The 218044-nt window shown below is 46.0% G+C and overlaps 3 protein-coding genes across 8 annotated transcripts; 2 read left to right on the forward strand and 1 right to left on the reverse strand.

Moving 5' to 3' along the window:
* Positions 1 to 44195: 44195 nt before the first annotated feature.
* On the reverse strand, positions 44196 to 121203 carry RALGAPB (Ral GTPase activating protein non-catalytic subunit beta). Of its 5 annotated transcripts, none has more exons than XM_067308047.1 (30): positions 121064 to 121203; positions 112996 to 113208; positions 112119 to 112321; positions 106569 to 106732; positions 105672 to 105858; positions 102230 to 102361; positions 100771 to 100949; positions 96488 to 96636; positions 96161 to 96377; positions 87655 to 87856; positions 86008 to 86175; positions 84765 to 84879; positions 84287 to 84434; positions 81470 to 81534; positions 81155 to 81287; positions 78944 to 79065; positions 75995 to 76177; positions 74670 to 74821; positions 72932 to 73119; positions 70849 to 70955; positions 69029 to 69181; positions 68237 to 68446; positions 67090 to 67248; positions 63686 to 63851; positions 56522 to 56644; positions 55225 to 55361; positions 53860 to 53968; positions 51496 to 51574; positions 50785 to 50933; positions 44196 to 48705 (listed from the first exon to the last, which is right to left on the reverse strand). In XM_067308047.1, the coding sequence occupies exons 2-30, from the start codon at positions 113176 to 113178 to the stop codon at positions 48512 to 48514; spliced, it is 4476 nt and encodes a 1491-aa protein (XP_067164148.1). In that variant the 5' UTR covers positions 113179 to 113208; positions 121064 to 121203; the 3' UTR covers positions 44196 to 48511. The 5 variants fall into 5 exon arrangements, with proteins under 5 accessions (XP_067164148.1, XP_067164145.1, XP_067164147.1 ...); XM_067308044.1 differs by having other exon boundaries at positions 78944 to 79077; XM_067308046.1 differs by lacking the exon at positions 121064 to 121203 and adding an exon at positions 120563 to 120693 and having other exon boundaries at positions 78944 to 79077.
* Positions 121204 to 132684: 11481 nt separating this feature from the next.
* On the forward strand, positions 132685 to 201215 carry NDRG3 (NDRG family member 3). Of its 2 annotated transcripts, XM_067307578.1 has the most exons (17): positions 132719 to 132757; positions 133853 to 133913; positions 166282 to 166387; positions 169798 to 169833; positions 186110 to 186215; positions 186994 to 187114; positions 187625 to 187687; positions 188016 to 188076; positions 190388 to 190474; positions 191059 to 191115; positions 192331 to 192434; positions 192899 to 192964; positions 194766 to 194817; positions 196277 to 196324; positions 196999 to 197034; positions 197124 to 197175; positions 199621 to 201215. In XM_067307578.1, the coding sequence occupies exons 3-17, from the start codon at positions 166331 to 166333 to the stop codon at positions 199797 to 199799; spliced, it is 1125 nt and encodes a 374-aa protein (XP_067163679.1). In that variant the 5' UTR covers positions 132719 to 132757; positions 133853 to 133913; positions 166282 to 166330; the 3' UTR covers positions 199800 to 201215. The 2 variants fall into 2 exon arrangements, with proteins under 2 accessions (XP_067163678.1, XP_067163679.1); XM_067307577.1 differs by lacking the exon at positions 133853 to 133913 and having other exon boundaries at positions 132685 to 132757.
* Positions 201216 to 207295: 6080 nt separating this feature from the next.
* SLA2 (Src like adaptor 2) lies at positions 207296 to 211711 on the forward strand. The gene is made up of 7 exons (XM_067307958.1): positions 207296 to 207383; positions 207538 to 207631; positions 207775 to 207861; positions 208901 to 209004; positions 210390 to 210539; positions 211145 to 211277; positions 211397 to 211711. Exons 1-7 carry the CDS (start codon positions 207296 to 207298, stop codon positions 211551 to 211553), a joined length of 813 nt encoding a protein of 270 aa, XP_067164059.1. The 3' UTR covers positions 211554 to 211711.
* The last annotated feature ends 6333 nt before the right edge of the window (positions 211712 to 218044 follow it).

The following is a 218044-nucleotide window of genomic DNA, read 5'->3' on the forward strand; positions in this document are numbered from 1 at the left end:
CCCCGCCGCCTCCCAAGGACGGAGCCATGACAGGGCCCCGCGGGCGCCTCCAGCCCCCCGCGGCCCCGGCCGGCCCCGCTCCCCGGCCCCCGGCCCGCGCCCGGCCGCCGCGGAGTTCATTCATAGCGCCGCCCCGGAGCGGCCCCGCCGCCGCCCGCCGCCGCCCCGCCGCCGCCCCCCGGCCGCGCCGGGCAGGCGAACCCAAAAGTTCAGAGCAGAACTTACCTAAAATGGCTCCTCGGCAGCCAAAATACAAACAGCTATTATTTGGTGAAGTTTAGCCCAGACACCCTGCAAGGACACCCTAACCTCGCCCCGGCACGCCCCCGCCCCGCGCCCACTGGCTGCCCGCGGCCCCCGGCCGCCTGTCATTGGCGGGCCGGCCCGTCAGCCAAGCGGAGCCCGCGCCAAGCTTGGCTGCAGCGCGCTTATTGCTCGCTCCATTGTGCTTCCATTTGCATCGCCGTGAGCGCGGCGGCGATTGGCTGCGCCGCCGCCCCCGCCGCCGCCCGGCCCGGCCCGGCCCGGCCCGCCGCCCCGGGCCCGCCGCGCCCGCCGCCCTCACCGCGGCCCCCCGGGGAGCCGGGCCGCCGCCGGAGAGCCGCCCCTGCCCGCGCCCTCCACGTCTCCGCTCGCCGCTCATTTCCCGGATGTGAAACGTCCTGCAGGGAAGCGCCGTGTCCGCGGCGGGGACGTGCGGGCCCCGCCGCGCCGCGCCGCGCCGCTCCCTCGGCAGTGCCCGGCGCCGCGGCCCCGGGAGCGGGGGCAGGCGCCACCCGCCCCCGCGGCCTTCTGGCGGCCCACGGCGGCGCGCCGAGGAGCGGGGGCCGCCCCGCGCCGGGCTGCCCCCCCGGCCTCCCCCGCGGTGCCGGGCGCTGCCGGCGCCGGCCGGAGCCCCCGCTCCGCGGGAGGCAGGAGGCTCTGCTCCCCCGGAGAGCAGGGCCGGGGCGGCCCTCGGCGCCCCCCGGGCTCGCCTGCCTCCCCTGCTTGCAGACTCTGCCACCCCGCCGCTCTCCGGAGAGGCCCCCCACTCCATCACAAGGCTGCCACCCCCAAAATCTCAGCAGCTTCCTCCCTGTGCTTGGAAATCTGATGCTCCCGCTTCATAACTGGCCTCCCAGGTCACTCCTTCATTTCCGCGCTGGGGAGCCCCACTGCTCCGCTCCCCGTGGTCGCCTCCGCTTTTCCCCTCCCGTCCCCGTGGCGCTGGGTTGCCACGCTGTGGGGAAGAGCTGACGGCTCCTTTCACTCGCTACGCCATTGACCCTCGTTGTCTGGGTCCAGCAGGCACAGCGTGCACATACAGCGTTGAAGATAGAAGCACAAGGTTTATGCAGTGTGGTCTGCACGGTCAAAGTTCAGCTAGGCAGGAAGACAGAAAAGTGGATCTAGGGAGCAGTTGCCCCTGGATGGTGATGTGGAAGCTGGTCTCTAGATGGCAGCTCTCCGGGGCTGAACCGAGGTGACATTACAACAGGCGTAAGGTGGAACTGAAAGAGGTCTGCAGAAGTCGCCAGGGATGGTGCGTGTGGGGATCGTTACTCCTCCTGGTTTTATGCCTCAGTCGCTTGTTTTATTCATGCTGCGACAATGCTAGTCTTTAAGAGGTCCAACTGGATACTTAGGAGTTTCAAACGGAGAGGGGAGGTAGCCCCTCAGATGGCATGGGCAAGCCACAGAGGCAGTCCTGTATGTTCCACGAGTCCCTGCTTAGGCAGGAGCTGGGAAAATGTGAAGGCAGTGTAAAGACGTTACCAGAATGGCCCGAGAGATGGGAAAGCTGCTTCCCAGGGAGCTGCTTGAGGAGATCGGTCTGTCTAGTTTGGCAGAGAATCTCAGTGGGCTGTGTAAGTTCCCTGCACCAGGAAAAGCCCTTTGACACAGAGAGCTCCTTAACCTAACTGGTGCGCACATAACACAATGCAGGACTGGTTAGCAATGAGGGCATTAACCCCCAGAAGAGACTGCCAAGGGATGTGGCAGGTTTTCTGTTACTGTCAAGACCCTCTGAAGTCTTGGCTTGTTCAGCTTAGCTAAGGCTGATGTCCTGTGCTGTCTGGCTGGCACGCTCTCTTTTCACCTCTTGAATTTCTCCAGCTTCTGTCCTCTTTGCTATACACCTCTTCAGTTGCTCATGGAGGGCTCCCATTTCCTGGGTGGGAGTGCTGGGCAGTGCCACTGCCCAGTGGCTGGGTAAGGCTGGTGTGCTCTGGAGATGCCCATCTTACTGCACACATGTAGATCAAAAAGAGGACACAGGTAAGGGAAGCAGGTCTATCACAGTGCTACACCCACCCTGCTCCACACCTCCTCTGGGTTCCCCTGCAGAAATTGTAATATCCCTATGCTCTTCCTAGCAAGCCAGGACTTCCTTTTCCACAGCATTCTCCTGTATACTTTCTGACTTGCTCTAATCCACATCATCACCCTAAACCCCAGAGGCTTTTTCCTCATGCAGCCTGCCTCCTTGTCCATGGATGTCATCAGTGGATGCTGCTGAGATCTCACATTTACATTTCATCTTTCCCATCCCTTGGGTTCAGATTCTTTCTCTCTCTATAGAAGATCTGCTGGATCAACATTTGTGAAGTATTCCTCTCCAATGCCTTCCCTTTTCCCCAGTCCTCCCTACACCTCCTTCTCCAGCCAGCAGACATTCCTATACTTGATCTTTTCATTTTTTTCCTGCGCTGGTCAACCTTTGGCCAACACCATCCTTTGCTATAACCTCCTGCTGTCTCCATCTGTGTTCAAGGGCCCCGTGCCCATCTTGCTCATCCTTCACCAATGCCTTTCCAGTTTCTTCACATCCATCTTGATCTGGGGGGCCCACAACTAGACACAGTGAAAACAGATTATGTGATTTTGCAATGGAAACTCATTTACCAGTCCAGTCTCAATCAGGGCCATGTCTTTTTTATTATTCACAGAGTGGAAGTGATTGCTTCATTCCAGACAATGTGGATTTAGAGACCTGTCCCATGTAGTACAGCACACACCCATGTACCCAAATCAAGATCATTCCTGCCTGATCCCTACACAACATCAGCAAGAGCTCTGCCTTTGGGTGGCCTTAGCACTCTTTGATGCCGGCATAGGAAATCCTGCTTTCTGGAGAGGCTGATGGGAATAAGTCCCAAGCTTGGCTATTCCCAAACCCTTGAGAATCCAGAATACAACCTCCTGTGAGGGCCACAAGGGCTCCTTTGCAAATGCAGGATACTCAGCTGAACAAAGCTGGGCCAAGCATCGCCCAGAGTGCAGCCTGGTGGCCAGTTGTCTTCATTCTGCAAGATCCTTGGGGTCACCATCCCTCTAATCTGAATTAACTGAATTAAAAAAAAAAAAAGTTTTGGCCTCTGTAAAGAGGGATTGTGACAGATTCCCTGGCCAAATTCTTCTGGGCTCAGAAAGGCACCCCGATACCTCACTGCCCACTAGAGACCTTCCTACTCCCTGCAATCACAGCCAGCTCTCCACCTGGGCCATATGGAGATGCCGCTCATTACCTGTGATGTGCTGGGAAGAAGGTTGCTGTGGTGACCACAGCACTCATTAACAAGTGTCAATGCCCTGATATATAGATTTGCCCCACCCCTGGAGGAAAACATGTTGCTGCTACATATTTACCTTGAAATCAGTGTTAACTGGAACGAGGAAAAGGTAAAATGCAAGTGAAAGTGGTTACTCACAGCATCTGAGCTAGGCAACAGTGACAAATACTCTCAAAAGAAAGCAATGAGGAAATTAAAGAGATAACACACTTATTTGGCTTCTACAGAACTTCAGTTGGAAAGGTAGAGACTGACCTGCTGTAGACTGTCCTGCTAGGGACATCAGTTTTTTGGGGGATCTGTGCCTTTCTCCGCAGCTGGTATCCCTGAAGCAGGAGAAAAAGCATCATTTGGGGTCTGGTGGTATCCAAGACATGCTCCTGTTGACAGAGAGGTTCTGAGGACTCCCAAGGTCTTCAGGGAGTTTGTCACAGGGTCTTGAGCTGCATCACAACATCTGGCAGTTGTGACCTGAATCGTGGCACCCTGTGCAGCTGGGGCAGTGCCTTTGCTCTAACAGTTGCCCCCTCCTCAGTGGCAGGAAGCCCCGCATAAGCACCTGGGGGGATATGGGTGGCCTGCACCTCTGGCTGTGTGCAGTGTGCCCATCAGAGCTGTGCTTATGTGCAGGAAGAACAGAGAGGTCTGAGCTTGTCACCAGGGACAGAGGCCCCCAGTGTCACATCACTCTTGAAAATGTTGCTCTGATTTTTTTAAGATGCATATTTTACATCAGAAGGTGGCAGCCTACCAAACCATGAGTGCCAGCTCCCACTAGCACAGGAGAAGGCCCGGGGACAGAGGCAGTGCAGCCGCAGCTGGGGCCAGCAGCCATGGAGAGGGCAGCTCTTGCTTCAGGCTGAAGCTGCAGGAGCAGCGGCTGAGGGGCAACACAGTGTGGAGCAGTGCTTGCAGGTTAGCACCAACTGTGCTGCTTCCCCTGGACAGGAGCCCTGGAGATTTCAAAACCCTGTTTAATATACAGTGTCAATACAGATTGCTAAAGGTGCCTGTCCAGACACACCTCAGTGCTGCAGTGCGTTCAGGCAGCTGGGCATGTGTGCCCGGCACGGTGCACTGCAGGCTTGTGCTGCGCGGACCTTGGCCAGCCGTGCTGATGGGCAGGTGGTGGCTGCCACTGGGACAAGTTCAACAGTGGAAGAATTTCTTGAGGCCAAAGAGATGGGAATCCCAACTGTTTCCAGGTTAAGCTTGTCTTCTCGCAGAAAGTGCTGTCTGTGAGAAACACGTCTCATCTGGGGCTGGACTGGCAGTCTGTGAAGGAAGCTATGTCTCAGAGTCAGGCACAGCTGGGTGCTGTGGAGCCCAGCGTGCTGGGGTTTCTATCCAGTTGGAGGCAGAGATGAATAAGGTGGATGTCTTCCTCTCTGCAGGGCCTCAATTCATCCCAAGTGTGGCTGTCCCACATGGAATGAAGCTGGCTCCCTTGTTCAGAGTACCGCATGCTCCCGTTATCACCACAGACAAGTACAGGGCATGAATTACCCAGGAAGCTTTGTTCTACCATTACCACGGTGAAGAACTTGACTTCTGCAGTGTTACTGTGCTTTTAATGTTGCTCTTCTGTGTCTGTTTTCTCAGGCTGGCAACAAAATGAACTGAACAGTCAGACTCCACATGCTGAGTCCTTCTGCCCCGTTCCTGCATCAGCAGCAGGGCTGGACTCATGAGACTCGTTTGTGGACCCTTACATTGAAGTACCATGATGCAATGGTAGCGGTCAGTTCTTGAAAGAGGGCCACCCTTTGGCCAGCAGTTTTAACTAGCAGGAGGAAGATTAACTGACAGCAGCGTTTCCCAGTGCTTTCAGTGAAATCCCAGTGACTGACTTTCTGCCTAATTTTTGTGGCTCCTCTTGCTTCAGATTTGCCAGCTCAAAGGTGCTTCTAATCACTCCTCCAATTAACAAAAGTGAAAGGTGTTTAACATGCTGCTCATCATTAGCCAAGTCCCTCACTATCCATTACCAGCCTCTTGAGTGAGCTCTACTCATCATGTGCGTGGAACTAAAACAGAGCCATCGACCAGGACCGCCCCTGGACAGAGACAACAGAAATAATTTAACAAATTGCAAATTATACAACCCCCAGCTCTTTATACAGTGTTTTTCTCCCAGTGCATTTTCCTCTAACTGATTATAATGATTTTACTTCCAGTCAAATTTCCTTGCTACTCTCCTCTTTCCCTGGGCTCCTGCTGAGCACCCATTGTGACTTGAGGTCTGCTGCTCATGCAAGCTTCACCACTTTGCTTTACCCAAAGACTTAATTTCTGCAACTTTTGCAGCCCTAGCTTCACTCACAGTTTCTGCAGGAAGCTGGCCTGAAATTCAGTCCCCAACACCTTCCTAAATGGCTCTTAAGGATGATGCTGGTTTAACCCTGGGGCTCTGTGTTCCCTCCATGCCCTTTCATCCATTTGGATCTCTGTGGGTTATTCTCAGTGCTTGCCCAGTTCAGGACTCTACCTGTCCTTCTCCTCAGGTCATGAAGCCAGCCAGGCACCTCCTGTAAGAGTTTCCAATATGCTTTTATCCAGAAGTGGTAAAATCCTAGAAAAGAGGGAACATTTGTGACCAGGTAATACCCTTCTCCAGTCACAGGCTTGCTGTCTGAGACATGGCTCTCAAACTTGTTCTAGAAATCTCAACAGTGGCAACTCCAGTCCTTCACTCTCCTCATCACTGGGAAGATTTTCCCAGCATCTATCTTGAATTTTCCTTGCAGTGATTTAAGCCTGTTTCTCCTTGTTTTATCCAGCACAGACAGATAAATCCTTTCCTCTTTTCAGCAATCATTTACATTCCTGCACACTGCTGCCAGAGACCTTCTGCTCTCTCCGACCAATTAAGCAGTCCCACTTTTCGCAGTCTTTTCTTGCAGGTCATGTTTTCCAGGTCTCTGACATCCTTCTCTGGATCCTCTCCAACCAGTCCAAAGGGCAATGTCCAGAAGTAGCTGCATTCTTCAGCTGAGGCATCCCAGCGCCAAACAGAAAGGAATAGCTATTTCCAGTGTCTTTGAAGCAATCCTCCTGGTTATACATCCCAGTGTGATGTTTGCCTTTTTCACAACAGCCTGATGCTGTTATCCCCATGTTCTGCTGTGACGCATTATAATTTTCCCCCAAGTTACTATCTTGCTTCTTGCTCTCCATTTCTTATTTATACAATTGCCTGTTTGTGCTGAAGTGCTGACTGCATTTATCTCTATTGCATTACATCTTTTTCCCCAAGACCATTTCTCCAATTTGTCATGAAGGTGGCCTGGAAGAATAATTTGGAATTCGGAACCTGTCTTCCATCATACTTGCCATTCTTATCTTCATATTTTGTCTGCAAGTTTAAAGCCTGTCCTGTACCCTGATATCTTACCTGCTGGTAACTGCATCCTGGAAATGGTTATCTGAGCTGGGAACAGTACTCATTTTGTAGTGTTCAGCGAGGATATGATCTCTAACTTGCTTATGAGTATGTTTTATGAAAGTGTGTCAAAAGCCTTACAAACATCAAGTTATATCTACTGCATTTCCAGTCCTTCTGCCAAAGGAGAAAATTAGATTGGTTTGTCATAGTTTATCCATTAGAAGTCTACACTGGCAGCTGCTCTTCTGCTTGTTATCCTACAGGGTCCTGGAGGTAGTTTGCCTGATATTTGTGCTGGTGTTTCTCTGGGGACTGAAGCTGAGCTAAGTAGTCTATAATTTACTCTCCTTTTTAAAGATTGGCACAGCATTGCCCTTCTCCAGTCCTCCTGTACTGCCCCTGTTCCCCAGGAGTTTTCGGCTATAACTCCTACTGTTTCTGACACTCCTACTGCCATATCTGCCAGCATCCATGGAAAGGACTGTCAGGCTTTGCCTGTCTGTACTATCCAGTTTACCCAAGCACTCTCTAGCCCTGTTCTTGGCTGGGATGTTATGCTTTTACTGATGCTAATTGCACACTTCAGCCGACTGTAGCAAAGGCTGATGCAACAAGGCAGTAAATGCTTCAGGCTTTCCCGTATCACTTGTCAGTGGCTTTCCTTCTCCATCCCATAGGTCATCAGCCCTATCTTTGCCCTTCCCCTTCCTCCCCACACATTCCTGAAGTGATTTCTCATAGCATTGCTTGCTGAATCACATTTCTTTTCCTTTGGCCTTCTTGATTTTGCTTTACAAGTCAATGCATTTAGATTCAAACCCATCAATTTTCTGCTTCCTGTTTGCTCCCAGCCTTGTGATCAAAGGCTCGTGATTTGGAGAGAGTGCTGGATGCACTGTGCTGTGCTGGATGTGCTGGATGGATCTTGGCTTTAACAAGGTCTCTTACATGGTCTCCTGTAGCCTCCTTATAGTCAAACTGGTGAGATATTGACTGGAGAAATGGACAATAGGGGAGGCATGGAAAGTTGGCTGGAGCATGGGCTCAAAGAGTGGTGATCAGGGTACAAAGTCCAGCTAGCAACCCATTATTAGTGGGGTCCATCGGGGTCAATACTGTGGCCAATACAATTCAATATCTTTATTAATGACCTGGCTGATGGGATAGACAGCACCCTCAGCAGGCCTGTGGATGACACCAAACTGTGGGGAGTATACAAAATGTCTACCATTCAGAGGAACCTCAACAGGCTGGAGAAATGGGCTTGCAGAGACCTCAGGGACTTCAGCAAAGGCAAATGCACAGTCACATCCCTGGGAGGGAGTGACCCCTTGAAGCCGAACACACTGGGGGCACCTGCCTAGAAAGCAGCTTTGCAGAAGAGGCCTTGGGGCCCTGATGGACAAATTAGGCAGGTATCCAATGTGCCATTGTGGCAAAGAAGACCGACCACACCTTGGGCTGCGTTAGCAAGAGTGCAGCCAGCAGAGTGAGGGAAGGGATCCTTCCCCTCTGTTCAGCTCTGGTGAGACCTCATCTGCAGTGCTGAGTCCACTGACATACTGGGCAGAGTCCAGTGGATGCCACCAGGATGGTTGGGACTGGAGCACAGGACATAACGAGGAGAGGCTGAGAGAGCTGGGTGTGTTCAGCCTGGAGAAGAGAAGGTGAAGATGAGAGAGACTTCATTGCTGTCTACAGCTACCTGATGGGAGGGTGCAGAGAAGACAGAGCCAGACTCTTGGAGGTGCCCAGGGGCAGGACAAGAAACAACAGGCATAAGTTGGCAATTCTGACTTGATACAAGGAAAAGTTTTTTCACATGAGGGTGGTCAATCAGATACTGGACCAGGGCTCAGTGAGGTTGTGGGCTCTCCATCCTTGAAGATATTTGAAACTCAACTGGTCCAACCTGATCTAACTGATCTCCAGAGGTCCCTTCCTGCATACATGACTGTGTTTTTGTAATTTAATGTATCTCCTACTGTGCTTCCTTTTCTGCCTCTGTACTGGGGATATGCTTATGTTTGAGTGTTGAGCATTGTTTCTTTGAAGACTGTCAGCTCTCCTCAACTCCATTATTCCTTGGATTTGCTGTCCTTGCAATCTCAACATCCAACCCTCATAGTTATTAAAGTCTGCCTCCTTGAAGTCCCTTTTCTTAGTTCAGAGATCTGCTGCTTTCCATCCTTGAAGACAAAGATGTCTTTCATGTCAGGGCCACATTCACCTAACTTACCTTCCCCTTCACCTTCCGCATCCATCCCTTTGTTGGTTAGAAGCAAACCTAGAAGACATTCTCCTCTAGTGACCTCTTACCTTCTCTAGCAAAAATTGCTTCCAGTGCATTGGGAGATTTTGCTGGACAGTCTGTCTTCTGCTGCTACGATTTCCCACTAGGTGCTAAGTAGGGTAATTTCTGTCACCACAAAGCCTTGGGCTTTGGGCAAGTCTGACACTGCTCACTTAAAGCCCCCCTCCATGTCATCTATAGACATTGCACTAGGATGGCATCCAGGTTCTCCCTGAATTGCAAAGCAAACGTATCTGTCCTTAATATACAAAGCAACACATTCCTCCTTAATACTCTGCCTGTCTTTCTAGAACAAGCTGCATCCTTCGATATTAATATTCCAGTCATGTGGATTATCCCATCAAGCCTTTGTTATGCCAATTAAATCATAATCTTGATCATGTATTAAGACTTCCAGCTCCTTTTGTTTATCCTTGGCACTCCTCACATGAGCACACCAACGTGGAAGGTGTTCGGCAGACTGACCCTCTGTTCTCCTTTATGCCCAAGGGCTGCATTTGAAATGCCATCTCCCACATCATGTCCAGCTTCTTCAAGCTGCAAATGTGGTTCTGTGAACCTGGCTGCATTCAGGAACTGGCACCTCGCACTGTGCTGAGCCGTGATGGGCAGGATCTCACCCCTGCCCAGTGGTGCTCTGAGTGGGGAGACGTGGGGTAGCAAGGTGTGAGGCAGAAATGCTGGGGGGTGGGAAGAAGACTGTGGCTCAGTGTTGTGACTCTTTGTCTCTGCTTATGCTGCTTTCTTGCTCTGTGATTGTGTGGCTAGGCCTAAACTTTGGGCTCCTGACGTGAGAATCTGGCTCCTGACCATGCAGCCGACTCTCAGCATCCCACTGCTCTGAGATTTCCTGGCTGCTGTTGGAGTGGATGCAATGGGAAGATGAAATGAGTGCTACACCCTATCTCCTTGCATTATTAAAGCCAAATGAGGAGCTTGAGTGAGGTGCCCCTGTGCACTGGGGTGGCAGGGGAGAAGAGCAGAATGAAGGTGGGTGACACAGGCGCCAAAGCTCAGCTCTGGACACCAGCTTGCTCCTTGAAGTGGCCCCAACTGCTGCTGAAGAGGGGAGGCAGCTGGCGGACAGAGGCGAAGCTGCCTGGAGACTGCCTGTCCCCGTGCAGCATCACGGCAAGGGCTGCAAAGCAGACGGGGCCTCTGGGAGTGCGGAGTTACCTCTTTTGGGTCTGTTCCTCATCCTTTTTCCTTGGACAGGCTGCAGTGGTTGGTCAGGAAGGTGAGGGCTTCCTGGGCGCTGAGCCACAGTGGGAGGGTTCAGTGTGACTCCTCTCTCTGGGCCCCTTTGCACTGACTGCAAAGCGAGTAACACACTGTGCAAGAAAGGGGTTTGTGTGTGTGCGTGTGTGTGTGCGTGTGTGTGTGCATGTGTGTGTGTATGTATGCGTGTGTGTACATGCACATGTGTGTGAAGAGCACTAAAATGTCAGTGTCCAGCAAATTCCCAGCACTGCTTCAGAGCCAGGAAAGGACAGGTTTGGGTTGTTCTAGCTGCAAGGCAATACTTCGGCATTTTAAATGTCTGGTGCAAATCCAAGCTCTGGACATGCTTCCTCAGGGTTTGAACTCTCTCCTGGAGTGGTAAACCTTTCTTAACTCAACTGAGAAATCTTGTGCCTTGTAGTCCATAACAGCCCCTTCCCAGAGCAGCCACAGAAGAGCATGCAAGCAGCAGCGCGCTCCCTGCCCGCTCTGTGTTAGCACATCCTACGGATTTAAGGCATGGCACTTCAGAGTGGCTGAGTCACTTTTCATTACCCAGAGGCAAGCTATCTCTCAGCAGAACCCAGGGAAATCAATAGTGTGAAGGAAAATTAGCTCATTAAACAGCCATAAACACAAACGCAAGGATCACTCATATCCTACTACTGCATCCATACAACTGTTTGTTTGCTTGGCTTTCCGGATCAGGCTGGAAAGAAACTCAGCTGACGGAGAGCCAGCAGGATGGGGCTGGTTAGCTGGACCCGCCGAGTGACTCAGGCCCGCCTGCCTGGGGATGTGCAGGCGTCAGACATCCCCGGGCTGGGAGCCCGGTTTGTGAGGCGAGTGGAGCACACAGGGCAGCGGACCTGCCACCCAGGAGGTCTGTGATCCACGGTAGCAAAATGGACCCCTTCCCTGTCCTGCCAAGCACCCAGGGCTCAAGTACCATCCTGCACAGGGCTCTGCCTGTGACCGCTCACGTTCAGCTTGTGGTACAGCAGCCTTTCGGAGCACTGCACAGCCCCGGCAGCCTTGGCAGCTCCTAGCGAGCCCCGGGATGCTATCCAAAATGAGCAACCCTGAGTTTGGCTGTGCGTGCGGCAGGACTGCACAGCAGGACCCCATGAGTGGTGGGAGCACCCCAATGAGCATCACCTTCCTGCCCAACCATAGGTAGCACATTCCTGCCAGTGGGAAATCCTTAACCAGTTCCCAGCCCAACGAACACCTCAGCTTTCTTGCAGTGGCTTTGCTGCATGGGGAGAGAAGCAAAACACTGTCTGGGACATACACTGGCCCTCTGGTAGAGGAGCCAGGTACCCTCAAACAGCACACTGGGTCAGTGTGTTTCCTTGTTTGGGGAGTTTTCTTTTTCACTGGCCCCAAGGCTGGGAGACCTGCAGGCATTGCCAGCGCGAGGGATAGAGCAACTTTGCCATGAGCAGTAGTCCCAGCTGCAGCAGCCTGGGGCTATTCCTCCCTCATCAAGAAGGAAGAAATTAGAGGGGAAGAACTCTCCTATTGTTTAGCCCAGTAGCAAAGACAGCTGCATGTCAGCACGTTTCAGATACTTGCTTTTGCCAGGAGCTACCACCAGCCATATAATGCAGGAGAAGAACCCTGTGCTGCAACTTTGACCTGCCAGTCAGAAGAAACTGGAAGTAAAAACTATTTCTTGGGCCCTTTCAGTATATCTGCAGTATGCTGGAGGGCAGCCATCCCAAGGGAACTAGCTGGGCTGGAGGACCAGGCCAACAGAAACCTTAAGAAATCCTACAATGACAAATGCCGAGTCCTACCCCTGGGAAGGAAGGACCCCTTGCAATAACACAGGCTGGGGGTGAGCTGCCTGGGGAGCAGCTCTGCAGAAAGGAACCTGGAGTCCTGGTGGGCACAGGCTGGACATGAACCAGCAATGTGTCCTGGCAGCAAAGGAGGCCAAGAGCATCCAGGGTTGTGTGAACAGGAGCACAACCAGGAGACTGAGGGAAGTGATTATCCCCTTTTAGTCAGCGCTCATTCGACCACATCCGGATACAAGAAAGGCATTGACAAACTGCAGCAAGTTCAGCACGGGGCCACCAAGATGCTCAGGAGCACTGGCCGTGTGAGGAGAGGCCGAGGGACCTGGGCTTGTTCAGACAGGCAAAGAAGAGGCTTTGGGGTCTAACAGCCTCCAGTATCTACAGGGAGGTCATCCAGGAGACAGAGCTAGGCTCTTCACAGTGCTGAGCCACGGGACGACAGGAGACAACAAGCATAAATTAAAACAAGAGAAGCTCAGGCTTGAGGTAAGGACAACCTTTTTCCTAATGAGTATCTTCAAGCGGTGACACAGGCTGCCCAAAGAGGTTGTGCAGTCTCTGTCCTAGGAGGTTTTCAAGACCCGATTGGATAAAGCCCTCAGCACCCTGGTCTGATCCCAGCTATGGTCTGACCCCATAGCTGACCTTGCTTTGAACAGAAGGTTGGACTAGAGACCTCCTGATGTCCCTTCCAACCTGAGTTATCCTATGACACTTTGAACCAGGGTCTACTCTGAAGAAGTAGAGGGTAGAAATTAATGAGGGAATTTGTTAAGTCTCGTATTTTACTGCAGCAATTCTGTTCTTGAGCCGAATGTCAAGTGAAGAGAAAGTTCCCTCTCCCCAGAAATTAAAGAAAAGATTAAAAAATTATTTTTATTTTCCTTGACATGGTAAAACAATTTACTCCTTTTGCAAAAGGTATAACAATTCCTAAGGAATAAATGTAATTTGATTTTTATTGTTTCATTACAAATCCTCACTAACCAACACAATTATTTAGCATTAATGGCACTAAATATTCCCCATTTCTTGTGTGGACAGAGGGTTCAGTGTTACCATTAGTCACATACGTGTGTACCTTGCCCTCGCTAAGGATCAGAATTTAAATGCTTAATTTCAAGCAGTGTGTGCGAGTGCTCATGGCAGAAGTCTCTTTGTGCAATTTGCTCTCTGCTTAAAGTCCCTGGGGGATCCATCCTGCTTGGGCACCGGGCACCTCCTGGCTCCCATTCCCTCTCCCACCTCCCTGTGAGCCAGCGGGAGGTTTAAGCACTCCCCCTCCCGTAGCTGGATGCTGTCAGTCAGATCCCAGCTACGCGGCTGGACACAGCAACGCATTGCGGGACTCCGTCTGCGGAGAGCTCTAGATCCTTCAGGACAAGGACAAGGGGGCTGTGCCAAGCCCGGGGATAAGCTGGCCTTGGGGATGGGCTTCTCCTTGGGCTGCAGTGAGCACAGGCCATGCCACTCACTGCGGCCTGGGCAGGCCGGTGCCTCGGCACCCTGAGGTCCCTCGTGGTGCCCTTTGCTCCAACACCTCTGCACCTCGCACCTAATGCCTGCATGAGCGTGGCACTGGGGCATCGTCTTTGCTTCACAGGTGGGGAAACCGAGTCAGAGAGAGGCCAGGCTGCCACCTCCAGTCCAACGCTTCTGCCGAACGGCAGAGCACAGCCGCCTGGCACGGCTGGAGCCCTCTTGGGCAGCATCTCCTCCTGCCGAGAGGAGGAACTTGGTGAGGGAGGGTTCGAAAAATGAAACTCCCTCCCTATTCATCCCTGTGTCCAGATGCTCCTTTGTTAGAAGCAGCCAGGCACTTCTATGCTGAGGGCTCATTAAGCTCCAGCTGCTAAAGAGGACAAAACCCAGAGTCACGAGGGTGTCAATTAGCACCTGTTCGTTACTGAGCCCGGCACTGGCACAAAGGAAGCAAACAGCCTTGTTCGCCCGGTACCTGCTTTTTGTTCCTGACGGGGAAGGGGGACTTCTCGCACGTGGAGGAGAATAATTAGGCCTCTTCCCTGGGAAGCAAAGTCCCGGAGGAGGACAGGGTGGGAAGATGGCATGGTTCAGGGCCTAAGCAAATAAGCTGGGGCGGGAGGAGTAGGAAAACAGGGATGGGGCAAAGTAAAAGCAAACAAGAAAAAACTTCAAACGCGTGTTTTTGGAGCAAGAATGCGTGTTTGTGACAGGACCGGTTAGGCAGGTAGTGGGGAATAGGGGCATGAAAAACACCCTCCCAGAGCAGGTTTTCTTCCAAGGTGAGCTCCAGGTGAAAGCAAGAGGGAAGGAAAAAGCCTGTGGGTGCAAGCACACTTTGGTGGGAGCACCCGTTGTCCCAGAGGAGGGCACCGAGCTCCAGGCCAAGAGAAGGGGTCTGAACAGACCCTCGCACTGCAGCGTGTCCAGAGGGCGAGCACTGGAGCAGGGCCAGCACATGAGATGGGGCTGCTGGGAGCACCCAGCAGACGCTGCTTGGTCCAGCTGCGGGCAGGACCAAACCTCAGGCTCTGGGTCTGAAACTTGAAGAAAGACTAGCCTTTGCCCCAAGCTCTGTCCCAGCTCTGGCTCTGCAGCTGCCAATGAGCCAAAATTAGCTTGTCAGCTGATGCTTCCACTCCAAACACCGATCGCTTTTGTAGCCAGCATCTGGCTGAGGTCTTGTGCTAACGCTACGCTGGGAGCACTGGGGCAGGAGCGTCCCGGGAGCTCATGTCCCGCTGCTCCTGCTGGGCTCTTTCCTGCAGGGTGGCAGGAGGTTCGGGGAGATCGTCTGAGCGCCTCGACCATGGAGCACCCTTGGCCCACAAGCACCTCCCTGTGCAAGCCCACCCCCGGGGTAGGGGGAGGCAGCCTCTGAGGGTGCACGGGGGACCCAGAAGCGCTGCCGCCTGTGCGCTGCCTCCTGCACAAGGAAAGGCAGGCCTGAGGCGGGGGCGAGATGCAGGGCGTCGGAGGGGATCCCAAACTGGGCAATCCAGGAGCTGGGCGCCCCCCGGGCACAGCTGAGCGCAGCGGGGCCGCAGTGAGCTGGGCAGCGCGGCGGGCCGGCAGCCGGGGATTGCCGGTGTGCAGAAACTGGAGGGCGACGGGGGACTGCTCTTCCCCTGCCGACCCTGGGAACCCAGCGGTGGTCAGAGCCGGCGGGCTGGAGGCAGTCGCTTTCCTCGCTCTGAGGCACAGCCCCACGGCCGAGCTGTTACTGCCCGTCGCTGTCCCCTGGACGCGGGGAAGGAGCAGCGGGGAGAGGTGGAAGGGCTGCCCTGGAGCAGGTTGACACAGCACCATCGCCACAGTGACTTTGCTCTAGCAGAGACTAGAAAACGGGAGGTATTTTCCCTCCTGTGACCTGGCTTAAGGAAGCAGCAGCCTCCAAATCCCGGCGAAGGCAGGCGGTCTGCTCAAGCTGGGGGCCGGGCTTGGCGCGCCCCGAACTGCCTGGGCAGGGGACGCAAGCGGGGCAGGCAGGATTGGGGCCGGAGCCTTTCAGCCACGGCCAGGCTTACGGCAGCTCCGCGACTACACAGACAACGGCAGTTCAGAAGCAGCCGCATAAGCTCGCAGTTTTGTTGGTGTCTGAATTAACACAATGAGCACTTTCTAGGAAAAATGCGTTTAGCAGCAGAGCTCCCTTGGTCTGTGGTCGTGTGAAACCTTTACTAGGGATAAGGTTTATAAACTAAAGGGAAAGGCTGGATCATTGAGAGAATTGACCCCTAATGCCCAGCAACCTGTATTTGTCTTCCTGGAGATATTAACAGAGAAAAGATCTGAGTCTAGGGCAGAGACGCCTGTCTCAGGGATGGTGAATCGCTATCCTGTTCTTTTCTGAGTCTAGGGATGCTTTCTATGCCTTTAATTGTACCTTTGCTTCTAGAGAATATCCCTTCAGGGGAAGCTTCAAGCAAAATCTGCCCAAAAGTCAGCCTGGAGAAACCTCTTCTCTAAGATCAGAAAAGGTGCTATCATTTCGAATGCCAGGAAGAACAGCTCTGTATTAAATGCTCTGTTGCTACCTTCATAAAACTGCAGCGCTGGATTAATATTCGGAAGTCTTGAGGTGAAACGTCCTAAAAATGTTTCCACCAGAGGAAACCTGTATTTGCTGTTCAAGCTCAAGAAAGGTGAAGAAGTGGGGTGAGCAAGGCGGTAAAGGTGCAGCGGTGCAGAACAGCGCGACTCTGGCAGGCCGCGCGGAGGGCAGCGCCGGCGAGGCCGCCGGGCCCAGGGCACTGGCATCGCTCCTGGGCGCGAAAGCACTTTCGGCCCCCGCCATTCTGTGATGCCGGGGCAGGACTGCGAGCCCCTGCACGGGCTGCGCAGGCACACGCAGCGGCGCAGGAGGGGTGGCAGTGTGCTGCGGGATGCTGCGGGACTTGTCCTGCCCAGGAGGAGCGGCATGCCCTGGGGGAAGGCATGCTCCGGGGTTGCGGGTGGCCGGGGTGTAGACGGGGAGGTCTGTACGAGATCAGGACCGCCACTGGCCTGGCAGCCCCCAGGCAGCATGCGGCCGGGGGCATCGGGCACGCTGGGCAGGGCACCGCATGGGGACGGGGTCGCCTTGGCCGGGGGCTGCAGCTGCACGGCTGATCCCGGAGCAGCGTTTGCAGCGGGACGTCACGTGCACGTGGCCAGCGCGTGGCCGTTGGCATGGCTCGGGCACGGGCAGGTGCCTTTGCAGGCGGGGAGCTTCCTAACAAGGTCTGTGATCTAATGACACCTGCCAAGGCCCTCAAAGCACTCCCGTGCCGGCCGGTCCGGCTGCGCGGGGTGCTGTGTGCGAGGGCAGGCGCAGCACTGCCCGCCGCAGGCACCGCTCAGCTCCTGCCACCGTACCCCTCTCGCCCTGGCCAGCCTCCCCTCAGGCTGGCGTTTCAAGGACGCTACCCGCCGCGTGGACCATGCAGGTCCCCTGCGACAACGGAGGGCTTGCAGCTGCCGCGGGGCTCCCCCGGTGCTGGCCTGGTCTCCCTGGGGTTTTTGGCCTTGGGCCAATGAACAGTGCATGCTCCCTCTCTTCTTCTTTTTCCCGATGCCTCCATCCCTCCCTGGTCGCTAGGCCACATCGCCTTGCCGGTGAACCCAGGTGCTCCTCCCCAGGCCACAGTTTCCCCTGGGGAGCCTGGGGTGGCCCTGTGTTGGGTGTGAGCCTCACCGGCGAACGGGGCAGGGCCACGTGTTCCCAGAGCCGAGCTGAAACAGCAGCTTCTCCCCAGATTTACTGCTGTGGCTCAAGCCCTTGGGGGCTCATCCTGCAGCACCGACCGTGCCGAGGAGTCTATGGTCTCCCTGGCCTGGTAGGAGCCCCGTGGAGAGAGGCAACGCAAGGAGTAGATGCGGCAGCCCAGCCCTCCTCCATTTGCTCTCTTTCGTAATTAGATGCAGTAATTAGGATGCTCCTCTCTCTCCTTCACTCCAGGAAACTCAGCACAGAAGAGGCAGCTGAGCCAGAAGATGCTGTTTGCAGGCATCACCTGGAGCAACTGCAGCTCACAGCCTCTCTTGGCACTTTTCCCTTTTTCTCCCTTTTCCCGGGGAGCTTTGCCTAAGCAGGATGTGAACAGAAGTCATGGTGCTATCTGCTGGCAGTGCCCAATATTGCATTGCACGCTGCCGCTGAGCCTGCCGGCACTGAGGGCTGCCTCCCCGTCACCAAACCCCAGGCAGCTCAGTTTGCACCTCCACCCCTCCAAAATACCCCCCAAAATGGGGCTGAATATTTGCCTGGCAACGGACAGGTTTTGCAACAGACATTTTGCCAGGGATGCTCCCAGGCAGGAACTCCCCTGCATTGCAAAGGAAAATGCGTTTCCAGGGGGAGATTTTGCTCCAGCTGGAATGGGATGGGCAAAATAAAAAGAAAAAAAAATCAGAGAGTTCTTCCCTTGGCTGCCTGGCCAGGAAGAAAAGGGGTCCACTATCTCCCTGCGCGTGGGGTAGGCTGATATAACCAGTGGCCTTTACACCATGGAGATGTGCATTACTGTAACGGCGATAGACTGAAAACACACAGCTTGATAAAAATCCATCTGCAGAGGAAGCCGGGGTCTCTGTAGCCAAAAGCTCCCCGGTGCCCACCCTGCCCTTGAGGGAGGCAAGCAGCTGCCAGCGCGGGCGAGCGAGATGTCAGCAGGGAGCAGCCGGTTGCTGCAGCGCGCAGCGGCACGAGGCGCGTCGGTCGATGCGGAGCAGCGTGCAGCAGCCAATCGCCCTTTGGGCAGAGATCCAGAGTGATAATAAGCAGCCGCTTTTCCTGGTTCCCCCCAAGCAGGCAGAGGTAAATGCCCTGTTACACCACTCTGCTTTTACAGACTGTTTAGAGAAACAGCCGTCATCGCTATTGTAGACAAGTTGGCTCACTCCGGGTCCAGCTATTCCAGCACGTCTGCCTCCCGGGGACACATCTGTCTCTGCTGTGCTGTTTCTGCACAAAACCCATTTCTCACCTCTACCAGGAGGGCTGTGTTTTGCACACGCAGGTCCAGCTGGTCCGCATGGGAAAAACTCTTCACACCTCTCTGTCCGCGTTGCCCATCTACAGCAGGGATTAAAATCCCCAGTGCCCAAGACCCTGCTCTGCTACTGGTGGATGTGCCAGCACCTTGCCCTCACTCATGTTTTAGACCCAATTCTTGTTAATAATTATTCACTGTTTCTTCTGGACCTGGCCAGAACTGGGTCTCCTTTGGCACAGCTCTGGCTGCACAGGCATCACCTTCAGTCTCACCCTCCTCCTCCTCACCAGCCCATCCATCCCCAGTGCCTCCAGCCAGCCAGCGAGGACAGGCCAGCCTCGTGCCAGTGACCCAACCGTCATTCCAGCCTTCCCCTCCGTCTTCCTCGTGGGAACTGATCCGCCTGCCAATTTGGATCAAATGCAGACAGCTCTCTGCTTCAGTCTTCCCTGTTGCAGTAATCAATGGACATAAATATTGCTAAGTAACTAAACGGCTAAGTAACTGCTTAGTAAGTGAATTACTGCTTAATTGCACAAAATTACTAAGAAATTCATTTTCTGAGTGATAGCAGTTCCGATCTGGCTTTCAAATGTGACTTATTAACAATAGTAAAATTATTCTCCTGGAGAAACTGAATTGTTAACATCGAGCAATTTGTTTGCGTTAGGACTGGGACACGGTTTAGTACAATCACATTGCAATACGTCTCCCAGAATAAAGGCTGGGATCTGGAACGGTGCTTTGCAAGCCATGCGGTGGGCACTGGCCTCTGCCGAGGTCGTCATGCTGGCTCCCAGGCCACCAAACCTGGGCCCTGACCAGCTTCGCTGGTCTCACCATGGCTACCGCAACAGCAGATGTGCCACTACAGCTCCAGACCAAATAACTAATCCCTTCCTCAAGGCAAAATGGCCTATAAATACCTTCAGCTTTTCAAAACAAAAAGCATCACCTATTGTTGAGGTCAGGGGTGAAATTTAGCTGCAGCAAATATCTAATATTCTCGGCAGAAAAGGGTATTTTAAGTATCATAAGCAGCATTACAAACAATTTCCCATTCCGGCCTTCCCCTTCATCTGCTGGGGCGCTACCCACTGCGGAGACACATGGACATTTTTGTTTTGTGCCTTCAGCAGGGTTCAGTGTTGAGACCACACCACGAAGACACAACCATGGAGCTCTTTATGGTCATATGCAATTGCTTTACAAACTTTTCCCAGCCCATCTTTATAAGACATTCATCCTGAAAAATCGCCATCCAAATTGTAACAGTCTGGAACAAGTTCGGCAGCTGAAACAAGGGCTTTATAACAGCAAGGGCTGGAAAATCACAGCACAACTGCTTCCAGCCCTGGCCCTGAGGGATGGCTCTGCCCGGAGGGGAGGCAACAGATTGGTAACGGAGTATTTCCATCCGCATCTGCCCGAGAGGCACATGGGAAGTCAGCAGCCTCCCCAGGGAGCATCAGACTGACTGGACCCACTTATGCTCCCTCCCAGTGGGCGCAGCACATTCAACGGCATAAATCACTTTGGTGCTTTTTCTGCTCAGCTCTGGGAGAAATGCCACTGCTCTGTCACTGCCTGTGACCCTGGGCTTGCCGCAGCTTGTTGCTCCCACGGACAAAGTGCCCCACACCCTGTGTGTGCCCAGTCGAGCCCCTACCCGACCTTCACAGAGCATGTCAGCTGCTTGCAAGGAGCCACCATGGGCATCCAGCTGCGGCTGGGTGCCTCTGGGGGCTGAGCTGTTCACCTGGGCCTTGGCCACCCAAGGCTGCCGTCTAGCACCCAGCCCGGGGGCTCACTGTGACATGAAGGAGGTGAAAGCGAAGCCGAGCGGACGGCTGTGGGATGCCACTGGCACGTCTGCCGGGGCTCTGCGATGGCGAGCTGCGTACTCGCTGTCCCTGTCGCCCTGCAGCCAGCAGGGCACAGCGGATTGCTCTGCAAGGCACCTCACTGAAAAGCAAAGCAAAGCAATTAAAATCATCTGAGTCACTGAAACTCTGACAGGGCCTGGCTACTGAGCAGCCAGCATTTCCTTGCCTGTATTGCAAGGAAATAATTTATTCATTTTGCTCTCCATCCCAGGAACATGAGAAGCAGTGGATTTCGCTGAGTAGAAGAGCTCCTCATGGCTCTCCAAGAGCTGTCTCTGGCATGCATAGCCCAAGGCAAGGTGCATGATTTCCACCTGCACCTCCAAGATCCAGCAGGCACCAGCAGCCCTCTCACCATGGCGGCTTCACCACTGCCATGCAAAACAGAGGCCAGCAGAGACTCAGCAGTGCCTTCCCCCTGCTGGTCTCCTGGAGCTGAGGATGCTCTTCCCATTGAATTACTTCAGGAATTTGGACTGTGTTAGAGAGGAGGCTGACACCATTGATACTGGAACACATCCAGAGCAACACAATGAGATAAGACATTGCAAAGCTATTAGGAGTTTGAGAAAGGCAATGCAGCTTCTTTCCTCAGCTGCTGATGCCCAGGCAACATGCCCTAAAGCAGAGTGTGACCAGGCATCAGCACATCTCCACATGGATGATCTCTGGAGTCCTAGCATTTGTTTGGGACCCTGTAAACCCCCAAAATTGTATGTATTCAAGATGAAGCTCATAGCAGTACAGCAGGCAGTGTGGCTGGTACAGCATCCCCACAGAGAGAGCCCAGAGGAGAAAACTGGGCAGGCTTTGAGCTCTTGATTGAGAAAAGTTATCAAAGTATCCAACACTGTATGGATTAATAAACTCATGGCATCCATGTCTAGGTACAACCAGAGCCTACAGTTTCTTTGCATGTGTTTGCTGGATGTGGGAAGACTGCAGCAGCTGATAGCCTGGTGGAGCTAATCTTGAGCTCCACCACTTTCTTCCCCTGGAGACAGGGCAGTACAGAGGGGCGGCTTGCAGGTGCTGATCTGGGTTAGACCCCTGCTCAGGGCCCACTTGGACCCTCTTTTAGCTCACCTGAGTTAAACACACATCTGGATCTGGAAGCTGGTGTTTCTCAGGAGGGGGGCATCAAAGCTTGGCCTGGAGCAGAGTGGTCTCATCTCTACCAAGGCACTCAGTTGCCCTAGGACAGAGCACACGGGAAGGCTGAGAAAGCTCTGGGTCTGGAGTGCATGGGGGAGACAAAGGAAGACCCAGAACTCTTCTGGGTCACCTTTCTTCTCTCTGTCCAACTAGTACCACAAGAAAATGAAGAAGGATTTTCCCTGGTGTGGCACTATTTAGATGTCTGGGATTTATTAACCATGACCATGTTGCTACTGCCAGGTAAAGAAAGGCCCATAGAAATCTTGGTGTGACAGTGTGTTCTAGAAATGCAATTTATATCTGTCTGCCGTAAAATGCAGCTTATTGGGAAGTACTTTGGGGACCTAACCAAGAATGTGTCATTTCAGCTGTCCCAGGAGATGCCACAGGACACAGTCAGCAGTAGCAGGTGGATTAAGACTCTGCCAACTACTAGAAGCATATATGTACAGCTTATAAGTGGCTTTGGTCCCGAAGATGCTCCTGAAGCACATGGGAGCTTAAAACAAGACTGTTTTCAAGCTATGCATAAACAGGAATGTAGAAGTTGGTGGAAGCAGAGGACATGGAGTTGCAGATATCGCTGCTGTGGGGTGGGAAGCAGAGGGTTGCAGTGCCCTTGTGCCCATCAGGCTCAGAGCTCTGTGGCTGTTGGACAGGCTACAACAATTTGCCCAGGACAGTGACTAGTGTTCAACATCAGCTAACATCAGTTCTCGCTTGCTTGAGCAGGTTTGCCCTATAGGGAGCAAAGGCACTCAGCTGCGCTGCAGGAATACCCAAGCAGGGGGAGTTCAGCGGCTGCTCAAGGACACTGCCATGCCTGCCAGCTCCCTCCTGCTGTTAGCACCAGCCTACAGCATCAGCATCGGCACTGAGTAGCTGCTGGGGCTCCCTGTCCACAGCTCAGGACAGGACGGCTCCTGTCCAGACAGGAGTCACGCCAAGACGGAACAGGGCTCCAAGTGTTTTGGAGGCTCAAATTCATAGGGTCACAGGATAATTCAGGCTTGAAGAGTCCTTAGGAGATCCCTAGTACAACCTCCTGCTCAAAGCAAGGTTTGCTATGGGGTCAGACCAGATTGCTCAAGTCTTTATCCATTTTAGTCTTGAAAAGCTCCAAGGATGGAGCCTGCCACAACTTCCTGGGCAACAAGTGCCACTGCTTGACTGTCCTCATGGGGAAAAATATTCAGACTAGATGTTTCAGCATATCTGTCTGCCCTGGAGCACTGGGACCCCTGGACCTGGGATAGGCCACCTGAGCTCTGCCAGGAAGCAGCAAGCCCTGCCTGCATGCCAGGAGCATTTCCAGGAGGAAAACCATGGTCCCTGGTCCAGAGCAGAGCAAGCAGGCAGCTGTGCCAGAGCCCAGGCTGGTCCCAGCTCTCTGGCAGTCTCCCAAGAAGATGCAGCCATAATGTCCTGCCAGGCAAACATGGGGCTCTGGACAAACCCACCAGGCAGATTCTTCCAGAGCCAGAGCTCATGATACCCTGGTAGGCCTAAGCAGCACCATGGGACATGGAAACAAGGATTTTCAGACTTTGGGGTTGTGGGCTGGGTTGCAAGGGAACACAGCCTTGGATTTGGTTAATGTTTGTCAAACCAAAACTGTTTTAGCATTTTCCACTTAAGCTTTCCACTAGCATTTGCAGAAGATTTCCGACTGGTTTCCCCCACTGCTTCTTGTGGAGCTCATTGAGTTGTTCAGTTTGGGAAATGAGGTCTGGGACAACTTGAGGTGGTCTCCAGGAGCAGCAGTTGCCCCTTAGTCACAGGAGCAGCTTGCTGGTCATTGCCAGATGATGCTGTCTCAGAGCTGGGACTGGACCATCTTTGCTTGTGTCCCAGCTCACAGTGTTCATAAGGCCAGCCTGAGAACTATGGCAGTGCTGATCCTCTCCCTACCTCTGGGACGCCCATCACGACCATTCCCCGGGGTAAGCTCTTCTGCTCAAACAGTCCTGGACCTCTGTTGAATTACACCCAGGGCACTGAATGCACCATTTGTGCTCGTCTTGTCCCATTTGCACAGCTGGCCAGAAGCTCCCCCTTCTTTAAAATCATACTGCCATTTAAAGCTTGTGGTCCTAGGTAGATTTACTGCATGGGTTTTATTTTCTCATTCTGTAGCTCTGCTCCTGGCAGTGAATTATTCCTGGTTTATGATCCATCAGCAAGGCTCCAAGTCAGACCTGGTAAATTTGTAAGTTGTGCCTGACAAGAGCCCCATGATGTGGCTGTTCCTGGTGACAGGGACAAACATCCTGAATTAGTGGCATTGCAGGCAGAGCATCAGGGCGCTGCTTCACAGAACCGGCCACTTCTCCCTTACAGCCTTGTGCGTTCTCCAGCTGCCGCAGCCATTGCAGGACCAAATCCCCAGGCAGCCATCCCTCACAAGGACCACTCACCGATTTGTGCCCCTGTGCAGGCTCCTAACTCCTTTGGATTTCTATCCTAGCACCGCATGGCCATGGAGAGGCTGCTCTAATGCCTGAGGAGGCTTGAGCTCTTGTTCTTCCATAGCCTCCCACTCATCTTCTGGTGACACTATTAAGCTGTACGTCTAGTCTTTCCTATAGCTCAGAGCACAGCCTATGACTCAGGACCCAGCTGATTTTCAGCCTTTGAATGAAGCATTTCCGTATGTCTGGGGAAGGGCAGAAGATAAAGTCTAGAATGAACTGATGGCAGGGCTAGGTCTCATCCAAGAGGACCTGACAAGAGGACAAGCTTTTGAAACAGATCTAGTGAATCCAGAGAGCAAATCTTTGGGAAAGGCTGCAAGGTCTTGCTGTTCAAGGCAGCCTTTCTGCCCTGAAAACTATATTCATGAGTTTGATATCAGACACCCAGATGTTACTGAGCTGGGCATTCATGTGAAACCCCACAGTAAGGACTGGAGGGTCTCCTGTAAAGGTTAGACCTGAAAAGGCCCAGTTGCTGCTCTCTCAGCCTTGCATTTAGAAGGAGGATACTGGGGCTGCCAGTTTGGTGTTGGGAGAAGGAACCACATCTTGGCCGTGGATCATGTCCCTATATTGGTGAGTGTGGGACAGCACTGGTGTCCTCAGTGCAGGCTGTCTCCGCTTCACCATGCCTGAGCTGTGGCAGACCGGGAACATCTTTTTGATACTCTTTTGTACAGCACCTTGCCCAGGGGCTCCTCACCCGAAGTGCACCATTCTGACCAGCTAATACACCCGCAGAAAGGCTGGAGTTCACTGACTCCTTGCCCACGGTGTCTGCAGTGGCTTTGGGCTAGTCTCTTTGTGCCAGGCTCATCTGTTGTGACTGGGTGGCTGAAGGGAGTTTGGGTCTTGGGGAGACAGCCAATGGAGGGAAGTATCTCCACCTTGTCTCCAGCGTGGACTCAATTTAGACCAGTAAACCAAAAGCAAATATCTCTCTGACCAGTCCTCAAAGCCCCTTCACCCCTCTGAGTTCTTATACAGTTGTAAAAAAAAGCCATGTATCTTGAGACCCAACACTTTCCCCACGTTTTTCCAAGGTAGCTATGACTGGTGAGGAGAAGGCTGAAGGGAGGCAGGCTGTGCTGTCTTCTCCATGCCCTGCCCCATCCTGCTGCCTCCCACCCTGCCCACGCTGGGGAATGAACCATGATACCAAAAGAGATAGTGAGAGCTGTAAAAACAGCAACAGCTGCAGCCCGCAAGCATGTGATAATATCGAAATAAGCTCTAGGAGCAATGCTGACTGAATCTGCCATCAATAACCATAGAAGCAACTCCCATACTTGCAAAACAAAGAGGCTTTTCACCCTCCCCTCCCTGCTTGCTGCCCTCTGCAGAGCGCAGCGCTTCGGTAAGAATTGTTAATAAACACATCTCATTGGAAATTTACAGCTCAGTACGTTCTGCAAAGCAGCAATCCAGCCTAGCAACGTCTCTCGACGGAAAAGCAAGACCACACAGGCAGTGGGAGTACAGCACCGGAACAAGCGTTGCTCTGAGCACTGCGAAAATCCTGATGTACGGGAGATTAACTCTCGCAAGGTATGATGTCATTGGAGACAAAGACTCAAAACTATTCTTCTCTATATTAAAAAAATATCATTTTCTAATAATGCCACTACCAGCAGCTACCAGCATATGGGATTGGTATAGCTCCAGTCTCCTCCAGGACCAAAATGCATTTTTGTGTTCACAGCTAGCCTGTTGCAGGGCTGCAGGGTGCCAGGGGCATCACAGCACCCGGCAGCTGCTCAGCGCAACAAGCAGAGCACAGGGAGTCCTGCAGAGAGACCCAGGAAGCTGTAGGACCAAGCCATCCGCTCGTGATGAATAATGAGGCTTGTGGCTCCCAGCCCATCCATTGCATCTGCTTAAAAATAGCCACATTTGAAGGACATCCCCCCTAATTGTAGCTGGTGTGGCCCTGCAGACTCCATGTCACCGAGTGACCTGGGCTGGGTCCACACATCCAAATCATCTGGCCAAGGTCAGGCCGGGAGCCCTGGGCTGCAGCTCGATCATGGCCAGCCATGCACTGGCCGGCCGAGCAGGCTTCGCTCCCCTTCCTTCCTGCTGAGAGCTCCTCTGGAGCCCTGCACCCAAGTAGCCACGCACGGGCAGAGTTGCTCTCGGGATGATAAACTGGCCACCCCAGCAGAGGAGCAGGAAGGCACCATCTCTGGTCAGTATGCAACACTGGGGTGATTGCAGAGGAAATCATAGATGATCTCACTGCTTTGCAGTGTGCAGGCTTGGCTCAGAGACCCTCCTCCAGGGCAAGGCCAAGACCCCAAGTAGCAGGAAACCAACTGACTTAAAAAAGCAGACAGGCAGCAACACTGCTCAAACATGGGTCAAATTCTTAGGTGAGGGCCCCAGGGTGGGCAGCCAGACACAGCTGCACGCCTCCAAAGTGAGCCATGCTTCTGCAAAAACTGCTTCTCAAAGACAAACAGCACATTTCCAGCTCCACGCCCCAGCTGTTCCCTAGCTGGTTCAGCAGGAGGAGGCCCGCTCAGGGGCTCCGTGTCACACATCCGTACATACAGCTACTCCAGCCATGTGCCACGTGACAGAGAGGATGGAGCAAAATAAAACCTAGGGATGAAAACCTGGCAGATCCATCATACAGGTGCTGTTGGAGCAACGACGGTGCCTCTGGGACCTAGTCAGCTCTGGTGGTACAATTAGCTTTTGGAGTGGGACGCTTCTGAGGAAAGCTAAGGACAGAGGAGGGGGAATTAAGACTTCCCAGAGTACTGATAATTCTTTTCCCAAGTCACTGAGTGCCTTATGGGGCACCCTTTGCTACCTCTCCCAGTGTCTTGTGGACAGTGTCAGAGAGGATGGGTTTCCACACAGCACCATGCACAACGTCAGCCCTGGGCCTGCTTGGCTGCTCCCAGGGTCCGGGCTCAGGGGCAAGGGGGCTGGAGATCTCTGTAAGGGCACTAGCTGGTCTGGGCACCCCTAGGTGTCCAAGAGTGGGTTGGTCAAATGCAGCCACGAGATCTGAGCTCAGGATGGGAGCTTGGCCTCCTGGATGGCCAGACCAGAGCTTCAAATGTGGGGACGTGTCCTGAGCAAGAAGGACCCCTGTGGGGTGGCAAGAGCTGGTGTCTGGCAGGAGGGTAGCTGCCTCTGAGCCTTGTGGCAAGGGGTCCTCAGCAGAACACAGCTTCAGCACAAATTCAAGAAATTGGCCTGTTTCTGATGGAAGAGTTGTTGAAAAGCAAGCGCTAGGTGCGAGCAGGGGCAGTGAGCAGTTTTGCAGAAAAGCTGAGGGAATGAAGCAGTAAATCTAGCAATTGTATGGTAGGGAATTAATGCAAGAATAGTTTCCTGGGCAAAGCAAGGAGCAGCTGCCCATCCTAGGACATGCTGCAGTCACCAACTCGTAAAAGCAGTGACCATGATGGTGGAAAGCTGCCACAGGAGAACTGTACGGGGTGTCTGCCTGGTCCCAGCAGGATGTGGCACAACCCGTTCATGGCAAATAGGTCTGGCGTAGTGGGAGTGCCAGAAACCTGCCTGCGGTGCAAACGGCCTCAGCGGGCGATGGGTTGGGAAACAAAGGGGCTGTGCTCAGGAACAGAGAGTGGATATGAGCTGTGGCAGGTCTGCTAGCCATCAGCCTGCCTACTGTAAGGCACATTGCATGGCCCCTCTGTGTGCTGCTCAGCTCCTCTGCCAGTCCCTTGCCCCCTCTGCACATTGCTCGGCCCCTCTGCATGTTGCTTGGCCCCTCCATGCATTGCCCAGCCCCTCTGTGCGCTGCCCAGCCCCTCTGCGCAGCTTTGTGGACCTCCCTCTCACAAGGATGCCCTGGTCTGGGGCTGCCTCTCAGCTCTAACCTGGCCATCCTCCCCTGAGTCTGGGGTTGCCTGGCTCCTTCCCAGATTTGCTCTCTCCCAGGTGCCCTCAGCTCACCCCTTTCCAGGAGCAAGCCTGTGCTGGCAGGCAGCTCTGCTTCTGTCCTGCAGAGCCACGCTGGGCGATGAGCCAGTCCCCAAACACTCCTGCCCCAAAATCCACAGTCCTGGTTCTTGCACTCCCTGTCCCAGCTGGGCCTGCACCTCGTCCCAGCTCCTCTCCTGCGGCCCTGCTCAGTGCATGCACCACTGGCCCAGCTCAGCCCTGCCTCTGCTCACGCCCCGCCTCGCTGCCGATGCTGCGGCCGGATGCATCACGTCCCCAAACCTGCCGTCTCTGCAGGTCCCACAGAATAACCAGCTGCCAGCCTCCCTGGAGGGGCTCAGCAACACAAAAGCAGAGCCAGCCGGAAGGAGTCAAAGTGCTTATTAGAGAAGCCATTAGGAATAAAATGGAAGTGCTGTAGATCACTCCGTTCCTCATTCATTAGTTACTGCAAGACTGTTAGTGTTAGGAAAATCCATAGCCACTATTGCATATTTAGTGCTCAACAAAATAAACCTAATTTGGAATTTAACTATATTTTCTTAATCTGAAAATAAGAGTCCTGTAGTCAATAACCAGCAAAGTCCCCAAAGGCTCTTACTGCAGAGGAAGAATCAAGCCATTGCTATGCTAACAAGTATATTAGCTAATGAAAACAGTATTTAAAATAATCACAATATTTCTTTATTTGCATGTAAAGATGACATAATAAAAGATAATTAGCAGCATGTGAAGCAGTTCTACTACTCAATTTTCTCAGTTTAGATAATTAATTATCTTAGTAAAATGCATCATTATGGCTAATTTTAGAAAAATCTAGCAGCTGCAAGGTCATAGTGGGAACAATTTCAATTTGTAATTGGAAGAAACATGAAAGTGAGTCAGATAATCTTTTATTAGATAATAATAATGAATCATACAGGCACATAATATTAAGTACTTTAAGAGGCAGAAAATGCACTGAATCATTTAATAATGTCATCAAATAAGCTTCAATCATGGGCTGTCAGGGGAGTTTGCGGAGACTCTCCTCCTTCCCTACCCCTCATGCTGAAAAGAGGCAAGGTATTTTTTGGAAATTTTCCCTCCCCTTTGGGCAGAGGTGGGAGATGCTGGTGGGCCTGCCCTCTCCACCCAGCACCGCCATCTGGCGCAAGAGGCCCCCATGCCCAACGCATCAGAGCCTGAAGCCATGTGACACCTGGGAAGACCAAATCCAGTGACGCTCAGGGAGGTCCCGCTCCCGAACACAGGTGGCTTCCCAGGCCAGACTCCGCTGGCCTCCCTGCTCCAGGAGAGCCAGGAGCAGGCTGAGACTCTAGCCAGCCACTTCCCCGTCACAGACCACCTCCTCACAGCTCCATGTTTACAACCCTGGAGGCTCCACCAGCTGCTCACCACTGTCAGGTGCAGGTGACTGCCCAGCATTTCCACCTCAAGGCACACAGAGTCTTCCATTGCTTCGCACCATGACCCATGTATTGACAGCAGTGCCTCCCAAACATGATAAAAACCCTTCTGTGGATAAAACACCTCTCGGGCTTGTCCATGGCCTCCTCCACCTTTCCTTTGGCCCTGCTGCCTGAGGACCTCCTCCTGCTGGTGCTCGAGATGTGCACCTTCCCTCCCACCCTCCAGCGGGCATGGCAAGGTGGCCTGAACCCCTGCTGTGCACCAGCCCTTCTCCCACCACCAGCAAGGTCTCGTTACTGAATGATCGCAGCAGGTGATCCACGAGGGACACCTTGGGGTAGGTGATCAAGTGCTGGCCCAAACTGGAAGAGAAACCTCCCTGCAGATGGGCTGGGACCCATGACAAGGTCGGGTGTCTGTCATAGGCCTGAAACTAAACAGCCATGGGCGCACACAGTGATTTTCTCACCCACCTTCTCATGAATGCTTGGAAAAGCCTCAGGAATGGGCCTGAAGGAGGTCCTGGAGGGAGGCTGGCCCTGGGCAGGGAGGACCTGGATCTCGTTGGGGCGGGGGGGGGGGGGGGGGGAGATAAAGAGGCTGGTCTTTGCACCACTAGTCTTGAATGGCGCTCTGAGGTTGTCAACTCAGCCTCCACCTAACAGCCCTTGTCTGCAACGATTCATCACCTGAGCAGGTTGATGGCTGAAAAACTGGTCTTACCTTGGATGCACTGTTCCTTCAGGTTGACCATTCATGGTCAAGGAGGGCTGATCTGGAACCATCTATCTGGTTTGTATAGGACATCCTCTGCTTGGGGGCAATCCATGAGGAGATGCCCCCCAGCAGCCCATCACAGCTCTGGGGACCTCTCTGAGTTTGGACAGACAGGACACCTGGGTTCTCCAACCAGGGCTCCATGTAAAATCTGCTCAGAGGTGTGTGTCATTCCTGAGGCTTTGTGCAGTTGAAAAAAGCTTCCAGACCCGTAAGCAGGAAGTTTCCAACACTGTAGCTTTAAAAAGAAATGTAGCCCAAGGCACTAGAAAACCAAAATCTGTGGTGTGTGGAGAACATGACTCCCGAATCCAGCCAGGGGATATGGAAAGAGCACTGCCCATTTCCTATCAAGACCCAGTGGGATTCGGTGCTCTAACTCACCGCAGCGGAAGCTGAAAAGCCCCAGGCCTTCCCTATACTCTCCCCTCTGCAGGGCTGGGCAATGCTGCAGCCCCTGCCATGAGCCTTGCAAACTCCAGGCGGCAGCTCAAGTCTCTGGGGCCCAGCCGTGCAGCCTGCTGAATATCCTCAGCCACCGAGGACCCCCAGGGTCTCCTGGGGGTGCCCCAGCATCACTGCCACCTGCGGGGCCAGCGGCGCTCACTCCCACAGCCCTGCTATGGGCTCAGGCTCTGCCCTGTGGAGGTCTTCCCCATGTGTTTGCTGTCTCACACATCTAATTCAGAGCTGTAGTTCACAAAAGCAAAAGTTGTCTCTTGGGCAAGGCTGGCCACCCCCTCGGCACAAGGGCGGGTGCCAGAGCACCACGCAGCGCATGCTTACCAGTGTCCGAGCTCTTGCCTCCTCCCAGTAGAGGCACCAGCCACTTGGGGTCCCCAGTCCCCCAGACCAGGCCAGCCCAGGTGGCCCTCAGCCCCACACCACCTCTTAGACCCTTGAGTCCCCACAGTAGCCTTCAGGATCCAGCCACAGCCATTAAACCCCTGGTACTGTGGGGCCAGGCACTTCCTGCCGGTAATCGCACTGAATGTGGCCTCTGCGGCTCAGAAATGGGAGGGTTTATTTTGAGGGCAAACGGTTCAGGCCCTGGCACTCAGAGAAGGTGGCTGGGGGGGGCGGGGGTGAAGGCAGCCAGCAGCACATTTGTCTCTGCTTAGCAGCAGCACGGCCCCCCAGGACCCAGCTGCACACACAGGAGATGTGAAATAGTTTGGGGGCCAGAACATGGCAGATAGCTGTAGGAACAAGCTGTGGGTGTATCTCTGGGGGCTGCCAATGCTGCAGGCACTGCCAGAGCTCCCAAGCATGGTGTCCCTGAAACATCGGCTCCCTGCATCCAGACAAACTTGACAGCTGCAACGCAGTCCCTTTGGGTCCTGCTTGTGCTTCCACTGATGCCTTCCCTGGGTATGTGAAGTTCGAGGTAATTTTTTTGTGTCGCTTCTTTGCAAAGTGCTCTCAAAAAGAAGAAAGTTGCTGGCTGATCTGGCAGAAAAAACTGTGCTGGACCTTGTCTGGCTCCTGCTGGAGACCTGAGTCAGGAATGTCCATTAGCTTTCTGTGATAAGGGATATCCCCATCTCCCATACCCCAAAGGCCTGATAAGACCTGTGCAAAGGCCAGAGCAAACATCTGCCCCAGGGCTGCCTGAATAGGGTGGGGAGCTGGGAAAGGGCAAAATTTTGGCAAGAAGGCCCCACACACTCCTCCGCCAGGAGGGCTGATTGCCTTGGCAGCACCATCACTTTGTTGGCTCCCAGCAGGCTCAAAAAGCAGAGCCTCATCTTCCCTTGCCAGCAGTGCGGGAGGCATCATGGATGGGGTAGATCATCCCCCAAGTCCCACCTGCCCTTAAAAGCATGTTGGTGCAGGACTGCTCAGGGAAGGGAAACGCCAGCACCTCACCAGTGGAGCTGGTGCCAGGAGAAGAGGGCAGGTAGGCCAGCATCTCCCGCTCCCTGGGCGCAGGAAACAGCCCCGCGCCCACAGGTTAGGGGTGGACAAACACTTGGCGGAGTCCTTTCTCCACTGAGGAGAGGTTTAACAGAAGAGGTGAATTTGCTGAAGCAAAGAGCAGAGTCGAGGAGGCAGCCGGTGTCCAGGCAGTGCGGAGGTGCAGCCCGGTGGCCTTGAGGGCAGCACCCCAGCGTCGAAGGTTACCTTCAGCCTGGAGCTACAGTATGGAGAGAGGGAGAGAAACGGAAAGGAGGCAGCAGGTGCCTGGTGAGAAGAAGAGAAGGAAAAACCAATAGGGAAAATACAGTGGAGAGAGCTGGGGCCCAGGGAGGTGTGAGGGTGCCCTGGGGGGTTTCTCAGTGAAAGGCAGAAGGAAGAGGTGCTGGGGGGAAGCAACAGGCACCTCCCTTCGGGGCACAGCAGGGCCGTGGGGCTGGGAGCTCCTTTTGAAGCTGGATTAGCTGGTGTATAGCAGAGAGGAGCCCAGAGGGCCTGCAGTTGTCATTGGGCAGGAGAGCCGGGGAGCTGGGAGGGTGGGAGACGGCCACAATGCTCACAGAAAATCCTGGGGGTAAAGCAGAGACCCGACGTCACGGCAGAGGGCACAGCAGTAATGGTTGGGCAACCTGTGGGAGCACCACTACTAACCCTGCTGCAGGAATGTAGGTGCTGGTCGGGACAGGAGGGTGGAGTGGGAATGGGTTGTCAGTAGCGCAAAGAGCTCACAACCTCCTGCCAAGTCCAGCAAGGCCTTCACATAGCCCTGCCAAATTTGGGGGTGGATTTTGCAGATTCAGAGCTGTCACTCATAGGCAGCACCATTCAATAAACAGCTTTGAGCTAAAACAGCTGGATAGGAAGCTGTTGTAAAGCAGGACACATCGTGAGCAAAAGGGCAGCTAAAGATCAGGGATTTAAGTAGGAAATGGGAGAAAATACAATGTAGTCTCTGCTAAGATAACAGAGTTGCCAAACAAGGAAAATTGGCTCTCTGACTCCCAGAAAAGTGGCACAGTGGAAATGATGAGCTGATCAGTTAAACTAGGGAAGGACGACTGCAAGGAGGTGTCACATGGGCATCCAGCTAGTGGGGAGACAGCAACTAACTGTGCTGCAATGGGAGCAAGCAAGCTGGTGGAGGCTGCAGGCAACAGGCTGCAGGGCTCAGCCTTTGGCCGGAGCTGAGATGTCTTCAGCACCCGCCCTGGCACCAAACGCTGGGGCTGGCTGGAGAGACACAAATCCAGGGCATTGCTGGAACAGGCAGGATCAGCATACGGCTCAGCAAGGTCGGGCTGTCCCAGGTGTTACGGCAGGACAGGGGAAGGAGACGCACTGGAAACAGGCAGCCAGAGTCTTTGCAGCAACCTTGGGCTCCTTGCTGGGAAATGAGGGGGAATGCAGGGGTGAGAGCTTCTCATCACCATCACATACGGGGCTGCCGGCTGGATGGCGCCTGGGCTGTGCCAGGATGCCACTGGCGGCTCAGGAGAGCCCGCTCTGGATAAAGCTGGGATAAGTCCTCTCTGGAAGCCTGGTTCAGATTACAGAATCACACAGAATCGCTGAGGTTGGAAAGGACCTCTGGAGATCTAGTCCAACCCCCCTGCTCAAGCAGGGTCACCTAGAGCACATTGCACAGATTCTTGTTACAGTGGTTCAAGAGACAGACCAGAGGGTGGCACGGGCTGGAGAGCAGGGCCAATGGGCAGCTCTCCCCATGGCACACAGCCGAGAGGAGCCTGCTGGTGAGTACCACTGACCTGCAAGGTGGCTGCGTGGCCGGCATCCCTCCCTCCCCACAGTGCATCGCCCCGTGACTGCCCGTCTCTGCCCACGTGGCCGGTGCTACAGGGACTGAGCTCCAGGCCTTCCTCCTCCCAGGGGGCATTCAGGATATGCACTTGCCCCAGGTGCCCCACGCTGGGGAACATCCTGCGCTGAGCCTGGCAGCTCACTGTGCCCACTCGCTCCTGCATCTAGCTGGGTGCAGAGTGACCGGGTTCAGCAGAAATGTGATCCACTGGCCACGTCATGGCACAGCGGGTCACCACGCTCCTTGGAGGTCTGGCAGAGGGCCCTCCCATGTGCAGTTACTGCTCTGAGTACACATGTCTTCCCCCCAGGGACATTCAGCACCCGTGTGTAACAGGGGAGCCAGACACTGTGGGACTGGCATCCCCATGTAGGCAGGGTTTGCCCACCTCGCCGAGTGGGGGCACCCAGGCACAGGAGCTCAGCCACTCAGTGGGTGCAGATACCTGCCCAGCCAAGCTGGGAGACTCTGTAACCGCTTAGAGGAGACCAGCTGGCAGCACATTTTGGTTGTGAGCAGTAAGGTGTAGCTGGCACTGGTGGGGTCGCAGGTGCACGTGGGGGACAAACCAGGAGATGCAGCAAGGCCTGTGGCAGTCGGTGCAAAGCCCAGCTTGGGGAGGCCGTGTGGTCCATGCGGAGGAGGCACTGGGCAGGGGCACAAAGCGCCTGGAGCCAGCTCAGCAGTGCAGCATACGCCGCTGGCCTGGGGGCACAGGCTCTGTGACCTCCCCGGCACTGGACCACAAGCAGCCCAGAACTGCAGGGTGCTGCCCAAAAGGAGGGGGGTGGCAGCACTGCCGCCGCTGGGAACGTGCTGTCCTGCAGACAGAGGCAGTCGGAGCAGCAACGTGCTCAATTCCCCCTGCACTCAGAGCGCATGCCTGAGCACATCAAATTCAGCACACGCCAGAACAGGGCTGTGTGTCTTTGACTTCACCGCCACAGGCTGTTCGCTGGGGGCCCCAGGGCTGGCCAGCGCTTGGGAGCTGAGCTGATCTTTTCGTCCTCATTGCAAGCGCCAGCCAAGGCCTTATCCAAACCTCTGCCAGAAGCAGTAACTTCCTCTGTGTTTTCCTAAGACAGCCATCACCGCTGTATCTCACCACTTCCCTGTTACCAGGAAGGCCAAGCAAACGTTTTCCCCTCAGAGTTAAAGACAAATTTGCCAAAAGATCAGCTCACATGAGGTCTGCGATGTGGCCCCCTGCCCAGCGCCAGGCGCAGCAGTTATCACTCTGGCTGAAAAGGGAAGGAAAACTGAGCAGATATTCGTGCTGTAAACCCCAGGGCTGTGGGAGAAAAGCTATTCACTCCCAGCCCATGCGCTCTCCTGCTCACGCTCAGCCCCTGGCAAGCTTGGAGCACATCAGCATTGGCGCCAGTGGCCGTGTCAAAGGGGCAAGCTCCCAGCTCGTGGGCAGGATGTGTGCGGCCCCCTGTATCAGCCCTGGATCCATGCCAGGCCCTGGCAGCGGTGCCTGGCACCCCGAAAGGGCAGGCTGCACGCAGGGACGGGGTGATGGCCGTCTGCTCAGTGTATCCAAGGGCTCCTCCCATTCACACGTGCCTGCTGGGTAGGCGGTGAGAGCATCCCACAGCGTCCCGGCAGCCAGCGAAACGCCAGCGCAGAGGGCTGGGCCTGAATTCATAGTGTCCAAGCAGCAGGCGGCTGACCCCATTCACTGCGGGTTCCTTACCAGCCACTCGGCATTACACTTGCTGCGCTGACCTAGTAAAAGGAGCCGTGCGATGAGGCTGGCGGCTCTGTGCTGTGCGACCGGCCAGGGCGGCAGAGAGAGGCCAAAGGGGGGCCCACACTGGCCCTGTACAGGCCGCACAGCCTGACACCCACGCTCCTGCGTGGCACATCACTGCCGGCAGCCAGACACGACTCCAATCCAGAGGCTGCCGTGCCCGTGCCTCCTCTGTCCCCCCACGGCACAGGCGATGCCAGAGCTTCAAACGGCTGCAGCCGGCTGCATTGCCAGAAGGACACGTCTGCGCTGCCCGTCCCGCTCCAGCAGCACCCCGACGGGCCGACCCGTCCCGCTGGTGCCAGCGTGTGCACCCCGGCCACGTCCAAGGCCCGCCTCAGTGCCCACGGGCTGCTGGCATCCCCGCTCGGCCTGGCCGCCAGCTGGGCGGCAGCGGCTCTGCCGGGGGGCAGTGCACATCCTCACCCAGGTGCTTTCGGCCATGAAACGGGGGTCTCTGGCTCACCCCCACCTTCCCCCCCTAAAAGCTTTCTAAGAAAATCTGCCATAAACACCATGGTGACCCTGTTTCACCTCGTCCTCGTGAGACCTGCATCTGGGTTAAAAGCTGAACAGGGCCCTAGGTTCCAGTTGGGGTGTTTTTGAGTCGCTATATGTAATTCGGCAGAAGACATTATTGCTCTCACAGGAAGCAGAAAACAAATTTAAACCTTGGATGCACCCAGGTTATTCTCCATCTAACTCCAGCAGGCTGCAGCAGCGCTTTGCACGGCGCCCTTGGAGCACCCTCGCTGCCCAGCGCCCCGAGCTGCTTCTGGAGCAATGCCGGGAACGGGGGGTTTCAGCCCAAACCGAGCCCGAGCAACCCAGGGCCGCCCCAGGCGGCGGCCGGCGAGCCGAGGCGGAGACGGCGCGGCAGGACTTTTCTGGTTGCTAGGCAACGCGGCCTTGGGCTCCCCGCCCGCCTGCCACGGCTCCTCGTTGCCACGGCGACGTCCCGGCAGCACCCGCGCGGCCCGGCGGCGCCTGCCCGGGCGCTGAGGGCTCGTTGCGTCGGTTCACGGCGGCGACGCGGAGCCCGAGGCGGCGGCGCTGAGGGGGCGGCGAGGCCGCGCCGCGGCCACCCGGCCCCGGAGCCAGCCGCAGCCCGGGGCGCTCCCGGCACCGCAACCGCGCCGCGCAGGCCGGGGGCCACGCGGCGCCGGGGTCCGGCCTCCCCTGCGCCGGCCGGTTAAATGGTTATGAGATATTCACTGTCGCTGTTGTTTGGGCAATTGCAGCTCGGGAAGCAGGCACCAGCCCCCCCCCCCCCCCCCCCGGCCATTGCTCACAGCTGACCTCTCTTGGGAAGATAGAAGTGCAGAAATGACTGAATTTTCCTCTGTCATCCATTATTTTCCCAGCCTCTTCCTAAGTAATAGCAGATCCATCTTTGCTCTATTTTACTTTTATTTCTAATGACTGTGTTTGTAATGATGATAGCTGTATAATATTTTCTCAGTTTAAAGTGGTAACTACATTACATCTTAAACCGGTAAATTATTTTTAATGTACTCTTTGGATATATTTGCTGTGAGAGGCACACTACAGAGAGAAAAAGGGGTATATTGGGAGTCATGGGGTGGCATTTCTTCTGATTCTGTTTACTGACTTAATAGATACTAACTGTAAGAAATGGATTGCTTAGGACATTGGGAACAAAAAGTATCTCTCAGGTCTCCAATGGCAAAGCTCCTGGAGCTGCTACTTGCTTTATAGCTCACTCTGTGGCCCAGTGGTACGTGTATTTATCGACACATTTTCAGTTCCCTCTCTCTTACTCCAAAATAGTATCTGAGGCTCTTAAAAAATGGAAACCTGCCCTCATTCCAGCCCCCTGGCCCTGGAAGCCTTTCTGTGCAGGTTATTTCCATGCCTGGCAGCGATGCGATCCCATGCTGCAAAGGGGTCTGCCTGCGGCTGCCGCCTGAGAGCAGCCAAGGGGCAGTGGCAGCCCCTGCCTGCAGCTAGGCACGACGGCCGCATGGGTGCCCCAAGGCAGCACGGCAGCCTCCGGGGTGAGCCCGCTGGCTGGAGGCCATGGCGAGGTTGTGTGAAGGCTCTGGCTTCTCTTCATGCAAAGTCCCGCAGCGGATGCAGAGGCCCAGCTCTTCATATTCCTCTTGGAAGGCAACCATGATAAAAAGCCGCATAAGGAGCAGAGTGTAATGCAGACAAGATGATGATTCTTTTCCCTTTCCCCTCTGAAACCTGGACATCTGTACACTGCTTGGATCCCTCCAGCTCACCCAGGGCTTCGCTGCCTGGCCACTGGGGGTGCTGCCTGGCTGCTGGGTGTCCCAGAGGGATGCAGGGGGATGGGGGCTGGCATAGCTGCCACGAGAGGGGGTTTTGGTTAGATTTGCTTTGGACAGCCAGTGCGAGGAATGGCTCCAGCTGACACAGTGCTGCTCCCTGATGCCAGCCAGCTGCCAGCTAGAGGGTCAGTCAAGGACAGCAAGCCAGCAGAGGAGATGGGCTGACAGACCCCCAGCGCTCAGATGCCCGCCTTGCTCCTTTGTGCACCTCCAAAGATGCTGGTTTGGTGTTGCCAGAGACCAAGAAGAAGGAAGTGGAGGCACATCCAGGCCCAGGGCACGGCAATATCATCAATAGCTCGGTTTGCTGCCAGCCTCCTGCTGTGCAGATGCTCCCAGGAAACATGGCACTGTCAGTGCAATGCCCATGGGTATCACATCTCCTCATACCAGTGGATGTATTCTGGCAGTATAATTCCCATGCACGCTTAAAACCTGGTATAAATAGTAAGTCATAGATCAATACTATATTTAAAAACTGGGGAGAAGAGGCTGGAGCTGCCAGCTGCCTACCCGGAGAGCAGAGCTGGCCCTACATGGCTTCATGCTCTCCTTGACCAGACCGGTGGTGAGCTAGATACCCAGGTGATGCTTAGAGAGCTCCTGCATGGGCCTAAGAGACCACTCAGATCACTGAGTGCTGCAAAGATTAACCTGCAGGGAATTAGAAATTACTGGGCTGTTATTTTGAAGTATTATTGAATTAACTCAGTGGCAAAGCACCTTGTGTGTTTGTATGCAGCCTGCTGATGATGCTCTGTGCCTCAGAGATGCTGCAGTGCCGGGACATGTCTGGGTGATGCACACAGCTTAGGAAAGGCACTGGAGGAGCACAGGGTATGGTACTCGGACAAACACCGTGGAGCCATCATATCCCAGTCATCCTCCACTCTTGCTCCATGGCATCGGGTTGGCTTGGGGGACGTGGGCCCACGGGTCCACTACTCATTACAGCTTCCCTCCATCACTTGCTGCTGCTTGCACCTGAAGCCACTCAGTCCCATCCCTCAGTTTGTCCCTGCTGGACCTGCTGGTAGGACTGAGCCATTGTAGGGCCCCTGCTGGGCATGTTATACCCGACCGCCTGGCGGAGGCATAGGAAACCCCAGCCACTGCAGAATCACTCCTCTTTGGCCTGGCTGGAGGGTTGGGGGCGCCTTGGCTCTCTGATGCCGCTGGACCAGTCCTGTGGGGACCGAGCAGCTCTGCTGGGTGTTGGGAAAGCCCAGCTCTCCCCAGCCCTGCTGCGACAGCTCTCAGGAGAGCGCCCAGCCCCTGGCAGGGATGGGCAGGAACACCAGGTCTCTGATTTCATCTCAGCAGGTCCTGTGTGTAACAGTGTCTGCAGGAGCACAGGGCAAGCTGGGCACTGAGAGGGAGAACACGTGACAGGAGCTGCTGGGATACATCCTGGCCGGGGTCCAAGCCCTCGCCACAGCTGGGCATGGCACTTTCCCCCTAGCCTGGACCCCTCCTGAGGATCCTAGCCTGAATCCAGTGCCTCTGAGGGGGAGCCCAGAAACTCCCTCACCACCCCCTGCCACGAGATCCTCCCCACAGCCACCAAGAAAAGCCTGCACAGCTGCCACCAGCACTGCCCACTCCCTTGAGCTACACTGGCCACACTCTCCTGGTGCTCAGCGAAGAACACTGAGGACAGGATGGGCTGCCCACTTCTACCACCTTCACTGGCAAAACTGGGCCCTAAACAATCCAACCAAGCTGTCCCAGGCATCCCCACCCTGCTGGAGCTGGGAGCCCGAGGGGCTCCAAAGGAAAGGCAGGAGGAAAACCCACCAGCCCATGGGGGCTGCAGAACGTGGATCTTGAGTGGGTGCCTGGGCTCAGGCCCACGCCTGCTCCGTGGGAGATGCTGCAGGGTCTCTCACCAGACCGGTGCTGGCTCTTGGGCACAGTGCTGCTTCCCAGGCAGGGGCCACGAGCCGCTCACTCCCTGCTCAGCTCGAGATGGTATCAGCAAAGTCTGCAGCGTCCCAGCCCCTTGCTCAAGAGCTGAAGCAGCTGGAGGGACCACAGCAGCACGTCCCTCGGGGGCACAGCCAGCCCCATTTCAGCACATCCCTGGCCTCAGTCCTGTGGGGTGCCAAGTACCATGGACCTTCTGACCATCTCACTAACACAGCCCAACTGCTGCAGTCAGGACAGGGATTATTGCCCTGTTCTGCCTGAGCAGGTGCGGCGAAGGGCTGCAGCAGGAGGATGACAAGGCCGAAGCTTCTGCGGCACTGTGCACTGCGGTCACTCCCCTTTCCTCCTCAAAATTTGTTACTCCCATTTTTACAGCAATTGCCTGTGTGGTGCATCCAAAATGATGACTTGACATACTAAAGCAGTTTTATGACTGTGTTTACTGCCTCAATGTTAAATATCTTCAATGCACAGTAGAAGCTCTAATAAAAAATTACCACTCAAAGAGGTGTCTGCTGCTATTCTGAGCCAGGCTTTAGTGCCCCGAGGAAGTCAAACGACCAGCATGGAGCCACACTTCACAGCCGCAGGTCAGCCCTGGCTTAGGACCTGGGTGCCATGTGGTTAATGATGGGGCTGACCCCAATGCTGTGGGCTCAGAAATGCAACCGCTACACCTAGCAGGGCTTGGCAGGTTCACTTGAATTTCCTCTGAGCTTCTGGATTTGTTCAAAGCTGGGGTTTGATTGCCAACTCAAACCTGAACAGATCAACCCCTGCACATAAAATGCCTCCCATTTCCATGAGGTCCAGTGATGAAAAGGCAGTTGCACCTGCAGGCCCATAAACAAGATTTCCAGCCTCCCAAAGCAGTTCACCAGCTCCAGATTTCTTCCCAACACCCTTTTCCCAAAGGGCTCCTGAGCCCCAGGCCTGGAGGGAGCCCTCAGCACAGCTTATAGTGTGAAGATACATCTAAGCCACCTCCATTCTCCCAGCAAAACTGGCAGTGAGCTTTGAATTCAATACCCAGCCCAAGGTTATCAACAGATTTATCAATATAATGGGGGGAAAAAAAAGAAGAGTGCTGTCAGTAGTTCAGGCTGACAAACACTGGTGCTGGATTAGTACATACCACTGCAGATAAAGCACTTGTTAGGAGTGATTTGAATCATTTGGTAAGGTGCCGTCTAAACTACCTGAATTTCAATGCAGCCAAATGCAAGTTCATATATTCAGGAACAAAGAATGTAGGAAACTTTGGGCCAAAAACCTCTGTTATGAGAACAGTAGCAAAGGAAAGGATTTTCAAAGCAGAGCAGACATCTGGCTGAACAGCAGCTCCTGGCATGGCAGCACAGAGCCAGCACAGCTTATGTATGCTAGCACTGAGCAGTTCCACATTTGCCCTTAGAAACATAAGATAACGAGTAGAATAATAGCTAGTTTTGTGGTCATGCATTAAATAACTGTTAAAATATTAGGGAATAGTCAGAGAATAGCATGAAGAATCAAAAAGCCTGTCAATCAGAGAACAGCTTAAGGAGATTAGTAGATCTAGTTTATCAAAATTGTGATGATCGAAGCATGCTGTATACGCACCTATGCGAGGTGAACATGTCCAGTGCAGAAAGCACAAGGTGCTGACAGGCTCCCAGACTGTGTGTGCGCATTTGTGACTGTGGGACACAAACCCTCCTGCATCTGCCTTTCACCCAGAAACTGCAGCCTCAAGCGTGTAAATGCTACCGAAACCTGCTCTAACAGCCAGCATCACACACTGGCCAGAAACTGCACGCTGAAAAAAAAAGGGGGAAAGGCCAACAGGAAAGCAATCTGAAGAGGTCCCCAGGAGAACTGGTCAATGGCAAGCCAGGAGCAGCAGGCAGGACAGTGCAGCAAGGACAGCAAAGGTTCCTTGGCCACATGGGAGAGGGACAGACTGTTCTGCCTAGTACCTTTTCCTTTACTTGCTGGAAGTGAGAAAGCATCAGATCTTCAAAAATGGCCACAGAAAACCGTCTCTCAGCTACGACCCTACACTTTCGGACAACAAATAAAGATGCATTTAATGCTCATTTCCATGATTGTTCAGAAATCAGCATGGGACCTTCCCCAATCTTTCCTGGAAGTGATTTGATAAGAAACTCGGGCGGAGCGCTCAAGGGCAGGGACGGACCTTTTAAGGTTACCACAGAATCACAGAATAGTTGGGGTTGGAAGGGACCACTGGAGATCACCTAGTCTACTCCCCCACCCCCAACTTAAACAGGGTCACCTAGAGCAGGTGGCCCAGGACCATATCCAGATGGCTTTTGAATAATCTCCATGGATGGAGACTCCATGCCACTCCACTCCATGCTGGGCAGCCTGTTCAGCTGCTGCCACCTGTTCCCGTGTTCGACCACCCTCACAGTAAAGGAGTGTTTTCTTGTGTCCAGACAGAGTTTCCTCTCTTCCTGTCATTGGGCACCACTGAGAAGAGTCTGGGTCCATCTTCTCATCAGATATTTATACACATTGATAAGATCATCCCTGAGCCTTCTCCTTTCCAGGCTAAACTATCCCAGCTCTCTCAGCCTTTCTTTGTATGAGAGAAGCTCCAGTCCTTTAACCATCTTTGCAGCATGTCGCTGGACTTGCTCCAGTAAATCCATGTCTCTCTCGTCCTGGGGAGCCCAGAACTGTGTACAGTACTTCAGATGTGGACTCAGCAGTGCTGAGCAGAGGGGAAGGATCACCTCCCTTGACCTGCTGGCAATGCTCTGCCTAATGCAGCCCAGGATACCATTGGCCTTCTTGGCCACAGGGCACATTGCTGGCTCATGGTCAACTTGTTGTCCACCAGGACCCTCAGGTCCTTCCCCACAGAGCTGCTTTCCAGCAGGTCAGTCCCCAGCCTGTGCTGGTGCATGGGGTTATTCCTCCCTAGGACTCTGCACTTGCCTTTGTTGAACTTCATGAGGTTCCTCTCTGCCCATTTCTCCAGCCTGTTGAGGCCCCTCTGTATGGCAGCGTGATCCTCTGGAGTATCAGCCACAGCTCCCAGCTTTGTACCATTTGCTTATCACAAACAGCTCTGGCAGAAGAAAAGTTTTTGTGTTGCCACTTTGGAGGTTTCTGGAAGGGCCATTTTGATATTTTGTTCTGGGCCTTAAATAAATCCACTTGTGGACATTTCATGAAAGGGTAAAGTCTCAAAGGCAGCAATTTGTATTGAGAGCTGCTCTTGGTGTGATATTTCACTTACAACAGAGGGTAGTACCAGGTATGACCACCCGGTACAGTGGTAGAGAAGCACTGAAACATGCAGATAGGTTTCCGCTAGACCAAACGCCACAGCCCTGACTTTCAGGGTACCTGAGGTAAACTAGAGCTCACGTTGTATTTTATTAATTCCCCAGGGAAGATTCTAACCACGGTTGATTGGCACCGCTTTGGCTCCCAGTTCTGACCCTGAAGGAGCAATGACAACCTAATTTCTATCAATGGTTTGCTGAAGCTTTTTCTAACTAACTCCTGAGAGCTTACTGCACGCACTGCCTTTGCAGGCTGTCACATCACTGTAAGGACCCAGGACTCTTCCCCCCAGCAGAGCTGCTGTAACCTGTTCTCTCAACCAACCTGCCAGGTAACTTCTGTCCAAATCTAAACAACTGAGATGTCAAGTTTTTTATCCTCAATTTGCACAAAAATAAAAGCTGTCTCTGTAATATTTGCAAACCAAATGCAGTACAGAATTCTGCTCTACATTTTAACAGGAATCCTTTGTTGTATCAACTTTCCAAGACCTGCTAGCAATGTAAATCGGAAAAGCCTGCTGTAGAGCAGGTAAACCTACACCGGTGATAGCAAGCATGGCATGCAGCAGATGGAGAACATTTGTGTTGCAGGAGCCCCTCAACTGAGGTGAAACTTGATTTCCTTAAGTATATGTTCATGCACTGTAGCCATAGCTAATTTCTGCAGTAGAGGGTGCAAACTTATTTTACATCGGACTGCTGTTTCCCTAGGAAACTTCTATATTGTTTGAGAATTTCAATCAAAAAGAACTGAAAAATATTAAGAATTGATAACTACAAAGTTACTAGATAAGAATCTTTAAAATTTATTGGACTAACTGTGTTACATTCAATATTTGATGTGTTTCTCCTGGACAAAGAATTGGCATAAATACAAACAAGCCTTTGTGTGCCTTCCCTAAACAAATAAGAGATAAAGTACTAGAGACAAGGGAACATAGTTCACATCTTCATATTTACATTTTGCCTTTACTTTACAACTTAGCGCCAGGAATATTTACAGAAAAATACAATAAGAACAAAAAGATCATGTCTTGGCAACATACAGAAATTCATACAAATTGTACATGATTTGAAGCACATGATATCTGGCATTCTCATTTCAAATTGCTCCTGCTAAAATCCATGTAAAAAATGTCTATATGTTTTCCTTCAAAGACATCACTCAATTATGCAATCATTAAATCACATCTAACCATTTCTATTAGATTGAAATTTAGTTCTATTGTCCTTCTGGGCTAGGCATGCAGAACCTTGCATGAAAGATATGCAGTCACCTATTGAGAAACCAGTACGCATAGTCAGTCAAGCAGCGAGCGGCTAGCTCTTCCCTATAGCCTTCACGCACATGTCGCTATCCATGGAGACCTTATTTTCCACGGACCCATTTAGTGTTTGCTGTAAATTTGCAAAGCCAGTTTTAGAGTACCTTTAAGAAAGATGCTTTTAAAAAAAGAGAGTCTTTATTAAGATACTAAAATTTCTGTAATTTCAATACTGTGTTTAACAAGGTGACAATGTTACCCCCCGCCATGATCTAATGCACCATTAAAAGGATGCTGTCATTTAAAACAGAATTATGAACACAAAGAGAATGTCCTTATTATGTAAAAAGAGAAAGTCTCAGTTTAGTTATGTAATATTTGTAACTCAGATTTTGTAGCACTACATTACGTGTCAAAGTCTAGACTAATATCACACTACACACAAAGAAAGTGGTCAATATTCATCATCTTGGATGAATGAGAACGCAAAAACAAGCCACACAAGTTGTAAAGTTGAAAACTCAATACATCAGTCTGTGGTACAAAAAAAAAAAAAAAAAAAAAACTGGATTCTTGACTGTAAAGTGTTCTTGTGATCATGACCGAGAAATCTCTTATTTGCTCTAATCCTTTTGGGAAACAGCTCAAGGTTGTGTCTTGGACTGACTGAAGCCAGAGGAGTTTGGCCACTAACTCTGACAGGGCAAGGATTCCAATCTCAAGCTGCGTTTTCCATTTTATGAAGAAGTCAGCAAACATCTCTCTGCGTGCTGGGGAATAAGGGACACTCCTTGCAGATACATTCTGATGGCACGTTTCTGCCAAGACAGGCGCTTACTACTGCAACTTTCATCCAAACCAAATGGGATGACAACACATTTCGGAATCACGACTATTTTATACTAAACTGTGACTTTCTTGAATGTGCACCTTCCTAGACAGCAAAAAAATGCAACTAATAGCCAGGTCATACCACTAATGTGCAACATGTTAAACAGCTGATTTTAAAAATCAAATTAAGGCTATATTAAGCAAGTTATAAGCCCTATTCCTCACCTCAGGCTATGGGATAGACATAGCAACAACGTGCACAGAAGTTAACTTCTTTCAAAATTTCTGAAAAGTTGCATTATTTTCATTATTATTACTACTCAAGTGGGTGCCTTATTTATGTTTTAGATGAAATATGCAAATATACCTAAGAACTATTCTTCATCCAAGTGTAGGTCTTTTTAAAAAAGTAAAATTTCCAGGCAATCCATTTGGCTACCATGGACTTTGTGGAAAATATCCAGGGTTCCTCTCAGTATATAAGCCTTTATGTTACAGACTTTGTATCTGAATACCTGAAAGAAGCATCTTTTGCTGCTCATTAGTATATAAACCAATGACTTTGCATATAACATATACACTCATAGCTATGGTATGTGTTGTTCAAGTTATTGAACATGTGCAGACACTTGATTGCTCAGTATGTTTATTTTTATTACACATGCATTGAACATGCCTTTTAAATCAGTGGACTAAAGTGTTTGGCCATTAATTAGATCCAATAGGTACACAGAAAATGTGGGTAAATTTAGTGTCCGTGCATTAAATTGATATTGGCAAGAGTTTAGCAGGGAAATGAAGCTGCATAAGTTACCCTTCACAGCTTTGCCAATACACCCCAGGACTGACTTGCAGCCCCTCCTGCCATTTGAAACCTGGGCATCACATCAACATGGGCCAGCCATCATGCTTACTTCTACAATGGTTTTCATTATGTGGTTTCATTTTTCCACATGTGATTCATCTGGATGAAAATCCAGAGCTCCTGAGTAGAGAGGTTAGTATGCTTGCCCCCTGCAACAAGCACATCTACCACCTAAAACCCCTTTGGTTCACATCCTGGAAGTCCTTTCATATGGATTTTTAGGGGCTTGTGTTTCCATTAATTCTTTGTGAAAAAATACATGAAAAGTTAGGAGCAGGGTACCTGTCCTTCGTAGGTTAGTTGTAATGAGACAGTTAAGACCCTTTCAAGTCAGAGCTGTTGCAAAAAGTAACTTTGAAGTATCAAAATTAAATGAATGTCAGGCATTACCGTGATTCGTATTAAAAAGCCTCTGTAAACACTCCCTCCTCTCTGAGGAGCTCCTCAAACTCCTACTTAAATCCATACTCTTATATTACCTATTTATTGGAAGGAAAAAAACACATTACCACCAATGATCACAAACCGCATCTACATGGGAGTATCCAGTGATGATTCATTACTGCAACACAAGCAAAGATTGTGTTAGGAGTCTGAACGCGCTCCCAAGACTGTCAATGCCCACTACAGCTTTTATATTTCCATTATTAAATTTGTAGTTGTAAACTTCTCCCCGCACATCCTTCATCCTTATGTGAAAAGTGATCTAAAAAAGAAAGTACCCCTTACCCTTCTTTCAAAAAAAAAAAAAATGCAGTTTCTGCATCCTCATTTTAAAGAGAGATTCCTGAGGGACAGCTTGTAGACCGTGAACCCAGCAGACAGGAGCATGGCCACAGAGGAAGTAGAGAGCTCGAACAGAAACCTGTCAATGATTAAAGAGTACAAAATCCACACTGGCCCATATTACCTGGTGTGAAAGCCAATAATCCATATATCTACCTGAACACACTGAGGGAGAGACCACCAGCTTGGAGGAAACTGTCTGACCTATGATAAAAGGGAAACACCGCTGCTGAAAGTGAGAAGCATGCACAGCAGCTTCAAACTAATTTTCTGTTGGATTATAACTCCCAATGGGCTTTCCTAGAATGGCAAGTTAATGGAAAAAGAAGAGTTCTTGAATTGTTTTCAATTTGTTTTAGTCCATTTAATAGGAGCTTCTGAAAAGTGTTGCAGAAGCTACAAAAACTGCTTATGCTATAAATATCAGGCAGGAGGCAGCCTTAGAATCTCAAATTTCAATCCAGTAGAGGGAAAGCAAGTGATGTTTACACTTTTTATGGAAATGGTGAGTAGGTGATACAGACGCTTTAAAATAAATTAACTAGTTGCATAAAAATCAGGCTACTAAAATTAAGTGTGACATTTTGCAACAGACCTGGAAGTCATGACCTTGCTTATACATAACCAAGAACACTTATCTAGTAAAAACTTATTCTTGAAAGTCAGGTAATTTCAGCTGTTCTGTTTATTCTCAATATGACAGAAAGCTTGTATGCAGATGGAATCACTCCCAGCCATGGAGGGAACTGTAAAATAGAGCATCTTGGCTATGAATTTCATGACCTAATGTTTTTGAGCAATTTTCCTCCACCAGGCAGTGAAGTAGATTCTTCTGTTGAACACTGAAGGGGGGGTCAAAAAGTTCTCCTTAAGTCCTTGTAGGTGATAGTTAATGCTCTGAAACAGACTCTCTCCTCAATAGCAGCCTTAAAGAAGAGATCCTGTTCCTTTCTCCTTTAACAAAGAGGTGTAGTGAGATGTCTGAAGGCAGGTTCGCTTGCATTTTATTTTCCATCATTATATGCAGAGATGTTTTTGTTTTGATTGTGTTCTTCTCACAGAATGAGACACTTATTATTCCTAATTAGTGCGGAATAGACAATTCGGTGAAGAGATTAGGTTGCTAGCATCCAGGAAGACTGGAATTAAGTAATCTTTTGAGGGCAGGTGAATTAAGTCAATATCCCAACTATGTTTTGGATTCATTTCTCATTGCTCTCACACGGTATCTGCTGACTAGAATATGATTTCCTGAATGCTGGAGGGCTGAAGAAATTTGTCGTTGTTATTTAACTGTTTTCATTACTGTAGCCACCAAGCTCTGATCTAATTGTCCTGGAAGGATAATGGCCTAGGGGTTGCAGTTCTTGAGCCCAACCTCCTGGAAAAGTGAGGTATAAAATTCTGGCTCCAGCTGCCTGTTCCGGTATTTATTGACAATGTCTGCTATTTTCTGTTTTCGGCGGACATGTGGGGGGTTGTATGAATCACTTTCCAGCCTCTTTCTCCGACAAATATTTATTACTGTCTGCCGCACTAAAAAACCTAAAAAAAACAAAAACAAAATTGGAATCAAGTTTAAGCAAATCCAGTTCTATGCCCCTTTGCTGGTTTTACAGCAGAAGGAAGTTGTGAGTTCTGCCCCCCATCAGAAATCTAGAGAAAAATGATCAGCACCATCAAATCAAGAACTTTTGTTCATGAGTAGTTAATAGCAGATAATCACAGTCTCCAGAACTGTAAGGCCTTTTTTGCTGTGAAACACGAGCAAGAAAGGGACAGGCAGTGGGCTGGAGGAGAAGGAAGATCTCTCTGCCTTCCCAGAGCCAGGGAAGCTCCCTGAGCACTAAGAGGGGAAACGACCCATGCCAGCTCCCACTCGCCAATACAAGAATTGCAGCAGTACAGCAGGAGGCCACGCTACATGAGAACTTGCAGAGCTCAGGCTAAGTCCGAGGTGGCAATGAGTAAAGCCGGGGAGCCTTCAGAGCACTGATAACAGGAAGAAAAAGGTACATATTGCAGGGATGACAGAGCCGTTCAACCTTTGAACAGGGGAACAGGAAAAACTTTATGGGTTGTGGCTAGGAACAGAGGCTTCTCTCCCCCTTGCTGCTTTGCTGCTGCTTATTGCCTTTCCATAACTTGCACTGATGTGTTTGGGGGGGGAGAAAGCTCAGAATCAAAGCAGCCAACACATTTAATCAAAGCCGGCAGTGGACTTTCTTCTCTTTCACTCTGAAATTAAATTTATATGCATCTTTGTAATGAAATAAATGTCCACTAACCCCTTTGCTGTTTCCCAAGCACTTTTACAGGCAGAAACAAATTATCTTCCTTGTTTAGGCAACTTGATTCCTGATCACATGCAAACCTCATGTGCTGAACTCAGAGAGAGGATGAATTTCAGTATGTTTTACTCCTGATGTAATGGAAAAAACAGAACAAGCCTAGCAAAATGCACCTGATTCTTTTTTAGTACAGCCCATTGTCATCAGCTGAATTCACAGGTGTTATTTAAAAGCCCAATCTGGTTTCAATTTCCTCATCACTGAATTAAGCATGCAAAATCAGAAACTGAAAGTCACCCCCAGTAGGTCCCTATAACACTAGTTTTATAGTTATGGGGAAGTACTCTTATGGTTTTTTTTATTCATTTCACTTTATTTTCTGAATTGCTTTCCCTGGAGTGAGATTTCCAGTAATTGAAGTTATAATAGCACAGATACCCAAGATAAAGACATTAACCCGTCCAGGAGCATAGGAAAAGCTGGGTACCACACATACACCTGTTAACACACAGCAACACTTGCCTGCATATTAGGTTAAATAGTTAATGAATACATTTAAAAAAATCCTCAATGCCTGTAGCTTTCAACCACTACCCTGCTTCTAAAACACAAGGAACAAACAGAGTATGCCAGCACAGTCCAGAAATTCAGCAGTACCCTCTGGTAGTGAAGTAACACTAGCACCTTGGGCTCTCACAAGCATCAACATTAGGGTCACATTTTTTATCTCTCTTTCTACCTAAATAGCAGTCTTTTCCTTCCATCATTAGTGCTTTCAGCCCTCTCCTTGACTCCTACTACAATTACAGTGGAGCTCTGATATCCCACCACTCAGTCATCTGAGCAATGCTGCCAGCTAAATGCCAACAAGCTGCTCCCTCTGCTGTTCCTGCTTTCATCGTAGCTGCAAAAAGCATGTCTTTATTTTGTTCCATCATGCCCAATGATTCTCTTCAATGAAGAGTTCCAGACCATATATTTTTCAGATATATTATTACCTGCACACTGCAATCATAGGACCTTTTCTTCACTCTAATCTCCATTATACTGCTGGGATTAGCCAGATTGCACTGTAATAATGTAACAGAAAATGGAAGCACATAGCGCCAACAAAGTACAAAAGGAGTGTTGATCTCAGTTTACTTTTTGGTGCAGGAGTACAGGCAGGAATGTTAATGGCAGACTATCTGCAGCGCTCCATGAGCCAGAGCTAGCAGAACCAAATGGGAAGGATCAGACTAACCACTGAACCACCTTTGAGGAGAAGGGGGGAGAGAGGAGAAAAAAAACAAAAAACAAAAAACCAACATGTTCCTAAAAATCTTTAGCTTACCAAGAGCTCGCCTACTGACTATCATTCCATCCACCAGTGGGATAACCATATTGAATTTCCCAGCAGCTCCTTGCAGTTTTATTCTGAATAAGCCAGTGTTTAAAGGATGGATGAAGATCACAGGAACTTCTTTCTCAGGAGTGGTAGATCTTAAGGAAAAAAAAGCATGGCTGTTAAATCAGTTTTATAGTAGCATTTCAATTAACCTATGGATGAAAAATGGCCACTTTAAGTGTTTAAGGATCTAAAAAAGAAGTCTTGTGGCTAAACCAGCAGTACTCCTGTGTGCATCCACTGGACTGAAGAATAGTTATGTCAATTATAATGTTTTTATGATCTTCTATCACCACAGAATTTCAAAGTTCAGATGACAGGACTTTAAGCCTCACAACATGTATGCAGTATTAACCACCTCACAAGGCAGTAAATCAGGAGAGAGGCTGGTCACAAACTCAAGATAAAAACTACACATTTGCTATTCCTCAATCTATGTTTAAATCACAGTGATATGGAAAGTCCTTTCATTTTTCAACTGAAAAAAAATCTGCTGAAGAAAATCATACGTCTTTCTTAACAAGAATAACTAGAGTTTTGGGGACAACTGCCTGTGAAAGCTGAAGAATGCAAATAAGCTCAATCATGATTTCTTCTAAAGTTGTAGCATAAACTGTTGTTTGCAAAAAGCAAGAGAAAGGAGAACAGTAGTCTTACCTTAGGGAAGTGCTACTATTTGCTGTAGTTTCTACACCAGTGCTAGTTTCAGACACCAGATCAGGGAGGGGAAAGTTTTCTGAAAGAAGAGGATACATAGAATAAAGTTTAACTACCCCAGTTTATTTTCTTTGTTGTACCAAGAAAGATTCTTTATCACCAGTTAAAACAGCAGTCCTCAAGCATTCATACCATGAATGTTCTCACATCCCTGAAGTCTCTTTTAGCTTAAGCAGTATATGGAGTGCATAGACCTCATGCATCCTGTGCTTGACAGATTAGGTAACATGTTCCAGACCGTCAATTCTCTAAATCCCAAAGGTCACAATCTCCAGAGGGATTCCAAAGGACAGTGAAAGCAGGAAGAAGATGAGGTATTTCACACACACAAAAAAGCTTTCAAATTATTATTAAGTAACTTCCTTTCCTATCTTCAAGTAATCAGCCCCCAAAACAATGTTTCAAACGATACTGCTGCTCGCATCTACAGTTACTTGGAGCCTCTCGAGGGAACAACAACTTGCCCTGGCAAATATCGCATCATTCCTTGAATCCAGTCTCTGCAGATCCTTAGCATAACCTACAACTCTGCTGCTCTGCACTTTGTGACAAGTGACTAGATAATGAAGGTGCAGGACGAATAAATAAGAACTCAGATCCCTGGAAGATCCCATCCACTTGTTTAGGAGCAGGAGCTGAGAGAGATGTTACAAATCATTCACAATTACAATTCAGACGGTAGGATAGTTCCAACACCTCTTCCAGCAGGGGAGCGAGTATAAGGCCTGAAAACACCTTCTGCCATCAGAAGGGGGGGTGCTGAGCGTGCATGAAACTTGGATCTAGCAGAAGGAGAGCATGGAGGACCCTGCAAATGTTCCGATGAAGGAGTACCAGGGCAGGCACTCGGCACAGGGGTGTAAGCCTAGGCTCTAGAGCGACAGTTTTTCCACTGTTCAGATTCAAACGCACCAAGAGCACAAAGGCAGAAACAAGAACTAGCAGCCCCATTCCCTCTGGGCTGGAAGCCACTTTCAAGAATCCCCCTCAAAAAATCCAACCATCAAGTTTACTGAGGCTCATGGACTCATTTCTTCAGCTTCAGGCCCATGGTTCTGGGAGATTCCCACAACTGCTGCAAGCAGCAGCCAAGCAGAAATATGCATGCGAAGCACAGTCACTGCCTCTACAGTGAGCTGGCTTTAGCTGTCACCCAAGAGATGTGGGGTAGAGATACCAGCTCAGGAACTGAGCTCTGGGAGGTTCCCTCAGCCGCTTAAGAGCAACACCCTCTGGCCCAGAGTTTGAAGAAGAAAGAGATGCTGCCAAACTGATGTCTCCTGCTCCCAGGCAAACCTCTACAGTATGTGCTGTGGATAAGAAGGTCTTTGTGTCAGTCCTGGGTGAGGACGGAGAAAATTCAGACCTAGACTTTATGGTAAGCTTCCTCTAATCTCTCCCCCTCTCAGTTGCTTCCCTCAGGGAGGAGCTAAGGGCTTAATTAAGGTCCACTTTTACTACCAGGATTAAAAATCAAAGACAGAAAAAAGTATCTGTTATTGGCCAGTATTTTAGATACTGCTGGGCTAGGCCAATACAGACATACTCTCACATAAAGCTAAACCTAGGCACATGGCTTAGAACCAGCATGCAAGAAACTCCTGGGGACAAAGGACTCCTCAAGCCTGGAAAGACAATTGCCCACTGTCCACGCTATGGCTATAATACGATGGGCAAAGCTGGATCCCTCCCAGGTTAGCCAAAAGAGTGAAGGAGCAAACACCAAACTAAGACAAGCGTCAAGTTAGCATAAGGAGCATGACACTGCCTGAACAAAGCTGTGCAGAAAGGAACCTGGACTGCACAGCACCATCCAAACAAATGGGCACCCTGAGCACAGAAAAATGAGCTCTCCCATGAGAAAGAACAACATAGAAAGTTTCAAAGGCATCAAACCAAAAAAGATGATTCCTTCAGCATAAAAGCTGTTGACCAAAGATAAAACAAGTGACAGAAAGTAATTTTTCTAAAGGAAGAACAACTTCATTCTGAGGAGACAGCAGCTGTGAGGAACTCACCTGAGGTGCACAACAGCCTTGTGCATTAAGCTTAAGGAGAAGGTGCATGAGGACATTTCACATGTACTGCCAGAGCTAAAAGACTAAGTCTCTAGACTACATGCTAGTGGTTCACCCACACCCCATGGACCATCATTTGAATATCAAAGAACTGCTTTAGAATCTTCAAGTGTCAGTTACAGAAATAAGTAAGAATTTAGTATTCTTTTATAAAGAAACAGAACTGAGTTTTTACTCTGTTTCCTGCCTGCTGCTATATTAGTGAACAATAAAAAGTTCTACACACCTATATCATCGTAACGTTCAACCCAGACCACATACACTTTGGTTTCAGGTCCCATCGGTGGAATGGTCCGGCCCTGAGGTATCCTCTTGGATCTGGAAGTAGGACTGAGCTGTTTTGAAAACAAGGAAAGAGTAGCATTTGCAAAATCATGAGTCCAGTAATGTGTCTAGCAAGCACCTCCACCATCTCCACAGTGACTCTGTAGTCTTTCTGGTCTCAGTTTGGTATAACCTCTGCCAACTATTAAGATGGGACAGCTGCAGTGGAGCTACCCAATTAGAATCTGTAATTTGGGTCTCCATGATACTTACATTCAATGTAAATGAGAGAAAAGCCTCATATTTCTTTTGACATTAAAAAGAACGTCAACTATTTTTTCTTCCCTGGCTTTGTTGCATATATCCAAGCTACAATCAAGTCAATAGCCACATGTTCCAACCACTGTGTTTCCATGCTATTGTGGAAGCACCAGTGCATCCATCATGTTACCACTCTGAAAAATACTTTACAATGCTCTCATTTCAATATTTCAGAGCAAATTTACTCACTGCCCAAAATAACATATTTTTCCTTGCTTACTTCCCCACCTGATACAATGATCTAACCTGACTGGGGTGGTTTTCACCTTACACTAATTTATTTGCCCCAGTTTTACCGTGTTGATACAAGCATTTATTTTCTGCATCAACTCCAATAAAAATGCATCTAGACAACTACAAACATTTAAATTACATTTATTGATTAATGCAATATTTATCTCAAAAACTCATTCAAGCTTTTGTTAACATCCTCTAAGATCCTAAATCAGTAACTAAATGTACATTGGGAGAGAACTGTATTCAAGAAACATGCAGTTAAAATCCTTCACTGACCGTTATAGAGTTCATGATTTTCTGCTTCTGCAAATTTGCTACCAGAGGAAAGGAACTTCATGCTTGATATTCAGGCATAACTGATACACAGGCAACTACTAATATGGGATTTTAAACTGGATAGATACGAAAAGTCTCCCAGTTTATCCACCCTACATTTCCAAAGCATGCCTTACAAGACAATTTACAAATAATTTTGTAAATACATCATATAATTTTTCCTTCATGCATTCCAAGATTTTAGGATGCCAAATATTACTACTTTGCATGTTTAAATTTTATATTCGATTAATGTAATCTTGCAGTCTCCTACTGCAGATGCAAATGTTGGCAAGACCAGAAGCTGCTGTTAGGCAGTAATGGCCAGGAATGAGTGGCTTCAAATACTAAGAAACTGAATCAAACACTACCAGAAAATGCTGTAGCATTACCAATGTTTCCTGCAAAAAATTATACATATGAATATCATTTTTCAGTGCAAATTTTGCCTTACCCGCTGAGAGGGATTAAGATTGTCTGTATGATTGGGGAAGAGTTCAAGTGTCAAAGATGGCTGCTTCAGTATCCCTGGCAGTAGATCCATGTTGGAGTCACTTTCTTGGTCAGAGACATTGCTTTCCAGTGAATCAGCTGGAAGGCAAAAGAAGAAAGGTAGGTTTTGTCTTTTTTTCTGCCAAAAAATCTAAGTTAAGATATATAAGGTTTTGAAACAAAACATACTTGGATTTATCCAGACTGCACAAGACTATGCACAGTGGTAAAAAGGAGCTGGGAGGAAAAGTTTGTGCCAAGGGAAAGTGGGAAGAGAAAATACTAAAGTCTGTTTCAATGGTGCACTTGCCTTTCATACAACTTTCAAATTCATGTGTCATTCACTTATCCCAGCAACCAAAGTAAGCGCCATAAAACAGTCAGTACCACCAAATATTCACACCACCAGTACCACCAAGTATTCACATGGAAAAAGCAGCTCTAACCCTCATAAGGATACAATCCGCTTCTCATATTTATACAGTCTCAGCATTATCACAGTCCAATATCTGACCCAAGCACAGGATTCAGAAAGACTTCCTAGTAATCCTCCTGCTTCCTTGGAAGCTTTTAAGGACAAGTGGATATAGTGCTCAAAAGCAGGAAGAGGTTTCAGCAGTGGACATCTGCCAGTTATTCCATAAACTGACTGTATTTAAACTGCTCCGTATGGAGTTAGGAAGGGAGAGACTGTGCTGCATAGGAAACCTGAAACCAGATGGGATATTTCTAAGAATACCATCTCCTCACAACCATTTTATTCTGGAGAACTTTTCACACTGGTTCCAAAGATTTAATGAAAGCTATTGCTCACCTACACAGCAAGTAAGCACATGCTCCTCCAATGTATTGCAGAAGCATGTCATTGAGAAAGAAGAGAGAAAAACTGTATCACCAGCTGAACTGCTCTGAACTCATTAGCTGGGATGAGCATACTTTTAAATCATGACTGCAGACCACAGCCATCTATAGGCCCAACCTAAAGCACCCAGGCAAACAGAAGTACAGCCACACAAACCTAGATACTCGGGCTTAGACCAAGAAAACAAAGGGGCACAGAACAGATACCACCTTAGGAAGCTGTCTAAGGATTACGATGTATTAATTTACACATCAGTAGTTTTCCAACAAGGATCCTGGTGTCCACGCTACTAGCTAGCTTATTTGGGTTCTGCTTCTCGTAAAGCTCTCTAACAAAAAAAAAAAAATTTTTTGTTCTTTTGTTGTTTTTAAACAGTATGCACATGCAGTGATCTTACTTAGGGACTCCACTGGTGATGGGACGACAAAAGCTATTTCTGTCAGGGCATCAGCATAATACAGCACTTTCTTCTGCCCATTGAAGATACTCGCCCCAACGTCTTCTGAAATAACTATATCATCTGAAAAGGAGACAAAAGTAAGGTTAAGTCAAAAGCAAGTTTTAGCTCTTATTTTATGCATTTTCTCAGGAGAAGACTTTCAAATACAAGGTCCAAACAATTAGAATAAATTATGTAGTTCTCATTTTAAAATGTTAAGGTTTCAGTTAAGTCTCATTGCTAACAACCATTCTCAAAAATCTTGGTTGATACCTTGAAGAAAACAGTATTCTGAGTTGGAAAGAGGATTTATTCCAAACATACTTCCCTCAGACTGAGTAGTCCAGTAAGCTTGTCCAACACAAGAAATCTTCCAGTAGCTATTTCTACCCATTCCTTCTGACAGAGGCATCCTCATTCAGCTGTTTGACATTAAATTTTCAAAGGCCTCTTGCATATATAATTTCAACCTGATACTGTTCTAGAATTTAAGCCAGTTTCTACAGATTCTCCTTTAGATGTCTAGTTAAAGAAAGGCTACCTCTTGAATCCAAGCTAACGTAAGAAGCTCCTACTTCCCAGCACCCATTTATTCACACATCGCAGTTGACCAAAACAGTACATCAGACCATCACAGCTCAACAGAGAGCAAGCAATTCTTTGGTGGAGCCAAGCTGACAGTTACCAAAAACACCTCTTTTCCTTCCCCATATCACAGAATCAGAATCACAGAATCGCTGAGGTTGAAAGGGACCTCTGGAGATCATCTAGTCCAACCCCCCTGCTCAAGCAGGGTCACCTAGAGCACATTGCACAGGATTGCATCCAGGCGCGTTTTGAATATCTCCAGAGAAGGAGACTCCACAACCTCTCTGGGCAACTTGTTCCAGTGCTCTGTCACCCTCACAGTGAAAAAGTTTTTCCTCATGTTCAGATGGAAGCGTCTGTGTTTCAGTTTGTGCCCATTGCCTCGCGTCCTGTCTCTGGGCACCACTGAAAAGAGTCTGGACCCATCCTCTTGACACCCTCCCTTCAGATACTTGTACACGTTGATAAGATCTCCTCTCAGCCTTCTCTTCTCCAGGCTAAACAGGCCCAGCTCTCTCAGCCTTTCCTCATAGGAGAGATGCTCCAGTCCCCTAATCATCTTTGTAGCCCTTCGCTGGACTTGCTCCAGTACTGCCACATCCCTCTTGTACTGGGGAGCCCAGAACTGGACACAGTACTCTAGATTTGGCCTCACCAGGGCTCAGTAGAGGTGGAGGATCACCTCCCTCGACCTGCTGGCAACACTCTTCCTGATGCACCCCACGATACCATTGGCCTTCTTGGCCACAAGGGCACATTGCTGCCTCATGCTTAACTTGGTGTCCACCAGTACTCCCAGGTCCTTCTCTGCAGAGCTGCTTTCCAGCAGGTCAACCCCCAACCTGTACTGGTGCATGGGGTTATTCCTCCCCAGGTGTAGGACCCTGCACTTGCCTTTGTTGAACTTCATGAGGTTCCTCTCTGCCCACCTCTCCAGCCTGTCCAAGTCTCTCTGAATGGCAGCACAGCCCTCTGGCATATCAGCCACTCCTCCCAGTTTTGTATCGTCAGCAAACTTGCTGAGGGTGCACTCTGTCCCTTCATCCAGGTCACTGATGAAGAAGTTGAATAAGACTGGACCCAGTACTGACTGACCCCTGGGGGACACCGCTAGCTACAGGCCTCCAACTAGACTCTGTGCCACTGATCACAACTCTCTGAGCTCTGCCATTCAGCCAGTTCTCAATCCACCTCCCTGTCCACTCATCTAGCCCACACTTCCTGAGCTTACCTATGAGGATGTTATGGGAGACAGTGTCAAAAGCCTTGCTGAAGTCAAGGCAGACAACATCCACTGCTCTCCCCTCAACCAGCCAGCCAGTCATTCCATCAGAGAAGGCTATCAGATTGGTTAAGCATGATTTCCCCTTGGTGAAGCCATGCTGACTACTCCTGATCACCTTCTTGTCCTCCACATGTTTGGAGGTGGCCTCCAGGATGAGCTGCTCCATCACCTTTCCAGGGATGGAGGTGAGGCTGACTGGCCTGTAGTTTCCTGGGTCCTCCTTCTTGCCCTTTTTGAAGACTGGGGTGACATTGGCTTTCTTCCAGTCTTCAGGCACCTCTCCTGTCCTCCATGACCTTTCAAAGATGATGGAGAGTGGCTTAGCAATAACATCCGCCAGCTGCCTCAGCACTCGTGGGTGCATCCCATCAGGGCCCATGGATTTGTGGGTGTCAAGTTTGCTTAAATGATCTCTAACCCACTCCTCCTCCACCAAGGGAAAGTCTTCCTTTCTCCAGACTTTCTCTCTTGCCTCCAGGATCTGGGGTTCCTGAGGGCTGGCCTGAGCAGTAAAGACTGAAGCAAAGAAGGCATTCAGTAACTCTGCCTTCTCTGCATCCTTCGTCACCAGGGCACCCACCCCATTCAGCAAAGGGCCCGCATTTTCCCTAGTCTTCCTCTTGCTACTGATGTATTTGAAGAAGCCCTTCTTGCTGTCCTTGACATCTCTAGCCAGATTTAATTCCAAACGGGCCTTAGCCTTCCTCGTCGCATCCCTGCATACTCTGACAACGTTCCTATATTCCTCCCAAGTGGCCTGTCCCCCTTTCCACTTTCTGTAGACTTCCTTCTTCTGCTTGAGTTTTGCCAGGAGCTCCTTGCTCATCCATGCAGGTCTCCTGCCTCCTTTGCTTGACTTCCTACTCATAGGGATGCACCGCTCTTGAGCTTGGAGGAAGTGATGTTTGAATATTAACCAGCTCTCTTGAACGCCCCTTCCTTCTAGGGCCCTAACCCATGGGATTCCTCCAAGTAGGTCCCTGAAGAGGCCAAAGTTTGCTCTCCTGAAGTCCAGGGTTGCGATCCTACTTGGTGCCCTGCTGCCTCCTCGCAGGATCCTGAACTCCACGATCTCATGGTCACTGCAGCCAAGGCAGCCCCCGACCTTCACATCTTCCACCAGTCCTTCTTTGTTTGTTAGTACAAGGTCCAGCAGCACACCTCTCCTTGTTGGCTCCTCCACCACCTGTGTCAAGAAGTTGTCACTAATGCTCTGCAGGAACCTCCAGGACTGTTTGTGCCTAGCTGTGTTGTCTTTCCAGCAGATATCGGGGTGGTTGAAGTCCCCCATGAGAACCAGGGCCTGGGATCATGAGGCTACTTCCAGCTGTCTGTAGAAGGCCTCATCGACTTCCTCTTCCTGATCAGGTGGCCTGTAGTAAACACCCACAACAGTGTCACCCATGCTAGCCTGCCCTTTAATCCTTACCCATAAGCTCTCGACTCGCTCTTCATCCACCCCTAGGCACAGCTCCATACATTCCAGTTGCTCTCTCACATAAAGAGCAACTCCACCACCTCGCTTTCCTGGCCTGTCTTTCCTAAAAAGCACGTAGCCATCCATGACAGCACTCCAGTCATGCGAGCTATCCCACCATGTCTCTGTAATGGCAATGAGATCATGGCCCTGCGACCACACACAGATCTCTAGTTCTTCCTGTTTGTTCCCCAAGCTGCGTGCATTGGTGTACAGGCATTTCAGGGAGGTGATCGAGCATGCAGGTTTCCCAGAAGGGATACCAGAGGATCCTCCATAGCCACATCCCATGCGCACTTCCCTGGCTGCATTCACCTGCTGGAGGCATCCTGACCTGAGCAGTCTTTTGCCAGCTACCCTGTCACTATAACTCTCCCCTTCCCCCATCTTTCCTAGTTTAAAGCCCTCCTTACCAGGTTGGCCAAACTGTTGGCAAAGACCCGCGTGCCCCGCCTCGTGAGGTGGATCCCATCTCTTGCCATCAGTTGTCAATCTTCAAAGAGGGTCCCATGGTCGTAGAAACCAAAACCCTGTTGCCAGCACCAGCGGCACAGCCAGTCGTTAACCTGGAAAGTCCGTCTCCTCCTCCTCTCATCCATCCCCCTCACTGGCAGGATTGAGGAGAAGATGACCTGGGCTCCCAGACCCTTGACCACCATCCCCAGAGCTCTGAAATCCTGCTTGATGGTCTCCAGTTTGCCCTTGGTGTCTTTGGCGCCCACATGGAAGAGCAGCAGTGGGTAATAGTCCGAAGAATGGACGAGCCTAGGCAGTCTTTGCATGACATCTCTCACACGAGCCCCTGGCAGGCCACAAACCTCTCTAGACATGGGGTCAGGTCGGCAGATAGATGCCTCCGTCCCCTGCAGCAGGGAGTCCCCCACAACAATCACCCGCCGCTTCTTCCAGGCGTTCCAGCAGGGCACAGGGTCTGTTGTCCCAGGTACTTCCCTGGCAGCCATGCCCATGTCCTCCTCATCCTGGAGGGCACTAAACCTGTTCTTCAGCTTCAGGTCTTCAGGAGGAGTAGGAGCCTTTCTCCTCCCACGAGCAGTGACCAGTTTCCAGTCTTCTTCTATGATGTTATGATGTACCGTTTCACACGGCACAGAGCCCTCTGGCAACTCCACTGCTGTGGGGGGTTGGGACTCCCGAAGCTGCACAGTCTCCGAGAATACCCTGTCTATCACTTGCTCCACTTCCCGGATGCTGCGCAGCCTACTGACCTCCTCCTGTAACTCCCTTACCTGACGACACACCTTGTCAACAGCAGCACACCTCCTGCAGGAGAGCTGGCTGCCAGCCCAGGCCTCCCGGAGAGGCCCCAAGCACTCCCTGCAGCCTGAGACCTGCAGAGCCGCATCTACTGTCAGAGGGTCAGTCTGAGTCCCAGCCTCTGACACAGCAACTCCAACAGCCGCTGGGGAACGCGCTGTGCGGCGTGTCACAACCATACTTGAGGAAATGTACACCACAGGGAACAGAAACAAAGGTTCCTTCGCGCAAACTGCTGCCTCTGTTCGCTGCGCTCTGGGAGCTGCACTCTAGGCCTGGCTCTTATACAGGCCTCTCCCTAGCACTGGCTAAGAGGGTGCTTGACCGCCCTAATCAAGGGCCACTGGGATCAAAGGCCCCAACTCCCTCTGGCCGGGGCAACCAAGAGAGCTCGTTAGCAGCAGCCACTCCTAGATAGAGCTTTTCCCACGAGCTTTTCCCAGGAGAAGTCAAGGCCTCCTGCAGTTGTCCTTGCCTAGCTTCCCCTTTCCTGTTCACAGCAATCACCTGCTAGTTCCTTGGGGGTCCTCAGGAAGCCACCAGAAAGAAGAGTAAGGGCTTTAAGCTGAATTATCTCTCTGATCCAGCTTACAGTGGGGTCCCAGGATTAGCTGCCTCAGCAGAACCAATGGGGCAGTGAAATTCAGCATACTGACAGGAGAAAACGGCCAGAGGCACGCAGGAACTGCTGAAGGATGCTTTACCATTGGTGAAGCATTCCTAAATATCTCAAGCCCACATCTTTCAGGAAGTATCACCCCAACCAAGACCAAATTGCTTAAGAACTTCTTTGCTTTTCAGAGGGAAAAGGTATACATATCTGCTTTTGATTCCCCCACCCCCAGTCAGACCTCATTGGAAACTCTTCTACACTCCTGAAATGGGTTTTTACCATCAGAGCCATCCACAAAGAGCAATCGTATTTAGCAAAACAGACAGGTTATGCCACAGACAAGACTCAGGAGGAAAATAAATAAAGTGAGCAATCTTCACAAGTTTGTCCAAGTCTTCTTTAAATCTACCCTTTCAGCTTTTTAGCCATTGCTCCACTTCAGGATTTTCCAAAAACATAGCCAGGTTAAAAGAAGCCCTCTCCTAAACCCCATTCCTGACTGCTTTTTCTATTCCTTCTTCCCCAACAGGTTATACCAATTTGTTGTATTAACTCAACTGTTTGGTGGTCTGTGATCTAAACCAGATGGCTCAAACAATCAGAGTTAAAAAGCACATATTAAAACAGGTTACCTCACTAATTCAGACTATCACCTTCCACACAGCCACACTGACACAGCTGAGAGGACCACAAACTGCAAAAGGAAGGGAGAGGGCTCTGCCTCAAAGTAGATCATGAGCTGGTACTGTACTCCAAGAAAAACTAACCCATACTCTGGCCATTTTGTAACCTCTCCTGAGTTGTTCAGAGAAAGCCATGCCTCTGTTCTCTTAACTTCTCCCAATAATTTCGAAGCTTCTGTCTTTTGGAGAACTTCAGGAAAGCCTTTAGTTGGCCTTAGTTACGGGTGAAGATTAGTCAGAGCATTCCTAAGGGCTAGCCAAAGGAAAGCCGAGTGAGGGCACTGCTTAAGAAACTGCAGTGCCAATGGTGTTACACCTGATCTGAGTTCAAAATCAAAGATGTCCAACACCATCACACCAGCTGATCTAGCCTGTATGATGTATTTGTGTGGGCCTCATGAGAAGGCTGAGGCTCTGAAGATCACAATGAAAAGGTCTCTGGCCCTTAGGGTAGCGAAAAAGCTTCCAGACGTGAACCATACTGAAATCAACCCATGAACACTAGCAGAATCTGTGGATAATCTGATTACATTGTTTTTCAGTGTAGAAACTACTCGACTTCCAGCTCACCACACTGAAATAGCAGCTTGAAGAACACTACCCTGAAGATCATTTTGGTTGACAGAATGGAGAGAGGATAGTATAAGACAAGCCCAGAAAAAGAATTGCTTAGGTAGAAAAAAAATTAAGAGTAAATTAAGCAGGAAGGGAGGAGAGCCGTGTGTGGGCTCCAAACACAATGACCTACAAACAGCAATTTGTTTTCCATACTTATTACCAAGCATGATGACAAGACTAACATATTTGTCAAAGTCTCATTTTAACCTACTTACACAACACTAAAAATCACAAAATATTTCAAGCCTGTCTGCTGATACAGCAGACAGTACAATGTGTATCCCTGATATCACCTTAATACCAGTTTTGAATTATATATTAGATTCACCAAGACTGCTAAAAATACGGAATACAGGTGTTTGTTGCTGAGACTGCTTCCTCTCAACAAGATGCACAGACATTTTCTCACTTTGACTCGAAGCTTAATCTAATACTTATATTTAATATTCCTTTCTAGTAAATGTATCCAAAAAAAATGTACAAGCGCTCAAAGAGGTACCCAGAAGCAAGAAGAGTCAATCAATTGTCTCCTAAAGGAGCCTAAACATTGTAATTTAGAGTTACTACATTAACTATGTCTTACCTTGTTCAGATCCTTCTTCATCACTGCAACTATTGATCGACCAGCTTGTTGAGACGTGCCCAGTCCAACCTGGGTGCTTCCCCACGTCAACTGACCAGCCAAGAGACAGTAAGAACTCCAGGAAGTGTGGCTGAACAATTCTGGAAGACTCCATGTTCTTCAGGATCTGAAATGAAGAGCAGTACCACGGTATATACACGAGACTCCAAGAAGCAGCAATCCTTGACTTTTCTTTCTTTTTTCTTTTTTTAACTGGGTCACCAGTTTGTTTTTGCCCAAATATATCCAAGTCTGCAAGTCTGGAACTCCAAACTCTCCTGCCACAGCTAACTCCATGGACACCAGGCCCTGCTGCCCAGCATCCTCTATCCTGTTCAGCTATGTCCTGTTCAATCAGATTGTCTCTTTTAGCCATCATTGCTGAAGCCTGTAAAATCACACTGCTACAAATGGCAATTTTGAGATTTACCCACTTATCAGGGCTAAACCACAAAACTGTTCAGTGAAGAATCCACATTAGTACAAATCATATTAACACGAGAATTTTCTGGACAGGTATCACTGCTACACTGTGGTAAAATTTTAAGAGGATTTTAGCAGAAAGTAATTTAATCAGTACTAACCCGTACATGACACACAAACAGTGACTTAGAGGGCAGGCCTCAAAACACATTAGATTAAATTATGAAGTAGATTTTGCAAAGATTTTGGGGCAAGACTGAACATGCACTTTAATCAAACAACACACTGTGCTGTTCATTTTGAATCTTAATCCCATTTCTTATAAAGATCTGGGATGTTTCCACCTCCAAAAGCAATTCTTATCCCATCAGGTTGAGTGAAAGCTGACAGCTTCACCATACAGCTCACAGGGAGCCAAGGACCATTTGTGGTTTCATGTACCTGAACTGCTGGGATTTGTGGAGTAGTCAAGGTTGTATAACGTATCCTTCCTTCTGTTTTGGATCACATGGGAATTTCAGTTTGGTAGCAGGAGGGTCTTTGATTTCTATTTGTATGGGGGAAGTATAATTTAACTGTAATCTAGGATGCAGACTCCAGTGGAACAGAAACTGTTCAGTCATAGATAGTCCATGAAAAGAAAAGTTTTCAGACAAGATGCTCCTGATACCCACACAGTCCTGGCATCCCATCCTAGCATCAGGTACAATATTCAACAGTGACTAATCACACTACATAGAAACATTACTAATACGCTTAATAATGGGAATAATAATAAAGTAAGAGTTAGGCTTCAGAATGAATTGAGATAAAGGTAGTTTAGGAGACAACAAATTCCGAAAATATGCAAGCTCCAGCTTTACACAACAGCATGGTTTTGTATCTGAGCCACACCAGAAAGAATTTTCAGTAAAGTAAGAATGAGAGAGTATTTTTAAACAGCATTTAATGTTATGGAAGTATAACAATGTAAAAAATGTGTGGACAGTTTCATTATCCTGGATAAGTAAATCCCATAAGACCCTTCTAAACCTTAAAAGAACATCGCTATCAGAAAAACAGTATCACTTGTACGTTGGGGCTGACATAATAACATTCAGGTTAGAAAAACTGTTCTGGACTGCACAGCATCAGAAAAAATAGCTGCCACTCCTTGTGAAAGCAGTAAGATCCCCTTCTTAAAACAGAATTAGGTCCTGAGTTAAAGTTGCATGAACTCTCTCTCCCACATATACATAAAAACAATGACAGCAGATCAGGACCAGGCAGCTTTCCCTGCTCAGAGCAGAAACAATGTCATGATTTGTCTCCTCTCTTGACCGTGCTGGGTTGTTCATGGCTATCCTCAGCAAGCAACATTACAAAAGGTCTTCAACTGATGTGATATTGTTAATATTGAAAACAAAACATGACAGAAATAAGTCACAGCTCTTTTCAAACATGGAAACAGTATCCATTTCTCATTCAGCTCAGGTCTGTAGAGACAGATACGAATAAATTATTAACTTGACTATGCCACTGCAACTTTGCACAACTAGAAAGGGCTAGTAATCATAGCACAATGTCTAGGGACCTTGAAGTAGGAGCATAGAATTTATACGATATGACAAAACATGTCCAGAATCTCTCAGACATGAAAGATCTTTAAATCTACAAGGCAAAACCCACAAGTACAGACTGCTAACTGGGTTCGCAAAGGCCAGCTAATTCTGCAGAACTACATAATTTCTGCAAATAAATCTCGTCTGTCTAAACCCATAATAGCATATAAGCATCAGGAGAAAAATACATTTTGCTAGCTCAGCAGAAACACAGCATTTCAGCTGGAACATATCAGCACTGTATGTCCTGTTATGAGGCTGACTTTGGAGACAGGAAGACTGTCTACTGGCTTCCCCAAACTTCTCTACTTGAAAACTCATAAACAGCATGATCCCAGCTTCAAGAATTACTGTATTCCACTCAAAAGTGGAAGGTGTAGCTATGTTCTGTCAATTGTATGTTTGCAACAAAATGAGGAGACTATACAGCGAGTAATTTATTTTGGAAGCTATGCCTTTACACTTTACTATGAGAATTATGTATGGAATGAGAAGGTATCACAGAATCACAGAATGGTTGAGGTTGGAAGGGACCTCGGGAGATCATCTAGCCCAAAACCCCTGCTCAAGCACGGTCACCTACAGCACATTGTACAGAATCACGTCCAGGCAGGTTTTGAATATCTCCAGAGAAGGAGACTCCTCGACCTCTCTGGGCAACCTGTTCCAGTGCTCTCTCACCCTCACAGTGAAGAAGTTTTTCCTCATGTTCAGATGGAACTGTCTGTGTTTCAGTTTGTGCCCGTTGCCTCGTGTCCTGTTGCTTGGCACCACTGAAAAGAGTCTGGACCCATCCTCTTGACACCCTCCCTTCAGATATTTGTACACCATAAACATCTCTTTCTAACGAAACCATAAGTCATCTTAACTTAGCAACTTTCCAGGTCACAGTTTAAAGAAATTATGGTTTAGATTTAGACAAATTAACCTGATTAACCTAATCACATTTGAAAGCAAAAAGTAAAATGTAAAGATTTACAAAGCAATAATACTTTCTTGCAGAAAATTTTTCAATTCACTGACGTGTGGTTAATATAAGAATCAAAGCAAGCTACCAGGACACTGCACATAGCTAAAATAAACTGCATTTTTTCCATATATAGAGATATAATGCTTTATCAAAACCTCACAGCATTTCTAAATGTAATAATGTACTTCATGCTACAGATTAAAAAAAAAAAAGTACATAGTGACTTATTACAGCTCATGTAATAAATAAACAGAGCCCAAAATCCCAAGTTCCCGCACTCTGCTTTAGTCATTAGCAGTGACGCTTTATTCACAGGAGGATTATTAGAAATGGACAATATATACTCATTAGCACTCTACACTTTTACTTACTTCCTGGCTCGTTTTCTGGCCTGCCTTCATGTAGAAAATGAAAACTGTATCAAAAGGACGACATGGTAATAAATCCAAGTAGCCAAGGTCATCAAAAAACCCAGGAAGAGCAGAGTCAAGTGCAATCAGGTGAGGAGGTAGACGACTGTTAGCAGGTTCCTATCGAATAAACAGAGTTCAATAGTTAAAAGAAAAAAAAAAATCTATTCCATTGGAAAAGGTATTCATGACTTTAAAAATGATAAAATGATACAAAATAGTAACACATTTCCTTTTTTTTAAGCTTGAAGTAATACACAAATTTCTGATGTACTACAACCCTGTTGCTGTAAGTTTGCAACAGCAAATGTAACATGGTTTGAGAACTTGTATTTGTTGCATTCTACTATCTTCATTGAGAAAATAGGTATTTTGCAAGTAAAACAATACTGACAGTTTGCTCAAAGAGAACATTCCCTCCCCCAGCAAAACAAGCAGAGACTTTGAAAATACTATATGACTTTATACAGTCACATTACAACTAATTTTGTATTTATTAATATGATTTATATACCAACTATATATAAAATACTAAGCACTTTTAGACTTCTTTTGCAAAAGCTCCATTTTCTACTATTGTTGACATCTTATGGAAGAAAAATGCAATAGATAAAAGGGAAAATTCACAAGTAAGAGGTAGAATTTAAGAATGCAGATTGTCTCTACAAACCGTTATTTGACTTTAAAGAGAAAAAACTCTAGTCTTTATAGACCCCTAAGTGTTTACATAGTAAAACCATCACTTCAATACAATAATCTCTGAAGCAGAACACTTAACACAGCAATATTTCAGAAATGCTTATAGAAGGATCCCTAGGCCTAATTCAAGTTGGAGGAGTAATTCAAGTATAAACACATGAATGGTGACAGCTTATGTATCTACTGCAAAACTCAGATGTAGGCACCTATTCAGAACATGTTCAGCTTGAGGCATAGTCTTTTACCACCCAGATCTTAGAAATTCAGCACCTTTCCTAAGCAGACTACAGCATAACAGCAGCTGGCCTCAAACATAAGATCTTCCACTAGCTAAACTTCAGTTATCCTCTTTTGCCAGACTAAATGGGTAATGGGGCCATTAGTATAGCTCTAAGAAGTATGAGGTCACCTTCAATGCCTCTAGTGAGAGAAACCCAAAGTGAGAGAGGAAGAGGCGTGCTGTCTGGAACTCCTGTGCAGGTGGTGGGGGCTTACACTCCGTGATCGGATCAGGAAAGCTTTTCTTGCGCCACTCCTCTTCACTTTGCTGATCTATGGAAGTCTCAAAAACAATCTGCTGGGCCATGCCATTCCTCAGCTTCTCATGTCGCTCTTCCAGCTGAAAAACATTGTACAGACATGGGAATCTGACTCTGCTAAGATCTCTTAAAACACTGACAGCAGCTCCACCCCCAGGATGTTTACTGAGGCAATATCAGTGAGATCTTGCAGTGTTACAGAATGCACATCCGAACACACTATTTGCATGGGAGAGATGTTGCAAACTCATGTACCCAAAATCAGTTACAATCTCTCCCTTTTAAATGAACAGAAACTAAAGCACATTTGGCACTGTCAGAGTAAAAAAAAGAGTCTACAAGAGGGCTCACAAATGCCCTTTCCATTTCCCCAGAAGAAGCAACAAAATAACAAACACTGGTGGCTTATTCATAGCAGTACAGGGGTGTTAGGATCTGGACTAAAAGATGTTGAGCAGTGCTCCCCAAGAACATGTTCTAGGCACCGCCATCTTCCACAGCTAGCACACAGATTTCATTAGTGTGCAGAGTTTATTGTTCCATTAACATGAATTAGTCAAGCTGAAGAGTAATATTTTTTATAGTAAGGAATTAGTGTGTGATTCATGAACAGGCAAAAAAAGGCAAGAGCAAAATGAAGTCAAAGACTGAAAACTACTTACTTCCTCATTCACAATTTCATGTAAATCAGGAATGCTTAAGTCAGCTTTCACAAATGGAATCTTGTCCACTTCTTCAGGAAACGGGCGGTGTTTCACACTGTATTTCAAGCCAACATCATTTTTAGGAGCTGGTCGAGGTTCTGGTATAAAAGTCTGTGATGAAAAAGGGGGATAATTTTACATCCAAAGCTTTGCCATTGGACAACACATTATTATTATAAATGGAAAGTGTTCCCCTCCCCCCCCCAGATTTACTAATCCATTATTGAGAGTTATCATCGGAAATTATTCAGTAAATAATTTAAATTTTTATAGATTCGTTTAAAATTTACAGCCAGGTTTTTTAGCAGAAGATGCAGTTCTACACATTTTGGTGGTTGCAGTTGTGGAACCTATGAACCCTCTCTACCATCGAACCTCTGAGCAGTTGCAGATTCCAATAAAAATGGCAAGCTTACATGGCAACATCTTATTTTTAGGATAAAGTCCATTCTAACTGAGTTTAGAGAAAGCTAACAACTGCTTGAGAAGCCTTCATTTTAACCCTACTAACTTTAATGATCTATGCAGTTAAGCTGACAAATCCTGGAACAGGAAAGTAGCAATGTCATGCATCAGCAGTGAGATACACTGATGGAGTAAGAAAAGGGCTTGCCTCATCTCTCTTAATACAATTTTGACATTGTTACTATCTCATGTTCTAGACCACACTATCAGTTAGTAACCCAAGAGTTGAAGTTGCCACGGAGAGCAACAAAATAAAGATCTAGGTGCAGGTTTGCATAAGGTCCCACCAAGAAAGACAAGAATTTTAACTGCATATTGAGTGCTGCTTTATGAATTTCTTCTCCATCAAACACATTTCAAAAAGGGTAAAACTGCTAGCATTAAAGTTAAACAATGACTTTAAGTTGGAAAAGTTCCCTTAAAACTGTTAAGAAGGTCACCAGCCACACATGACTCTTCCCTTGGTGTGCGCGGCAATGCACTTGGTTTGACGCTATTTAGCAAAGCAGTTCAGGTTCAGTGACAACATAGCTCCAAAGGCATTAAAGTGCAGTGTCTTCCCAAAGCCTGCTTTACAGAGACCACGTCTGCCTAAATGTTAGAACGACAGCCAAGACTGACAGGCCCTCGTTCCAACTACATTCTGGTTTCCCTTATTTTACTGAGAGAGGCATGCAAAGAGTTTGAAGACTTAGAGAAGTTCACGAACAAAGACATTTTGATGACAGAGAAGGACGTACTCCACTAAACAACTGCAATAAGAGTTTTTACTTGAAATCAAGATTGTTTTTTTTTCCTGTCCAGAGCCATTCCAGAATCCATGTTCTGATAGGTGGGAATTCTCCATTTTTCAGGCAGTTTACAGCCATCTTTTTGACATAGGGCTTTTTAGCTTTAACAGCTGTTCTCTCTGCAGCACCTCATACTACATCCCAAGATACTGCTCCCTCTGCAGCAAGTACTTTGCCTGACATCCCGCAATCAGCCTGATGCTGCTACCAGTACAGTCATGCCTACATGCTAAATACACACTCCACTGCCCCATTACTTCAGAAGATACTTTGAAAAGAAAGGAGATTTTCCCCCCACACCTTAAACAAAAATCTAGAAGTTAACAGCACTTTCACAGCCTAGATTGAATATTATCACAAATCATAAAGAGTCACCAGAGATGTGTCACATTACCTACAGCTAAAGGCCCCGTGGCTCAGCCTTAATGTATAATCACCAGTTCTGTGGGGCTGTCTCACATTAGTGGAATTTCTGCTGAACATCTCTAAGTTAAAGATTTCTTTATGGGCTTTGATAGAGACCTTTTGATTTGCTTTAGCTCCTCTTGGTAAAAGACAGAGTTGCTGCGCCCATGCAAATCTTCCAGATGTCCCACGGATCAAAATCGTGACAGACGGGAAAGAGTCATCTGCAAAGCACATGGGTTAAAAAAAAAAAAAAAAAAAACAAAAAGTCAACTAAAATATCATCTTAAGTTGCAAACACTTAATTAAGCAATAATTTAACCAGAAAGAAATGCAGTCATGTCACAGAGTTTTCATTTTCAAGCTTAACTCCTCCTCTGACCCTGAAGGCAATTCCTGGCAAGGAGCAAACAGTATAATCTTCCTCTCTGCAGCAGGAAGTATCAGTCTACTTTGTTCTCTTTCATTCAAGAGAACTCACCACCAGGCATCAAGCACTGAAACCCGGCTCCAGAAAGGCTGCTGAACCTCCTTCTTCAGATCCTCCTTCTTCAGAGATTTAAGACCCACCAGGACAGTGCAGGAGGTTACAGTACAGATCTGAGGTCCCTTTCAACTTGCATGATTCTCTGTTTCTAACACTGCAGGGATTTAAGTCTTCCTTCAAGATTTAAAGGCCACTGATGCTTGCCACCTTAGGAAAGGGATCATTATATCTCTACAGCTTTTTTTTTAAACTCATGTCTATCTTTTGTGCATGTAAATCATAAACTGACATTATCAGGTAACTAGCAGATACATATTCCTTCCCCAGTACTTTATGTGCAGCATACCAGAATGTAAAAATGTAGCACAGGTACATAGGCATACATTTATGCAAACCAAAACAGCACCGCCCCCCAAATTACCCACTTAGTAATCTGCCCCAAAAGTGATCTGATATACTTACGCATTACTGTGGTTAATCTTGTAATTTAAAGAGGATTTATGAGCAAGTTCTGTACAGCAAAAAAGCTAATCTAATTTCAGATTATAATAGCTTTACAAGATTCCTCAGTAATGCATTTAGCAGAAGAATGAGAATTGCTCAGCTGTCCTAGCATGCGCTAAGCCATTCTAGTCAGGAACACATTTGCTCAAATACAGACTGTAGGAGGATGCACAGCAATGGCTCCCAGCATCAGCATTTTCTGCAAGACCTAGTTAGAGATTCTCAGTGAGGCTGGGAGCATTCTGGACCACAACTCAGAACCATGACTCTTCTCTTAGCCAGTATCAATGAACACAATCAGAGTTCATGATGAAACTGGAGATTGTGCAGAACAGCTAGCAAGACTAGTATCTAGACTCCTTCCTGGCCATAGATGAGGAAAACGTATCTGTGCAGATTAGCAGATCTAACATACATTAGTCTTCAACACAGTTAGCATATAAGAGAATTTTCATCCATTCTGTTAGGTGGTATCTTGATGCCTGAAGATTCATAGGGTGATTTAGGGTGATGGGTTATTCAGTTCAAGGTATTATGTAAATACTGTTAGGTTTTTTTAAATGTCATTTCCTCCTTGGTCAAAGCACATGAGACTTGAGCAAGAGTTAGAAAGGAAAATTCAGCTGTGAAAGCCAATACTCTGTAGTAGATCTCCTTTTCAGTAGGTGTCATTGATAGAACAGGAATGCACACAGGAAAGCTGTGACAGCTCCTAAGCAACTATAACCATTTGAGCTGAAAGCACCCACAGAAACATTTAGTAACAGAGACATAAATCAATCAAAAAAAACCAACAGTGCAGCCATAAAGAAATTAACTATTTGTTGAGCACTAGTTCCTACAGAATCTCCTATATTCTTTCAATTTTCACCCTTTTACGAACAAGGACTTTTCCAAAAATGTAATGCCACTGCTTTTCACCATCTGCTATGATATAGATGGCAGTCAGATGCAAGTAATCTGATCTCACTGGGTCAGAGACAACTGCATGAACTATTTGGATGGGCTTGTACATGTTTGACTATCAGTGACATGAAAGTCATTCTTGCAACTTCATGCAGAGCAGCACCTGCCCAATTGCACACCCAGAGAATAGGTAAGCCCCTGAAACATGAAAAGGAGAGACATGCTTGATGAAGCACCTTTGTTTTGCAGCTATATACAGAGTTTTAGCTAGAAGGACAAGGAAGTAGGAAACGTTGAACTTACTCTGTTCATTCCCTAGAGGCTGCTCCAACATTGCAAGGATGACACTATTATCCAAAACAAAGTAACGGAAGCTATGTTTGTTTATGGTAGGTAGACGAGAATATTTAATTAAGGTGGTTTCGTTCACCAAGCTGCAAGGAGAAGCAGGGCCACTGGGAGAAGGAAATGCTCCAAGTAACTGCATAATACTGCAAATAAGAAAAAAAAAAGTCATGACAGATTAGGAAGATTAACTATTCCACCTAAGGATGGACCTTCACTCATATTGTTCATTTGCATTTCGACAAAGGAATTGCCCCATCAGGGCAAACCAATTACCTGCCCACTCCCAACAGCTTGTCTTAAATCAGAACCAGTAATTTCAGAAAAAGTCATGAAATTCAACAAGGAAAGTAGTGTTCTGCCCACAGAACAAGTTTCTTTATAACATAGGTTATTATTATATATTCATAGGAATGAGATTATTAAGGCATGCTTTAAAGCACAAAATATCTATACCCTTCCACAGCTTTTTTAATGTTCTTTCTCATAACAGGGATAATCATCCATACTTTAATTCTCTTTTGAATACCAACAAGCAAGGCAGACATGACAGATGTGCCAGTTGCCACTGTCTTAGCTTTCTTTGAATACCGATTACAGAAATTTAAGCCTTTTAATCTACCTAATATTCAGTTAAAAATTTCCATGGTGGGAACGGGCAATTAGAGCTGAGATCTGGGTGCAGTGTCAGTGACTGAAGGTCATATGATCTAACTCAGGAACTTACTCTTAACACCACCACTCAGATCAAAAGTTTACTGAAGTCCTCTTCCCCCGCTTTTCACTTTATCTACTCACAAAACAGTGCCTCTAAATGAAGAGAGGCACTTTTAGGCAACAATAAAGGTTTGTCCAGAAGTTCCAGTGACTAGTTATTTTTATCTTGGGAACTACACAGTTCTTTTTATGAACAGTAAAGCTTATAACAATTTTACTGCAGAGTAGAACAAAAAAGAGAAAGCAGGTACTGCCTTTTGCAAAGCGTTTTTCCTACGTATTCTCAATTTGTCCTGTCCACCATCAAGCTATTCATCCAGTAAAGTAGTGCTTTTCAACCTCCTGGGAGTGAATCCCAATTTTCATCTCTCTGTTCTCTTTGCCTCCCTTCTCCAACCCACATATTATCTGCAATTTCAATTCCTATAGAATCTCTCAAATATATCAAACCAGCCCGATTCTGCGGGCAGAACGACATTCCATCCTGCGCTGACATGCACCTGCTACACGTGCAGCTCCTTGTTGCATTACACATGAGACAGCGTCTATCGGTTTCCCAATCAGTGCAGGGATAGCATGTCTTCTCAGGTTGTGGATAAGGTGGAACAGTAGGACAGTGTGAGTAGGTCAAGTGGGAGAGATACTGGGAACTGCTGTCTGCAGAGAATTGGCCCAAAGCAGAAGAGCAGGGGCTGCGGGAGGGCTTGGGCTGTGCCCGCCAAGGAAGGGAATAGGCAGGATGGGAAGAAGGCAATCCCAGGGGTTTCTTCTCTGTTGAACTCCTGAACAGGAGAGAGGAGACCGCCAAGGCCAAGCACATGACAACCAGGCCCAGAGGGCAAAACGGACAGAGCCTCTGGCTGACTTTTCGCATGCTCATGCTCCATCACTAAGATCTCGCCAGTTGGGAACCCCTAATTAAAACATTCTCAGACATGTTTTATGCTAAACAGCAAAGATGCTTTGACAAATTTCATACCATGTTAATGTAGCTTCAGCAGCATCCTTCACTCTCATGGATGCAGGGTTTGGTTCTTTATCTCCTTTGTATTTGACTTCTTGTTCACTGCTTTTGGATTTACTTCCCGAAATGCCCAACTCCACAATCTCCAGTACCTCTTTTAAACAATCCTAAAACACAAGAGGAACTATCGTAAAACAGAAACACTCTGACAAAAGTCTCTTAAAGACCTCAGTCAGACAATGATATACCATCAATTAAAATAAAGTGCTGCCAGTAATATGAGCTCAGAAACAAAGGCAGAAGATTATTCTAACAGACAGAGTTGGAATAAAGATCACATTTGGCATAGGAATTATATTTTCTCTATATATAGAAGATATCTAATTACCTTTGTATGCCTCTATATCTAATGCTTAGAAAACACTCTGAATGAAGCTATACACAATATATTCCATTACATACATACAAAATGGCCAAGAGGATTATTAAGAGTGAAACTGAAAAAATGTAAATGTATTTAAAAAGATGACAAATGCATTTCAGAGATTATATGCAGAGCTTTTAATTAAGTTCTAAGCATATTAAGAAAAAACTCATCTTGAAAACTGCAAGAAACAATTTCCAAATCTGTCATCTGCCAACAACTTTCATAAGGAAATAAAATATATCATTTTATCTAATTCAGCCAGAGATCACTATACACACACACACACACAATAAAAGGAGACCAACAATAAAAATAGGCACATGTAAGAAAAAAAAATATATATTTCTAGCAAAAGTATGACAGAAGGCTGTTAGAAATATCTATCATTTCCTGTTCTTTTCAAACTTCCCAAGGAAATTTTATCCTGGATGGAGCTGTGCCTTGTTCAGTTTTTTGGTGAAATAATGAATTTTGAGTATCAAAAAATTAGGGTCACAGGAATTCCACTGTTAAGTCTAGAAGACCTGCTTTAGTCAGGTAAGAACTGAGAAATGAGAAAACAAAATGGCTTCTACTCAGGTTTATCTGCAGCAGGTATACCATTCATTTCAATATTCTTTTCAATTTCATTTTTTTCCATTTCAGTTTTTCTTCTTATTTTCAATTTCACAAAGCAAGATGAAAGATCCTTTCTTTTTTCAGTAAGTATGAAAGATAACTGTAAAGCCAAAAATATTCTCATCGAAACAAGAGCCGAAACCAAAATTGAAAACTATTTTACAAAGAAACCAGGTTTGAAACCAGTACCCTTTTGAAAACTACAAAAATAAATATTTTCAAGTAACAAGAACGGTTGGGCACAAAAGGCATGACCATTTGGAGTGCTCTGAATACATATGCCAGAGATTCTCACCTTCTCATCGAGCATGTCAGGATGCTCAGTGAGCCAGACACAGAGGCACTGGAAAGCTGCCACTATCATGGAGTGGAGGTCACGGGAGTGGAGGGGGGCTGGCCGGCTGCACTGATACACTATATAACTGCATACGGAACTTATAGCTCTCTTTCGATCAGAAGAATCGACAGCCACTTTCACCTGGGTAAAGCAAGCAGGAGAGGACTGTCAGATGAGAATTCCTCCAGGAAATCTTTCAGAGAAGAAATAAATTTCAAAAGCATTTTTAAAGGCAGCTTTAAGAAATGGGAATAAACAGTTGAGCTCTTTTATGATTACAGCTTAAAGATGTGGATAAAATTTAACAGTGACAGCTACTGAAACTCAAAAGCTAAGAGGAAAGAAATGCTACACTAAGAGATGCCACCATATTGCATGGCTGGGTTTCGAAGAGCAAGGACAGTACCAACGTGGTTTGAAAAGTAACTAATTGCAAACTGAATAAATTACTATTCGAAACTTTTATTTTCATTTCAGAAATACCTCTCCTTCAGCTAGAGCAACCCACCCATCTCCACTTGGTACCTCTGAGAACCCCCTCACTACCAAGGCTCCTTTCCACAGTGCTACATTCTGCCCACATAATTTTCCACTAAGCATATTTTGTCAGCACAGTAACTTCTGTCAGCAAAAGAGTGGAAGAAAGGGTCTTCAGACAAGATCCTTTAAGCAGTTTGGCCAAAAAAAAAAAAAAGGGGGGGGGGGAACCTCAGCCTCTCTCCAGCTCAGCAGGGCCCGCAGACATTTAGCTGAAGAACTGCTTTTCTCTTTTCTTCCCAACTTCTGAACTGACACAGGAACTGTCAATTAAACCTTGATGTTTCTACTCTGCATCCTTTGACCATGTCCTACAAAGCCTCACCCACTACTGAAGGGCTGCCCTCAGTATCAAGGGCAGGAGCTGGATGCTCTTGCCCTTGACAACACCAGCGCTGGTCAGCGGTACCCAACAGCGGGGGAGGACATCAGTTTGGAGCCCCAGGATGAAGGCAGCATTTCCTTTCAAAGAAAATTATCTATAGCAAAAAAAAAAAAAGCAGCCCTCCAGCAGTAGCTTAGGAAAAGCAGGTTGGTGACCCAGTACCCTTGCAGGAAACAGGATTTTTGAATTTACTAAATCCCAGGAGTTACCTGGTGTTGTAAAGACACAGCACAGGGCAGCTCCTAACCTAAAGAGGGCTTTGAAAATTGTAGCTTCCAAAGGTCCCAAGCAGAATCAGATCCCCACTCTGCAGTTACACAGTAAGAGATGATCCCTTTCCCCAGTTCGTTTGCTACTTCAGAGGAAAGAGGACAGTCCAAGATATCCCAGAGGAAGAACTACTCCAGGTGCATGATAATTATACAAAGATTACAATGTTCACTGCTGACTTTGGTAGGCGTTTGAAAAGATACCTTTTCACATTCCCATCTCTCACCGCAAACCAAGAAAAAAAATAAAATAAAATCAAGCTATCCTGGCTCAAGTTGCAGCATAAAATTTTCTCCCAAAAGCTGTGGGAAACCCCGATTCTGTATTGTGCTCCGTAAGATCCAATAATCATATTTCAACTCATACTGCAGAATGCCCTGCTTCCAAACGCCGCCTTCAGCCCATGCCACTGCAGTAACAAAAGCAGCATTCCAGCCCGACGTGGCTCAGCGCTGACTCCATGCTTTTAAAAAAAGGCACATGACATGCAGATTCAAAGAGATCTGAAGAGTCCCCAGGGGCATATGACAGGAAATGCTGAATTATCATGCCAATTCATCGGGGCTGCTGTAAATACACTGGAATACTGCTCAATAAACATCACAAAGTCCAGACTGGGAACAAGAGCCCGCGAGCAGGAAAGTGCATTCCACTTTTCACCAAAAAAGGCCCCGGCAACCATGCAGCTGGACTAAGTGCTCAGCGAGGTGAACTTCTGTTACTTCGGTTACATGCTAGGTAAATCTCCACTAATTTGAGGAACATATGGACAGCAGCTCAGGGGGCCAAAATCCAACCAAGCAGAGTGGTTCAACTTAGGCAGTGGTGAAGAAAAACAGCACAGTAACTCTGGACTGAGAAACCATATGCATAGATAAGGGTCCTAAGCAGAAGGATAACACCTTCATACTAGAAATACACAGTATAATTTTCTAAGCTCAGAAAATTATTTCCAGGGTGACATGAAAGCAGAAAAGCAGGTATAACATCTACAAAAAGGGCAATAAAGTTGTTTGCTGCCCTGGCATGTTTCCAGCAACAGAAAGTCTGGTTTGTAAGAGTGATTACGCACTGAACAGACTGCCTGACTATCTAACCAAGAAAACCACGATAAATGGTTCACAGTGGGGCCAAAGACTGTAATGGTCCAAGCCCATACACTGCCCACTGGAAGCTTAATGGTATGTTTTCCCCTCCCCCAGTATGCAACCCAATATGCCAGATGCATCCCCTATAGTGTTAAAAAAGAAAAAAAAAGAAGAAAAAAAAAAGACTCAATGTGCATGGAAATCTGAGAAAGATTAGGAGCTATCAGTCTAGCTCAGCAAAACCAGCCTCGCCCACACTCCTTATTTCAAACCATGGTTGCTCTGTGCTGAGGTTTTCTTACTTTCTTTTTTTTAAAGACCCACCATATCTCTCTCATCTGACTCCAGAAACCCACGACAGAGCCACTCTTATCTGAGCAAGCCACCCTATACTTCATTTAGAGTCAATAGGCTTTTACAGGGCACACATCACTTGAGCTGGTTAGCATCTGCATTAGGGTAAAATGAAGTGCTCCTACAAAAGGCCTGGGTTTTTTTGCTGTGTCCAAATAGAACATTTGCTGACAACCTCAGAGGCAGATGTCTGTTTGGTGGCATGACTCACCTACCCAGGACTATAATTACCCTTTGAAAAAAGGCCAGAGCACATGAAACTTCTTCTCTCACCTTTGCCAATCCAGACAGAAGCTCTAATGCAGCTAGTGAGATACTCATGTCCTGCCTCCACTGTGAGTTGAGTCTTTGGGTTACCAGGTGAATACTGCGTATCAGTAGTCCAGCCGCTGTATCTGTATTAAGAGCTAGGATATAACCCCAATACCACATACCACAGGGAGGGAAAATAACTACGCATTAGTAACAATAAGCAAAGCACAGGCACAAGCCAAAGCAGCCACAATAAGCACATAAATTAAAATTACACATATCCTGGAAGCTAGAAATTTGGTCACTTTTGCACAGGCTAATTCCCTGATATGCAATACCATATTATACACCTACATTCAGACTGGCTTCTTATCTCAAAACTTTTTTTTTTTTAAACAATGAAAAACATTTTACCGGACTTGCTCTTTGTACATGGTCGAATTGTTACTCTAAAAGACATTTTACTCACAGCACTGCTGCATTTCAGCAACAGAACTAACTTCACGTTTTGCTATTGTACTTAAATTGCTGCAACATCTTGCAATCCTAGAAGAATTTAAGCATTAGTAATGTACCAATAGAGTATACGTAACTTCAAATACCTATGCCGGAAGTTACCCATAACTCTATAAATATCAGGTATAGAAAGAATATTAGGTATAGAAATGTAGGTATAGAAAGAGCCAATCCTGGAGAAAAAGATTATTTCTCAACATCTAATTTTATTGCACCTCTAGAGCTCAAAATTAAAAATAAAAAACATGTTTTTAGTATCCATGGTTCTTAGTTTCAAAATATTAGGAACTTTATGCTTAAAGACTGAAAGTAGGCAAATTAACCAGTTTTAGAGATAACCTGCTGAATGACTCCCTAATTATAAAAAGAACTATTAAGGCCAAGCATTATCCTTGTTAAATCATTGTATTTAACACTCAGGAGCAAAGTACAATGCTCTCCATTATGCTAGCAGCAGATTCAAATGTCAGCTAGAGTTAACCAGTAAAAATAGACCCTCTTATTTTTCAATTTTCCCTTCAAGCATCCAGCAGAAATGTAGAAATTGCTTTCAAAAATTTCTTATACCCTTACCTTGTATGAACAGGAAATTTAAAAAAAAAATCTATTAAAATGAATCAACAACTCACAAATATAGGGTCAATATATTACAAAACTAATCCTTCAAGTTATATCATGGTTTAAAAAGAGTCAATAACTCAAATATATAAAAGATAATTTTGAACATTACAAATGGATATTCTACATCCAGAGAGACGCCAAAAGCACTTGCCTATGAAAACCCAAATGAATTAAACATGCACGTCAAATGGTGTGCTGAAAAACAGCATTTTAACTTTTTTAAACAAATGAATCCTGCAAGGACAGCACTAACATATTTATGGGAATCCCTAGAATACACTAAATCTATCCTGCTGATCTCCCTCATTTCTTTACTTTGAAAGCTAAAGGGAAGAATTCATTTTCGGTTGGCAAGAACTGAATTTTCAACCTATACCTACAATATAACAAATAACAGTGGTATGTTCTCGCATTCACCTGGTTAATATCAGTTAAATTACTAGAGACCAAAGGAGCAAGTGAGATTCCAGGCTCTCCAAATTCAGCTAGCTTACCACACACAGATTTAGTAACACATAGATTTTATTACAAGGGTTCAAAAATGCACAGTACAGGACATGGCAAACTAAAGTTAATAAAAAAATTCTCACACTATAGCAAGTGACATATGCAAACATTCTGTTTTTCTATTAAAAAAAAAAAAAAAAAAACAGGAACTCCCCCAAATGCTTTCTAAATACAGTTTAAGAAAAGGTGCTGCAAAAGTCAGGTAAGCATTTGGAAGGCTACCAAAATGAATGAAGCAGTTAATTTACACTTGCTGTAGGCTTATCCCAGTATTGTTCACAAAAATTAAACATCTTGAAAACAGACAATAAAGTCAAACAGTTTGCTAATGTCTCCTTTTTCATAAGCTTTTAAGTTCTTACTTTAAAAACATTAACAGAAAAGTCCCTTAATAGGGTTAAAAACGAACCAATTAAAGGGCACATATGAGTACAATTCAGTAACAAACTCAGGAGCTATTCACCTGGGTTTCAAAACACCCATGCACACTGATATATTAGCCAAAACCTACACAGGTTGGGGGGGACCCAAACACACATCAACCTGGGATATAATGACACAATTTTTCAGAAATGGGTAGTTCCTTACCATAATCCCTTAAAAGGGCTTGTGCTGGTCTCTCACTGTCTGGAGTTGTCGGCTCCGTACTGCCTCCACTCGCAGTACTAATGCCACTGTTAGTACGACTGTGGCTTTTAAAGAGGTTATTTTCACCACCATTCTGCAAATTGAAAGTCACTTTTAAGTGATGATAAGATTTGCCAAGTAGTACTCACAGATACAGTGGAAAAATAAAAGGATCAAACCTAAAGCAAATAACTGAACATCTTACAGCAGCAGATAAAATGAGTAACGCGTTTTCTTTCTGAAGCAGTAATAACTTTATAAGCAAAAAAATCTTACCGTTTCCATCTGACAGCCAATGGCTTCTAAGAGTGCTGAATCTTGAACAATATTTAACATTGCACCTGAAGAATCAGATACAAGAAGATAACTGCTTAAAGACAACAGTAGAATATTCACTGCTAAAACTTACAAAGAAGCATTGAAGGTTTTGCATACAAGATCTCCACCTAGAGTTTTAATAAAACACAGGATCTGCTTCAGGCTTTGGCATTTGATGCAAACGATAGCTGAGATAAAAGAGATCCTGCCTTCAGCTATTTTAAAAGTACTTTGGACATAGGTTTCTTCAGTCCCTCGGTTCAGAAGGATTTTTGTTTTACTGACAGGGTTTGGAATCTTTTCCCGTCTCCAATCAGATTCTGCCCATTTAAAAACCCCAATTTACATTTAAGGACATCTACGGATTCTTCCAGGAAAGAAAGTTTTTGTTAGATAATTACGACAGTCCTGCATCCTCTGACACCAGCTCAGGATTTATACAGTGCGGCCCGGGCTAACCTCTGCAGACAGCACCTGGCGCAAGGAGGCTCCCTCCCTCCCTCCATGGGGCCAGGAGGAGCCGATAGGCAATTAGTGACTAGCAAACAAAACCATGTGCCCATGTCTTAACGAACCCCTGGTCCAGCCAGCAACCAGCTGGACCACAAAGTGAGTAACGCCTGGTCCAGCCAGCAACTTTAAGACAAAGCATGAGCAGAATAGCCTGGTGCAAGTGCTTGCTCTCACGCTGACCAACGACTAGTCAAACGAACCAATCCATTCTAGCACAAGGAGCTTTATCTTTACAGGGACTTACGCATTACTGCCCAGAGCAAGGCCGATGTGTGCATCATTGATCTCCAAACCCACAGATTACCAAAATAAAAAGTCATTACATCCAAATGTACCCGAAAGGCAAAGCTTTACTTTCCTAAATCATGAGGCCGGCACACAGTCTGAAGTGGGATATGCTGAAATTCTTTACCTAGAAGTGATGTCTGGCCTCGTGCTTTCTGTGCTTTTTTTTCCCCCCCATTATTACCCAAAATATTATATTGAAAAAGCTAAAACTCCAAGCGTAGGACTAACCAACCACACCGCACTGAAATTAGTCAGCAGGTAAATAGAAATACCCAGCTTGGGAAAGATGACTACACACAAGTGTAAGGCAGTAGGTTAAATTAAACTTGCCATTGCATTCTAGGTGCCTTGGGTTAACAAGCACAACCAGTCTGTACACGCTGGGCACCATCACCCCCAGGAGACATGGCAAGAAGCAGCAAGGACACAATACAGACCGGCACTATGAAGCACTCAGCACAGCCACTGGATGGCATTAAAAATTTGATTTTGCAGCAATGAACCTTTATGAAAACACCAGTTGCTGCATGAAGGGAAACACAGCAGCCTGTAAAACGTTCAGTGAGCAGTTGGCAACAAACATTTGTTCTGTTGAGAAGCTGGTGGCAGGTGCAAGGAGAGTCTGGCCACCCTGGAGATTCGTGAATCCCCTTCAAGCCAAACAGGCAGGATGTAACATCACATACAGAAATCGGAGCTTAGCAACATGAATACAGGAGCATATGGGTAAAGGGACTGGTATGTGACACAGCAGAAAAGCCATATCATGCTAAAACCCATCCGAGGCAGAGGCGGTCAGAGCATCTTCCTAGTTGGGTGCAAACACCAACTCGCACCATAGGGGCACAGGAACGCATGGATATAATTTAACAGAATGGCCCCCAACAGTTTAAGGTGGTGCAACCCACCGACACTCTGGGGGTCTTGCTTAGGGGATCGCTCTGGAACAGCAAACATCCTCATCTCTGCACCAGGACTGGCTGTAAATCTTTCTTCCAAATTATTCTCCATTGGTCTTCTAGCAGTAAAGGAACTGTTCCAGCCACTGAAAGGAAGCTTTCAAAAGACTTTGTAGACTGGATTTGTTTCCCTTTGCTTTATTGCTCATGCCCCTTTCTTTCCCTCTCCTATTAATCAGATAGGCTCTCTGCCTTCCAGAACAACCAGATGCCTCCCAACTGCAACTTTGTTTTCTTTTTTAACAGTCAAAAGGAAAAAGGTATTGTAATTATTTGGGGGGAAAAGACAGTATGTGGAAAAAGATACTTCTAAACAAAGAGGGGGAAAAAAACAGAAAAAAAAATGGTAGGTAAGGCAACTATGTTTTATTTGTCTGAAAATACACCTAACTTAACAGATAATCCACTATTCAAGTTTTCAGCTTCTATCTACCTTCTGGGTATTTAGATGTTAATACATCCATCACCTCAAGGAACATTTGTTGCCAAAGTACTACAACATCTCCAGACTTTATTTCAAAGCTTTTGTCTGACAGCTTACACAGTGCTAGACAAATATCATCTGTATTCTGCCAATGCAGGAGCAATGGTTACCAAACTTGTTGACTTTTTTCCTAAGTTCAATCATGCCAAAAACTAAAGTGTTCCCTGTAACCCATTAATCAACAATTTTTCCCAGTATTAAAAAGTATTTTTGTATTTCCATTCTTAGTTATCACTTACTTTTCCTGCTAGAATGTGCTTTGTATTTATCTCTACTTTTCAAGTTTTATTCCTCATTTGTAAAAAGAGGAGAGAAATATTATTTTAATAAAAATGTGAAGCTTTTTAAAGGTGTTTCCATAGTGTGAAGGAGATTATACAAAAGGTTTTGCACAGAAGATGACCTGCTGGGAATTTCATCTCATCCTTGCAAAGCAACACATAACTAATTGTCCATTATTCAACTCTTTCATTTAAGATTAGTTAAGACACACTTCTGTGACACAATTAATAAAAAGAAAGTTGAAATAACCTAGTATCATTTGAGTGTTGTTGGGATCTGTTTCAGTTTGCAAAGCTCCTATGAGTATATTCACAAGCCTCAGCTTCAAGGAAAGGAAGGTTACTGGCTTATCATACGTTGAGCTGTCGTCATTGCTGAATTTTCCTTCTAGGACAACCTGAAGGAAAAATACATTTATTTCAGTATCAGTTAGAGATCAATTTCATACTTACACTAAGCACACCAGCATGGTATTGGTTTCCTTTTGCAATTTAAGAAATTTGACTTCAAAAGCGCACAAATATGGTTTGCTTTCTTCTGATGCTTTAAGGTATCACACCCACTACTTTCAGATAGCAGACAAAGATCAGTCCTGTCCCTGCCTATTCAGTGATAGTGAGGACTAATCATGGGGTGAGGGACACCACTGCTTGTAACACAGCCCCTTGGAAAAAAGCTAATGCTTATAAATAAACTATCATAGAAAATAAACTCATAAGGTTATTACCTCAGACTTTATGGTTCCAAAATGATGAGGGAGAGGCAACAAAGACAGCAAGATATTAATAGAAGCTCTTCTTAACTCTGTGGGGTTTACATAGATTTTAAACTTTGAGAGTTCTCTGCAAATCAAAGCATCATAAAGTTAATCAACTTTTTACAGGGATTTGTGACCAAACTTAATTCAGTGCAAATTAAACACAGGAACCCAGTGGTCTTAAATAATTTACAGTCTACAATGTAGCTCTTTCTTTCTAGATTTCTGAACCTCATTTTGTAACAGCATCAATACAACAATTAACACAGGTTAAGTATGAGGAACCATCACCTACTAAGGATTTTGTACTGGATGTAAAAGCGATAAGCTGATGAAATTATTATTCATATACTGCATCTTCAAAGCAGGAAGTTTCAGTCACAAGCCACTATCTGCTTGTTACTGCTCATAAAACATCCCAGTATTATCAGACATCCACGGAATTTGCTCATGTGCATATTGCATAAAACACAAATTGCTTAGCAAATAGATTAATTGTTTTCAGTAGTCACTAGTAAATTCCTCCACTTATAAGACCTATCCAAAATAAACAGTGGCTCGACTTTAAACCCAGAAGATAGACAGTAGTTCATGAGTAACTTCAAAATAAAACAGTGTCAATACATAAGATATATGGTACAGAAGGCATGCACTGAGTATTATCAAGTGCCTTAAATTATTTAGCAAAACATCCAGAAACTTGTAAAATTCTAATGGTAAGGTTATATATTCTGGTGTGAAAAGCTACTGTAACTTAAACACCCTGTCTAAATTCTCTATTTTTCAATTAATGATGTGTAAAATTACTCTCTACATGAATTCACAAGCAGCAACAGATGCTAATGAATATCCAGCAAAATTTTATTTAAAAATAGTAGGCTTTAAATGTATTTAAGCTAAATCATTCCTTTTCCCTATTCTTGCAGATACTACTTTTCAGCAATGAATATGCAGGTAACAACTTACCTATATTTCTTTTTTTAAAAAAGCACTATTACGGCTTTAAAGATAATTGCATTAAATCAAATGAAAAATTAAAGCTTATGAAATGCTGCTATTAGCATTATCAAATCAAGAACATTACTGGTACTACACGGTATATGGCACACTGGACACAATTCCTCCAGGGAAAACTATTCAAGAATGACAGAGACCCCAGATAATAAACACCTCCCCACATTGTCATGATATCTATAGGGAAATGGCATTTTACCTGTCAGGTAAAATAGTTTCAAGAGCCGAAATGAAATAAGGAACCACGACATCAATCCCTTTCAGGTCACAGCAGAACAAAGGAGGGGAGTTTAGAATAACACTGGCAAGAACGGGGTGGCACACGAAATCTGCTATCTGCAAACCCTGAATTAAAAGCATGTAAAATCTGACAAAGAAAGATAAGATTAAATTACTTGCACATAAAAAGCATCACCATCCCACATGAATAAGAATGCGCAGCAACTATTCGATCTTTTCCCCATAAAGCAGAGCAGGTTTCAAAACCAGAGCTAAGAAAAGCTTATGAGAGCATCCCCCTAAGTTATTTTAGTACAGGCAAACACACACCTAACTAGCTTCAGAGAAAAACAAGTCATATTTATTTCATGCAAAAACCCAGTGGAGCACAGGTTTGTTGAAACACCTGACTTGCTGCAAGACATGGACTGGGAGCTGTTGCAAATACAGCCCAGACGTCTGCTAAGAGCGCTTTGAATGTGCTCCCTCTGCTCCCCCACGTAAGGATGTAAACGAAACCTTGACTTTAATTCCCCAGTGCAGAAGAAAAATAGTGCGAAATCTTCTTTTTTTTTTTTTTGGGGGGGGGGGGGAACCCCACACCTCTGATCAGAGACTCCATGAGAGCAAACATATCTATCATAACGACGTCAAATGACAAAGCAGGGCAATGGTGGTGGGGAGGGGAATAACGTCAAATGATATAATAAGGACAAAAAAGTGTTTTTTTGTTTTTTTTTAAAACCACCTTATAATTCACCTGGCTATTGTCCTAAAGCAGATGGGGGGGGGTTGTAGTTCTTTTTAAGAAATAATAATATCTCCTTTATAATTTTGAGAAAGCCTTACAAAAAATGAAGAAACTCACTGTCTAGGTCAGAGAAACACAAACTACCTATACATACCATACGGCAACATGCATGAACTAAATAAGTGGATGACTTTGACCTTTCAGCAGTTTAGAGGCCATCTATGACCAAAGTAGGTGAACAGTTAAGAGTCACGATTTTGAAATTTGATTCTCTGCCTCTGAGATTTGCTACTGCACTATAACATAGTGATTTTTGGTAAAAGAGAATAAAAATATGAAAAAAAGGAACACTGATAGGCAGAATTGCCTAATTTTATTAGAAACAAAACTGATTGTTTTAAATAATGGGGCATTAAACCCAGTGGGCTTCTACATCTAAATCATATTCCAATCCACTGTTGTGATGTTTGACAACATAAGACCCTTCATGGTCTAACAAAGCTTAAGTATTCTTATGTCCGCACGCTTCTATTCTTTTTCCATTTTAACAATATTCAATGGCAAAAAAAAAAAAAAACAAAAAACAGGCCAAGAAAGTAATTATAAAGACAGAATGTCCTCCGGCTGAGAGGCAATTTATGGGACTTCCCTTTGACTGGAACTTAAAAGAAAACCCACTGAAAAGAGAGATCAGAGGAATTAGAAAGGAAATCAATACTTAGTTCAGAGAGGGAGCTCTACCTACAGCATTTTAAGGCTAACCAGGCTTTCAGAGTTGGCAACACAGAATTCGGCCAGTAACTGAAAGCCAGTCACTGCAAATTCATCTGCCCCATAGAATTACACCAATAAAGCAACAGGAAGATAGGTTAGTACCGGGATAAATAAGCTGGCAATATTTCCTCCCCAGTCTTCTTGCTACAAAATATCCTACACAGTGTCCCGCACGCCTCTGCCCTTCCCGCTTCATAGTTGTCTGGGAATTCACTTGCATCAAACATAGGATTGGAAGCCATTGTGTCTGTGGACATTTGTGATCCTTTTCGGCGAAACTCCACACTAGCTTGAGTGGCTATAGCTGGGAAGAGAAAAAACAGCATTTCAGTGTATTTGTTAGCACGTAAAATAGGCTCATGGGATCCTGGACACAAAGATCAAGTCAAATTTAGTAGTTATGAAGCTGTTAGTTCACTGCATTTGAGTCAGTGTCTCTGTTTAGAAACTATTTGAGGGGTAACTAACTTTTTTTCCTGTAAGGGAACAACAACTAACTTTCAAATTCTAAAGCAAATCCCAACTTTCTGTCGCAAAGAGCACACTTATATCCAGTATTATCTTCCTAGTCTGTCTGGAAGCCAAAAGATCTTCCTCATCTAGTTCTCTTCTTAAAAACAAACAAACAAAAAAAAAACAAAAAAAAACCCACCTTTCCTTGGCCCCCCTAAAATATCCAAAACCTTTTCGATCATACCTCTGTCACCTCCAAGTGCTTAATTACAAAACTGGCCAACTAATCTCTTTTTGGTGATCTGAACACCAAGCTGTTTTCATCCAACTTTGCTGCGTAAACAGTAAACACTTGAAGAAAAAAAAAAATCCAAGAATTCTAAGGACTTATATCAGAAAGAGAAATTTGCTGAAAGTCACTCTTCTGATTTGGCCCTTCTCTCCTCACAGGTTTCCTGAAATTACCAAAGAAATTTTAGAAGTTAGATAGTCCGGGTGACAGCTACCAGGAAGGTAGGCACTCTCCTAGTCGCTAACAGATGCTCCACAGCACACTCCTCAAAGAGGCTCGAGAGAACCCACTATATCTAAATGGGACTTGGTTTTCCCTAGATTTGGGCTCTCTTCCTATAGAACATTTCTGTAAATAATCCAAGCTAATCAAAGTCATGTATTTTTAGGAAGATTTTCAGCTCCCTTCCCCACATCAGTATCACGTGCATAACATGCAAGAGGCTACTCATTTTGCTAGCTTCATCATTTCTCCCCGAATGACAACCAAGAAAGATATTGTTTTTCCCTTGGACAATGAGAGAGCAATTTCACTCTTGGACTACCAACAGCAGAAAGAGCATGTTCCTTATTTAGCTAAGGCTTCACATGCCAATATTGACTTTCAGAAATTTTACAAGCTAAAAAACAGAACAGAGAATATGTGCTCCTAACAGAATCAAGCCAACATAATTCTGCCAGAACCAGGGAATTTGTTCTATACCTCAAACCTGGGATATCAGATTCATAATCACAGTCATGCAAAACACTTGAATAGTTGCAATACTTGTTAATTTTATTGTTAGGTATTTTTTAGAAACTCCCTAAGGAAAAGTCTCTACTCTTAAGTTTTGTGTTTAAATTCTTGGTAACCTACTGGTACTTTATAAATTTTCAGGGCATAAGTAGTAAATAAGCACAAATCTTTATGCGTCTTCCCATGAGCCATTTTTTGTCCTAAATAAGCTATCCAGCAATATACTATAGTTGGAAAAAAACACTACATGCACAATGCATACAAATCAAACACTAGGTCTGTAAAATAAGCTTTAAGTAAAAAAAACATGGTTAGTGCAAAGTCCTGAAATTCATGACATGATCACAGACTAAAGTACAGAAAAGATGGGACTGATTCAGGCAGATTAATTTGCTTTTGCCAACAATCCTCCCCATTCAAAAACACACACAAAAAATTACTTGTCTTTTTTTTTCAAGTAAAAGTGCAAAAGCTACAAGAGACAATGAGAATGAATTTACAAATAAAATATGGGATTATGGAAAAAGAAAAGCATGATCGCAATTAAGGAAAAGCTACTGGTTCCTACTTACAAGATTTATAAGAAAGAAGAATTTGGATAAAAGATGCTGCAAGATAATAGAAATAAAATGGAAACAAATCAAAGGACAGCAGTAGTTATAAAATACTTTAAAGATGGTGAAATTGTAATATAAGTTAAGAAGCTTTTAGCTTTTTTAAAAAATAGATTAAAAGCTTTATGATACAGCAAGCTCGTTAAACACATAGGAAATTGGCATTCAGGTCCAAAATTATGGTTTTGAAAATACCATGCAAAACAATGAACAAAGAAAGTTACAAAATACTAATAATATTTAAATCTGTTCATATCAATGTACATCAGTTCTTTAAAGAGATGTTATTAACCCTTCCCAGCTCAAGTACATTTCCTACATTATATTGTATACGAAGTATATTCTAGGCTATAATATGGTGTGTATGACTTGGGGTATGCCTCATAAGGGGAAGATTACTTACCTACATAGTCTTCTCCCAACAATACTCCTGCTTCCACAGCCATGAGTTCCTGACAGCACTGCAGCCCCATCTTCCACTAGCAAAATGGCTAATAACCCAAAGCAGACCCCAGTACAGATGAGCATGCCTACCCTAACCTCCAGCTCAGTCAAGAATCTTCAAAAGCAGAAGTAAAAGGCAGAATACTACTAGAAAGCTGAACATCTCCAAAACAAGCTCAAGAGACAGAAAAGAGGAAAGACTCCAGCAGCCAGCTACCAAGAGGGAAAACTACCTACTTTGTAAGAGCTGTTTCTTTGAACGTGCTGGGTCAGATCAAGACTTGTGACCAAGCCTCTCAGCAATAGTCAAGACTTTCCTAATCAGGGTCTCTTATAGTTGTCTCCTATACCCCCAGAAACGTTCTTTGGGACAACATATTAGGGACAGAGAAGGGCTAGAAAAGATGAGGGTAAAACTATACTCTAGGATTCCCTTGCTGACCAGTAGTACCTGGGTGATCCCAACAACCATCCGAGGCAAAACTCCTACACAACCACTTTAAAATAAATAGCAGTCAAGCTCGTGACTTACTACTTTAGATATGAAGATTAAGAACAAGACCATCAGATTGCAGGATTCATTTCCTGAAATGCTGGCCCAAGGGATTAATGAGTTTCTCCTAATTCTTAGAATTTCTTGAAGAACAAGTAGTAGCAGCATATAGCACATGGCCAAGCTTCTCTACTAATCGATACACACCATACCAGTGAGGCTAGGCTCTCACACCCACACACCAGGGCTGTGATAATTAGGGATAACTTCTTAACACCTTCATAATGTATTTCTTATGAAGGACTTCTCTCAAAGCAGCAACCATGGGGAACTGCTTATGCCACACTTAGCTGAATGAATATCACGCACTGGACATCGGACTAATGGAACAACTGTTTCTCCAAAGGGGAATTTACCTGCAGCCATCTAATTCTAAAGACCACAGCAGAAAAATCTAATTCCTTTCAAAACCAACTACCCAGTTTAGAACAGATCATTTCTTCTCTCTCATCACGATACAGAACAATGTTCAATAGCTGCCTGCTATAAAGCTTCACCATCAAGGTCTCAGTGCAGAAACTAAAACCCTGATCTAAGACACTCAAAGCACAATAGCTTTAGTGCTAAAGATCACTGTTTCAGATCAAAATCCAAATAACTACACAAGACTATCTTGAAGAACAGGACTCAAAGAGAAAACAGTAAGAGAGCACATCTGGAAGATGGTGAAGATGATCAGCACTCAGCATATGCAAATTACTCCCAGGTAATCTTGTGCAAGAGAAAAATAATTCTGCAGTCTCTCTCTTCCCAAAGAATAACAGATAAACACAGCAACTGAAAGTGTGAAATGCTGCAGACTATCCTGAATTGTGCAAGGGCTACTACAAGTTTTCCCAAGGAGACAACAAAATTGAACAACAGAGGTGTAGTAACTATAGTTATAAAACTATAGTTATAAAATAGTTGAGGCTGGAAAGGACTTCTGGAGATCATCTAGTCCAACCTCCCTGCTCAAAGCAAGGAAAACTAGAACAGGTTGCTCAGGATGCTGTCCAGCCAGGTTTTGAGTATCTTCAAAGAGATCCAGTGCTTGACCACACTTCACTGTGAAAAGTTTTTTCCTTATGTTTAAATGAAATTTCTTGTATTTCAAATTGCACCCATATTGCTTTGGTCCTTCAACAACATGGAAATCAAAAAGCTTCTGATTAGAGAGAAGCATCATTATGTTGGTAAGAACCTTGCAAGTTACCACAATAAACAATCATCTGTCCCTCAATCTCAAAAGTCTCACCTAAGCGAGGAAATACATGTGTTAGCTGGCTACACAGGGAGGAAAGCCATGCCATGTTGAGGAGGCCAAGGGGGTTAGGAAAACAGCTCCTAGCCCTTTGAAGGAGCACCTTTTTAATTGAAAAAGTGTCAGGTGAGAACATTCCTCCTCTTAGCTTAATAAGGTTACCCTTCCCCACATCCAGGTTTTTTTCATCTCAGAACCTATAAAAAGTTGCAGGTTTTTTCCTCCCCAACAGACACATTTTTCCTACTCTTCTTGACTTCATTTTTGGAGGCAAAGGAGTTAGACATAAAAGAATTACGACTGAGACACAGGACTCCAGAACAAGAAGAGGAGTAAGGATAGGTAGCTATTCTTCATTCATATTGGCCTCGATGAACTGCTGTTTGCTCCCTAATGACCAAAGGGACCTACTGTAAGGGGGGAGGATGAGACATTACTCAGTTCGAATTAGTGGGGTTCTTTTTAAAAGAACTGAACTAAATTCTGAAGCAGAACATGAGACTACATCTCATCCTATGGGGTCATTTGTTAAGAGCTCTCATTTAGCTCATGAGTATCAGTCTAGAAATCATGTCCACGTGTTGAAATGTGTGTCATGTGACAGGAAGAGAAATAAGAAAAACAGTCTAGAAAATACACAGTGTTCCTGGGCAGGAGATCTCTCTCTGCAGGACCAGGCAGTATCCTGAATTAAGATACTTCACCTCTTTCTCTGACACTACAAAATGGTCCTCAGTCCTCCAATCAGCGGGCAATGACAGAGAAATCATATCAGAGAGCTATGAGAGGAGGAATTCTTAACTGCACGACATTGAAATGAACTGAACGCTAGAAGGGCTTAAAACTCTTAAAATCTATGATACAAATGCAGTCCCAGACCTAAAAATAAAACAGTGTGCATGGACCAGAAGACAATATTACATATTAAATCTGATCATAAATGCAGATACTTCCAAATTATAAAATATTATCTGAAGCAGTCATTAAAAAAATAGATAATAGCACTTCCTGAGGCTAATGCAAAAGGCTATCAATAGCAGTGCCAAACACAGTAAGAATATCCAGCTAGTATCAAAAGCATCTACTGTATCAGACTACTGAAGATAAGAGATGGACTGCTATATACAGGCATAACCAACCTACAGCCATAAAGAAGTCATACAACGAGCAGAAGATTCCTTTTTGCCCTCTCTCCTACAGGTAGGGATTGTGACAACTAGGGATCCCTTCTCTGCTGCCTCTTTCCTCAAGGCATGCCTATATTGGGTAACATGAGCAGAGGCAGGTGGATGGGCACAACCTGCAGATCCAATTACATCACCAATGTGCCCTGCTTATGTGATGGGGAGAGATGAGAGCACAGAGCCCTCACTTGGCCCACCTCAGTCCAGCATGATCCCTCTTGTCTTACACAGTTCAAGAGGAGAAAGACTTTACCTGGAAGCATCAAGCTCCACAGAATGACAGAACAGAAACTCTTCAATTTGGACATAAGCCTCGTTTTAAAAGATGCTGACGCTTCAAGTCAACAGAAACTACAGCAGTCTAACACTCTAGAAGTCTTATCACATTCTCCCACTTAAGGCAGAGGCTTAGTAACTGACCTTGAGACCTGCAGGACAGTCAGGCAATCAGATTTTAGTACCTCTCTACAAAGATAGTTTCGGCAGTATGGGTCCATCTTCCATATGTCCAGTTCGCTCTCATTCTGACAGCCTGTCACAACATTTTTGTGAACAGTACTTTAAGCAGTGGTAACAGGTACTCATGGCATCCTGGAAGGGCAGGAGCAGGCTGGAAATCAGGCTGATATCCTGACTTTTGGAGTGGGATGTCTCTTTCAGAGGACAGTACATTGAGCAGAGAATTTTTACTGACTTCAGACTCCAGGCAGGTCAAATGCAAATGCTTGAAGGTAACAAAAGCAAAGATAAATTCAGCCTGTTTTGTAAGGCTAAAGATTTAAAGTGTAACAAATAAAGAAAGGAACCAAGGCAAGTGAGTTAAGGAAGATCTATTGGAGAACTAGATGAAGAAAGCATTCTTTGCAAGAATACCATCTCTCCTTTGAGCTGACCTCAGAGGCACTGTGACTAGCACCAAGTCTGCAAAAGGGCCCAAGACCAGAATCTTTTCATAAGCATTTGTCATGGATCTAGTTCCTTTTCTGATGGAGGAGCTACTATGTGCAAACCAGCAATTCTTGCCCCAAGAAGCCCTAAATTGGGCAAGCACTAACTGAGGAGACAGAGACATGTCTCCTCTGAACTACAAAAAGCAGGATTCCCAACTGCCGGGGGCCTATGTCAAGAGAAGAATTCAGGAGGATACTTGTTACTATCCCAGAGCACAGCCATAGCAATCTCCTTGAGACAGCAATATACTAGGCATTACTCTTTAATGATGTGCAATAACTGGAACCAAGAAACTGAATGGAGTAAGTGCCACTTGCAGGTTCAGAGGGATTTTACTTGCACGAGGCTTAAATTCTGTCTTCCAAATTGCTAGTAAAGCTGGACAGTACACAACTGGTTTTCTGGGTCTCCATCACTGTAACTCTTCCAGGACCATTTGCTGCTACTAAATGGTAGAATGTGCGACATGTTAGTACTGGTCTCATTATGGATGGCTCTGGAGAGCACAGAGGGGCAAGAGAATTGAGTGGTTTTTATTCATTCTGTCATGAGTGAAAAAGGACAGGGGATAAAAATTTGCTGAAAAACTCCAGGTACCTTCCTATTTCAGTTAATCAAACAACTGCTTACAGTTTCTAGGAACAGGAGAACTGAAGTAACAGTTGGTAAATCCCTCTGTAAGAATAGCAATAAGAATTTTATGGCTGCTGTTGGAGGACTTAGGACATTGCTTAGGCTAACAAAAGGCCCTAGAACTCCTTAAAGCAAGTCAAACATTTGGTTTCAAATGACTGAATACTTCCACTGTAATTACAATATCTGTGTTTACAGCAGACATTTTGTTGCATAAGCAAGTAATAAAGCTATATGAACTAAGAAGTCATAACATATTTCTAAAAAAGGTCAGCATCTCAGCTGATATCGTTTTCAGTTTGAGCACTACCTTAAAATTGCTCAAGATACAGGTTAAGTCAAAATTAAAGCCAACAAATCAATCTGAAAAGCAGTTATACTTGAATACAGAAATGTATTACCTGAATATACAACTGAATATACCCTCGAATTATTCTTTACTCCTTCCTGAACTCAACTGTTTATTTCTCTATTCACATGTCACAGGCCTCTTCCAGAGGGACTTGAACTTCCTGTCATGGAAATCCATGACTGACCACTTCCAAAAACCACATGCTGCATATCTAAGGTTACCTTTAATGGACCCCAACTTCCAAACACATTATCTCCATGCAGGGGGAGAATGGGCTTCGTGACACAATGAACAAGGAAGCTAGTCAGTTTATCTGCTGCTATCAAGTCCTACCTATAAACCCAACTTCCTGCAACAAACCTCTTCTTCCTTTATTTTTCTTAGGCCAGCGAGCTTTTGACGTAGATTTCTTGGCAAAGGTTCATGGACATTTGACATATTGAATAAAGAACAGGGAAAAAAGGAGAGGACTAGTAATGTTTACTCTTTTTTGAATATTTATCACCAAAGGAAGGAGAGTGGTAAAAAGCCTCTGAGCAGAGAGCACTAGCTCTGCTATCATGTCTCAAAACATCTAACCCCTAAAGCTGAGCAAACCATAGGAGACAAAATAAACCCAGCAGTTCCAGACTGAAGACAATCCGGGTATCAACCCATACATGGAAACATGTAGCAGCCATCACTGGAAGGCAGAAACTTTACTTGAGATTTTAAGGATTTCTGCTTTTACAGCATTCTACAAGAACATGGGGAAGCGCCACTTCGGCGCTTTAACATCCGGACTAATGTTAAAATTTTTGAACATTAAAGACTCTCTATAAAAAGCTGCTATTACTCAAAGAGATACTTTAAGCTAGGAAATTGACTCCTTTACCACATTATTTTCTTCACTTGAGGTTTTCTCTGCTAGCATAATTGGGCCTGCTATGTTTGTGAAAATAAGGGAGTGTTTAATAGTAAAAAGTGACTTTTTAATTTTAAAGTCCCAAACACCTGCTGGGCTAGGAATGAGTGCTGGCTCAGCTGGGAGGGGTTAACCACAATACAGGACTTTATTAGATTTTTTTTTGAGTATGCATATGTTAATCTTGCAGGTAGGAAATGTCAGTAAAACAAGGAAAAATATTTACAGATATTTGTTCAGCAATATTTACCAGTCATGCTGCTGTCTCTATTTATTCCATTATGAAGTTTACAGTGAACAAATGCTGCATCAAATAACCATGATCCAAATAGGTTCAAGATGCTGTTAACCTTTGGCCTGCGTGGAGCTGGTAGCGGCCGTGGCTCAGAACTTGTCTGGTTTGGGCTAGAGAGCGGAGAAGTAGAGGAGGGCTGGTGCTGCACTTTCGAAGTATGTGCAGTAGTTACCTATTTGAACAGAAGAACAAGTTAGCTACTAGAAGCAAGGAAAGCTACATCCTCTAACCAAGGAACCATCAAAAGCGTCAAGCGCTTCAATACAGAGCATGAAATCTTACAGTGCTGGTTTTCATTGTTGCTTTATTCACAGTCACGGCCCGATGCCTTCGGTTATGGGGTGGAGTTGTGTTGATAGCAGTGCTCTGGGGCATGCTCAGCCTGTTTACCGGTGTGGGGGGTGCACTATCTGACCGGGGTCGTGAAATGCCTGTAGATAAACGAATAAAGCAAACTTTAAGCAAGACTTCCATAAGCTCATACACAGCAACAGAGTTATATTTGGGCCTTCTGTAAATAGATTAGCTCTTTTACCTCTCCCCACTCCAAAGAGCAGTGTTAAGAAAAACATCTTTCCACTTTTATTATTAGCATAAATAAAAGCATGGGCAAGAGAAAACCCTAGTTTTGCACTAGATAAGCAAACACCGCGGGGGAAAATAAACCCAAACCTTAAGAATTTGGGAAAAACACACATGGGAAGACTGAGTCGGAGGGAAAGGGGCAAGGTTCATTTGCCAAAGCCAATTTAACAGCTCACTACTGCCAAAAATCAGATGGGTATCACTTTTGCCTTTCCTTCCCAACCATAAATTCCATGCCCTCTTCTGAGACAGCTCTAGAATTTGTCTGGCCCTTCAGAGCCAACACAGCTCACTAGTCTAAAATGAAACCTAGCAGTTTTCTGACGTTTTAGCAGGCTGAATCAGCTCACTGAACAGTTCAATACCAAAGCCACTACAAGGGATGGGGGTAAGAAAGCAGAGCAAGCCATAATTTTCTGGCAGCAGCAAGACAGTAGATCAGCTGTCATCTTGTAAAACTGAACTTCAGGGAAACACTTGTGGTGTATGAAGAGCTACTCTTCCTAGTCACAGAATCAGAAGCAGTTAGTTTAGAGTCTCCCTCTGCAAAATCTGAAGCGACAAATCACTTCTATCCTACTTTAATGAACACCAGCACTCTCACCCCATTAGAAAACTAAACGGGCAATTGCAGCGTGCTTGAAGATAACCTGCTACAGATTTTTAGACTATGCTAATCAAAGCATCCAAGTACTTTTCACAGCACATGACAAAAGAGCTAACTTCTGGTAAACTGTTAGTCTTGTACCCCACACAGAGAGAGAGTATGCACCATGAAATGCATTGCTTTGGTACAATTTTTTTGAGAGGAGGTTGTAGTAATTTGCCAAATGCACACATTATGTAAGTACATAACAGAGAAAGCAAAATAAAAAAAACCCACGTGCTATGGCATTTGGTGTAGGGGGCAATGAGATTCACATTAGCCTCCCATTGCTGAAGGAGCCCATATTGCAATTCTAAAGTCTGTCTGAGAACATCCTCTTGTCCACACATACAGCTTGAACTTAATTTCACCAAGAGCTCTGCTGTGCTGAGTGCATCATCATAGCCTGCAGTCTTCGTCTGTGAACTCCAGATGGGCTCCCAAACACTCTGGGTCCAAGCTACACTAGATCTTGAGAAGTCCAAGGTCACCGATTCAATATCCTATCGAAAGCTCATGTAGAGAGCAACGGTCCCAATGTGCTTACAGTTGAGTCTGTGCTGCTAAGGGGCACATGGCAGCACTCCGCAGAAGACCTCAGTCCCATGTATAGCTACATGCACCCCTCACTGCGATCATCTAGACAAGAAGCTGTGTACATGAATAACTGAGGACAGGTCACCACCATCCAAGCAGAAACGGAGTCTCAGACAACCAGATGGAGACTACAGAAAGGACTATTTACAAACATCAGTATTAAAAAGTATCAAAGAAGAATCCCAGACTATTTCTAAAGTACAAGAGGAATTGACCATAAACAGATATCCCAGGAGAGGTACAAGCACCGGGCAAAGCTAACAGCCGGATTTTTCCTCTGCCTCCACTGCAAGACGCTCTCCTCACAAGCCTTTCATTATAAACCAGTTTCTTCATTGCCAATAAGTGCTAATTACCAATGACACTCTCACAAAACTCTTGGATATAGTATGCTTTTCCTCAATACATACTATATTTAACGGCTTTTTAAAACTCAGCTTACAAGGCCAGTAAAGGATTCTCCAGAGGAACACCCTATAGCAATCTTCCGTTAGACATTTTTTCTTGATCCCATGCAGCAGATTTTCTACCTGTGGTAATAGGATTTGGCAGTTTGACAGAGCAAGTCAAGGAGGTCATTCTAGCGAAGTCAGGCCATATATTGCTCAGGTTTATCTTGAGATTATCTTTAACATCTGACTAATCTAATTCTTAAGACACTTTGGAGGTAAGAATGAGATACTATGCAGTAGATAAAGTTCTCTCTCCTCTGTACATTGGAGAACACAGAGTCAAGTTTCAGTCAGTCCACCCTAATGACTACAGGGAGTTTTTGAAAGAGGAAAAAAATGAACACTGAAGATCTTTCCAGGTGACTGACCTAAGGAAGGAGGTACAGATTGCTATTACTCCTTCTGCCATTTTGCTGAAGGGAAAGCCATTGCAGCATTTAAAACTGCAGTGGTCTACGCTTTCACACATCAGATCAAAGGATCCTGAGTACAGTTAAGAATATAAGAAATCCTCAAGGAAGAGCACAGATGCTTGCCCTTTCTTCAAAAAACAAACACTATTCATTCGCACCACTATGGAAGTTTCTATTCTACATTTTGGCCTGCATTCAGTTAAAATAGATAATATTGGTTTTAATTAAACTAAGAAGAGCCTTGTATTGTGACTGTGGTTTTGTACCCTCAGTCCCAAAGGGACATAGCTTTTCCCTGGAAGGTATTCCAGACAGATCTGAGCAGGAATCTGACAAGGAAGCATCTCCGTAATCTTCATTCATTTCCCCCTCTCATACATGTGTATGAGCCATCCCTTTTTAGGCAGCTTACATTTTAGTCTTAATATTACCTTTGTTAGTACTACAATTTCCACATTTTCAGCAGTTTAATGAAAAATAGGGAGTCAGTCAGATCCTGAACCTAAACAGGGGGCTATGCAGTTGCTACTGTATAACATGATGCAAACACAATACAGTGCACTGCACATCTATCCATGACAGAGGGGATGCTTCAATGATCTGTTCACATAAAAAAAGGTTTACATTTTAGTCCCTAAGAGCAAAATAACTTTCAAGTCACTAAGACTACTATACTACTCTCCTTTCACAAACTACACAATTATTTAAGAGACAGACTACTGAATATTTTAAAATCTTACATCCGGTATTAGTAAAGAGCAATCATTCGAGTCTTTAAAACTGGTGGCAAGACATCTGGAAGAAGTACAGTGGATGCAACAGGTTTCAAGATTCAATATCACAGTCTAAGTAATAGTTTCAACATGTCTAGAACAACCACCGTTTTTTGCAATGAGGAATAAAATATCAATAATCCTTTTTCCTTGCAATATTTTTATAGCACCATACTTTTTATTTCCAATAAAAAGTATTTTACACTTCAGTGAGACAGGAGGGTCTTGAGGTGTTTTGTTTAAAGGGACTGAACCACTCAGGTTTTCCAAAAAAACAAAACAAAACAAAAAACCCAGCATGTAAAATCTGACAGTCTAATTCTGCAGCCAACCTTTTTCTGCTCAAGTCTTCTGCAATCTCATATCAATACACACTTCTGGCAGATGATACCATTTGTTTGCATATAATTAATCAAAAAAGCAGTTGGAGACAGACAGTTCTTCAGAGTTTGCAAGAGCATATTATCTCTAAAGAATTTTCAATAAGCATGAAGCATACTATGAAAACAACCTCAGATTTCCAGTGCTATATAATATTATTTAAATTTACCAGCCAGTGCTCACATCTACTTTACCTTTTATTGAAATTTAAACTACCCAATTACCAGTAGACACACAGTAACACGTCTTTTCTTCTCAGTAGCACTTGTCGCCTATTAATCCTAAACTAAGTGAAACTGGTACTTGTAGCATGAATATCTAAAGATGCCACTCAAGAATCAATACCTTATAAAAACAAGTGCTGCACACAGCTTTTGTCACCAAGTTTACAAACAAAGTTGTCAGTGCTCACAACATGGTAAAAGACTAAAAGTTTCATTGGGGTGTAGAGAAAAAGAGAAATAAATGTCATTTGGGGAAAAAGGATGTCCAGTTTTATTTTAGACCTACTTTTTTTTTTTTTTAACAGGCATTTATTTAAAATTATGGCCATTCAAAAGCAATTTTAGATTCTTTCCCTGTCCATCCCAGGATATATGCACAAGTAACAAATAAGATTGTTACACCTGTGTTGCTGAAGAATCCAGATTTTAAAAGAATAAAATAAGGATTAGATTACTATTCCTAGCTATTCACAGACAAGACAAAAAAATGTTACCTAGGAATGCATCCACTAAACAGCTGATCCCACGCATGGCACGAAAGAATATTTGAGGCAGATGTTTAAGGCAGGGGTACTGATTCAGTTCTTGAGTCATTCCACTCACATTCAAAAACTGCTCCTGAAATTTGGGGGTAGAGCTAATAATGGCTGGGTTACTCAAATCCACAGGATTACTGCACACACAGAAAAGAGCAAAATATATTTTAGTCAGTTTAAGAACAGCTGTTAGAATTTTAAGAATGCTTAAAGATACATTAATTTCAGACATATTTAAACAAACAGCAACAAAAGAGAGCATCTAATATAAAGTAACTGCAAAAGCAGGGGTCTTGTACTAGCATGTTTTGTGTTTGTTTTTTTTTTTAAGCTATTACTTCATCACAAATGACATAAAAAAGTCGATTTTCTGGGTTGGCAGGACTTCATTGCCTTCATTTCAAACATTACCCAAACAGGGTTAATAATTTTATTAATCAACCCAATGAACCAGAGCATACACTGGACAGAATAATCCTGCAGTTGCAGTAATATTAACTACATAAGAGGTCTTCTGAACTCAGTTTTCAAGAGGTCCTAACATTGTTAAAATTATTTCTTCTAAAAGGGTTAGCAATGAATTAAATATTGTCAGTAAATAATGACCACAAAGTACAAGGGCAGGGGTTGTAAAATCTTGAGCTTTTGTTTCTGACTGATACAAACCCTGTAACAGCAAGCCCAGATTTGGAATACAATACTTGTAACATTATTATCATAAATGGAGAAAAAGAACAGATTTTTAGCTAGTTAAAAGTAGTAGACTTTAAAGAGTCTAACACTTATTTAACTTTCATTACCAAACTATGTTTTATGTTAAAAAAATAAAAATAAAAAGTGTAATGTTCTGCATGGCCAGAACATTAAAGTGATGCAGGTCCAAAGAACCTTAAAACAGCAGAGCATGTCACTTGGTTCTGTTACATATTTAAAAAGAAAAAAAAAAACGTAACATGGATTTTAAAATTAATTGTATAACCTTCTTCATAAAAACAAAGACACACACCCACTTTAAAAACAATCTTTTGTAGGTTAAATTTAACACCTTGGCAAGTAAATGGAAGCAGCATACATATCTCAGTGCCATTGTTCGGCTTTTCCTGTTTGCTATCTCAAAGAAACAGAAATGTATTGAAGTCTTATTTTTAAGATCCTCCAAAAGGCCTAATAGCTACAAACTATTTTTTAATTAAACAAACCAGTTTATTTTCTGAAGGAGTCAATGAGTTCAAAGTTGAACAATTCCCACTCACAACCTTGCACTGTACTGCTTCAGGGCACTATTACAGTAAGTCTCTCGTACTCTTTCCTATTTAAGTACTTAACGTTACCAATCTCCAGAAAAAATTTTCATTTGTAATGCAAGTTTATAAAATGATCCAAGAACATGAACAATGTATGGCTGTAATCACAATACCTCAGCATATGTAAAAAGCGAAACCAAGTTTGTGCAACGCACTCATTATCCATTTCAGGAGGAATCAGACCTGCATCTTCATCAGGAATTTTAAATGGAGGAAATGAAGGCCCATATGTAAAACGCAGCAACCTAGGAAACAAGTCAGACAGACCTGTCATTCAATGAATACACCTCAAAATTTAACCATGCATTTGACCTGGAAGAAATCAGCAGTCCACCAGGGAGCACAAAAGCAACAATGCAGCATTTTAAGTTTTCCTAGAGATCTCCATTTTACACAATCTTTTAGCCCTCATAAAACTTGGAAAAATACATGCCTTGGAACATGACCAGAGGTGAAACCAAACCAAAGAGCTGCTAAGGCATAGCACTCCATAGCAGCTCTCCCATCTGTGTAGCCAGGGGGATTACCAGTTAATATAGTTACATACATAACTGACAAGATATTACATACGGAGGGAAAAACTTCAAATAACTTAGCTCATATCCTCAAAGGTCTTTAGCTAGTATCCAATGACATCAGCAAGTCACACACACAAATATCTTTGAGGTTATAGGCCCAAATTGCAAATTACTGCTGACTTATGATTTACACCAGCACTCTGAGCAGCACTCAGCGCAATCCTTGAACAAGCACAGCACAAGCAATGCAAGAGCAAGCTCTTCAGAAGGGAGGCACTGCCTTTTGCAGGAGCTGGGAGTTGCACCACAGGGAAGAGCAGACCCACAGAGGACTTCATAGCAATGCAATATCGTGATGATACTGGTTTAGATAAATGAACCAAGATCCTTCACTAGAAGTGCTATAACTACCTGATCAGTCACTGAGCCACTGTTGTCTTTATGACCCCTATTTCATCCCCAGTTTTGCAAACCTACAAACTAATTTCCCTGATCAGCATGATCTTGGTATTCTCTGAGGAAGAGATGCAAGCTGTGCCTTCTCAGGCTCCTGGCACTCCTAGAAACTAGCTTTTTTCTTTCCCTAGCCTAAACTCACTTTCAGCATTATTTCTTGCTTCAGTAATCACATTTTTTTTCTAAACTGAGAGTTGCCTGTAATGGACAAGAAATGGCCCATTTGTCAATGCCCATTTACAGAGCTTTGTACAAGTTTTGTATGTTTTCCAGAGCTAAAGTCATTACAACTAGGAGAAAGGGGAGGAGAACAGAAGCCTATAGCTGATTCCTAAACCAAGACTTGAATAGGTTGAGTTACTGTTTTCCCTCTCTTGGAAATTTGCTCCCCCCAACATTGGGCACTACAGCAACTGCTAGCCGACTAATGCTAAAGACACCCAAAGTGCATAGGGAACCAATCTATCATAGCAACTAGTTTGGACAGAAAAAAGAGAAGAGCTCTAGGACACGAGGCCTCCTTTAGGACCAAAGCAGAAATCCACAGACCCACGCTGGGCAGAAGCTGCTTTCTGGTATGCTATGCACACATTTATATTTAGTGCTCTAGAGGAATCACTGCATACTATGTTTTTGCTGCAGAATGACCAAGTTCTGACTGACCTAGTAAAGTCTAGCATTAGCCTGGGCATCCACCATGCCAAGTCATGCTGGAGTTGCTGTCTTTTCACTGAGGACAGGCGTGAGTGTCCCCTGTTAGAACTTAAGCAGTAACCTCTCATCTCTGGACTGCTGTAAACTGCACCACTTTCCAATTCTCTCTTTACAAGCTGCAGGAAATCAGTTCAGGGAATGTGATTTGCATCCTAACTGAAAACCAGAACATTTTCCATAACGACTGAGAGCAGAAATAAATGGTAATCTACACACGCAGCACAATCGCTTAGAGTAGATGTAAAGCACCCAATAGGGGTAAAAGAAGTATCTATGGGTAAACACATGAGTAAGACCTTGGTTTTATTCTGCTGTGAAGTCATACCCACATGGATATAGATTCTAACACTTCATAAGTGTACCAATTCCCAAATAAAAAACTTCTATATGGCTTTAAGTTGAGAAACTTACTCTCAGCTTATTGCTAATAAACCAATTCAGAAAACAGTTTACTAAAACCACACTGTTTGAAGTTGAAGCTCCACTGAAGTACTAAGTATGCAGCTTCAAATTGCACTAAACTTAAGTTAACATCAGAGGAGTTCCCCTTTTCATATATTAAATGTAAAAGAACATTACTATGCAGCAGAACAGCAGACTAAGGAAACATCGCAGAAAACCTGCAGATTACTATGCATCAACAGAACTAAAACTGTTAGTCAACAGTGGGAGATAAAACGTGGGCATGAAGTGCATGGAGCAGAACACCAACACATGTTCTGAGACAGAGCTGTTCTTTTCAGATCAGTGAATCATAAATATTTTCTGTTATGCAATGCTACATCCAACAAGCTAAAAATAGCTAAAGAAATAGCGTGGGAAATGCACAGAACTTGTGTTGCAGCTTTATTTCCCCACAGGTTTAACAAGTAGCTGCACAACGTGGAAAATCTATCCATGCTTGGTACTTTAACAAGTACCTCAAAAGTAAAAGTTTTCATTGAGTTAAAATAAACCCCTGCAAGTAGGAAAGGATGATACTACTTGAGCTTTTCAGAATGCAGCAGTTTTAATACATCTTCAGCCTTTCAGATAAATGGTTACTAAAGTCTCAGGAGAGCTGAGAGAAGGAGGCACAGCCCCTCGCTCCTCTTTTCACCAACTAATCTGATCCTGTTGGGGGAAAAGGACTAGGTTTGTTCCACAAAGACTCCACACCATGAAGACCACAGTATTAACAGTACTGAGACTCTCCTCATTGTTCAGGGCCTCCTACCTAACCTCTCAAGCAGCCCACAGATCCTCGCTGTCCCCATGCTTCAGGTAGTTTGGTACAGCTGTACTTGGACACTCACTTGAGGACCACCACTGCTCAGAGGAAGGAGACTACAGCCTACTTCTGGTCCACCTATGTCCCTACTGCCAAGGGGCAAGAGCCAGACGTATAAATACTGCCTCAGCTTTGGAGAGAAGTAGAGGAAGAATTCCAAGAGTTACCTCAAACATAGCAATATGCAGATACTACACAGTAGTAACAGCAATTAATTTTGGTGGTAACTGGCATTAAACATATAGACTATAATACTACTCTAATATTAGTAATTCATCCCTCCCTTCTGTGCATCAGGAAAAAGTCACAAAGATAGACAGTAATACACTCATACTGTAAAGTGTTAAATACCAGAGAGGTGCTGAGATTATACAAAAACAAACAAACCATTTTAGCTGTTCACTTGTGAAATGAAGACACATACATGCATGAACAGTGGAAGCCAAGAATACCAGTGAAGTCTCTCTGATTATGCACTTGTTTTGCTCACTCACTTTTGGATCACTGTGCATTCCACAAATAAGCAGATGCCAGAGAAAACAAGTATAACTGATTGTCCCAGTATGTGCACGTTTATTTCCATGGGATTTCTCCTACCTGGAAGTGAGGGCACAGATAACCTTGCTCCACTGCTCAACTACAGCAGGGTGATGTCGCCAGTTGGCCACCATCTCTTTGGCAGTTTTCCAGTAAGGTGGTGTTGGAAAGCACCGTGTACAAGCTAGTAACCACACCTCAAACAGCACGCCAATCAGTTTTTCAGCCAGATTCTCAGCAATACCACCTTATAGCAGAAACAAAGCATGCCTTTAGTAAGTAGTCACTCTAAATGACTTCAGTCATCTCTCCAGGGAACCTTTTGATCTTGTAGAAATCTCACAACTGTCACGATTACATCTCATGTATTTAGGATTCAGTTTAAGTGATAATTGCAAAAATACTCTTAAATTTGTCTTCATTTTCAAGAGTGATTCCTGATCACTTCCTGTGGTCAATTAAGCTTTTTACAAGACCAAAATTATATATAAAGCCCAACCATATATATGTGTCACTAAGGGATACTGTGAATTCAGCTACTAACTTTAATTAAACAGTACTCTATTGCACAGTATACTGGATGTCATATTTATTTATTTACAAATGGGTATACATCGACAATGTTATTTTCCACTAGTTATGCCAAACACCAAGGTGCATGTGTTTCAGTGAAACAGACAGGAAACAATGTCATCTGAAACCCGTCTTCATGAACTGTTTGTGTATACAGCCCACTGTTTTACTGAAACACCTTTCAGAGAACAGACTCAGTTCCAAACCATTCAATCTTTTCTGACAGTGCTTTATTTCAGAGTAGAGTAGCAGAATTAGGAATGAGTTATTGCACTCTTGTGGCTACTAAGAGCATTTAATAGGTTTCCCCTATCAGGCAGCTGAACAGCAAGCAGAGCCAAAGTTTTTCCCAGTAATAGAACCAAATGAAAGTTGAACACAAACCTTGCACAGTTGGAGCTGCTAGAAGAGTGTCATTAATCTGAAGAAGAAATAATAACAAAACCTCCCAGGTTTCTCTTGCCATAATTGTTGATTCACGAGCCAGTTTCTGGACAGCTTTCAAAACCTGCAAGCACAGCCTAATCTGACTAGACCCAGGGTCTGGCCTACAAGAGAAGAACAACACTACATGAGTCTCTAAACAACAAGTCAAAGCACCGCAGAATGATGCATACAACAATCTGAACTTTGAGCAGTTACAAGAGAAAACATCAATATTATTGAACAAGAGCAAAGAACATGAGCTAAGATGCTTCTAAGCATCCTAACTCTACCTTAATGAGTATGAGATACACCATAACATTTATTACATTACACACAACATACCAATGTAAAATGAACATTTTAACTGGAGAAAGTACAACACATTATCCCAAAGGAATATATCTTAGACCAAACAAAGTTTAATTCAAATTTTGTTGAGGCATCGCTAATTGTAACATACATAAGTCAGAAGAAAGCGCTGAAATTAGAAGAAAAATGCTGTTAGCAAACTAGTTTAACTTCTTCCCAGTTCTCTTTTCACTTCCAAACATAGATCCAGCTCCTATGCCAAATTCCTTGCATTAAAAAAAAAAAGGCTAGAAAAGGGTCATTAAATTGGAAAATCAAACGAAAGGAAGAAGGGACAAGGAGGGAAGAAAGGGAACAAGCTGACAGTGTCAAGTTCTTCTACAGTAACCACCACATACACTTTATCACTGCTGAGTTACTCAGCATGAAGTCTTCCCAGCACAACAGCAGCAGGCTTTCACCCAAGCGGTTAGATCGGACAAGGCAGAATAAGTGCTAAATATTAACATGAAACGTTCTGAGAAGTATTTGAGGACAGTGGTAAGCAAAGCCGAGGCAGCCAAAAAGTTTAAAGAGTGAAATTCAGAGTAGATTACAGATTAAAGTGTGCAATATATGCACACAGTTTTTCAAGATGTAAGCTGTTTCCTCATCCCTCCTGCCACTTGCTGAAAGGATGGAAAAAAACATGAAAATATTTCTCTCTGCTGCACTACAAAGGAGCATTACCAGATTCCAACCAAGCTCTTTCAATGTGGTATAAGGCACAACTCCTGTTACGTGGTAAGCATTTCAAGAACATGATGAGCCACTAGATAAATGCTTGCTTTTCTTAGAGACACAGTAGCTCACACCGAGACCACTTACTGACAGGCAAGGTTTACAAATACTATTTTAACTCTTATCTTGACAGAATAAACATTTTAATACAATACTGGAAACAAGATTACAAAGAGACAAGGCAATATCTAATCCAAGATTTCACAGACTCCTAGTCACAGTTCTGGATTTCAGCAGGTTGCTCAGTGCTAATGCTATATCTTAACAGACAGCCCAAAGCTTGGGACAAACAAGCCCTGCCTTGGTTTTAGCAATATTTTTTTGAGAGAAACAACATGGCAAATACTTTATCAAAGAATATTCTTAATTTTTATTCTCTTGAAGTTCCAAAGCTGTCTCATGACTTATTTCCCTAATAATTTAGTGAAACTATATGAAAGAGGCTTACATTTAAGGAGCTCCATATGCAAGATGACTAATGGGTTACTTCTGAGCTAATCTGGGAAAAGCAACTCTGAAGTCTCCATTCAGCTATCAGTAACTCTCTTTTCCGCAAAATCAAATGAATGGCAACTTTGTTTGCAGCATTTTGCAGACATGTCTTAAGATTTCTACAGAACTTGGTCTTTTGGTTCCCACACTCTTAAGCAGTAGGAATACTTTCAGGGTTTCATATTTAACCCAGAAGTTCTTACAAAAAAAGAGTGTTTATTACACTTGGACAGTCTTGTATTTATGTTACATGGTGTCTCAAGAGATTCCAGACATATTAGTTGCACAGACTACCCAGGTGCCAAGTCTATGCCTCATCCTCCCCATTCTGTTAGTAGAGTGTGTGTGTGCTGGGGGGGTTTGGGGGGGTGGGGTGTGGAAAGGAGAGTTTTCACGTTTTCCATGTTTCAAACAAACATCTGTGGCACTAAAGTTTCATTTGACAGCAATAACTACCATCGTTAAGCAAGCAAGCAGCAAGGCTTTGCAATTATCATAGGGTGGTGAGAAACAGACAGCCTGAGGGCTGCTTGAGGACTATTCAACTACATCATGAAGAGTGTCCATTTTGTTATGGGTGGATAGAAGGTCAATGCTAGAGGGAAGGATACAGGCACCCTCCCTCTAGTCAATCAGCTAGACAGAAGAAAAGGAAATTTGACTCACTCTTTTTCAGTGTTCTTGTTTTTCAGCAACACACCTTTTTCAAGGACTGGGCCTATGAACTGTTGCTTTTGTTGAGCATTCAAACTACAGTCAGTTATAGAGCAATTTATTTGGTGAATACATGTTCTTCAGACATTAGAGTTTGAACTGCTCATTTGAGACTTTTTGACCCTATTTGAAACCCTTCAATTATACATCCTCAGGTTTTGAAACTCTCACTGCAACCTTGGACCACCACTCTTGAAGGATGAGAAACTAACAGTTACATCATTTTTAGGAAAGCAGGATGAGGAAGGAAGCTATTTCAATCACAAACCCCTACATGAAATAGCCTTCTAATAAATGCTTGGCATTTTCACACACTAACAGGAGACACTTTTCCAAGAGATGCCTAGATGGAGGTTGTTGCAAGAGCTCCCATGCAAGTATTCTATGGGATTCTACCACCAGAAACCCACATCAGTTATGTAAATCCCAAAAGTATTTCTACCCCCTTTTCCTTCCGTAGGTGCATAAGAAAATGAGCATTTCCTTTTTCTCAAGGAAGGTGCACACAGATCAGTTCTGCATTTAATTTTCAACTATAGTCCATTTTCCTCTTGCTGGAGTGAATTCTGAACACAGGTGCATGGATGAGAAATTTGCACTAAATTTTTCTTGAAAAGGAAGTAGAGACTTGAACATCAAGTATGGCTAGCAACAGCCATGAAAAACAAACAAACAAGTGTCTCAGGCAAGTATCAGGGGCTTTTGGAAGAACAGTAGGAGACTGTTACACTTTTTTTGAGGTATCATGATTTTCCACCCTTTCCTGTGCCTGGATGTAAATTATTTCATTCAAAAGCCATCATGCTCAGTCTACCATCCTACATCAAATTCAATAAATGAAGTTGGGAAAGAAAGGTAGAATACTAGCTTCTGCCAACAATGTTCAAGAAACAGGACTACTTAACTGCCTACTAACATGGCCTCTGACATGGAAGAAGTCAAGGGATCACAGTAAGAATTATTTAATGCACTAGTGAAGAGTTACTTCTCTAGTGTGCCCAAGTTGTAAAGGTTTCTAGACAGTAGACTTGATTCTGAATGTGTTAAGCTCTGTATTAGACCTAGCAGGCCAATCATTCTGCAGAAAGGTTTCTTTAGCAGTTTACACATTTATCAGTAGCCCATGTTTCTGACAAACTAAAATATGAAAATACTGTCTTTAATTGGGGCTCCGCTTTAACATTAGCTGAAGTAGAAGTTCCACGTAATGTTTCTTTTAAGACTTCTCTGCACTACAGCTTTATATTGACAAGTATCCATCACCAGTGGCCTCTTGATAACATTATTGCATTGTAAAATATTCAATATCTGTAGTTAAATGATCTTGTGTTTAAAACAAGCGTAGTAGCTGGTGCCTGCAATCAATGTCTAAAAGAATTCAGGCTCAGTCTCATTGTGCATCAACACCTTGTCTGTGCAAGACTGATAATTATGTGTGTGAAAACAAGCCCAAAGACTGACACGTGCGCAATAAGAGGCCCTTAAGACTACTTCAATTGAGACTCAAGTGTTTTTCCATTCCCTCTAACTTTTGTTTTAGCTGGAAAAAAAAAATTTGGATACCACTGTTTTCCAGGTCTTCATACTCATTTATTGCAGATTAATTTCAGACAATGACTTAAGAGTTGTCATACCATACAGAGAACTTAACTTTAGATACAAGAATCAGCAGCATAACAAAAAGCCAGAAAACAGGATCGTCTTTAAAAGGTAAGGTCCATAAAGATACAAATCTCTTCAGATGCTTGAGTATTAACTGTATAGATACCTTTGAGATTCAGCCCTAAATGCATTCTCATTGCTGTGGCTTGAAGCTAGAAGTAGAAATACAGGAGCATGGAGGTATCTCTATTCTTCCTGCTCTCCATGGCCACAGGTTTGTGTTTTGTTCTCATAGCAGGCTTTAGCGGATGTTTAATTCTGACTTTACTCTTACAGTGAAAGTTCCATGACAAGCCTCAGGGGGCCACCCAAGCCGAGTCAAGGCACTAATCAGGCATAGTCTGATGACCAGTGCACCAGGAAGTGAATGACTAGGTTCACCTGCATTTCCTTGACTTCTCAAACCCAAGTGACCAATTCTTCTTGCAACTGACAGTCAGAGGCAGCCTTCTGCAGAAGTCTAATCCAGAAGCATGCCTTTCTCTAATTTGTGTCCTCTGCTAGTTCCCCTGACCATCCTTTAATGGAAATTAAAATGCCTCTTTCACTACAAGTTCAAGAGCACATATAGGTTAGGGGGTAAACTTTTAAACATGAATAAACAGCAGTGACCACCTAGTCTGAATTTGCATGAATTACTATTCAAAGTTCTTCATTAACACTGCCTTCAAGCAACGTTAAGCAATTCAAGTGCAGCGGAGCATTTTGAAGGTCACCTAGTGATACAAAATTAAGGCTTCTTCAAGGCAAATGATCTGGTTCTTATAGATCTGAACCAAACATTGATTTGAAGTGATTTCACATTGGTAATATTTAAGTAGTGTTTCAGAGGGCAGTCTCCTTTTCCTTATCCAGTATCTGCATGCTCCACAGCAGCAGGTAAGCTTGTCAAATTATAAATCAAGTATGATGTTACTGGAGAGCACTGACAACACAACTTCTTGCCCAAGATCTAGAAGCATGTGTATCTTAAAAACTGTCATCCATTGATGTTTAGTTTAACATCAAGGTGTCAAGCAAGCACTTCTCTGGATTTCTTTGAAAGCTATCAACGGCACTTGGTCAGCGTAATTATGCCTATTTAACAGGCATCAAGCTGCAGGCATGGAGAAGTAAGCCACCTTACTGCAAGATCACATCAGAAACGCAGTCAATTCTTAAGCAAACAGAGCATGGCCATGTGCTTTTAGTTCTCAGCTTTAACCAGTACCAAGCACACAGTGATGCTACCATCTCCCTCCCTGACCCCAGTCATCTAATGGAGATGGTTCTCAAAGTTCTCAGAACAGCAAACATTCAAGCCTATGAATGATCTTTAACTAGTTATCTAAACGCAACAGCCAAGCTTGCTACTGAAAACTACAAAGCATGTTTGGAGAGGACACCTACCTCTCAACTTCAAACTTAATTGTGCTTTGCAACAACTGCACTCTTATTTTAATCAAGAGTCTCCATGGTTCAGTGAGGCCTCTGACAGGGGTTACCTGCTGACTACAGCGTCAAATTCCTGAGCCTCTTTCCTGCCACTAGCACTACTGACCCGATACTCACCTTGGTACGAAGAGATTTTGGAGATGTTTGAGAATGTTTTGAACATAAAGGTTTGGTTCCTTAATAACTGGTAAAGGAATGGAGTCCTTAGGTAATACAAGAGCCATAATCCAATCCGTATATACATCGACACAGTATTTCACAGTATCGCCATCCAGAGGGAGGGTCAGTCCATAACAAACCACCTCCATAGTCCATTTTACCTAAACAAAACACAAAGCAAGGCCATTAGACATATATTTTAGTGGGTGAACAATGGTTAGCACACATTGCTTTTACCACATAACTATTTTTACTATTATTTTATTGCATTAGAACCAATTCTATTTGATGTATACATGAGTTAATGACTTCAGTGTTTTTATGCAGTATCAAGGCTTTACGAAGACTGCAAATAAACTACTCTAAGCCCTGAATCTCTTTAGTCTAAACTGTAGTCAGACAATTCACAGCATGCAAGAACTGGGTAACAGCCAACAGTGTTATTAATAGGAAAGTTTTAAATCCAGGACAATAATTACACATATATGGTGTTACTATACAGAGATTTTTTTTGAAAAGCACACATACTGTTGCTTTAACAATGATGAGTTCACTCTAGAAAGACTTTCATGTGTTAACCACTAAATTCCTTGGATTTATTTCTTTAAAACTTTAGGCTGAACTTGCTTATATAGGAGCTCAGATAAACACCACACATCACTTACTATTTGGTCATAAAGTCCACTATTACTTACATGGATTACTAACCTAATACAGTACACTTCAGGAAGTCAGACCATTAAAGAGAAAGAATTTTTAAAAAAAGACTCCATAGCAAATCACTGAGTGGCCACTATAGTGTGAAGAAAACAATGTTCTAAGGAAATGCACTTACTTCTTTGTCTGTTTTGAGTAAACTTTCGCTTCCAACTGATGATGTAATTAAGGCTTGCCCAAGAGGACGTACCACTGCATTTGCCACTTCTCTCCCCACATTTTCAGGATAGCTGTGAAGTACACTTGTATTACCCTGATCATTTTGAATGACAAGATGCAAGGATCTCCACTCCGAGTACATAGTGTCTCTATGCTACAAACCAAACAATACCTGGGATGCAAGGAATTTAAAAGAAAAAAGACAAAAACAAACATAATTAGTAGAAATGTCTATGACATTAAGTTACTAAAGCTGAAGCCGGGTGCCATGGTATAGCCCCTCGTAAGTTTAAGAGGCACACAAATGTATCACACCCTTGAAGAGCTGAAAGACTCAAACAGCAGTCATTCAACCTTAATATAAATATAGCTGTGAGCTTGTATTTTTAAACAAAGATTATAGTAAGTTTCAATTGAAAAGCTGAATACACGGAGTAGCAACCTGTTTGAGACACTTAAAAAATCCAGGAGAAATGACTTCACTTCACCCTACCCCTGCAGGAAGATGCTCTTACAAAACATCTTTGCCTGAATAGACAGTTCTACAAGTATTTCATTCACATAGAAAGGGAACAAAAAAGTTGGAGTCATTGCTTCAGCTCAACAGTAGTTAGAAATGCATACCATAAGACTTTCCTGAAAGCTTACGTCACATTGGAAAGCAAAATTCAGTCTCTTTACCTTCATAAAGTGCAACCACATGTACTACTCAACAAAAATTATGGTTGAAAAGTTTGACTGACTGATACAGAAAAGTACAGCTGTCCTGAAGCAATCCACCAAATCTCAGTTAATCCTTACATCACTAACTTAAATCCAGTATCTCTGCCAGGAGGAGAATTCTTTTGAATCTCAGTTTTAAAAGTTTTACTATGAATTTACCTATTGCTACCAAACTTGAGACATTTGTGTACACCCTAAAGCATTTAAAATCTCTAAAATTTACGAGTTGAACAGGGTTGGTCCACACAATAATCTGACCTTTTTGCTGTATGATACATCTGCATATCTCTAACTCAGTGGAGACATAAAGGACTCCTACAATAACTTATTCTAAATAATTTGCCAAAGTTAACACAGCTGTAATACCATTCTGGTTTTATCAGCATATGAGAGGAAGCTTATCTACAACCAGTAGAACTCCTGGTACAAGATCCCGTTTCAAGGAAAAGGCTGAAGTGACATGCACTGGCTGCAGCTGAAATAAGGCAAAGAGATTCAAACGCTGCCATCTCTGCAGGCAGGGGTTACTGCTCCTTTAGGTCAGCTGATGTCAATGCACAGACAGCCACTCCCTAACCTAGATTTGTCCTGAAGATCCACGATAAAAATTCCCAGATTAGTTCTGGCAGAACTAGATAGAAGCACAGAGCCACCCTTCCAAATTCCACAGCACAACTGCAGCTGGATGTATTCTCCTCACCACAGAAGGAGTCAGTTCAGGGAGCTAAGCTGACCATAAATTAATCAGGCTTTTTGCAGCATTAGCTTTTACAGTTTTTCACATTGTTGTGAAATCACATCCTACTTCCTTAGGTTGTGGGTTAGAAAGAGCAAAAGTTAAGGTATGGTTCCACAGTCGCTCTAGACCAGTGTTTTCCCGACACTATGGCAGGGTACGCCTTTCTGCCATAAGAGCCATGGGATCGTGCTGCAGCATCAGCACACACAACACCGAGCTGCTTTTCAGCAGCAAGCTCCAGAGCCTGGCCAGAGCAAGCAGCACTGGGCAACCAGGAGGCAGCATGCTGTGCAATGAGCCCAGCAGCTTGACACAGGACTGCTGTCCAGCCACACGGGGCAGCATTGGGCAGTGCAAGGAGATGTGCCATGTGCCACCAGTTTTAATCTGTATATCAAAAGGTCAGGAAACACTAAGGCAGCACAAAAGTTCTGTCTGCTGGGATAGTTTTTAGCTGGAACGGGATCTGATCTAATCTAGGTTAGATGAAGACCTGTGCCAGAGGAGCACAAAGGAGCAATGAGAACACATGTCCAGAAGGGGTGGTAGGAACATCCCTTCTGGCAATAGCCAGCATTTGTACCAGCTCAGAGTAACATTAAAACCACTGCTCAAGCTAGTGGTACCACAGCAGCCTAAGTAATCAGAATGGGGACTGTACTACCTGTCTTTTCTCTCCTCCCACACCAACACTGTCAGTCTTCAGATCACTTATCTGAGCCAGCTGACCACATAAACAATAAAAACAAGGAAAACAGGGTTGGCACAGGAAAGAAGGCAAGAGTATTCAACAGCCCCAACTTAGATCAGCTCAAGCTGTCATGAACAGCATGCTGAGTACTGCTTGCCAACTACACTTAGCTGGCACATTTCAGGAGGCAGTTATACAAGGAATGTTTAGAATACCTCCCTTAAACATTTCTTGGCCCAAAACCAAACAAGAAGCCAGGCCTGGAGGTATTCTTTCCTAAGGACAAACCATCATTTAAACAGATTTGCCTATTTAGCTAACCCCCTCAGTGCTGATTTACACCAAAAAGCTATGTAAAAAGCCTGACTACTCCCTTCTTGCTGCTGCCCTTCCTCCTCAAAAGTTGGTTTTCCAAACTGTCTCCTTCCTGGTTTGAGGCAGAAGTCACATGTGCTCAAGTTAATCAGAGCAGTCACAGCCTGCAGGAAGCATATCCTCTACATCTTTTAGATGTTTCTTCTCCTCTGGGGGCAGTGGCAGGGGGGGATATGCATGCCATTGCAGTCATCCTCAGGCTTAGAGGAAAACAACAATTCCAGGACACCAGCTCCTGGGACACAGAAAAGTTACATAAATAATAAAAAAAAAAGGCAAGTGAAGATGACTTAAAACCTCAGCTACAAGCATCAGCCTTAGCAATGGCTCCAGTCACCAGTTAACTTCTTTGGATATGTTTCCCTCCTGCTCTTTTGCCCTTCTTCATACCCTTAAACCCATAGGGCCTCCTCTTCACCTTCCCCTCCTTCTGCTCCACCTGAACACTGCCTTCATCTCCACCTTGGGTTTGCAGTGGAAGGCAGAGGGGCAGAAGTAAACTACAATTCACTCTGCAAAACTCCCTCTTAGCACTTCTTACTCCCACTGTCTCCTTCCCCTCTCAGGCCTGCAGCACTGTCTCTTACCCCAAGACCAGCACCCCCCTTCCTCTCCCTGCCCCCCCAGCTCAGCCCTTCCCTCTTTCTTGAGGAGTAGCAAAGGCAGTCTCCATCCCTCTTACTGGACACTGAGCAGTCCATTAGGGAAGTGCATAACACACCATTTGAGGAGTGCTGGTTTAAATAAAACCATCTCAGCTGATTAAGCTGCACATACTTTCCATCACCTCACTTCAGCTGAAGTGGCAGCTAACAGCTAATGGCAGAAGTTTATTAGTGCACCAGTAACTGCAAGCACACTAACTCTGCCTTTACACTAGAACAGCATTCCCAGAAGCATGGAAGGATTGCACAGTACAATTATAGGTAGCCCCTAGATAGGGGCTTTCTCATGTAGAAGGCATAAGTAATCAGGGAAGACAAGAACACCTGATTTCTGATGCATGTGAAAATGCTGCATTCTTCTAGTGCAAAGGATGTGACCACCTACCTGCCCTCATGCAACTCCCAGTGGCACTAAGTGAAGATGCAAAGCTCTTCCACCAGATCCTTCCCAACTTTTGAAAGAAAGCATTTGTAACAGATACAGGATAACATGCCATTCATAAGAGAGGTCTGGCAGCAAAACAGGGGTCACCAAAACCTCTGGTGCCACATATACACAGCCTCCTGCCTAACCTTCATATGCAAGTTTAATGCCCACATCTGTATCTTATTAATATTTAAGACTGCCTTTGATCATGCCATATAAGAAATCTTCTGTTAATCTTATCAATACACAAGGAGTATTAAAACACAAGTAGATACCTCAGATGTAAAATTCCTGAGATGGAATTTCCTAAGCTATTGATTTAGTCACCTCCTACATTTAGCAGTAAATGTTTACTTGCAAGGGCCAGAAGTTATTTTTCATCTTATGCTCCAGTTTAACTACCCTTTGAATTGAAAATTGTTACTGTTTGTTAGGCTTTTACTATATCTAAAGCCATCTACACTTCAGCTTTGTAAAACTGGACATAGGTTATTAGGTTAAAAAAATGCTGGTAAATCTCCCCGCACAATTATGTTTGTACAACATTCAGTTTTCACAGATTCAACACAAAGACAGCCCTATAGCAGTTTGAAAAACCTTTAGACAAAAGATATCTAATACTTTGTCTGCAGAAGCAGGACTTACTCCCTCAGAAGACAATGTATTTATCAAATTACTTAAACAGCTACAGCAACTGAAGAAATAGAGATGCAACTTCCACATCATATATAATCTACAACTGAATTTTACTTCAGATTTTGCCATGCTTTTGCATGTCAGCTTCAAAAAAGCACTTTGGCTCAAATTGCATCAGCTGCACAAAGTTTAGGAGACTATCTAAATTCCACAGACATGTTTTCTTGAGGTTAAAAATCACTAAGGACTCTCAGAATTTCAGACCACCTAAATGGGGGGTTGTGTGTATGTGTGTGTGTGTGTGTGGGGGGGGGGGGGTTAAAATAAAAATCTGAAGTTTTCCAAGCAATTTTACATACTCAAATTCAGAAACAGGATGAGTTTATGTTCCTGAAGGCTGTGCTAAATTTAAAAAGCTCTTTTTTTTTTTTAATACAGATAGAGGGTCCAGGAAAGAAATTGTAAATATTAACACTGGTAGAACAACTGATAGATGAGAAGTTAAAAATATCTGTCATCTTTGATGAAACCAAGCATACTTCCAATATTTCTTAGCGTGGTAAATAATTTGGATTTCAATATATTCCCTCCAGATTCGCTTCAACTTCGGCATTTTAGTAACTATCACCTTACAAACCACTGAAGATGGATGTTTCAGCATTTAAGAGCAAAGATTCTCAGCACAAAGATGTTACAAGTTGGTGCACACAAAAGAAGTTACTAATGAACTTATAAACCCTCCCCCCAAAAAAATCAACATATTTAAGTTTCATTTCCAGTCCCCAAAGACTTCAGATGGAAACTGCAGCCAAAGTATTCAAACACCTGGATCAGTAAAGTGGAAGAGAGATTTATCTAACTAAGTAATAGACCCACATTCTGTACTTACTTTAAAGGAATATACAGAAGCTCAGAACTTAATGCAGAGGTGGGTTTTTTGGAGGGGGAGGGGCAGGGGTGGTAAGGAACCACTATTTGTGTAGAAAGCAGATAAGGGAAGGGACAGGGCAGGGACAGAATCACAGAAGGGTTGAGGTTGGAAGGGACCTCTGGAGATCATCTAAGTCCCCTGCAGGGTCACCTAGAGCACGTTTCCAAGGATTGTGTCCAGACGGCTTTTGAATATCTCCAAGGATGGAGACTCCACAACCTCTCTGGGCAACTTGTTCCAGTGCTCAGCCACCCTCACAGCAAAGAAGTTTTTCCTCATGTTCAGATGGAACTGTCTGTGTTTCAGTTTGTGCCCGTTGTCTCTCGTCCTATTGCTGGGCACCACTGGAAAGAGTCTGGCTCCATCCTCTTGACACCCTCCCTTCAGATACTTGTACACATTGAGAAGACTTCCCCTCTCAGCCTTCTCTTCTCCAGGCTGAAGAGGCCCAGCTCTCTCAGCCTTTCCTCACAAGAGAGATGCTCCAGTCCCTTAATCATCTTAGTAGCCCTGGAAGACCCTCCAAACTAGAACATCTAGCCTTTCATGCTCAACAGCTGCATGTGCCTACAACACACAAGGGTTAGGAACACAAGGAAAAGGAAAAGATACCCCAAAAATGGAGGCTGCTTGGATTTCATCAGGACCAAAAAAGCAGAGCCCAAGATGAAAATTCCACAGAGCTATTAATATTACTAAGTAGTAATACAGTAGATGCAAAGCAAACATCAGAGATGTGCCCAAGGAAGACCTCATTAAGGACAATAGAGCCTAATTCAGACTGGCAGCAATATAAAGGGTCTATGCCATAAAGTTCTGAGATATTAGATATACTTTAGAAATATTCCATGGAAAACAAGTAGTCCCTCTCACCAATACTACATCTACTATACCAATAGTATTGGCATCTGCTCCCTAAATGCTAGGATTACTGTCAGAAAAAACACTATTTGTGGCAAGATGGTTCTTTGGATGGTGTATCAAAATGTTTGATTGATTTTGCGATCCAGCTGAGGCCTACATTTTGAACATGGACAGTTGCCCCACCTTTACACAGCTGTCCCTTCACCCTCCAAGTTTCTGCTGGAAATTATCCAGAGAGTTGTTTAGATCTTACCAAGACTCAGCACCTTTCCCAGATTAAGCCCACTAAGACCAAAGAAGTGCACACTCCTCCAGGCAACTCACATTTGGAACCCAACTAATAAGTGTGCTCTGACCTAGGTGCACACTACATTTTAAAGACAACAAGCAAAGTAGGAGATAAAAAATAAAATAAGGCAACAGACAGAAGATTCAGAGAGATCAAGACTCCAGGCCCTGCTCTTCCAAAGTCAGTATTTTGTGAAACACAAAAGAAGAAATGGAGACCCATGTCAGGATGTCCATGGAGTTACTGGTCAAGATATTCTCCTACAAATTAATGAATCTGGATTCAAAGCCTTCTATTAGATCAGGTCAAGTGAGCCATTCAATCACATGGCTCCTGAGCAGAAGAGAAGAGCATCACAGACCTCCTTGTCCAAGGAGGATGAATTTGTCCAATGTTGCCACCTAACTGTAGCAGAAGTTGGCACACGAGTCTGACACATGGAAGGTTGGGCCTCAAACAAGGTGCCACCCATACCAGAGGACTTGGATCTCATCTCTCCCTGGCACTCCCTACCAATTAACTTCAGAGACCCTATCACAGTTCTGGTCCCTGAGAATACCATTAGACACCAATCCACCCAAAGCAACTTATGCATCTTCCATTAAGAAGCCACCTAAAAATTGGTTACTGTTAAGTCTGAAGATTAACAGAACCATAAGATAGAAAGAACAGTCAACTTTAAGTTTTGAATATTACTTTGTTTTCAAGGTTTATTACTCAGACATCACTACTACCTTGTTTCTCGCTATCACCTTCATCTTTAAAAGCTAGGTTGAGCAAGTTGTCAGCTGGCCTGCCTGTAGGGTAATTTCAGAAGTTCTCACATCTCTCACTTGGGCCAAAAACTGCTGCATGAACTCCACTGTGAAACAGATCATTTTCCTGATCTCAGTTGAAAGTAACTTTTATTGAATTATTTATTTTTACATTTGTACTTCTTTCTCAGTCCAGTTCCTAATGCAACTCTACAAACTGCATTAGTCCAACTAGGAAGAGCTTTCCTGAAGCTGATGGCCCCTGGGCAGCAAGCCTGCTGTGTTTCTCCTGCTGTCCAGCACTTCCACTGCATCTGAGCTGCTGCCCACATGTTCCAAATATCAGATGAAAAGAAAAATAAATAGGGGAAAACAGCCATCATGCTAGAATCACCACAAAGCTCAAGAGGATTACAGCCAGCGATACATACTTATTCATAGGAAAGCCTGGAGAGAAACAGTAACAAAAACTTTTCTTCCCTTCACGACCGTACTCCCGCTTGCAGGAGTCGGACATGCCAGGGAGGGAAGTTCACCAGCTGCAAGTGGCACCGCACGCTCCTTCGAGGGACTCCAGCGCCGCTTGGAACCGCTCGTCGCCGCCCGGGGAAGGGCCCGGGCCGAGGGACGCCCCGCGGCCGGGCCGCTGCGCGGGGCCCCCGCGGCCGCTCCCGCCCGCCCCTGCGGCGGCCCCGGCCGAGCTCCCCGCAGCCACCGCGGAAGCGGCCAGAGGAAACGCGCCGCTCCGGCCCGCGGGCCCGGCCCCGCCGCCGCGCCGAGCCGAGGCCGCCCGCCGGCAGGTGCCCCCGGCGGACAGCGCAGAGGTCAGCGGGGAGCCTCGCGGGCGGCGGCCGCCGCCGCAGGCCCCGCCGGCGGCAGGAGCGGGCCGGGCGCGGGCAGCTGCCGGCGCGGGAGGGCCCGGGCCGCCTTACCTGCGCCGAAGGGCCCGGCGGGCATGTCGGGGCAGGGCCGGCCGCTCGCCCTCAGGTCGCCGGCTCCATGGCGCCCGCGGTGGGCGAGGCGACACAGGGGGAGACACCGCGCCGCTCCGCGCTGCTCCGCTCGGCTCCGCTCCCCGCGGCCGCTTCCGGCAGCGCCAGAAACCTCACAGCGGGGAGCCGAGCGCATGCGCAGAGCCGCCTGCAGCACTACTCCCCACCCTCCTACATAGCCCCCTCCACGGGCAGCGCCGAATAAGTCGCGGAGCGGGACGTCTGCGCGTGCGCGGGCCAGCCTCGCCAGCACCTTTCGCCTCCACCTCGCTCTTCCTCTTAAAGGGGCAGCGCGCCGTGGGAGCGCTCCCTCCCCCCGCGGCCCGGCCGCCCCGGCACAGCCCCTCATTGCCCCCCTGCCCCGCAGCCTTCCTCACGGCTGCTTCTGGCGAGGTGCGGTGCCCCGCCGCCGCCCCGGAGCAGGGTCCGCAGCAAGGGCGGGGCAACCCCAGCGAGCAGGGCCCGGGGGCGGCGGGGCTCGGCGGGGCCCCGCAGGGCCTGGTCCCGGGACCGCGCTCAGCGGCCGCCGCGGGCCCCGGGGTGCGGGCGCCGGGCTGCTGCCCGCCGCCGCCGCGGCCCTTGTGCATGGCAGTCTGCCGAGTCCCCAGGAGAAAGAGCCGGGCCTCGCTCGCGCTAACACCCTTGCCAAGAGGGGAGCGGAAAAGGCAGCGCAGGGCCACGGCCCCAGACTGGTGCCAGGGTGAGAAGGACGCTTCCAGCCTTGTTTGCATCTTGCTCTCCTTCTGGTCTGCACCAACTGCTGGTGGTGGTGGCTCGCCAGGTGCCACGCAGGTGCCGAGGTGGATGCTCAGAGGGGAGGTGCCGACGCCGGTAATGCACTGGCATCCCGGCTGCTTCTCAGGCAGACCACCGCTGTCTGAAACCAGAGGCCAGCTGTGGTAGGGGCAGCTGGGGACGGGGAAAGGCAGCTCGGGCTCCCCTTTCCTTGGACCATGTACCAGATCCCACCCTACCGCTTGCTTTATTCCCCTCCCAGTCTCATTTCCTGCCTTCCCTGACCCTTGATTTTGATTAAAGACCTTTTCAGTCTCAGAAGGAACTGACCCAGTAGTGTTAAGTTATACTTTGTTAAAAGAGAGCTACTAGAAAAAGCATAAAGCCCTCTGCACAGAGCAGTACCCATTCCCACCACAATGTGACATCATTTTGCATGAGATGACAACTGAGATATCTGAGAGACAGAGCACAAGAGTACAAGGTCTGCAGGCACTTTCTGGAGTCACAAAGCATTTGCCTACTCTGCTCCTTGTTCAGTGCAGCAGGAAAACGTCAGCCAAAACAAACAGCAGCCTGCAAAGAGATTTTTAACCCCTTTTATTGCCATCCCTGGAAGGAACACCATTATTTCACCATGCCAACTGTGCCAGCATCCTGCAACAAGAACTCAGTCCTTTTACTTATCCTGTGCATTCTTGTGCTAGGAGGCTGGCCGACAGCAGGTGGAGAGTTTTCCTAGTAAGGATTTGCTCAGTGCTTTTACTGTAAATCCCAGTTTCACATAATTCCTCCCCTCCCCACAAAGGCAGGGGAGCCCTTGAGGGACACAACCCTTCAAAGTAGCATGAACCTCTGGTATCTAAAAGAAAAACAGAAGTGCATTGGAGAGAAAGTATTAGCAAGGTTACTGAGGTGGTACGTGCAGCAGGGACTGAGAATGGCCAAAGTGGAAAGAGAACGTGATGCACAAGCAGCAGCTCAGAGAAGGAAACAACACAAGTATAGGGATATTATGCAACTAAAAGAAACAGTGCAGACCTGGCTGACGGACCCCACAGCTCCCCCCCATCCAGTACACAGTCACAAACAATTTGCTTGCTGAGCCTTTGCCCCCCTACCTGCTGTATCAGAGGTGCAGACACTCCCTCCATTCTCCTTTGCATTATGCTCCACAGCTGCAGAGGAAGGAGAACTTGCAGTTCATCTACAGCAGCCTGTGGCAAACCGTCTTTCTGCTCTTCTCCTTTGCACTCACCATATGTAGTTTTCAAAACTACTGTTAATGGCTTCAGGGCTGTCTGCCACTGCCTCTGCTTTGTCTCGTCAGGTCAATGCAGTTTGCCGTGTTTCAATTCTGTGTCCGTTCTCACAGGGTTCATGCACTTAACCAGTGTCATGCTACCTCTATTAACATATAAAAAAGTCAGCATTCCTGTTTCTTCTTTCACTGCTAGCAAGTCCACACCTGCAGAGATGCAGGATTCCCTCCGCAAAACAAGTGCCACAGAGGGACTTTTCCTGGAGTACTCTGCAAGCATCTCCTACAGAAGACTCTCAGGAGGCTCTTATAGCCCTTTAGTCCCTTGGTTCAAAATCAGGAAAAAACAATCAACATCAAGGTGCCAGCCAGGAACCAGTGACTCACTCTTCACTTTGCAAAGGCTGCGCAGCATCAGCAGGCAGCAATAATCCCAGAAGTCCAGCTTCCCTCAGGTAAAGTTTTGTCACTAGGGATCCCCCCATGCTTTGCAGCATGCGAGATGCACTGCACCATCATTTATGCTTGCTGAAGCAGTAATTAAACCTCTTCAATGTTTCTCCTTTATGACTCTAGAAGAGATGACAGGTCAGGTCCCCCAGCATACCTGCTGTTCAATACAGCAATCAGAAACATTGCTAAGTGATGTGCAGGTGCTCTGCAAACATACTTAGTTCCCCATGGCTACCTATAGTCTCATTCTTGTGGTTTGCATACACAGGTGTCCAGTGTTTTTCTTCTCCAGGCTGAAGAGACAGAGTAGTGCAGAAACAGAATGGTTTCTTGTCCTCCACATAAGGTCTGGAGGAGGGACTCTGATGCTGACCAACCCACAAATTTGCTTGCTGGCCCCACATACAGGCATGGGGATGAGTTGCACAGTGTTTAGCCTAGGTGACCTCCCTGGGGAGTTGGGAAAATAAGAGAGAGTTATCTTGATGTCCTACCCCAGCTGAAATATTAACTTGTCTCCAAAAACAAGGGATGGGGAAAGGAAAAACTCAGCAAGATTTGTGTTTGGTTGTTAGTAACATTCTTGAAATGAACCTGGGAATGTTTAGATCTAAGACAAAAAGGATTGCATGATCTCAACCATTCTGTGATTCTGTGATTCTGTGATCTGCAAATGCAGCGGTCTGTGGAAGGCCTGGAGCTGCAAACAGGGCTGGTGCAGGCAGTACAGGGGGGCATGCAGAGGGGCCTGGCAGGAAATCGTTCTGGTTCCAGCCACTTGCTGGGACAGTGACTGGTGGGACAGGGTCTCTGGGACTCCAAGGATGAGGAGCAGACAGAGGGGTCAGAGGATGAGAAGAGCATTGCTGTCTGACCATTAGTGGTTAACAAAGCAAGGGGCCCCCAAGGGCACCCCGGCATATCTCAGGTTACACACAAACTGAGTACAAAATTTGGCAGAAACATACTGGCAAAAGCTGGGAGAAAGGCTGGAGCAGTGGTTATTGGGAGTATTGGACCTTGGAGGAGATAGCATCCATTTAAATCCTCAAGAATTAATATGTTTGGGTGCCATGCCACAGAACTATGCAGAGACTGAGAGAAGCGCAGGGTAATGCATCTCGCTCCCTGGGGACATGGCTCTGGGAAGCCTTGAAATTACAGTATCCCTTGCTTTTTAATTGGGATGAAAAAGCAGCATCTTGGAAAAGTATAGTTGAGGCTGGTCGGTATTTATGGGAACTAGGCACACAGCTAGGCATGTATTCACATGCCTTTTTAAGACCTGATAGGAAAACTTTCACACCCACCATGCAAAGCTGTATATTAGCAGGTGCCTCATTTGCTTTGAAAGGATGGGTAATTTGCTTGCTAAGGGCTGCATCTGGAAAAGCCGTGGGGGTGTTATCACTGGGGCAGCTTGGCAATTATCAGGCTGAAGGAGAGGAAAGGAGGCTTTGGGTGTTACAAGCACAAAAGCCAAAGAGAAAGGCTACTCAGAAAGAGATGTTTCTGGCACTAACACAAGCAGGATAGATGGCAAACCAACCCCTTACTTATGGGGCTCGGATAAACAATCCAAACAAAGGGGAAGGGGCAGAGGAGGAGTTTGGGCCATTGGTCCTGCCCGCACCCCCCTGTGCTGACACTGAAGATATGTCTCCTTTAATTGCCCCCCCATGCTGACCTGCCACATTGGGAACAAGACTTGGAAACAGATAGTTGCTCTCCAGCAAGGCTAATAATGGGAACAAGCTGGGGGGACACTCGCCCCTGTGTAATACACTGGAGCCGGCATAATAAGCAATGGATCAGGGCTTTTCTAGAAACTGGGGCAGAAATAACCCTAATTCTCAGAAATCCATCGCATTTCCCCAAGAACAGAGTGATCAATATTAATATGCTTGGGAGGGGAGGAGGTGGCACAGCTGATTCAAGAAGCTTTTCTAACCTTGCAGCTAGAAAACTCTCACCCATTTCCAGTTCAAGGGTGGATTATGAAAGTGCATGAATATGTCATAGGCCACAATTTGTTAGCAGGGAAGACTTCTAATACCACTGGGGGAAAATATTCCTTTGGTGTCCAATCAGTCCGGGCCTGGGCACTTGTGGACAAGAGAATTGTGGACAATCCTGTTGTGCTATTCCTCCCCACCCCAAGCCTATGGCAGCAAAGCAATACCCTGCTTGGGGGCATGCTGAAACCTCTCAGACCATTGAACAGTTGCTAGAAGCAGGGGTTATCCGGTGGACACATTCACCTCTTAACAGACCTCATTGGCCTGTAAAGAAACCAAATGGATCCTGGCATGGTAGATGATCGGCTTCTGAATACAGCTGTGATACATACTTAGCAATTGCCTTCTTCAGCATCCCTATTACTAAAGAGAGGCAGGAACAGTTTGCCTTTTCCTGGGAAGGTCGGCAGTGTATGTTTACAGTGCTGCCTCAGGGATACCTGCACAGCCCTACAATTTATCACAGAATTGTGGCTCAGCACTTGAGGGAGTGTAATTTATCCCCAAATATATGAGCTCTCTCATTACCTTGGCAACATCCTGCTGACTGGACCTACTCAACAGGATGTCGGAGAGGCACTGAATAGAATCCCAGGCACTAGGAGAGAGCACGTCTGGGGAATTAATCCACAGAAAGTACAAGGGCCAGCAACTGAAGTAAAGATTTTAGGCATCATCTGGCAAGAGCCTGGCTGGATCATGCCTGAAGCTGCAAAACAGACGAAACTTCATATAGCTGAGCCACAAAATAAAGCTGATGCGCGGCACTTTGTGGGACTTCTAGGGCATCAGTTATCCCACATTTAGAACAGATTTTAAGACCCCTGCATAAGGTAGCAAAAAAGAAGAATCAGTTTGTATGAGGAGAAGCTTTTGAACAGTCTAAACATGCTGTTTCATATATTATTGCATTAGGTCCCAGGCAACCTCACAAACTTTTTGAACAGGGAGTCCTAGTTTCAGGTGACAATGCACATAGGAATTTGTGGCAAAGAGGTGAAGGGAGATGAAACCCACTAGGTTTTTGCTCATGCCATCTCTCTCCTGCCGCACAGGACTAGGTGCCTTTTGAAAACAATTACTGGCTGCATATTGGGCTTTGGTAGAAAGCGAATGAGTAACTGGAGGGGAGAGTGTTACTCTAATCTTTGGCTTGCCTATATTGCAATGGGTCTTGTCCAATGATATAAGCTACAGAATCAGAAAAGCCCAACAATCCAGCATGGTAAAATGGAAATGGTATATTTCCACATGGGCAAAGCCAGGTACTCACAAAATCAGTGCCTTGCAGGAAAAAATAGCCCAGGTAGGCTTGAAAGATGTGATTCAAACTAATATGGAGCTGCTATCTCCTGCCTGGTCTCAGGAAGCCCCATCATACGAACAGCTCACCGCGAGCAGTAAGTGTCCCTGGTTCACAGATGGACCAGTGAAATACATTAAGGAGGAGAAGTGGTGGAAGGCTGCTGCCTTTAATCCCACTAAGCAAATCTCTTTGACCTGCCAAGGTAAGGGGGGTAGCAGTCAGTGTGCAGAACTAATGGCTGTATTCATGATACTAGAGGAGACTCCCACTCCCAAGTTATACCTATATATTGACTCATGGGCAGTGTATAAGCAATTAACCATATGGGTTAGTAAGTGGCAAGCAGACAACTGGACAATACACAGGAAACCTTTGTGGGGTCAGGACTTAAGGAAGCAGGAGGCCAAGAAATGTCTGAATTCCAACTTGTGGTTTCAACATGTTGATTCTCATGTCACCCACGGTATCAGAGAAGCGCCAGACACCTGTGCCCTCCAGCCACACCAAAGATCCTCCCTGGACCACTTCACCCAGGCAGCTGGACTGTTTGGTGGCATTTGCACCACCATTGTCTTACAGGGTATGGGACTAGTGGTGGAGCTCAATGGCCCATAGGGGCGCAGGTCAATAGTCTCACGCTACACCAAGTGAGAAATGGGGTATTCGGCAACTGGAATGTATATGGAAACTAAACTTTGATATGTAATGATAATCAAGCGCAAGTATGCATTAGGCCCACTCAAACTTCAGTAGTGATAACTCCTGCAGTTCCCCAAATCCTTCAGAGACCTTTAAAAAAAGTAGTATCATTTGTCATGCCCCATTCTTCTCATTTCAAGGGCATTTTATGCTACAGTTACATAAGTATGTAGTGACTAATTTTATGTTTAGTCTAGAACTCACAAGTGAATATGATCTCGTTCTAGCAATTTCATCTTATTATCAGTCTTACAATCTCTTCTACTAACTTCAGTTTGAAGCAAATCTTCTGGATGACTCATTCTCCATAAAGAAAAACCTTAGCATTGGAATATCCTTAAGCTGTTCTGTACTAAACAGCAATGCAGACTTCAGCTGTCTTCTAGAAAACCTTTAAGTTTTCCTTCTGCATGAACCTCTGCGCTATTTAGATAGTGAACAGAGACATGGGGGTCATCTTAAACTGAAGCCTCATGAATACTTTTTTTAAAAGTTTATGTCTGTGTCGAGCTGCTCCTCCCAGGGTCTGCTTCTCCCATTGCCCACTCTTAGCACCCAGCTCTGCAGAAAACTTGGGAGCCCTAACTCACCCTGTGTGCCCAAAGCAGCCACTGACCATAAATGTCTGCTTCAGAGTCAGCTCCTAACCCCATAAGAAACTGAAGTATTTCTGCACAGTTTGATTTGATGCTAGATTTGTCACATACTTTTCTCTGTTAGGTAGACAAGCAAATATTGTGCTGTTTGCTTTTATAAACATTTCATCAGTTCCTTTCTATACTGCACCATGCATTTTCTTATTCATTGTCTTCTATCATTCACATTTTAATTGGCTAATTATTTTCCACACATTAAGCATATATCCAATCTGAAGCTCCAAACCAAACCACCCAACCTCCAGGACTATGCATTCAGTTCATTGTATATTTATAGCACATCAGTTCATGCTGTATATATAATGTATATGCATAATTATATGTGTACATGTATAGCTTTAATGTGGTTATTTTGGATATTTCTCAGTCTGCTCATCTGCCTCAGATGCCTCCACCCACAACTCTGCCATTGGGCCTGGGAGTCTCATTTAAGCTCAGCCTTCAGTCCTTGCTTGAGCTGTGATGCAAGAGCACGAGTCTCTAGCTCACCTGTTCCTGCTCCTGGCCATAGACCACATTGATCCTGACCTGCAGACTGGCTTCCCAGCTTGACCTTGTACCTATCTCATCATTATGGACTTGCCCAGTCACTGGGCTGTGTCTAATGTTGGTTATCCTCACCAGACTTGACTCTGACCTGCAGACTGATTTCCTAGCTTGACCTTGAACCTCCCTTATCACCACATGCTTGTCTGATGATCTGGGCTCTTGGCTGAACCTGGCTACTATCTTTGGTGACGGGGGACAGGGCCTTGGCTGGGGAGGCCCCTGCCTTGCTGGACCTGCTGGCTGTGTTACTGTGCTTGTCTCCCAGCTCCCCAATTCCTCAGGGAGCAGCTGGCCCTTGCTACTCACTGATAAGTGTGTACTCATCTTGGATACCAGTTTCTTTTTGGTAGCCTGTTAAAAGAAGGGAAGGGAGCTGGGATTGAATTGGGAAACCTGTGGGAGGGGTGGTCCCCACAGTCCCCTGAGCTTCAGTTTATAATCATGGAAAAGACAGATAACAGTGCACCAAATGGGTGTGTTGCTAGGATAGCACCAGTATTGGCTGGAAAAATGGAACACCAACTGCTTACAGACTTGTGAATGAGTGTGCAACACCACAGCACTGAAGTGAACCTGACTCTCAGTAACTAGGGAGCAGATTAACTTGGCCTTCAGTGCTGGGATCAACCATAGAGTGGACCACCAAGGTGGATTGTCCGGATCTGCAGGGTAAGACCAGATCTAGTCCAGCTCAGAGACTTGAGTCTCCAGGCAAGAACTGGGCTCACTCTAGCAGCAGGCGCCATCAAGGCAATGAACATTCTCCAGCTTGCTGTCAACATCGCACAACCTGGGAAAGTATCATGTGGCTAGTAAGGGCAAAGAACTGGACTTGTCTATGTGGACTCTTACTCTTACAGGGGCATTAATTATACAAAACGCCTCACTGTGTACTCACTGTATTGCCTTTAATGGGTCATGGTGGCACCAGGATGTGAGGTCAGCCTGCAGCTACTCGCACTCTGCACACGTTGCGTGGGGTACATGTGCAGCTCGTGGCGGGGCACCACTGGAGGCGAGCTTCTGGCTAGGGCTGCTCCTTCTGACCTTCAAGTGGGGACTGCCAGGACTGCTGACAAATGAGAAGGCCCCGGCCTGATGGTAAGCTAGCTGGACAGCATGGGAGAAACTGCTGGCCAGGATATGAGAAACTGCTAGACATGTCAGATAACAGTGTGAGAAGGTGAAAAAACTAACAGATAGCACTGTGGGAGATGGCAGGATTTCACAGGTGTTAGAGGGAGTGAAAACAGCTGAACCTCAGAGATAACTAGAGGGGAGTACTAGGGACCATATCAGTAATACTATATAAGGCTGAGATGTTATAAGTAACAGCATCAGAAATACCAGATTTGGATATGGATGCAAATATGATTGGTGCTGTCAGGAGGTACCTGTCAGGCAGCATGGTGCTTGATCACCACCACTGGAGCAGGACAATAAATCAAACTTGTTCTGACTGTCCCGCATGAGTCAAACCTGGTGGCACAGGTGTCTTCTCTGGCTCACGAGAGCACCCAGACAGATGGAGCAGCCTGGTATCGCAGTGTCAGTGCCTGTTCTAGGCTTGACAGCATTGGCATCCACTCACCAGTTCCTAACATATTATACTGTAAAGCTTTACCTAGATCCTTTTCTCGAGCTTTTCCTGTGTTTAAAAGCATTCACCTTCACTAACATCTTTACAGTGCTCTTTTTTCTTCTACTGGAACCATACTGGGGAACTGTTTACCTTCATACAACCCCTTCTCTTTGCCGACCATCCCCCATTGCTATTCATTAACATTCTTAAAGTATTTAAGATTTTCTTAAGTAGGGCCACTGGGTGGCACCAGAAACCAGAACATGGATTAAGTTTGGGAGCTATATTTTTTTAGTTGTTTGGGGCAGATTGATACTAAAGGTAAGGTGAGAGAAGCTGAGGCTGCCACTCTCCTGGGGGCCAAATATTTTCACCGAGGCATTCCTGAAAGGTGTGTGTGAGCGGGGGCAGCAACAGGTAGAAATAGCAAAAGCACTCCTTTCTTAAGACTGCAATTACATACACCAAGTTTTGCACAGAACTTACTGTTCATTTAGATTAGTAATTTTCATAACATCCCCAAAAGAACATGGCACCAGAGAGTTTGGCAGTGAATAAGTAGAACGCAGAATAACAACTACAGCTCCCTCAAACATTCACATTTGTTCAAGGTTCTGGCAGTGTGCGTTGAAAGGAATGAGCAAATTTGTTCAAACTAGCAACTATTTAGCCTAAGACCTACCTCTGAAAAAATCCCAGAGCTCTGTTTCAGGAGCAGGTTTTGGAACGCCAGCTAAAGGTGCTCTGGGCACACTGTTAGTTTGCGTAGCCCATCTCTGACCCTGATAACTCTTGAGTCTCAATCTCCTCAGCTATCCCCATGCCTGTGGTTGCAGAAATCCCCATACTTCACTGTGCTGGTTTAAACTGGGGTGTTGGTACCGTGATCTGCTGGAATGGCATAAATTATTCTGTTGCAGTCCTAACCTTGTTTGCTTTCTAACTACGATCGTACCCAGACAAACATGTAGTTGGGACTGCAAGTGGTGAGTTCTTCACTGGTGACAGGGCAGCACACTGAGCTGGACAAGGAAGTTTTCTGATGTTCTGAGTTTTTAAAAAATTTCTCTGCATCAGAGTGAAAGGAATAGAGAAAGAAGAGACTACAGGGCGGTGTGAGGAAGAAGTGGGCCTGGACTGCCCAGGAACAGTGAACTGGGACCTCCAATGTGGGCCAGAGGAGTCTGCTGGTTGCTGAACAAAGACTGCAGTTGAGAAGAAAAAAGGCTGTCTTTATTTGCAGGACTTGAAATTTCTCCAAATAGCAGAAATTCTCAAATCCCTTTGTTAAAAATATGATGTAGAGAAACATCTAGTTTCTCTGAAAAGCAGTCTTCTCATTGAAATGAAGGGACTCCATGACTGTTTTACCTTGTTGTACGGCTGTTGTGGCCAAGAGCAGCTAAGGTTTGACATTGTCCTGGTCAAGCATGTTTTAAGCTCTTGCTGTGCTTTCTCTTCATCTAATACCCAACCTCATATGGGAAAAAAACAGTCCCTCTTATTAGTGCTCATGCAAAATGCAGGCTGCTGGCTACAGTTGCACCCACTGCACCACTGCCGAACCTGGGGGTCATTCAGGACCCCAGTTCTTTGTCATTGTCACCAATGAGCAGAGGGACTGGGCCCATTTCAACTTTTCCAGAAAAAGACGCTGGGGAGCGGGGAAGGGTAAAAAAGCAAAAACTGTGTGTGTAGAGGTGAACTAAACACATGCATGTATTTCATCTGGAAATATAAACTGAGGAAATTACATACACCTAAGGGCTGCCTTCGTGCTCGAGTAAGGGCATGCCCTGCCCATGGCCGCCTGGCAGCGTTTTGCCACGGGCAGCAAAGCGAGGGGCCACGGCTCCTGCCACAAAGCCGCCCCCCGTCAGTGCAGGCCACGACCCACCCGGTTCCTCGGGCGGCCCCGGGAGAGGGACGGAGCCACCGGCCGCGAGCCCGCCCCGGGGCCAGGGCCCTGCCCGGCTCGGGGTGGTTACGGGGGTCGGTGCCGAGGCTGTTTCTGCACCAACGACACGGAGGACCCGTGGGAGAGGTTCCCCTAACGCCCCTCCACGTTAGCCCCGTGACACACGGCCGCGGCCGGTCACCTCCCATACGGGCAGGGCGCTACAGCCCGAGAGGGGAAGGAGAAGATGGGGTCGGGGTAGCAGGGCTCCAGGCTGAAGGCGATGCGAAACGAACTACTCCCAAGATGGCGCCTCCCGTTGGCTCACGGGGAGGACGCCATCTTGTTTGTAGTCCAGAGCCCTGGGCAGCCCCTGCGCATGAGCAGACTCCGCGGCGCGTCCCGCGGCGCAGTGCGCACGCGCACAGCGGCCCCACATGCCGCGGCGGTTGGAGCTGTTGAGGTACCTGCCGTTCAGGTGAGCGCGGCCGTAGCCCGCGGCCCGGGGCGCCGGCGGCGCTGGCAGCGGGGCCCGGGGCTCGGGAGCCGGCCCTTCCGCGGCAGCTCGGCGCTGGGCCGTCCCGGGCTGTGCGCCGCGTGTCCTCCGCCGCTGCCGTGCGCCGCCGCGGCGGGTTGAGGCGTTGGGCGGCCACTCGGCAGCAGGTGCGGTGCGGCGGCGGCGCGGCGACCTGGGGTCCGCGCTGGCGGGAGCGGGGCGGCCCGGCTGGGCGGCAGCTGGCGGCGGCGGCCGTGCCTGGGGCAGCGGCTGCGCCGGGGAGCCGAGCCGCGCGCCCTGGGGCCGTCGCTGCCTGGCCCTGGGGCGTCCCCGGTTAACGGTTACCGGTCGCCAGCCGCGCCGGGCGCTCCCGGCGGAGCCGCGGGCTGAGGCGGCCGCTGGGCGCAGCGCGCTGGGGCCGGGCGCCCGCCGCGGGGGAGCTGCTCCGGCGGCCGCCTCGCAGACCGGAGCGCCGCCGGCCCCCCCGCCCAACGGCTGCCTTTGGGGGAATTGCAGCCTTCTGCTTTTGTTTGCCGGAGGAAAGTACCGCTCCATCACGGAGCTGGTTTTAGGAAATAATCCTTCTTCACAGTGGCTTTCATAAAAAAAAAAAAAAAAAAAAAAAAGCCCGCATATATGTGTGTTTATATACATATGCGTCTTCAAAACTCACATCTCTTTTCTTGTAGAGATGTTTTTTCATTTAAGCAGTGGACTGGAATGCTTTCTGCTTACTGTGATCAATAGCTTTGCTTTCTGAGTATTCAAATCTTAAAATTCTCAGTTGTAATTATTTATTTTGGACAATGAAAACAGTATTTTTTTTCTTTAATTCTGTATGGTCTTGTAAGTAGATGAATGGCGAAAGCAATAGGTTGTAAAAATCCGCTGTTGATCTGCAGTATCTCTTATGTTAATGTCTGTTTATTAATGCAAGTCACAGGGAGTAATTCAAAATATTGCGAAGTCAGGTGCTTCCATTACCATAAAAATCATAATTATAAAGACCCATGCAGAAGATCCCAGTGTTATAAGACAAACATTATGTGTAGTACAGTGCTGTCTCTGGCTTCTCAGGAGGTGTTGGAAGTACTGTCAGCTGGCCTTGTGCAATGCGTTGGGATGCTGCAACTGCCAAGTAAGAGACTTGTGGGGTTTTCTTTTTTTTCCTCCTCTCAAGTTTGTGGAGTCTGGTACTGGTGTGCAGTCATGTCATGATAAAGTGCAAGCACTGCTGATGAATCCCAGTTGAAGTTTGTAGAATAGGGCTTGCTGATCACACGCATGGTTGCCCTGGGGAATAGGAGAGGTTTGGTAGGTGTTTAGGGGTTTGCATCTGGGGAACCCACAAGAGTTTTTGTGGCTAAATTCTGAGATGGTGAGAAGATGGGGGTTAGGTATGGAGAAGAATCCACTTCAGCTTCCTGTGTCAGACACGCTCGCAACAGCCTCTTCTATTCAGATAGGACTTGGGAGCTCATTACTTCAGAATCTGCCTGTCCTTTTCCATAGAAACAGGTGGGTAATGGCCTTCCAAACCTTGGAGCCTGTGAAACTGTGTTTAGCCTTAGCATAGACGTCCATGGTGGGAGGCCAGTTAGGTAATATAAAGTATAAGAGCCGAGTTTACAATCAGCTTGGAGCTTTTGTGTCACAACAGGGGAGCAGAACTGACCAAATGTCTCTCTGTCACTGAAACTGGAATTTCAGTAATAAATGTTGAGGATAGGCTCCTGAATAAACTAGGCAATCGCTGGGCATCTGGATTACTGGTCATTGTACAGCACTGGGATTGTGGAGGAGGCTCAGGACTGACAATGAAGTTTCCAGTTTCAGTTAATTATTTGGGACTTTAAAACTTAGCTTGTGTGACACAATGAGCGTTGAAACTGGCTGTCTAGAGGGCAGAAACTTTGTGTGGGCTACTCTTGGCTTATCTTTGCAAATATAGAAGCTGGAAACCTCATAAAATGAAAACTAAACTACTGCTGAAACCAGCGTTATTGTAAATCCTAATTGTATTCCTGGTTACTCATTTTGTATGTAAGGTTTAAAGGCTAATTGAAACTAGCAAACCTGGTTGATTCATGTTTTCCTAATCTCAAGTCGCCTTTAGAAATGCTCCAGTGCTTCTGTTTGCAGCTTATAGTTCACATTGGTCATACAAGAATCTTTAATGTTTTTGAATGGAAAACATAACTGTGGTAATGCGTTTAAATTTCAGAAGATTTGTTGCATAAAGTGTATATTTTGGTCTCTTAGAGAAGTACTATAAAATTTTGTGGAAGATGCTACTAAGACAGTTTCTGGTCTTAAACATTCCTCTGTTGCGTGCTCAATATAAATGTTATAGCTAATTTCTAGTATACAAGTATGGTATTTTCAATAAGAAACTGAAAATCATTATAGTCAGAATATAGTCTAAGCACAAAAGTAAACAAGATAATTAGGATAAAGCAAATCAGCTTTTAAAATTTTCTCATGTTTGGTTTTAACATATGACAGAATATGGATTTTTATTATTTAACTGTCATTTTCTCAAATAATAGCTCCCCTTGACTGCCACCACTATCATTTACTGAAAAAAGTAAAGCCAAACACTTCGTTCTATTTCTGTAGCTTTAGTCAGTGCTGACACCACAACCTTCCATGATCGGGATTTGTCTTGTACTCAAAATCTGTCAGCTTTATCTTGGGTGTAAGTACATATACCTTCATTGCTTATGACTGTTAAGCCTAGTGTTGCACAGTTGCGTAGTATCAGTTTATGTCTGTAATTATTACAGCCACATTTAATCAGTGATAGTTAAAGAGAATGGAGAGGCCTTTTTTTTGCTTCCATTCCTCTGTGTGATATTGAAGGAAAGTTATCCGATATGTGTTTTAATTCATCTTGATGGTCTCATTTTTTCATATTAATGTAGTTTGGAAGTAATAATAAAATTCTATTTTGCTTCCCCCGGGAAGGCTCAGTGTTTTGGCCAGATCAGGTCGGTTATTAAGCAAAGTAGTTGTCGTTTGGTCCTGATGTGGGAGCGACTGGGCGAGATTGTGCCCTTTGCTGTGCAAATCAGAGTTGGTGATTGATTTTAATAATCTCACTTGGCCTTCAGTCCTCTTGCAAATTCTGAATTGTAAATGGGACTTGCTGGATTTGTAATAATATATTCTTGTTGATCATTCCCTTTATTCTGTTTCTATCCCTTTGGCTTCTAGGACTGATGTAGCACCATTTAATGTAGAAGTCAAATTGATGCTGTGAGAAGCATGGAAAGGAATAACATTTTTTAATTTGGCTATTGTCCTTGCCAGACTTGGATACATTTCTGTGCTTACAAGGGATTTTTGTTCATTGGAGAGGTGTTTCTTGTTTTATGTAATACAATTACTGTGGAGGTTATAGATACAATGTTTGATTTTTAAAGTAACCATTACTGTTCAGTTGCATGTTAACCAGACCGATGATTCTATTCATAATTGTCTGATGGCTTAAAAATATGGTATTAGCCCATTTTTTTGCAAGAGCTGAAATTGTGGCTTTTCTCTGTGTGTTTGAACAGAGGGCATAGACAATCTGCTTCTTCCTTTTCATCTATACTTTGGTGGTGAGGCTGTGTGTTACACCTTAAGCTGCTCCAATGACTGGTTGGCATGAAAAAGGGCTGGCTGTATTCTTGCCTGCTCTTGTACCACCTTCAGCGTTTATTGGATGTTGTACTGAACCAGTTTGGTTTGCTAAATCTGCAGAGTACTAACACAGTGCCCCCTCCACCTCCCCAATTTCTGGCAGGTTAGGAATTTGAATGAGTTCAGGGAAGGGCTGATGAGTACCAGAGATGTAGTTCATTTCTGCAGTGTAAGAACAGTCATAATGGATCAGACCAGAGATCCATCTAGTCTAGTAATCTCTCTGACAGTGATCTAAAATTCATACCTACAGAAGAGCAGGGCTAATGTGTGTATGTGTATGTATATATATACACACATATATATATGTGTGTGTTTATGTATATACATATGTATATCAGACCTTTGTCTGATACCCCTCTTACTTGCTATTAAGAGGTAGACATTGTTTCCATTTTAGTTAACATTTGATGTATTTTTCTTCTGTGAACTTGCCCATGTCTCCACCGAAGTCCGTTTAAATGTATAGTACTGACAGCATCCCAGGAGAGGACTTCCAAAGCATAAAATAATGTTCTGGGAACTAATTACTATTAATTGTTATGAGCTTGACAGCTGCTAGCTTTATTTCATGTATTTTAGCTTTTGTATTGGTGGAAACAGTGAGCAACTGATCCCTGTTTATCTTCTCCATGCAGTTGATGATTTTATAGACTTCTGTCATACGTCACTGTAGTCATCTCTGTTTCCAGGCAGAAGAATCCTAGCCCAATCAATCATTCCTTGCTGTAAGACTTTTCAAACCTTGTTATCTTTTTAAAAAATATTTTCCACTTCTGTTATATCCTCTTGAAATGGAGGAAAGCTACACTCAGGATTTAAGATGCAGACAACCTATAGCTTTATATGGCAGCTTAATTCCATTCCTTTCCTAATCATTTCTTAACATCAGATTTATTTTTTGATTGTTGTTGGCCTTGAGCTGATGCTTTTATCAAACGGTCTGTCATGACTCCAGCAAGACTTTCAGAATGCTAATGATCAGCTTGGAGCATCTCACTTTATGTGAAGCTAGGATTGTTTTTTTCCTGTGTGCTACTTTTTGCAGATATTTATCCACACTGAATTTCATCTCTTATTTTATCTCCTGTTTATTCAGTCTCATAGGTTTTTTTTCTACAGTTCTTGCACAAGCCCTTATCTTTACTATTCTGAACAGCTTATCTCCTCAGCAGATTTTGGCACTTCACTCGTGGCCCTCTTTTCCCAGGTTGTTTGTGAATATAGTGTACAACACAGAGCTCAGCAAAAAGCTCCTGGCAGTCTCCATTCCCTGTGAAAACTGACCATTTATCCCTACCCCGTCTTCTGTTTTCCAGCTAGTTATTAGCCCAGGTGAGAGCTTTCCCATTTATCCTTTAGCTGCATAACTGTCAAAGTTCAGTAACTGAGTGTTGTGTTACAGTTTCATAATAATTGCTATGAGCAGGCGTTAGGTGTGCACTCCTGCGGACGGAGAGGTTCTGCCCATCCTCCCAGCCCTTCCTGGTACTCCCCACCTGCACTCCTGCTGCCGTGCAAGTAATTGAGTCCAGGAGAAGATCTGGCTGCAAATGAACCCAACAAATAAATTAATTAGTTTTCAGCCGAATTAATATTGCTGTATAGCTAGTACACAAGTTTGTGGATTTAATTAGAATTAATTTAGGTAGGTGAGTGCAAACTTTCTTTGGTTACTGCTGCTGACTAAACCTAGAGGCTCAAATGAAGTAGTCTAAACTGAAGGCATGATAAGTGTCCATGCACAGATCTGCAGTCTTTATATTACATTAGCATGAATTTGTTGCTGTAGTTAGATCAGTATGACTCGGTGCGTGAATCAGACCTAGGTACTAATTTAATTGATATTTATGAATGCTTCTTAGACTTTTTCATTATGCTGAGGCAGAAGAGAATCTGTGTGTTGATACCTGGAGTTTCTTAAGACAGTGAACAACTTTTTTTTTTTGTGCATTTATGTAAATTACTAGGGAACTGATGTTACTTTGTATCCTGCCTATAGACTTTGTCCTAGTTCATTAGGAACGATTGCATCATAAATACTTCAAAAATATGTAACTGGAAATTCACAAATATTGCCACTGATGCACTTGCAGTGTTTTGTAAACTACAGAATTATTCTGGTTCGGTGTACATTTTGGTTCACATTGTTATCCTAAACACAAACAATGTAGTTCTTCAGTGAAATTACTGATCACTAAATAGGCTTTTCAAGTATGTTCTTGAACACTAATATACAGGTTCAGCAGTTCTGTTGTGATAAACTATATAATAACAGCATTCTGCTGAGGTGTTCTTGGTCTGTCTTTCTGTATGAAGAACTAAAATTAGACGTTTATGTTGTTAAGAGTTTCTTTTGACTATGGTAGATTTGAAATGTATTGTTTAGCCAATAAGGTTTGTTTTTTTCAGTTTATGTGTTTGTAGGTGTAGTTACCTTCAAATAGATGTTAAAAAGAAAAAAAGACCTGCATAAATATACCAAGTCATATGTATATTTTCTACCATAAGAGATTCTGTAGGATTTTTTTTGATTTGTGATTTTTTTCCAGTGCAAGCTACAAGTAACTTTTCAGGTGAACTGAGGTTGCATATGATTGTGCTTTATTTATTTATTTATTTTTAGAAGTCTGCCTGTGCTGTCAGTTCAGGTGCTGCATGGTCTGTCTCGCAAGTGGCTGGAGAATTAATTTAACAGTGTTGGGAGTGCCATGCAAGCATATATTCATTACTTGAAAAAAAGGCCTTTTTATCTGTTCTGTGCTATTCTACCTTTGTTGTTTTACTAATTTTTTTCAGTTTGACATTGTTTTGGTCAGAGCAGGAGTCTTTGTTACAAATTCAACTCCTTTGTTCCTTCAGCTAAGATAAGAAGTTTACCAAATATATTTGTTCTGGTCCTCAGGAAAACCAGGGAAGATTTTTTTTTCCTCATTTTACAGTACAGTTGAACTTAATCCATGGGCTGACAGAGAGAGCAGCTTGGGATGTGGTGGAAGTCTACACATGCAATAGCAGAGCCATGCTGTAAAATGATACTTATAAGATAAATAGATAATTGGAAACATGAATTATAAATAATGATAAAGCAATAAGGAGCTCTTATGCCCAATTACAAAACATTTTTGGTAACTTCTAGGACTAAACGTGAGACCCAGCTGGCATTCCAACTAATTCATATTTTGCTAGTAAATAAAGAAATTTGCCAGATCGCATCTGATAGATAATGACCTTGCAGATCTGTACAGGAGAATGTCGGTGTGAGCATGTCAGTGCTGCTGTGAGATCTTAGCACATTAAGAATCAGGAAAATACCTTGGAATTTTTGAACTGAACTGCAGGGTTGCCAGGACTTGCTGATTTCTGGTTTGCATCAAGTAGAATACTTTAAATTATTTTAAGGGTTTTCCACAGTATGTTATCTTTAGAAGCAAATGCTATAGCTGCTGTAAAGGTGTTGGAATGAATGAAAGAAGGGGGTTGTTTAGAAGATACTGTCCGTCAGGATGTTTCCTTTATGAGACATTGCACATGCCTGTATCAGTCTGTGAATGCCATGTGGTAATATTATCTCCATGGTTACAATCGCCGTGTTGTTATTTTGTAGTATTTGACTTGTATACCTTTCATATTAGTGTGCCTTATAATTGAATGGTTAAGGCTGAGAAATCAGCATAGAATGGTTGATGTCACTGCACTCCCTCAGGCAGTCTGTCTGCATCCCAGAAGATTTCCACCCCAAACTCACAAGAAAGTCAGAGACCGTTGTTGACATGATTACCTTGTGGGGTATCCTCGTTCTTCTGAATTTTTGCAGGGGCAGGCTAGAGAGTGTAGGTGGTGAAGGTGCAGGGATAAGAAACACCATTTCCAGATGAAAAATTCTTCCCTTCTGAAATAAATCTTCCATTCACCAAAGGATAGTTTTGTTTTTTTTTTTTTTTTAAATGACCTGACTGGGTGTGAAAACATATGCGCACTCTGTCTGCCTGTGTCTGTCTCTCTCAATATGGTCAGACTGAGACAGTGATGGACACTTCTTGGTCCCATTCTTGCCAAATGCTTTTTGCTGTTTTGCTTTTTGCTTTTGTTTCCTGCTCATGCATGTTGAATATGGATGGATATGTTCTGTGTGATGTGTACTCCTTTGCTGTCTTCATAATGAATTCTTTGCAGCTGCATAGGGAACATCAGCAACGATTCCCAAATTTTAGGTAGTGTGGCAGTTGCTGTAACAGAGGATCCTTGTGACTTCATAACGTTTCCTGTATCCATGTATTTCAGCAGTCTTTCAAAATCTGAGAAGCAACAGCTTCAGTGCCAGAGTTGCCTAATCATGTGTATACTACAAAAGCTTCACTAATATAATGAGACCATCAAGCCCTTCTGATAGAGATGCAGTTTACACTGTGAGAAAGGACTTTTATTGGTATGCCATGCAGTAATTGCCTAAATGAAGTGTTTTCAAGGGTAATTTGGTACCAGTGTAATTATATGTATGCTGCTGCTCTCACCAGCATAAAAAGGTTTTTAAAACAATTTGCAAAGCTCACCACTTGGTTACTCAGGGGGACTTGTAGGGGGAGGTCTTGTGCCTGTTCCCCACGAATACATTCCACTTCTGGTGGTGTTTTTAACCATTAGTCAGAAAATGATTTCTTTTTTTTCCCCAGCTTTTCTTGGTAATGCAGCAACCCCTAAGACTTTTAAAAGCTTATGATCCTACTTTTTTGTGGATTGTGATAGCCTACGGGGAGCAGAATTTCTGGGGGATCCTTCAACCCTAATAGTAAGGAATTGGATGAATAATGCCGGATATCTACGTGTAACTCCCCGAGGCAGAGCAGCGTGTTCCTTTGGAGGGGACATGGAGCGCTTTGCTGGCCTCACAGCAGAGCTGCAAGCAGCCTGCTCTGCTCCTGCTGCAGGCAGCGCGGTTCCTGCTGCGGCTCCAGCAGAAGCAGCAGGCCCAGGGCCACTGCAGGGCTGAGGCCTGAACCCTTCATCTTGTGTATCCTGAGAAGCAGCTGTTATGGTCTGAAAAAAAATTCTTCCCCCACCGCCCCCCCCCCTTGTTTTTAAAAAATAATTTTTTATTTTGGTGGCAAAACAAACAAAGCCTTGAAATGCTGGCTTTTAAAATTGCATTGCACAGTATTTCTCTGAGAGATGAGGGAGGAATTAATTCATTGAGCGTTAGAATCGTCATCAGTGGTCCTGATCCTGGGGAGAGGGATAGTGGAAGTTTTCCTTTGGCCTTTCACAAGCTAAGGTTTTTTGGTTTTGTTTTGTTTTTTTTTTTAGTTTAATAGCTTCATAATTCTCTGTTAAAGACAGCAGTTTCTTAACAATGAAAGCAATAAATAAGTTAGCCACAAAAGCTTACACTATCTTAAAAAAAAAGATAAGAAATGAATATGCTTAGACATATGGTATAGTACCTTTGAAGAAATTCATAGTAAAATAGGGATGTGAATTTAAGACCTATTTTATGTAAAGGCAGGAGAAATATTGTCAATACTTCATTTTCATAAAATGAAGGATCATTTAGGATCATAAGGATCATTTAGGCAGAAGTATTATTCAGCCTTTATGCAGCTCTCCAGAACGTGAATCTCTGATTACACCTTCTATGATTGTTTGGTAGGTAGTAGATGTTATGGGAAAAAATGTTGGAAAAAAATTAAAATGGCTTGAAATATATGCAGCAGAAAGCCTAATTTATGGCCTAAGCATTAATTGTCTGCACTGAGAAGTGTTGTAGCGTGGGTATCTTGCTTTTTCTGTAGTTTGATTTCTTTGATGTGGTGCGTTAACATTGTCTCAGATCTCTAGCCTTCAGATGCCACTCTGGTCTGTGGAATGATTGTAAACATGGCACTTACGCTCTTATTTTTATCATGTCTCCACATTAAAATGAACAGCATATGTAGAAGCCATCATCAGTCATCTTGCTGGCCTAAAAATGATTTAAGGGAACAGTGTCTTAATATTGTCAAAGCTTTCAGTAAGAAAGGACTCATAGAGATCAAATTACAGTCTTGAAACATTTCCTTTTAGTGACGTCTGAAATATTTTTATCCTATTATATACATCAATAGACTCATTTTTGTTTGCATTTTTCTTAAAAAGAACCCAAAGTCTTCCCAGCACTGGTGATTCCAAACTACTTTTTGTAAACTGGGTCCTTAGATTTCAAGACTGACACTCTGCTGTAAAGCAAGGGAGTTGTCCCTCAGTCTTGGCCTCTGCTTCCTTGCAGCACAGTTCAAGCATCTGCATGAATAAAACATATGGGAAGAAATAGGGTTGTGTGGTGGTGGTGGGGCTCTCTGGGACAGGGAAGAGTTGTTTTGTTGGCTTTTTTGTGTGTGAAGGAGAGAAGAGGTGCCGTGTTGTCTTAGTTGATGGATCTGGAGCTCTGGTATGTCTCTGAATTCCTGTGACAGCGTTGCAGCAGGAAAGGGAAAATGTCCTCTTACTCGGGCAATCTGCAAATAGTCAAAGCAAGCAGTGATTCCTGTGCAGCCGGTAGAAAGCTCAGTCCTTTTTTACAGGTGTATTTGTATATTCATTTGTAAGGGGTAAACTATTCAGTCTCAGAAAAGCGACAGCTTCTGCTTCTTCAGCTTGGCACCTGCACTAATGCAGTTTAGTGGTTGCCATCACTGCAGGCCTAGTAAGGAGGCTGGTCAGGCAGAGCAGTTAGGCTTTTCCAGCAACAAGTTTTATTACTGGTGATTAGGTAATAAAAAAGCAGAGAACAGCTTGCCGTGTATCTGCAGGACAGCGGTGAGGAGGGAGGTGATCTCTGTTTCACTCCAGACAGAGTCATTAGCAGATGAGTCCTTGTTTTAACCTTCAGTCTTATGGCAAGGACTACTCCAGAGAGTCATTTAGCAGTCCTTTTTCCCTGTTTCTCCCTTGATTAGAGCTTCATTTGAGGGGAAAACAAAACCTGACTTGTGAGGTAAGAAGTGAAATTACTACTGGGAAACAGATTTTTAAGAGGAGTTTCAAGAATGATTAGCTGCCTAGAAAATACGCGCTGAGTCCAAGCAGTTTAACATACCAAGGAGGTGGCTGAAAGGGGTACTGTCTCACTCAAGGTACCTGAATGGAGGAAGCTTCTGACAGAGGTCTATTTTGGGGGGGCTTTGGTAAAATCCAGTGGAAAGAAGGAGACTTCAATAATATTTAAACTATAACTGAGGTGAATATTTAACAGGAGCGGGTTTGCCAGTATATCAGTTTGCAATGAAAAGCACCAGTCTTTTCAATCTTCAACAAACAAGAAGTTATTCAGTGCTGACTTAAAAGATTCCAAGAAAAATGACACCTTTCAATCCCAGACTAAATGTTTTGATGAAGAAATTATATAGGAAAATTCTTTATCTTGTGCTAGGCAGAAGGATCAGCCTAAATAATGACACTGATCTCTTTTGACATTGATATCTGTTGAGTAATACTGAAATAAGAAGCATTACCTGAAGGGTCAGTCCAAGAAAACTAAGAATACAGCCTCAAAATAGATTAAGATGAATTACTCAAACTAAATCATATCAACATGTTCATTTTTAACAGAAATGAACACCTGAGTCTGTGATAATTCACACTCTGCCCTTATTTTTATTGAAGTTATTGAACAAGTATAGGACTTCTCAAATGCTGTAGCATATGAACACTTTTTTTGTTTGTTTGCAGTTACCAGGTATTGTTTCTGTTAATGCTTGCGCTCTCAGCCCATGCAGGGAAGAGATTTGGGAAGGTATTTAATGTCTGTAATATTTATATAGATGCTGGAAATGAAAAGCCAGTATCGGAGAAGTGCTGGTAGTTGAACAAGTTGCCACCAAAACTGTGGATGATAAATTTTTCAGCTGCCGCACCAAGGGTGATGGGAACCGTGAATTGAGTCTCTTACCTTCTGATACGGGACTGAAAGATTGGCCATGCACTGTAGGTACTGAGTCAGCTCGGATTTGAACATAGTTTGGAGTTCTGCAGTTTAGAACCTATTATTCTTACTACCAAGATGTAGTGAGCTCTAAGTTGGTATACTTCATGCACCAATGCAGAAGATGTACATAAAAAAGGCTAATAAAAAAAATAGAGATCAACTTGAGGGCAAGGGGGACGAGAATGAGTAAATAAATACTTGATTTCTTAGATTAGCATTTTTCATCAAAAACATTTTTAATAAAATTCCCAATTCTGGGAATTTGTCCAAAAATTTATTTTTAGAATATAGTCAAAAATTCTTGGAAGGGAAGCTTTTTTTGCAACTCCCTGTACTGAGGAAATGGGAATAGTGGGTGGAGTAGGGCATTAGTTAAAGGGTTGCCTGCCCATTTATAAAGGTGTATGGAAATAGTAAGACACATTTCTAAAGAGAAACTCTCAAGTATCTCCCTGAGGAAGCATGGAAAATGGTTCTATAGTGCAATAACATCTTAGACGTAGCCTACACTGGAGCTGATTTTCAGCATAATTATTCAGATTCTTTTGATGTGGAGTATAAGAGAGTTAAAAAAAGGCAAAAGGTGACGAGAAAGAGCAGAAGCATGGAATGAGGAGCGATTTGAGGAGACATTAAATAGTTTAGGACTCCTCACCTTGGAAAGGAGGCATGTGGAGGAGGAAGAAAATTAACAAAGTTTTATGAAAGCAAGGATGGCACTGGGAAGGTTAGTAAGGAATAATCAGCATTTCAGAGAACATGAGGGCTGCTGGGGCATCTAATAAAACTTTATCTGTAAATTGGACAGAGGGAAGATTTATTTTACACAGTGTTTCCACAGTGTTATCCATTGCCGCAGGATGATGTGGAGGTCAAAAGCACAGAGAAGTCAAAGTTAGAAAAACAAATGGAGGATAGGTGACAGAGGTGACAGTGTTTGTTGATGAAACTAAATTATTTATGATGGTAAAAGGAAGAGCGAGCTGTGAAGAAATGTTGAAAAATCTTACAGGGCCAAGTGCTAAAATAGCATTTTAAATTCAGTCTAGTGAAGTAATGCACATGGAGAATGGTCCCAGCTGTATGTATACAGTGATGAGCTCTGAACTGACTGTTCAGTCATAGATGAAATTTGGGGGTGATAGTAGGCAGTTCTATGAAAACATTATCTCAGTGGCTGGAAAATTAAATTGAAGGTTAGGCACTCATGGAAAAATAACAGTGACCAAAAGAGGAAGCATACTGCTATCTAAGTCCATAGTGCATCCACATTACAAATGCTGCATGAGTACTGGTCTCTTCCCTCTTTAAAAAAAAAAAAAAAAAAAAAAATCCAGTAAAACTGAGAGAGGTCCTGAAAAGGTTGACAAGAATGATCAAGGTATGAAACAGGTTCCATGTAAGGAATGATAAATAGTTGAGAACTCTTCTTTCTGGAAAAGATGTCTTTGAAGGGGATGTGATGGAAGTGCATAAAGTCTTAGCAGCAAGGAGTGAAAGTGAACCAACTTTTCACCATCTCTTCCAATACAAGGACTAAGATCAAATGAAAGTAGCAGGTGGCAGGCTCAAAACAAACAAAGTGAGATATTTATAATGCAGGAGCAGGACCTGCACCCTTCTCTTTGGCATTGAGGTTTTCATCTGTTGGAACAATTCCCTGGATTTAGGCTGATTTATTTTGCAGTTAACACTTCATCAGAACACTCTTCACAGTGCTTTTAAAGCTTAGCTCTAGCACTCTTTTCATAAGAGAAATCCTTTTGAATGTCAGAGTATGGATATGAAGCCTGGCAGGCTAAAACATCCCCTCTGATCAGTTTTCACTGGGCAAAATCAATGCAACTTCTAAACAAAGTGTTTTGGTGGAAGTATTCAGAGAAATTGGCTACAGTCCATTCAGATAGTGATATATAGTTCAGCCTTCTGGGCATAAATCAATATTTTGGGGTTGTTATTGGAGTCTTAAAACTTCTGTGGCAGCAAGAGCAAATATATCTTCATTGGCTGATGAAAGTGAGTTGGAATGATGGCATATACTTACAGTTCTCATAGTTAGTTCCATCTTAAACTACTACAGAAATAATACAATAGTAAAATACCAACCAGCAGCAGCAGCAGTGTTATTTTAGGGTTGGTCCATAGGAATTGGAAAATAAGAGACTGAAGGAGACTGTTTTGGATTCATGGAAGTTCTTCCTGAATGGCAGAAATAATATGTCCTTCATTCTGCTATTGCTGTGACTCATCTCTAAGACATCAGCCATTTTAACCAGGACATGGTCCAATGTTCAAGTGCTATTTATTTGACCTATGGTTTGTTGTGTTCATGTACTCACTGACAAAATTAATTTGTTGCCGGTTTAGACTGATTCAGAGCAGCTTGCTAAACATCTCTACACTTACTTGCAGAGAAAAATCTCGCTTACTGTACACCCTTAAACTCGTAGACAGAATTACGGAATAGTTGGGGTTGGAAGGGACCTTTGGAGATCATCTGGTCCAACTGCACTGCTCAAGCTGGGGCACCTAGAGCAGGTTGTCCAGGACCATATCCAGTCAGGTTTTGAATATCTCCAAGGATGGAGACTCCACAACCTCACTGGGCAACCTGCTCCAGTATTTAACCACTCTCACAGTAAAGTGTTTTCTTGTGTTCAAGTGGAATTTTCTGTGTTCCAGTTTGTGCCCATTGCCTGTTGTCCCGTCACTGGGCACCACTGAGAAGAGTCTGGCTTTGTCTTCTTTGCATCCTCCCAACAGATATTTATATACATTGATAAGATCCTCCTGAGCCTTCCCTTCTCCACACTAAACTATCCCAGCTCTCTCAGCCTCTCTTTGTATGAGAGATGCTCCAGTCCCTTAATTATCTTTGCAGCCCTTCGCTGGACTTGTTCCAGTAAATTCATGCCCCTCTTGTCCTGGGGAGCCAAGAACTGGGCACAGCACTCCAGATATGGCCTCACCAGTGCTGAGTAGAAGGGAAGGATCACCTCCTTCAGCCTGCTGGCAACGCTCTTCCTAATACAGCCAGGATGCTGTTGGCCACCTTTGCCATGAGGGTGCATTGCTGGCTAAAGGTTAGCTTGGTGTCCACCAGGACCTTTAGGCCCTTCCCTGCAAGGCTGTTCTCAAGCTGGTTGGCCACCAGCCTGTACTGATGCAGGTGGTTATTTCTTCCCAGGTGCAGGACTTTCAACTTCCCTTCGTTGAACTTCATGAGATTCCTCTCTGCCCATTTCTCCAGCCTGTTGAGGTCCCTCTGAAAAGCAGTGCAACTGTCTGGCATATTATCCGCTACTCCCAGTTTTGTATCATCTGTGAACTTGCTGAGTGTGCATTTGGTCCCATCATCCAGGGTATTAATGATGATGTTGAACAATACTGGCTCCAGTTTTGATCCCTGTGGGACACCATTAGTGACTGGTCACCAGCTGGACTTCATGCTGCTGATCACAACCCTCTGAGCCCAGCAGTTCAGCCAGTTTTCAGTCTACCTTACTGGCCACTTACCTAGCTTGCACTTCATCAGCTTGTCTATCAGGATATTATAGGAGACAGTGTCAAAAGCCTTACTAAAGTCAAGATAAACAACATCCACTGCTCTTCCCTCAGCCTTCCGCGATGATATGACTGGCCTGATAGATATTGGTTTGGTTAAATATGATTTCTCCTTTGTAAATCCGTGCTGACTACTCCCAATAATCTTCCTGTCTTTCACATGTCTGAAAGTAGTGTCTAGGATTACTTGCTCCATCACCTTCCCAGGGACTGAGGTGAGGCTGAGTGGCTTGTAGTTCCCTGGATCCTCCTTCTTGCCCTTTTTGAAGATAGGAGTGACATTTGCTTTCTTCCAGTCCTCAGGAACCCCTCCCAATTGCCATGACCTTTCAAAGATAATAAAGAGTGGCTTCGCAGTGACATCGGCCAGCTACCTCAGCACTCACAGGTACATCTGGTCAGGGCTCATGGGCTCGTGTGTGTCAAGCTTGTTTAAGTGTTCCCTAACCTGATCCTCTTCTACCAAGGGTAAGTTTTCATTGTTCCAGACTTCGTCTCTGGGACTCAGAGACTACTCACCTGAATTGTACTTAGAGTTGTATTTCAGGTTAACATCTGTTCCTGAGCTGGGGAAGGACTCGTGGTCTCAAAAGCTTGTCTTTTTTCCCAGCTGAATATATAAAAGATACTATCTCAATCTACAAATCTTATCTCCTTTGAAATATTCAGTGGCTGAAAGAGTAGAGGTAAGGGTGGGGGGGTCTGTTGGTGTTTCCTATATAACACCCTCATTGTAACTGCTTTAGCATTTGCTGGGCTGCAATGGGAGCTTGTGACTTCAGGGAATTCATTCCCTAAGAGAAGCTGATGTCTGCCTCACTTCCCATCAGGTACTGCTGTGCTTGAGACCCACTCACTCCTGAGATAACAAGGGAAGATTCTGTAGTAAGGAGGGTTATTATCATTTTACTTTTAAAGTATAACACATGATCCAGAGTAATTAGATTACTGGGGTTTAACAGATAACTAATTGTGTTATGCTCTGTGCGTGCTCTTAGACCTCTCTACCTGTCAGCCAAAACCCATTACCTTAAATTACTGTGAAGGAGGCTCAAAAGAGTCTACATTTTGGTTCTGTGAAGTTGGCTTAAACTAATATGTTATTCTTTACAATTGGGTTTGGCGTCTGTTATTACTGCAATTCATCTAACTAATGGTATCTTAATTACATCTGATGGTATGACAGTATCCTTCTTTAGAACACTTTAAATCTCTCTTGTGTCCACAAGGTTTCTTTAGAATTCATGGCCATAGCACTGCAATACTGGACACAGTATAGGTAAATATATTTAGTATTTCCCATAAAGATGAGGCAATGCAGCTTGGCAGGGAAGGAGAGGAAAGGTAATACTGAAGTGAAAAAAATAAGTCCGGAAGTAATGAGGCGTCTCATTTTACTTCTTGAGATAATTGAATCAGCAGTGTCTTCAAACTAAATTCTGTCTAAAGGTTAATATGGGAGAAGTGTGTATGTAATCTTACAGGAATTAAGTATTCAAACCAGGTAAATATTTGATAATTTCTCTCCAGGTAAGTGCAAGCAAGCTATCCTATCTTAGGGGAGGTATTATGAAAAACCTTTGTAGTGTCAGGACTGACATTCTAACGCTTGTCATTCTGCTAAGGGCTTTGCATTGAGAAAGTCCTTCTCTTGACAACACGCACTGACTTTATTATAAAGCTCTGGCTGCTCGGAGCTGTTGCTGTAGCTCATAGGAAGAGTGTTAGTTGTTGACCTAGCACTAGAGTCTTACTGAATATTGGGTTTGGATATTGTCATGTTGGGATGGAGGAGCGTTCTGTATTTAATAGGTAAAGACGTTCATAATGTCTGTGACTATTAGGGAAGGAGAGATGCCACAAACTAGTTTTCATGGATAAGGCTTCCTTGTCCGCTTTTCTGCAGCACTGAGCCTGAGAATAACCTCTGTGTTCAGAAAGAGCACCACCATTTCTGTGCACTAAGGAAGAAGCTTCAACAGGACCTGAGAGAAATAACATTTCCCTAAAATTTACTTTGATATACTAGCAAAGAGGAAGTATCTCTAGGTGCTGTTCTTTTGTTCTTTTCTAGGCATCTGCTCTTGAATCATATCAGAAACTGGGTCTTGCACTACACAGACCCAGTGCAGTTCTTCATCTGTTCTTATTCTGGAAGCTATCGAATATTATTCAAAATGTGTGTGTGTGTTTGGGGATGGGGGATTCAATTTAATATTAAACCTGTTATTTTGATGTATTAACATCTGCCCTGAAAAATCTATCAGAAGAATAATTTCTGTTCCATCTAATGCCCTTATTGTGAAGTATCTGACTTGATTCCTTATCAATCATTAAACAGTTTTAGAAAGGGAATTTCTAAATAAGGCTAATGAATGGCAGTAACAGTCACTATTTTTGCATTTTCCTTTTTCTGTTTTTTGTTGTGTTTTGTTTTAACTTTGCTTCTGGATTGTGATATTTTCAGGTCAGAAATCTCACTGTACATCTATCTTCCACTAAATAAATGAGGGTTATAGAGAAGATGAACCCACTCTCTCCTTATAGGTTAGGAGTCACAAGTTGCAGCAAGGTAAATTCTCATTTTCACGAGTGGCCTGTAATACTGAAAGGTACATCCTTAGAGATTTTCAAAACTTGACTGGGCAAAGTCCTGAGCAACCTGATACAGCTTGAAATTAGGCCTGCTTGGAGGAGGAGGTTGCACCAGATGACCTCCAGAGGTCCCTTCCAGCCTAAATTATTCTGTGATTCCATGCAAATCCCAAAAATGAGAACTTTGCAATGTCGCTGTTCTGCCATCTTTGCTTGCAGAAGAATCTGTGAACGGACTTCTGAGAAACATCCTGTTCATGCCTTTTATTCTAGAAAGCAGTTTTAGGCTTTCATTTCATTAGCCTTAACCTTCACTGCCTCCTTGGTGCAGTGCGTCCTCCTGTTCTCTTGCTGATCTCTGGGGTTTGAAACTGGGAATCTGTTGTAAGCAACTCTTTGTACTGATGAGGGAGTTACATGTGAAACCCATCTGATGACTCAGCTTTGTTCAGAACCCAGGGCATTGAACAAAATCACTTATATTGATCTTCAGTTATTCTTGAAAAAAGGAAAAAATTTTAAGCATTTTAATATCTTCAGGGCTATGTTTACAGTAACTAGCTGTCCTAGGTGGACAGCTAGTCCTAGGACTAGGTGTCCTAGGTGATCCATGGTATCACATATTTTCAGTCTAAATTTCATCATGTTTCTTAGTGGGATTTTTTTTTGTGGTCTTATCAGGTACCATAATATTTAAAAGAATTTCTGTCTTGAGGAAGGTTTTTAAGTAATGTATCATGCGCTAATGTGATACATAATGGGAAACCCTCTTTGAAGGGCCGTTGCTTGTGAATGTTTTTGCTATATCTGTCCTCTCTGTTGACAAGTTTTGTTTCCCAGGTATAGAGACTGAATTTCACTTAATAGGAATCAATTAACTTACAATAGTGTTTCTTAATGGAGACTAAACTCTTGAGTTGGTATACAACACGGACTTTGACTTGGAGATTTGGCAGGGAGAAGATATCTGATACTGAGATAGTTACAGCAGCAAGAACAGACTCAATCTAGGTCTGTAAAAACTGTTCTTTTCTTGGTACAAGTCGTTTACCCTGTCCAGCTCAGTCACTAGATAGCTTCAGCTTCAAACTTTGACCACAACAAATTTTAATGTATTCTTAGTAAGTGCTTTTATACTTCAACTGCTTGAAATCCCTAAGCAGCAATATCAACTGAAGAGGGACCCAGAGATGGGACATGTATGGTAAGTGTTCACACAAGTGCATAAAGCCAGTGAAATATAGGAGCTTTTCTGTCAAGTGCATGTTGCTGAAGAGATTCCCTACTGCCGAGCAACATTGTAGATGGGGCCTGGAGACAAGGGCGCAACAAAACTGCCAACACACAGATCGGTGGAGGGAGGAGTGAGAAAAGAGAGGAGGAGAAGGATAGAGAAAGAAGGGAAGTAGGAATTCTTTTCTACCTGGAAATGACTTTGAGGGATGAGATTTCACCAGGGCAGGAAGCACCTTCAGAGCACTTTATGGGAGAATACACCTGTTGGACATTTGGCAGGTCTCAGGCACTAGTTTTCATGATGAATTGATGCCTGTTGGCAGTATCCCCAAGAAAGACTTTCGAAGAGGGATCTAAACTTGCAAGCATCCAGAGCCAAGAACAGCAACCCAAATCTGCAGAGGATCAGCTGAGTTTGGGTGCATGTGGCACCCTGTAATTAGGTCAGAGATTCTTCCTTAGAAGAGAAACTTCAAATTTCAGAAGGCATATTTGGCACATAGTGCCATCCTCCTGTTATCTCCAGCTACCTTCAGAAAGGCTGTAAGACCTTCCTAATTTGACTGAAAATAGCACTTTCTCTCAGAAAATATTTTAGGTATCTTCTTACTTACTTTATAAGTAGTTTTATAATTGACTTCAAGCAGAAGTTGTTCTTATGAGTAGCGATCTGAATTCAGTTACCGTTGGCTAGGAATCAAAGCCCTAAGGCTATGCTGAAATTGTTACATACTGCTTCATGGACTTGTCAAGGGTGACAAATTATTTGAGCAGCCAAGAGTGGCGACTGTCAGCAGAGCTCAGGCTTGACATTGGTAGGAGCTCTTTTCTTTCTTTGAGTAAAACGCACCTTCTACCCGCTGCAAGCTTGGTGCATATGCCAGGCAGCCATGCCGATCGAGGACCTGTGAATTAGGCTTTCAGCCTGTTCTGCTGCTGAAAGCTCATGAGCAACCAATGCCATTCATGACTGAAACAGTTATGCATTTTGCAGGAAACTTTTTTTTGTCTCTTTGTTCGAGTTTCTGATAGTCTGACTAACACTGAGGAAACCCACAAGAAATACACTATTTCTAGACAGCTGCCACCCGGTGTGAAGCCTCCCATTTTGATCAAGCTTAAAGAATTTAGCTGGGGTTAGGCATACCTAACCATATCCCAGAGCTAGTACAGTGTGAATCTATTTTTGGGCACAGGTTTTAAATTATTTATGTCATTGATGGGTGGCTTTTACTGGCCCTGGAGAGGGCAGGCATCCACTTTTGGGGTCTTGGTAGAGCTGGCTGTGAAATGCATCTCTTACCTCTGCATATTGCCACTTGGTGATTTAATCTGATGATAGAGTCTCAGCTGTCAGAAAACTGCGCTCTTTCTGTGTATAATCAGACCAGTAACATGGCGGGGGCTTAGTGCTCAGACGACCTTATTTCACAGTTGAAGAATAACTGACTGAATCCAGACCCAGTCAAAACAGGCTTGATACTAGTGGGCAAATAATTCTGTAGAGTTTACAGCCATGATAAAGTTTCCCTAAGGTGAAGGGACAGGCCCACATGCTTGCAGTTCATACTAGTGGCAGAGTTACCGAGTAGCTTCTAGGAGTAGCATGATGCTGTTCCTGATTAGCTGGGAAACTTTGGTTTTATTGCTGGAGGGACATGGTCTTGCATTTGTGTGCAGCTGTTACCAATTGTCTCCTATAGCTGAGAAATACAGCTATGGGTACCAAGTTGCTGATCTCCTTGAAATTCCAAGTAGTGCAGTGTGGATGGGTTTGTTTTTCTTTTGCAGGAAAGTAAGAATATTTAAGAACAAACAAAAGAAAAACCCCACTGTCACTATTGTGCAGTCTTGCTCACTTGAAAATGCTTCTGATTGTCTGATGTGCTAAAAGTGTCATCATTCTTTGTCAGGGCTACAACTTTCTAAGCTGCCTAGATTAAACTGTTGCGATGCTTGTTTTGAGAGACATAGAAAGGTGGTGACACCTGGAAATGCTCTTCCTGTGTTTTTCAGTGGTGCATGGTGTTAAGCATTTCCCTAGCTGCCAGTAACAAAGGTTGATTCTTAAGCTTTACTTGCTTTTAGTTTTTTTCTTTCTTTCTTTCTTTCTTTTTTTTTTTTTTTTTTTTAACCTGAACTAGAGGAACTATACATCTTTTTTTGTGGCTGCCCTTTTATTGTCTAGAATAAGTGCTGTTCTTAGGTTCCTTTTGATCTTCAGCTCTGTTGTGTGATATGACTCAGGGTCCCATAGGGTGACCTGCATGCAATGTGGGGCTTACATAGTTTATTCCTGTATCATACAGATCTCATTACATCTCATACATTCAGGTTTCACAGTGTGGTGCATAGTGCAAGATCTGTAATATGCTGGGGGACATTCATATAATATATTGGATAAAGTGATAAAGGAGAGGTTGGAGAGCTGTACAGAAGCCAAAGAACGTGCCACCTAGGAGGCCCCCTCACTCAGAGGAGCTCTGCTCTGTGCCACACTGTGGCTGTGCCTCAGTGCTGCTGCTGTGCGTCCTGAAGTGTCAACATGTTTGGCACAATCAGGAAGAAGTATTTAGGAGTTCGATAAATTGTTTTCCTAAAACTCCTTGTTCCAGTATAACTGTTTTATTCTCAGAAAGAGCACCCTGAAAATGACCTATGTCTACACCCTTATTTGCATGAAATAGATGTTTTTAATTCATTCATTTTTGTTAAATCTGCAGAAGAAATTGTGCAAACAAACCCTTACTGCAACATAGAATTGTGGCTGTGTGCATGTAGGCTAATTCAAAACAGGATCTCAAGGTAACCAGCAGCAGCTTTCTCCTTCCTGCTCTAGATCCATCTCTCATCTCAGTGCAAGTCCCAATGCAGTTCCTCTGCTCTATGGGGTCAGGGGACTCTTCACCCAACCATTTTCTGTTGATCCTTGCCATGGTCCAGTCACAGTCCTTTGCTGTTAATTGGGTCGTACAATGATTGGACGAGGGATATTGGAGGATCTCTCCCTGTCTCTTCCCTTTAGTATCTTTTTATGGACTTGTTGCCCCGAATATATCAAATTGCTTTTTGACTCTCCTCAAATTACGTACCTCCAAAGCCTTGAATGGCTTGAGCTGTATTAATAGTTCTCTTGAATAGTGGATCATATCCTCCTTCCTTTCCCCTTGCACCCACAATTTACTTGAGCTGGCTCCATTGCTCATTTGACTACAGGGTAAGCTGATTCAACTCACTAAAACAGCAGAAAGCAAATCTGTGCATTGAAGAAAAAAAAAAACAAAAAACCCCTCCCCAGGTTTTACAAATCGAAGAGGAACAAGAATGTGTTTTTAAATGAAACCCTTCAATGAGTTTCAACTTTCAAGCATTCTTACAGGCACTGAACTACTTGATGATTATGTGGTCGCTCTATCTCTTGTGCTCTGTCTGCATCAAAGACCATGCCAGGCACGGGATCTCCCTGGCAGCTTCAGAGTAGACTGATGCAGAGAATTCACTTAGCCTCTACTATGGCTTTCTCATTCCCCAGTTCCCCTTTTACATCTTGGTCATCACGTGCTCTCACCTATTCTGTAGCTGGCTTCCTGCTTTTCACATGTTTAAGTAACTTTTTCCTGTCAGTTTGGGCATCCTTTGCCAAGACACTCGTAAAATTCTTTCTTTCTTTTAGCCACCTTAATTTCCCGTTTGCACTTGTTTTGCCATGATTTATGGGAGTTCCTGTTTTCCTCATGTGGATAAATTGTCCACTTTTTTTAAACTCCAACCTTTCCCACAGTAGCCTCCTTACCTTCCCTATTGAGCCATGCAGGGTTTTGATAAGGTGGCTCTGTCTTTATGCTTGAATAGTGGCACACTGTTTACCTGGGATTCCTATGCAGAATTTTTTTTAAGTCTCCAGGCTCCTTGTAGGATTCCTGTCTTTTGTTGCTTTTTCTAGCTTTTTGGTTTTGTTTTGTTTTGACAAATTGCTCCATTGTTATGTTGTTCCTTTTCTTGAAATTGAGTGTGTGCACGCTGGATTTGCTGGCTTTCTCTCACACTACAGCATTAAGCCTAATTGTGTTGTGTTTTTTTGTTGAAAAACAAATCTTCTCCTACTACCTTTCAAACTTTTATTGCCGTGTAACATATTCTAAAGGATAATGCTTCCCATAAGAGTAACTGTAATGGGCTCTGCTATGGTTTGCTTCTGAGAAACAGATCTCTGAGTCCTTGTGTATTCAGTGTTATCTGAAGAAAAGGCCAGAGTCTAGCCCTTTCAGGTATGTCCCAGTAGAAGTCTGTGGGGTTAACTTCTCAGTACATGGGCAAACATACCTGGCAGGGTGCTCATACCCACAGGCACACTGAGCTGTCTGGATTTAGCACTGAATGTCTTAGTGGTTCGCATTTTCCATCCTATTTCTGCATTGTATGCATGCAAGCATTTACAAATTGCTCCCTTAACTCATGAGCAAGGATGTTCACCACAGTTGGAAGAAGACTTGGCTGACTGCTACATCCCATACTTGTTCCAACCATCACTGATACAAAACATTATTACCTGTTTTCTCAAAGGATTTCCATCTATTTCAAGAAATTATACATGAATGCCTGAGCTAATGTGGACTAGATGCTAATTTATAGCCCTGGTTACTTGTGTGACAGGGAACACTACAAAGACTGTAGTGAATTAACTATTATATTTGTGTATTTGACTACTACTTACATTGTACATGTTCCTCAACTTAGACTGCGAGGTCTGGAGCTGGCTCCAAAGCTTGTTACACATCACTGTGAATGAACATCCATGCAACTGCTTTACTGAAGTGCCAAGTAGATTTATATTGGTATAAATTTTTTTGTAGCCTATAAAACTTTGAGGTTTTCATTAGTTCCTCTCAGCATTTTAATCACTTTTTAAAAAGAAAATAAAACAAACCGGAGAGAACCAAGTTCTGAATCTGAACATTTTCCTCCATTGTTAAAAATGCATTTTCTTAACTAACATTAGCTAACTTGGTTTGAAACAGCAACTAAAGGTGTAGTTTCACAATATGACTTGAGTTGTGTTAATAATTCTCCTGAAAGGTGGATCGTGTCTTCCGTGGTTTCCTGTTGCTCTTGCCACATACCTGGGGCTAGCCCTGATGTTCACCTGATTGCCTGATAGGCTCATTCAGTTCACTAAAACAGTAGAAAGATGGCAAAAAGTCAGTATTAAGTCTGCTCACCTTGCCGTCAGGCACACTAGACCCCTACCTAAGACAAGATTTGGGTTGCTGCTGCAAGGGAAGAGAGAAGCGGGGCAGGAAGGAGGGGAATTCTGGGTGACAGGAAGGAGAGCTGAAGGGTCCGATGTCCCTTTTCAGGAGCTGTAAGATGAGAATTTGGCTCCTCTGTATCCTGAAATAATACCCTACAACAAGGCAGCTCAGATTAGCAAGCTGTGTTATATTCTCTATACACTTTATCTAAATTGATCAGTTCTAGCATATCTTGAAACTTAAGGGCAGGCTCCTGCCAGAAAAGTAATCATACTGTACTCTTCGGTGTTTCTTCTGGTGGTGCTGTGAACACACATCTCATCAGTTCAGTGATTCAACTGAAGAACTAACCCTGCCAAACAACAGTTTTCTTACGCTCAAGTCTCAAAACAAGTTCTTTATACCAGAAAGATTCAGAAAACAGTGGTACACAAGGAGCTGAAGGAGGCTTGTAAAAATATTTTTTTTAATAGATCAATAAGCAGATCTGACTTGCCAAATTACTGCATAATTGTCAACCTGGCACAAGGGAAGAAGAAGGAATTTCTGGCTGGCATAGGGAGGGAGAACAGGAACATCCCTTTTGGCAGCAACCAACAATTAGATCATATTAAGCCTATAATGAAACTGCATCCCAAATTGATTCCCGAGTCGCCTTACTGGTTTAATCTGAGTTAATCTGAGTTTAACTGGTTAATTTGAGTTGCCTCCCCTGTGCTGGCCAGCTGCCTGAGAAGGGGCAGGACTTTAAAATTCAACCTGATATACAGAAGCATGTTTTCTACTTGAAAATGTAGACTAGAAATGATGAACAGGACAGCTACTATAGCAGTTCTGATAGTTTTGAAGTAATGCCACTAATTCTGGAGAAGAGACGGATGCAGGATGGGCAACAAGTCAAACTGGAAGAACTCGTTCTGGGAGCTCCAGGGAGCAATGTGGGGGAAGGGAAAGAAGAATTTAATTAATTTGAGGAAAGGGGGGGGGGGAAGCATAGATTAAAAAACTTTTTTTTTTAGCAATTTATTTTTCATATAAAGTATATGTGTTCTTAAAATTCATGAAAATCCTGTGAAGCCTATGGTAGAAGAGAGGGCAGGAACATTGCTTTTGCCTGCAGCCTGTAGTTAGAGCAGATTAAAAGAACAGTGAAACTGCATTCTGAGGCTTAAATCTGTCATCTAAGTACCTCTGTATTCTTATATCCGGTATAGATCATCATTTAATATTAAGCAATATGTGTTTGCTGCCAAAAATCTCAAGGATCTCAAATCCCATGTCTAGTGGAAAATTTGGAATCAGAGATGTTGAAATGTTTGACCAACGTTTGAGTGCAAGTGCACACTTTTTGCTGATGGCCCAACTTCCACTTAAACAGATTTGAATGAAGTAAAAAGAAAAGTTTGTTTTTCCTCTGTAAAGATACTAGTAGAGCTGATCTAGATGTGTAAGCTATACAGCACAATGTGTTGGAGGGACCTGAATTAGCTCAGATATCTGAAGCAGCTGTTTTGTGTCGACTGAAAAGCAGAATATGTTAGGTCTTCTTGATCTTTGCACATATCTCTGATGATTTCCTTACCCACATTAAGTCAGGTTTTTGCAGGCTGCACTGTGTTACACTGCACATACTAAGGGTTTGAGATGATACCAAAACGAATAAGCTCAGTTCCTTCACTGCTGAATATATTTTATTAAATTTTAGAACCTAAAACTTATTTATGTAGATGAATGAACATGAAAAAGTTTAAGTTTTAGATTTAAAATGAAAATGACTTCAAAAACTCTTCTTATGCATTTAATCTGAATTTTTTTCCATCCCAATAGCATGTAACACAAATGACTTTAAAAAAAAAAAAAACACAATCACATTAGAAAATATAAAAACTGAGGTCTGACTAAATGTTTGTTTAGCTATATTGTAACTTAAATGATGGTTCCTCCCACACAGCAAGACGGCTTAGTTGGGTGTAAAAGCTATATTTATCAACATAATTCGATGTTTGGCAGCCAGTGAAAATGAAACTTTTGCAAGAAGATAAGTAAAATGAAAGATCAGTGTTAAATTTCAGTGAATTGAAATGTACTGCTTGATGATAGAAATCATTGTTAACATCTCATTTTAAACAGATTCTCAGTCCATCTTGCTATGGATTACTTTTTGTGCTCAAAGGGATATATATTCAACTTTCTTTCATGTGAAATGTAAAAACACACGATCAGTTAGTAAGAAGCACAGTTGAAATGAAGCAGAAACAAGACTGCAAATAAATCTGTAAAAGGACCTAAAGGATCTAGTGGAAAGCAGCCAGACTTGATCATAAGCTATTTAAGCATAAGCTGCTGCTGAATAGGCCGATTTCCCCGCTCGCCTTCCTTCCTATGGTGCATGTGTGCTTGGAGAGCAGTTGAGTTAAGCTACGTGTATTGCCTCAGTATGGTGCGAGCTTGATGGCATTGTCGTGGGGTGGATAGAAGAGATGGCATGGGGAGAGGCTGGGGTTAATGCAGTGGTGGTATACACAGTTTTGACAGGGAACTGAGAAATATTTCAGCTGTGGCAAGTGTCAGTAGGGCGAAGCCTTCAAGAGCCCTCGCACACACCTGAGTGGGATGTCACCTCTTAGGGGTGTTGGGGAAGCGGGTGGCTGGGTAGTGGGGAAAGCCTCTCTGAACAGATCTCTTTGGTCCTTCCCAAGTTCCTCCTTGGTCATGGTATCCCTCACTATAAAACTGGAAAAACGGCTCGGTGTTTTATTTTGAGCTCTGTGAGCTGAAGATACCGGATAATGCAGTTGCTGCTTTAGGCTGGTGCTGCTGAGCAAGAAGGGGACATGGAAAAATCGTATGAGTAAGACTTGCAGTTTACTGCTGTTTTGTGATCATTGCAGACATAAGATCTTACTTACAAGCTGTGGACTACATGCCCTCATATTTGTGGGTAACGCTAGCCGCTGCTTATTTCATTTGCAGTGGGGAGAACAGCTTAAGGGAAGTGCTGCAAAACTATTTGAAGGAGATACCCCAACCAGAAAAGGCTCATTCAAAGACAATCTGCATCGTTTTCATGACTATATTTGTCATTACAGTTCATACCCCAGGTATCGCTCCTCTAAATCTTCCTTCTGGAGTATGCAGCCCTGTTAAGAAATGATTTGGGATTGCACTGTGTAGGGGAGTTCAGCATCATTCAGTGTTTTCATTGGCACCAGTCCAAGTAACCCAAAATGATTTGAAACCTTTACATTTCTCTTGCACTCTTGCCAAATCAGCCTTGTTGATGCCTGTTACTTCAAATGGTGCCTAAGGATGGTGTCCTGCCGGTGGCACTCTCCGTTACCCACGGGGCTACGTGACACTTCTCCGAATTGGACACTTACTTTGTCCAAAATTAACAGAAAACCAGGCATGAAAAAAAAATCACAAAACTATCATTAAATGTAGGTCTCATTTCAACTCCTCAGAAAGTATATTTAGCAGCTGGTGTTTCTGTCCTGGTTGTAGCCCAGATTCAGAAGAGGTAAAAACATAATGCTTCAAGAAGCTGCTGTTCATCTTGTGTAGTAATTGGCACTGGAGCGGTTAAATGGAAGGTAATTTGAGAAGGCTGCCGGCTTGTCTTGGAGGTGGAGTGGCATGTGGTGCATTCCCCAAAATATATGAGCTGGAACACAGAAAGCGAGCAAGCTAGAAAAATAGTTCGAAAGTGAATTTGGAGCCTTTGCCTGTTTTGCTGAAAGTTTACAACATCCGCCAGCATCTTGGTGTATTTTAGCTTTTCAGCAGAGTAGCCTATGCAGGTGATTGGGAAGCAAATTGCTCTCAAGAGGCTTACAAAGAACTGAGGAGAAGGAGGGCAGGAATGCCCAAGGGTCTCAAAGGCCGTAAATGAAACTAACTGTTTTACTTAAGAAGATGAATACGCCACAACTGTAATCTACCCGATCAAACTGAGGAGCTGCACAAGACGCTTGTCTCCAGGGCACGGGTGTGAGAGGGAAGTGAAGGAGGCACAGTCCTCTTTCTGCAGAAGGCGATTAAAAGCTATGCAACACATGCAGCTAAATAAATGCCCAAGTTGCAAACCTGAAGGACAGTAGTTTACTGTGATTCTGCACTGGAGTACAAGTTCCTTCTCTCCATCTTGTACGAACCAGGTAGTTGAAGTTCCTAAGTGTCGGAGAAGTGTCCTCGAGCAGTTCTTGGAAACCTAATTCAATTTGTCATGGCTTTAAGCCTAGTCACTCTCTAGAGAGGACACTTTTTCAGCCAGCCTCTGCTGGGCTGCCAGCCAAAGAGACCATGTATCTCGCTATATTCAATGTCATGTTTTGTAGCATAGTTTGATAACTGTCTTGTGTAACTTTCCCTCTGTGTGGTGGGTCTAACACAGCATGGAAGGCAGGAGTATAGCAGGTTACAGAGTTAATAAATTAGAAGCTGAAGTCTAGTTGAGATGAATGAACAGGGAATTTCAGCCTCTGAATACGAAGTTTTGTTGCATGGAGAATTCCTAGAGCTGATTATCTTTTGTCCTTCACAGAGGGGACAGAAAGATTGCATTTCCATAATAAAACAGAATATTCAAGGAGGTGCCTAGCAGCTGAGTCCAGCTCTTGCAGACTTGCAGTGCTATTCCTCAGAGGGCCACAAGAGCTTTGCTGAATAGAAACTGGAGCCAAAGTACCTGAAAGCCCTGCAGCTTACACTGCTAGCCCTGTGGGTACAAGTCTGTAGTTACTGATGCTGTTGACGTACTGAACTTACTTTACCTCAACATCTTTTTTGTCTATTGAAATGATGTAAATTTAGAGTAGTCTTATCTTGGAGTAAGCGTGCGAGCACGTATTTCAGATCTTATTTATATAGTGATGGTTTCTTTTTGAGGCTCCCCTGCCTTGGTTTTCTGCAGCCTTCCATGCCCTACTCTGACTTCTAATCTCTTTGTTAATTATTCACCAAATGTCTTTTCTTGATTCTTATCTTACTGTTTTTAAGCAGCATAGATTGATTCCAGCCTCTGGGAAACCTTTGGAAATGGATGCATGGTTTAAATTGGGGTGTTTGACAATATTTATAGCCATACATAAATGGAGGCAAGAGGAGTACTTGCAAAGCATGTCATACTGGGACATATATAGAAAAATGTATGATTTATATATGGATTATTCCAGGCAAACCTTTTGCTTTGTCTGTAGCCTGTCTTCTGCAGAGCTCTTCTGTTTTTTATGCATATTTATGCTACTTTGTTGTGGTATTTTAGACTAGCTTTCAGCTTATGAAATGACATGTTTGTTCCTTTAAGTAAGAGGAGGAGGAGGGGAGGGAGAGAATTGATTGCTCCTGGGCAGGCATGTCTGCAGATCTTTTACAAGGTGTCTTTAACCTGGTTGGAACAGAGCTCTCCAGTACTCCATGCTCCTCTTTGCCTCTGCAGTTGTAAATGTGCTTTACTAGGTCCCTCTGCTACAGAGCACTCTTTTGAGAAACCATTTTTGGACAAATGTGTGCTCTGCCGTGTTTCAAACAAAAAACCATGTAGCTGTTAGCACAACACGGTAATAAGGTGAAGTTCTGGTGAATAGTCATGTAGAGTCACTTAGATCTAGTGCTGTAATAGGTTACCCAGGTTTGGATCAGAGCAATCACGTTCACCTTGCTAAGAGCTTGGGAAGAGAAAGCATGCATCTGCCTATAAAGTATCCTCTGAATGAATTCATGTGAAGTCCTGAGGGTCTGGCAACCGTTATCTAGAGAATCCGTAAGTGAAGTGGATTGTGAAGAGCTAGTTTGGCAATCTAAAAAAACCTGCTCGCCAACAGTGATAAGGACCCCATGCACCCTTTTCCTTCAAAAAAGCATCTAAAAGCTTTGAGTGTCTGGAACAAGACAGCACTTCCAATAGAGAAAACTCAGATTTGCTGGATGAACAGATTAAATTAAAAAGGTTTAGAAGAGAAATCCACCCTCTTCCCATTCATGGCTGTGCACATTGAATCTTTCCTTTTGATTTTGCTCACAGTTCAGCAGTTTTTGTGGCTTCCTGGGTCACCCCTGCATTCAGAGTCTCCTTACGGGACTTCCTAAGGTCTCCCTCCTAGGCGAGAGTCTGTTCCAAGCTAAAGCCTCCCAGGCTGACCTGTGCTGCAGACTCATTGCAAGGAGTGTCTCTTCCTACCTGCTCCCCTACAGAATTTTTCCTGGTTACGTGAACCTCATTGGTGTCAGGGAAAGCGGTCTCTCCTCTCTCAAGGAAGTTTCACCTAATTCTGAGCGCAATAGCTGAAATGGCAGCCTTTCGTTTTGCTGCCCAGCTTGTTTTCGCAAAGGAACAACGCGCAGTGCAGGACCGTGAAGGAACTCAGCACTCTGTTGCCTTAGCTGCTACAGACACCCCTACCCCAACAGTATTGGAGCAATAGCAGCCTAGGAACATAAGCATGAGATTAATTTCAGTGTAGTGCTGTTTATGTGCACTGCAATAGCATCTAGAGATCAAATATGAAATTGAGGTTGATGAAATAAAAGCATTTAATAATCCCTGCTTCGAACACCTACTTACTCTTTATTATTCTCATATTACAAGTGCTTAACAAAGTAGTGCATGCGATATACAAAATGCATTTCTCTCTAGACCTTACGCACTTCAGGCTCTGATAGGCTTGCATCAGCTGCAAAAGATGTCCCAGGGCAGGTTTATGCAGATTGTACCCTTCAGCTTCAGTTGTTGTTCTTTGTACAGCTTAGGGGAAGATAGGTGGAATATCTGAGAAGCTTTAGCAAAAGTATCTTCCAGCAATCTAACAGAGAGCAATTGCTGCTCTGAGTTGTTCTGTGGCCTGTCAAAGCACTGCCAGTAGAACTGAGAGCAATCATCAGATGCTGTGCTTTGCTGCAGACTCTGCTTTAGGCAAATGTGCTAGGTATTTGAGCCTAAGACTCATGAGCCACCAAACAAGCATTACTTATCTTTGGGTAGAAAAACCTAGATAAAGAGGTGAATGGCGTGTGCACGTTTTTTTAAATTTCCTTTGGGTGCAGTGGACAACTTCTTAGTCTCTTACAGAAGACCTCTTTGTACCAGCTGATCTACTTGCTTGGGTGCAGGCAAGCAGAGGCAAGGCAGATCCTGATCCTTGTCCAGCTGGCAGTCGGAGAAAGGACTGAGGAGCTGGGCTGTAGCAGTGTGGGTGACTCCAGGTATAAAATTGCTTCCTGCCTGCCATCAGGTCCAGTAGCTGGCTTCTCAAAGGAGCATGAGAGAGAAATAAACTCTCCAGATAATTAGGTGGTTGGTCTAGTACTGTCTGTCACCTCCTGCTAATAAACTTCTGGTGCTGCTTATTTGAAACTCCTTTGGTGTCTGTAACCTCATGGGATCCTTGCCCGTAGGTTTGGAGAGAACCAGGCAGATAATGAGCTCTTCCAGTGTACATGGAAGTTTTAGTCCATTTGTATAAAATATTTTTTGGTCCCCATAACTCCTTGCAAGAATTACAATAGCTAGCTCTTCCTCCGTGGCTTGCACTGCATCCACGTAATGGTTCTTAGTGCTCTTCTGAGTAAAAATGTGTTCTGTGGTAGGAAGGATGTTACCTGTAAATTAACTGGTTTCTTGAAACCCTCACAACTGATTTGTTTTACAGCAAATATTCTGAAAAAGAAAAATAATCTAAAGTTTCCCAACATGAAGGATCTAAAAGAGAGGGGAATGGCTATGGCTGATTTTCAGAGGAGAAAGACCTTATGATTTTTTTTTCCTTCCAGTTCGGCTTTAGCCGCACTGATATCAGTCCTGACACAAAGGGGAATGGAGAGAATACTAGCTTTTGGTGAGAGAGGAACCTCTCTTTCCCAAGGCAATATATGTTTATGTTGATTTAAGGTGCACAGATGCAGTACTCTTTCCACTTTTTTCTTCCAGGGTTAACATCAGTATATTATCTTGTACAATGAATTTAATTTGTGGTAGCATCTGAGAGTCTCTTTCATTCACACTCAGCTAACATCCAAGAAGCCCATCACATGCCTATTCCTGTCCCTACTTAGGTCCATGACTTTTTTTATTCCATCTACAGAAACGTCTATAATTTTCCTATACAACCAAAGAATCTGCATAGTCAGGTATGATCGTCTCCTGTTGCCAGGGCTTTCTTCATATTCCCACATAACTGTCTGCATGCTCTAGAAATTCCCCTCTCCGTATATACAGGTTTAGCCTCTAGAACAGAAATTAAATCCATGGTAAATTCTGCCATATTTTTCCTCTACCCTGGTTGTTATTTGCATTAGAAGATTTCTTTTCCGGTTCTGTGGCAGCAGTAATTTGTCATAGCCATATGCAACCTCATGTACTGTTGTTTTTTTTTTTTTTCTTTCCTTTGAGGACTGTGCACCAACTAAAGGAAAATGACTGTTTGGGCTGTGAACACAGCCTTCTACAGTTAACGGTGTTATCCTGCACATGTTCAACTGGTCCAGGACTATCCGGGGGCAATTTTTGTGTCCCAACTTGTAAAGTGAGGGCTACTTTGAATTCTGGACTGTTTTATATTCCTGCCAACAATGTACACCTCTGTCCCTCATGTGCAAATCAAGAGGTGGTTGTACATCTGTGGGTTACAGGCACAGCCCTGTGTTCAGTGACTGAATGGCACAGTTAGGGTGTGTCGAGCAGTGCCGGTGATACACTAGGGTTGTACCTTGGTGGAACTGACATCTGAAAAACTGCTCTGGAAACAAGACAGGCACAGAAGAAGCAATGGAGGTTAAGGCAATGGCAGTCTGAGTCCCACTCTTGCCAGTGAAGAAGCAATAGCCCTCTTTAAACACTCTGGAGTTGGCAGCATTCCTGCGTACTAAACACACTTTTTAACTCTGCTGATCCAGTCATTTCCAGTTCTTATGGGTGAAGTACCAGCAATGTATGGAAGTGAATCCAGACTTTGTGAGTAGAAAGCCCTAAGCTTTCAGAGACAGTTTTTAACAGGCAAGGCAATGTGCAGTATAAGGAATGACATAATGACACACTGAGTGCAAACATGGCTGTTTGCATTCTCCTGTTGCAGATATTTCATATTACACAGAGAACTAGCATCTTTCAGACTCTTGGGTTTCAGTTTGAGCGTATACAAGTCTAATGAAAGATCTTAAAGTTTTCTTTGACTAGTATCTTTTGTAATACCATTTATAATCTTATGCCTTTGTTTCAGAATTGCTGATTTGCTGCTCTGAAGGTTAATTGACTCCACTTACACTACCATGGATGAACTACAGGATGTTCAGCTGACAGAGATCAAACCCCTTCTGAATGACAAGGTAATGCTAGCTGCTCCTTTGCTCTCACTGGTGTACTCTGGCTGACTTTATATCCAGCAAGAAGCTGTGATTGCCAGAAGCTGTTTACAGCTTGAAGTGCCTTAAGTACTAAAAAACAACAATTGCTTCCCCATTCTGATAGTCCACCACCACATATTCTTCCTAAGTGTCAGGGAAAGAAAGACCACCAAGGAGCAGCTCAGGTAAGTTTGGAGTCCCAACCAGGACAGTGTGTTGAAGACTTCCAAAGGCAGGGCAGAAAGTGAAATGGTGATCCCCTTCCTGACACGTTTGAGCTGTAGAACCTCTGATAAGTTCATGCTTGTTAGAGGAACCATTGCTTGTATCATATTTACTTTTTTTGGCTTTTTTTTAATCTTTCATCTTCCAAATTATCTGCTTGTTTTTTGACCCCAAGAACAGCCCTGTCTCTCTGGATTTAGTAATGGAGAACTGTTTCCTATTAATATCTGTAGAATCTACCTGGAGCAGTCCAGACTCAGGCAATACAGAAACTTTGGAAAATCAGTTGTGTTGCAGCCACTGTTTAATCCTTTCATTCTGTCTTATGGAGGAAAGCCACCTGAGCTTTAGGAAAGTCCTAGCCCTATTTGATTCTTCCATGAACTGGTGCTCTGAATGCCTAAGTCATGCATGTCCTTGGCGTTCCCAACAAGATCTAGAATTTTGCACCTGTGAATTGTGATTATGAGCAGTGATTTTTGGTCACTTTCCATATCTAACAGCAAAATCAAAAGCTCTGATGGAATGTGAAGCAGTTCCCAATGTTTTGCTGTTTAATGGCTGACATCAAGACCCGGCTTGTTCTGCTAATTGCATGATGTGATAATTTCTGAATAAAAACCCTATTTTAGCTGCTCACTGTGTGCCTGCAGAAGACTCTGTACCAAACCCCCAGATGGGTGAAATGTCTGAAATTCTGTTATGTTTTAGCGTATTCCTAGTTCTTTAGGAAGAAACGCATAGAGTGGCTCAGAACCATGCCCAACGCTGCACAGAGATGAGAAGTGTGCTTGCTGTGGCTCTCCTTTTTACATTTTCTTCTAAAATGCCTCAAGAAATGCCTCAAGAAAGTACTACCTCCAAGGTCTAGCCCTCATTAGTGCTTACAAGCTTGGAACATAGCTAATGGATCATATGGGTATGATGCCATAACATGCTCTTCTGTGTGGTGCATCAGAGTCCAAAAAGTATTGAGCTGGCAGTTCAGTAAGATTTTCATAGAGCAACCCACCTTTAAAGGTAGGAGTTTATGAGCCAGCATGGATTAATGACCGGAAATAGTACAGTAAAACTCTTAATGTGCTAATGGATGAGTGCTCTTGAACTCCTCAGATATAAAGGCTGCTGCACAGAGAAAAGGAACTCTAGCAGCTTAACACTCAAACTCTAAAAGCAGTGGAATTGACTGGGAAATTGAAATGGGTCACAGCTGTTCACTTCTTGCCTGAACTGTGGGAAATGCAACTAGGGGCTGTTGAGCCCTGGTTTTGTTTTGTCTCAAATCTAAGACAGCAGTCCCTGTGCCTTCAGGCTAACAGTTACAGTCATAACAGCAGTTCAGCAAAGATAGTTTGCAAAGCAAAACCAAGAATGCTGCAGTATGTTAATTTTAATTCAAAACTTTGATAATACTTCTGATTAATCCCTTTTCTGGCACTTTTGACTCCTATTAAAATAGCCCCAATGAAAAGTGATTGAAATGCAACAGCTTAATTCAGGACACTGATTGGACAGCCCTTAGGCTGGATTGGATAATTCCATCTAGCTGTTTGCCTTTGAAATGCAACCATCACATCTTCATCAGACTGGAAAACCTGCCTTAATCTTAGACTTCAGAAATTTAAGAAACTAAATAGATTAATGCTTTAAAGTCCAATTTTGGTGTGTTAAAATCAAGCATCCAGGAGTCAGGACATGTCAGCACTAAGGCTGCTTGTGTAGCTTAGTCTACTCTGACAACAAACAGTACAATTGCAGACTTTCGTTATTTGATTGTTTTCCTCGCCTCCCAGAGAATCCTGCTTTTCTCAGTACAAATTCAGATCAGCCTTTACTTACTGTGCATCATTCACATCCAGCGCTGAGAAGTTATTTCCTCATAGGCTTTTTTATAGTCCTCATTCACCTTGGCATTGGATGACTGAATTTATCTTCTTTACATCTTGGTAGATGAGGAGACTTTACTGTCTGCATTTAATAGAGCAGAGAAGAAGGCACAGGTGAGATTTTCAGAAATCTCAGCTAATTTCAGGATCTCAAACTGAAATAAAGACAGCTGCTTTTTATTTTCTCATCCCCCACCCCCCACCTCAAGGATTTGGTGCTTTGTGCCACTTCATGTTCAAAACATTGACACAGTTCAGTACTTAATGCTCAGTGATTCTTAGACCAGATTTGCAGCTATCTTGACTTGAACATCTCAAACTGTGAAGAACATAGTTAACAACCTGTGTTCTTGCTAATGTGGCAAAGCCTGTGGGAAGGAAAGCAGGGCTGATTGTTTACAAGTGGAGAGGATTTGGCATGCTCACCCAGAAGAAGAGTTTGGGGTACTTGTCTTGCTCATACATGGTCCTAGTTGTAATTTTAGCACTAAGATGTAGGCTGTGCCTAAAACATGTAAGCTAGAGTGCTGACTCAGGATTTGCCTAGCCTCGCCTAACATTTGACAGCGCTCAGTAGCACACTGCATAAATCTACCCTGTGGCAAGAGCCTGAGTCCCACAAAGCATGTGGGCATACGGACAAGTTACTGCAGAACTTTGAACTTGCAGTATGCCAAATGTATACCATACCTGCTGGTATGCGTGGTCTCACCCCAAGGGAAGAAAATGTCGGTTGTGAATCGCTTATCCTAGTTTCCATGCCCTCTGATTTCAGTATCTTACAGTTCACTGCATTTACCATGGAACAATACCATGCACACTACTGTTACTGCGGAGTAGCTGACTGCATAGCTGGTGTTCTTCTACTCCTTACCTTAGATCCTAGTGATACTCCTTTAAAGAATTTTTCATTAAAATTTATAATGGTCACCAGGGCAAGACAAAACCCAACCTCCTAATGAGCCTGCCCTTGCTCAGAGTCCTTCTTATATTGTATCTGTCCTTGCTCAAATGTTCTCGACTCTGAGCTGTGTCCATGGATGTTCTCTGTAATCAGAAACCTTGGGACAGCCCCCCACACAACTCCCTGTATAGTAATGCTCAGAACTTGCATGGGGTTTTCTTGTAGGGGTCCCCTATTTAGCTGCTGTCCTTGCTGCGGTTGGGCTAGACCACGCTGAAGCAGAGGTCTCTCAGGTAACCCTTTATGTTGCTGTTGGTCTGTGTTTTGGGGTACCATGCTGAACTCTTTTTTTCTGTTTTTTGGTTTTTTGTTAACAGAATGCTGCTCGTAACTTCCAGGACTTCGACTGTCAGGTAAGACATGTCCATGAGCTGAGGATCTGTGGGCAGCCTCCATGTGGCCAATCAGAAATGCTGAAAAAGCTCAGTATCTTCACTTTTTAACTCCTTTAAAAGTTTAATCAAGGAGAACTTGTATAAGTCCAGTTGACAGAAATTGTCCTTCACTCCTCCCAGTTCTTGAGCAGTTTATGTATAGTTTTAACAAGAATATTTCTATCCCATATCAGCATTTTCATTGGGGAACAGATTCTTGGGCTGCGGTGTCAAAATAAATGAAATACCAGTGAACTGACAAACGGTTTCTCCTAATAAGAGGGGAGAAGAAGGAGGAATGGTAGCACAGCTGAGTGGATTTAGGTTGTACTCTGTGGGCTATCCAAGCTTTGAGGTTGGCTGAGGACAGAGAAGTGCAGAAGCGATAGCTCTGTAGACCAGCAGGTTCGGCTGCAGGTGCAGCAGAGGTCAGGATTTAGGAAACACTGATTCTGATTCTGCCTAAGATTTTTAGTAAGCTTCAGCAAGCTTTTCCCCAACACAGCTGTGTACTGTTTCACAAGCGTGATTGTGATGCTTGTTAATTGCTCAGATTTCCTGACAGAGGTTGCTCTAGAAAAGCTGTGTGCTAGTTTTAGTACGGAGCTTGACTCTGACTAGACAGGACTGCTCTGCAGGCCATGTTATTTTGTGCTCTGAGGTGCTGACCTGCACGGTTGTGCTGAGGCTTCACAACAGGCTGCAGGTTGATTGGTGTCCTGAAAGGCAGTTTCTTGGAGACATGCAATATGCTGAAGAGCTCCAGGTCTGTCATGTCCCATCTAGTTCAATCCTAAGACACTGGCTAGGAAAGAAGGAGCCTACATGTTCTGTCTGTGTTGAGAGGAGATGGAAAGCACCAAGTGTTACTGCTGCCCCAGATAAGGCGCCCCTGCTTTGCTGGGCCTAGGTCACAACTAAGCTGTGGTCATTCTCTGTGAGGTTATTCATCTGCCAGAGTAGTGCGGAGATGAGCCTGGTCTCTCTGGTTGCTAGAGGAATAATGCTTTTAGAGGAGCAATTGCACCCAAGATGTGGGGGACACTCTTTGTCAAGCAGAGCACAACACCAATATTACAGGGGGAGTTTATAGAATACAGGTTCCATTTACCATGCTGGATTAACTTGCTGAACTGCCGCTCTGCGTGCAGATCTGCAGCCAGTGGCTTTTCTTTCTCTTCAGCTGCAGGAGGCTGCTGTGTCTGGGGGGTTTTGCTTGGCACAGGACAGACTCTCATTGCTGTATTGCGCTAGTGGTATGGCTAGGGGATAGAGCTGTCAACAGTCTTCTGCCTGCTTCATGTGATCATTTAATAAAAGTCTGTCAGTGCAGATGATTCCAGAAAACCTTCTGCAGGCCTGTGCAGAGCAGGAATACAATAAATACAGTCATAAGAAGGAGTCTGTATTTTTCCATGTCTTGAGATAGGATGCTGAAAACACACCCCATCTGGGCAGGCGCATGTCACTGCATGGCAGTAGCTTGATTCCTTGTGGGTTTTAATGTTATCTTTAAGCCTGTTAATAACAAAAAATATTAATCCTACAGTGCTGTAGCTTTCGTGTCCAGTCTCAGAAGTGGCGACAGTGTTAGAGAATTTTTTTCCTCTGTTTTAATAAAGGTAGATAATGGATTTAAAACACCTCCCTGTGCTATCTTGTCTCTGTCTTTCCTTTTGCAGCTTCACCAGCTCTGCCACAGGTACAGAGTGCTTCCATCTACGTTGGGGCAACGGGTAAAAGCAGGAGTAATGCTTCTGAGTGAGAGCATTAGGGAGCACAGGCACTGCCTACTAGGGGCCTGTCTGCCATCATTGAAAAGAATATAAATATATTGCGAGAGAGTCTGACTGCATTAGTCTTCACTGCAAATTCTCTGACGTGCCACAGAAGCTCTGGGTTTGCCTGCGCCTACCTGTCTGCGAGCAGCATGGTCTTGGGAGTGGAGTGGAGAGGTAGAAAGGTGTCCCCGCCACAGAGGCGTGCATCGCTGTGGCTTCCTCCACTTTTCCTCTACAAGCGAAGCATCTCTGCACCCTTCTTTAGAGAACACCTCAAATTCAAAGCGTATTAGGTGTGCTCAGCGTGAGGCCTGGAGTGTCAGGTGCAGCAGCCTCAGGCTCATGGGTGCTCAGCTCTGCGTGCCCCTGCCGTTGTCTCAGCTCCCAGGGTGGCCTTGCGGCCGAAGTGCAGGAAGAGCAGCTGAGCAGGCGTGCGGCCCGGGAGAGGGGCTCTCAGGGTAGCACCAGTGGACCAGGGGAAGAACGTGCTTGTTGCTTCTCTGTGTGCTTTGATTTAGATCAGCAGTGAGCTGGTGACCATGGCAACAGTTGAGCAGGAGACAAGATGTTCCTTCCAGAAGTGCTCTTGTTAATTCATTTAGGTTATTTTTTTTAGCACTAAGTTGCACAGTGTCTCTTGTGACTGTAAATATCTCAGGCTCACCTTCCTCTGCCACCTCTCCTTCAAGGTGTGGTTTCAGGGCATGCCTGACTTGGCCAGCCCACCTTACCTGGAAGATACCGAGAAGGATTGGGTTAAATCTCAGTTTGAGGTCTCTTAGACCAGATAATTGGTTGGGCTCCTTGGATTTTCTGCTTCAGTTGCTAATACAAGGAATAGTAGTTAAAGTTGGAAGATGAGTTTGTGTGTTGTCCAGTGTGAAAAATATTGCCAGCTGCCATATTCAGGCCTCTGCAAAGTTGGTATGATTCTGCTCGCCTGTGTTTGAGAAGGGGGAATTCCAAGTGGTACCCATGTGAGGAAGGTTGTTAGGACTTTCAGAAGAAAGAAAGCCAATGTCACCCCAGTCTTCAAAAAGGGCAAGAAGGAGGACCCAGGGAACTGCAGGCCAGTCAGCCTCACCTGCATCCCTGGAAAGGTGATGAAGCAGCTCATCCTGGAGGCCATCTCCAAACATGTGGAGGACAAGAAGGTGATCAGGAGTAGTCAGCATGGCTTCACCAAGGGGAAATCATGCTTAACCAATCTGATAGCCTTCTCTGATGGAATGACTGGCTGGGTAGATGAGGGGAGAGCAGTGGATGTTGTCTACCTTGACTTCAGCAAGGCTTTTGACACTGTCTCCCATAACATCCTCATAGACAAGCTCAGGAAGTGTGGTTTAGATGAGTGGACAGGGAGGTGGATTGAGAACTGGCTGAATGGCAGAGCTCAGAGAGTTGTGATCAGTGGCGCAGAGTCTAGTTGGAGGCCTGTAGCTAGCGGTGTCCCCCAGGGGTCAGTACTGGGTCCAGTCTTCTTCAGCTTCTTCATCAGTGACCTGGATGAAGGAACAGAGTGCACCCTCAGCAAGTTTGCTGATGATACCAAACTGGGAAGAGTGGCTGATACGCCAGCGGGCTGTGCTGCCATTCAGAGAGACGTGGACAGGCTGGAGAGGTGGGCAGAGAGGAACCTCATGAAGTTCAACAAAGGCAAGTGCGGGGTCCTACACCTGGGGAGGAATAACCCCATGCACCAGTACAGGTTGGGGGTTGACCTGCTGAAGAGCAGCTCTGCAGAGAAGGACCTGGGAGTGCTGGTGGACACCAAGTTAAGCATGAGGCAGCAATGTGCCCTTGTGGCCAAGAAGGTCAATGGTATCCTGGGGTGCATCAGGAAGAGTGTTGCCAGCAGGTCGAGGGAGGTGATCCTCCACCTCTACTCAGCCCTGGTGAGGCCCCATCTAGAGTCCTGTGTCCAGTTCTGGGCTCTCCAGTACAAGAGGGATGTGGCACTACTGGAGCAAGTCCAGCGAAGGGCTACAAAGATGATTAGGAGACTGGAGCATCTCTCATATGAGGAAAGACTGAGCAAGCTGGGCCTGTTTAACCTAGAGAAGAGAAGGCTGAGAGGAGATCTTATTAATGTGTACAAATATCTGAAGGGAGGGTGTCAAGAGGATGGGTCCAGACTCTTTTCAGTGGTGCCCAGCGACAGGACGTGAGGCAACGGGCACAAACTGAAACACAGACACTTCCATCTGAACATGAGGAAAAACTTTTTCACTGTGAGGGTGAGAGAGCACTGGAACAGGTTGCCCAGAGAGGTTGTGGAGTCTCCTTCTCTGGAGATATTGAAAACCCACCTGGACACGATCCTGTGCAACGTACTGCAGGTGACCCTGCTTGAGCAGGGGGGTTGGACTAGATGATCTCCAGAGGTCCCTTCCAACCTCAACCATTCTGTGATTCTGTGTGATTCTGTGAATGGAGATCTTGTTGTATAGAAAGAGATTTAAAAGCACTTAGCTTGGGGTTGGGGTATGATTTGTCCAGAATCCACAGGGAGGAAGAACCTTAGGTGGGATCTGAATTTTACAGGAACAGGTATAAGCTGGCCACAAATACATGAAGGCTGATAATTAGAGGATGGTTTCCAGTTACAGTAAAGTGGAGTTCTGGATCAGCTTCCAACAGGAGTAGCAGCTGCAAGGAACCTAACTAGTTTTAAGATGGAATTTAGAGGATTTGTGGGATGGAGTATGAGAGCATAGCATCAGTGATGCAAGAGCTTCATTCCAGACATTTTTATGTTTTTAATAAAGTTCAAAAAAACTATTTAAAGTGTAAGTAGTGCTGTGGCTATGCATGGGTTTATAGCTGCTTTAATAATTTGGAACCTATTCATTATATAAATGAAAATGTCCCCCTCGAATATGTTGTGGTGAATAGGGCTGCTGTTATGCACATTCATTTTTAGTGGAGTTATTTTAGAGAACAGTATTGCAGATTTGGTTTTATAATATTAAAAATTTTGGTCTTCAAATTTTTGCCTTTTCCAAATGAACAAATATGGAAGGACAAAAACTGGTGGAGCAGCATCAGTGGATATGCCATTAGTTAGGACCAGCAGTCTCAAAGGGTGGAGATCAGTAGGGGTACAAAGTCCAACTGAGAGCCCGTTGCTGGTGGCATCCCTCAGGGTTGTTAACAGTGGGGCCTATACTGTTCAGCATCTTTACTAATGACCTATCTGATGCAACAGAGTGCGCACTCAGCAGGTTTGTGGACGATACCAAACTCTGAGGAGTATTTGATACACTGGAGGCCAGGACTGCTGTTCAGAGGAACCTCAACAGGCTGGAGAAATGGGCTTGTGGAAACCTCATAGAGTTCAGTGGAAGCAAATGCACAGTCCTGCCCCTTGGAGAGAGTGACCCCCTGCAGCAGGACACACTGGGGGCAACTGCCTAGAAAGCAGCTTTGCAGAAGATGCCCTGAGGATGCTGGCAGACAAGAAGTCGAGCAGGAACGAGCAGTGTACCCCCGCAACAAAGAAGGACAACTGCATCCTGTATTAGCAAGAGTGCAGCCAGCAGGGTGAGGGAAGGGATTCTCTCTATTCAGCATTGGTGAGACCTCATCTGCAGCACTGGGTCCAGTTTGAATCTCCAGGATGACAGACAGTGACATGCTGGACCAAGTCCAATAGATGCCACCAAGATGGTTGAGGCTGGAGCACAGCATGTACGAGGAGAGGCTGAGAGAGCTGAGTCTGTTCAGCCATGGAGAAGGCAAAGAGGGGTCTACAGCTGCCTAGTGGGAGGGTATAGAGAAGACAGATCCAGACTCTTCTGGGAGGTGCACAGTGATAGGACAAGAGGCAACAGACACATGTTGCGAGAAATTCTGATTTCATATTAAGAAAATTTCTCTCAAACTGATGTTGGCCAAACTTTGAAACAGGCCCAGAAAGGTCATGGAATCCCCATCCTTGGAGATACTCAAAACTTGACGGGACAAGACCTTAGCTGATATATGTTTATGATTGGGATGAGTGTTATCCCAGCTCATGAGCATGTTGTTAGGAATCTAATTCAAGTGAGCCACTTCTGTGAATTGTGTAGCACCAGGCACACAGGTTATGTTTTCTCTAAAGCTTTGGCATGTGTTATTGTTCAAGGTAACATGCTGCTTTAAGGTTTGCAGGATGTTTCCTTCCTTTGGGAAGGAATGGGTGATGCCTTTGTGAACTTCCATTTATTTCCCAGTGATTTTAGTTTTAAATAACTTGCCAGGACCAGATCTGGACAAAGTCAACATTGAAAACACATCCTTTTGCTCCCAAAATTTGTTACTGTGGGTTAATGTAGTGTGAAGAAGCTTTTAGCCTGTCTGCATCACAGCTGACTTACGGATAATGGTGCCCTGTTTTTCTTATACCACTTATCTACAAGTAAGTGCAATTAACCCTGACAAATGACAGATTGCCTGGGCATCAGTTAAAACGACTCCCGTATAATCTGGTAACCCTTTACAATGAAAATAAAAGGGATGGATGGTGTGGTGGGTTAGGGGTCTTTATAAATATTAATCTAAGTAATTCTCAGAAATAAAATGTATTAACCTAAATCCGAGACCTACATTTTACTTGAAAGCTGTGTAAACCTTAATGAAATCTAGGCTTGGCTTCTTATGTTAGCAGACAGATGGTAGATTAAATGGTCTGGGTGGCTGGTGGACAGATGGTGTGGTGACCTGCATGGTTAATAGAGCTGTGCTTGTGCTTTTATTATTATCTGTAGACCACTTTTGGCTGCTTGAGAAGTGAGTGTTCTGTGTTAGCCTAAATCTCTCCCCCTTTTCCAGGTGTTTACTTTAAATGCCAATGAAGACATATGCTGATACATTTGTAAAACTATCCAAATACTGCTGGGTTATGGTTTCAGTGTGGCACAAGCTAGTATTTAATCTGATCCCTCACTAGTACTGCCCCTCTGCTGCCTCCCACCCACCTGGAGGGAGAGAAGTGTTGTGCTCTCCAGTATACTCCATGCAGAAGAGGATCTGGGATATGGATATGGTTTGGGGATTTGGCAGGATATCTGCAGAAAGCTCACAAGCCTTGGAAAGAGTGGGAAGGAGCAAGTCCAGGGCATGCAGAGTTCAGCTGAAACAGAAAAGACGAGACATGATTAAACCACTGAGGAAAGAAATGAAAGCTGCCATGTACAAAAACTTGCTAACTTACAATGCGCTACTGGAATTAATTGAAAATGTACAGGTACTTGGTGTCATCTATACCCAGAGTAAAAGAGAGCAAAATGTTTGAAGAGTTACCCATAGAGCTCATTGAAGAATTCTTTGCCATATTTTTCCATTGAAAGTATATTTTTTCGGTAAACAGATGTTTTTACCGATTTGCTTATGTTGCAAACTTTTTAATCTGGATTTTTAAGTGTGCTTATCATTGTCCGATCTTTTTGGTTTATTTTTGCTTGTTGTGCAGTAGGAGATGGTATTCTGTTATTGAGATGATATTGGAAGTATCACATCATGTGCATTGGCTGATGTCATTGACAGAATCGAAATTGTGTTTGTGTTTTTTAACAAAATCATTAAGGCTGGCTTGTGATTGCTACACAGTGGCCTTGAATATAAGATGCTTTAAAGCATCTCCTTTTTTTAACCATGAAACAATATGAAACTTTGGCACTTTGAGCAAGGGTTTGCTTTCTCTGTACTAATACAAGGGAAGCTGTTCTCAACAGCACTGACACTTTGTCTAGAATATTGAAGATCACTCTCCTTATAATTTGTACATTGAGTTCTTTTATGCTCTTGTTGAAAGTGCCCGAGTGAAATTAATTATAACACAGATGATTTTTTGATCCAGAAAGCAATATTTTTTAATGTCTAATAAATTAAGAGCTGCTCCTAATCTTTTTAAAACTAGTATGTCACATCATTAAGGGAATGTTTTTGACAATTGCTGCCATGGCAGCAACAAAAAATGTAAAGCTAAAAGTGATGAAAATCAAATTTAATTTTGAAACTTTTTTTTTCATAATTGTTATTACTTGGGAAGCTTTTCTTCTGATTCTCACCACCACTGTCATTCTACCTAAAAACTCCATTTTCTGTAAAACTGCAGTGTTGAGTTCTGAATAGCTTTAGCTAGCAGGACTTAGACTGAAACATAATTTTAATTGTATTACATATGAACAAAATTCTTCCATGGGGTTTCCTTAAACATTAGCTTTTCTTTCTGTAAGCTTATGACAACCTTGTACTAAGGAGGCTGATTATGCAGATGTGATATTTGAAGGTCCTCTGCTTTTTGTTCTAGCCATTGAATTCTCACAGCAAAGCTATGCTCCTTAGGTTGAGAAAGGGATTCTGCCTCCTTCTTGACTTCAGAAAATGAATAGCGCCTTTTCACTAATAGTGATTGATCTGTTTCCATCTGTTGTGCAACACCTATTAATGGTATTTCAGAGCAGCTGATAAGTAATTGCAATACCAGTTATAACTAAATACAGTTAGACTCAGTTCTAGTTTCCAGGGACGCTGAAGGTTTTGAGATGCAGAACATGACCCTGCTTTTTCTTCAGGAGATTTTAAGATGCTCCTACTCTTCAGCAAGGCACTGAGATGTAGTTAGGCACATCAGGTCTGCATGGGGAATGTCCTTGGCTGTGGAAGGGAAGTGTGGCCCCTGGCTTATCTTCTAAGTTGCCTCTAGGAATTTAAGGTGGTCTGGGGTCAAGCAGACATACAAAACCTATTTAGATTTGCCTGTATATTAGCACATTCAGATTCTCTTTGTGTAGGGTTGAGGTTTACAACCATGTTTTTATAGCATTCCCTCCGTAGTTTGTTGGATACAAGTAGCAAGGAGCTAGGTTCAGGAGACTGCGTTCTAGGGCAGTGAAAAGTTAGTCTGGATTGTCTCAACCTATTCCTTTGGTGAGTGGGTTGAGGGAGGAATGGGACAGATGTCTTGCCTTTTCAAGAGAGGGGAGCTAGGGGGCGTCATGCTGTGGCTGTTCCTCCAGAGTGGGGTTTTGATCCTCTTTTTGTGAGAAATGAAGGGGAGGCAGTCAGGGGAGGTAAGAGTGCTTTTGGTGTGTTGGAGAAGGGAGATGCACTAGAAGGCAGTGTGAAGGGAGGAGGGGTTGGCTTGTAGCTTCTGCAGAATGATGGGTTGGCCTTGTGTCTGCGGGATGTGGCACCTCGAGCCTACAGTTTCAGTGATGGAAGTGGGCTATAGGCATTGACTATACTTAACTGTAGCCCGTGAGGAAGGCTGAAAGCTGAAAATCTACTGACTCAGAATGGTGGTGCAGAGTGCGGGCAGAAACTGACTCACCACTGAACTTAGGCACCTGAGAGCTGTTCTCCAAGAGGTTTAATTCACCCTGAACTATTATGGATCTCGGCAGTTCCAATTTCCAACATTAGCTGGGAGAATGGGATTCATGCTCGGGGCAGGAGTAAGAATCACCACATTATGCCTAAGGCCATGCTGGCTGCCTTGTTAATGACTTTGGATACTTTACTGGAATACAAGAAAGCTGTGGCTTTAGCTGCTGCTTGTAACACATGAGTAGGGCAGGAGATCAGAGAAGCATAGCCCTACCATTGCTCCCTCTCCAACATGTAGGTGTTAGTATTAATTTGCTTAATTTCTGTTGGTCTTAATGACATGTTTTTAGGAGTACGAGTTCTCAGATTTGGGAGAGCAAACCTAACCTGTCAGGCATACTTATATTAGAGGTCACTTGCTTTCAGTTCACTTCACTGCAGAGCCACAATCTGTAGCAGGGTCTGTGTTTTGGAGGTGACTTTCCATTACTCTCTGGGCTGACACAGAGCATTAGAAAGGGTTAAAGATACTCTCTAGATCCATCCTTCAGCATCATGTGCCTTTGGAATAGCAACACACAAATGTTTGTATATAAAGTAATAGGTTGGAGATAACCCAGCAGCACCTTTGTCCCCTGATGCTTTTGTGTTTATGTAACCAGATTACACACCTCGTTCTCCTGCTGCTCTTGGTTCTCACCCAGCATTTCTCTAATTTAAGACTTAATCCAATTACCCAAAGTACTAGAAACCATTGCCTGCTAGCATAGATCATGTTGTGTTTTCTATTAATAAATTTCTGCTCTGTATGGAAATGAATAATTTAGTTCAAGATGTTGCTTTAGATCTGATTTAGGCTTGCTTCCCACGCAGCCGTCTCCTTCAGCCCCACTATTTCAAAAATAATTTTGCACAGAGAGGAGGTGGTAAGCACTTAGATACCGACTGTGTTAAGGTCTGTGGTACTGTAATGCTAAGAGTTACCAGATGGTGATGTTTCACAGTCTTACAATTTTTTTTCCTTAGCTTATAATCATAGTTTGTATTGTTGCTTTAGTGATGCATAGAAATTTGAGGGCAGCTGTCGCAAAGAGCAAGACAATCTAATCTCTACTTTAATCTTTCTAGAGTCAATAGCTGTGAGAGCTTGTCCCTAGGAGCATGCTGGAATTGTTTTCCACCTTTGCCAAGGTACTGGCAAAGATGAGAAAATAAATCACTGTAAGAATAGCTATAGCCACTGCATCACTGAGAAAGGGGGAACCTGACCTGAGGAATCTGCTCCACTGCAGCAAAGTGACAGTGGCAGTTTGCTTTGCTTTAGATAAATCAGTAACCATATTAATAAAGGCAATTCAGTTGATGCAGCCTATTTGGATTTCCAAAAGACAAGGCCCCTTACCAAAAGGCTCTTAAGGGACTTAGATGGCCATGGGTTAAGAGGAGATATTTTTCATAGATAAAATATTGATTAAAAATAATAATAATTAAAAAAACAGTAATCATTTTCCCAGTAGTTTGAGGTCACTAGTGGAGTACCTTAGAGATCTGTGCTGTGACCTGTGCTGCTTTAACTTGTTCTTCAGTGGCCTGGAAAAGGTGTTGGTGGAATCGCAAACTTTATCTGCCTTTGAATAAATGTTAAGTATGCAGATTGAGTAAAACAATCCTACAACGGTATATAAAATGGTGAGCTCAGCGCTGATGGTAACCCAGAGGAATAAGACCTTAAAGTTATGAGAGAGGAGTAAAAATGTCAGCTATGGGCTCAGAGCTTTCAACAAAGAAAATCAATTCTTGTGAATCAGGAACAGGGAACAAAGCAACCTCATTGTGCTACTGTATAAATCCACAGCACGCCCACGTGTGTTTGACGTACTGTCAGCCCCCTCGTCTCAGAAAGGAAAGAGCACTGCTGGGAGAGTTTTGGAGAACAGCAGTACGGAGGAACAAAAGCTTCTGTAACAGGACTAGCCGAATAGGCCAGGATGCATCAACCCAGATGCATGAAGGGGAATCTCAACAGGCTGTCGAGCTGTCGCTGCCATGGATTAGGGAAATGGGGGTTGGTTGTTCCCTGTCTTTCCAACCAAGGACTCGGGGATCTCACATAAAACGAGCAGATGTAAGGTGGGGCAAAAAGCAGTTGTCGTTCCTCACACCGCACATTGTTAGACTTTGACTTTTCTGGTCAGAGGGTGATGCAAACGCCAAGAGTGTATGTGGCAAGGTGTGACAGTGCAGTTCACAGAAGAGAGTCACAGACTAGTAAAAGTGAGGGCCACGTCTCTAACTCAGAAAGTCCCTTTTGACCTACAAATGGTTGGAGGTTGGAAAATGAATTAGGGGAAACTGTTACTAGATGCAGCAGTTTAAGGAAGTATCACTGCATATTTGCTCTATTTCATTGCTCCATAAACTGCCGCTCTCAAAGTCAGAATACTGGGCTAGATGGTCCTTTGGTCTGACCAGCTGTTCTACGTAACTCCATGCCTCCTGGTCCTCCACCATCGTTTCTGTCCTCATGCATGCCCCAAGGGAATTGCTAATTTTTGAAGCAATGGTTTCCAGCTCTGATTTAAGTTGATCAATAGTAGCTGCCTGTACAGGACTTGTGTCTCTGCTCTGTCTCTCCAGCAGTACACTGCTGTTTGGAATACATGCGTCACAGGCTTTGTGCCTGCAGCCAGCAAGAGCAGGCTGCTGAGAGTGAAGCTGCCTCTGCTGTTTGAGTTCCTATTCACAGCAAATTGTCTACAGCTGCTGTTTATTTTTTACCTATTGTACGACCAAGTGTGAAAGATAAAACCTCTTTAGAGAAACCTCTGATAAAGTTCCAGTCCCCAAGTGAAAATTAAGTATTATTAAGCATCTCAAAACAGAAGAGTAAATCATCTTCTCTTGCCTTCACCTCGCTTATTTTGTGGAACGCATATTTGTTAAAATCTGGCTACCTCCTGGTCACGTCTTTCTTGCCTGCCTTCTCCCATCACTCCTTCCTTCACTACAGACCTGATCACTATTCAGACCATAACTGGAGTTAGACAGCAGTGAAGTAACAAGCCTTGAATTTCCGTTCAAGGTACACTGGTGCAACATGTCAAAGCCTGAACGGAGAACGGAAACAAAGAACACAGCGTCTGTGAAACCATAACTAGTGTCTGATGCTTTCCAACACTACATTTCCACATGAGCAATGGCGATAACAGCTATCAACATATAGAATTGCAAATGGGCCAAGGTAGGAGATATCCCTGAGTCATTGGCAGGGGAAGGAGTACGTGGCAGGCGAATGCAAAGAATGGATGTTCCTGCAGGAGCCGAGGGTGAGACTGTGAGACTGCTGCCTTGTGCCTCCAGATGCTATTTGCTCACCTAAGACTCTCGGATCTATTGTAATTGCATTACTCTACTCTGTGTTTGAAAGAGTAATAACGTAGTAATGAAGTAATAGCCTTTTCTGCTTTTCCTGGCCAATTCAAGGTAGTGATTGTATCTTACAAGGGTATAGGATCACTGTTGTTGCCATCTTAAGCCTAATACCTAAACTCTATATTAAGCACCTGCCTTGTGCTATCCTTCGGCTTTGATATGTAGGAGAGCTGTTTTGGAGAAAAGTAGGTGACAGGGAAGTCATGTATGCTGTAATTCTGTGATGTCTGAAAATGGCTTTGTCCTTTGCAATTGTAGATCAAGATAAAAGCCCTAAAGCTACAGGGCAAAGTTACAGAGGAAATAAAGTTCACTGGAGAAATGGACATTGAAATACCTGAAGGGGAGCTAGGGGTAAAACTGAATCTTATCTGCCTAAGTAACTTTGAAAAGGAGATCAGCCTGATGTTGTAGTGGATGGCTAAAAAAATGAATATAGAGACCCTTATCTCTAATTGTAGAGTCTGCTACTTGCTTTCTAGAGCTTGGAAAATCCCTCTTAAAAAGTTAAAGATTCTAATCAGAAAAAGCAGAGGAGGGAAGTTGCTTCCCAGGAGGAGGATTCCCAGCTTGCCTAGGAACTAGCAAGACAAAAAAGAAATGACCTGACACTCCCAGGTCTAAGGCTTTATCACTATAGAAGAAGGGAACTGCTATGCAGGGCAGAGTAAGAAGTTTGCTCGTTTAGCATCTTAAATCTTTCAAAGTGTTGCTCGCTAAGGTCTGTGGAAGTGGGGTTCCTCAAGTTGTATTCTTTCTTCTGTGGGCATTCGCTTTATTTGAATGACTTATTTGGGCTTAGCCAAATTCAGGATGGAAATGATTTAAACTATACTAAGGCTTCTCTTGGTTTAAATAGAGGTTTATACGAAATCCGTTTAACTTTTGCTGATTAGGTTTGATTTAATGGGATATTGCCCTGATGTGACTGTGAAGTGGAATTAAGGGGACAGTAGGTATTGCTGATAGGGGGGAGAGTATGAAAGAACGAAAAATAATGTGAGGAAGTCAGCATACAGACACACTGTGCTGAGTAACTGGAGAAATACTAATATAATTGAAGGATTAGCTAGGTGCATACCATTCAGATTGGGCTGGTGCTTCCTGGTGGCTTGAAAAATATCTTCTCAATAAGCTCTCATTTCCCAGAATCTCAGTTTACACAGTGTGTAAAGTCAAAGTAAGTGGGAGAGAAATGATTGATTCTTAGCTCAAGGAAACTCTTTTCCTTCCCCAGTAGAGAGCTAAGAAAAACCCCAAGCTCAGCTTTTAAAAACACAAAAATGGAGAGTGTAGCAAAGTAATATAAAGCACACCAAGGTGCTTGAATAAACCATCTGAAGAGAGGTGGGTGTTTCTAGTACCTTGTCTAAGTCTTCCTCCTAGTGGAAGTGCATGTTTACACTAGCAGTCAGTTTGAAGATAATTCCAGAAAAGACAGTGTACCGCTGATATTTTTTTTAATATGCCATCAGCTCTTTCGTTGATTTCTGTGCTTTTTTTGCTGTTCACTCCGTTTGGGTTTTGTGCTTCTGTTTGATAGTTGACCTTTTGCTGCTTCTTTTAAAGCCCTCTCTAGTCCTCTGGAGGTGCAGTTTTATGAGACGTGAGTCATTTTAACCGAGCCTCATGCTCAGGGCAGGGTTATTACTTCCACCACCCCATGCACTCCCGTCTGGCTTTGAGCCTGGACCAGCATCTGTGAGACCTCTCTGTGAGCTTCTTAACTCAATGACCTGGCAGTAATCTAACAAAGTAAGATAAAAAAAAAAAAAAGAAAAAAAAAAACTGTATAATTTCCTGCCAGGTCAGTGAGTTAAAGCTGCTTTTGGAAGGGACCAGCAACTGCCAGAGTTGGCAGAGACCTGCTTTTAATGGCAACAAGCCGTTTGATTAGCTCAGATGCGTATAGAACTGCTGCTGGAGGTTGCAAGCTCTTCCATGAGCTTGCTGCACTTCACCATTTTAGCAGCGTGCACTACAGATCACCACCCTCTGGGTTTCTCAGCCTTCTCCAAAAGTTGCCAGTTTTGTTAAAGGACTCATTAACGCCTACTAACTTGGTGAGTGCTAAAATCAGGGCCACTACTGTGGCTGAGCAACCTGTACTTGTTGGACTACAAAGCAAGACTTTTGCTTTCTAGGTACTCTGACTTTTCCACATGTGCAATGCGATAGATATGTGCAAGTAAAACCCAACTGCTCCTGGGGAAGAGGGCAGTCAGAGGTCGTCTGCACTACAGGAAAAATTCCTGCCTGTCTTTTTATCTGAGGATCCTTAAAAGCCAAGTAGGGAGAGGGCTTCAGGCCACCTCAGGTGATCTGGCCATGGCAGCTTGCTCCTGTGGCAACGCTTCTGAGGGGAAGAAGAGAGGCTTTGGAGCCCCCAGGAAGAAGGGGGAGAGGAAGGTCTATCAGTAGAAGAGCTAAATCAATCTGACCCACAGCAAGCCCTTGGGAATCCCCAGAAAAGGGGTGAGATGAATTTTTGGTGTGCTACAAGTCAGGCGCTTTAACCTGTTCTATATTGGTCTAATATAGAAATTAGAGCAAAATTGCTGTGTTTTAAAAATTCACACACTTTGTGTAATCTAGTAAAAAGTATTTTTGAGGTTGCAATGTTCTGTCTTCAGGCTCAGCCAAGAGCAAATTCCCTAAATAGATTTTGTTTTTAATATTAAGAAAATAATTTGAGGGAGGGGGTTCAGGATCTGTAAATCAGAGCATTTCTCTCCTTTGATTTCTATAGATTAAGGAAAGGACTTAAAGGCATGTTAGGTAGCCAGCCATACTGCCATCTCTGCAGCTTTTCCAAAGTCTGTAGTTATCCTAGCTTAGTGTTGTCTAAATGTGATTGCAGGCTAATTTAGTTAAACTCATGCACTCGTAGGCACTTCCTGTTTTCATCATTCTGAGGTTGTGGCTTTTATTTGTGTATTGGATGTGTAGCAAAGCCATGCCTAAAGGTCTCACGGTCCTCTTGATCCCTTGTGCTAGGCACTGTGCAAAGAGCCCTCAATATATTGTTTGGGAAAAAGCACATAGTTTTGCAGCAAGCGACTGTGAAACGCATCGTTTCCCATTATTTATACATGCTGCTCCATAGATCCCTGGCTGGAAACCAGCATAACCTCCTGTATCTGTGCCAGGTGCAGGAGGGGCCTAGGGGTGTTTTACTATCATGTTACCAAATCTGGCAGCAGGAGAAAAGTCATCTGCGGTTAAGACACTGACTCAAACTTCCCTGGCGTGACAGGTCAGGGTTTGCAGGCAAGCTGCAATGAACATTAATGTAGCAGTGTGGTCAAGACCTGACGGGCTCTTGGCCAAAAGGCAAGCCCTGCCGGAAGCATGAGTAGGTAAGGCCGCAGTAGGTAGACAGCACAGGAGGGCAGGTCTGCAGTCTGTAAGGGTGAAGTGAAGTCAGCTGTCAGATGTGCCCAGGCCTAAGGGATTTGGCTTGGCTTGCCTGCCAGGAGGCCACAGAGGACCCAGCGGGTGTTTGGGAAGGAGATCTGTGATCAGCTGTGAACATGGCAGAGGGTGGGAATGAACCTGTAGCACTCGTAACACTGGACCCTTTCAGCAGCTGTACTGAGCCACCAGTTGGGGGTAGGAAAGCAAATATAAAATGTGGATGAGGCATTTGCTGCTGGCTCTTGGCTAGGCTAGGGTTCCCTGTAGCCCAGCCAGCACACGTAGCAGTGATGCTCCTTCTTCTCTCTGTGTAGGAACATGACATTGAGACAGCTTTTGGAGTGGTCCATGTCACCATGCGAGGCATACCGAAGGGGAACAGACCTGTCATCCTCACATACCATGACATCGGCCTCAACCGTAAGCCCTTGAATTCCCAGGACCCATGTATCCTTACCCAAGTCTTCTTGCAAAGTGTGTGAAAGTCCAATTTTAAACAAGATTCTGAAGAAATGATTGTTCATGTTATCTTCATTCGAGTGTGGGGACCAGTTGGACTGGCCTGGAGCTGAGATGAGGCAGGTCATTTTGGGGTAAAAAGTTAAAGGTCTGCTCAAGAAAGTGTGTGGCATGCCCCTGTCTGTTCCAACAGCCCTCAAAAGTAGGGCCAGGGTGGAAATGGATTCACCCACCACACTACAGGGCTCTAGCTGACTTGCTGCACTGTTTGACAGAGCTATTCACCCTGAGTTGCCACAAAGCCTCTGTTCCCATGGAGGCTGGGCAGGTGAGAAAGTCCCTTCTACGAGGCTACAAAACTGCTGTAGTGTTTGTAGTGGACCACCTCCTCAGTTGGTCTTTCTACATGTCTTCCCACCCCACATGTACTGTTATGCTCACATAGGTGCTCCTCAGTGTGTTCCATGGGTACCCAGGTACTGTGGGGCTCTGTTTTGCTGGGTCTGCATTCTGGGAGATCATTTATCTGGTCTGCCTGCCCTCCGGTCGTAGGGGTTACTTTGCTAGGACTCATTGCTGCATTGGAGTCCGTGGGGCACAGCAGCATGCATCACCCAGCATCCACTGTCCCACAGACTCAGCATAGGTGTTGGGCTCTTGCGGACGTATGCCCTGATGCTTGGAGGGTGGATCGCAATAAACATTTCAGTAAATGTCTCATTTCATTTTTCTGTTGCAGACAAATCCTGTTTCAATGCATTTTTTAACTTCGAGGACATGCAAGAGATCACTCAGCATTTTGCTGTGTGCCATGTGGATGCTCCAGGCCAACAGGAAGGAGCCCCCCCATTCCCATCTGGGTAAGAGCTCCAGAGAGACCCTTAGAGTTCCAGACGTGGTTGTAGTCCGTCTGCCCTTGGGTGCTGTTTAATCCAACTGGGACTCGTAGGCTGAGGCAGGTGGGAGGCACCTTTTGGAGCAGAGGAAGTGGGAAGGTTAGGAGGCTTCCTGGGGCAGGCAGAGACCTCTCCTGTCACTGAGGCCTGGGTAAGGCCCTTGCTAGTGAGTGCTGGCACCAGTGTTCTGACTTAAGGATGACCCCAGCACACTGCAGTCTAGCTGGCATTCCTTACTCACTCTGTCCATCTTCCCACAGAAGCCTGGCTGTCCAAACACAGCTCTCTGTTAGTCTTGCTCTGAGGGATGGGATCCATGCTGTAGGCTGGACTACAATATCATTGCAAAATAATTACCCATGCACATGCCTGTCAGATGTTCCTTGTCTCTCATGCCCTGGGGTAGAACTTGTAGGTAACCTCTGATGAGCTGTATTTGGAGGTGCTTTAATTTCAGCCTTGCTTGATTTTCAGGTACCAGTATCCCAGTATGGATGAACTGGCTGAAATGCTCCCTGCTGTTCTGACACACCTGAAGTAAGTCTCTGAAAGGAAACAGGGTGAGCAACTGATTACAGCCATTCCCGCACCTCCCTGTATCTCTACTTGCAACATCTGATATGCTCACTGAGTTGTCTCAAGAGGCTTGAGCATCTCCTAACCCATGTGACCCTGTCTGGTTCTTATGCTGGGAACATTGTCTGCCACATGAGACAATTTATGGCTGCTGCATCATTGCTGGATCGTTTTCAAAATGAACCATAAGTGAACAGCTGGATGCAGAGGGGGAAAGGTTTTGCCTCTAGGGATGCTTTGGCTGTGAGCTTAAGATAGCCTTGCTGATTGTGAAATGCCTGTATTTCAGCCTGAGGAGCATCATTGGGATTGGACTGGGAGCTGGTGCTTATGTCCTCAGCAGGTTTGCAGTAAGTATCTTTTCATTCCGTTGTGACCTATATGAGCTGTGGTCTCCCATTGATCAAACAGACCATTTGTGGGGCACGGGCAAAGTAGCAGTAATTACAGCAGGCATGCAGGGATCCATGTGAGAGCTACTTCACATCCAGATGGCTAAACTGGAGCAGCCAAAGATACTCTGAAGCTATGCCAGACATGGGAAGATTGAAAGCAATGTCTTTGAATCAGCAGAACTCCATCCTGGCTGCTAGGAATATCCAGGCTGAGAACGATTGTATATTTGTAGAAGAAATGCTGAAGATATTCGTGTCTTCAGAAACATCCCCTGGCTGTGTCACTGTATGCTGTTTCCAAAGTTTGTGACACCAAACAATTAATCTGGCGCTGTGCTATGCTGTGAACCAGCACTGAAAAGAGATGAGGAATGTGCATTTTCACTGACTGGATAGAGAATCTTGTACTCCACCCACAGAGAGGAGAGTGATAGCTTTATATTCTTATTTAATTATACATTTCTCTCTGGCAGAGGGTATGTAAGCATGTGAAGTCAGTGAATGTGGTTTAGCTGCCAGCAACCTGCCTGAATATTTCAGGGATAGTGTTTAAAAAAGGAGTACAGAACTCTAATGTTCTCAGTAAAATTTATTTCAAGTTGTTGAGCATAGAGAGTTGCTGATGGCCACTTATGCATCTTATAGCCACTTTATCATGTAGCTGCCCCTCCTACAAAAAGTTCTCTGGTTCCCATTTCTTCCAGTCAATGTTGTGTCAGGGGAGAGAGCCTGGGGCAGTCCCAGGCACTGGTGTTTGCTCTGTTCCTTGTCTTGTGTATCTTGTGTAATTTCCAGTCTTGCTAAAGAGAAGATCACTAAATAAGCCTTTGGCTTCAGCTCAGTGAAGTCTCAGAAAGCCCTTGCAATGCTAACTGAACTGCAGATAGTTTCCTGCTGAGGACACTATTGCTTCCTTCTACTTAACCAATGCTAATCTATGCAATGGAACAGAGAATAGAGGAGCTGTAGTAAAATTTCAGCCTTTGAGTTGAACCTAGAGCTTGAAGTTCTCCAGGTGTGCTCAATTTCCGTTTTCATGATCACAGGTAATTCTCAAAGTATTTTGGGCCTGTGCTCCCTCCTACCCCAGTCCAAAGTAGACTGCAGGATGCTGGGGATGAGAGCAGAGGAAGCAGGTGCCTGCAGCCTGAGCAGGCCTTGGGGTGCCCTCCAGTGCCCAGATGTCTGGTGCAGCTGGAGCTTCCCAAACCTCTGCTCAGGCTGCAGGTGTTCCAGGCACCTCAGCACCAACTCATGTGCCCTGGGGGCAGGTTTCTCCATACCCACAGTCACAGTCAGTGCTGATATCCACTGCTGGCGTAAAGCTTTATATTTAATTCAGTCTGAATTTAGTGCCTAGAAACACAACTCTTGTCATTTAGACTTACAACAGCCTCAGCAGCTTGTTATCCAAATAGTTTAGGGATCCATGCTGGGTGGGAAACCCAGGCTGAAAGCCTGTGGACCCAAGAGGGATCAGGATGACTTCTCAGGAGCTTTTGATGTTGCTGTGGTCACCCCAAGTGGATGGAGAACTGCAAAGCAATGCAGAATGGGTGCGCTGCCCTTGTGTTCTTTGGACAATGTTCAAAACCTGTTTCAACCCTTCTATCAGCGGCTTAACCATGAAAAGTCTATGAATCAATGTGTTGTATCAGAAAGCCTGTTCTGAGATTTTGGGGTGCCAGGTATGCCATGGCCTAGAAGTTCCCCAGTACTACAATGCCTTAGAGATGGTACTGATCCTTTTCTCTGGGTTTCTGTCCCAGGAGTACAGAGATCTCCACTGAGGGAGGACTGCCTTCTCCTCAGGGTATGGAAGGAGGTGTTCTCAGGGCACAAGAGTTTGTCCAGGTACTGCCTGGAGCTGGGGATGCAAAATTGGAGCAGAGAAAGCCACTTCTTACAGTCCTATAATACATGAAGCCTGAGCAGGATCTGGGACTCTTTGGCTGCACCAGACGCTTGGGTCACCAGAAGACACTATTGAGGCTTTCTCAAGCTGCAGGTGCTGTGTGAGCAGTTGCTTCCTCTGTGCCAGCAACAGTCCTTCCAGAGAGTGGGACCTGGCTGGGAGCCTGCTTTGTGCTGGGCTCTGAAGAGGCCACTGGCAGTCCAGCACAGTGGAAGCTCACTGCTTTAGTCTTCATTTTACTCTCTCTTCCTTTTGCAAGAAGTATTCCAGCTGCTGTGCCTGCCATTGACCCATGTGTATTTCCAAGGGTCATATCATCCTTCTCAGTGTGCCTGTGCTCTCTCCCCACAGCTCAGTCACCCAGACTTGGTGGAAGGACTTGTACTTATTAACATTGATCCATGTGCAAAGGGCTGGATTGACTGGGCAGCATCCAAGGTGAGATTTTCCTTTCCCTGTGTATCTTCTCTCTGCACTGCTTAATGAACAGTATGTAGAGTAAAAAGAAAAAAGACGGAGTACAGGAATTCATCAGTTTATGGCCAAAACTGCACAATCTCATCTCCATCCCTGCTGTGTCCTCAGTCTGGGTGTAGTACAACTTCTGCAGTAGGAGCAGGAGTGGGTGTGATCATGTGTAGATGAGAGATCCTGGTAAACTCCTTGGAGATGAGTGGCTGCTGAGTATTCAGTTTTCCTCCAAGTTAGTAGCTGTACTTGCAGGCTCCATTTGGCTGAGGTTGAATGGGGTCTTTTAATCATTCTGTTATTCTGGCCACTTACAGTTATTAAGGATTCCAAGTTTCTGGAGAGCTTGCACGAGCTCCTTTGGAGACTTGCACACCCATCTTCCCCTCCCCTCCCCCCCTCCAAAAAAAAAAAGCTTCAGGCATTTATTTTGTAATGTCCTTTGAATAGTTTTCCTTGTTATTGTCATTAATCTGAGGAGTTGCTTTGGAATTTGCAATGAAACAGTATTTTCCAGTTCCTCTCCCTCCTCCTCATTCATGATTCCTCTTCAGTTTTCAGGCTGGACAACCAACATAGTGGATATTGTCTTAGCACACCATTTTGGCCATGTAAGTAACCAGCAGCTGTTAATGTTGCCCATGCTACTGTACATGGAACTGTACTTTTTTATGCACCTGCTCTAAAGTAGCTCTAATCCACCAAATAAGGGCTGCCACAGATAGTGCCATCTTTGCTGGGCAAGCTTGCATCAGCGCTTTGCATGCTGGGGAGGAGCATGCATGCCCTCACACCTGCACGGACCATCCTCTCCACACTCCAGATTTGGGAAGGAAGTAGTGTCCCACATACTAGTGCTGCAGAACTCCTTTCTTTGTGCTGCCAGCTAACTGTCTACAGAAACGAGTGGCAGCCGGTTCTTTGTAGACACATGTAGCCACATTGAGCTGCTGGTAGAGCACAGAAGTGCTGGGAGTTGTCCAGTGGGATGATGTATGTGTCCAGATGCTGAACTGCTGCATTCTCCTCTTCCTCTTCCCCTTCAGTTTCAGTAGAGGCAAACCAGTTCTTCCTGAGAACTTTGTGCTACAACAAAGCCTTCTGTCTGGAATTTGTAAGCTCCCATCCAACAAGCTCACAGAGCAACTGAAAGGGTTTGTGCCACATGCACATAGTATGTTTGCAGCAGATCAGTCCCTGACCTGAAGCCTTCCTGTAACATCAGCACTGGAAGGGGGGTCACTTAGCTGCTTCTCACTTAGCGCACAAGCTGTTCTTGCCCCACTTTTGGGCCCCTTCATTATACATGGTGTTTCCTTGCATTTCCTTTTCCCTCTCTTTAATCGGAATGCAGTTGCTTCATAGAACTGGGTGATGGAATGAGATTTTCCTTTTGTCCCAGTCTTGGAGCTTACCTATAAAGCTTTGCTTCTTCATGCTAATCTTAAGTGGAAAACCTTTGTATAGCAGAGGGAATTTTACCCCTATAAGCATTAGTGAGGCTCAGGAGCCAACTGACCCCCATCCCAAAGATACCTTTATATCTTTATATGCACATACAGCATCATGTGCACTATGGTTTGTAAAGATATAGTCATACTACTCTGTATTGCACTTAAACAGTCATATTGCAGATACATATAGTATAGCCTAGGTACTAATGTAGTTTGGGGTTGTTGCCCTGTGCATTATTGTTCACCAGGGTGAATGACATATATGGAGCCAGTTCATGCTTCAGTATTTTTATGAAGATCATTTCTTACGCATTATTTTTACATGTAAAAAGCTAATGTTCCTTGTCTTTCAATTCTTCTGTTTCTGTACAGGAGGAACTGCAGGCTAATCTAGATTTGATCCAGACATACAGGCTCCACATCGCACAGGACATTAACCAGGATAACCTTCAGCTGTTCCTCACCTCATACAACAGGTACAGGACATCTTTTTGCCTGCTATATTCAGAATTGCTCCCATACCCTCTCTGCCACTGGGTGCCAAGGACAAAGTGCACAAATAGCAAGAGGGAGCAGGAGAGAAGCTTACCTCCTCAGTAGTTTTGCAACCTTATATATTATTCTAAAGGATCTTATGCCATGTGAACTTCTGTTCTACGCTGAGTCCTCAGCCATTATTCTGAGCCAAGCTCAGCCTCATGCCTGCATGCACCTTTGAGAATTCTGCAGATCTTCTCTCTAAACCCGCAGCAGGCTTGCAATCAGTGCATGGATCCCATTTTCTGATGGTGACTACTGCAGCTCCTGAGCAGTTTCTGCTCATGGCATAACACCAGGAGTGGGTGCCAGAGCCAGCACACACAGTTAGATTTTGAATGCTCCCACTATAATCAGTTTCCTCTGTTGATCTGATGGAAGATTGTTCTGCTTTGTCTTCTAGCCGTAGAGACCTGGAAATTGAGAGACCAGTTCTTGGCATCAATGAAAACACAGCAAAAACACTCAAGTAAGTTACTGTGAGTCAACCTGTACCAATTCCATACTATGAAGTCCCTTTTGTAGAAAGGCTGCAGCTTTTCAGCAAGAACATCTGTAGCAGCACTGGGAAGACCGTTCATACAGTCCCAGGCTTTGATGCAGTGCTGTCAGCTAAGTGGGGCAGAAAGGTGTCTGGAAGCGCTATTATTAAGAATGTGCTGGAGTTCTCCTGAAAGCAGGGTCAGAGGAATAAGCATATCCTGCCAGTCACTACACTGTAATGTGCTGAGCTTTCTGTTAGTTTGATTGTTGATTGTTTTTCAGTAAGCCATTTCATGTTGATTTGTGACAACCACAAATGTTCTTAGATCAACTTAGAATGATTTTTTTGGTTATTTTTAGGGAGGCAGGTTTTTGTTTGTTGCCACAGACCACCCTCCACTCCACCCACAAAAATTACCTGCACATCTCCCAGAGATGGCAATGCAGGGTTGTGGAGCATGTGACAGCTCCCACTTCAGTAGCGACTCATTTATCTGAGAGGGCATAGTCTATGCAGAGAGCAGTGTATACCTGAGAAGGAACGGACATTGGAGGGGATTCAGTGATGATCAGCACAGAGGAAGTAAAAAATAAATTTTTAGGTTGCAAGCAAGGGAGCAAAAGGGGCAAACCATCTCAAGTGTGTAGAGCACGTGGAGACTAGGAATTGCAGTGCTGAGGCAGGATGCCTGGGCTGGGGTAGAGGCTGCTGCACAGGCTCTGCTGTTGACTTCTTGGCAATTGTATGCACTTCTGTTCCTGCCGGTCCCAGGAAATGTTTTAGGCATCCACAGCAGAACCCTCTAGATATTGGCTAAACTAAAAGAGGTGGATTTCCCTCTGCTCTGAGCAGAGGGAGAATCTAGCATTCAAATCCTGCTTGGTCTCCAGGCAAAGCAATCCTTCTGGCACATAACAGCACCTAAAGTGCCACTCTCTCTTGCAAGCAGCTATAAGCCACAGAGCACTTGACTGTCCACTGAAGTGATTCACAGGAATCTGTCAACCCTTAAAATATTTCCTGTAGAAGTTTGGATTTCTGTGCCAATAGCCTTGCCTCTCAGTCTCCCAGGTCTTAGAGGTAGTCCACTGGCTCTGTGGTCTGTGGCTCACAGACTCTCTAGCATAATTTTTACCATTTGATCAGCGCACCAAAGTGGGTTCTCTAGATCAGTTCTTTCTTACCTTTACCTGTAAATAAATATTCTTAATTCACAGCCACTTGTCCAGTGGCCTTCTGTGTATGTTTTACAGGTTGAATGTTAACTGTTCCGCTGTAATTACCAATGCATATGGCAAATGGATATGAAGGCATAGATTGCCAACAGAGGCTTTAATATCATGACATTTTTCAATATATTCCTGACATCATTTGTATTTGTTTCTAAAATTCAAGTCAAAATACAATGCTGGCCAGTAGCCAGCCTCAGAGGCATTAAACACCATTGGATGTGGTTATTCTTAAATTCCTAACATGCAGACATTCATTCCTGAGAACGCACTCCCTCTTGCAACCCAGGATGGTGCTTCTTCCAGCTCTAACCACATCTTTTAACACACTTGTGCAATAGCAGTGGTAGTTGGTGTGTATGAGAGGAATGGTACAGATGCGTGTGCAAGCCTTGGAGGAGGTTTTGGTGTAACAAAATGCCATGATGTGGTAGCGGATAAGGCTTGTGCTTAGCACTGCTAACCTTTGATGAGGCTGTTGGTGTACAGAGCTCAGCCTCCTTTGGAAGTCCCTTAGAGGCACTGTGAGTAACGTGTCTTCTTTGGGTTTTGGCCAGGTGCCCTGCCTTGCTAGTGGTTGGTGACAGCTCACCTGCAGTGGAAGCAGTGGTATGTATATATGGGCTCTTTCTTTGCATGACATTAGCTCCAGAAAGCCTTTAGCAGACCTGCCTTACCCAGGGGTGCTTTGGTCTTGGCCAGAACTAGTCACAAAAAGTGACTCATTGTCCAAAGCTCCTCCCTAGTCTAACTATCAACCATCAGCCGCTGGTGGGAGAGGCAAGGCTCTGGATGCCTAATGGTCCTGCAGGGCAACTCTAAGGTGAGATGGGTAGGATCTTGATAAGAGTCCTTGTGCCCAAACATCTTGCTCAGGGAGTGGTACAAAGGCCCCCTTTCAGTACCCCTTGTCTTTCCCTGAGATCTGCCAGGCTACTGCTTGGAGTTCAATTTTCAAGTCATGAATTACTGTTCTCTTGCTGTTGTTCTGAGGCTACCTGAGGTTTAAAAATAAGCAGTATGACTCCAACCCCTGTGGTGAGTAATAACAGAGCTCTGCAAAAGCAGTGCTTCATAGGGAAGGCAACACTCAATAGCATCTCCTTCCTGTTATAGTCTCTGCAGACACCTACAACCTACTTTCCTCCCAGCACAGTTACAAATGTGACACTGGCCAGTGCAGAGTGATTGGAGTGGATGTTTCTCCTGCCCTTCAGTCAGTGGATGTGGGGTGACTGGGTTTTTGTGAGCAAAAGGAGTTTCCTTAGAAACCCTGGAAGAGTGCAGGAGACACCCAAAGGAGCAGCTTGGACCCAGGAACTGTGCATGGTGAACTGCTGCAGGGCTTTTCCTAGTCATGGCCCGCTGCTTTTTCGTCAGTCTTCTGTTCAGACTGGAAAATCTGGAAGTCTGAGGAGTCTGTCAAGTTCTGATTTTGCTAGCATAATATCCCTGAGGATTCTTGTGGCTTCCCAGCCCACAGTTGGGAGAGGGGATTTGGCTTTCTGGACCTTGGCTCACCTGTCTGGTTGCCTGTGTTTTTAGCTTGTGATAACTTGCCCTGCTGAGGCTGCTTTTTCTGTGAGGCCCTGGCCCCCACTGATTCCCTGAGTACAGCGGGCCTACAGAGAAGAGGTGACTGTGCCACCTTGCCTGGCTAGGGGACTAAATGGTCTTCCTCTGTGCTGCACTGCACAAAAGTCTTCCCTCCCAGTCCAACTGTCAGAGCCCTGGGGATGCTCCAGTGTTTCACAGTGCAAGGTAACCTGTTATCCAAAACCTGTGGACACTTCCCTTTGAGATCACAGCCCCATCTCTCAGAACAGTGACATTCTGTCACTGCAAGGTCCCCTTGGATGGGAACACCTGCCCTTCCTCCTTGCGTCTTCCATTCATTGTTCTCTTCCTACATGGTGCCTACTTTCTTGCTCAGTCCTTCCTGGTTCCAGAGAAGCACCCCTTGGTGAGGACAGTCATTGCCTCCATTGAAGCAGCTGCCCAACGTTTTGTGTCTGACTCTTCAGGTTTCTGTGTGATGCCATGTCCTTCTTTCCCCCTTTGATTTTAGGTTGAATGCAATTCACGGCTTGACCCAACCAAGACTACCCTTCTGAAGGTAAGTGCCATTCCAAAATCCTTCCAGCCTGCTTCTGAGGCTCCATTTAGGTGCTGGCCCTCCATACATTTAGCTTTAAGAGGTTTCTGGACAGTCCTTCTGGGCTATGTCCTCTCCTGCATGGAGACAGACTCAGGAGAACAGAGTTTTTTGTGAGAGGGTCCCTGATTCCCTGCTTTAAGACCAGTTTTCTGTTGTCTTCAACCAGCAAATGGCAGGAGTATTTTGTATTGGTAGAGGTACTCTGTCCCCACCCTGCTATCTGTCAGCAAAAATGTCACTTTTTCTAGCTTCATACTAGTCCATCCCCTCCTCAGCTATCCCTGTGGAAGTGGGCCAAGCAGCTACTGTACAGAAGTGTGAAATGCCAGGTTTGGGGAGAGTGGCAGGATGATCCGGGATGGTGGAGGGTTATTCTTGGGTTCCTACAATATGACCTGGGATTGCTTGGTAATGCAGCCCCCAAGATGCTGGGTGCCTTCAGCAACAGCCACCAATAAGATATATCCTTAGGCCTTGCTTTGGCTTTAGGGTTGAGGTGGCAAAAGTGTGCCTCATGTGGCCATGCAGTCTGTTCCCTCAGCCCCAGTGTGGTGGGCAGTGCTGCTGCACTTCTAGGATGGGGATCATCAGATGGGAAGGTGGTTCAACCTCCCTTTTATTCCCTGTTGCAGATGGCAGACTGTGGGGGCCTGCCCCAGGTTGTTCAGGTAAGAAACACTTAGCTCTCCCTCTGAATTTGCTTTGTATAGACCGTCTTGCTCTGCTCACACTAAAGCCTCATCTTCTGTGTCCACAGCCTGGAAAGCTGACCGAAGCCTTCAAGTACTTTGTGCAGGGAATGGGCTACAGTAAGTGACAAACACAATTTTCTGTTTTGAAGCAGGGTTGGTGTGGGAGAACTCAACCCTTCTGGTCCATCTGAGCCCATTGACATTTGTGTCCCCACCTGTGAGTTAGTGTGGTTGCCAGCAGATCCATCTACATTAGAAAATCAACTAGTGTGCTAACAAGTGTTAGAAAACCAATGTTGTTCCCTGATGTGTGTTTAATCCACACTGAAGCCAGAGTGGTGACCCCATTTTGGTTGCTGATGTTGGTAAAACGTTGTCAGTCCTTGTTTGTCCCAGTCAGGAAAAACGTGCTACTGAAGACAGTAAATTTTCTCTGCTGACTGCATACCTTCTCTGGAGGGGAAGGAATTAGCAGTAAAGTGTCGCAGTTGCGATAGGTACATGAAAGCTCTTTTCTTCCTTCTCAGACATACCTATTTCTTTTAGATTTTCACTGCACTAAGAGTCAGTGATATCTCAGATTGGAACCCTCTAATTACAGAATAGAGAGCTGTGTGCCTTCCAAGATACCCTGCAAGCCCAGAGGGAGCTGTGCTTTGATCCAGTCCATACCCTGCTTCTTCCTTGTGCTTGGAGTCAGAAGACTGTTTTCTGACTGTGTCAGGCTGTGAGCTGTTTAGCTCCCCCGCCCTTGGTACTCCCGAGACTGGCAGACTTCACGAGAAGAACTTCTTAGTGCACTAAATCAACTCTGCCTCCATTGCAGGCACCTTGGCACAGCTCTCCGTCTTGCCTGCCAGGGGCCAGGGCTAGGAGTTCCCTACTGATGGATGAACCTTCAAGAGCTGGAATTATGGGAGGAGTCAGTTCACGTGGTTGGTTAACGACTAAGCATGGCCACTGTGGCAGCTGTCACACTCCCCAAGCTCACAGGTCTGCACCTGGGTGGAGGTGCTTTGCTAAATCGTGAGCTTCAGGGCTCAGAAGAAGTTGTCCTTTTCCTTAGAGCTAGGTGTAGTTGACATGAACGCAAGGCTCCTGTTGGCCAGAAGAACCTGATGCTGCAGAGGAGGATGCCAGATGAGAAAGGCTCCCTCAACCTCACAGACTGAGAGCATTTCCTTGTTTAAGTCTGACTGTTTTGTCCTGGTGTTAATAGAATCGACAAGTACTGTCATCAGAGCAAGGACTTCAGCAGGACTTTGGGATTCAAATCTCTTGCCAACTGGATGTGCAGTGCTGGGGGAAGAAGAGGGGTCATTTTCTACTTTCAGAGTTAGTAGCTAGTCCCAGAGAGAGCTGTGTTCCTGACTTTGTTGGAAAAGACTGTTAGGGCTGCTGACTGTGGGCCAGCAAGGCCTCCTTTCTCAGAGGAGGGGAACAAGAGAGAAACAAGTCAGTAGCTTGCTACTTCTAGAAAGGCAGAAGCCACTTCCCCAAGGACTATTCTGGTTACTTCTGCACATTGACTACAGCAGTTGGACCTGCTGTGCACCCACTGCAGGTAGAAGGAAATGCCTTGCAGCAGGCTTGTAGCAGAAATCTGATGCTGTCAGCTCAAGGAAGGACTCACAAATTTTTGTTCAGTATCTGGAATTGCAGAGTATGCCCCAGTTTCCCTGCCTTAAAAAAATAACATCTGTGTTGAGTTGTTGTGGTGTGTACAGTGGGGAGGTAGGGTCACCAGGTACACTGCAGTTTCTAGCTAGGAAGGCACTGGTGAGATCTGGCCTTGATCAGATTTTTGAGTCAGCTTGGCATCCCTCTGAGATGCTTGTTAGCAGCTCTTTTCACAAATATTGGGAGCTTTCAATGCAATGTGTGAGCTGGGAGCAGAAGGGAAGGTAGCTGGGGATCCCAGGAGCAGTGCAGGCGCTAGTCACACCCTGCAACTAATTGGCTCTTTCCTGTATTCATCCCTTTCCTTGTCTCATGTTGTTTCCAGTCCCTTATGTGCAGCTCAGCCACCTAAGCACTGAGTCAGGTACATTGAACTGTGCATCCGGCTCGGCCCGAGTCTGTGTACTGAGTTGAATGATTCTTCGGGTGCATTGCTCTGTCTCAGCATGTCCTGCTGGCCTGCTATGGGCTAGGCTGATCCATTGTACAATGTGTATGCTATGGTTTTTCACCTTTCATTTGTATTTTGTTGATTGTGCATGATTTCAGCTCTGTGTTTTTTTAGAGCAAAGAGACTAACTTTCAAAAGGTCATCTGTACAACAGCTGCCTTGGTTTGCACAGACACTCACCATGACTGCACTTGCAAATGTTCAGTTATACTTCTGGCATTTGCTCACCTTGGACCTTTTGAAATTGGGCCTTAAACATCTTGCTTTAGACGTGCAAAAACTAAATTTTGGCAGTGAATAGTGAGTTTTCTTCCTGGGGGTATAGCTCTTTTTGTGCTTACCCAGCGACACGTATTTGAGTGACTGTGATTCTTGCTCTGCGCCTAAGAACTTCCTCCTTTTATAAGTCCCCCTTTTGTTCTTTCTTGCAGTGCCAGCAGCTAGTATGACCAGGCTGATCCGCTCCCGTACTCACTCCTCCTCTAGCGTGGGCTCTGGGGAGAGTGTCCGCAGCCGGTCTCATACCAGCAACCATGGTGAAGGAAGTGTTGGAACCCCAGAAGCAATTGATCTCCAGGAAGCACCTCAAACCATGGAAGTATCCTGTTAAGCAGGAACCCCTCTTCTGGATTCAGACAACTCCACTTGCCCCCACTGAACCCACTCAGAATCTAGCATTTCATCCAACATGGCATTAACTGTTCTCTCTAACTTGTGCATGCCCATCTGAGCTGCCACCTCCTTGGTAGTCTGTACTTGGCATTACTTTGGTCCTTTCTGTATGCCCTTGGCATCAGGGCCTCTTTAAAACTCATTAACATTCCGCAGTCTTAGTAAGTCATGTTACTGTACATGCTGATACCACCTCCTGTCTGTGCTGTATATCAATCCAGATGACAGCCATTGTCTCCCCCTTTCATTTAAATATAATTTCTGTGGCTTTGTGAGGTTTAGAATTGCTTTCTAGTTGTGCTTCTGCTAAAGGACCCTTGTGGTGCAGTTTGTATGGCGTCTGTGGGATGTGGGAAAGCAAGACTACGATGGTGTGAAACTCCAGACATCGGAGGCAGGCAGTGCTCTCCTGCAGAGCTGTGCCTGGAGTGCAGAACCCACCAGAGGGTCTTTGCATTCCCCAGACTCTTGGCATGCCAAGCAGTCCTGGGGAGAACAAATGGTCAGAAATACTGTCTTGGTCTCATCTCTGTATGTGTTTTAAGAAGGAGCAGAGTGATTTCTTACCTAAGCCTCCTGAAAGGGCAAAGCAATTAACAAGTTAACTTACACTAACCAAGGTGCACTATTCAACAGAGTACAAGGGATTAAACGACAGCAGCCCTGGCTTCCAGACTGCCTCTGCTGACCCACCAGAACTCTCCTGCAGCAGTTTTTGCAGGAGGACCAGATGCAGATAAGATAACCCTTAGTCACTAATTCTGGTTATTAGACCATCTTCCCTGGCGCAGGTGAATCTTTAACATTAAGTAGATTGTGAAATGGGCGGCAGTGCCCCCTGGCAGGTGGAGATCCAGAAATCTCCTGCACTGCCAGCTCTGCTTCCCACTGCTGCCATCCCCACGCAAGGTGTCTGCACAGAATATTAACTGAGCCTGAAGAAACACCAGTGAATGTAGATGACTCTTATCAGACACACATCTGTGTTACACAAGCCAGAAGTGTGAGCAGTGAATGTCTACCTGCAGGTACTGTTTACTGTCTTCATCAAATTCACAGTTCTGCTGCCTTTTTGCATCTGGCTGGATCAGAGGCAAATGCCTGTTGCGTGCCAGGGTCTAGCTGTTAAATGGGAGAAAAGGGATAAGTGGCCAGGCTAATACAGGTCTCTTGATAGACGAGCAAGACATCCTTTCTTAACTGTTGAGCAGTCCTGACTCACTGGGAGCCAGCTCCTCCAAGGGTCGCACTCATGTTCTGCTCCATTTCAGGTAGGGAATGGGACTGGGAGGCTATGCCTGAGGGGGACTTTGTACCAGTTATTAAATAAAGCTATAACTGAGTCTCATTGTTACCCTGTCTGCTTGTGTTGTTTCTACTGGGATGACCTGGCACTGCTGCTGGTTTCATCAGGTTTGGTGTCTCCTGCTGGGAAAAGTGAACTATTTTCCATGAAATGGGTAGCATTGACCGCTTCTTTCCAGAGGCCCCTTTGTGGCCATGCAGAAGCAGATGTGGTCAGGCTGTCCAGGTGATATGGTATCCCCTGGAAGAGGCTGTTTAATGGTGTTGGAGAGTTGGTTTCTGCTAAAATGCCAAAATAAGCTTCCAGCTTTGACAGAGTGAGAGAGCCTGTATGAAAGGTTTGCCACAAAGTAGAGATACTGCCAAGAATTGCCTCCAAACAAAGGAGCATACTAAGAGTTGTCTTCCCTGGTGAACAGTGCCCTGCACAAGCATGTTTTACTGATGTAACTACAGAGTTAACTTGTAAACCCTGTGACAAGGCAGTTGTCATGACATAAAAATGCAAAGGGTAGTTTGGAAACCAGCATAAGCTACCGAGTACGAGCGCCTTTGTGGCAGGACTTAAATTGCCATAAAAACTCAGGTCTGTTTCTTCTTCAACCTCCACTGATGTCCACTGTGGGGCCACAGGTTTCCTGGTGTGTGCTGGCCAGATGCAGATGGAGTAACACTGAGCAGCTGGTTGTTCAATAAAACGGTTTCTTTGGCTTCTGCTTTTCAGATCCAGTTTTGCTTTCAAGTTTCTGATGTCTGCCCTCTTATGTTCACAGTAAGCTACTTGGGATTTAAGAATGGCTAAGTTGTTGGTCACAAATTAACCCCAGTCCTGCTGTCAAACCCCCGAGGCTGGACTCTAGCAGCCTCATGCTTTGGGCTTTGTAAAGACCTTTGACAAAGTTCTGTGCAAGAGATGTCATTTCAGGAAGTGAGGTGGAGTGTTTTCATAAATTGGAAACTGAGGGGTGAGAAACAGTAGGAAAAATCTGCCAACTGTATAAATGAGTAGCAAAGTGACAAAATTATTAAATGAATGAAAGTGTAAGCTCAGGTCTATAGAAGACAGGAGCCTGCAGAGGGCAAGTCAAAGAGACCAGACCATCAGATACCACGTGAAATGTGTTGTTGCTGAATGCAAAGCCACATATGCAAAGAAAAAAAAAGTACATGCCGCAGTGTTTTATTGCCAGTTAACTATGCAAAGAAGCAGCTGAACATAAATATACACAGGATCGTTCCCCGAGTTCCCTTATGAAAATACAGAAACAGACCAAAGGAAAGGCAAGCACAACATTAAAATGATAATGAAATGAGTTAGAGGAAATAACAGCACAATAGGGGATGATGCATGCTCACCAAATACTGATGATGATGATGATGTGCATTTCAGCAGGAGACCTCGAAACTGGAGGCTACCTAAGGACAAGGGCCCAAGAGAGTAAAGGGATGAGATTTCAGCACTTGGAAAGGGGGGTGATTAAGAAGGGAGGTTTTTTAAAGCCTTGGTGGTCCAAAGGCATAAGCAAGGCAAGATTTGCACTGAGGGACGTCATATGTTTTATTACCCCAAGTGCTCCTTCAGGTAAAAATATAACTATCAAACATCAAAGCTGAATACAAGCTGGGAACAATTGCTCTGAGTTTAATAAAGGACAAAATGCTTCTTTGGGTAGTGAGAGCAACACTGGCCAAATCCAGGAGCAGAGCTTGACCAGTACAGTTCAGCATGGAGTTCCCCTGGGGAGGGGGGTCCCAAATCACACTGCCCTTTGGACTGCAGGGCCTGGGCCTCATCCTGCTGGCTGCTAGCATGTGAGCTGGACACACCGGCCAGAGGGGACATCAAACAGCATGTGTTTGTGCATTTTTGCACCTTGAGGGGTGGCACTGATGCTGGAGGTTAGAGTCAGTCTGTGTGAAACACCCGAGCGTTTCCCAACCTTTCTTTTCGGGCTGGGAGGTGGCATGTCCAGGGATAGGGCTCATCCCAGGGGATGCGTGGTACTAGCCAGAGGGAGGTGGCACTTCTTGGGTCTACCTAGCACTTAGGCCTGAATTCCCGATTGCTCAAAAACTTGGGATTAGACAATTCAGGCAAACTCCCAGCCCAGGGAGCTAGCTTTTTCCCATTCCCAAATCGCTGTGTCATTAAAGTGTGTATCATTTTCTTCAGCGCCACGGAGTCATCCTCCCTGAGCTCAGCTCCGCCAACGCGTTCTCTGGAGTCGCTGACGGAAATGCGGCGTTTCTTATTGCTGTGGGCTGAGGTTGCTGTTGTGCTGCTGCTCATGGGCCGTTCCTGTTGTGCTAGCGGGTGCTGTACGTTACTCAGAAAACCACCGTCCCCGTGAAGCTGGAGAAGGCGGCTTCATTCTTCCAAGGGCAGTGTTGTGCCCCCCTGCCCGAGTTAGAGTCTGTGAGCAGCCCTGTCCCAGCTGAACCGCACCACGGCTCCTGCCCGTGGGGGCTCAGGCCTGCAAAGTGCTCATCAGTGAAGGGCAATGCCCAAGGCTATGGATGGAGTTCAACTCGTCTCAGTGCTGCCAGATGATTCAGCAAGGAGTAATGGCCAAAAATTTTGGTTTGGGAAGCTCAGCTTCAACGAGGAGTTTACCTTGTTTTTGTCAAACCAGGAGGGTGGTGCAGCCCTGGGACAAGAAAAGGGGAGGGATCGCTGTCCTTGGAGGCTTGCAAGACAGAGCCACAGCTGAGCTGGTCTAGCTCTGAGCAGAAAGTTGGACTAGGGACCTCAGCAGCTCCTTCCCACCAATACTTTTGTATTGTTTTAACACCTGAAACAACCAGTGGAGACCTTTGCTATGGCTTGCTTTGCTCTGAAGTTTCCTGTTTTCCCCATCCCTTGGATATGAGGCTCTTGAGCTGGTGCAGTTCCTGCTGCCTGTGCCCACTGGCAGCAGGGTGGCCTGGCAGTGAGATAAGGCAGCTGCATCCTGAACACATCCTGTGGCCGGAGAAATCATGTTTGCCTCCACCGTTGGGCAGCTAAAGCAGCGAAGGGCTGGAGTAGGCAACCTTCCCGCGAGGCTGCACTGCCCTTGGCTGCAGGAAGGAGTGTGGACGGCTGCTCCCTCAGCGGTGAGCTAGAGCCCTGCTGCCCAGCCCCACTGTCGGGCTTGGGGGGGGGCAACCTGGGGCCCCATTTGAGTTGCGGCTCTAGCTGAGGAGGCTGCTGGGCTGCACAGCGCCGCAGCAGCTGGGCGCCACGGCCTGCAGATTGCGGGGGAGATGCAGAGCCACATTTGGGGAAGCAAATAAACTTTTTCCAAAACATAATCGAACCTGATTTTTGCCAGCCTTTTGCTGATTCCCTGGGCTTGCTCCTGCCCCAGGGCAGGATTGTGGCCACAGCCAGCAGTGCCTGAGCGCAAAGGAGCAGGCTCAGGACCAGCAGCATGCAGGAAGGTGCCAAACCTCAGGAGCATCATGAGGCCCCAGTTGACTGCTGGTTTTTTCCGTGTGCACTTTACACCGTCATGGTGGTTTACGCTTGACCATAACTTTCAAAGAACCATAAATAGCAGCAGGATGTTCAGCCACAGCCGCGTGGTCCGGGCAGGAGCCGACTGTGAAGCAGCAAGCCCACGGTGGAGGCTCAGCAGGAAGCAGGGGGTGCAGGGCCAGGCACAGCAGGGCCATGAGTGCCAGCATGGTTGTTTGTGACCCTGGGAATGCCACACACCCTCCAAGAGCTGGGGCTGCTGCAGCAAGGCCCTGGTGCCCCCCCCCCCCCCCAACCGGCCTGGCTGAAAGGGGCTGTGCAGGGGGCATGGTGGGCTGCCATGCCTGGTGGTCCAGATGAGCAGTTTTTTTTTTTGGGGGGGGGGGGGGGCAGGCTACAAAGGCGGGGAGAGCTGCAGTGATGGCAGCACCAGGTGAGGCTCAGCTCTGCAAGGCAGCGTGTGCTCCAGGCCCAGGGTGCCCTTGCTGGCTCCCCAGGTGCTCAGCTGCTTGCCACCTTGGGGGGGGAGGGGGGGGGGATTTACCAGCAGAGATGCTGCGCTGCAGCCAGCAACAGTTGGAGATGTCCAGCCCCTGCACAGCAAGGTCACCTGCCTGCTGCGATACCCCAGTGCTGCTGCTCTGGGTGCCCGCACTGCCCTGAGGGACAAGCCCCGGGCACCACAGGCAACCAACCCTGGAGAGGGGTGATGGGGGCCCCAGGATGAGAGGGCAGCGGGTGCTGCTGGAGACCAGCAGCAGTGGCCATTGCCTGCCTCACCCTCCTCTTCCTCTCTATTCGTACCAGGAGGGCTGTCACTGGGGGGGGCCTCGGGAGGGACGTGGGCAAGCCTGGCTGCTGCTTGCTCTGCAGTGCAGGGGGCAAGGCGCGCCAGCCCTGCTCACACCGATCTCGAGGGGGCCCCTGCAATGAGTGGGACCAGCACATCCAGAGCAGCCCAGCCCAACCAGGCCAGTCCAGCCCGGGCTTGCCAAGCCACTCCAGGCACCTGCCGCATGCTTGGGCCGGGGGGGGGGGGGGGGGGGGGGGGTGCTTTGCTCTGGAGCACAGCTTTGGAGAATTGTTCCAGCCCTATTTTACACCCACTGGTGCAGGAGAGCCCACAACACCCTGCAGAAAGCCCCACAGCTTGGCAGCCTTTGCTGTGAAAACTGGGCAGCCAGTTTGGGGCTGGAGCTTGCCCTGAGCCGCCGAGCCCTGGAGCCGGCTCTGCGGCGCTGGGATGGCGAGCCGGGCTCCATGTGCCGAGCATCTCGCCTGCCTCCCCCCAATAAACCCTGCTTGATGCCCATCAGGGCTCGGCCCAGCTTTCTGAGTTCCTTAATCACCCTCAGGGTGTTTCTTCGGCCCATCTGCCCCATGCCCATGTCCCTCCCGAGGCCACGGCCACGACAACGCTGTCGGCAAGCCGCGCGCTGAGGAGTGAAAAAGAAAACCCTCGCTCCAGCGCTCACTCGCGTCACAGGAAACGCTCAGCGCCTGCGGGCTCGAGGCAGCACCCGGCGCCACCTCTCACACCACTCGCGGCAGCACGGCCGAGAGCAGCACCGGCTCCAGCGCCGGCACCCGAAAATGCCCAGGCCTTAAGGAGAGGGACGAGGCAGCAGCCGACGGGACCCACTTGGGGGCTGCACTGCTCTAGGGAGCCCCGCTGTGCCGGGGGACCCGCTGTGCCGGGGGACCCGCTGCACTGGAGACACCCGCTGCGCCCAGGGGACCCGCTGCACCCTCGGGACACTGTGCACCAGAGGGACCCCCCAGTCCCTGCCACAGCAGAGCCGGTGCAGCACAGCCCGGACGATGCCTGCCTGGCTCTGACCACTCCTGCACCATGCTAATTCCACCAAGCGGCACGTAAGTGGGGTTCGCCCCCGCCAAGGGCAGCAGCGGGGTGGGAGTGGGGGGGCTGAGCCCCACTGCTGGTGGAGGGTCTGGGCTTGGGGCACAACAGCCTGGTTGCTCCTCTCCTAGTGGCATGGGCAGGGGAACCAGAGGTGCCGCTGCAGGAGGAGGGGGATCTCCAGCAATCCCTGGGTGCCTCGTGGCCCCCGGCTGCTCGGGGCGGCAGGGATCGGGTGCCCCATGCCTGGGGTTGCCCGGGTGGGATGGGAGCGGAGGGCACAGGCAGTGCTGCGTGGCGCCAGTCTGGGGACAGCGCTGGTCTGGGGACAGCCCCGGCCCGGGGAAGGCACCGCTCCCGAGGGCCCCCCCAGGCCAGCAGTGTTCATCTCACCACCGGGCTGTGACCGCTGGTCCCTGGAGGCAGCAGCCCCACGAGGCAGGGTGGTTTCCTCAAAGGGCTCCCCGGGGAGCTGCCCGCTGGGCGCAGCCGCCAGCCCAGCGCCGTGGCACTGCCAGCTGCCACTTTGCCCTGCTGGCTTTGCCCCCTGCGCTCGCCAGTGGCTGCCGGACCCCCGGAGCAGCCGAGCAGGCAACCACGACCGGCCACAGCCCTGGCCCTGCTCGGGCCTAACCCCGCCGCAGCCTCCTGCCCGCTCTGCCCTGGCGGGCGGAGGTGCCCCTCGGGGTCCCTGCTGCGGCAGGGCAGCCCGTGGGAGCCAGCCCTGACCCTCGCCGTCCCTTGCAGCCCGCGGCGTCGGAGGCCGGAGGCCGGTGGCGCACGCTGAGCCCCGCCGGCGCCGCAAGGGATGGGCAGCCTGCCCAGCCGGCAGAAGCAGCTCAGCGGCCTGCAGGCAGCAGCCGGCACCATGCAGCCCCCCGCGCCCCGGCAGGCAGGTAAGTGCCGCCGGCCCGGCCGCCGTGGCCATGACCGGCACCTCTCCCTGCTGTGCGCAGCCCCCCACGGCCGGGCGCTGCCTCCCTGGGACCCAGGGCGCTGAGAGGTGCCGGGTCTCGGGGGCCAGCGCTGAAGCACTTTCCGCAGCTCCAGGCAGCTTCCTGGCACTGGCCGTGTGCGACTTCCCCTCCGGCGGGGAGGCAGCGGCTGTCCTGAGGATGGGGGAGCAGCTGCGTGTCCTCTCCGAGTAAGTCCCCACGTGGCACGGCGCGGGCAGCCCAGCCCGCTGGGCTCCGCGGCACCATCCTGTCTCCTGCAGCCTCCGCCGGCCCCTTCCCTGCATCCCGGCGAGCCCCGGCCCCTCGGGACATCATGGCTCCTTTCCCGCAGGGATGGGGATTGGTGGCTGGTGGCGTCCGTGGTGTCCGGCCGGGAGTGTCACATCCCCAGCAACTGCGTGGCCAAGGTCTGGCACAGGTAGGTGCCCGGGAAGGGGCCGGGCAGAGCGTGCTGGGCGCCTGCTGTGCCGGCTCGGCAGCCCTGCGGCGGGGTGGGCACGGCGTTACGGCAGGCAGAATGGGGGGTTCGACCCAGGGGCAGCCAGCCTCGCTGGGGGCCCCAGCGCTGCCGCCGCCGGAGGGTGCCTGTGCCGCAGGCGCTCGCGGGGTCACCGCACCTTGCACGCGCCTTCAGCGCCGCTGGAGCGCCTCTTGGGCGCCGTGCTGCCCGCGGGCAGTGCGTTGCCGCAGGATCTGCCGCTGGGGAGGGATGTGGGGGGCTGCTGCGTCCCACAGGCCTCGGGGCACCCCCGGGACGGCCCGGCTGGACCCCCGCGTGCTGCTGCGGGGTGGTGGCGGGCGCGGGGCTGCAGGCTGGGCGGAGGGGATGCTCCTCCCCTGCTTTCCCCGCTCCAGAAGGGTCAGTCTTCTCCAAGGCAAGGCCTGGGCAAGCCCTGGGGCCTGCTCAGCTCCGCGACGAAGGAAGCAGGGCTGCGCTGAGCCCAGCTGCTGCCCCGGAGCCTCCTGCCCCGTTTCTGCCCCGGCCACTGAGCAGAGGCAGCGCCACAGGGCTGGCGGGGACCAGGGCCTCTGCCCAGCACCAGGACCTGAGGCTCGGCACGGCCTTGCGCCTCACCGCACCCTCCTTGCACAGCAAGCCTAAGGTCAGACACGGTGCCCTGCAGCCTGCCGGGAGCCCGCTGAGCTGTGGCACGGGCAAACTCTGCCAGGGAAGGAAAAAAGACCTCCATGGCACCTTCGTGAAAGGTGCATTTCAGCTGGGGTCATCTCCTGCCTGCGCCCAGGCCCCTGAGGTGCTGGGCAGAGCCTCATTGCTTGCTCAGGGCACGCGGCTTGCGAGCTGCTCCAGCCCCACTTGGGCAGCTCCCTCTCTGTCCTTCAGCCCTCTGCTCCCTGCAGCCCTCACCGGGGTGCAGGAGGGTCCCTGCAGGGCCAGGCGTCCCCTTGCAGCCGGGGAGATGCTCTGCTGCCTGCCAGGACCCCGCTGCCTTTTGCAGGTGGCTGTACGAGGGCATCAGCCGGGAGAAGGCGGAAGAGCTGCTGCTCCGGCCTTGCAACCACAGCGGTTCATTCCTGATAAGAGCGAGCCAAACCAGGAAAGGTGAGGGCCCCGCACCGCGGCACCCCTGCAGCAGCGGCAACGTGGGGGACTCAGGGCCAGGGCAGCCCTGTCCTTCCCTGCAGGAGCCGCGGGGCTGCCAGGAGCTGCACTCAGGGGTCTGTGTCGGTCCCTCGTTGCCCCGGGGGCTCGGCCAGCATCTTGTGCACCTTGGCCCCCCAGTCAGCCAGGCGAGCCCCGGTCCTGCAGCAGGGATGGCCCGGCCACAGGCAGCAGCTGAACTCCCAGGGCTTGCTTCAGTCGGGCCAAAGTTTGGACTGATGCTCCAGGGGCTCCTGGGGGGCTTTCTGCCCTGGGCAAGGGAGGGGAGAGCAGAGACCAGCTCTGTGACAGCAGGATGGGCTGGTGGGACACCCGGTGCCGCCGTGCTGGGGACAGGGTGGCACCAGCTGGTGGCAGCAGGACAGGGGAGCCTCTGATGGTCCTCCAGAGCACCCACACCTCTGGAGGTACGAGCTGGGGCACATCTGGGCAGCCACGTCCCAACCCAATGCGTCGGTGCCTTTGGGGCCCGTCCCTGATATACCTACGGTCTGTTTTACACGTTTCCCAGCGTGTCCTTGGCCCTCCCCACTGCCCAGCTGTCGCAGCGGGGTGCCGAGGGTGCGAGCTGCCGCGGCAGGCGCTCGGGCGCCGGGCTCGGCTCCCCGGCAGCTCCCGCGCTGTCGGGCTGTGGGGCTTATCTGCCATCGCTCGCACCTGGCACGACAACGGCCGGCCCCGTGCAGTGGTTTCCTGAGAACACGCTGTTCTCCATTTCACATCAAGCCTCTTCCTCCACCACGGGGGCCTCAAAAAAAAAAAAAAAAAAAGTTTTCTGTAGCTTTCGGTTAAGCAGTGAAACGCAAAGACTCAGCTTCAGAAATGAAACAGGGCCCTGGGGTTGCCAGACTGCCGCACCGGCACGGCGCCGCGCTGGGCTCCCGGGCGCTGAGGGCGGCCGCGGGGCCGGGGGAGGCCTGTGCCCAGAGGGGCGCAATGCCCCATCGGGGACCCCTGCCGAGGGCAAACGGCTCACTGGCGGCGGGGAGGCTGTGCCGGGCTGAGCGCTCGCGTGCACCCGTGCTCCCGCCTGCCCCTCGGTCGAGCGGTCGGTACCACCTTAGGTTCAGCCCCCTCCTCCGGCTGCTCCGAGGTCCCTCCTGGGGCTACTGCAGCATCACCACCCCCCTCCCGGGGCTTTGGGAAGGGGTCACTGCTCAGGCCACATCCTGGCCCCACGCCCCTGGCTGGAGACCTTGTGGGACACCAGCCCCCATGGGGAGACAGGGGCTCCCGGCCGCCCCCGCTGGGTGAGCGCAGCTCGGCTCCGGGGGCCTGACCCCCGCAGCAGCCCGGCCACGTGCCCCCGGCGCGCTGCCTTGCAGGCTGTTACTCACTGTCGGTCCGGCGCACCGAGCGCTCTGCCTGGGACTCGGTCAAACACTACCGCATCCACCGCCTGGAGAACGGCTGGCTCTACATCTCGCCCCGGCTCACCTTCCCCAGCCTGCATGACCTGGTGGACTACTACTCCGGTAAGGCCCCATGAGCCTGCGCAAGGGCCGAGCCCCAGAGATGCCCCGTAACGCCCCGTTCTGGAGGCCCAAGGGCAGCTCCCCAGAGGGCCCTGCTTGGTGCCAGCCTGGGGCTGCCCTGCAGGACAGCACCGTGCCCAGGCAGCCTGCCCCCGCCACCCCACCCCAGCTGCTGCCCTGGATGGGCCCAGCGGCTCCATAGCTACACGGGGAAGGCGCCCCAGCAAGGCCGGGGGTGCCGTGAGCCAGTCCCTCACGCCGTGCGTTTGGACCGTGGCATTTTTAGCTGGGTGCAGAGGCTCCACGAAGCCCCTGGGTGCTGACATGGCCCCGTGCTGCTCAGCACCCGCAGCCCCAGCACCCGTGGCATGGGCACTCACAGCTTCCACGGGGAACGGGGGGCTCCAGCTGCCCACAGCTCCTTGGCCAGGCAGGCAGCGCCAAGCGCCCAGGTGCCCTCCAGCGCCCGGGGGCCTTGCACCCTGCTGGGATTCAGGGAGGAAGGGCAGCGGCACCCGCAGGTTCGTGTCCTGCTCCAGATGCCACAGGGACTGGGGTGGGGAAGTGGGCAGAAACCATCCTGATGCTCTCGGCTCCCTGCCCAGAATTTGGGGAGGGGCTCTGCTGCCTCCTCAAGGAGCCCTGCTACCTGGAAGGGGTGAGACAAGCCCCAGCCCCAAACCTGCCTCCGCCGGTGGTCGTCAAGAAGCCAGCTCTCAACTGGGACAAGGTCGACAGGTAGGGGCAGCCGGGAAGAGCGGTGGCTCGGGCTCCCTCCCGCTGCCGTGCCCAGGGGGGCACGCAGGGCGCCAGGCTGGGGAGCTGCCTGCTGGTGACCCACCTCCTCCTACACACAGCTCTGTCTTATTCACGGAGGCCACGGCCCTGCCAGAGGAGGACTTGCCCATCAGCCTGGGCCTGCGGGAAGCCATCAGCTCCTACCTCCTCCTGACAGACGAAGCACCGCTGGAGAACAGCCCTGCGGAGAAGGGGAAGGGGGGGAAGAGCAGCTGAGGACCACAGCCCTGGGACAACCATTCCTGTCCTATTTAAAACATTTACCCAGTGCTTCAGCCAAGATAACCTACTGCAGCCGAGGAAGCTGGGCACCCTCGTGCTGCTTTCCCAGTCCCTAGAAGGATGCTGGCCTGTGGGGCTGGGGTCAAGGACGGGACAGGCAGCAGCACTGATGCTGGAGGGAAAAGGCCTCCAGTGAAAGTCCAGCCTTGCCAGATCTGGGTGCTTTGGCATGTGAGGGGCCTCCAGCCTGGCCCTGGGTCTCCTGGCAGTGGCCAGCTGAGATCCCTGAGTGTCGCCCTGGGCCTGTGGGAGCTGAAGGCAGAGACCATTCGCTGCAACAAGGGCGCCGGGCTGAGTCCCAGGCCTGGCCACAGCTGCTCTCCCGCAGCAGCAGGGAAATGCAATGCAAATCTGAACAAGCTGAAGCATAACCCGCGCACAGGCAGCTGGGGCGCTCCCTCCGCGCCCCCAGGACCGGGCTACAGAATTGAGCTCAACCAGCCCTACCTCCTTAGGCCAAGGCTCTCAATAGCGTGCACTAATTCGGCTGACGTTGCTTGGCTGAAGGTTTGGGGTGCGTGTCTGTGCGGGACAGGGCCTTTCTAACCCCTCTCCGGCTGCCTGACCAGCAACAGCCCCTGCCCAGGAGTGGAGCAGGGAGGAAGGGGAGGGGGAGGAGGAGGAGGAGGAGGAGGAGAAGGAGGAAACTATACTCTTATTTTCTCTCAAGTAGCCGACTTTTAAACCTTTGAAGACATAAGGATGGGATTGTACTAGGTTTAGTGTTCCTAAAATGGTTAGGATCCTGTTGGACATCTGGCAATAAACAGCATATAATATCTTCATTAAAGGGCATCTAATTTACAGTTCAGGTTTGCATAATAAATCATGAACTGCCAACCGAAATCATGGTACAGGTTTCCGTATACCACAGCTTTTCCACAGTTTTGCTTCTCCCCCAGCCCTGGCACAGCTGCCCAACACTGGCTGGCTCCGTCTGCAGGAACTGCTGCCAGCTTTCCCCAGCACGGCAAACACTAACAACAAGTGGTCCTCAGCCAATTCCTGGGATACTGTTTACCTAGGGCAAGTTATTCTGCCTTGCAGGCTTAACAATTTTTAACATTACACTAATACATTAATGTAATGCAATACATTTATTGCTATTCTAGCAGACAGAAAAAGTAATGCAACCATAAAAGAAGGATTAGATTATCTTTTTTTCAGTGAGAAAAGGAAGCATGCAGATATTCATGTCAAATTCAGATCTAAGCTATAATTCTCTTGGTTAGATCAGGCAGGCTAAGTGACTTAATTAAAAGCAGTATAAACGCATGAAAACAGTAGACTTCTAAGGCTTAGCTTTCAACAGCCCCCTTATCAGCAAAGAAAGGTCTGGGGAAAGTGCCTAAAACTTCCTCTGTGGTGAAAACTGATGCAGAAGTAATTCAGCTGCTTAGTAACATCTTTTCCTTCCTTTTTTTGTGCTCTCAGATGTTGGTGCAGCACGACCCCAATTATCTGCAGGTTTCCTGCCTTTGACATGCTCGAATCTCCTCTTAATTTTCATGTCTCACTATTTTGCTTTTGCAAATCCATCATAGCTTTCTCATTTCCTTCCACTTAACCAGTCTAATTTTACATGCCTACTTAGCTCTTTGACTCAAACCCACCTTTCTAACTTGCAGGTGTCTTTCCTTTTGACAGGGATTACCCTCCCCTCAAAGTTTATTCCTCAGCCTTTAGCCTGCCCTGCACCCAGCTGAGACCACCCACTGCTGTCTCACTCAGCAGCACCTGAGCCAGCTCAGAGGATTTTGCTTCCTTTACTTTTGCCATTAGAGCTCTTTTAACCCTTTTTGTATTGATGAAATCTAGCTTTCTAACAAAGCAGTGCATTTTGGCCATCTTCCTGCCCCACAGGTTGTTGGACCCACTCATACTGCAGTCATGGTTCCTCTGGGACTTTTGCACGTTGCTTCTTAAGTACTAGCCAGGAGCTAGTTCAGAGGACTGAGAACAGCCTCTCTTGGCTGGGCTCAAACTGCAGGTAGCTGGAGGCAAAATACTTCTCTAGCATTTGTCCAAGGCTCCTCTTTCTGAACAGACTGCAGGCCTGCTGGAAAACAACTTCACAAGGCCATCAAAACAGAGCAGCTATCAACACGAGGGCAGCAGAGGCTGCTGGGTGCTTGGATCACAGCACCTCAGCCCCGGTGAGCTGTCACCTCCCGCTTCCTGCCCATCACAAATGCTGATATTATGCCAAGCATGCTGTGAGGCCCTGGGGTTGACAGGTACAGCCTCCAAAAGCAACAGCACTGTCAAAAACCAGCACAATGTTTGTCACTGGCTAACATCAGACACAAATCAAGATCCCAAACCAGGCTTTTAATAGCTGTGCAGAGGCAGTCAGCTGGTCCCAACATCTCCTCCCAGTGGCTAGCTCTAGTACAGGACAAGCAATGCTAGAAAGAAGAGGGCAGAGGCTGAGGGCCTGTTTCCCCAGGCAGAGGTAGGTCAGTCAGCATGCATGAACATGGGTGGAAGGGCTGTGAATGGACAGAATAACCACTGAGGACAAGCATGTGGAAGATCATCCAGTGCAAGAGCAGCAGTGAATCCACCAGCTGGAAGCTTGGGCCTGCACAGCTTCCTCCACCACCCAAGGGTGGGCAGCTCTGGAGATCCAGAGGTGAAGGGAAGCATCTTTGTAGGCTGTCAGAAAAGCAGCCTTTCCCTTCCAGAGCAAGCACTCTGAACACTTTGGGAACAGCTGGACATGCTGATGCTCTCAGGAAGAGGAGCTTCTCAGACACCCTCCACTGATTCTCTGTGGCTGTGAGTTCAGTGACGGAGGGACTGACTCTCTTTTTCCCCTCCCTCAGGGTGCCAAACTGTTTGAGCACCTCCTCTACTGTTTATGGCACAAACATAAGGTGACCACGCATTCACTGTGATCAGACAGACTTCTGAAGGTATTCAGACAAGCTGCAAAATAGCCAAAGTAGCCCCAGCAGCCCTGGTCCTCAATTCAGAAGATACTGAATCTGTAGACTGCAGAAACGGCAATATTGCATTCAGCAAACCAGCACTCTGATTTTCAAACACCCACCACTTAATGAACAGGCACTTTCCATGGAGTTCCTTGCAACAGCATATGTACTCAATTTGTCTAACTTAAAATAACCAGTCTGAAAACTTTTGAGGTGCACACATCTGAACTCAAGTCTTTCCTTCCTTCCTCAGAATCCAATACACCTAACTTCCATAACTGATAGGAAACTGAGGCCCACAGAATCACAGAATGGTTGAGGTTGGAAGAGACCTCAGGAGATCATCTACTCCAAACCCCCTGCTCAAGCAGGGTCACCTACAGCACAGTGTACAGGATCACGTCCAGGCGGGTTTTGAATATCTCCAGAGAAGGAGACTCCACAACCTCTCTGGGCAACCTGTTCCAGTGCTCTCTCACCCTCACAGTGAAGAGGTTTTTTTTCCTCATGTTCAGATGGAACTGCCTGTGTTTCAGTTTGTGCCCGTTGCCTCGCGTCCTGTCGCTCGGCACCACTGAAAAGAGTCTGGACCCATCCTTTTGACACCCTCCCTTCAGATACTTGTACACATTGATAAGATCTCCTCTCAGCCTTCTTTTCTCCAAGCTAAACAGGCCCAGCTCTCTCAGCCTTTCCTTATATGAGAGATGCTCCAGTCCCCTAATCATCTTTGTAGCCCTTCGCTGGACTTGCTCCAGTAGTGCCACATCCCTCTTGTACTGGGGAGCTCAGAACTGGATGCAGTACTCCAGATGTGGCCTCACCAGGGCTGAGTAGAGGGGGAGAATCACCTCCCTCGACCTGCTGGCAACACTATTCCTGATGCACCCCACGATACCATTGGCCTTCTTGGCCACAAGGGCACATTGCTGCCTCATGCTTAACTTGGTGTCCACCAGCACTCCCAGGTCCTTCTCTGCAGAGCTGCTCTTCAGCAGGTCAACCCCCAACCTGTACTGGTGCATGGGGTTATTCCTCCCCAGGTGCAGGATCCTGCACTTGCCTTTGCTGAACTTCCTGAGGTTCCTCTCTGCCCACCTCTCCAGCCTGTCCACATCTCTCTGAATGGCAGCACAGCCCGCTGGCGTATCAGCCACTCTTCCCAGTTTGGTATCATCAGCAAACTTGCTGAGGGTGCACTCTGTCCCTTCATCCAGGTCATTGATGAAGAAGTTGAACAAGACTGGACCCAGTACTGACCCCTGGGGGACACCGCTAGCTACAGGCCTCCAACTAGACTCTGCACCGCTATCTTTAAAAGATAGCTATCCTTAAAAGCTTGGCATTAAGCATTCAAAAACAAGTACTATTCAGGCATTAGTGACCACAAGTCAGGATGGCACTCCCACTAAAAATGCCATGCAGAGCGCACATCATGAATACCAGTTACTTTTAGGAAGCTATTTTTTTAGACTCTACTACTATGATCCTATTATCTAGACACTTATCTCCTCATCTGGAAGACTTTGTATTAGGTTTGCAGTTTTGCTGTCTGCATTATGTTGTGATGGGGAAAAAGTAGTCATCTTTTTCCAGGTTTTAATTACCTGCCTATTTGAACATAGGAGTTTTTTTTGTTTGTTTTTTGTTAGTTGCAGCAGGTATTAACCAGATGAGAGGTCTAGGTATTTCTCCCTTCACAAGAGAAAGCTGCTGTGCAAATACTGAAGGATTAGCCCAGAGATACTACAAATTCTTCTAAACAATTGTAGTAATTCTAGGTGCTTAACAATGACATTGGAAAAAACAGATTAAGTATCACAAATCTAATGCTTTTGTAATCTACATGAAAAACAAAGTTTTCTTGCTATCAAATTTTGCACAACTAATCAATTTTTCAGCAGGATAATGAACCTCAACCCCCAATCCAACGAAGGAATGCAGTGGCAATCTAAGGAAATGCTGGAAATCCTAGTGCTGGAGCAACAGGGAAATAAGGTAGTAGCACACCTTTACAAACAGCGTTCCCAAGACATAAATGGAAATGCTCTGTATAATTTTGTCAAGATTTTAAGAAATTCTGAAAAATTGCAGCAGTTAAGATTTCGGTGAAAAAACAGGCTCACTATAGATAGTTATGGAATAATCTAAGTAAGTGGTAAAATTTTTGACAGACAAAATACTCTTTAGCATCAGACCAGGTTAGAATGAGATCCAAGGGCTGCAAGATGACAGTGGGTCATTACAACTTGAAGAAGTGATATTTTGGTCAGATGACAGTAAGAGCTACGGCTATGTCAGAAAGATTCTTAGTCAAGCTGAAGAACTTCAAGGCAAAGTTACCCACATGAAACCTGACAGATGATTTAGCAGCTGCTTCCTGATGTGACAGACATCCTCCCTCTAGAAGAGCCTTAAGACCACGTAAAACATGAAGCCAGACAGGCTCAGATTAGAGAGCACACAGTTCTCAGTAACATGACTAGCCACTGCACACACTTCAGCAAGTTATTCCAAATTGCCCATCATTTAAACTTCAAAATTAGATTCAAACTTCAAAATTAGATTCTGAAGATCTCATCTAAAAGATCCGATTCTAACTGAACTAGGAACCTTGGCCTGGATCTGCAACCAGTGGTCAGAACTTCTCTAGGCTTCACAAGTCAGTCTCAAGCACAGTGATATACCCTTCTATACCCTTAAAAGGCACAAGTTTTATGAAGACACTACACTGAGAATGAAGTTAAGCAGACAAACTTGTTAGAACAAAGTGAGTGGGGAAGGGATGGGACCAGAAATGAAGGCCTAGCAATGCCTTGCCCTCTTGTCAGGCGCACGCTGCGCCGGGTACACATCATCCCTCTCGGGCACTTCATAACTTTCCCCCTCCTGCTTCTAGATATTTTCTCCATTCTTTTGTTTCATGTAGATTGTTCAAATACCTAGAAAGCTCCTTCCTTCACGTCTGTGGTAAAAACAACACTCCTTCACGCAGCAAACATGTGGCTTTTGCACCAAGCTTATTGCTGCTGCTCAGAACTACAATTAGCAGCTTTCAGGAGAAAGTCACAGGTGCCACACTGACACATCGCTCCCTTCAGCTCAGCCCTCCCAAGTCTATCTGAAACTCAACCCTTAGCCCACTGCTAAATGGGCAGAACACATTTCCACCTGCAAATAGTATCTAGAGTTTTTTCTCAACTCAGTTGGTACCATACAGTTGATAGCACTTGTCCTAATTCACCTGGACTCATGTATTGCTCAGGGAAGCTGCGAGGTGGAGCTGTGTCCTCAGGTCTCTGCACTCGTGGAACGAGTATCCTGGGTCCGTGCCTGTCTCCCAGTGGGGAAGCCTCATACACACGCTTCCTGGCGCTGCAGTGAGCGTGTTCAATAGCTTTGCTGCTACTCTCATTAGAGCAGCTTCCTAGCCAGAACGCTTAGTCTTTTGTGAAATGAAGTATTAGAGGGGTGAGCCAGCTGCCCCTC

The sequence above is a fragment of the Apteryx mantelli genome, chromosome 18 (assembly GCF_036417845.1).
Source record: "Apteryx mantelli isolate bAptMan1 chromosome 18, bAptMan1.hap1, whole genome shotgun sequence".
NCBI lineage: Eukaryota > Metazoa > Chordata > Aves > Apterygiformes > Apterygidae > Apteryx > Apteryx mantelli.

Bases quoted from the DNA above. Each gene is read 5' to 3' on its own strand.
- RALGAPB (XM_067308044.1), bottom strand. From the start codon at position 113,178: ATGTACTCGGAGTGGAGATCCTTGCATCTTGTCATTCAAAATGATCAG. The intron at 84,880-86,007 runs GTAAAATGCCAT...TTTGATTTGCAG, and splicing joins GAAACTATTTTACCTGACAG to AGAACTCTCAAAGTTTAAAA. The intron at 55,362-56,521 runs GTAAGATCACTG...TTTGCCTTCCAG, and splicing joins ATCACCAGTGGAGTCCCTAA to CTGATTCACTGGAAAGCAAT.
- NDRG3 (XM_067307577.1), top strand. From the start codon at position 166,331: ATGGATGAACTACAGGATGTTCAGCTGACAGAGATCAAACCCCTTCTG. The intron at 191,116-192,330 runs GTAAGTAACCAG...GTTTCTGTACAG, and splicing joins TAGCACACCATTTTGGCCAT to GAGGAACTGCAGGCTAATCT. The intron at 197,176-199,620 runs GTAAGTGACAAA...TCTTTCTTGCAG, and splicing joins TGTGCAGGGAATGGGCTACA to TGCCAGCAGCTAGTATGACC.
- SLA2 (XM_067307958.1), top strand. From the start codon at position 207,296: ATGGGCAGCCTGCCCAGCCGGCAGAAGCAGCTCAGCGGCCTGCAGGCA. The intron at 207,384-207,537 runs GTAAGTGCCGCC...CCGCAGCTCCAG, and splicing joins CCCCGCGCCCCGGCAGGCAG to GCAGCTTCCTGGCACTGGCC. The intron at 207,862-208,900 runs GTAGGTGCCCGG...TGCCTTTTGCAG, and splicing joins GTGGCCAAGGTCTGGCACAG to GTGGCTGTACGAGGGCATCA.